Here is a 221,110-nt window from a genome sequence, read left to right on the forward strand (position 1 = left end):
AAACTTGGAGAAGAGCATGGCAACCCACTTCAGCATATTTGCTTGGAGAATTCCATGAACCAAGAAACCTGGCAGGCTATAGTCCATGGGATCACAAGGAGTTGGACATGACTGAGAATCTACTATTATTACTACTGCTCCCCCAAACCAAAACCCAAGCTCTGGAGGCCAGCTTCTCCTCTTTAATAGCATTTCAGCAACCTATACATGCTGCATCCACCTTATTAGATTGTAAATACTAATATCCATTTTATGGCAATAGCCATAAAAATATTATGTATGTATGCTTTAGTTGCTTAGTTGTGTCCAACTCTTTGGAACCCCATGAATTATAGCCTTCCAGGCTCCTCTGTTCATGGAATTCTCCAGGCAAGAATACTGGAGTGGATAACCATTCCCTTCTCCAGGGGATCTTCTCAAACCAGGGATCAAACCCTAGTCTCCTGCATTACAGGCAGATTTTTACCATCTGAGCCACCAGGGAAGCCCCTATAAGTGTGTTAAACATTCCATAATGATTTGATAACACTAAATTGAATTGGTCTGGAAGTAGGTCTTTAAAGTTTGCATTTCTAATAACACTTAAAACTTCCAAATTCTAAATGCAAATGACTTTGGCAAGGGTAATTAGGTAAAGGGAAATGAATAATCAATGAGAAAGTAGCTATTGATAAGATGGATATATATAAATTATTAATTAGAAACCAATAGCCATCTTCTATAAAGGAACAGCTAGTGAAAATACACAATGGAAGAAAAAATGTACTTATATATATAATTTGTACCACACACACATACACATACAACTAGATAAAATATCTAAGGAGAAATTAACAAGAAATAAACAAGATTGATATTATTAAAAATTCCAAACAATGCTATCAGGATATAAAATAAGAGCTGGTGAAAATTAAAATCATGCTCTATGTCTAAATAAAGAGATTCAATAAAACTGTCAATTATTTCTGTGATAGTTTAGAACTGTATTGATATTATAATAAGGCTAAATTTGATTTTGTTGTTGTTGTTCTTTCTCCTTTTCTTCCTTTTTAAAAAAGAGTTAGGTACGATGTTTCTAAAGTGCAATGAAAAAAAGAAAATTATCTTGGAAAATTCTAAACAAGAAGAAAAATGAGGGCAAAACTATCTCTCAAACATTAAAGCATGTTATTAATCCATAATTTTTAAACAATGCAATACTGGACCATGGTAGGTAGATAGATAAATATTCTTCAGATATAGGCCTAAATATATGTTGGTGTTTAATATGATCAAGTTGACATTGCATAGGGGATGATAGAAAAAAATTATTCAGTATATGGCATTAGTATGGTGTTAGCATAATTGGGAAGTTATCTGCAATGAACTGCAGGCTGATTCTTTTATTTTTTATTTGAATTAATTTATTTTAATTGGAGGCTAACTACTTTACAATATTGTAGTGGTTCTGCCATACATTGACATTCCACCATGGGTGTACATGTGTTCCCCATCCTGAACACCCCTCCCACCTCCCTCCCCATCCCATCCCTCAGGGTCATCCCAGTGCACGAGCCTTGAGCACCCTGTTTCATGCATCGAACCTGGACTGGCGATCTGTTTCACATATGGTAATATACATGTTTAATGCTATTCTCTCAAAGCCCAAGAGGAGAGAGCATTTCTCTCCTAGATAAGAGAGTAATTTAGGTGGAAAGGCCACTTATCACAGATGAAATGATATTAGGACCAGTCGACTTGCCCTCATGAAGAGCTGTGCATCTTACCAGTAAGCATGTTGGGCAGAGCATGTTGTCATTGAGATTCTTTTTGCTGAAGACCATAAAATATCAACTTACTGAATTTAAGGTAACAATTTATACACACACACACACACACACACACAGAAGTTGCTCAGTCATGTCCGACTCTTTGCGACCACATGGATTGTAGCCCACCAGGCTCCTCGGTCCATGGGATTTTCCAAGCATGAATACTGGAGTGGGTTGCCATCTCCTTCTCCATTTATAACTTCAACAATTATAAATTTATAACAATTTATAACTTCACACTAACTATATATATATATATATAGTATATATAATATAACTTCATATATACAAGGTTAATAAACACTTAAATTGGAGAAACTGGAAATTTTTATATAATTTTGGAAGTGTAGTATATTCTGGTTTGGGGCTGACTTGCCTTAGGATCAAATATGTGTTATCACAGTTTTGCAGAAAAGGCTTGTTTTCTTTTTCTCACCAGACTCTAAAGTCCTGAATCAGAGTCCTATCAGATAAGATGCTCTCTGAGGGAAAATGACCAGCAGTGACTCAGTGACCTGCACTGGCCTTGCATCCAGGCACTTGGGTTTTATTAAATTTTAACTACTTGTTGTCTTCCATGTTTGGGATACATTTTTTCCCCTCCGATAAAGTATAAATGATTAATGAATTCCAGGAAAGAAGAATATTTCTTAAATCAAATTTCTTCTGTATCCCAGTTAATTTTCTGAGAAAATAGCATAGGCAATATTTAAGCCAAAATAATCATTTTGTTTAATTCAGAGGTCAATGGGCTTGCTTATTGATTTAATAATTTCCCAAATCCCCTATCATCCGATTATTTATACTCTGATTTAAAAATAGAAGATCTATTGCTAATGATCTTCATGTACATTGATCATTCACTCTATGAGTTCCCTTTTCTCTTTTGTTCATCTCTGCTCCAAATTGTTTGTTGAATTTGAATTGGGTTATGTAAAGCTAAATTTAAGATGTCCTAACCTGTGACACATGTTATAGGCCTGAAAGAATAATATAGAGAACCACTGATTTTGAGAATCTTCCTTATATTTGATGTCATGCTACAGTTTAGTTGATGATGTTTTTTTTTTTATTTTTTAAATTTTATTTTATTTTTGAATTTTACATAATTGTATTAGTTTTGTATTATCTGTCATTTAATCCTCACAACACGCTTGAAAGTAGATCTGATTATCTGCATCTTATGAATGAGGGAGAGTCTTTGGGAGGTTGTGGTGATACACACGAGGTCATTGTGGCACATGGAGTTCCAAACCCACGGGTCCAGTACCTGTGCTCTTAACCATGACTGCAAGTATAACCATGAAGTGCTTATTTTTATTTTATTTTTTAACATTTTAATTAGAGGATAATGGCTTTACAATGTTGTGTGGGTTTCTGCCATACAACAACGTGAACCAACCGTAAGTATACATACATCCCTTCCCTCTGGAGCCTCCTCCCCAACCCCTATCCCACCTCCCCCCCTCCCACCATCCCACCCATCTAGGTCAAGCAGAGCACCAGGTTGAGCTTACTGTCTTGTAAAGCAAATTCCCACTAGCTATCTATTTTACACATGGAAAAGTGTATATTTCATTGCCACTCTCAATTTCTCCCACCCTCTCCTTCCCCCACTGTGCCCACAAGTCCATTCTCTACACCTGTGTCTCTATTCCTCTCCTGCAAATAGGTTCATCAGTACCATTAATGAAGCACTTTTTAATCTAAGGTGATATACAGATATAAAATGTTATCATGAGAATCAAATTTATTCATTGTTAGAATGGTTTGCTGGTGGAGTTTATGGATTTTAAAAATTAATGTGTATATGCATATGTATTAGAGAAGAAAATGGCCACCCACTCCAGTATTCCTGCCTGGAGAATCCCATGGACAGAGGAGCCTGGCAGGCTGCAGTCCACGGGGTCGCAAGAGTCAGACACAACTGAGGGACTCCCCAGCAGCAGCATGCATGTGTCTGTGTGATTGTGTGAACATGTATTTACATCTCTTTTACCTGTCTACCTAATCTGCCTATCTATCTTCTTCTCTGGGTTAGGAACGAGGTTGGCTTTTACTGTCTCTTAAACCTGGATTTTAGTTATCTTATAATTGCATTTGTATTTTCAGTCCAAGGTTAAAAGGAAGCAGTTTTTCAATGCTGACCACATGGTTCAAGTAAATAGGACTTGATGAATTGAATTCTTTCAGTAGCTTAAAGGAAGATACATCAGTTGAGTGGTCCAAAGAAACTCAAATCAATGCTGACAATGATAAGTCTATTTTTCTAACGTTAAACCATTTCCAGATCTAAGCTAAATTTACAGCCTTACTCTTTAGAATTGGATTTCCTCAAAATAGCAAAAAGAAATAACTTGTTGACACTGTTGAAAATCAGTCCAACTTAATAGTTAAAATATACCACTAAGGGGAAAAAGTTATCTGTTAGAATATTTGCTTAGTTTATAAAAATAGCCCAAGGAAAGTGAAAACGAAATTTTTTCCTTGTCTATGAACAACGTGCTTTTAGTTTCACTTTGTAAATTAAAGACAGAAAAACAAAGTGAGACAGGTAATACAGAGTTCTCCCTGAGGGTGGGGTAGCAGTCACAGACTGCGTTTTGAGCTTCTTAACTTTTCAAAGAAAGTTTCACTGGATGTGTCCATGGCAGCATATGGCTGAGTGCAGGGGTGTTCACAAAGTGCTATGGCTGGGATATAAGAAATTAAGCACTGAGTGGGTTAAGAGATGATTATCCTAATTGGAATTACATCAAGAGCCCGAAAATGGCCAAGAATCAGCCCTTTTTAATACTGACTGGAGATAAAGGAACGTGCTGAGGCCGCCCTGGATTGACACAAAATGGAATGGAGAAGAAGTTAGATTTAAGCCTTTGATGTGCCAACTTGGTCCCTGACTGCATTCCTGGTTGGTTGGTTTGTTTCTATCTTCATGAAATTTGCAATTTGAGGTCCCTTGCCCTATGAGAAGGCAATGGCACCCCACTCCAGTACTCTTGCCTGGAAAATCCCATGGACAGAGGAGCCTGGTAGGCTGCAGTCCATGGGGCCACTAAGAGTCGGACACGACTGAGCAACTTCACTTTCACTTTTCACTTTCATGCATTGGAGGAAGAAATGGCAAACCACTCCAGTGTTCTTGCCTGGAGAATCCCAGGGACGGCGGGGCCTGGTGGGCTGCCGTCTATGGGGTCGCACAGAGTCGGACACGACTGAAGCGACTTAGCAGCAGAAGCAGCAGCCCTATGAAAGAAATTTCACCATAATTTTCATTTTTCTGTTTGAGAAACTCTGATCATTTTGTCCAATAAATTATCTTTGGAGAAAAACAATGATCTATTCCCAAAGAAGAAGAGAAGGTAAGAAGAATGCTGTCAGATCAACAAAATGATTCATCTTCTCCTACTTAATGCCCACATTTACTTTAAGCTCCTATCTTGAATGAGGGCAAATAAACATTTGCAAGACGTGTATCTTTGTTTTAAATTGTAACTACTTAGGTCAGTTTACCACCTTACTGTGATTGCGCTTTAGTCCTTCCTGTTCAAAGTTAAGTCCTTAAAGAATACACTGTGTATAAAGGCTAACTCCTTATTGGCATTTTGAAGGACCTTGCTTCACCCCTGAAAGGTGACATGGTTCCTACACTTCTTCAAGCAGAGATTGCTGTGTATGTTTTTACCTTGAGTGTGGGAGCAGCGACCTCTGATCAGTAAATAAAGATATGATTTGTAAACACCCAAATATTTGCTGAATGTTTTGCAAGGAAGACTAGAGTGTAAACCACACTCCTGGTTGATAACAGTTGTGCCTGCAGGACTAACTGGGCCCTATTCATCAAGAAACAAAATAAGTCAACATTCAGAACACTGTGTTTCATATTTCACAAAGAACACAGAGGAAATTCCATTTACCAAGATCCAGAAAACTAATTGCTTAATCACACAAGCATCTAGGTCTGAAACTACCCAATATTCTTACCTCAGCACTTCCTGTGGATCTCACTCGATTTGCTATATTAAGTCAACTTTTTTGATATTTAATTCCACATCGTCTCATTGTGGATGTGGAAGGCCCCTTCCTCAACCCCTTCATGTCTTCCTCATGTGGTAAACTGCCTCTGGATCTGACACCTGGACCATATAGAATCATTCTAGGAAAATTCCTGAAATAATGCTTGATCAGATATTCACCCCCAAATTTGGTTAAAAGGTCACTAAACATTTCCCATGATGCTCCTCTGCTGGCTCCCAGACCAAACGCTTGTTGAGCAAGTACTATATGCCAGACCCTCCTTGTCCAACACAATAAGCAAAATAGACAAAACTCTGCTTTCAGGAAGTTTACCCTTTCCTGGAGAGAATGAGGCAATAAACAACACATTATGAAATGCTGAAAACAAAAACTGAAACAAGCGTCAGTGCTGGTTGCCGTCTGGTGATCCAGGAAGCACTCTGCTGGGTGCTGCGACTTTGCTGGGTTTGTGGTAGGCGAGTCGCAAAGTGCATGGCTGGCTCACCACTGACACTTGAAGGCCCCAGGAAGGTGGGTGGTTTGGGGACAACATACATAATTTTTTTTTAACTTGGGATTGTCAGAAATTTGACAAGACAGCTAGGTGACAGAGTGAGAATAAAGTAGAGGAAACTTGTAAAAGTTAGTCCCCAAACACCACGAAGTCCATCTATCCACATCTGCTCACGAGTGTCATGTCTGGGATCATGTCTAATGACACCATTTGCCTTATCAAAACCTTCTAAGGACTCCTTGAGTGTGTGTCAAGTCACTTCAGCGTCTGACTCTTTGTGACCCTCCACCAGGCTTCTCTGTCCATGGGATCTTCCTGTCAAGAGTACTGGAGTGTGTTGCCATGCCTTCCTCCAGGAGAATCTTCCCAACCCAGGACTGAACCTCGTCTCATAGTCTCTTGCATTGGCAGGTGGAGTCTTTGCCAATGGCCACCTGGGCCACCTGGCAAGCTCAGAAGCCAAGGATATGAGCTCCTAAGACAGGTTTTAGGAAACAACCCTTGGGAGAGAATTATGAAATCAAATGACACAGTTGAGGTGACTAAAGTAGTGTTATAAAGCAATTTAATGGTGTAAGGATAATATTTTATTTCTTTATTAAGCACTCAGAATTTCTTCTACATGACTTTTTCTTTAGAATGCTACTTAGATTTTTGTTTTATTTTGTTTAAAAACGCAGATGCCTCAGCTTCGTTTCAAATATACTGAATCAGTGTAGCAGGGTGTGGACCCCAGGAATCTGCATTTCATTAACAAGCTTCCCCAGATGATTACTAGGCCCAGAAAAGGAGGAAAATTCCTGACTAGTGCTGGGCTGCAGAATAATCACACTGGCTTTACATAAGGAGGCCCGATTTCTACTCTACAATCTTAAAGCTCACATAATTCCTCTTTGTTATATTGGGTTGGCCGAAAAGTTTGTTCAGGCTTTTTTGTAAGATGCAATGAAAAACCGGAAAAAACTCTTTGGCCAACTCATTTTATTCAAGACACACGAAACCATTTATTGTGACAAGAAGAATAAAACATCAAACTACTTCAGATTCTTCTATTTAAGTTAAAATAAGATTTTTGGTAATTAAATTTATTGATATGTACTGCTCTATGAGTTTTGCTTCAGTGCTGCCGCGGGAACGAAAAGTAAACTGGCGCCAAGTCCAAGGCCTTTGCACAGTGCAAGAGTCCTTGTACGTACAAAGGATTCAAGAAACAGTTTCAAGACATGCAAGCACTTTAAAGAATAGACTAGAGAGGATTTAGGGAAGGATCGAATTGGGAGGATGTGGAGGGGAGAAAAGGATCACAAATAATAACTTTGAGGAATAGAGGAGATGGGGGACCATTAACAGAAATAAGAAAATGAGAAGGAGGAAGTGGTTTAGGGCAGAGAGGAGACCGGGCACAATTTCCAATGCTTTACATCTGAGCAGCTGCAACAGCCTTGGAACTCTGGAGTCAGAGCTTTGGGAACGAAAACTGATGTGGAGTTAATGGTAGGCAATGAGAGTTTCCCAGAAGAAAATGCGGTGTGAAAATAAAAGGGCCTGGAAACAGAACCTGGACCTGAATTTAAGGCTATCAGGACAGACAGATAAAGAAAGAATGGTTCTATGCCCGCCTCACTCCCCAATCCTACAGACCCCAAACATGTTCAAATCTCCAAAGTGAAATCCCTTGGACTAACTTCACCTTTTTATCTGGACTTGGAATACTTTTAAATTAAAACATAATGAACAATATTATATAGAGAGAACCTTTTCTGTTGGATAATACAGCCAGTGATACAGAATGAGTCGTGCAGTAGTCATTTCACTTATTTGGTGTCCTATGGAGCCAGGAGCAGGTAGACTGGTCTAGTGTATGGATTTTGTTTTGTTTTCCAAAAATTAAATACATGTATTGAATTTCCTGAAGGGCCTGGGGGAATCTGTTGGATTGCACAGTGAATGGGCTTAATATCACACATGTTATTATAAACGTCCATGATGTGGAAGGGCTTGCTAGAGCTGTGACCAGATATAAGGAATTTATGTACTTTCTTTTCAGGCCCTAGGGTGGAAGGCAGGCCCTCTCGGATGTGCAATGTAACAGAGCCGCCTGCTGGTGAAACTGGACAACAACAAGCACGCTGGTGTGGACACGCCACTCAAACTGCCTCATAGATACTGTAGGTACAATATCCTCCGGCCCATTCCTTCTGTATGTATATTATTTGTTGTCTGAGTGTAAGATTTCTCTGTTTTTGTGCTGACGAAGGGATGGCGAGGCAATAACCGTCATCAGCCATGTTGAGACCAGCATTCAAAGTGGGTCCTCCAGTCAGAACCCTGGATCCAGAATTCGGGTGTGCACCGTCAGTCTGGGTCTGCTGGAGCTGTGCCTGCTGGCTGTGTTTGGCTGTACTTCCTACTGGGTCTTAGGATACTACATAAATAAGCTGAAGATGATGCCCGTATATTGGCTCCTGGCTTGTTGTGAAGACAACAGTCTGGGATCCATGAATTCAAAAGCCTGTTGATTCCCAAGCCAAATTTTCATATTTACAGCATACTCAGCTGTTTTAAACACAGTCTCAGTTCAGTTCAGTTCAGTCGCTCAGTTGTGTCCAACTGTTTGTGACCCCTTGGACTGCAGCATGGCAGGCTCCCCTGTCCGTCACCAACTCCTGGAGTTTACTCAAACCCATGTCCATTGAGTTGGTGATGCCATCCAATCACCTCATCCTCTGTCGTCCCCTTCTCCTGCCCTCAATCTTTCCCAGCATCAGGGTCTTTTCAAATGACTCAGCTCTTTGCATCAGGTGGCCAAAGTATTGGAGTTTCAGCTTCAGCATCAGTCCTCCAATGAACATCCAGGACTGATCTCTTTAGGATGGACTGATTGGATCTCCTTGCACTCCAAGGGACTCTCAAGAGTCTTCTCCAACACCACAGTTCAAAAGCATCAATTCTTCGGCACTCAGCTTTCTTTATAGTCCAACTCTCACATCCATACATGACTACTGGAAAAAACATAACTTTGACTAGATGGACCTTTGTGGGCAAAGTAATGTCTCTGCTTTTTAATATGCTGTCTAGTTTGGACATAGCTTTTCTTCCAAGGAGCAAGCCCCTTTTAATTTCATGGCTGCAGTCACCATCTGCAGTGATTTTGGAGCCCCCAGAAATAAAATCTCTCACTGTTTCGATTGTTTCCCCATCTATTTGCTATGAAGTGATGGGACCAGATGCCATGATCTTAGTTTTCTGAATGTTGAGCTTTAAGCCCACTTTTTCACTCTCCTCTTTCACTTTCATCAAGAGGCTCTTTTGTTCTTCGCTTTCCACCGTAAGGGTGATGTCATCTGCGTATCTGAAGTTATTGGTATTTCACCCAGCAATTTTGATTCCAGCTTGTGCTTCATCCAGCTTGGCATTTTGCATGATGTTCTCTTGCATATAAGTTAAATAAGCAGGGTGACAATATACAGCCTTGACATACTCCTTTCCCAATTTGGAAACAGTCTGTTGTTCAATGTCCAGTTCTAACTGTTGCTTCTTGACCTGCATACAGATTTCTCAAGAGGGAGGTCAGGTGGTCTGGTATTCCCATCTCTTTAAGAATTTTCCACAGTTTGTTGTGATCCACAGAGTCAAAGGCTTTGGTGTAGTCAAATACAGCCTAGATGAGCAGATTTTTAAATGTTTAGAAATGGCCTGCTTTGCATATCCTGAGAAACTGCATCCGGCATCTGAGAGCCACAGAGAAACTATGGAGCTCTTAGAGACCTTGCTGGCAGGTACCCTTTGGTAGAGCCTGGAGGCAGCGACTCCCAGAGGCCCTGCTGAGCGCCCTCATCTAGAAGTGTAAGTCCATCCCCACCCCTCTCCCTGAGAGTTCCTTTACCTTCTTACTCTGCGGGGTGGTTCCATGCCGCCATAGCCTCTGAGGGTCCATAACTTCTAATTCCCCTCCTCGCCTTCTGGATACAAACCTATCAAAGTGTTGCTCCAAACTTTTGCTTTTATCTTTTCCCCTGATCAGCCCCTCAGTATCCCTGGAACTCACTATACTGAGCAAATAGGCCTTTCCTGGGCGGGGACAAAGAGAGGAGCTTCGTAAATGGACACAAACCAAGTTGTTACATGGTCATAGTCATACACATCTTCTGTACTTCCTCTTTGATTGCTTTTGTTCCCCTTCAGAAAGCAAAACTGTTTCCCAAATATGAGCCTGGAGGGCTTGGAGGTACTGGCTATCCCTTCTCAGGAGCGTCCTGAGGCCGGGCCTCAAAGGGGACAGAAACTCAGAGTGCAGCTGCTCTAAACATGCTATGCATTCCTCAGGGAAGAGATAGGTAGGATGTCTTGTCCATGGGTGGTTGGTCGTGTCTGACTCTTTGTGACCCCACAGACTGTAGACTGCCAGGCTCCTGTGGCCATGGAATTTTCAAGGCAAGAATATTGGAGTAGGCTGCCATTTCCTCCTGCAAGGGGTTTTCCCCAACCCAGGACTTGAACTTGAGTCTCCTGCATTGGCAGGAGGATTTACCATGGAGCTATCTGGGACTCATCTAACTCTGCATTTGGTCAAGGGTGCCTGTGTTCTCAGCATCTCTAGTGGAGTTTAGGAATGTTGGAGATGCTTGAAGAGAAAGTCCAGACCAGCATTAAGTCTAAGAAAGGGCATGAATGACTGAGTCTAAAACCCAGGGGCTCAGGTCATGAAAGCTTCACACACTTTGGAGACAATTCATTCTATCTCCTCATGGCTAAATGTATAAAAATAGCTTCTCTCTTCTTGTGGTTAGTTAAGAATCAGACTCAGGGGAACCAGTCCAGTCTTGCCTGCACCACTTACTAGCTCTGTGATCCTGGACAGTTCCTTAGCCTGTGTTTACATTTCTTTGCCTGTAAGATTGAGAAATAATAGTACTCACCTTGTATATTTGTTGTGAGGATTAAGTAAGATCTTAGTTCATTTTTTTTTTCCAACTGAGGCAGTGTAATGTGAGAGCTGAGAGTACGGACACTGAAGCCAGACCCTCTGGCTTTAAATCTCAGCATTATAAGTTATAGCTGTTGTGACCGTGGAGAAGTTACTTTTTTCCTGTGTCTCAGTCTCAACTGTAAAATGGGGATAATTACAGTATTTATCTCATACCTGCTAAGTGCATGCCTGTTAACTGGCTTCAGTCATGTCTGGTTCTTCATGACACTAAGGATGGTAGCCTGCCAGGCTCCTTTGTCTATGGGATTCTTCAAGCAAGAATACTGGAGTGGATAGCCATGCCCTCCTCCGGGGGATCTTTCTGACCTAGGGACTGAACCTGAGTCTCCTGCATTGGCAGGAGGGTTCTTTACCACTAGCCTGGGAAGCCCCATTCATCTCACGGGGCTGTTTTATTTAATGTGCTAATAAATGTAAAACATTTAAAGAAATGTCATAAAAGCTGGTTTTTATTATAAAGTAAATGAAGCTATTAGAACAGTTTCTGGTAAATAGTAAGAACTCAATAAATGTTGACTTGTATTATTAATCACATAATTGTCTAGATAATCCATAGATTTTATTAATCATCCTATAAAGAAGGGAGGCCTGGTTTCTGTTTTTACTCCTTCTAACTTGAACTCTTGCTTTGCTAAATTCAATCTAAGAAGAGAGCACCACTGGACTTGAAAGAAAAGCGAATTAATGGAAATAAAACAAAAGATTAAGTTTAAAAAGAGAGACTGGCTCCCCTTTGTTTGTTCACTAACAATTAACTAGATTGCGACTCCTGAACGTGGTTCTTTCCCATCCTTTTCAGTACCTAGGAAAGAACGTTTGCGGTCATCATGTGCCCCGCAGGCTTTGATCAGACGGTATTTATAACTATCGGAAAACGAAGCAAACAAAACAGGTTCTTCACCGTCCTGTCTAGAGAAACAAAGCTGGCCTAAATACAGTTCTCTAGCTCCTTGGAAAAGACGTTGTTGTTTTTCAGTCAGTAAGTGGTGTGCGACTCTTTGCGACCCCATGAACTGCAGCACGCTAGGCTCCCAGTCCTTCACTATCTCCCGTAGTTTGATCAAACTCATGTCAATCGAGTCTGTGATGCCATCCAGCCGTCTTACCCACTGTGGTCCCCTTCTCCTCTTGCCCTCTATCTTCCACAGCATCAGGGTCTTTCCCAATGAGTGGCTCTTGGCATCAGGTAGCCAAAAAAAAGTTGGGGGCTCCCATATATTTATCTTGTTTGATTTTTTTTTCCTTCTCAAACTCAGAATTTGGAAGGGAATGGGGAGTGCAAGGAGAAACTTTAACTTTTCGGCGCAAACTTCAAAAACAGAAGGAAAGAGTTGAGCCAGCAACCCTAATCAACGTTTTGCATTGATGGTTGGACCTGATCTCCAAGTGTTCCAACGCGGGGCCTCCGGGCCGGGCTGGGCGCTGTGGCGCTAGGCCAGTAGGGGGCGCGCGGGAGCGGAGGCCCCACGGGGCGGCCGTGCGCGCGCGGGGCCGCGCGGCTGTGGGCTTCCGCGCGCGCGACGAGCGGAGCGTGGACGCTGCGCCGGCTTCGGCGACCCTCCGGCCCGGAATTGAGCTTCCCCAGGCGGCCACTTCGGCCGCGGGGCCGCGGAGACTGGGCGCCCGGGCGGAGGCAGGGGACCGGCGAGCGCAGGAGGGCCCCGCCTCGCCGTATGCAGTGCGCCGGACTGCGCCTCCGCTTTCTGGGGAGACGGGGCGGTGTCAGGTAACCTCACTCACCGCGCCCGGCGGCTGCGTCCTCGCAGCGGCCCCGAAAGGAGAGGCGGAAAGGGAGGGCGCCGAGTCAGCTGCAGTCGCAGCTCCGGTCTGGGCCCCGTTGGTGGTGCTTGGACTCTGCCAAGCCAGAGCCCCGCCAGGCTTCCCGCTCCAGAGGAGGCTCGGCCCGGGGGCTCTCGCGCATCCCCTCCCTGGCCAAGTGTCCGCCTTTCCCGGCCTGGATGGTCAATCCTCCGTCCCCACTTCGTGCAGCTCCTTTGGAAATCTCTGCTCTTCGCTTTGGAAATCTTCACTTCCTAGTCTGCAAAATCGTTCAGCAGATGTGGCAACAGTGGATTCCTTAAAGGAATTGGGATTGACTACTGGGAGTTGAGTTTGAGGGGGGAATAGGAACTGTTTGCACCTGAATGGTTTAGGAGTTTCTTGTGCCTTTGGCCCCCTAAAAAATTGTTTGAATTATTAAAATTGAAAGTGAAAATGTATCCTCTCTCTATCCCCCTTTGTGAGCACCTTGATAAGTCAAGTGAAGGAAAGAGCATGCAGAATCATCCCTTCTCTTCAAGTCCTGACTATACATAGCACTAGTGACATCTGGTAATCAGGCCTAATTATTTACATGGGAATCTTAATTATTCACATGGAAATCACCTAGCAAAATGCAACGAGCAATGAACACAGAATTCATTTTGAGGAGATGTAAACCTTCCTTTGCACTGAGTTGTGTTTGACACCTGGGCCTGCCCTCTTTGCAGTGTCTGTCTACTTGATTTGAGGGCCATTGTCTCTGTCATGAAATGCCAAACCTTGGTCTGACTGTCATTGTGCCCCCAAATTCTACTGACATTCATTCCTTTTGGTTTATTGTCTTAGTATTTTTTTAAAGCCCCCCTCATGAATAGCAGTTACCATGGGAAGGATGGTCGTAATAGGTAGAAGAGCCTGGTCTGGAATTCAGAAAACAAGGCTCACTTCTGAAGGCCTGTGTTCAGGGTTTTGTTCTGGGCCCAGTTCTATTGCTAACTGGCTATGTGACCCTGGTTGTTCAATTTATTTAATCTTTAAGAACCTTGTTTTTCTCATTTCAGGGAAGCTAGTAACACCAATAGCCTCCTAGTATTCTTTTCTTGCCTGGAGAATCCCATGGACAGAAGAGTCTGGCAGCCCATAGAGTCGCAAAGAGTTGGACATGACTGAAACAGCTTAGCAGGCACACACTGGCCGATGACTGCTAAATTCAGTGGTCAGTCTTGACCTTCACCCTCCTTGACCTATCATTGGTATTGAATCAAATTAATCACTGTCTCTTTAAAATTCTTTCTTCTGGAAGTCTTATGATTTCTGTCTTCCTCCCTCCCACTCTTTTTCAGTCTCCTTGACTGGATCCTCTTTGTTTTGTAGGCCCTTCCCCGACTCATCTACTCTGTAGGTTTGCTAGACCCCACATGTATACCTCCAACATGGACATGTCCTCCTGTAAAACCTGTATTCAGGTGTCCAGCTGCCTTTTTGATATCTTTCGTAAAAGGCATCTTAGAAGTAACATGTTTAAAGCTGAAACTCCCGATCTTCATTCCCAGATCTGCCTCCCTCCATCCTCGCATCTTGTCTGTCTCCATAAATGGCAATTCCATCTCTTCATGCTCAGACCAAGACCATTGCAGTCAAACTTGTCTTTCACCATCATTCTAGAATAAAGCACCACCCTTCTGATTGGACTGTAGAAATAGCCTCCTGCCTCGTCTCTCCTTGCCCTTCTACAGCCTATTCTTGTAGCTACAGGAGCAATCATGCAAGTTAGTCATGTCCTGTGTTGGTTGAAAGCTGTCCAATGATTCATCTCCTTCAGAGTAAAATCCAAAGTCCTTAAAGTGACCTAAAAGACAGTGATTTAGTTTCAGCTCCTTTTCTGGCCTCATATCTTTCTTGTCACCCACTCCCCTCCAGTTATTAGCAGTGTTGGCACGTTGACCTCCCAGCTATTATTATGGTGGTGCAAACGTAATTGCAGTTTCAGACCATGAATTTTAAATATTTATAAGTAGGCTTAAAAACATCTTTTTTAATCAAAATAGGAACTGATACAATCAATGCATTTTAGACAATAGGAAATAAGTTTGTTTATCCCTGTAGCATAAAAGTTTGTACTTCGGAATTCAATGAACTCTTGGAAAGCATTTTCTGCCTCCTGCTGGTTGCGGAAGGGTTTTCCCTGCATGAAGTTGTCAAGCTGCTTGAAGTGGTAGTTGGTTGGTGAGGATATGACAGATGAGACAAAACTTCGTAACCAAATTCATTCAGCTTTTGAAGTGTCGGTTGTGTGACATCAGTTGGGCGTTGTGAAGAACTGGGCCCTTTCTGTTGACAAAGCTGGCTGCAGGCTGTGCAGTTTTCAGTGCGCCTCAGGGATTTGTTGAGCATCCTTCTCAGATGGAATAGTTTCTCAGGGATTTAGAAAGCTGTAGTGGATCAAAGTGGCAGCAGGCCACCAAACAGTGACCATAACCTTTTTTTGTGTGTGTGCAAGTTTGGCTACTTCTTGGTCCAGTCACTGAGCTGGTTGTCGCTAATTGTCCTATAAAATCCACTGTTCATTGCAGATCACAGTCAGATTGAGAAACAGTTCATTGTTGTTGTGTAGAATAAGACAACACAACTCTTTAAAATGATAGTTTTGATTTTCGGTCAGTTCATGAGTTCACTTATCTGGCTTGTTCACCTTTCCAATTTGCTTTAAAGGCCAAATGACTGTAGAATGGTTGACGGTTGACTTCTCTGGCAACTTCTTGTGTCGTTGTAAGAGAATCAGCTTCAATGATTGCTCTCCATCCGTTGTTGTCAACTTCCAAAGGCTCTCATCTCCTTTGTAAAACTTCTTGAACCATCACTGTACTGGTCGTCCATTAGCAGTTCCTGTGCCAAATGCATTGTTGATGCTGCAAATTGTCTCACTGCTTTGCAACCCATTTTGAATAAGAACGTCACTCAAATTTGCTTTTCGTCTCACATTGTTTCCATAGTCTGAAATAAATATAAAGCACACAGCAGGTAATGTCATTAGCAATAATAATAATAAAGCAAGAAATGCTCATTAAAATGATGTATAACATAACTACATTTATTTAAAAACGTGTTCCAATAATCAGCAAATTTTAACAATGCAAAACCGCAATTTCTTTTACACCAGCCTAATATTCCAATGGCAGCCCACTCCAGTGCTCTTGCCTGGAAAATCCCATGGATGGAGGAGCCTGGTGGGCTGCAGTCCATGGGGTCGCTAAGAGTCAGACACAACTGAGCGGCTTCACTTTCACTTTTCACTTTCATGCATTGGAGAAGTAAATGGCAACCCACTCCAGTGTTCTTGCCTGGAGAATCCCAGGGACGGGGGAGCCTGGTGGGCTTCCATCTATGGGGTCGCACAGAGTCGGACACGACTGAAGCGACTTAGCAGCAGCAGCAGCAACAATATTCCAATAGGCCAAGAACGTTCCTGTTTTGGGGACTTTGCACTTAATAGTCTCTGTATCTGGAACACTCTTTCTGCAGGCAACCCATGGCTGGCTCTACTTCCTTCACTCAGATATCTTATGAAAGACCCTTGCCCTTGACCACTCCATACTCAATAGCTACAGTTCTACCCAATCCTGCCTAGTACCTCCCAGCCCCTTACTTTGCCTTATTTTTCTCCACTGCACTTGCCAACTGGACAAATATTTATTGGGTTTCTTTTTTCCTCTTCACATCCCCTCCCCAGAATGTAAATTCCAAAGACAACTTTATTCACTGCTGTGTCTCCCATGCCTGGAACAGTGTTCGGAATGTGTCTTAGACACTTTGGGATTCTATAACAAAATGCCAGAGACTGGGAGCTTACAAACAACAAAAATTTATTTCTCAGAGTCGTGGAGGCTGGAAGGGGATCTGAGAACAGGGTGCCAGAATGGATGGGCAAGGCCTCTCTCTTCCTTATTGTATCTTTACATGTCAGAAGGAGCTAGGGAGAATCCCAATGATGAACTAAGCACCACCCAAAGCCCTCATCTCCTAATACCATTCTACTGGACATTAGGACTTCAGCATGTGAATTTTGATGGGACACAAACATTCAGTCCAAAGCAGCAGGTAAGGTGTTCAGTTCAGTTCAGTTCAGTTCAGTCACTCAGTCATGTCTGACTCTTTGTGACCCCATGAACCACAGCACACCAAGCCTCCCTGTCCATCACCAATTCCCAGAGTCCACCCAAACCCATGTCCATTGAGTCAGTGATGCCATCCAACCATCTCATCCTCTGTCGTCTCCTACTCCTCCTGCCCTCAATCTTTCCTAGCATCAGGGTCTTTTCAAATAAATCAGTTTTTCGCATCAGGTGGCCAAAGTATTGGAGTTCCAGCTTCAGCATCAATCCTTCCAATGAATATTCAGTCCTTTCAAGGAATATTCAGTCCTTTAGGATGGACTGGTTGGATCTCCTTGCAGTCCAACAGACTCTCAAGAGTCTTCTCCAACACCACAGTTCAAAAGCATCAATTCTTCAGTGCTCAGCTTTCTTTATAGTCCAACTCTCACATCCATACATGACCACTGGAAAAACAATAGCCTTGACTAGATGGACCTTTGTTGACAGAGTAATGCCTCTGCCTTTTAATATGCTGTCTAAGTTGGTCATAACTTTCCTTCCAAGGAGTAAGTGTCTTTTAATTTCATGGCTGCAATCACCATCTGCAGTGATTTTGGAGCCCAGAAAAATAAAGTCAGCCACTGTTTCCACTGTTTCTCCATCTATTTGCCATGAAGTGATGGGACTGGATGCTGTGATCTTAGTTTTCTGACTGTTGAGCTTTAAGTCAACTTTTTCACTCTCCTCTTTCACCTTCATCAAGAGGCTCTTTAGTTCTTCTTCACTTTCTGCCATAAGGGTGGTGTCATCTGCATATCTGAGGTTATTGATATTTCTCCTGGCAATCTTGATTCCAGCTTGTGCTTCCTCCAGTCGAGCATTTGTCTATGGGGTCACACAGAGTCTGACACGACTGAAGCGACTTAGCAGCAGCAGCATTGTGATCCACACAAACGCTTTGGCATAGTCAATAAAGCAGAAATAAATGTTTTTCTGGCACTCTCTTGCTTTTCTCATGATCCAGCGGATGTTGGCAATTTGATCTCTGGTTCCTCTGCCTTTTCTAAAACCAACTTGAACATCTGGAAGTTCTCAGTTCTGGTATTGCTGATCAATAAGTCTTTATTGAATGAATGAGTCTGTAAAGTGTAATACTTATACCATGCAGTTAAAGTTAAGGTCACATTGTAAGTCCACTTTTTGTTCTAGAAAGAACCCTGGTTTACAGTAACACAAATCTGGCTTCAAATCCTGGTTACACACTCTTTATGGTGTGAACTCCTCAGAAGGTCTGTTTTCTGTATTTGTGGGATGGGTATAGTATAATACCGCAAAGGCTTATTGTGAGTGTAAGGTGAAACATTAACATACATAAGACATTTATTTATGAGGAAGCTAAAAAATGAGCAGCTTTGATAATTTATGTATGGATGTGCTTTGTAAAGGGTTCCCAGGTGGCTCAGTGGTAAATAATCTGTCTACTAATGCAGGAGATCAGAAGACTCGAGTTTGATCCCTGGGTTGGGAAGATCCCCTGGAGGAGGGAGTGGCTAACCACTCTAATATTCTTGCAGGGAAATCCCATGGACAAAGGAGCCTAGTGGGCTACAGTCCATGGGGTCGCAAGAATCGGACATGAATGAGCATGCATGCACACTTTGTAAGTTCTAAAGCCACATATATACATATTGCATGAAAATTACCAAGGACTGTCATATGCAGTGTACTGTTCTAAATATTTCAGGGTGAAATGAACACTTAAGTGCTCATAGAATAGTGTAGTTTAGAAAATGAATAGTCAGTGGCACCTATACCTCATGTGTTCTAATGGAACCAATTGTCTGACATCCCATTATTCCTGCATAATTTTCCCTTATCCTTTGGCCCTGCTGTGACAATATATAGGCAAAATATAGTCTTTTTTTTTTAAAGTAAAACAAAATTTAATGCTTTTAGACAATTTTCAGAGTAGCAATTTTCTTTAGCAAAAGTGGACTTTAAGCTTGGTTTCATGGCCCAATTATACAGGCAATAATTCCACAGAGATGCAGTAATCAGTTTTTTCAGATGTCATCAAAATAATATATTCTTGTTTTCTGTGGTAGTTTTTATTTATTATTATTTTTAAACTATTGTTAACATAGCATGGCAGAAAGATTGTATCAGGAATGTGATATAATACAACTGTTTCCATTGATGCCTTAGACCTTACTGTTCCCTAGGTGGCTGAGAATGTCCTTCTCCCTTGCAGTAAAGTTCAACTGTGGTGTATTTACTGCCTCTCCCAGTAAATAGAAAAATATCACACTACTACATTGAAGGTATGTTTTATAATTACCATTAGCAGCATTATTGAACTTTCCATAATTGGGGTTCTACAGAGTTAAATACTTTTAAGACAGGCAACATATATTCTTATTATCTCAGTCTCTCATAAAAACCTGAGTACAAATTCAGTCACTTAAGTCACTCACAGCTAACCGAGGTATACAGCTGGTAAGAAAAGCTGTCAGTTGCCATCTCCTCAGCATGGTCCTACTGCATGAGTACTATCTATTTTAGTTCAGTACATAATGTTGGGAAGATCCCCTAGAGGAGGAAATGGCAACCCACTCCAGTATTCTTGCCTGAAATATCCCATGGACAGAGGACCTTACAGTCTATGCAGTCACAAGGAGTGGGACATGACTCGGAGACTGAGCACACTCATAATGCCAGGCCTCAGAGATTTAAAGGGGACTATGGCATGTGTGTGTGTGTGTGTGTGTGTGTGTGTGTGTTTAATCTTGTGATAGTTTTTTCCTGAAATTCCATATTCTTAAGACTCTAAGTAAGCTTAGAAGAGTTCAGGTCACTGTTGTTGGGGGTGGGGGTGGGGGCTAAGACCCAGACCTAGTTTTGCATTCCTATGGGTAGAGATTTAAGAATCAGAGTCTACAGGACCTGCTAGATAAATGGAGACAGCTTCAGAACCTGCCTGGGAATTCCCAAGCTGTCCTGCTTAGGCTGTGATGTGGCTTTTCCTTGGTTTGCAGCACCTTCTTGAATACATGCAGGTTCAGAATGATTTCAAGAACCCAGCAAACAGCTGGGCTTTCCCTAGATCTACACCTTGCCTCCCTGACACCTCCGCCTCCCAGACAGCCCTGCTCTAGCGGCCCAGTCTCCCCCATACCGCACCTGAACAGAGCTAGGCTCCTATAGGACTGAGCAGAGTGCCCCACCTGGTGTTGAGGGAGATGATCCCAACGACTGAGGGTTCAAGCAGACAGAGGTGTCCTCGGCCTGGAGGAGAGGCTTGTGTATTTGACCTTAGGACATCACACTTGAAGAAGAAACTTCTTCAATTTAGAAGATGGGTACGGCCAATAAACGCCTTTATTTTCCAGTAAAGTAAAAACAGCCTGATAAGCACTCACAGAACTGAGACCAGGTTTTATTCATTCTTGTCTGGCACAGTGCGTCTCCCACACAGTATATCACTTATTTATTAATTGTACATAGATTTATTCTTTAGGATCATCAATGAGTCTCTTATTGATCAGGAATTCTGGAATATCTACATAATTTGAATTGTTGTAGTTTCAGTTCAGTTCAGTTCAGTCTCTCAGTCGTGTCCGACTCTTTGCGACCCCATGAATCGCAGCATGCCAGGCCTCCCTGTCCATCACCAACTCCCAGAGTTCACTCAGACTCACGTCCATCGAGTCGGTGATGCCATCCAGCCATCTCATCCTCTGTCGTCCCCTTCTCCTCCTGCCCCCAATCCCTCCCAGCATTAGAGTCTTTTCCAATGAGTCAACTCCTCTCATGAGGTGGCCAAAGTACTGGAGTTTCAGCTTTAGCATCATTCCTTCCAAAGAACTCCCAGGGCTGATCTCCTTCAGAATGGACTGGTTGGATCTTCTTGCAGTCCAAGAGACTCTCAAGAGTCTTCTCCAACACCACAGTTCAAAAGCATCAATTCTTCGGTGCTCAGCTTTCTTCCCAGTCCAACTCTCACATCCATACATGACTACTGGAAAAACCATAGCCTTGACTAGACGGACCTTTGTTGGCAAAGTAATGTCTCCGCTTTTGAATATGCTATCTAGGTTGGTCATAACTTTCCTTCCAAGTAGTAAGTGCCTTTTAATTTCATGGCTGCAGTCACCATTGTAGTTTAACATTTACTTAAAAATAAATATTTCTTGAGCACTGTACTGAATCTTGGAAATACAAAACAGAACACAAGCTATTGGAGAGAATCAGTCTTTTCTAGCAAGGGGGTCTCTGTTGCTTCTGCATCCTTGTCCCTTCCCTTTCTGACATGGGCTGCTTGCTGGTTCCTGTGCACTGGAGGTAAGGCAGACTGATAGCCAGTTCTGCTGCTTCTTGAAAATTTCCGCCATGTCTTCCGCTTGTTCAGATAGCTTTCATCGAGAAAGCAGATCTCATGAGCCTCTCCATTTGCTTCTTGACCAGTGAAACACTCACTGGCAGATATGATGACTTAAGAATCTGAACAAGGAAACATTTAAAAATACATGACTGTCATTTGCAATGCAGTTTTCCCCTTTGTTTTGGAGTTTGCATTGTCTCTGCAGCCTATGGTGATCATTTGAATCATCTGTCAGCCACAAAGTGGGCTTTGTCTGGTCTGTGTGGTATCCATTTGTTCTTTTTTTTTTTTTTTGCTAACAACATTATTCAGGTTCTTTTTTTTTTTTTTTTAATTTTATTTTATTTTTAAACTTTACATAACTGTATTAGTTTTGCCAAATATCAAAATGAATCCGCCACAGGTATACATGTGTTCCCCATCCTGAACCCTCTTCCCTCCTCCCTCCCCATACCATCCCTCTGGGTCGTCCCAGTGCACTAGCCCCAAGCATCCAGTATCGTGCATCGAACCTGGACTGGCAACTTATTTCATACATGATGTTTTACATGTTTCAATGCCATTCTCCCAAATCTTCCCACCCTCTCCCTCTCCCACAGAGTCCATAACACTGTTCTATACATCAATGTCTCTTTTGCTGTCTCGTACACAGGGTTATTATTACCATCTTTCTAAATTCCATATATATGAGTTAGTATACTGTATTGGTGTTTTTCTTTCTGGCTTACTTCACTCTGTATAATAGGCTCCAGTTTCATCCACCTCATTAGAACTGATTCAAATGTATTCTTTTTAATGGCTGAATAATAATACTCCATTGTGTATATGTGTTCTTGTCTTGCTTTCCTCTCTTCCCACAATATTCCCACGATCGCAGACACAACTTTGTTTGAATTTCATACTTTTACTAAGCATTTTGACTTGAAATCCCAAAGTCAGATTTATCATCCTTCTCTGAAATCCCTAATGAAAAGATTCTCCTTTGTGTGCAGTCTGTAGAACAGTTTAATTGGAGATTGACAGACATTTCATCAGATAGTTCTGCTTCTCATCTCAGAGTAGTTTCTGTTGACCTCTCTGAGCTCAGATGTCCTGGAGAAATAGCATAGAATTAATTATAGATACATTTGTCTTTCAAAAATTTCTCCTCATATTCTAATAGTCTTTTTGTATGTATATCACATCATGTCTGAATTTGCTCTTTTATGATTGTAAAAGCCATCCATTGTCTTATAGCGTACTATCTTATAGCATATTATACAGGGGCAAATATGTAAATAACTTCTCAGTAATTAAGAAATACTTCTGCACTGCCCTTATGTATTTGCGTGAGACTTTGCTGTGCCAAGGTCTCTGATGTAGTAGAAAGTGTTTCCCTGTGAAAAACCTTTACATAGAATCTTTACAGTAGGCATGAGGAATTTCAACAGGTCAGAAGAAAGGGATTCTAAGGCAGTTAATAGGAAATTAGAGGTTTAAGTACTCCTTGATTATGTCTCATAGCTTATGAAAAATGAGAGATATGTGAAGAAACCTTTAAGAATAAGATGTGTTTTGAAATATATTCTCTATTATCTCAACCAACTTTTACTAAGTGCCCACTGGGTACAATGCTGGAGACTTAGGGACCCCATGTTAAGACAAAGCTCCTGCCTTTCAACATACCACTGTTTAGGAGAAGACAGTATCTTATGATAGTATTTTTCTTTAGACTTTTTAGTTCTCTTGTTTTGCATTTTGGGATTGCCTTTATTTTTAGTTAGGGAATAACTTAAAGACAGCCAGCTATTTTAGAATGAGGTAAGGAGCAAAACTAGAGGCTTGATTGGAGCAGATTTGCCCTTTGACCTCTCATGTTTACATCAGACCAAGTAGTGAGGGGCAGAGTTGATTTTTGTCTGAATTGATTTATAAGCTTGGAATAGCAAAGATTTTACACCTGGTGAATTAGAAATAGATCATTTCTTTTATCAAGAAGTCTTTGCCATTTGCGGGAAATCCTTTCTGGAGAGCACTGGGCATAGAGAAATCTGCTATCACTGTTACAGATATTTCTCTGTTTCCTGTCTTTTCTGTTACCCTGTAATAATTTACTTTTCTTTAGTTAGCATGGTTCAGTATGTGGATTTTCACTCAAAAATGATGATGCTTGGATGTAAAGAACAATAACCAAAAACTCACTGTGATAAAATGATTTCCCTGGGCATAAGCCCAAAATGCATAAGTGTATATCCACAGCATCTGTACTTGACTATATAAAGCAAATAAGATCTTACAGTTTTTTCCAATTTTGATTAAATTATTGTTAAACTTAAATTTTAAAAAGTAAATTATACTTTGTGCTTTACTTCTAGTTCCTCAGCTACTATCTGTAGAGAAGCTGGATAATTTATTTTCTTTTACATTTGTTTTTAATTGTAGGATAATTGCTTTACAATGTTATATTGGTTTCCACCTTGCATCAACATGAATTAGCCATAAGTATACAGTGTCTCCTCCCTCTTGAACCTCCCTCCCACCTCCTATTCCATCCCACCCTTCTAGGTGATTATTTGATTTTTGATTAATTCTCAGAGATAACCATATGTCTGCTAACTGCTGCAAAAGTAAAATAGTCTGTAAGTTAAGTAGTGTGGTCATTTTTTGGCCAAGTAACCACACATGGGTAATTATATAAGGAAATGATTATGTGACTTATTGTAAAACTTTAAACTGTGAGGTCTTCTTATTTTTTGTGAAGTCTTCTTCAGGCTTCCCTTGTGATTCAGCTGGTAAAGAATCCACCTGCAGTGCAGGAGACCTGGGTTCAATCCCTGGGTTGGAAAGATCCCCTGGAGAAGGGAAAGGCTACCCACTCCAGTATTCTGACCTGGAGAATTCCATGGACTATATGATCTATGGTGTCACAAAGAGTCGGACATGACTCAGTGACTTTCACTTTCCCTTCTTTTTTTTCTTATTCTTAGGGAAAATTGTAAGTCTTTTGGCTATTTGCCATCACTTAAGTCAGAATTACCCTAAGGAAATACAGCTAACTGCAGAAGAGCTTTGCTCTCAAAGATGGATAGCACAGCCCCATGTATTACATACACAAAAACTAAAGGCCTAAATGCCCAACAGGAAGGAAAGGTTGAACAGATGAGGAGATCTCCAGAGAATGAAAACTTATATACTCAATAAAAGTATGTTTATGAAAAGCTTTCTTGACAAGGAAGTTTTTTATGCTGTCATATATGGTACATGATAAATGTCTTAGTCCTAACTTTGAATATTTCTGTTAGTTCCAGTGGATTAAATTTTCTTCTTTTAAAATGTAGGGCCTAGATGTTGGCCTGAGGCATGGACTAACCAGCAGAAATTCCATTTAGACAAGAGAAACAGTCACATGATTTAGCTTGTTAGAAAATATGTAAAAGTCTTAGTATAATTATGCCATCAACTTTGTGGTATTTAGTCTATGTAAGTACCTGCTTTTACTTGATAGAATTAATTCTTAAAAAATAAACCCATAGTAACAAAATTAATTATCTAGTTTGTGCTTTAAACTGTAGTTTGGTTGAAAATGAGATACTTTTGAACTACATCACTCCCAGTGACTCTTAATCCAATCTACCATTTTGGTCTCCTGTATTCTTTTCTGTAATCTATCGACTACATGTGAACTCACTGGCTTCTATTGAGAATTAATGTTGGGTTTTCAAAATGAATGCTCAGTGCTTGTATAGTATTGGGAATTTTAGGTTTTAATAGAACTTTGGAATTAAAATTGCTAATAGATCACAAAAGAGAAGTGATACTTTTAAAAGTTATTATCCTTATTTCATCACCATGGTGCTGATGAAAGTTCCATTTATTTTGAACATAATTTTAGACCTTTCCATTGATTGATCATATTTTCAAATTCACATCAGACTAGTTCTTTTCAGGCAACATGAATATTATAATTACTTAGTGTTTAATGTAGCTTTGCAAGTAATTAAAAGATTGATTGGTCTATTGCCTTTGAGTTGATTACATACATATCATAGTGCATAACACATTTATTTTTATATTTTAGGACTTGGACTATGTTCCTGATTTGTTCAGACTGCCATGGCTCCATATATAAAGGACATTCACCAAAAAGGTAATCTGAAAAGTGTTTGTCATTAAATCATCTTAAGTTCCTATATTCATTGCCATGTCAAGTTTTAAGAATGAGAGATGTTTTTTAAGAACACAGAATTTTTTCCAGTTCGAAGATGGTGAAATAGAAGGACTTGCGCTCATCTCCTCCTGCGAGATCACCAAAATCACAACTATTGAACAACCATGGATAGGAGGATGCTGAAAATGTTCATTAGTCATGTCTGACTCTTTGTAACCCCATGGACTGTAGCCCACCAGGCTCCTCCATCCCTAGAATTTTCCAGGCAAGAATACTGGAGTGGGTTGCTATTTCCTTCTCCAGGGGATCTTCCTGACCCACGGATTGAAACCAGATCTCCCGCATTGCAAGCAGACTCTTTACCAACTGAGCCACCAGGGAAGACCCTGGAGGATGCTGGTACCTACCAGAAAAGTATACCCCATGTCCAAAGATAAAGAAAAAGCCACTGTGAGAATGGGGGAGGGGCACAATCACAATAAAATCAAATCCCATTCTCACTGAGTAGGTGACCCTCAAACTAGAGAACAATAATACCAAAGAAGTTCTCCCACTTCTGAAGGTTCTGAGGTGTGAAAGTTCTGAACCACATGTCATGCTTCCCAGTCTGGGTATCCGACAAAGGGACTGGAAATCCCCAGGGAATCTGATCTTGAAGACCAGTGGGATTTGATTACAAGATTTCCAGTCTTGGAGGGCACAAACAAAACCTTACTCACACCAAGACTCAGGGGAAAGGAGCAATGACTGCACAGAAGAATGAATCAAAGCTATCTGCTAGTGTTGGAGGGTCTCCTGTGATGTGGATCAGCAGGGTTTCACCACAGGGATGGGGGCACTGGCAACAGAAGTCTGTGAAGGTCACCTTGGTGTAAATCTTCTTGGAGGTTGCCATTAACCCAAACATAGAACCCACAGACCTATGAAGGCTGGGTCACCTCAGGCTAAAAATCCCCACCCATCATCAGATATTTGGATTGAAGTTTTACTGAGCAAGGCCCTGCCCACCAGAGAAAGATCCAGCTTTTCCCACCACCAGTCCCTTCTATCTGGAAGCTTACACAAGCCTCTTAGCCTCCTCCATCAGAGAGCAAGCACAAGAAGCAAGAACCACAGCCATACAGTGACTAAAACAAAAACCACATTACAGAAAGTTAATCAGCATGAAAAGGCAGAAAGTTATGTCCCAGATAAAGGGACAAAATAAAACTCCAGAAAAACAACTAAATGAAGTGGAGATAGGCAAAATTCCAGAAAAAGAATTCAGAATAATGATAGTGAAGTTGACTCAGCATCTTGGAAAAAGAATGGAGGCAAAGATTGAGAAGATGCAAGAAATGTTTACCAAAGACCTAGAAGACCTAAGGAACAAACCAACAGAGATGAGTAATACACTAGTGAAGTGAAAGTCGCTCAGTTGTGTCTGATTCTTTGAGACCCCATGGACTATACAGTCCATGGAATTCTCCAGGCCAGAATACTGGAGTGGGTAGCTGTTCCCTTCTCCGGGGGATCACCCCAACCCAGGGATTGAACTTAGGTCTCCCACATTGCAGGCAGATTCTTTACCAGCTGAGCCACAAGGGAAGCCTGAATAACACACTAGAAGGAATCAATAGCAAAATAACTGAGGCAGAAGAATGGATAAATGACCTGAAAAACAGAATGGTGGAAATCACTGCTGCAGAACAGAATATAGAAAAAAGAATGAAAAGAAATGAAGACAACCTAAGAGACCTCCGGGACAACATTAAATATACCAACATTCACATAATAGGAGTGCCAGAAGGAGAAGAGAGTGATAAGGCACCTGAGAAAATATTTGAAGAGACAATAGCTGAAAACTTACCTGACATGGGAAAAGAAATAGTCAACCAAGTCTAGGAAGCACAGAGAGTCCCAGGCAGGATAAACCCAATGAGGAACACACTGAGACACATAGTAATCAAACTGACAAAAATTAAAGGCAGGTAAAATATTAAAAGGAACAAGGGAAAAATAACTAATAACATACAAGGGAACTCCCATCAGGCAATCAGCTGATTTCTCAACAGAAACTCTACAAGCCAGAAGGGAATGGCTTCTGTAATATGTTTAAAGTGATGAAAGGGAAGAACTTACAAGCAAGAATACTCTACCCAGCAAGACTCTGCTTCAGATTTGATGGAGAAATCAAAGGCTTTCCAGGAAAGCAAAAGTTAAGAGAATTCAGGGTCATCAAACCAGCTGGACAACAAATGCTAAAGGAACTTCTCTAGGAAGGAAATAAAAGAAGGGAAATACCTATCTACAGAAAATAAACCCCTGAAAATTGAGAAAACAGTAATAGGATCATACATATAAATGTAAATGGATTAAATGCAGCAACTAAAAGACTTGCACTTCCACTTACCGCATCACTGTGCTTGACCCTGTAAATTGTATGTAATTATTTTATATTGTTAGGTTAATCATTAATCATGTTTCCATTATGGTTTGCAACTGTAATTATCTTTTTTTTTTTTCCTGGCTATTGATTGTGAAAACTGATAAACATCTTTCACTGTTGTGGAAAAAACGTAACACAGCATTTTTATTACTAATATTTTAATTTACTTATTGACTGCACTTGGTCTTTTTTTAATTAACTAATTCATTTTAATTGGAGGATAATTTCTTTACAGTATTGTGGAGGTTATTGACCTACATTGACATGAATCACCCACAGGTGTGATTGTCCCCCAATCCTGAACACCACTCCCACCTCCCTGCCCATCCCATCCCCCTGGGTTGTTCCAGAGCACTGGCTTGAGTGCCTGCTTCATGCATCAAATTTGCACTGGTCATCTATTTTACGTATGGTAATATTGGGAACAATAGACTGGTTCCAAATAGGAAAAGGAGTACATCAAGGCTGTATATTGTCACCCTGTTTATTTAACTTATATGCAGAGTACATCATGAGAAACGCTGGACTGGAAGAAACACAAGCTGGAATCAAGATTGCTGGGAGAAATATCAGTCACCTCAGATATGCAGATGACACCACCCTTATGGCAGAAAGTGAAGAGGAACTAAAAAGCCTCTTGATGAAAGTGAAAGTGGAGAGTGAAAAAGTTGGCTTAAAGCTCAACATTCAAAAAACGAAGATCATGGCATCCGGTCCCATCACTTCATGGGAAATAGATGGGGAAACAGTGGAAACAGTGTTAGACTTTATCTTTTTGGGCTCCAAAATCACTGCAGATGGTGACTGCAGCCATGAAATTAAAAGACGCTTACTCCTTGGAAGGAAAGTTATGACCAACCTAGATAGCATATTCAAAAGCAGAGACATTACTTTGCCAACAAAGGTTCGTCTAGTCAAGACTATGGGTTTTCCTGTGGTCATGTATGGATGTGAGAGTTGGACTGTGAAGAAGGCTGAGCACTGAAGAGATGATGCTTTTAAACTGTGGTTTTGGAGAAGACTCTTGAGATTCCCTTGGACTGCAACGAGATCCAACCAGTGCATTCTGAAGGAGATCAGCCCTGGGATTTCTTTGGAAGGAATGATGCTAAAGCTGAAACTCCAGTACTTTGGCCACCTCATGCCAAGAGTTGACTCATTGGAAAAGACTCTGATGCTGGGAGGGATTGGGGGCAGGAGGAGAAGGGGACGACAGAGGATGAGATGGCTGGATGGCATCACTGACTCGATGGACGTGAGTCTCAGTGAACTCTGGGAGTTGGTGATGGACAAGGAGGCCTAGCGTGCTGCAATTCATGGGGTCGCAAAGAGTCGGACACGACTGAGCGACTGATGTGATCTGATCTGATGGCAGTTCTATTTCCAGTTTTTTAAGGAATCTCCACACTGGTCTGTGGCTGTACCAGTTTGCATTCCCACCAGTAGTGTAAGAGGATTCCCTTTTCTCCACACCCTGTCCAGCATTTATTGTTTGTAGACTTTTTGATGGTGGCCATTCGGCACCTCATTGTGGTTTTGATTTGCATTTCTCTAATAATAAGTCATGTTGAGCATCTTTTCATGTATTTATTAGCCATCTGTATATCTTCTTTGAAAAAAAATCTGTTTAGTTCTTTGGCCCAGTTTTTGATTGGGTTGTTCATTTTTCTGGTATTGAGCTGCTTGTGCTGCTCAGTATTTTGGAGATTCTTTGTCAGTTGTTCTATTAGAGATTATTTTCTCCCATTCTGAAGGCTACCTTTTCACCTTACTTATAGTTTCCTTTGTCGTGCCAAAGCTTTTAAGTTTAACTAGGTCCCATTTATTTATTTTTGTTTTTATTTCCATTACTCTGGGAGGTGGGTCATAGAGTTTCTTGCTGTGATTTATGTCAGAGAGTATTCTGTCTATGTTTTCCTCTAAGAGTTTTATAGTTTCTGGTCTTACATTTAATTCTTTAATGACTTTTGAGTTTGTTTATGTATATACTGTTAGAAAGTGTTCTAGTTTCATTCTTTTACACGTGGTTGATCAGTTTTCCCAGCACCACTTTTTGAAGAGGCTGTCTTTTCTGCATTGTATATTTTTGCCTCTTTTGTCAAAGATAAGTTGTCTATAGGTGTGTGGATTTATCTCTGGGCTTTCTACTTCGTTCCATTGATCTATGTTTCTGTTTTTGTGCCAGTTCCATGCTGTCTTGATGACTGTAGTTCTGTAGTGTAGCCTGAAGTCAGAAAGGTTGATTCCTCCAGTTCCATTCTTCTCTCTCAAGATTGCTTTGGCTATTCAAGGATTTTTTCTGTTCCCATACAAAAAGCATACAAAAATTGTGAAATTATTTGTTTTAGTTCTGTGAAAAATACCGTTGTAACTTGATAGGGATTGTATTGAATCTATAGATTGCTTTGGGTAGTATACTCATTTTCACTATATTGATTCTCCCAGTCCACGAACATGGTATATTTCTCAGTCTATTTGTGTCATCTTTCATTTCTTTCCTCAGTGTTTTACATTTTTCTCTATATATGTCTTTTGTTTCTTTAGGTAACTTTTTTCCTAAGCATTTTATTCTTTTTGTTGAGATCGTAAATGGGATTATTTCCTTAATTTCTCTTTCTGTTTTTTCATTGTTGGTGTATAGGAATGCAAGGGATTTCTGTGTATTAATTTTATATCCTGCATCTTAACCATATTCACTGATTAGCTCTAGTAATGTTCTAGTGGTATCTTTAGGGTTTTCTATGTAGAGGATCATGTCATCTGCAAACAGTGAGGGTTTTACTTCTTCTTTTCCAATCTGGATTCATTTTATTTCTTTTCCTTCTCTGATTGCTGAGGCTAGGACTTCTAAAACCATGTTGAATAGTAGTAGTGAGAGTGGGCACCCTTGTCTTGTTCCTGATTTTAGAGGAAATGCTTTCCATTTTTTTCCATTGTGGATAATGTTTGCTGTGGGTTTGTTGTATATGGCTTTTCTTATTTTGAGGTATGTTCCTTCTATGCCTGCTTTTTGGAGAGTTTTTATCATAAATGGGTGTTGAGTTTTCACTGGATCTTGTTGCTGTGTGAGGGCTTTCCCTAGTTTGGTGAATAGGAGCTGTTCTTTGCTGTGGTGCTTGGGCTTCTCATTGCGGTGGCTTCTTTGTGGAGCATCGGCTCTAGGGCATTCACACATCAGTAGTTGCAGCTCATGGGTTTAGTTGCCCTGTGGCATGCGGCATTTTCCCAGACAAGGGATGGAACCCATGCATCTGCATTGGCCCGTAGGTTCCTAACCACTGGACCACCAGAGAGCCCAGGATTTATATATATATATATATATATATATATATATATATATATATATATATAAAATAAATAAAACTGACTGATATAATCACTAAAAGTAAATAACTCAGTGAGCTTTTGGGCTTTATTAGCCACATCAATGTGGTTATGAGGATAGAGGGAAGTTGCTGTTAGAGGAAAGAATGTTTAAAAATGTGGCCACTGTTAACTCCCAGTACACTTGGATTGATTTCGAGTCAGAGGATTAGAATTGTGGTTGTTTGCTCTCTCTCACCCTGGGTCTTCTGTGGCTCAGGGAGAATCTTACTAAGATGACTTTCTGGAGTAAGGGTGAAGCCCTGTGAATTTGGGCTCCATAGAAGATGCTAACCATATTTGAGCCAGATCTAGGGCTGTGCTCCCATTAGCATAATACTGTGATTTATTAGGCTAACGGAAATTTTGCCGTTAGGTATGGAGGTGGCATTATTGAATATTTCTTTTTTAAGTACTGAAAATATATCTCTGCTTGAGAAGGATAAATCCCTACAACATGTTGTTATTTATTGTTATCAGATGAAGAGCTTTAAATAATTAATAGTCTGGATGTGGTTATTACGTACCCATTAGTTTTATTGTTGGTGCATTTTAGAATACACTAGTTAAGAGGGTTTCTTTTTAATCTTATTATTTTCCACCAGGGGGAGCTATATCCCCTTTTAAAAAATTGTTCAGTCACTGTTACATTGCACTCTTTGCTACCCCCATGGACTGCAGAATGCCAGGCTTCCCTGTCTTTCACTATCTCCCACAGTTTGCTCAAACTCATGTCCACTACGTCAGTGATGCTATCTAACCATCTCATCCTCTGCTGCCCTCTTCTTTTGCCTTCAGTCTTTCCCATCATCAGCATCTTTTCCAAAGACTCAGCTTTTCACATTGAGTGTCCAAAGTATTGGAGCTTCAACTCTCTAGAGGATTATTTAGAAAATCCAGAGTGGCACCAAAGCCAAAAGCAGCTCCACCATCAAAGGTTAAAGCTGGACTGCTCCACCCTAAATCACCACTATGGGACCTGGTGTTATACATGATGATATAGATGTAATATAAAACAGACACATACATATAGTATAGAACATATGTGTGCTCAGTCATTTCAGTCATGTCTGACTCTGCAATACCATGGACTGTAGCTGGCCAGGCCCCTCTGTCCATGGGATTCTCCAGGCAAGAATACTGGAGTGGGTTGCCAGTTCTTCCTCCAGGGGCTCTTCCCAACCCAGGAATTGAACCTGCATGTCCCGCAGCTCCTGCATTGGCAGGCACACACAACTGAAGCGACTTAGCAGCAGCAGCAGCAGTTATCAGTTCTGCTTACACTCAGACAAATGAGTCAGCTGGTTTTCTGTGGGTTCCTGTCAGCTAGTACCAATATTACAAATATCCAAAGACTCACAAAACATATTTGCATTTCACAAGTAGGATTTTACATCTTTTGCCCTTACCAGAAGTCAAGTACTGATGGCCTTCCCAGATGGCTCCGTGGTAAAGAATCCTCCTGCCAATGCAGGAGACACAAGAGATGAGGATCCGATCCCTGGGTCAGGAAGATCCCCTGGAGTAGGAAACAGCAATCAACTCCAGTATTCTTACCTGGAAAATTCCATAGACAGAGGAGCCTAGCGGGCTACAGTCCATGGAGTCGCAGAGTCAGACATGACTGAACACACACCCATACAAGCACAGGTGGTACTAAGGAAAGAGTGCTATGGGAAACTTGGAATAAAACTTGAGCAAAGAACAAGAAGTGTTCAAAGAAGGTCTAGATGGATTTTAATAGAAGGCAAGTGAACGTCTATTACTTAAGCATATATATTGATAAAAATTCAACAGATAGATTAAACAGCAGATTAGATTCAATTAATAGATTAATGAATTGGAAAATAGATCCAAAAAAAATCTGGAGTGCAGGTCAAGGAAAAGAGACAGAAAATGAACAAAAAGAAACATGTGGATAGAATTATAAGCCCCAACTCTACCTCTTCTAGAATTGAGAGTTCCTAGAAGAAGAAAATGTAAAGAAGGGGCGGGGGGAGCAGTATTCAAAGATGATGACTGAGCATTTTTCAGGGTTGATGGCACAGACATATCCACAGAATCAAGAAGGAGATTCACTCTCAAGCAGATTAAAGGAAAAGAAATCCATACCAAATGTATCATAGCAGAATTGTCTAAAACCAAACACTAAGAGTATAAGAGCATCTAAGGGAGAAGACAGATAACACACAAAGATCAGTGCTTGGACTGATAGCTACCTTTTCATGGCAGACTGGGCTGCCAGATGATTGCGAGATAGGATCCCTGCAGTAAAATGACTTCTGTTCACCTTCTGCCCAGAGGAACTAGAATAAAATGAAGGTAGTGTTGACAGAATGCTTGACAAACAGTTCCACAGGAAATGCTAATTGAAAAAGAAAAGGTGATAGAAGTAAATATTTAGGATTGTTTTTATCCATATCATTTTATGACTGGAATTACTTGAGGCATATTGTGTCACTGGGTGAAATGATAACATTGGCCATTTTGCTTGTTTTGATGAAAAGCCTTCATCTGACCTGGGGTAAAAACAGTAACAGCGATGTCCTTTTCCCCAAAGAGCAAGGCCCTGGACCTTGGTACTGACTTGGTTATAGTCATAAAATGATGTGGATAAAAACAATCTAACCTGTTCAGTGGGGGACGAGGAAGTTCCTCCAGGGGAGGTGACATATAAGTTAAGATCTTCAGGGTGAAGAGAGTTTGTTCTGAGGAAAAAACAAAGGTTCCAAGTAGAAGACACGACACTGCACATCCCAGGGGCTAAATACACAGACGGCAGGGATGCAGAAGCTTAGAAGTCATAAGTGGTGCGATAGAGGGAGGGAGCTAGAAGGATGGTGAGAGCAGAGGCTTGGGGATATGGGCAGGAGCCAGAAGGCAGAGGACTCTGAAGGTCATGGTTAGGATTTTATACCTCCTTTTTCTTAAAAAAAAAAAAAACTATTTATTTTATTTTTGTCTGTGCTGGGTGTTTGTTGCTGGCAGGCTTTCTCTAGTTGCAGCAAGCTGGGACGGCGGGGGCTACTCTTCACTGCAGTGCATGGGTTTCTCATTGCAGGGGCTTCTGTTACTGTGGAGTACAGGCTCTAGGGGTGCAGGCTCAGTAGTAGAGGTTCATGAGCTTAGTTCAAGTAATACAGGTTCATTTTGGAAAATATGGTTGATCAAAAGAGGAAAGTAAAATGTAATAATAATCCCACTTCAGTTCAGTCACTCAGTCATGTCCGACTCTTTGCGACCCCGTGAACCGCAGCACACCAGGCCTCCCTGTCCATCACCAACTCCCAGAGTCCACCCAAACCCATGTCCATTGAGTCAGTGATACCATCCAACCATCTCATCCTCTGTTGTCCCCTTCTCCTCCTGCCCTCCATTTTTCCCAACATCAGGGTCTTTTCCAATGAGTCAGCTCTTCGCATCAGGTGGCCAGAGTATTGGAGTTTCAACTTCAATATCTGTCCTTCCAATGAATAATCCCACTACATATAGCTATAGTCATATATTCTTCCCATCGTCTATGTATGGGTATGAACACATATGTTTCATTTAAAACCAATCATTATATATGTGTAATAAAAGCTTGACTCCATTTCTGAAGTGTGGGTGCTGATAGCTGTCGAGCACCCCTGCTCCCCTGCATTTGGTCAAGCTCCCTCGTTTGGTTCCAGTGTTGAAAACACAAATCTCACATGTCGGCACCCTCACCCCAGTTCTACCCCTGAATTGCAATCAAGTACAATCCAGTCCCCTTTCCTTGCTCTCTTGAGCCCTTAAAAGTTTTTTTTTAATACATAATTTTTATTTGTCAATTATGATTCAATAAAACTCTGAAGAATATGGGATGCCTGATTAAATTTGAACTTAAGATAAACATAGAATAATCTTGTTTTAGCTTAAATGTGTCCCAGATATTGCATGGGTAGGCCTGAAGGGTTGAAGTTGTATCAGAGAAGACTGCCTAGAAGAGATGAGTATGAGCTGGTCTTGAACTGAGAGAGAACTCAGGTGCAATAACGCCAGCCTTCCTGCTGCTCCAGCCCCTGATGCAGATGTGATAGCTAGGGAAAGGCAGAAGTTCCGTGGTTGTAGAGCAAGGTGAGCATGTGGACTGGAGAATGTCGGCTGGGGTGGTGCTAGCCCTCGTGGCCACTTCCACTTTAATGGCCACTTCAGATATGCAGATGACACCACTCTAATGACAGAAAGTTAAGAGGAACTAAAGAGCCTCTTGATGAGGGTGAAAGAGGAGAGTGAACAAGCTGGCTTAAAGAATCTGATTTTTTAAATAATGTACTTTGAGCAGGAATACCATTAAATGTTTTTCAAAGCATCATTTTTAATGACTGTATTATACTGGTATATAGCTTTCCAGGGAGTGCTAGTGGTAAAGAACCCACCTGCCGATACAGGAGGCATAAGAAATGTGGGTTTGATCCCTAGGTTGCCAATATCCCCTGGAGAAGGAAATGACAACACATTCCAGTATTCTTGCCTGGAGAATTCCATGGCTACAGTCCATCGTCACAAAGGGTTGGACACTACAGAAGCAACTTAGCATGCATGCATGCATGCTTCAAATGATGTAACCAACTTATTGTAAGTGGACATATATGTTGCTTCCAATTTTATTTACTATTTTAAATAAGCTACAGTGGATATCCTTGTAGCTAAATCCTGGTGTCTTTTTATCATTATTATTTCTTTAAGATAAATTCTCCTGTTTTTAAGTGTTAATGAATACATTAACACTTGATGTACATACATTCAGAGCACTAGGGTGATCACTAATGGAGCATGAGCTATGGGCACGTATTCAGTTCAGTAGAGTTCACTCGCTCAGTCGTGTCCAACTCTTTGCAACCACATGAACCACAGCATGCCAGGCCTCCCTGTCCATTGCCAACTCCCAGAGTCCCCCCAAATTCAGGTCCATTGAGTCGGTGATGCCATAAAACCATCTCATTCTCTGTTGTCGCCTTCTCCTCCTGCCTTCAATCTTTCCCAACATCAGCATCTTTTCAAATGAGTCAGCTCTTCACATCAGGTGGCCAAAGTATTGGAGTTTCAGCTTCAACATCAGTCCTTCCAATGAAGACCCAGGGCTGATATCTTTTAGGATGGACTGGTGGCAAGGGACTCTTAAGAGTCTTCTCCAACACCACAGTTCAAAAGCATCAATTCTTCTGCGCTCAGCTTTCTTTATATTCCTACTCTAACATCCACACATGACTCTGGAAAAACAATAGCCTTGTAACTAGATGGACCTTTGTTGACAAAGTAATGTCACTGCTTTTTAATATGCTCTCTAGGTTGATCATAACTTTCCTTCCAAGGAGTAAGCGTCTTTTAATTTCATGGCTGCAGTCACCATCTGCTGTGATTTTGGAGCCCCCAGAAATAAAGTCAGCCACTGTTTCCACTGTTTCCCCATCTATTTCCCATGAAGTGATGGGACCGGATGCCATGATCTTCATTTTCTGAATGTTGAGCTTTAAGCCAACTTGTTTACTCCCCTCTTTCACTTTCATCAAGAGGTTTTTTAGTTCTTCTTCATTTTCTACATATCTGAGGTTATTGATATTTCTGTCGGAAATCTTGATTCCAGCTTGTGCTTCTTCCAGCCCAGTGTTTCTCATGATGAACTCTGCATATAAGTTAAATAAACAGGGTGACAATATACAGCCTTGACGTACTCCTTTTCCTATTTGGAACCAGTCTGTTGTTCCATGTCCAGTTCTAACTGTTGCTTCCTGACCTGCTTATAGGTTTCTCAATAGGCAGGTTAGGTGGTCTGGTATTCCCATCTCTTTCAGAATTTTCCACAGTTTATTGTGATCCACACAGTCAAAGGCTTTGGCATAGTCAATAAAGCAGAAATAGATGTTTTTCTGGAACTCTCTTGCTTTTTTGATGATCCAGCAGATGTTGGCAATTTGATCTCTGGTTCCTCTCCCTTTTCTAAAGCCAGCTTGAACACCTGGAAGTTCATGGTTCACGTATTGCTGAAGCCTGGCTTGGAAAATTTTGAGCATTACTTTATTAGCATGTGAGATGAGTGCAATTGTGCGGTCATTTGAGCATTCTTTGGCATTGCCTTTCTTTGAGATAGGAATGAAAACTGACCTTTTCCAGGCCTGTGGCTACTGCTGAGTTTTCCAAATTTGCTGGCATATTGAGTGCAGCACTTTCACAGCATCATCTTTTAGGATTTGAAGTAACTCAACTGGAATTCCATCCCCTCCACTAGCTTTGATCATAGTGATACTTCCTAAGGCCCACTTGACTTCACATTCATGATGCGTGGCTCTAAGTGAGTGATCACACCACTTGATTGGAGAAGGCAATGTCACCCCACTCCAGTACTCTTGCCTGGAAAATCCCAGGGATGGGGGAGCCTGGTGGGCTGCCGTCTATGGGGTCGCACAGAGTCAGACACGACTGAAGCAACTTAGCAACAGCAGCAGCCACCATTATCTTATTAGGATACAGAGCTAAGTTTCAGGAGCATCCTATTTGGCATCTTAAAAATCACACTTCTCTCAATAATATATAATGTTTTCATATTCCTGTTATTTTGGTCTTCATTAGTAAGATGAACTTTGCATGTCTTAGGGTAGAATTGTATCCTCTAAAGAGAATGTTGAAGTTCTAACCCCAGGACCTTAGAATGTGATCTTATTTGTACACAGGGGCTTTTCTATTGTTGTTCAGTTGCTAAGTTGTGTCCAATTCTTTGCGAACCCGTGGACTGTAGGCCGCCAGGCTCCTCTGTCCATTGGATTCTCCAGGCAAGATTACGGGAGTGAGTTGCCATTTCCTCCTCCAGGGAATCTTCCCAACACAGTGATTGAACCTGTGTCTTTTTATCTCCTGCATTGCAGATGGATTCTTTACCACTGAGCTACTGGGGAAACCCACATAAAGGCTTTACAGAAGTAATGAAATCAAAATGGGATCATTTGAGTGGGCCTTAATGCAATAGGACTTTTGTTCTTATAAAAATGGATAAATCTGGGCATAAAGACGCCTACAGAGAGAAGACAATGTGAAGCCACACAGGGAAAGCACGATGTGAGGACGGGATTGGAAGTATGTGCCTACAAACCAGGGAACACCAGATTGCCAGCAACCAGCAGAAAGCAGGAAAGGGCAAGAAAGGACTGTCCCCTAGAGCCTTCAGAGACAGCAGACTCTGCCTATGGACTTGATTTCAAACTTCCAGCCTCCAGACTGAGAAAATAAATGTTTTTTTAAGTCAGCCAATTGGGAGAGTACCTTGTTAGGGCTTCCCTGGTGGCTCAGATGGTAAAGAATCTACCTGCAAAACAGGAGGCCTGGGTTTGATCCCTGGGTCAGGAAGATCTCCTGGAGAAGGGAATGGCTGCTCCAGTGTTCTTGCCTGGAGAATCTCTGCACAGAGGAGCCTGGTGGGCTCCATGAGGTCCATGGGGTGGCAAAGAGTTAGACACACCCGACACTTGCATTTTTCACTTTGTTGTGATGACCTTAGGAAACTAATACAGCACCTAATCTAGAAAGACAGTCTCTGTCTTTAAGGACTAAATACACTAAACAGAGTGGAACGTTGAAATACCAGCTTACGCTAGTCAATTACTTTTTCTAACACCCTATTCCATCCAGGGCTTTGTTATTAGTACCAGAAGGCTCTTAGTGTTGACTCTAAGAAGCCTCTGAGAAGCCTCTAGGACACGAGCCAGCTCACCAGTGTGAAGTTTACAGTACATAGGCCTTCGCCTTCAGTGTCAAGTGGGGGTCTCTAGAGGACTTTCCAGAACCCGCTCAGTCTAGACAGTGGCTCTGCGCTCTCTCATCTCCACTCTTCCTCTGAGGCGTGTCTAGAGCCAGGCAGGTAGTGCTCACTCCTTTTTTCTCTTCCTCCTCGACTGTCTCATGATGCCAGGCTGGTAGGAAACTGTGAAGATGTGAGGGGTCCCACGCCCTGGGAAATGGTTTGCAGCCCTGCACTCTCTCCCTCAGAATGATCCTCTATCAGTGGTTGAAAGTAGGTTGGCAGAATGTAGGAAAAGACTTGGAGATTTCCGTGACACTCAGTGAGAGACAGTGGCAAAGCCTTGGGAGGGATGTGTGGCTTGGAGGGCGCAGAGCGTCAGCAAACCCAGGGAGGGCAAGGATGAGTCATGGGGAGAGTACAGATTAAGTTCAGAGGTAGTGAGAGGAAGAAGGTGCAGTCTAAGATGGGATGCTGGCACCACAGGGTGCCCAAGAGGAAGAGATCAAGTGGTTAAGGAAGACAGCCCAGATCAGGGTCTGCCCCAGCCCCACCCTTCTGTCCTCTATGTCCAGCAGTTGCTCAGTCATTCTCTCATCCTTCTTTCTGTCTCGGAATTATCTGTTTTTCTCTAGCACTTAAAAGTGTTACATCGAGATAGATAGGTTTAAACAGACACACACACACAATATTTGTCATAAGTGAGTAAACGTGGTCATATCCTACCTGCTCACTTTAATGCAGCTTTTTAGAACGATTTGTCTGGCTCCCTTTTCCCATCAATCCTCTCTCTCACTCTCAGTATCACTTCTGCCCATGTAATCATGCTACCGACCTAGCATACATTCTTTCATATTTTTCATACTTCATACTTTTATTAATCCTCAGATAATCATATGTGGATTTAAATGCATATGTAAACATTCAGATATTGGTGATGAGCCAAGTCCTTCTTCACTCCCCGACCTCTTGAGAAGTGTTTTGCTGTTTTCTGTCCTTCATACTTCCACATGAAACTGGAAATAAATAAATAAAATAAACAAATAAAATAAATAAAAAAGATTCTTTTATTGAAAGAAGGTGATTCCAGTTGGATTTCTTTGCAGTGTGTAAATTTGTTAGAACCAACATTTTTTAAATAATGTTTTCCATCTAAGAAGTTGGTTTGTTTTGCCATAGAAATATCTTGCTTTATTGTCCTTCACAAGATTTTAGAAATATTTTAAAAAATGCATCAGCTTTCATTATTTTTTTTTTATGTATGATCTAGTCACTTTGACTTTTAAAGTTATATTATGGCCTCAATTCAGTTCAGTTCAGTCGTTCAGTCATGTCTGACTCCTTGCGACCCCATGGACTGCAGCAAGACAGGCCTCCCTGTCCATCACCAACACCTGGAGTTCACCCAAACTCATGTCCATCGTGTCAGTGATGCCTTCCAACCATCTCATCCTCTGTCATCCGCTTCTCCTTCTGCCCTCAATCTTTCCCAACATCAGGGTCTTTCCAATGAGTCAGCTGTTCGCATCAGGTGGCCAAAGTATTGGAGTTTCAGCTTCAACATCAGTCCTTCCAATGAACACTCAGAACTGAACTCCTATAGGATGGACTGGTTGGATCTCCTTTCAGTCCAAGGGACTTTCAAAAGTCTGCTCTAACACCACAGTTCAAAAGCATCAATTCTTCTGCGCTCAGCTTTCTTTATAGTCCAACTCTCACATCCATACATGACCACAGGAAAAACCATAGCCTTGACTAGACAACCTTTGTTGGCAAAGTAACGTCTATGCTTTTTAATAGCTGTCTATGTTGATCATAACTTTCCTTCCAAGGAGTAACCGTCTGTTAATTTCATGGCTGCAGTCACCATCTGCAGTGATTTTGGAGCCAAAAAAATTAAGTCTGTCACTCTTTCCATTGTTTCCCCATCTATTTGCCATGAAGTGATGGGACCAGATGCCATGATCTTAGTTTTCTGAATGTTGAGCTTTAAGACAACATTTCCACTCTCCTCTTTCACTTTCATCAAGAGGCTCTTTTAGTTCTTCTTCACTTTCTGCCATAAGGGTGGTGTCATCTGCATATCTGAAGTTATTGATATTTCTCCTGGCAGTCTTGATTCCAGCTTGTGCTTCTTCCAGCCCAGCGTTTCTCATGATGTGCTCTGCATATAAGTTAAATAAGCAGGGTGACAATATACAGCCTTGACGTACTCCTTTTCCTATTTGGAAACAGTCTGTTGTTCCATGTCCGGTTATAACTGTTGCTTCCTGACCTGCATACAGGTTTCTCAAGCAGCAGGTCAGGTGGTCTGGTATTCCCATCTCTTGAGGAATTTTCCACAGTTGACCGTGATCCACATAGTCAAAGACTTTGGCATAGTCAATAAAGCAGAAATAGATGTTTTTCTGGAACTCTCTTGCTTTTTTGATGATCCAGCAGGTGTTGGCAATTTGATCTCTGATTCCTCTGCCTTTTCTAAAACCAGCTTGAACATCTGGAAGTTCATGATTCATGTACTGTTGAAGCCTGGCTTAGAGAATTTTGAGGATTACTTTACTAGCATGTGAGGTGAGTGTAATTGTGCGGTGGTTTGAACATTCTTTGGCATTGCCTTTCTTTGGGATTGGAATGAAAACTGACCTTTTCCAGTCCTGTGGCCACTGCTGAGTTTTCCAAACTTGCTGGAATATTGAGTGCAGCACTTTAACAGCATCATCTTTCAGGATTTGAAATGGCTCAACTGGAATTCCATCACCTCTACTAGCTTTGTTCCTAGTGATACTTCCTAAGACTCACTTGACTTCACATTCCAGGAAGTCTGGCTCTAGGTGATTGATCACACTATAGTGATTATCTGGGTCATGAAGATCTTTTTTGTACAGTTCTTCTGTGTATTCTTGCCACCTCTTCTTAATCTCTTCTGCTTCTGTTAGGTCCATCCCACTTCTGTCCTTTATTTTGCCCATCTTTCCATGAAATATTCCCTTGGTATCTCTAATTTTTTTGAAGAGATGTCTAGTCTTTCCCATTCTATTGTTTTCCTCTGTTTCTTTTCACTGATCACTGAGGAAGGCTTTCTTATCTCTCCTTGCTATTCTTTGGAACTCTGCATTCAAATGGGTATATCTTTCCTTTTCTCCTTTGTTTTTCACTTCTCTTCTTTTCTCAGGTATTTGTAAAGCCTCCTCAGAGAGGCAGTTTGCTTTTTTGCATTTCTGTTTCTTGGAGATTGTCTTGATCTCTGTTTCCTGTACAATGACATGAACCTCCATCAATAGTTCATCAGGCACTCTTGTCTATCAGATCTAGTCCCTTAAATCTATTTCCCACTTCCACTGTATAATTGTAAGGGCTTTGATTTAGGTCATACCTGAATGATCTAGTGGTTTTCCCTACTTTCTTCATTTTCAGTCTGAATTTGGCAATAAGGAGTTCATGATCTGAGCCACAGTCAGCTCCCCGTCTTGTTTTTGCTGACTGTATGGAGCTTCTCCATCTTTGGGTGCAAAGAATATAATCAATCTGATTTCTGTGTTGGCCATCTGGTGATGTCCATGTGTAGAGTCTTCTCATGTGTTGTTGGAAGAGGGTGTTTGCTATGACCAGTGTGTTCTCTTGGCAAAACTCTATTAGCCTTTGCCCTGCTTCATTCTGTACTCCAAGGCCAAATTTGCCTGTTACTCCAGGTGTTTCTTGACTTCCTATTTTTGCATTCCAGTCCCCTATAATGAAAAGGACATCTTTTTTGCTGCGTTAGTTCTAGAAGGTCTTATGGTCTTAACAGAACTGTTGAACCTCAGCTTCCTCAGCATGTGATATTGAATGGTTTGCCTTGGAAGCAAACAGAGATCATTCTGTCATTTTTGAGATTGCATCCAAGTACTGCATTTCAGACTCTTTTGTTGACTATGATGACTACTTCATTTCTTCTAAGGCATTCTTGCCCACAGGAGTAGATATGATGGTCATCTGAGTTAAATTCACCCATTCCAGTTCATTTTGATTCACTGATTCCTAAAATGTCGATGTTCACTCTTGCCATCTCCTGTTTGACCACTTCCAATTTGCCTTGATTCATGGACCTAACATTCCAGGTTCCTATGCAATAGTGCTCTTTACAGCATCGGACCTTGCTTCTGTCACCAGTCACATCCACAACTGGGTGTTGTTCTTGCTTTGGCTCCATCCCTTCATTCTTTCTGGAGTTATTTCTCTACTCCTCTCCAGTGGTAGGTTGGGCACCTACCGACCTGGGGAGTTCATCTTTCGGTGTCCTGTCTTTTTGCCTTTTCACACCATTAATGTTCATGTTCATATTATGGCCTACCTCAGTGAAATGTTCTTTTCTCCCAGAATCAAAGACAAGTCTTTTCCTTATTATTCAAAATGATTGTGTTTAATATTGAGCATTACTAAATGACCATTGTAGGGCCAAACTAAGGTTACAAGCTATATCTCTAAATTACCCCGGATTTCTACTCTTTATTTATCATTTTTAATTGTTTCATATTTCTTAGTGAAAAAAAGATTAACTTTATAAATTAAAGGCTCCTTGAAAGCTGAGGCCCAAGTCTCCCCTGCCTGGGTTTATAATAAGCAGTAAGCGGAGGGAGGGGAAACCCAGTGGATCACCCATGGAATGAGCTGTGCTGTAGGCTGAGGCTCACTAGGGACCAGAGAAAGCCCACTGGACAGGAGGCGCATGATGTGCAGTTCTCCTTGGCCACCACAGCTCCTGCAGTCTCGCTTCAACTTCTTATCCTTGAATAGCATCTGGGATCCTCATCACTCTCACATCAGAAGGACAGAGACCATTTCCAAACTTTTTGAAAAACAGTATCTCAATCTCTACACCAAACCTTCATCCATTCATCTCAGTATGATTTCTTTCTCTTTGGGCCCCAAATATCATCTGTATTCAGTGCTTATTACACACTAATAAATCATTGTGTGATTTCAAAAGGTGTAACGTTAAATATAAAGCTAGAATATGCAAAACACATAGTGAGTTTTTGGGTAATTATTGTACATCACAAGTACTGTTTGATATACTGTAGTCTCTTTTCCTTAGGTTTTTCTTCTGACCTCCATAAACCATAGGTTTCCCTGTTTTTCACCTAGTCACAATATAGGATTTCCCATACTAGAATGTTTTCCTGATGGACAGTTCATCCAGTCCAAGCCCCTGGGCAGAGTGTATGTATGTGTGTGGTGGGGTAGTCTTCTTTGGTTCCGTGGCTGAATAGCTGGTACATGAAATCTGCAACCGACAGTGTTTCCTCTTACCTGACATCATTTGTGACTTTTCTCAGGCCTCTATTACTGAAATTCCAGCTCAGTGACTACTAATAGGGTTTTGTTTTAAAGTGTTCTAAATTCTGTTCTAAATATTTTAAATTCTCTCTCTCTCTTTCTACAATTTTTTAACAAATAAAAGAGTAATTGTTTCCAAATACAATACCATTTTTTCTAAGCAAAATATGGAAAAAAATGACATTTTTGGAATGAGATCAATGGCATATATTAGAAGATAGTTGACATGAGGTGGTTAAGCGATTTTTTTTTTAAGTTTGCTATTAATTCGTGTTTTACAATTTGACCAAAAAATAACTTAATCAGGTATTCAGCTAGCAATTAACTTCAAGATTAGTTTGCCACCTGGAAACAGTGTCTTCTACCCACTTCCGAATCATTTACCTGTATCCCTCCCATGGCACTAAATGATTTCAACCTTGTATTATTTACTTATTTATATATTCATTTTATTCCATATTTCTTCTACTGGATTGTAGCCTTCTGAAAACAAAACTTTTGTTTGGTTAATTAGTGTCTTTTATCATCCTTAGCATAGCATCTTGTAAATTATAAATACCAAATTAACAGCTATTGAGTGAATGAATGAATAAATGGCATGATCCGTTAAAACCAATTAACAATACAACATGGAGAAAATATTGACATGCTGGAATGTGCTTTTCAACTTAAGAAGCAAGTTATAGCTTTAAAGCTCTGTTGTAAAGCTGGGGTCACACATTTGACAGAAGAAATTGAGAACCAGTGAGTTCCACCCTTACTCAATCCATTTAGAATCCTTCACTGAACTCTGTACTAGTACTTTATAGAAAGAAAATGTTTTTAATCTGGAAACCCAGCAATTATATCCTAAATTTTATATACCTGTTCACCATTATTTTCCTTGAAATTATTCTTCTAAACATTCTCAAAATATGTGAAGGTTTTACACAAAATAAAACCTCAATTTTTGCTTCAGCAATTCGAGTAATATTGGCTAATGTTTGTTCAATTTACATTTTCTTTCAATGACAGTAGAGTCGGACATGACTGAGCGACTGAACTGAACTGAACTGAACTGAATTTTCTTCCAACTCAAACATTTTTCTTGGCTTCCTAATGGTGTTCTTGAAGAGCATTTTTAGCAACTGCAAATTAAAAATCATCTCTTGTCAGTTAAATAGCAAGATTATATTTATTTACTATTTCTGACGTTTTACTCTTTTTTCTATATCTCTATATTACTGTTCTTAAATATGTAGTTTAAGCAAATTATTCAATACAGTACATGACAGCTGTTGTACTTTAATATCAGAGTAACCAAAATGGACCTACAGCTTCTTCTGTCAAAGCAGCCCCCAGGATGCTATTGCAGGCGCCTTCCTTGTAATCGTTGTTGCCCTTATGCATTGCACACGGTCTTTTAAAATTTGTAATTTTTATTTACGAAGCTTAAAGATGCTTTGGTCACAATGCAGTATAATGTAGCTGCGATTAGTTATATTTATTCTTTTTTTTACTTTAGTCTTTAATAAACTCCCAGTGAACTTTTACCTTGTAAATGACCTGATATGACATATTTGAACTTTCAATGAACTTTTATTCTCTGGGAAATACAACAGATGGAAAACAAGCAGATTTTTCAAATATTTTTAGATGCAGTACTTTGACATGTTTAACAGAGTCAACAAGGCCAACTATCTCTTTCCAGTGTTTACTTTGTTGGCTTCATGGTACTGCAGGCTGTTTGGTTACATTATATTCTCAAATTCAGAGGTTCCATTATATTTTTGTTTGACCAGCATCTTGATTTTAAACCAGTACTTGTATATTCGTTTAAAGATGAAGCTAACTGCATCATAAGGTGTAACAAATTCTAAGAAAACTTTATTTGATCTATTGAAATATGGTTGTTTCAAATCACTTAGATACTAGGGGCTTTTAAACTATCCATTTCAGATTTTGGAATATGGATCAATTATGTTTTACCTTTGAATGGTTTGCAACTAGGAATTCAGTTCAAAATGCACATGGTTTCTGAAGGATCACTTGGGAAAGGAAGGGGAAAATGAACTGAGCATGAGCTATTGTGTTACTGTTGCTATGGTGAGAGATAGTCTCCTTAGAGGTTTTTAATCTTTATAACTCTCTTCTGAAGTAGTTATCCTGCTTGTTTTCCAAGAGGGAAGGGAGACAGAGGTTGAGTCACTTGCGGGAGAAGTGACAAGCTCAGTTGGGAATTAAATCCAGGTCTCCCAGGCTTTCAAATCCTTGTACCTTTAAAGGATGAATTGTTGACAGTTTCATGCTCCCACAAGCAAAATGCTTTCTTTGATCAAATAGACACTAAAGATAAAGGTGTGATAAAATGATAATACTTTTGTACTCTTTTTTTGAGAATTTTAGTTTATTTCTTTGTATTTATTGCACAGTATTTATAAATGAATTAGCTTGAAAAACTCTCAGAATGCTCTCAGTGGTATAAAAATAGCAACAACAGTTTTGCTTCTCTTGAAAGTTTTCTGTTGTTTGCAAAAAACTACGTATACATGTGTTACATTTACCAATAATGCAAGCATGTATATTGTTTATACATTGATATGCATCTCCTTGCTCAGAATCAGTTCTTATTAATGCCCACTTTATTCTCAGACCATAATTTATTCACACTGAAGAGTATTTTAGATGTATTTTTAGTTCAGAGGGAGATTATACTTAATGGGCATAGATATGTATAAAACAACACACAACTGCATTTATAAGATCAGAATGTGAACTCTATTAAGCTGTAATTAGCCCAAGTTTCCTGACACTTTACTTAGTAATGACAGTATCATTGGCAAAGCTGATAAAGACTTTGTGTTTCACAAGGATATGTTCAGAAGCTGAAAAGGCCTGTTGTGGTCTGGTCAGTGATGTGATTAAAATGAAGAGCAGCTTAAGTTGTGTTACTCATTTTAAGGGAATTACTAATATTCTGTATTCTTTAATTTTTAATTCATTTTTATAAACAATTTTTCATTAAAAATTATGAACAGGTTTTATATTAAAATAAGTGATGCTGTTTCTCTCTCCAGTGTTTAGATATTGAAGGTGGAGCATTGCAGGTTCAAGGAGCAAAGGAGTCTTTTCCTTCTTCCTCTTATAAGATCTTTTCACAGGTGTTATTTTGTTGTCTGTTTAGAGTTCAGGGAGGAGGTGCATAAATTTGCCTCTATACAACAGATAGGGGATTTAGTTAGGCATGAAAGCATTTTCTTGTAGAAAGTGGGGAAAAAACATGGTAGGAGAATAAGCCCACAGAATATCTTTGGTTTCTTGGTATTGGTTAAGAGTAATTGGTATATATAAATTGCAAAACTTATGATTACACTTTATAATAAAGCAGTTTCTTAAATTTAAGATAATCATCATTTACTCAAACTTATGGGTGTGTAGCCATGAAATTAAAAGACGCTTACTCCTTGGAAGGAAAGTTATGACCAACCTAGATAGCATATTCAAAAGCAGAGACATTACTTTGCCAACAAAGTTTCGTCTAGTCAAGGCTATGGGTTTTCCTGTGGTCATGTATGGATGTGAGAGTTGGACTATGAAGAAGGCTGAGCGCCGAAGAATTGATGCTTTTGAACTGTGGTGTTGGAGAAGACTCTTGAGAGTCCATTGGACTGCAAGGAGATCCAACCAGTCCATTCTGAAGGAGATCAGCCCTGGGTGTTCTTTGGAAGGAATGATGCTAAAGCTGAAACTCCAGTCCTTTGGCCACCTCATGCGAAGAGTTGACTCATTGGAAAAGACTCTGATGCTGGGAGGGATTGGGGGCAGGAGGAGAAGGGGACGACAGAGGATGAGATGGCTGGATGGCATCACTGACTCGATGGACGTGAGTCTGAGTGAACTCCGGGATTTGGTGATGGACAGGGAGGCCTGGCATGCTGCGATTCATGGGGTCGCAAAGAGTCAGACACGACTGAGCGACTGATCTGAACTGATGGCAGTACCATGATTACAGAGCATCATAGAGAAGGATGGGTTCTGAAGTATTGATGCATACAATGTATATTTATAAGATACTAAAAATAATGTTATTTTTTCAACATACATCTATGGCAGAAAACATAATTTTAGGCATATGTGCTTTTTCTTTTATTCTATTGCTTTAACAAGGACTCTGAAAGCTATAAAGTGATACCATTTCTAAAAATAAGGTGTCAGTTTTAAAAAAACAAACTGTTCAGAAAAGTTCTTAAAATTAATTTTCCTTAATAACCTACAAGTTTCTAGTTAGGACTTTTTTGACTGCCAGAGATGAAAACTAAATTCAGACTAGCATAAAAAAGGGGGGGGTGGCAATCACATTCAAATACAAATACAAATTTAGATTATATTGCATACTGTTTCTGCATCTTTTAAAAACTTAATGTCAGGAATATTTCCTCATGGTTAAATGCTTTTTATTTCAGGAGTGCTTCATAGCACTCCATTATCTGTATATATCATGGCATATTTAACCAGTACCCTCCTGTGACACTTAGATTGTTTCCAATAGAGTATTTCCAAATTCACAGCCCAAGTAGAGTAAAAAGCTTGATTGGCAGCTTAAATAGCAGGAAAATTTAAAACCACAAAAACATTTTTCTAAAGTCAAATGTAGTTGTAATTAGTTATTTAATTATTTGGCTAGTGAAAAATGTTAGTAATTTATTAAATTCAGTGTTGACACAAAAGTAGTTTTTAAAGAACATATTTCTTATAATGAACTTTGTCTTAATTTACTCTTGAATTGCTAGTCTTTTGTTTGTTTTTATTACTTAGTAATTGAGATATCCCTCCATAGGTGAGCCAGTTTCTTCATATAGTTTTAACCAGTAACTAATGGGAAAGGACTATGTCTAGGCTGCATATTGTCACCATGCTCATTTAACTTATATGGAGAGTACGTCCTGTGAAATGCCAGGCTAAATGAAGCACAAGCTGGAATCAAGGTTGCTGGGAGAAATATCAATAACCTCAGATATGCAGATGACACCACCCTTAAGGCAGAAAGCAAAGAGGAATTAAAAAGCCTCTTGGTGAGGGTGAAATAGGATAGAGAAAAAGCTGGCTTGAAACTCAACATTCAAAAAACTAAGATCATGACATCTGGTCCCATCACTTCATGCCAAATAGATGGGGAAACAATGGAAACAGTGAGAAACTTTATTTTTTGGGGCTCCAAAATCATGGCAGATGGTGACTGCAGCCATGAAATTAAAAGATGCTTGCTCCTTGAAAGAAAAGCTATGACAAACCTAGACAGTATATTAAAATAAAGCAGAGACAGAGACATTACTTAGTCAACAAAGGTCTGTATAGTCAAAGCTATGCTTTTTCCAATAGTCATGTATGGACGTGAGAGTTGGACTATAAAGAAAGCTGAGCACCGAAGAACTGATGCTTTTGAACTGTGGTGTTGGATAAGACTCTTGAGAGCCCCTTGGACCAAAAGGAGATCAAACCAGTCAATCCTCAAGGAAATCAGTGCTGAATATTCATTGGAAGGACTGATGCTGGAGCTGAAGCTCCAATACTTTGGCCACCTGATTCGAAGAGCTGACTCACGGGAAAAAACCCTGATGTTGGGAAGATTGAAGGCAGGAGGAGAAGTAGACAACAGAGGACAAACTGGTTGGATGGCATCACTGACATGATGACATGAGTTTGAGCTAGCTCCGGGAAATGGTCAAGAATAGGGAAGCATGGCATGCTGCAGTCCATGGGGTTGCAAAGAGTCAGACACTACTGAGTGACTGAATAACAACACAATATCTGTACTAATGCAAGCAATAATTTTGAGTTGCTTTAAACTCTGTATGATTGACCTATTCTCTGCCATATATGTCTATTAAAAAATAAAACCACAACTTGAATTAAAATAATTTTTTATTTTTATTTATCTAAGTTTCTACAGTGAAACTACATTTTTGTCATAATTCTACCCCATGCCGCCATTTATACTGTTAAAACTTCCACTTTACCTCTATGAAAATCACTATCTCATTTAAGAAAATGTAAGATCAAATTGCCAGCATTTGTTGGATCATGGAAAAATCAAGGGAGTTCCAGAAAAACATCTACTTCTGCTTCATTGACTACACTAAAGCCTTTGACTGTGTGGATCACAACAAACTGTGGAAAATTCTTAAAGAGATGAAAGTACCAGACTACCTTACCTGTCTCCTGAGAAACCTGCATGTGGGTCAAGAAGCAACAGAACCAAACATGGAACAGCTGACTGGTCCTCGGGAAAGGAGTAAGACAAGGCTATATGTTGTCACTCTGTTTACTTATGTGCAGAGTACATCATGTGAAATACTTGAACTGGTTGAATCACGAGCAGGAATCAAGATTGCCAGAAGAAATATCAACAAACTCAGGTATGCAGATGATACCACTCTAATGGCAGAAAGTGAAGAGAAACTAAAGAGCCTCTTGATGAAGGTGAAAGAGGAGAGTGAAAAAGCTGGCTTAAAACTCAACATTCAGAAAATGAAGATCATGGCATCTGGTCCCATTGCTTCATAGCAAATAGAAGAGAAAAAAGTGGAAGCAGTAACTAGTTTTAGTTTTTTGGTCTCCAAAATCACTGAGGACAGTGACTGCAGCCACAAAATTAAAAGACACTTGCTCCTTGGAAGGAAAGTTATGATAAACCTAGACAGAGTATTAAAAAACAGAGACATCACTTTGCCAACAAAGGTCCATATAGTCAAAGCTATGGTTTTTCCAGTAGTTATGTATGGATGTGCAAGTTGGACCATAAATAAGGCTGAGTAAGCCAAAGAATTGATGCTTTTGAATTGTGGTGCTGGAGAGGACTCTTGAGAGTCCCTTCGACTACACGGAGATCAAACCAATCAATCCTAAAGGAAATCAATCCTGAATATTCATTGGAAGGGCTGATGCTGAAACCGAAGCTCCAATACCTTGGCCACCTGATGTGAAGCTCTGACTAACTGGAAAAGACCCTGATGCTGGGAAAGATTGAAGCCAAAAGGAGAAGGGGTGGCAGAGGAAGAGATGGTTAGATAGCATCACTGACTCAATGGACATGAATTTGAGCAAACTATAGACCCAGGTTTGATCCTGGGGTCAGGGGATTCCCTGGAGAAGGGAATGGCAACCCACTCCAGAATTCTTGCCTGGAAAATCCCATGGACAGAGGAGTCTGGTGGGCTATGTTCCATGGGGTCATAAAGAGTTGGACATGACTTAGCAACAAACACACATACATAGGAGATAGTAGAGGACAGAGGAGCTTGGTTTTAGTCCATGAGGTCACAAACAGTTGGATACAACTTAGTGACTGAACAGCAAGTGACAACAAACTTTATTTTTGTACTTAGAATAGATAAAATAGTTTCTGATCAATAGTTCCATGGCCCATTCTAGGGCATATTATTGCCCTAGATTATACCATTGTTTATTAGTACAGATTAATACCATTGTTTATATTTGTAACCTTATGTTATCAGGTAAATGCTTGTTACCATGATGGTTTTAGAGCACCTGCTGTCTGCCCAATGGGAGGGCCAAAAGCCACTGAAAAAGAAAGGAGGACAGCTCAGAGTATTTTGAAAAAGTTTGTATGAAACAAAAATGAGCTCTCCCATGTAACTAAATTCAAGACATGTTAGCAATCAAAATGTTTCACAGGAATCATAATTATTTTATAACATTATCTAAAATATGACTGCAAGGAGATCCAACCAGTCCATTCTGAAGGAGATCAGCCCTGGGAGTTCTTTGGAAGGAATGATGCTAAAGCTGAAACTCCAGTACTTTGGCCACCTCATGCCAAGAGTTGACTCATTGGAAAAGACTCTGATGCTGGGAGGGATTGGGGGCAGGAGGAGAAGGGGACGACAGAGGATGAGATGGCTGGATGGCATCACTGACTCGATGGACGTGAGTCTGGGTGAACTCCGGGAGTTGGTGATGGACAGGGAGGCCTGGCGTGCTGCAATTCGTGGGGTCGCAAAGAGTCAGACACAACTGAGCGACTGATCTGATCTGATCTGAATACATTATTTTATAACAAAATATTTTATAACATAATATTTTATACATATTAACATTTTCCCCTCGGGTACTCATACATTCATCCAGCACATTTTAAGTGACAGTTTCTGATACAAATGAGTCCTGTGCCAACAGTTTTAGAGTTTAGCCTGCACAGTTATCTGGGAACAAGTAAGTATTAGAAAAGTTTCATGGATAATTCTGAATTCTACTAGAAAACCTATAAATTTTTTTTCTCTTAACTTAAAGATTATGTTCAGAAAGTTAACATCCTGTACATAGACAATAGAATCAGAAGTAATATTGTCAAAACTTTGACAGTTTTGTTGGTAACTTCAACTGTTTGGTGTCTGGAGACCATTTAGTTTGTCCCAGAAATTTTTATTTTCTTTTTAAAAATCCAGATAAAAATTTTTATAATATTTCTGTAACCAAATTTAACTAATAACTTTTATAAAATTGCTGATGCTTAATCAAAACATTTCCATCCTATCTGCAGTAGTAATGTGCCCTTCCATGTCTTATATTTAAACCATGTTATTGAGTTAATCAAGAGACTCTGGATGAAAAGATTCAAGCCCCTTTTAATAAAAATAAGCACTGGTGAGAGATAAGAATAGACAGGTTAGCACTAATTTTTTCTTTCATAGGGAAGGAGTCATCAAATCATTTTATTCTTTATCAACAATAATGATCAGAAAACACTTAAAAATGCAAAAAATATAAACATGAAAATGAATGAAAATAGTGCACCATCCCTTCAGTCAATATTGAATCAATGTTTTGTATTTATTTGTTTATTTGACCACGTGACCAGCAGGATTTTAGTTCCCCAGTCAGGGATTGAACCCAGCCCCTGTAGTGAAAGCACCAAGTCTTATGCACTGGACCACCAGGGAATTCCCTCAAAGTATTCTTAAAGAGGACTACAATTTGAATTTGTAAGACTGAACAGATTATTAATTAATTAATCCTCTCTTTCAACTAACCATTACTACACGGCAAGCACTCTGGGTCCTGGCTGTGCCCTGGACAGACAAAATTGCTGTCTGATGGATGGAGCTCAGTATGTGGGTAGACATTAAACTAATAATTCACAAATCAAGAAACATATTTTGAAGAAATACTAAAGAGTGCTATGAAAATGAGTAATAAGGGAACATAATTCTTTTTTCGGCTGGACCTTGTAGCTTGTGGAAACTTTAGTTCCCTTATCAGGGGTTGAACCTGGGCCACAGAGGTGAAAGTGCCCAGTCCTAACCACTCGACCACCAGGGAATTCCCAGGGAACATAGTTTAGATTTAGTGTTACAGAAGGTTTTATTAAGTGATGTTTGGATAGAGAAACCTGAACGATGAGTACCTGCTTAGGCACTTAAATAAAATGAAGGCAATGAAAACATGTGACACACAATATTCAGTATGTGTTGTTGAATGAATGAATGCTACTCTAAAAGTCAGAAAACAAAGCAAACACTAAAACAGAAAGCATAAAACAAGATCTCAGAAGTTATTGCAAAAATCATAGCTGTGCAAACAAACAAATAATAACAAACTTCCCAAATAAGGAGATGAAGTCTTAGACTAAAATCAAAGTCCCACTAAGTATTATGATGCACACTGAAGTAAAACAATGCAAGAGTTAGAAATATCAGAATATGCAAGGAACAAGAAGAAGGAGGGCAAGGAAGCAGAAATGGAGGAGGAGCAGGAGAACGAGGAAGAAAAAAGTTGGGAGAGATGATCTGAATAGTAAAGTAGTGGCTTCCCCGGGCTTCCCAGGTGGCACTAGTGGAAAAGAACCCACCTGCCAGTGTGGGAAACACAAGAGGCAAGGGCTCAATCCCTGATGCAGAAGATGAGGAGGGCATAGCAACCCACTCCAATATTCATGCCTGGGGAATCCCTGTGGACAGAGGAGCCTGGCGGGCTATGGTCCGTAGGGTCTCAAAAAGTTGGACATGACTGAAGTGATTTAGCATGCATGCAGTGGCTTCCCTGGTGACTCAGTGGTACAGAATTCACCTGCCACTGCAGGAGACATGAATTCAATCTCTGATCTGGGAAGATCCTACATGCTGTGGAACAACTGAGCCAGAGCACCACATCTATTGAGCCTGTGCTCGGGAGCCCAGGAGCCACAGCCACTGAGCATGCATGCCCTGGAGCCCATACTCCACAGAAGAAGTCACTGCAATGAGAAACCTGATCACTGCAACTAGAGAGTAGCCCCTGCTCACCACAACTGGAGGAAAACCGGCACAGCAACGGGGACCCAGCAGACCCAGAAATAATTAAACAAACTTATTAATATTAAAGCAGGATTCAAATGGCATAAAAATGTACCTACACAGTAACGATAAGGTAGTCATGCATTGTCATGTGCATAAATAACATAGAATTAATATGTTTAAGTCAGCACAATTAGATCTGCAGTGGAAGATTTCAACAGCTCTTAATATTTATCAAGTTGATTAAAAAGAACATAGAGTATTAGAACATAAGTGTTGAATTAATAGCTACAGATAGGGCATTTTCCCCCTATAAGATAAGTATGCCCCTTATTTCCAAGCATCCTCAAGATTACTATAATCTGTTTCAGAGAATAGAAATTTTATAGGTCCAATTCTTTGATCATATGTAATAGATTAATAATTGAACTTTAAGCAAAACCCAAAACTCTAGTCTCTTAAAAATACAAAAGGTACTTGTACATATAATTACGGGGTCAAATAGGAAATCTTCAATTTTAGACTATTTAGAAAATAAGGATATTGAGGCTATAATATGTCAGATGCTGTGGTTTGAAGCTAAAACTACATTCAGGAGGGCCTCATGGCCTTTAATACCCTAGATTGCCCTGCTTTGACTGTAATTGTTATTTATATCCAAAGTGGATGACAAACCAAAACTAAGGGATCGTTGAAGTTGATCTAGTATAAATTCAGGAATATTTTTAAATCACATTTACTTTGCTGCAGAACTCAAGTTTGAAGAAACTGGTTTGGAGGATTATAGTGAGGTTCATGTTTTAGGATCTGAGTAAACATTGGAGTACAAGCTAAAGAAAATTTTAATAGAGTGGGTAGAACAGGAGATTTCTCATTCCAGTGCAAATTAGCAGGTTGATATACAGTAAGTTCCCTACATATGATCCTGGAAGTTGTGGACTTTTCAAAGTTGTGGACATGCATTCACATGTTCAGTCACATAAGTTAGTTCACATGTCTGGTGTACATTGTCACCTGCATACAACCTCTACAAAAGGCTGTGCTTTTGTGCACTTTACTGTACCATACTGTATACAATGGGCTTCCCAGGTGGTTCAGTGGTAAAGAATCTGCCTGCCAATGTAGGAGCCGCAAGAGACGCAGATTTGATTCCTGGGTTGCGAAGATCCCCTGAGGTAGGAAATGGCAACCCACTCAGTATTCTTGCCTGAGAAATCCCAGGGAAAGAAGAGCCTGGCGGGCTACAGTCCATGGGGTCACAGGGAGTCGGGGACGACTGAGCCATGGAGGACATATGCATCGTATAGAGCGCGGTAGTGCAGTATTTTTATTTTAAGCCCGGGATGTCCAGAAGCATGCATAAAAGCAGGAGTGATGTGGCTGAAACTACTGTACTTTTCAAGATTCTGTACTTAAGATTAAAAATGTTTTTTCTATTTTTGTGATTTTTTAATGTAGTATTTCTGTGAGAAGTATTATAAACTGATTACAGTATAGTACTATATAGCCAATTGTGTTAGTGGGGTACCTAGGCTAGCTTTGTTGGACTTATGAACAAACTAGACTTACGAACCCACCCTTGGGACAGAACTCATTTGTATGTAGGGGACTTACTGTATTACTTAATTTGTATACGAAAGTATTTATTGTAAAGGTTAGCCTAGTTAAGTTTTAATGGGTAATTAATTTGGGGTTACTTCTGTTTTACAGTGTGTATATATTTTTTAATTTATATTTTTAAAACAAGTTTATAGTCCAATTTGAATATTCTGTGTGCCTATGGCAAAACTTACCACAATTCCATTCCCTTCCTTCCTTGTTCTAACTTTAATATTTGAGATATGTTTAGGCTTTTGGGTGTCACATATATTGTTTTCTTCAAAACTTTTTAGACTTGTAAATTTAAATTTTTAACTCCTACTTTGTTCTTACTATATGTTGTTTGCTCTTTAGAAGTATTATTTTTTCTATTCTTGCTGGAAAATTTCTCACTATTGACTAAAAAGGGATCAGTAATTTAGAATTAAGTGTTTGTTTTTATTAAAAAATTCAGCATATAAAGCATGTCAATATCTATTATCAGTTCAGTTCAGTTCAGTCACTCAGTGGTGTCCGACTCTTTGCGACCCCATGAATCGCAGCACATCAGGCCTCCCTGTCCATCACCAACTCCCAGAGTACACTCAGACTCAGGTCCATCGAGTCAGTGATGCCATCCAGCCATCTCAATCCTCTGTTGTCTCCTTCTCCTCCTGCTCCCAATCCCTCCCAGCATCAGTCTTTTCCAATGAGTCAACTCTTCACATGAGGTGGCCAAAGTACTGGAGTTTCAGCTTTAGCATCATTCCTTCCAAAGAAATCCCAGGGCTGATCTCCTTCAGAATGGACTGGTTGTATCTCCTTGCAGTCCAAGGGACTCTCAAGAGTCTTCTCCAACACCACAGTTCAAAAGCATCAATTCTTCGGCGCTCAGCCTTCTTCATAGTCCAACTCTCACATCCATACATGACCACTGGCAAAACCATAGCCTTAGGTGAGTTTATTCCTAGATATTTTATTCTTTTTGCTTCAGTGCTGAGTGCAATTGATTCCTTAATTTCCCTTTCTGATTTTTCATTGTTAGTATGTAGAAATGCAAGTGATTTCTGTGTACTGATTGTGTATCCTGCAACTTTGCTCAATTCAGTGATTAATTCTAGCAATTTTCTGATACTGTTTCTCCATCTATTTCCTATGAAGTGATGGGACCAGATGCCATGATCTTGTTCCATGTCCAGTTCTAACTGTTGCTTCCTGACCTGCATACAAATTTCTCAAGAGGCAGGTCAGGTGGTCTGGTATTCCCATCTCTTTCAGACTGTTCCACAGTTTATTGTGATCCACACAGTCAAAGGCTTTGGCATAGTCAATAAAGCAGAAATAGATGTTTTTCTGGAACTCTCTTGCTTTTTCCATGATCCAGCGGATGTTGGCAATTTGGTCTCTGGTTCCTCTGCCTTTTCTAAAACCAGCTTGAACATCTGGAAGTTCACGGTTCACGTACTGCTAAAGCCTGGCTTGGAGAATTTTGAGCATTACTTTACTAGCGTGTGAGATGAGTGCAGTTGTGTGGTAGTTTGAGCATTCTTTGGCATTGCCTTTCTTTGGGATTGGAATGAAAACTGACCTTTTCCAGTCCTGTGGCCACTGCTGAGTTTTCCAAATTTGCTGGCATATTGAGTGCAGCACTTTCACAGCATCATATTTCAGGATTTGAAATAGCTCAACTGGAATTGCATCACCTCCACTAGCTTTGTTCATAGTGATGCTTTCTAAGGCCCACTTGATTTCACATTCCAGGATGTCTGGCTCTAGGTCAGTGATCACACCATCGTGATTATCTGGGTTGTGAAGATCTTTTTTGTACAGTTCTTCTGTGTATTCTTGCCACCTCTTCTTAATATCTTCTGCTTCTGTTAGGTCCATACCATTTCTGTCCTTTATCGAGCTCATCTTTGCATGAAATATTCCCTTGATATCTCTAATTTTCTTGAAGAGATCTCTAGTCTATTCCCCAACAATATTCTGTTGTTTTCCTCTATTTCTTTGCATTGATTGCTGAGGAAGGCTTTCTTATCTCTCCTTGCTACTCTTTGGAACTCTGCATTCAGATGCTTATATCTTTCCTTTTCTCCTTTGTTTTTCACTTCTTGTCTTTTTACAGCTATTTGTAAGGCCTCCCCAGACAGCCATTTTGCTTTTTTGCATTTCTTTTCCATGGGGATGGTCTTGATCCCTGACTCCTGTACAATGTCACCCATTAGAAATCAATTTCATTAATTTAGTCCAAGATATATTGAGGTTATTTTTAAAAATATGAATCACTAAATTAAATGAAGTATGAAAATGTGTCATTAAATTATGGACAATTAATTTGACCTTGTGTAGGTAGTTTTTTCTGTATTTATACATTTATTCCAGCAGCATTATTATAGATACATCCTATATAAGCTTTCTGTTCACATCTTTAACCCTTTTTAGGACTTTAAAATCCTAATAGGCATATTTATCATGATGTGACCATCTTATTTGTGCCAGAGCATTTGTAGATATCCTGGCTTATCGTGATTGCTTTCACTTAAGTATCAGTCAAAGGTGGGAAAGTGTCAGAGAAATAACAGTGACAGAGAACAACGGGCAGTAACTGCGGGGCTGACGAGTGTCAGCTGCTGTTCTGAGTGCGTTACTGTGTTGTCCTTTCGCTCTCACCGTCTTTCCCGGTAGGTCTGTTAGCATATCTGTTTTATAAACAAGGAAACTCGGACACAGAGAGTAGTTTGTGGTCTAACAGCTCTGAGGGACAGCACCAGATTTTGCACCCACTACCGTCTGGAGAAGGGGATGACAGAGGATGAGATGGCTGGATGGCATCACTGACTCGATGGACGTGAGTCTCCGTGAACTCCGGGAGTTGGTGATGGACAGGGAGGCCTGGCGTGCTGTGATTCATGGGGTCGCAAAGAGTTGGACACGACTGAGCGACTGATCTGATCTGATCGGACCATCTAGTTCTAGCATCTGTACTTTGAACCATTAGGAGCAAGAGTTTCATTTTAATGTGGCCTAAGACCTTTATGACTGAATTATTAAGGCTTGAATAATATTACAAGATAATTTGTTAAATTTTAGAAGAGAAAAATAATACTGTTATTCATAGTCCAGATATATTAAATAGCTCAAATATCTGTTCAAAACTTTAGTAAGATTCTTTTCTGTTTAGAAATTTTAGAAATTTTCTCTTCTATATTAAATAGTAGGTAAGTTCCACAGGATATTGACTAAATGTTTTATTTGACTAACACTTTTAGAAAAAGAATTCTTGGTTTCATAATTTTTGCAGTTTGTTACTCATTTCATTTTATAAAACTCACAAAATAGCAAAATTCTTTGTGTTTCATTTTGTATGACTAGTGTGTCGTAAGGCCAGGATATAAACTAGGGGCCATTTAGAATTATATAGGAAATTTTAGATGCTTGATAAAATCCAGAAACAGGAAAGAAAATCCAGAAACAGGAAAGAAAGTCCAAGAAAGTGAACTTGCTCAGTCGTGTCTGACTCTTTGCGACCCCTTGGACCGTAGCCTACCAGGCTCCTCTGTCCATGGAATTGTCCAGGCAAGGATAGTGGAGTGGGTTGCCATTTCCTTCTCCAGGGGAATCTTCCCGACCCAGGGATCGAGTCCAGGTCTCCCGCATTGCAGGCAGACACTTTTACCATCTGAGCCACCTGGGAAGCCCAGAGACAGGAACCAGATGTCAAAGTGTAAATGTTTCACTGTTCATAGAAATATGTGCTCTATTAGTTTCCAGGTGGCTTAATTATCATATTTAACCCACTGAACTAGAGCTAGTGAGTGCAGAACTTAAAAGGAAAGGTTATTGTGAAAGACAACTTTTAATTTGTTGTTTGGAAGTCTCTCTATTAAAAGAGGCTAGAAAGCAGTATCTATGTCTATTTTTCTTGATGTACCCATGAACATCATTTTAGTCACATAATTAAATTGTCAAAATAGATTCATTAAGATGGTTTTAGACAGAGGGATTGACAGTAAACCTAAAAGGGAAAAGTAGAAGTTTAATTACCGGTCTTATTAAAATAATTATATCTCATATTTGTACATCTGATGCCACCATATCTGATGTCATCATAATAGCTCTGTGCAGTGATTAGGAAGCTGATATGATCTGCATTTTGCTAAAAAGGAAAATTATGTTATGTAGAAATAGACTGACTTAATTAAAGACAAGTAGGTCTTTGGAAGAAGAGGCAGAACTAGTCCTCAGAACAAGTTCCACTCCCTTTTAGTGACCTTCCAAAGAAAATGGTTGCTGAATTCTTAATATTTTAAAATAAGACATTTTATTTGCATACTAATAAGCTATAATTCTGTTTCAAAGTAGGATAATTAATTCATTCTGTAATAAACTATGCAATAACTATAGATCACCTATCAATACATTGTGGATATTCTTAGGAGAAACACATGTAATTTAAAATCACCTCTTACATGAAGAAAGTAATCAGTATCAAGGAAATAAAAGAAAATTTTCAAAAAAGGAATTTTGCAAATGTAACTTTAGCATTTTTGAAGCGATCATTACCATGTGTCAAGTAGTATTCTCAAGATAAAGTTAATTATTATTAATTTATGAGGGACTCAGAGTGTTATCATCTATTTTTAATAGGATGTTTATTTTTGTGGACATGGATGGCATAATTGGGAAGAGATAATAATAAACTCCTTATAGTAATCATGCAGACTAGAGATATTTATATGGTCCAGAAAATAATCTTTCATGCTATGCAACCACAGATTTGTGCCTTATTTTGACCTATTCATTTGTTAATTTCTACTCTTTGCTAATAGGGTCCCTGGGAAGTAGTCCTTTGGCTTTCAGTACATCATAAACAAACGGGGCTTCCCCAGTGGCACAGCAGTAAAGAATCTGCCTGCAGAGCAGGAGACTTGGGTTCGATCCCTGGGTCAGGAAGATCCCCTGGAGAAGAAAATGGCAACTCACTCCAAGGCAACTCACTCCAGTATGCTTGCCTGGGAATCCCATGGACAGAGGAGCCTGATGGGCTGCAGTCCCTGGGGTCCCAAAAAGAGCTGGACATGACTGAGCGACTAAATAGCGACATCATAAATAGAAGGTGGCAATGAAAAACTTTTGAAGAGAAATTGTACCAACCAGGACTGGGATGGGCAAATATACATATTTTTACAGTAACTCTAAGAATTTGTCCAAGAATCCCTTGCTTTCTTATCACCAGCTCAATTATAACATTCATTACTTAGCCCTCCTGAACTCGGCAATGTGTGCTAAGTTACAAGGACTGTACTGTACTTCCATCCTTTTTGCCTTTAAGCATTTTAATATCTTTTAAACATTCATCTGATATATACTTCTTCTCATAATACTTATCAAAATTTTAGAAACCTCCTGACATTAAGTGTGCTGCCGGTATTTTCCCATTATGTGTATTCCAGATGATGGACTTAAGTGTAGTCCCAGATAAAGCAACATGGTAAAATTCATTTTAGGTTTGCTGTGCCCATGCCACCACCCTGATCCTGGTTTACAGTCCTTCCACACTCCCATCTACTTCTCCAGAACAGTCTCTTCTGTCCTGGTGCCCTGTGATAGGTCTCATGGTGCCACGTGCCATACCACCCCCAGCACACAAGTCCCTTCCCCACGGCTCTCTGGCTCTCTCCTCATACCTGAAATGGTCCTGCTCCAGTCACAGGGCCAGGTCTCTTGCGAGCCTTCAGAGTTCTAATCCAGTGAACTCATTCATTCATTCGGACATAAGTTTTGAAAGGCCTTGAGTACCCCCATTTTACATATGGAGAAACAGAGGCTTAGAGAGATAAAGTAGGTCAGATGAGAGAGGGCAGGTGTCCTCCTTTGGTTCCCAAGAAGAGAAGTAAAATGTTCCAGTGACAATAATATCACAGGAAATGTTCTATTCTATTGCCACTTCTTTCCTCTTCTTCTACCAATGATTAAAGTGGAGCAGAGAGTTGAATTTTGGCACAGCAAGACTTACATTTTAAAAATTAAAGCAAAGCAAAAATCAGGAAGTGGGACTACATTAAACTAAAAAGCCTCTGCACAGAAAAAGAAACAATCCACAAAATGAGAAGGCAACCTACAGAAGGGGTGGAAATATTTGCACATATCTAACAAGGAGTTAATTTTTTAAATATATAAGGAATTTGTACAATAGCAGAAAACCAAACAACCCAGTTAAAAATGGGCAGAAGATTTGAAGAGAGATTTTCCCAAAGAAGACATATAAGTGTGGTACTAGTACATGGAAAGGTGCTCAGGACCACTGATCATCAGCAAAACGTAAGCCAGAGCCACGGTGAGTCATTACCTGTTATAATGGCTATTACCTGTTATAATGGCTATTATCAAAAAGAAAAGTGCTAACAGGTGCTTGTGAGGATTTAGAGAAAAGGGAGCCCTTTTACACCAATGTAAACTGGTGTAGCCAAAATAGTAAACAGTATGTGGAGTCCTTAAAAAATTATAAATGGAATTGCCATATGATTTAGCAATTCTATTTCTGGGTATTTACCCAAAAGAAATGAAAAGACTAACTCATGCACCTTCATGTTCCTCACACAATTATGTACTGTAGGCAAGACACGGAAGCAACTAACTTGTTCATCAATATTAGAATGGATAAAGAAAATGTGATATACACACATGTGAATGTGGATGCACCTTGAAGTCATTAGCCTGAGTCAAATAGGTCAGAGACAGAAAGATAGATAGTGTATGATCTCACTTATATATGGAATCAAAAACATTGAGCTCCTGGAAACAGAGAGTCAAACGGTGGTTGCCAGGGCCTAGGGGCAGGGGACATGGGGAGGTGGTAGTCGAAAGGTACGTGATTCAGTGCCGAGTTGAATAAGTTCTGGGGATCTAATGTACAGCAGGGTGACTAGAGCTGGCGCTGCTGTGCTGTAAACTGGGAAGTTGCTACGAGAGTCGAGCTTTAATGCAGTCAGCATAACAAGAATTTGGTAATTATGTGAGGCAAAGGATTTGTTAACTCACCTTATTGTGGTAAACATTTTGCAAGACATACTTATATAAAATCATCACATTGTACACCTTAAACTTATACAATGTTGTATGTCAATTATATCCCAATAAAGTTGCAAAAAGAATCAAATTAAATTAAAACAAGAAATACATTATGGAAAAAGCAGAGAGGCATATTCACCATAAAGCCAATGAAGCTTAAACTCCAGGATCCCTGATGCATGGGCCCCTTCCTACTGTTGTGCTCAAAGAGGCAGATGTTTTGTAAATTTTCTAAGAGTACGGTGTTTTATCTGCAGGACTCTTATAATCTCTTTCCACTTCCACCAAACTGTAAATTGTAAGAAAGTTTCTTACAACTTTCTTGCAATTTAACTTGTTGATTTGACAACAAATACTAATATCAGTGGCGCTAGTGGTAAAGAATCCACCTGCCAATACAGGAAACATAAGGGATGCGTATTCAATGCCTGGATTGGGAAGACCCACTGGAGTAGGAAATGGCAATCCACTCCAGTATTCTTGCCTGGAAGATTCCATGGACGGAGGAGCCTGGCAGGGTACATGGAGTCTCAAAGAGTTGGATATGACCAAGCACACCTAGCAGCAGCACTGACATAAATAAAATAGCATAAAACTCATAATATCACACAAAATAAACCATCAGTTACAAGCTGGCTGAGTGTTGTCATAAAGCATGTAAGATAACTTCCACAAGAGAATGGAAATGTTCTGACCTCCTATAGCAAGGGCATGAAAGAAAATTCTTTCCCAAACTTAAGCTTACAGGACATAAAAGAGTTGTGAAGCTGAATATTTTTTTCAGAACTATTAATAATAAAGAATACATTTAAATCTGCTTCACTGAAGAATGAAAAACTTTTAAACTATTTACATAGACATTTATATGTAAAAAATTATTTTCATATGAAGAGGCGATCAGATTATACAGCATAGACATGTAGGAAAAGATATTGGAGAAGATATTAAGCAGTTAATTACTAAAAAAGTATTCTTTTTGCCATATTCTGTGATATTGGTGATATTTTTCAGCTTTGTAAATTTATAATTTGTGGTTTTTATTATTAACTTTCATATAAGAGTTTATATTTTTAGTTTTGTATTATTTTCCTTACAAAGTTTCTGCAAATTATATTAGCTTCAGGCCTCACCAAACCTGGAACTGCTCTACTTCTAATTAATGATTCTAACACTTGATTTTTAATGTTAAAATAGTTGTAAAACTTTTTAAAGCCCCAGTTCCTTCTCTTCTTTGAGAACAACAATAAATAATGAATAATGCCTGCCCAGATATCCTATAGGGTTATAGGGTTCTCAAAGAAAGACAAGAGAAGGGGAGAGGGGGAAGTAAAGGGGAGAGAGACAGGAGGAGAGAGAGGGGGAATATATGAAAATGCATTTTAAGCTGCAAAGCAGCGTCCATGAGCGAAATACAAAGTGATCTCAGTGAACTCTTGCCATAGCATGTTATCTAATCCTCTCTCTTCTTTGCAAATTGCTCATCATTTCACTGTTTCCTGATGATTTGGGATTGCCATTTTCAACATATTAAGTGTGTAGACTGACTCTTCCTTTATAATGTCCATTAATCTTCAAAGCTTGAGGGAAAATAAATCCCAGATTTAAGTCCCTGGTTTTTGTTTGTTTGTTTTAGGTTTTGATGCAGTTGAAAACAATTTCTAAGTGATACTGAATTTGGGAAGGAGTTTAGGGATTCTGAGTAGTCCTATTAAATCTCCTTATTTTAGGCAAAGTTTTCTTATTATTTCCTCTAATGGAACATTCAGAGCATCTCGTCTGTTTTCTAAGGTACAACAGGAGATAGTTTGACAGCCTTTTGTGTCACAGAGTTACTAGCTTTCTGCTTCCAGGATGTGTGCCTTTCCTGCTCAGAGCTCCACCTCCTCCAGTAACCCATTTGTACATTTTAGGCACAGAACCCCATTTCCAGGTACCAAATTCCATGTAAGTCAAGGTTCCTAGTCTTAGCAGAACTCTAGGTGGTTTAAGTAGAAAGAGATTTATTAAAAGCTATTAGATGGCTCCCAGAATCTGAGAGCACCAAGTTTGGGTGCTTCTCAATCAAAGCACAGACACGGAGTGGTACTACGGAGCCCCTGCTGCCTCGGGCAGGCAGGAGGCGTGCACCCGGGTCCACCTTCACTGTCTTGGAAGCACCACACGGCTCCACCACAGCCTGCCCAGAAGACACCAGCTCCTGCACGGCTGTCACCTCTCACTGCTCATTTCTCATCCAAGTCCTGGCTAGACAGCTCTCCTGGCCACATGCCTGCACCCTAGCTGCAAGAACACTGAAAAATGTTGGAGTTAGGATGAGTGAGGGTGAGCCCAGCTATAGAATCTTCCAAAGCTTCCTACTTCCTTACAAATTCATTGTGAGACTTTAGGCAAGGTACTTATCCTTTCTAATCCATCTTCCTAATAACTAGCATGAGGATTTGGGACTCCATAAATTCCAAAAGTCCTTACAGTAATACAAAACTCTGTCTGTGTTAGTTGGAATTCTGGCATCTAGTGATGCAGTCCTTACATGAACCTAACTGTGGGAAGAGCAGGGGTGAAGCTGACTTCAGGGATGCCTGGCTCATCTGACCACGTGCTGTCTCCCCGCTCTGCTTTCTGGATGTTGGCTGTAGAAACTAGCTTCTCTGTGAAACTAAACAGGTAGCCCCTGACAGCGCCAAAGCTCATGTGCCTAAAGCTCTCAGATTCTAGAGGAAAAGGATGCAATGGCTCCTTCTCAGAATCCATTTCTAGGATCTGGAAGAAGGACTCTCATTAATCAGGCTTGGTTTGTGTGCTGCTCTTGGTTTGTGTGACCAGATGGTAGAGTCTTTAACCAGAGAAAGGGTGTCATACAGGTGTGGCCACCTGGGAATTGTGAGGCAGTCAGCCACCCCATCTGTGGCTCTAAGATCTAGGGTGCCTCAGTATGTGATGTGGGCTTTATTCATTCGGCTCCAGGCTTTTATTTTTGTGAACCCCAATGTTGTATGGGGTTTAATGGGAGATACAAACACCGCTTAGGACTGAGCGCCTGCATTCAGAGAGCTTACAATTTAGAGGTAGAAGCAAATAGTCATAGAAGAGCTAATGATCTGAAATCCTAAAGCACATGAACATAGAATTGAAAGGATGAATTGATTTAACAGTTTTTGTCAGGCATTTTGTCCCAAATCATATCCCCAAACCATATTTGGCTTGAAAGATCATTGATAAGTTTTAAAACTGACATTTACTTCTTTGAATTTTTGGCCTTGATCTTTTTTTCTTGGATGTTGAGTGTGTTGGCATATAGACAGAATTTTCCTTTGTAAACTTATATTATTGTACTGAAACATATTTTGTATTTAGCAATAAAGAGGACAATATTACCCTTTGGTCATACATGTGCATGAAAGTGAAAGTCACTCAGTCGTGTCCGACTCTTTGCGACCCCATGGACTATACAGTCCATGGAATTCTCCAGGCCAGAATAGTGGAGTGGGTAACCTATCCCTTCTCCAGTGGATCTTCCCGACCTAGGAATTGAACCGGGGTCTCCTGCATTGCAAGCGGATCCTTTACCAGCTGAGCTACTTGAAGTGAAAGAAAGTGAAAGTCGCTCAGTCCAATCTGACTTTTTGTGACCTCATGGACTGTAGCCTGCCAGGCTCCTCTGTTCATGGAATTCTCTAGGCCAGGATACTGGAGTGGGTAACTGTTCCCTTGTCCAGGGGATCTTCCTAGCCAAGGTCTCCCGCAGTGCTGGTGGATGCTTTAACAGCTGAGCCACTAGGGAACCCCATGTACATAGCTTATATAACCTGGGAAAAAAATCCACTTTCTCCTTAGAATCAAGAAATAGGTGGCTTATCTTAAAATTTATCTGGAATTCAGATGGCATTTTTTGTATTGTTATATTGTGTTGACAATTAGATTGTTGAAAAATTTTTAAAAGCTTCAGCTGATCAAAGTGTCAGCCTTTGGTTCATCATACAAAGCAACTTCTTGGTTTTGTAATCTGAAGCACATGCATATTAAGTAAAGAAAACTAATTACAGTAAATCCTGGTAATAATCTGACGTTTCAAGAATGTCACGCTGTTATTTCTGAATTTATGTGTAACACTGTTACATAAGGGTCTTATTTTTAAATTATTTTGGTCTTGTTGGCCTCTGCTTCTCTGATGATTAAATTAGATTGACTTAATTAGACTTTATTTAATTAAATTTTCTACTTACATCATGTTAAAGCTTTTGGATGCATTTAAATATTTTTACACTTTTATTTATTTTACTTTCTAAACTAACAATTCTCAAAAGGCTACAAAAAAGTCGAGATAAATGTATAGTGTAACCCACATATCAGTCACCCAGCTTCAATAATTCTCAATATATGGTAAGTTTTGTTTATTAAATGCTTCCACATAATTCTGGTCTGGATTGCTCTGAAGCAAATCTTAGTCATTAAAACATTCTGTCAGTATGTTATTAACAGGATGTAACTATAAATTATAGGACATTATTTTTTAGTTTTTATAAACAAAATAACATTATCGTATCTTAAGATAGCACTTCTTTAATTCATCAAATTATCCAGTCAAAATATTTGCAATTTTTTGAAAAATCAAGAAAACTAATTGAGTTAATTTACATAAGATAATGTCACTACATATAAGTATGCAATTTGATGACTTTTGAAAAATGTGTAGGCTCATATAATTATTGTCACAATCAAGATATGTAGCACATTTCTATCACTCCACAATTTTTCCTCATGCATTTTTACTGGCTGGGGTATATGATAGGTGCATGTTTAATTTTTAAGGAATAGTATGGGGTTTTCCAAAGTGAGCGTATCATCTTACTGTCCTGCCAGCAGTATATGAGAGTTCCGGTCTCACCAACACTGAAGTGATTGAATGCATTTTATGCCCTTTTCCTTGTGGACAATCCATATAGATGTAGTTAGTGGTTTATACATAATTTGTTTAATTATTTTCCTTGGAATTTTTACTGCAATAGGCAATAACCAATTTATATACCTCAGGGATGATAAAAGGTCACTTCTTATCTTCAAAAGTAGCATATATCCATCCTAATAAGTGGAATGCTGTGCTGTGCTTAGTTGCTCAGTCGTGTCCGATTCTTTGTGACCCCATGGATGGTAGCCTGCCAGGCTCCTCTATCTTGGGGATTCTCCAGGCAAGAACACTGGAGTGGGTTTCCATGCCCTCCTCAATAAGTAGAATATAATTGTCTAAATGACTACTAAAGTCATTTTAATGGCTTTCTTTAAATTTATGTCCTTTTTTTCATTGTAGAGTAAGTGACTCTTTAAAAAATTAAATGCAGATCCTTAATATTACAGTGATTCAATCCACAACCATTAATGAATGCCTGTGCTATACAGAGAATTGTTGTCTTAGTGCCAAGGAAATTCAAATCTTGGCATTATAATCTAAGGAATGTATTTGGAGAAATGAAATGTGTCCTTATGTAGCAAAACAAAACAAAAATAAGATAGTAAGGGTATAGGATGTTGTGCAAACACATAGCAGGAACACCCAGCCAGCTTAAGGTCCCAGAGCAGTGGGAACCTAAACTGAGCATTGAAAGGTTAGTACTAGTGATACTCAGCCTTGTGAAAACAAATTCTGGTCAGAGGACATGCACACAAGCTTAGAAGTAAAAGAGAGGGTGGCAAGACTGCCAGAACAACAGCCTAGAGATGAGGTCACCTGAGGCAGAGGTTTAGGAAGCTGATGCCGGAAGAGGTTAACCTGGGAGAAGATTAGCAGGACTGAAGGAGGGGGCTGGTCACAGAGCTTTAGGATGCTGAATTCACAGGGATTACTATTAACTGGATTTGAGGAACAAGGGGGAGAGAGGACATCATGGATCCTTTCAGAATCTGGCTTGGAGCACTGGGTGGATGGTACCATATGTGGAGAGAGAAAACATGGGCAAGAGGAGGGCTTGAGCTTCTGAAGAGATGCAGATTGGAGATACAGCAATATATAGATACTAATTTCATACCAACAGGCAAAAACAGGATCCTTCAAAAGAGGCTCAGAAGGATCTGCCAGAGGAAGGAAGGAAAACTAGGACATAATACTTTTTAAAATCTAAGGGAGAAAATATTTCAAAAAGGATAGTATGGTCATGGTGTCAAATGCAACAAAGAGGTCAACTAAGTTAAAAATAAGACAATTCCCATAGGATTTTGCAGTAAGATGTAGCTGGTGACCTTGGCAAAAGCACTTTCAGTAGCGGCCAGGGCACAATCCAGATACAGTGAGTTGAGTAATAGGAAATAAGGAATTGGAGACTGTGGATGTAGACAGCTCTTTTAAGAAGAATGATGGTGAAAGGAGGGACAGAGATAAGGCAGAAGCAGCTCAGGAAGATGGCAGGTTGAGGGACAGTTTGTTTTATACATGAATGTTTTGTTTAGTACAGGGGAAACGAGTGTGTGAAACACTGATGATGTAAAATAGAGAGAGAGAAAAAGGTTGAAGATACTGAAGGGGATGGGGTGCAGTCAACCGAGGGGCCTCTGAGAAGGTGGGAATGGGATCCATAGTGCTGGATAAGGAGCCCTCTTAACTGTGGAAGGGAGACAACAGCTTCTGTGTCAGCTAGGAACGCTTTCCACTACAAATAGCAGAAAACCCAGCTAAGAGTGCCTCACTCTCGCAGAGGTTTAGTTTTCTCAAGTGACAGTGTTTCTCTCAGGGAAGCAACTGCTGGCATGGCTTCTGTGCTCAGTGACAGGGTGCACCTCGCGGAGGCCCACTGAGGGGGTGGGCCTCCTGCATTCACCTTTCCCTCTCAGGCCAAGAGCAAGGCGGGAGCAAGGGGGAGGGGACGGTGCTGGCCACACTTGGTCCTCTAACCAGGAAAGTGTTTCCAGAGGCCTTAGGATCCCTCTGCTTACTTCTCATTGGCCAGTACTGGGTCACATGGCCACGTGTCACTCCAGGAGAGGCTGGGAGTGGAAGAAATCACAGACTTGAAATGGCAGTTGGATCAGCCAGATGGCAGCGTCTACCACAGAGCATGAAGGTGAAGGACTTCCTATCTGATGTTTCTGTTTTCTTTGAACTTGAAAATGAGATCATCTGCTCAAAGAGTAACGGAACTTTTGAGAATGATAACAATGTAAATACTGCCTTTGGAGCTTTGGAGAAACTGAGCACAGATAATTTTTGAGCACCAGTGAGATCTGGTTGAGATTAGAGACACTGAATTGGAAGGACACAACTAAGGGACATCAGGAAGTTATTCTTCCCTGTGTATCACACTTTTAATGCATATGAAATGATCGTCCCATTTAATGATTTGTATTTTGAATTCAGTTTATATGAAATTCATGTTTCTTTTAAAATTTATACTGTATACATCATTACCTCCTTGTTTTAGGTATTATAGATTTACATACCATTATTGTAGGAAATTAACAGTATATACATTTCTGCGGAATTTTTTCCACAGCTTTTAATTTTGATAGTTTTCCCATCTATAGAAAAATTTAAAGACTAGTAGAGTGAATACCTTTGTCATTTTCTAACATTCAGTAATTAACACTTTCCCTCATATCTTGTCTCCTTTCTCTGTTTGTTTGTGTGTTTTTTTGTCTTTCTCTTTCTCTCTACACACATAGGTACACACAGAGACATTTACTTTTCCCCCCTGAATTATTGAAACTTTAAATTGTAGACAGGGCGACACCTCAGCCCTACACATTCAGCCCGCATTTCTGGGACAACCTCCTGTGTAACCACAGCAGGGTAACTGCATCCTAGAGAATTAACACCAATATCATTGTCTAATCTTCAGTATGTGTTTACACTTCCCAGTTGTTCTTAAAGTATCTTTCAACCTAAATAGACTAAAGGAAGATACTTGAAAGCTGTATCTATTTTTAACATTACTCTAACAGATTTTGAAGTGCCTTTTAGTAGTAGGCTTAATGTTGCAATTTTGTTGCCATTTGTCAGAGCTTTTCCATAATTTTTCTAGGCTTTCATTTTAGATGCACACAGCAATTTAGAGTATCTTATATATGTGCACCCCACTCCAGTACTCTTGCCTAGAGAATCCCATGGACGGAGGAGCCTGGTAGGCTGCAGTCCATGGGGTCGCTAGGAGTCGGGCACGACTGAGCAACTTCACTTTCACCTTTCACTTTCATGCATTGGAGAAGGAAATAGCAACCCAATCCAGTGTTCTTGCCTGGAGAATCCCAGGGATGGGGGAGCCTGGTGGGCTGCCGTCTATGGGGTCGCACAGGGTCGGACACGACTGAAGTGACTTAGCAGCAGCAGCAGCATTTATGTGTATATATCTAAAACATATATGAATGTATTTCCAACATACTTCAGCAGTATCCTCCTACTTCCCAATTTAATGATCAGCCTTTCCATCTTCCATTTGTGGCTATGGATGAGTATTGTGTGTTATCAGCATCATCACATAAATTATCAGCTTTATGTCTTCAATAAGCCAATTAAAGTCTACATTTCAGTATATATTATGAACTGCAGTTTCCATTGTTTAGATGGTAAATTGTGACAATATTTGCCCAAGTGGATAAAGTAGCTATTTTGTGGGATCATTAGAACTTCCCATAAAATCTAATCTAGTGATTGAGAGGAAAGCATGTCATATAGAAAATCAATTTACTCTACATAAAATTGAAAATACTAGTGATTAACATGCCCTGGATAAAGGATACTCTAGGAAAAAAACTGAGTTTCCCTAAATATAATACAAACACAATTCCTTATCAAGGAACTGGAATTCTAAAACAATATGAAAATGCAAATGTAAATAAAAGACTTGATAAGGAAATGAAGTCTGTACATTGAGGCTGTCTGCCAAATGCATAGGTAGGATTGAGGATATTTAAAGAGGAACATGTTCCTTGACTTAGATTGTCTCCTTTTAATTTTAAATGTTGTCCCGTTCTCTCTGTTTTCCTTGCCATGTCTCCTTTCCCCCTGCCTGTTCATGTTGGAGAATCCCAAGTTCTGCACTGTGGCCCTCCCCTCTTCTCTAGCTGTGTTCCAACCCTAAGTGAGGGATTCTTAACCTGGAGTCCACAGGCCTGGTCTCTGTGATCTTGAAAGGGAAACATTTCTTTATTTTCATGAACCTCTAGATGAACTTTGCATTTCCTTAAATAGTGAACATAGACAACCAAACCATGGTAATACCAGCTAGATCTGTCAGTTTATTTGCCAGTAAAAAATTGCAGATATTTCCATCTCATTATAACTATTACAGATATCTTGAAATATTTATGCATATGATTTCTTTGAAGTGACTGTGATTATTTTGCTCACTGTTAGGTCTCATTATTTAATGTATCAATAAAAATATTAGTTTACTACTGTATAACTTTTAAGATGTTTTGATGACTGTTTTATTATAATTGGCTTTCTCTATACCAATTACATATACTGAAACATATTTAAGATGTATTTTATTTTGTGCATTTAAAATGTCATTCAGGGAAGGAGTCTGTGGATTTTAACAAATTTTCAAAGGGGTTCATACACAAAAACCTTAAAGAGTCCATACCCTACATGTCACTAATGTCACAGCTTTAAATGTTATTGAAAGTTCATGCTTCTCAATTTATATTTCTTGCCACAACCTCCCTTTTCAGCTGCTAAACTCATATCTCAACTGCTTTGCAACATTTCCTCTTGGATGTTTAATTAGTGCCTCCAACCTACCCAGTGAAAAACTCAGCTCCAGGGGCTCACTCTGGACCTGCCTCTCACAATCTCCCCGCTCAGTCAACTCAGCTCCAGGGGCTCACTCTAGACCTGCTCTCGCAGTCTCCCTGCTCAGTAAAGGGCAGGTCCACATTTCTGGTTGCTCAGGCCCCAACCACAGAGTCACCCCTCACTCCTCTTTCATGAGCCATGTCGGATTTAGTGGCAGTGTGGTTGACTGTATCATCTAAGGCACGCAGGGCCTAACTAACCACTTCTCGCCAGTTCCACACTGTCCATCCTGGTCCAAGCTATCGCCTTCTCTTGCCTGGATCTTTGCAGTGGTGTCCTAACAGCACTTCTTCCGCCGCAGAGTACCTGCCCCCAGCATGAACATGCGTACACACACTCACAATGATCAAAACAGCAGCCAGAGTGACCCTGTTACAACATATTTAATCAGATGGCGCCACTCTCCTCTTTGGAATTCTCCAGTGCCTGCCTACTCAAAGTAAAAGCCAAAGTCTCCACAGTGGTCCACGAGGCCCCCAGAATTTTGCCCCTGCCTACCACTGTGACCTGGGCTTCCCTGGTGGCTCAGGTGGTACAGAATCTGCCTGCAATGCAAGAGACCTGGGTTCAAGCCTTGGGTCGGAAAGATCCCCTGGAGAAGGGAATGGCTACCCACTCCAGTATTCTTGCCTGGAGAATTCCATGGACAGAGGACCCTGGAGGGCTACAGTCTATTTCAGAGTCAGATGTGGCTGAGCAACTAACATTTTCACTTTGCTTAACACTGTGACCCAGGTCTTCTTATCACTCCTCCCATACACCAAACGTGCTTCCCCCTCACGCATTTGGCATTTGCTGTCGTCTCTGCCTGCACAGTCTCTTTATCTGAATGGCTTTTTCTCTTATGGATAAAATAGCAATTCCTTCTACCACATTCCTCGTCGCTTTCTCCATGCTTTAGTTTTCCCCATGACACTATCACTCTCTGATGAAGTAATTACAAATTACAACTTGGCTACTTTTTTGTAGCCTTTCTCTCACTGCCATATCCTCAATGACTGGAACAATGCCTGGCCCCTGAAGGTACTCAATAAATATTTGTTGAATAAATAATTTCTTCTGTTTCACAGAGATTTTTCACTATCTCTAGGAGATGAAGACTATGAAGTTTTTAAAAGAAAATATTCAGAAACACTGTTTTAAATCAAACACACTACTACAAGTTGAGTAGTAATGTTTTACTCAACTTTATATTAGAGTATAGAATTTTCATACATAAGATTTATTCACACCAACTATTTTTCTAATGATTAGAGCTATGATATGGGACCTTATCTGGGGTCTTATTAAGAAAAGTCTTAGAAATGTGAGTAATTTAAAATTGGTGTCCTGAAAATGTAGTTAAATTTTAAGTTAAAGATATCCCCTAGACACACAAAACTAAAGGAAAATATATAGTTATGTTCGGCCCATTGCTATTTTATAAATCTAGGCTGCTCATAGAATTATGTCTCAAGGGAAAATTTGTAATGAAATCTTGTTCATTCTGAATTTTTATGTAAACATAAAAAACAATTTGTTATTTTGGCTTATTAGTATTTACATTATAATTGCAGCAGGAAACATTAATGACCTATTGTGATATTCCCTGTGCTTTCTTTGATTCCAACCTGTTCAAGCTAGAGCAAAACAGATAATTGGGTTGTGTAACTCTGTGATCTCTTCCAAGTCTAATATTCTGTGATTAAATGATGTCAATGAGTAATAAGCTGTTGGAGAAATAGGATTATACCCATTTGGGAAGAAGCGATATACCACGCTTTTTGTTCACTCTTACTCATTTTCTTTGAAATAAAAAGTGCTAAAGTATAGGAAACATTAAGGTTCTTTACCTTAAGTTTTCAAAAAGTCCATATCAGTGCTACATCCAAGGCACCTAATTCTTACCATATCCTGTGCTAAACTCCAATCTAAATCACTGCCCTCTCTTGCCAGGACTGTTTTTAAGGTCTTCTAGCTTCCTAGAGTCATCATCTCTGCAGCCCTGCACTTCTTCTCTACATAGGCTCCAGAGTGAGCTTCCCAGTGACCGTTTCCCATGACCATTAGAGCAGAAAACAAACTCCTTCTGTGGCCGAGGCGCCTTCCTTCCCTGTGGCCTGCTTATCTCCCTGACCTCACGTGCCACGCCTCACCCTCACTCCCTGCCTTCTTTCTGCTCCTTGAACACACCAAGCCCAGGTCTCATGCTCTCTCGGCTCAGTCCTGATGGCCTCTCCTGATTTGGGTATCAGATGGACCTCTCCAGAGAGGCTATCTTCTTCACACAACTGAAGTAGCTCCTCCTCTCTCACTGTCTGTCCTGTATGCCTACTACTTTTTGTCATAAAACTTACCACTGTCTGCATTATTAATCTGTCATGTCTTTACCATTTCTCAGAGGACAAGTGACTGTTTTCATTCACCACCACCTCCCCAGCACCCATGCTCATGCCAGGCTCACAGCGGATGTGCAGCACATTTGTGTTCAATGAAGGGTGAGTGAACCAGGTGCGGCTGACAGCAAATGCTAACTGGGAGAGTGTGTCACTTAGAACCTCACTTAAAGGGAACCAAGTAGATACCTGCAAATACTTTTCCTCATTTATCATGGTTTGAATGTGTAATTCTAAGCCCTTCTTTAATGTGATGACTCATAAAATAATTCCATGTAATTAATTATCCTGATGCAGGTTAGCAAAAAAAAAAATTAAGGTGAGAATTAAAAGTCTAGGGAAAAAAGCCAGGAATAGGTATTAGCATATAAATTTGAGGGATAAACAGAAAACTGAGAGAATAAACTTTAGAAATAAGCAATGTATTTTTAAAGACCAACAATTTATTAAAATTTGTAATGATCTTTGGTGGTGGTGGTTTATTCACTAAGTCATGTCCAACTCTTATGATCCAATGGATTGTAGCCTGCCAGGCTCCTCTGTCCATGGGGATTCTCCAGGTGAGAATACTGGAGTGGGTTGTCATTTCCTTCTCCAGAGGATTGTCCTGACCCAGGATTTGAACCCAGGTCTCCTGCATTGCAGGCAGACTCTTTACCAACTGAGCTATGAGGGAAGTTCTCATAGCTAAAGTAATAATCTTTATAGTGTAGTTTCTAGAATGAGCAATGGAAAAAAGACTATGCCATCTTATTATTTTTAATTTTTTCCTCTTCTAGTTTTTTGTGGGTTTTTTTTTGAGATATAATTGACATACAGCAGTGTGTAAGCTTAGGGTGTACAACATACAACATAATTATTTGACTTATGTGCATCATAAAATGATTACCACAATAAGCTTAATGAATATCTATCTTCTCATACAAATACAAAATTAAAGAAATTGAAAAACATTTTCCCTTTGATGAGAATTCTTAGGATTTACTCTCTTAACAACTCTCATATTTAACATACAATAGTGTTAATTCTCAGAGAAGGCAATGGCACCCCACTCCAGTATTCTTGCCTGGAAAATCCCATGGACGGAGGAGCCTGGTGGGCTGCAGTCCATGGGGTCGCTAAGAGTTGGACACAACTGAGCAACTTCAGTTTCACTTTTCACTTTGATGCATTGGAGAAGGAAATGGCAACCCACTCCAGTGTTCTTGCCTGGAGAATCCCAGGGATGGTGGGCTGCCATCTATGGGGTCGCACAGACACGACTGACGTGACTTAGCAGCAGCAGCAGCAGTGTTAATTCTATTTATTATGCTGTACATTACATCTCCATATTTATTTATTTCATAACTGGAAGTCTGTACCTTTCTGATTATGACAAATCTGATCTCTTTTTCTATGACTATTTTTGAAGTATAATTGAGCTACAACCCTGTTAGTTCCTATTATACAACACAATGATTTGATAATTCTATACATTTGAAAATGATCACTATCATAAGTCTAGTCAGCATACAGAGATGTGGTATAGTTATTTCTATTCCCTGCACTGTACACGTCATACCATGACAAGACATTTCATATATTTTACAAGTGGAAATCTATAGCTCTTATGTTGGTGCCATCTTATTTTAGATACAGAGAAAAAAATGAATTGGCACGGTGCACACACTGGATATCATTCTTACATGCAAATGTTTCCTAACCGTCAGTGCCAAAACATGCATAGACCATACTGGGTTGTCTATCTTTTTGGTTTCCGACGATACCTTAAAATATTAATTTGACATTTTTACTTTTCTCCATTTCTTCCTATTTTATTTATAAATAGTCATGAAACCCCACGGGCCTGGATAACAGCAATCTGCAGTGGGGACATACTGTCGGGAGTTTAAGCAGAATTCCATAACTATAGAGTGTCTCACTAATAGGAGAAGAGGAAGACAAACCCTCAGTTGACCTTTGTTTCACATTAAAATGACCGGAGTTTGACACCAAAATGACAGCTGGTCAAAACAGCTTGAGATTTCAAAGTGCTTGAGTATATATAAATATTTTGACTGATCTCATAAGCGTGTTGGAAAACACTCTAAGAAAAGTCCTTGATTTAAAAATTGGCTATGTTTTCCCCTTTTGTTTGGAGGAAAGTATCACCCTCATCCCCAGAAAAAGTTTTATCTTCTGGATTTAGAGGAAGTAGAATAATTATAAACATGTACTTGACCTCAACAGAACCAGGACTGGAGGTTAATAGTGTGAATGTAAATTACTGTTTCATGCACAAACCTAGCCTCAGATTCCTGTAGATTGATAATAAGACAGTTTCTGCTCCAAATTAACTTTATATAATGAGATGTCAGTAGCAATAGTATGTAGAAAGTTCACCACTAATGTTTATTTTAGCTGTTTAGTTTTCTACAACAGATGTATGTCATGAACAGATCAACCCTCAACTCTAGTCTTGTAGTATTCCAAAGGGCACACCTACTATCAAACCCCTTCTCGTACAATTGTCTTGACTTTTGAAAAATCTCCTTAAAGCTACTGTTTACTGTCAATGTGATATAATAGCTATGTGGGGCCTTCTGTGCAGTTTTCTGTGGGCAAGGAAACCTTGGGGGGACAGTGGGGGAGAATAGGAAGCAAGAATGATAAACAAGAGTCAAAATGATGTGTTTGTTATTGGACAGAATAGACTAACATTATCAGCAGTACAGAGTTCAGGCAGAAGCTTTCCCATGAAGTTTGTCACATTTCTAAAAGAGGAATTCAGTTCAGTTCAGTCACTCAGTCGTGTCCGACTCTTTGTGACCCCATGAATCGCAGAACACCAGGCCTCCCTGTCCATCACCAACTCGGTAAGTTCACTCAGACTCACGTCCATCGAGTCAGTGATACCATCCAGCCATCTCATCCTCTGTCGTCCCCTTCTCCTCCTGCCCCCAATCCCTCCCAGCATCAGAGTCTTTTCCAATGAGTCAACTCTTCACATGAGGTGGCCAAAGTACTGGAGTTTCAGCTTTAGCATCATTCCTTCCAAAGAACACCCAGGGCTGATCTCCTTCAGAATGGACTGGTTGGATCTCGTTGCAGTCCAAGGGAATCTCAAGAGTCTTCTCCAAAACCACAGTTTAAAAGCATCATCTCTTCAGCGCTCAGCTTTCTTCACAGTCCAACTCTCACATCCATACATGACCACTGGAAAAACCATAGCCTTGACTAGATGGACCTTTGTTGGCAAAGTAATGTCTCTGCTTTTCAATATACTATCTAGGTTGGTCATAATTTTTCTTCCAAGGAGTAAGCGTCTTTTAATTTCATGGCTGCAGTCACCATCTGCAGTGATTTTGGAGCCCAAAAAAATAAAGTTTGACACTGTTTCCACTGTTTTCCCATCTATTTCCCATGAAACGATGGGACCAGATGCCATGATCTTTTGTTTTCTGAATGTTGAGTTTTAAGCCAACTTTTTCACTCTCCTCTTTCTCTTTCATCAAGAGGCTTTTTAGTTCCTCTTCACTTTCTGCCATGAGGGTGGTGTCATCTGCATATCTGAGGTTATTGATATTTCTCCTGGCAATCTTGATCCCAGCTTGTGCTTCTTCCAGCCCAGCGTTTCTCATGATGTACTCTGCATATAAGTTAAATAAGCAGGATTACAACATACAGCCTTGACATACTCCTTTTCCTATTTGGAACCAGTCTGTTGTTCCATGTCCAGTTCTAACTGTTGCTTCCTGACCTGCATACAGATTTCTCAAGAGGCAGGTCAGGTGGTCTGGTATTCCCATCTCTTGAGTAATTTTCCACAGTTTATTGTGATCCACACAGTCAAAGGCTTTGGCATAGTCAATAAAGCAGAAATAGATGTTTTTCTGGAACTCTCTTGATTTTTCAATGATCCAGCAGATGTTGGCAATTTGCTCTCTGGTTCCTCTGCCTTTTCTAAAACCAGCTTGACTATCTGGGAGTTCACGGTTCACGTATTGCTGAAGCCTGGCTTGGAGAATTTGGGGCATTACTTTACTAGCATGTGAGATGACTGCAATTGTGTGGTAGTTTGAGCATTCTTTGGCATTGCCTGTCTTTGGGATTGGAATGAAAACTGACCTTTTCCAGTCCTGTGGCCACTGGTGAGTTTTCCAAATTTGCTGGCATATTGAGTGCGGCACTTTCACAGCATCATCTTTCAGGATTTGAAATAGCTCAACTGGAAGATGGAGAAGCTCTATACAGTCAGCAAAAACAAGACCAGGAGCTGACTGTGGCTCAGATCATGAACTCCTTATTGACAAATTCAGACTTAAATTGAAGAAAGTAGGGAAAACCACTAGACCATTCAGGTATGACCTAAATCAAATCCCTTATGATTATATAGTAGAAGTGAGAAATAGATTTAAGGGCCTAGATCTGATAGATAGAGTGCCTGATGAACTACGGACTGAGGTTTATGACATTGTACAGGAGACAGGGATCAAGACCATTCCCATGGAAAAGAAATGCAAGAAAACAAAATGGCTGTCTGGGGAGGCCTTACAAATAGCTGTGAAAAGAAGAGAAGCAAAAAGCAAAGGAGAAAAGGAAAGATATAAGCATCTGAATGCAGAGTTCCAAAGAATAGCAAGAAGAGATAAGAAGGCCTTCCTCAGCAATCAATGCAAAGAAGTAGAGGAAAAACAACAGAATGGGAAAGACTAGAGATCTCTTCAAGAAAATTGGAGATACCAAAGGAACATTTCATGCAAAGATGGGCTCGATAAAGGACAGAAATGGTATGGACCTAACAGAAGCAGAAGATATTAAGACGAGGTGGCAAGAATACACAAAAGAACTGTACAAAAAAGATCTTCACGACCCAGATAATCACGATGGTGTGATCACTCACCTAGAGCCAGACATCCTGGAATGTGAAGTCAAGTGGGCCTTAGAAAGCATCACTACGAACAAAAGAGGGATTAGCATCAATTTAATGAAGAATCGGTTCCGGCAAGTGGAGTCTGACTAGGGTTGCACTGCCAGGTGTGGGTGCAGAGCTGAGGGCAGACAGCAGCAATGTTTGTCTCCAAAAGGCAGTGAGCGAAGGAGGAGGGAGGTGGCGTGCACGGCATGGGCTGAGATGAGTAATTTTATTTCTATGTTTACTTTTAAATTTTTTAAAAATGCACAATATACAGAGTTCAAACAATACAACAAAATACAGAATGAGAATTAAGTTAGCTTTCCACCTTAAATCCAAGTCTTTAGTTCCACTGCAGAAGGTTAAAACTTTCTTGTAAACCCTCTATATGTGGACAAGAATTTATTTACGGCTGCTTTTTAAAAATCAAGCAATAGTGTTATATACAATATCTCCATTTTTCATACAGTTACAGTGCAAGCCATACTAAACATTGATTTTTTTAACCCAATAGATTATAGTTTCCCTCCTCCTGTGTCCTCAATTCCTTGTCACAGCCACGTTATATTTTATCCTATGAATGTGCCAGCACCTTATGATGGACATTTAAGTTGTTTCCAGTCCTTTGGCCCTATAAACAGTGCTTCAGTTATAACCTCGTATGTCTCAGTTCATATCTTTTTATATTTCTGCTCAAAAATATTAGAATTGTTATAGAAAGATCAGAAAATAAAGTTGTCCAAATTAGATTGGTATATATAGGCCAGACCCATTTATTCTGGGACAGAGAGAAATTAGAATTAGGTGGTAGTGATAAGAGAATAAGGTTAATTTAGATTAACTGAGCTTCATTGCTCTGTAAGTTGATTTGAGGCAAAGAAAAATATGCTTCTGGATATTTTGGTGTGAATTTTCACAAAAATAAAAGTTCAAAGTTAGAGTAAGTAGCTAATGAAAGTGAGTAGACAGCAAATGTAATGATGGCTGTATAAAGCCGGTTATTTTAAAGGAAAGCAAGTTATTATTTGTAGATATTCTAACAGCATTAATTACTGATTTCAAAAATTGTGAATAAAATAAGAAAAACTCATTGATACATATAGGCAGTAAGCATGTCAAAATGTGAGCTCTACTACAAAATAAAGAAATGAAAATCATGTGTGTACAACTTAGAAAAAATTATTTTAAATTATAATACACAATGTTCGTATTAAGTAAAGACACTTTTATATGGAGACAGTTTTAAATAATATTTTGAAGAATACTGGCATGTAAACATTCACATTATATTGTTAAATCAAAGACTATGTTATACTATCTACATGGAATCCTACAGATAACTAAATCTGTGATATGTTCTCTACTTAATGGATTATATAGCTTCTTTATGATTTTTTGTTTCCCAAATGTGCTACAGAAGTTCTTTTATTTTTTTTAAAAGTTGAATAAAAAAAGAAAGACTGAAGAATGTAAAGATGGAGATATAGCCTATTTTTAATAAGAACTTTTCATAAAACGTCTATTCCTTCTCTCAGAAGATGCACGCTTCCCATCCCTAGCTCCATCTACATTTACGAGAGTACTTGAATCAAGATTTCTTAAGGAACTCACATTTCTATAGATTTTATGTTTTGGTCAATTGAGTGTCAAACTGAGATGCATCGTGAATGATCTGAAACCCTTCCACTATTTCCCTACGTAAAGTCTGTTACAAGTATGGACTGTCCTGAATGTACCTCCCCAGCCTAGACCTGCCTTCCAAGCTTCAGCCCTGCATATCCAATTCCTCCACAACATCTCTGCCTGGATATCTCCTAGGCAGCACTAAAATAGCACGTGTTTGTTCTAAAGGAGCTCGAGGTCTTCCTTCAGTCTCACGTGTCACTTCCAAATCCCTCTCCCACCATCATTCACACACCTGAGTCACCTTTGACCCCAGAGTCAGCGCTGTGCACAGCCTCACCCTGCCGGCTCGGTTCCACCTGCACAGTGTGTGGGGCTGTGCCCCACTCCCAGTCTCCACTGCCACACCCAGCCATGCCAGCCGGGCTCATTGCTCTCCCTGATTTCACTCTCACCCCCTTCAGGTCATTGCCATGTGCATGGAGATGACCTGTTCTCTTCATAAAAGAAATTCAAGTTACAACAAGATGCCATTTTCCATCTATCAGACTGGTGAATTTTAAAAATTCTGATCATACCTTGTGTTGGCAAGAGGGCTTCCCAGGTGACTCAATGATAAAGAACCCGCCTGCCAATGCAGGGGATGCAGGAGATGCGGGTTTGATCCCTGGGTCGGGAAGATTCCCCTGAAGTAGGAAATGGCAACCCACTCCAGTATTCTTGCCTGGAAAAATTCCATGGACAGAGGAGCCTGATGGGTTGCAGTCTGTGTGGTTGCAAAGAGTTGGACACAACAGAGTGATAACAGGATAATAGGTGCTCAATACATTGATGGGAGTATAAATTAATTTACTCACCTTAGGGAACAATATGGCATTATCTATCAAAATTAAATGTATATAAAGCCTTTATGACCCAGCTGTTTATTTCTGGAGTTTTATCCTTTAAGTATCTTACAGAAGGGCAAAATGATATATGCCTATTCAGTGTGGCATATGTGTGTGTACATATATGTGTGTACATCTCCTAAATATTTATAAAGGGAAAACTGATTTAAATAAAGACTTGTATATCCATGCAATAGTGTACTATGCAGCTTTTGGTCAGCTCTAAGTGAGCTGATGTGAAAAGTGTTCTAAGATGGTTAAGTAAATAAAGCAAAATGCAAACAATGTGTATATTTCAATTTTTGTTAAAAAAAATAAAAAGAAGAAATAGTGTTTGATCTGGGACAGAGAAGTGGGTGGTTGTAAAACAGGAGTGAGATGAACTCTAATGAATACCCTATTTTTGAACCTGATATTGTATATAGTTTACACATTTAAGAGGCAAAAACATTTCTCTTAAACAGTCAAGATGGGCACATGGCCCCTCTGTAAGCATCCTTCTGTGAATCCTTTGCATCTAGGGAAAAACCCAGTCCAGGACTCCATGCCTCCACTTGGACCAATCTCTGTCCATCTCCCCAGGGAGCTTTGAGGACATTTCTGAGTTCCCACATTCCAGCCCTGCTTTTGGTTCCTCTAACATGCCATGTGTTGTTATTTTTTTTTTTTTTAATCTCAAGAATGAAAAGGTACATGCATCTCTGTTTATGTTGCGCCTGAAATACTTCTTTCTTTTGCTTATTCCCTTCTTCTGCAGAGAAAATTCTAGTATAAATTAGGTCCTTTTATTAGTCTTTCTCATAGAAAGATGAAAGTATATATTTATTTGGTTTTTTCTTTAATAATTTTAATTCAATCATAATTACAATATTGTGTTGGTTTCTGCCATACATCAATATGAAATCAGCCATAAGATATTTGTTTGGATTGTAATGTCTATCCTGTGCAGCACTTTTTATTTTATCAGGTTAAGGTAATGGCAAAAAAACATTTATTGAGATTCAAGAAATCTGAGTTCTGATCCTATGGCTGCATAACTATTGCTGTTGTCATTGTTGTTCAGTTGTTGAGTCCTGTCTGACTCTTTGAACCCCACGGACTGCAGCACGCCAGGATTCCCTGTCCTTTACTATCTCCTGGAGTTTGCTCAAACTCATGTCTATTGAGTCAGTGATGCTATCTAATCATCTCTTCTTCCTCTGCTGCCCCTTCTCCTTTTGCCTTCAATCTTTCTCAGCATCAGGGTCTTTTCTAATGAGTCAGCTCTTAGCATCAGGTGGACAGAGTATTAGAGCTTCAGCTTTAGCATCAGTCCTTCCAATGAATATTCATTGTTGATTTCTTTTAGGATTGACTGATTTGATCTCCTTGCAGTTCAAGGAACTCTCAAGAGTCTTCTCCAGCACCACAATTGGAAAGTATCAATTCTTTGGTGCTCAGCCTTCTTTATCATCTAACTCTTACATCTGTACTTGACTGTTGAAAAAACCATAGCTTTGACTATAGATCTTTAGTGGCAAGGCGATTGATGTCCTTGCTTTTTGATACCCTGTCTAGGCTTGTCACAGCTTTCCTTCCAAGCAGCAAATGTTTTTTAAATGTCATGGCTGAAGTCACTGTCTGCAGGGATTTTGGAGCCCAGGAAAATAAAATCTGTCACTGCTTTCACTTTTACCCTTCTATTTGCCATGAAGTGATGGGACTGGATGCCATGATCTTCGTTTTTAGAACGTTGACTTTTAAGCCAGCTATTTCAGCCTCCTCTTTCATCCTCATCAAGAGCTCCTCTTCACTTTCTCACTGGTATGATATGCAAATAGCATATTGTTGATATTTCTGCTGGCAATCTTGATTCCAGCTTGTGAGTCATCCAGCCTGGTATTTCTCATGATGTATTCTGCATATAAATTAAATAAACAGAGTGACAATATACAGCCTTGTCGTACTCCTTTCCAAAGTTTGAACCAGTCAGTTGTGGCATGTAAGGTCCTGTTGCTTCTTTACCTGCCTACAGGTTTCTCAGGAGACAAGTAAGGTGGTCTGGTAACCCCAACTCTTTAAGAATTTTCCACAGTTTGTTGTGATCCACTCAGTCAAAGGCTTTAGCATAGTTGAAGAGGCAGAAGTAGATGTTTTTCTGGCATTACTTTGCTTTCTCTATAGTACAACGATTATTAGAAATTTGATCTCTGATTTCTCTGCCTTTTCTAAACCCAGCTTGTACATCTGGAAGTTCTTAGTTCATGTACTGCTGAAGCCTAGTTTGAAGGAATTTGAGCACAACCTTACTAGCATGGGAAATGAGCACAGCTGCATAGTAGTTTGAACATTCTTTAAAACTGCCTTTCTTTGGAATTGAAATGAAAACTGATCTTTTCAAGTCCTGTGACCACTGCTGAGTTTTCCAAATTTGCTGGCATATTTGAGTGCAGCACTTTCACAGCATCATCTTTTAGGATTTGAAATAGCTCAACTGGAATCCCATCACCTCCACCAGCTTTATTTGTAGTAGTGTTTCCTATGGCCCACTTGACTTCACAGTACTAGTATAGAGAGAAATACACATAAATATTGACTGCAAGTGTACTTTTAATATAATTGAAATACACCAAAATATTGCATGCTTCTATAAAATAATTTTGTTATGAATGAAAGTTTAATTAAGTTCTCTCTTCAGAGTTTAATTAAATTCTTTCTTAAGAGTAACTTAACTTTATGATTATTCTCCACAGTGTAGTTGTTAGAGTCCTTCCTTACAGTTTATGAATCTGTCAAATATCTAGATATTCAGCTCACATTCTCAGATATACTTAATATAGAGACAGGATATTCTGAAATGCCAAACCCCAATTTTTAAAATAATATTCTCTTGCAATGTTTTTATAAACAATATTTTTTCCAATATCTGTGATTTAGATCATATAGCTCTTTTCTCATTCCTGTTTTCACTAGATGTTGAGTATGGGCAGAGAGAAAGAAAAGATAGCTCATTTTTTTTCTACTCTATATCTCAAAAGGTTCTATTTGAGAAGTCTCAGAATTTATGATTGCATTTTGGTTTTTGGACGAAGAGGAAGATATCTCCATCAAAAAAGCAGAACACAAAAGAATCTTTTGCAATAAATGTTAAGATTTCTACTGGCTGTTAAAATAGTTAATCCTACAAATTGAATATTTAAATTAGAAGAATGTATTAAATAAATACAATTTGATTCAAAAATATGAAAATTGTCTTCTTATCTCTTGCAGCTTTTTCAGTTGCAATAATAACTTGACTCCACTCCATGGGAATTTTTTTAAAATGTGTATTTATTTATTTGCACTGGGTCTTAGTTGTAGCATGCAAACCCTTAGTTGTAGCATGTGGGATCTAGTCCCCTGACCAGGGATTGAACCCAGGACCCTTGCATTGGGAGCTCATAGTCTTAGCCACTAGACCACCAGGGAAGTCCCCCATGAGAATTTTTAATTATCAAATTATTCCTCCAATACTGGTTCCTACTTTCAAATTCTGGACATTGTTTAACCTGTGTTTTCTGAAGATCTCACAGCACCCTAGAGAATGAAAAAATTAATCTTTTGTTATAATGGGCTACACTGGAGTTTGGGGTTATATTATAATAATTTAGCAAATCCCTATGTTATCAGAAGGACATTGTTTTAATTAATTTTTTTTTCTCTTTAGCATATAGTCAGACAGTAGTGCTTTGGAAGTTGTCCAAAAGTGTAAGTTTGCAAATGATAGGCTAAAGTCAGCCCTCTCTCTGTTGTTCCCCTCAGTCCAGTTTTCTGGATGCGGGGAGAACAGGGTGGATCAGGGATCAGAGGCCTCTCCTCCTGCCACATCTTGTTCATAATTCTCCTAGACTCGTGGAAGCTCTACCGAGGTTTTTGAACAGGAGGCTGGCATTATCTGAGACTCACCTGTGCTGACCCTGGATGAATCAGACAGATGCATTGGCCCCTGGGGTTAAAGTTCTCAGGAGATAAATGGCATTATAAGGTAATAACACGAGCCTGAGCTAATCTATTTTTCCAGCTACTAATTTGAGGGAAGTTTGATTTGTTGAAGGGGAATTCTTTGACTTCACATAACATAGTTAGAGGAAGGTGGCCACTTCAGTTAGGCGACCAGAATCCCTAGTTCAGTTCCTCCTGGTACAGAAAACAACTTTCTGTTTTAAGAAAGTGAAGTGGGTTATTGTACTTTTGTGGAATTTTCTAGATGTTTTTAGCTCTGTTCCTTTAGAATGAAATAAGATATGACATGACCAGACTGCTGCTGCTTTACAGTATATATTTGTATCAGTTTAATCAGGGATACATGGATTTTCTTTCTGTCTAAAAGTCAGATGAGGCAAGAAAAGAGTCTCAGAAGAATTGTCTGTCCCTAACATGCCACCATTTCCCCAGAACTGCCCTTGTCAGAGTCTCCCAAGACCTTTATTTTGTTTAATTCTGTGGTCTATTATTATCATCTCACTTGGACCCTGAGCATCTTTTGACACTGTTAGGTACTTCTCCTTTAAATACTTTAATTGACTCCCACAACACTACAGTTCCGTGGGGGTCTCCTACCTCCTTGTCTGATAATCCTCTGTCTCATCTGCTGTATCTTCCTCTTCCTCTTCTAAACATGGCAGTGTTCAAGATATGGTCCTTGGACCTCTCCTCATTTCCAGCTACACTTACACCCGCAATTATCTCATCCTATCTTTAACCTTCAGATACCACCTGTATGTTGTACTAAGTCACTTCAGTCCTGTCCGACTCTCTGCAACCCCATGAACTGCAGCCTGCCAGGCTCCTCTGTACATGGAATTTTCCAGACAACAATACGGGAGTGGGTTGCTATCCCCTTATCCAGGGGATCTTCCTGACCCAGGGATGGAACCTGCCTCTCTGCTGCATTGGCAGGCTGGATCTTTACACCTAGAGCCACCTACCTGAATACTCAGTTCAGTTCAGTCACTCAGTCCTTTCTGACTCTGCAATCCCATGGACTACAGCATAGCAGGCTTCCCTGTCCATCATCAACTCCCAGAGTTTACCCAAACTCATGTCCATTGAGTTGGTGATGCCATCCAACCATCTCATCCTCTGTCATCCCCTTCTCCTCCTGCCCCCAATCCCTCCCAGCATCAGGGTCTTTTCCAATGAGTCAACTCTTCGCATGAGGTGGCCAAAGTATTGGAGTTTCAGCTTTAGCATCAGTCCTTCCAATGAACACCCAGGACTGATCTCCTTTAGGATGGACTGGTTGGATCTCCTTGCAGTCCAAGGGACTCTCAGGAGTCTTCTCCAACACCACAGTTCAAAAGCATCAATTCTTTGGCGCCCAGCTTTCTTTATAGTCCAGCTCTCACATCCATACATGACTACTGGAAAAACCATAGCTTTGACTAGACGGACCTTTGCTGGCAAAGTAATGTCTCTTCTTTTTAATACACTCTTATGTTTGTCATAGCTTTTCTTTCAAGGAGCAAGTGTCTTTTAATTTCATGGCTGCAGTCACCATCTGCAGTGATTTTGGAGCCAAAAAAAATTAAAATCTGTCGCTGTTTCCATTGTTTCCCCATCCATTTGCCATGAAGTGATGGGACCGGATGCCATGATCTTCATTTTTTGAATGTTGAGCTTTCAGCCAACTTTTTCACTCTCCTCTTTCACTTTCATCAAGAGGCTCTTTAGCTCTTCTTTGTTTTCTGCCATTTTTTTTTTTTTCTAAAGGCCTTTGGTACACAAGGATGGTGGGGACAGTTGGTGGAGGTTGGGGGCTAGGGGTGCCTGGTGAAAGCTTGACCCAGGGGGCCTCAGGGAATGGCGCACATGCTGCTATAGATAAAGTGGCCAATTACTAAGGCCAGCATCTCCGAGGTGCCACTAAGTGCCACAAGGAAAGGGGCCTGGGAGGCATAGTCAGCCTGGAGGCGGCGGAGGGACAGCTGCAGCATGGCCAAGGCCAGCAGGCTGTTCTGCACCCCAACCTTGATGCTGACAGTCCGCAGCTGCGCCACCGGCAGCTTCAGGCACGTGGCCAGGCCATAGCCCACTAGGAGGCTGACCAGGGGCACCGTGAAGCCCACCAACATGATGGGCAGCCTGACGCCTGCCAGGATGAAGACCCCCATGTGGTAGGCCAGGAAGAGGCCAACCAGGAGCAGCACAAAGCTCAAGGGCTTAATGACATGCAGCAGCAGCTGTGAGAACTTGGGGAGCTTGGACTTGATTACCACGCCTGCTGCAATGGGGATGGCAATGAACAGCAGGGTCCCCAGGATCTGGGAAACGGGCACATGGAGTGTTTCATGGATGCTGAGCAGGTGACTGTAGATGGCTGAGGACAGCGGCAGGAAGCCGGTGGCAGCCACCATTGAGATGAAAGTCATAGAGATGGCCAGAGTGACGTCCCCTCCAAGGAGGAGGCTGAAGAGGTAGCTCCCCCCGCCGCGGGGTGACGAGCAAATGATGATGCATATCTGAGGTTATTGATATTTCTCCTGGTAATCTTGATTTACGCTGCATATAAGTTAAATGAGCAGGGTGACAACATACAACTTTAATGTACTCCTTTCCCAATTTTGAACCAGTCTATTGTTCCATGTTCATTTTTGACTGTTGTTTCTTGACCTGCATACAGATCTCTCAGGAGGCAGGTATGTTCACGCTGGATTTAGAAAAGGCAGAGGAACCAGAGATCAAATTGCTAACATCCATTGGATCATTGAAAAAGCAAGAGAGTTCCAGAAAAACATCTACTTCTACTTTCTTGACTATGCCAAAGCCTTTGACTGTGTGGATCACAACAAACTACGGAAAATTCTTAAAGAGATGGGAACCAACCCACCTGCCTCCTGAGAAATCTGTAGGCAGTCAAATCAAGAAGCAACAGTTAGAACCTGTATGCTGGGGCTGCTGCTGCTAAGTCACTTCAGTCGTGTCTGACTCTGTGTGACCCCATAGTTGGCAGCCTACCAGGCTTCTCCATCCATGGGATTCTCCAGGCAAGAACACTGGAGTGGGTTGCCATTTCCTTCTCCAATGCCTGAAAGTGGAAAGTGAAAGTAAAGTCACTCAGTCGTGTCTGACTCTTAGCGACCCCATGGACTGCAGCCTACCAGGCTCCTCCATCCATGGGATTTTCCAGGCAAGAGTACTGGAGTGGGGTGCCATTGCCTTCTCCCACCTGTATGCTAATGGCTCTCAAATTAATTTTTCCAGCTTCTATGTTTTCCTCTACCCTACTCATATATCAGTTGTTTAATTAGCAATCCCATTTGGATGCTTAATAAGCATTTCAAACTTAACATGTCCCAGCTGAACTCCACTCCACCACCATCCAACCAACACCTCCTCTTCTCAGTAAATGACTGCTTCAAGCCTAAAACCTTCATGTCATCCCTGCCTGCTCCCTTTTTCTCATGCCTCACATACAGTCCAGCAGCAACAGCTCTGCACCTATGCCTCCAAAACATGCCAAAACTCTGTCCACTTATCACCTCCACTATTGCCACCCTAGTGCAGCAGAGCCTCAGTTATTGCAATAATCACCTAACTGGTGTCCCTATTTCTACTCTCCACTATCTTCTATTCCCAAAAGAGAGGCATCCTTTATACATGTAAGTCAGACCATGTCTGTCCTTTGTTCCACCTCCTCAATATCACCTAGAGTAAAAGCCAAAGTCCTTAAAATGTCTAGCCTCGGGTTTCCTCTCCAACCATCTCCCATGCACTCCCTCTGCTCCAGTCTCACTGGCCTCCTTTCCAGGCTGCCTCGAGGTCTTTGCACATCCTTCTCCCTCTGACTCAAAGGCTCACTGCCTTTCTGTCACTTCAGGTCTCAACTCAAGAAGTGAGCTCTTCAAAGAGAACAACCCGGCAACACTGTTCAGTTGTGCCTAAAACCTTCTAACATTTCCTGTCCCCCTACCCTGATTCATTTACCTTGAAGGCCCTTATTCCTATCTGACCTACTGTCTGTTTTACCTACTTATTTTTTATTACCAATACTCTTCTGCTGCACTCTCACCCCTGCACCCTCACCCCACACACTCAAGTGTAAGCCCTTTGAGGGCAGAGAATTTTATGTTCACTGTTGTACCCTTAACACTGGAGGAGTGCTTGGCATACAGTAAGCCCTTAATGAGTGTGCTCAGTTGCTTAATCGTGTCCTAGTCTTTTGTGACCCTACAGACTATAGCCCTCCAGGTTCCTCTGTCCATGGGACAAGAATTCTCCAGGCAAGAATACTGGAGTGGGTTTCCATTTTCTCCTCCAGGAGATCTTCCCAACCCAGAGATTGAACCCACGTCACCTGCATTGGCAGGTGGATTCTTCATCACTGAGCCACCTGGGAAGCCCAGGCCCTTAATAAATATTTGTAAAATGAACCCATGATTTTGAAAAGTTTGTGTAGCTACATACCCTAATGACTCTAATCTGATAGTATGAACATTTTAACAGCCAAAACTGTTAACATTGTGAACTTTCCTATATTTGAGCTATTAAGGTGACATTAATATAACACCTACTCTGTGCCAGAAAGAGTCAAACACGACTGAGCGACTGATCTGATCTGATCTGAAGCATAGAGAGATCAGCAAAACATAGCCGTTTGCTCCATTTAAAATTTTATTTTGTGTACAAAAAAAGGAAAAAGTATATAGCCTTCCTATCAAAAACATCAAAAGTAAAGAACAACTCTTTTCCAACAACACAAGATAAGACTCTATACATGGACGTCTCCAGATGGTCAACGACAAAATTAGATTGATTATATTCTTTGCAGCCAAAGATGGAGGAGCTCCATACAGTCAGCAAAAACAAGACCAGGAGCTGACTGTGGCTCAGATTATGAACTCCTTATTCTCAAATTCAGACATAAATTGAAGAAAGTGGGGAAAACCACTAGATCATTCAGATATGACCTAAATCAAATCCCTTATGATTATACAGTGGAAGTGAGAAATATATTTAAGAGACTAGATCTGGTAAAGTGCCTGATGAACTATGTATGGAAGTTCATGACATTGTACAGGAGACAGGGATCAAGACCATTCCCAAGAAAAAGAAATGCAAAAAAGCAAAATGGCTGTCTGAGAAGGCCTTACAAATAGCTGTGAAAAGAAGAGAAGCAAAAAGCAAAGGAGAAAAGGAAAGATATACCCATTTGAATACAGAGTTCCAAAGAATAGCAAGGAGAGATAAGAAAGCCTTCCTCAGTGATCAATGCAAAAAAATAGAGGAAAACAATAGAATGGGAAAGACTACAGATCTCTTCAAGAAAATTAGAGCTACCAAGGGAACATTTCATGCAAATATGGGCTCAATAAAGGACAGAAATGATAGGGATCTAACAGAAGCAGAAGATATTAAGAAGAGGTGGCAAGAATACACAGAAGAACCATACAAAAAATATCTTCATGACCCAGATAATCACTATGGTGTGATCATTCACCTAGAGCCAGACATCCTGGAATGTGAAGTCAAGTGGGCCTTAGGAAGCATCACTATGAACAAAGCCAGTAGACATGATGGAATTCCAGTTGAGCTATTTCAAATCCTAAAAATTGACACTGTTAAAGTGCTGCACTCAATATGTCAGCAAGTGTGGAAAACTCAGCAGTGGCCACAGGACTGGAAAAGGTCAGTTTTCATTCCAATCCCAAAGAAAGGCAATGCCAAAGAATGCTCAAACTACCGCACAATTGCACTCATCTCACATGCTAGTAAAGTAATGTTCAAAATTCTCCAAGCCAGGCCTCAGCAATATGTGAATCATTAACTTCCAGTTGTTTAAGCTGGTTTTAGAAAAGGCAGAGGAACCAGAGATCAAATTGCCAACATTTGCTGGATCATTGAAAAAGCAAGTGAGTTCCAGAAAAAACATCTATTTCTGCTTTGTTAACTATGCCAAAGCCTTTGACTACATGGATCACAACAAACTGGAAAATTTTGAAAAAGATGGGCATACCAGACCACCTGACCTGCCTCTTGAGAAACCTGTATGCAGGTCAGGAAGCAACAGTTAGAACTGGACATGGAACAACAGACTGGGTCCAAATAGGAAAAGGAAGACATCAAGGCTGTATATTGTCACCCTGTTTATTAACTTATATTCAGAGTGCATCATGAGAAATGCTGGAAGAAGCATTTCTTCTTCTTCCAGCTTGTGCTTAGAAGCACAAGCTGGAATCAAGATTGCTGGGAGAAATATCAATAACCTCGGATATGCAGATGACACCACCCTTATGGCAGAAAGTGAAGAAGAACTAAATAGTCTCTTGATGAAAGTGAAAGAGGAGAGTTAACAAGTTGGCTTAAAGCTCAACATTCTGAAAAGTAAGATCATGGCATCCGGTCCCATCACTTCATGGTGAATAGATGGGGAAACAGTGGAAACAGTGGCTGGCTTTATTTTGGGGGGCTCCAAAATCACTGCAGATGGTGACTGCAGCCATGAAATTAAAAGAGGTTTACTCCTTGGAAGGAAAGTTATGACCAACCTAGACAGCATATTAAAAAGCAGATACACTACTTTATCAACAAAGATCCATCTAGTCAAGGCTATGGTTTTTCCAGTAGTCATGTTGGATGTAAGAATTGGACTATAAAGAATTGAGTGCAGAAGAATTGATGGTTTTAAACTCTGATGTTGGAGAAGACTCTTGAGAGTCCCTTGGACTGCAAGGATATCCAACCAGTCCATTCTGAAGGAGATCAGCCCTGGGATTTCTTTGGAAGGAATGATGCTAAAGCTGAAACTCCAGTACTTTGGCCACCTCATGTGAAGAGTCGACTCATTGAAAAAGACTCTGATGCTGGGAGGGATTGGGGGCAGGAGGAGAAGGGGACGACAGAGGATGAGATGGCTGGATGGCATCACTGACTTGATGGATATGAGTCTGAGTGAACTCCAGGGAGTTGGTGATGGACAGGGAGGCCTGGTGTGCTGCAGTTCATGGGGTCACAAAGTGTTGGACATGACTGAGCGACTGAACTAAACTGATACCTGAAGAAATAGGACATTACCAGTGCAGGTAAACTCTCATTTTACTCTTCTCAACTGCATCTCCTTCCTTGCTGCCAGAGGGAACTGGTATCCTGAATTTGGTGTTTATTATTCCCGTGCATTTTTTAAAATTTTATTTTATTTTTAAACTTTACAATATTGTATTGGTTTTGCCAAATATCGAAATGAATCCGCCACAGGTATACATGTGTTCCCCATCCTGAGCCCTCCTCCCTCCTCCCTCCCCATACCATCCCTCTGGGTCATCCCAGTGCACCAGCCCCAAGCATCCAGTATCATGCATCGAACCTGGACTGGCAACTCATTTCATACATGATATTATACATGTTTCAATGCCATTCTCCCAAATCATCCCACCCTCTCCCTCTCCCACAGAGTCCGTAAGACTTTTCTATACATCAGTGTCTCTTTTGCTGTCTCGTATACAGGGTTATTGTTACCATCTTTCTAAATTCCATATATATGTGTTAGTATACTGTATTCGTGTTTTTCTTTCTGGCTTACTTTAAAAGTACTTTTGCTACATATGGATCCGTAATCCACACATAGCATTGTTAAGTTAAAATACTGTCAAAACACAGGTCTTTGGCTTTTCTCAATGCTGTTTATGAGATTCATCTGTGTTGATACACATATTTATTTTCACTGCTGTATAGCTTTCCACCTTCTTATCCATTTCACTGTTAGTGGACATTTAGGTTATTTCTAGGGGTTTGATATTATGAGTATTGTTGCCTTAACTCTAGACCAGTTCTGCCCAATAGAAATGTCTGTCCTGATGGAAACGTCTCATATCTGGATGCTACAGTAGCGTAGCTCTAGCCACATATGGCTCTTGAGCATTCGAAATGTGGCTAGTCTGGGTGAGGGATCTTATTTTTAAATTTTATTTAACTTTAATTCACGTGGTTCATGACTACTGTACACCGCAGTTCTGTACTACATTTGTCTCTTTGGGTACATATGAGAATTTATCTAGGGTGGTAATTCTCAGTACAGTCAAACATCACAAATTTATTTTGTGTCACCCCATTTACTATCTTGAAATTAAATTCGTAATTTAACTTATCTACACACAGTAAAAATCAAATGTAATGTATTTACTGTGCTGTAAGAAAGTTAAATAAAACAATAGGTATTTCAATGTTAATGGCCACAGATACATGATAGTACATTAGGAGATGAAAGGAAGTCACCTACAATCGCAGGCTCATAGAGGCTTGTGATGTTAGAAACTCAACTTTCAAAAAACTAAGATTGTGGCATCCGGTCCCATCACTTGAGGACAAATAGATAGGGAAACAATGGAAACAGTGATAGACATTATTTTCTTGGGCTCCAAAATCACTGTGGATGGTGACTGCAGCCTTGAAATTAAGACACTTGCTCCTTGGAAGAAAAGCAATGACAAACCTAGACAGTGTATTAAAAAGCAGAGAGATTATTTTGTGTACAAAGGTCTGTATAGTCAAAGCTATGGTTTTTCCAGTAGTCATGTGCAGATGTGAGAGCTGGACAAAAAAAAAAAAAAAAAAAAAGGCTGAGAGCTGAAGAATTGACGCTTTTGAAGTGTGGTGCTGGAGAAGACTCTTGAGAGTCCCTTGGACTGTAAGGATATCAAACCAGTCAATCCTAAAGGAAATCAGTCCTAAATATACATTAGAAGGACTGATGCTGAAGCTGAAGCTCTAATACTTTGGCACCTGATGGGATGAGCCACTTCATTGGAAAAGACCCTGATACTGGGAAAGATTGAAGGCAGGACGACAAGGGGAAAACAGAGAATGAAATGATTGGATGGTATCACCGACTCAATGGACATGAGTTTGAGCAAAATCTGGGAGACAGTGAAGGACAGGGAAGTCTGGCGTGCTGCAGTCCATGGGATCACAAAAAGTTGGACATGACTGAGTGACTGAACAGCAACAACAACAACCCATCAAGGGACAGACACCAGAAGCAAGAACTACAGCCTTACAGCCTGCATAACACATGCTGTAAACACAGAAATGTAAAGAAAATGAGACAGCAGAGGAATATATTCCAAACAAAGGAACAAGGTAAAACCCCAGAAGAACAATTAAGTGATGTGTATAGGCAATTAAGGGTTATAGGCAATCTATCTGAAAAGGAATTCAGAGTAATGATAGTAAAGATGATCTAATATCTTGGAAAAAGAATGGAGACATAGACTGAGAAGATATAAGAAATGTTTAACGAAGAACTACAAGATAAAAAGAACAGAGTAAAACAATACAATAACTAAAATGGAAAAACACTATAAGGAATCTTTAGCAGAATAAATGAGGAGCTTTATTTAGCTGGGAAATTGGTATAAATCACTGTCATGGAACAGAATAAAGGAAAAAGAATGAAATAAAATGAAGACAGTTTAAGAAACCACTAGGACAATATTAAATGCACAAAAATTCATGTTATAGGGCTCCCAGAAGGAGAAGAGAAAAGGATCCTGAGAAAATAGTTGAAGAGATAATAGTTGAAAATTTCCCTAACATGGGAAAGGACATAGTCACTCAAATCTAGGAAGCACAGAGAGTCCCATATAGGATAATCCCAAGGAGGAACTTGCAGAGACAAGGTTAATCAAACTGACAAACATTAAAGACAAAGAAAAAATATTAAAAGCACAAATAAAAAGCAACAAATAACATACAAGGGATTCCGTATAAGGTTATCAGTTGACTTTTCAGCAGAAACTCTGCAGGCCAGAAAGGAGTGGCATGATATATTTAAAGTGATGAAACTGGAGCCTATTATACAGAGTGAAGTAAGCCAGAAAGAAAAACACCAATACAGTATACTAACGCATATATATGGAATTTAGAAAGATGGTAACAATAACCGTGTATACAAGACAGCAAAAGAGACACTGATGTATAGAACAGTCTTTTGGACTCTGTGGGAGAGGGAGAGGGTGGGATGATTTGGGAGAATGGCATTGAAATACGTATAATATCATATATGGAACGAGTCGCCAGTCCAGGTTCGATGCACGATACTGGATGCTTGGGGCTGGTGCACTGGGATGACCCAGAGGGATGGTATGGGGAGGGAGGAGGAAGGAGGGTTCAGGATGGGTAACACATGTATACCTGTGGCAGATTCATTTTGATATTTAGCCAAACCAATACAATATTGTAAAGTTTAAAAATAAAATAAAATTTAAAAAAAATGACACACACAAAAAAGAAACTAAAGTGATGAAAGGGGAAAATATGCCCTACTGTAGCAAGAATACCTGCAATCAAGAATACTCTATTCAGCAAGCTTCTCATTCAAATTCAATAGGGAGAAATCAAAAGCTTTACATGTAAGAAAAAGCTAAGAGAATTCAGTACCACCAAACCAACTTACAGCAAATAGTAAACAAATTTCTCTAGGCAAAGAAGAGAAGGCCACAACTAGAAACAAAATTACAAATGAGAAAACTGACCAGTAAAGGCAAACATACAGTCAAGACAGGAAATCATCCACACACAAATATGATAGCAAAGCCAGCAATCATGAGAAAAGAGTAAACATTAGAATTGCATTTGAAATTAAGAGACCAGCTACTTAAAATGATCTTGTGGGTGTGTGTATATATAGGCTGCTATATTAAAACCTCGTGCTAACCACAAACCAAAAATATACAATAGCTATACACACAAAAAAGAAATAGGAATCTAAACAGAACACTAAAGATACTTATCAAAGCACAAGAGAAAAGAGCAAAAGTGGAAGGGAAGGGAAAAGACCCACAAAAACAAATCCAAAACAATTAATGACATAGCAATAAGAACTTGTGTGTGTGCGTGTGTGTGTGTTAGTTGCTTAGTCGTGTTCGACTCTTTGCATCCCCATAGACCACAGCCCACTGGGCCCCTCCGTCCATGGGCTTCTCCAGGCCAGAATACTGGAGTGGGTTGCCATTTCCTTCTCCAAAGTGATAAGAACATACATATCAGTAATTACTTTCAATACAAATGAATTAAATGCTCCAACCAAAAAACAGACTAGCTGAATGGATACAAAGCCAAGACCCATATAAATTATGTCTCCAAGGGATCCACTTCATATCCAGGGACACATACTGACTGAGAGTGAAGGGACAGAAAAAGTTATCCTATGCAAATAGAAAAAAAAAAAAAAAAAGCTGGAGCAGCAGTACTCGTTCAGACAAAACAGACTTTAAAATAAAGACTGTTGCAAGAAACAAAGACAATACATAATGATCAAGGCATGGACCCAAGAAGAAGACATAACAACTGTAAATATATACGCACCCAACATAGGATCACCTCAATATATAAGGCAAACATTAAGAGCCATAAAAGGAGAAATTGACTGTAGCACAATAATAGTGGGAGACTTTAACACCCCACATCAGTGGACAGATCATCCAGACAGAAAATCAATAAGGAAACACAGGCCTTAAATGACACATTAGACCTGATGGACTTAATGGATATTTATATATAGAACATCCTGTCTATAGATGTTTTACTATAGAACATTCCATCTGAAAGGAGCAGAGTACACATTCTGAAACATTCTCTAGGAGGTATCACATGCTGAGTCATAAAGCAAGCCTTGCTAAATTTAAGCAAATTAAAATCCTATCAAGCATCTTTTCTGACCACAACACTATGAGATTAGAAGTCAACCACAAGGGAAAAAAAAAAAAAACATAAACACAAGGAGGCAAAACAATATGGTACTAAACAACAATAGACCACCAAAGAGAGCAAAGAGGAAATAGGAAAAAAAGAGAGAGAGAGACAGATAAAAACATGATGATTCAAAACCTATGGGATGCAGCTAAAGCAGTTCTAAGAGGGAAATGTATAGCAATACAATCTAACCTTAAGAAACAAGATAAAGCTCAAATAAACAAGCTAAACTTATACCTAACGCAACTAGAGAAAGGAAAAGAAAGAAAAGTCAAAATTAGTAGAAAGAAAGAGATCATAAAGATGAGAGAAGAAATAAAATAGAGACAAAGACAATAGCACAGATTAAAGAAACTAAAAACTGGCTTTTTGAAAGGACTAAAATAGAGACAAAGACAATCAGATCAGATCAGATCAGTCACTCAGTCGTGTCCGACTCTTAGCGACCCCATGAATTGCAGCACGCCAGGCCTCCCTGTCCATCACCAACTCCCGGAGTTCACTCAGACTCACGTCCATCAAGTCAGTGATGCCATCCAGCCATCTCATCCTCTGTCGTCCCCTTCTCCTCCTGCCCACAATCCCTCCAAGCATCAGAGTCTTTTCCAATGAGTCAACTCTTCGCATGAGGTGGCCAAAGTACTGGAGTTTCAGCTTTAGCATCATTCCTTCCAAAGAAATCCCAGGGCTGATCTCCTTCAGAATGGACAGGTTGGATCTCCTTGCAGTCCAAGGGACTCTCAACAGTCTTCTCCAACACCACAGTTCAAAAGCATCAATTCTTCGGCGCTCAGCCTTCTTCACAGTCCAACTCTCACATCCATACATGACACAGGAAAAACCATAGCCTTGACTAGACGAACCTTTGTTGGCAGACAAAGACAATAGCATGGATTAAAGAAACTAAAAACTGGCTTTTTGAAAGGATTAAAAAAAGGATTAAAAAAATCCTTTGCAAGGATTAAAGTTTTAAAGAAAAAACTTTAGCCAGATTCATCAAGAAAAAAAAGGAGAGGGCTCCAGTCAATAAAATTAGAAATGAAAAAGAAGAAATTACAACTGACACCACGGAAACACAAAGGATCACTACTACAAGCAACTGTATGCCAATAAAATGGACAACTTAGAAGAAACGGATAAATTCTTAGAAGTATAATCTCCCAAGACTGAACCAGGAAGAAATAGAAATTATGAATAGACCAATCACAAGTACTGAAATTGAACTGTGATTTAAAAATTCCCAGCAAACCAAAGTCCAGGACCAGATGGCTTCACGGTAAATTTTATCAACCATTCGGAGAAAGGTTAACACCTATCCTTCTGAAACTCTTCCCAAAATTTTCAGAAGAAGGAAAACTCCCAAACTCATTATATGTGGCCACCATTACCCTGATATCAAAACCAGATAAAGTTACCACACAGAAAAAGAAAATGACAGGCATACATCACTGATGAACCTACATGCAAAAATTCTCAACAAAATACTTGCAAACTGAGTCTAACAATACATTAAAAGTATCATTCACCATAATCAACTGGTATTTATACCAGGGATACAAACATTTTTCAATATCTGCAAATCAATCAGTGACATACACCACAAAAATAAATTAAAGAATAAAATTCATATGATTTTGCATAAATAGATGCAAAAAAAAAAGCTTTTGACAGAATTCAACACCCGTTTATGATTTTAAAATTTCCAGAAAATGAGCATAGAGGGAATATGTGCTGTGCTTAGTTGTTCAGTCGTGTCCGACTCTTTGAGACCCCCATGGACTGCAGCCCTCAGGCTTCTCTGTCCATGGGGATTCTCCAGGCAAGAATACTGGTATGGGTTGCCACACCCTCCTCCAGGGGATCTTCCTAATGCAGGGATCAAACCCAGGTCTTCCTCAGTGCAGGTGGATTCTTGGCCATCTGTGCCACCAGGAAAGCCCAAGAATACTGCAGTAGGTAGCCTATTTTTCCAGAGGATCTTCACAACCCAGGAATCGAACCAGGGTCTCCTGCATTGCAGGCTGATTCTTTATCAGCTGAACTACCAGGAAATCCCTAGAGGGAATATACCTCACCATTATAAAGGCCATATGTGACAAACTCAGCCTATCTGCCCTCTGATGCCCTCTCTTAGCACCGACCAACCTACTGGGGTTTCTATTACCTTGGACGTGGCGTATCCCTTCACGGCTGCTCCAGCAAAGTGCAGCCACTGCTTCTTACCTTAGACGTGAGGTATCTCCTCACAGCCGCCACCACTGACCTTGGACGTGGGGTATCTCCTCAAAGCCACCGCTAATGACCACAGTCTTGTCTAACTCAATGAAACTAAGCCACGCTGGGTAGAGCCACCCAAGACAGATAGGCCATGGTGGAGAGTTCTGACAAAATGTGATCCACTGGAGAAGGGAATTGCAAACCACTTCAGTATTCTTGCCTTGAGAATGCCATGAACAGTATGAAAAGGCAAAAAGATAGGATACTGAAAGATGAACTCCCCAGGTCAGTAGATGCCCAATATGCTACTGGAGAGCAGTGGAGAAATAACTCCAGAAAGAATGAAGAGAGGGAGCCAAAGCAAAAACAACACCCAGTTGTGGATGTGACTGGTGATAGAACCAAGGTCAGATGCTATAAAGAGCAATATTGCATAGGAACCTGGAATGTTAGGTCCATGAATCAAGGAAAATTGGAAGTGGTCAAACAGGAGATGGCAAGAGGGAACATCAACATTTTAGGAATCAGCAAACTAAAATGGACTGGAATGGGTGAATTTAACTCAGATGACTGTGGGCAAGAATCCCTTAGAGAAAAGGAGTAGCCATCATAGTCAACAAAAGAGTCCGAAATGCAGTACTTGGAAACAATCTAAAAAATAACAGAATGGTCTTTGTTCATTTCCAAGATAAACCATTCAATATCACAGTAATCCAAGTCTATGCCCCGACCAGCAATGCTGAAGAAGCTGAAGTTGAACAGTTCTGTGAAGACCTACAAGACCTTTTAGAACTAACACCCCAAAAAGATGTCCTTTTCATTATAGGGGACTAGAATGCAAAAGTAGGAAGTCAAGAAATACCTGGAGTAACAGGCAAATTTAGCCTTGGAGTACAGAATGAAGCAGGGCAAAGACTAATAGAGTTTTGCCAAGAGAATGCACTGGTCATAGCAAACACCCTCTTCCAACAACATAAGAGAAGACTCTATACACGGACATCACCAGATGGCCAACACCGAAATCAGATTGATTATATTCTTTGCAGCCAAGGACGGAGAAGCTCCATACAGTCAGCAAAAACAAGACTGGGGGCTGACTGTGGCTCAGATCATGAACTCCTTATTGCTAAATTCAGACTTAAATTGAAGAGAGTAGGGAAAACCACTGGACCATTCAGGTATGACCTAAGTCAAATCCCTTATGATTATACAGTGGAAGTGGGAAATAGATTTAAGGGACTAGATCTGATAGACAGAGTGCCTGATGAACTATGCACGGAGGTTCATGACATTGTACAGGAGACAGGGATCAAGACCATATCCAAGAAAAAGAAAAGCAAAAAAGCAAAGTGGCTATCTGAGGAGCCCTTACAAATAACTGTGAAAAGAAGAGAAGCGAAAAGCAAAGGAGAAAAGGAAAGATATACTGATTTGAATTCAGAGTTTCAAAGAATAGCAAGGAGAGATAATAAAGCCTTCCTCAGTTATCAGTGCAAAGAAATAGAGGAAAACAATAGAATGGGAAAGACTACAGATCTTTTCAAGAAATTTAGAGGTACCAAGGGAACATTTCATGAAAAGATGGGCAAAATAAAGGACAGAAGTGGGATGGACCTAACAGAAGCAGAAGAGATTAAGAAGAGGTGGCAAGAATACACAGAAGAACTGTACAAAAAAGATCTTCATGACCCAGATAATCACTATAGTGTGATCAATCACCTAAAGCCAGACATCCTGGAATGTGAAGTTAGGTGGGCTTTAGGAAGCATCACTATGAACAAAGCTACTGGAGGTGATGGAATTCCAGTTGAGCTATTTAAAATCCTAAAAGATGATGCTGTGAAAGTGCTGCCCTCAATATGCCAGCAAGTTTGGAAAACTTAGCAGTGGTGACAGGACTGGAAAAGGTCAGTTTTCATTCCAATCCCAAAGAAAGGCAATGCCAAAAAATGCTCAAACTACTGCACAACTGCACTCATTTCACACGCTAGTAAAGTAATGCTCAAAATTCTGCAAGCCAGGCTTCAGCAGTGCATGAACTGTGAAGTTCCAGATGTTCAAGCTGGTTTTAGAAAAGGCAGAGGAACCAGAGATCAAATTGCCAACATCCACTGGATCATCGAAAAAGCAAGTGAGTTCCAGAAAAATATCTATTTCTGTTTTATTGACTATGCCAAAGCCTTTGACTGTGTGGATCACAGCAAACTATGGAAAATTCTTCAAGAATTTTCCACCTGACCTGCCTCTTGAGAAATCTGTATGCAGGTCAGGAAGTTAGAACTGGACATGGAACAATGGACTGGTTCAAAATAGGAAAAGGAGTACGTCAAGGCTGTATATGGTCACCCTGCTTATTTAACTTATATGGAGTGTACACCATGAGAAACGCTGGGCTGGAGGAAGCACAAGCTGGAATCAAGATTGCAGGGAGAAATATCAATAACCTCAGATATGCAGATGACACCACCCTTATGGCAGAAAGCAAAGAGCAACTAAGGAGCCTCTTGATGAAAGAGAAAGAGGAGAGTGAAAAAGTTGGCTTAAAGCTCAACATTCTGAAAACTAAGATCATGGCATCCAATCCCACACTTCATGGCAAATAGATGGGGAAACGGTGGAGACAGTGGCTGACTTTATTTTGGGGGGCTCCAAAATTACTGCAGATGGTGACTGCAGCCATGAAATTAAAAGACGCTCACTCCTTGGAAGGAAAGTTATGACCAACCTAGAGAGCATATTAAAAAGCAGACACATTACTTTGCCAACTAAGGTCCGTCCAGTCAAGGCTATGGCTTTTCCAGTGGTCATGTATGGATGTGAGAGTTGGACTGTGAAGAAGGCTGAGCACCGAAGAATTGATGCTTTTGAACTGTGGTGTTGGAGAAGACTCTTGAGAGTCCCTTGGACTAGAAGGAGATCCAACCAGTCCATCATAAAGGAGATCAGTCCTGAGTGTTCATTGGAAGGACTGATGTTAAAGCTGAAACTCCAATACTTTGGCCACCTGATGGAAAGAGGTGACTCATTTGAAAAGACCCTCATGCTGGGAAAGATAGAGTGCAGGAGGAGAAGGGGACGACAGAGGATGAAATGGTTGGATGGCATCACTGACTCAATGGACATGGGTTTTGGTAAACTCCGGGAGTTGGTGATGGACAGGGAGGCCTGGCGTGCTGCAGTCCATTGGCTCACAAAGACTCAGATATGACTGAGCAACTGAACTGAACTGATGACAAACTCACAGCTTACATATTCAATAGTGAAAAGCTGAAAACATTTCCTCTAAGATCAATAACAAAACAGTGATTTTAACTCTGGCCTGTTTTTTTTTCAGCATAGTTTTAGAAGTCCTAGTCATGGCAGAGAGGAAAAAGAAATTTTAAAAATCTAAATTGGAAAGGAAGATGTAAAACTGTTACATACATACAAAGTACTGAAAATGACACCAGGAAATACTAGAGCTGATCAGTAAATTAAATAAAGTGTCAGGATACTAAATTAACGTACAGAAATCTCTTGCATTTCTAAATACTAGCAATGAAAGATCAAGAAGAGAAATCAGGGGGAAAAATTCCATTTACCATTACATCAAAAAGAATAAAATATCTAGGAATAAAGCTACTTAAGAAGGCAAAAGAACTGTACTCCAAAACTTAAAAGATGCTGACAAAGAAATCAAAGATGACAGAAACGGATGGATAGACCTACCATGTTCTTGTACTGAAAAAATCAATATCATGAAAATGACTATGCTACCCAAGGTATTGAATCTGTAGAGTCAATGCAATTCCTATCAAATTATCAGTGTGGTTTTTGCACACCTAGAGCAAAATGTCTTAATATTTATGTAGAAACACAAAAGACCCAGAATAGCCAAAGCAATCTCCGGAAAGCATCAGGCTCCCTGATTTCAGACTATACTATAAAGCTACAGTGTTGGAAATGATGCTTGAGAGTGACAGCAAGGATTTCAAACCAGTCAATCATAAAGGAAATCAGTCCTGAATTTCACTGCAAGGACTGATGTTGAAGCTGAACCTCCAATACTGTGACCACCTGATGCGAAGAACTGACTCATTGGAAAAGACCCTGATGCTGGGAAAGATTGAAGGCAGGAGGAGAAGGGGATGACAGAGGATGAGGTGGTTGGATGGCATCACTGGCTCAATGGAGATGAGTTTGAGCAAGCTCTCAGAGTTGGTGATGGACAAAGAAGCCTTGAGTACTGCAGTCTATAGGGTCACAAAGAGTCAGATATGACTGAGTGACTGAACTGAACTGAATCAAAACATTATGGTACCGGCAAAAAGACATACTTGTGGATCAATGGAATAGCATAGAATGCCTAGAAATAAACCCACATACCTATCATCAATTAATCTTACAAAGGAAGCAAGAAAATACAATGGAGAAAAACTGTCCCTTCAATAAGTGATACTGGGAAAACTGGACGGCTACATGTAAAAGAATAAAATTAGAACATTTTCTAACACTGTACACAAAAAGAAGCTCAAAATGGATTAATACCTAAATGTAAGACCGGATTCTATAAAACTCAGAGGAAAACATAGGCAGAATACTCTTTGACATAAATTGCAACAAGGTCTTTTTTTTTGACCCACCTCCTTTAGTAATGAAAATAAATAAATAAGTAAACAGATGTGACCTCATAGCAAAGGAAACAAAACAAAAAAGACAAACCACAGAATGAAAGAAAATATTTGCAAATGATGAGACCAACAAGGAATTAACTTCTAAAATATACAAACAACAGGTGCAACTCAATATGAAATAAACAAGCAATCCAAACAAAAACTAGGCAGAAGACCTAAATAGACATTTCTCCAAAGAATACATACGGATGGCCAAAAAGCATATGAAAAGATGCTCAACATCGCTAATTATGAGAGAAATGCACATCAAAAGTACAATGAGGTATCAACTCGCACTGGTCAGAATGGCCATCATCAGAAAGTCTGTAAACAGAAGGGACCCTCGTACACTGTTGGTGGGAATGTAATTGGTAGAGCCACCACTGATAATAGTATGAAGGTTCCTTAAAACACTAAAATAGAGCTACTGTATGATCCAGCAACCTCACTCCTGGGCATATATCCAGGAAAACCATAATTTGAAAAGATCCATACACCTCAGTGTTCATTGCAGTATTATTTACAATAGCCAAGACATGGAAGCAGTTTAAATGTACATTGACAAATGAATGGATAAAGACAGTGTAGTACATAGATACAACAGAATATTACTCATCCATAAAAAAGAATGAAATAATGCTATTTGAAGCAACCTGGACAGAACTAAAAATTATCATACTGAGTAACGTAAGCCACACACAGAAAGACAAATATCATATGATATATATGGAATATAAAAAATGATACAAATTAACTTATTTAAAAAACAGAAACTGATTCAGAGACTTGGAAAACAAATTTATGGTTATCACAGGTGAAAGGGGGCGAGGAGGGATAAATTAAAAGGTTGGGATTAATATATACACACTACTATATATAGAATAAATAACCAACAAGATTCTATTGTATAGCACAGGAACTCTTCTCAATATTCTATAATAACCTATTTGGGGAAAAAATCTGAAAAATAATAAATATATGTATATGTATAACTGAGTCACTTTGCTGCACACCTAAAACTAACACAACATTAGAAATCAACTACTTGCCTATATAAAATAAAATTTAAAAATAAAAAAATCAATAACAAGTTTTTCATCTACATGAATGGTATAGATACCATCTAAAGACATGGAGAACCCAGGACAATTCTTTTTTGAATGGGACAAGCCTTCAAATTGCAGGACATATGGGAGCCCGGGCTCCTACCTACTATCTGACAGTAAACTCCCCATCACTCTTACAAAAGTGCCCCACAGGTGCGGCACCAGCCCTGTTGAGTCCCACTGGGACACATCTAGCCTCACATTACTGGCTCTTAAGAAATGAGCATCTTCAGCTCTATTTATTATAATATATGCTTCTTCTCCAAAGTAACTTCCAATTACTCCAAGTTCTCTGAAGTGTTTAGACCAATTTACATTCATAGGATGTGAAATATACCATTTCTTCACAAATATGCAATTTTTACCTCTAAAACTGCTCTTTTCGTAGGTTACAGCTTTGTTGACTTCAACAGTTAGCTGTTAAGAAACATAACCTACCTATGCTCTGATTCTATATATGTCTCATCAGACTAGGGCATCTCCTAACTGCGCCAATCATCCTAGAACAGCATACCTCACACCTGAATGCAGGTGTAGTCTCTTTGGCCATTTTGCCAAGTGTGTAGCTATGGCAAGAAGTTCCTTACTGATCTTCCCTCCTGTTCACTAACACCAAAGATGTGTATTCCCATCTCCAATAAGTCCTTTTCTTCGAATTCCAAAGGAATTTGGTAGAACTTTCCTGGGCATTTAGAATTTGCCTTGAAAAAATCTTGAAATCTGAATCTCTGGTTTCATAGAGCAAATGCAGAATGAAATAAATGGAGCCAAGTCCACTACTGAGGAGTGATAACGACTTGACCTTTATACCTCTGACTATAGCTGTAAAACAATCTTCACCACCATAATGGCAAAATAACTCCACACTCAGAGCTTCACAATAGTAAACACTTGCTCTCAAGTTCAGGTCGACTTCAGCTGGGCTGACACGGGCTCAGCTGCAGTGGACAACTCTGCTTCAAGTTGTGGGTTTGCTGGGCTTCGGCATGAGCTCAGGTCTGCCCCATATTATTCACTCTGGGCTCCAAGGGCAGCAGCCACCCAGGGCTTGCTCTTCTCTTGCAAATCACTGGAACACAAGAGCATGAGTCCACCATTCAAGCATATTTAGAGCTGATTTCCCAGTGGCCAAAGTATGTCACATGGACAAGCACCTAAATAGGAAAATAGACTTCATTCCAAAGGAGAGTTGGAGGAGGCCAAGTTTTTGCTGAACAATAGTCAATTGCAACAAAAAGCAGCAGCCCTTTTTGTAATAAAATAGTTTATGATTAAAAGAACTTTTTTGGTATCATGACCAAAACATAGCAAATATATCAAAACCAATACCAAGAATTAATGGAAGAACAACCAGAAGGGAAGCCCTTTCGTGCACGTGCACACACACACGTGCGCCTGCTGTCATGCCAGCATGCTCACTCTGTCGTGGAGTCACAGCTTCCTTACTCCTTCTTCACGGGCACAACACAGCTGTACAGTTTGAGGCAGAGCCTCAAGTGTTTCTCTAATGCGTTAAAAAAGGGGAGAGAAACCCCACTTCTCCTTCCATCTTCCCTCTCTGCCCCCTCAATCAGAATCAACACTCTCCAGTTATTCCTTTTCTGAAGTACACTGAATTTAAGAAAATTTATTGTTCCCCTCCTTTAAATGAATCAGCTTCATAAATTAAAAGATAGTTGATATCTTCACCTTAATGAAAGTCTATGTAGTTAGAAAAAGATGAAGATTTCTTTGGCTTTTTAAAAATCTACAATTAGAATGGATAAATAAGTCATGGTATATTATTTTAATATATTTGAACACCAGACAGCAATGAAAATTCATAATATTTACTTTATGTAGCTGAACAAATCACAGCTACATTCAATAATGTGTGAATCTCATAAATATAATTTTGAATGAAATAAGTCAGAAACAAAGAATATATACAGTAATTCCATTTATATAAAGTTCAAAAAGAAGGCAAAAATACACTAGTGTTTGAAGATTCATGCTTAGGGGGAAGAACTATAAAGAAAGCAAGGAAATGATTTTCATAAAAAAAGTCAGGATAGTGTTTGCCTTTATTGGGGGTGGTAGTGATTGGAAGAAGTAGGAGGGAACCTGGTAACATTGGTAGTGAGTAAGTGGACATTGTTCTGTGATAAGTCATCAAACTGTACATGTTTGTTCTTTGAACTTTTCTCTACAGCTATTATGTTTACTATTCAAGGTTTAAAATGTCTAAGGATCCCATGGTATTTGGTCCCATCAACTTAATCTTTACAAACTGTAAAATTTAGTAATAACATACTTTATCTCTAGTTTTAACTTAGTATACATGTTTTCAGTGGCTTCTGTATGTATGTCTTCCTGTTTATCCCTTTTGTGGGGTTTCCTTCTAATTGTTGTGTGTCCACATTGGATAAGTAATAGGTTTCCTTCCAACCATTATAGTTGTGATTAAGGTTAAGCTTAAATTTAGATCACATTGAAAGGTTGTTTATCTCTGTGTGTGCTTAGAAACTATGCCCTAGCTCCACCCAGACTTCTTCTAGGTAGGTTCTCACTTGGTACCCGGGTTCAACCCCTGTGTTGGGAAGATCTCCTGGAGAAGGAAATGGCAGCCCCCTCCATTATTCTTGCCTGGAGAATCCTATGAACGACGGAACCTAGCAGGCATGGGGTCACAAAGAGTTGGACATGACTGAGCAACTTCACTTTCTTTCTTTCACTTGGTACTCACATCATCCTTAGACTGGTGAAAATCCATAAGTAGTACTAGAAAAACAGCTTCACCATTTAATGACCCACTAATGTGTAGTTTTTGTGTACGTAAAGACATTATCTGTTAAAGACATCTTATTGCTCCTGGGTAGGATCAAAGGGAAATGCAAACAAGAAATAGATCAGTGTATATGTCAATAGAAAACTAGACAGAGTTGAGTCAGGCATGACAAGTAGCAGAGGTCTGTGGAAAACCCCCTCTATCTTTTCTGGGCCCCCAGACTTGTAAACCTAATTTTTATTGCACCTCTTTTGTATTTTAACTCTAGATCTCCCATTCTAAAACTATTTTTATTTCTGTAACCCCCAGAAAAGCTTAAGGTAAGAGAGTTTCCTTAATCTGCTACAATAGTACCTTAATTATTTAATAGTTTCAAGCGTATGTAATTTGGGTGGTTTGGGGAGAGGTTAATCTTGACAAGTTTCCTTAACTACAGTTGACCCTTAACTATAAGGTCCACTTATGTGTGAATTTGTGTGTGTGTGTGTGTGTGTGTAGTAAATACTATAGTACTTCACAATCCATAGTTGGTTGAGTCATGGATAACAAACCAGCAGATACAGAGGGCTGACTATGATTTATATGTACATTTTCCACCCTGAGGAACCCCTAAGCCTGCATTGTTCAAAAGGTCAACTGTATATTGTTCATTTGACTAAAAAGAGAAAAGCTGTTAAGGGACATAGTTGGGGAATGGGTCACTCTGATTACCTGATTCTTCCTATTAAGTGAAAATTCTCCCTATGAATTGTATCTGTCTTAACTTTAGACTACTAACTTTATAACTACTCAGATAGCTAGATTGCATGCTATTGCATCTGGATTTTTCCTTAGGGCTGTGAGATTATATTGGATAGTGTCTCAAGTTATTCACTTTTTAAAATATGGCACTTTATCAATCATCTTTAGTTTAGGAATCAGGATAGCATGCACAATGACAATATACTCCTAAAAATATAAACATCTCTGATCATTCTATTTAAATAGAATAAACTAAAAAAAGAGAAAGTAAATGTTTATAAGCCTTCACACATTAAATATAAAATTTCAGAAGCCATGCATGTGTGCTTGGTCACTCGGTCATGTCCTACTCTTTACAACCCCATTGACTGCAGCCTGTCAGGCTCCTCTGTCCATAGCGATTCTCCAGGCAAGAATGCAGAAGTGGGTTGCCATGCCCTCCTCCAGGGGATCTTCCCAACTCAGGAATCGAACCTGCATCTCTTATGCCTCTTGCATTGGCAGGTAGGTTCTTTATCACTAGCACCACCTGGGAAGCCCTCTTAGTTCCTAAAAAAATCTGTTTCTCCAGAAAGCAACTGTCAAAGTAATCAAAGATAGAAACTGAAGTGGCTCAGTTGTGTCCGACTCTTTGTGACCCCATGGATTGTAGCCAACCAGGCTCCTCTGTCAGTGGGATTTTCCAGTGCTTGCAAATTTCTGAGTCAGCAAAATTAGGAAATTTTAAAACTAACATGTATTATAAATTACATGAAGAAGAGGGATCATATCTATCTTATTCACTACTATATCCTGGGCATATTGACTGGCACATTGTAGGTGCCCACAAAAGATTTTTAAATGGATGAATGAATGTCCATTGTGGGTTTGCAGCATTATATATGTTGTGTAATCTTCACAGTAATGCTAAAAGGTAGGTTTGGAATTCCTATTTTATAGATGAAGAGACAGTCTTATCGAGGATAAAAAGTTGCCCAAGCCACACAAGTAGGAAATGGCAGAGATGGGACTCAAACTGATGAGTCTGACACCAAATCCAACTCTTGCCCAGCAATGATGTTCATGTTGGCAGACTGCCACTTGGCTGCCCAACAGCCCTTTCCCTCCTCACCCTTAGCCAGAGCCTAATTTTGTTTAGTGTCCCATTCCCACAGATGACTCAGGTAAATCCTGATTTGCGGAAGCCCAAATAAGCTCTCCCTCTGTTTGCCTGTGACCAGTTTCAGGGTTTGGAACATGATCTGGTTTTGTCCAGTGAGATTGGAAGGAACTATTCTGATGGTGGGGGCAGGGAAAGTGTTCTGGAAAAGGATTTTTGTTGCCTCTTTAACAAAGAAATATAAGAGAGAAACAGCCCTTTCTCTGCTGAGTGTTGCTGTGTGGGGTTGTGATGCATAGAGTGCTGAAGCCATTTTGCTGCCAGGAGGCGGCCAGAAGACGTGGTTTAGTGCCTGATATGCTGTTGGGTGGGCTTCCCCGGTAGCTCGCCTGGAAAAAAATCCTCCTGCAATGTAGGAGACACCACCTCCATTCCTGGGTTGCAAAGATCCGTTGGAGAAGGGATAGGCTACCCATTCCAGTATTCTTGGGCTTCCCTGGTGGCTCAGTCGGTAAAGAATCCTCCTGCAATGCAGTAGACCTGGGTTCGATCCCTGGGTTAGGAAGGTCCCCTGGAGGAGGGCATGGCAACCCACTCCAGTGTTCTTGCCTGGGGAATCCCCATGCACAGAGGCGCCTGGTGGGCTGCAGTCCATGGGGTCGCAGAGAGTCAGACAGGATTGAATGACTAAGCACAGCACAGCAGCATGCTGTTGGGCCTCCAGAGTTGCTCAGCAGGTAGTAACTATCAGTCAAGTATGGTTTTGGTCAGCCAGTTACTTGAGAGCATGGCTGCCAACCATCTAATTGGAGTGGCAGTCACTGCAATACTGACTCTGTCAAAACTAGCTCTGCTGCTGCTGCTGCTGCTAAGTTGCTTCAGTCGTGTCCGACTCTGTGCGACCCCATAGACGGCCTCCTACCAGGCTCCTCTGTCCCTGGGATTCTCCAGGCAAGAACACTGGAGTGGGTTGCCATTTCCTTCTCCAATGCGTGAAAGTGAAGTCACTCAGTCATGTCCGACTCTTAGTGACCTCATGGACTGCAGCGCACCAGGCTCCTCCTTCCATGGGATTTTCCAGGCAAGAGTACTGGAGTGGGGTGCCATTACCTTCTCCGAAACTAGTTCTACCAGTTTTAAAAATCTGTATTCCAAATAAGCACATAAAATGAAATGCTATTAGAGTTTTATTAATTATTTTATGGAAATGGGATGTCTTCACTTACTCATTAACTCACTAGCTAGTTACTGGGTGCCAAGTGCCAGGAACATGGTAAGTACTTGAAAAGAAGCACAAAGAGAGACACTCAGCCAAGCTGCACAGGAAGAGGCAGAGCCAGAGAGAAAGCCCCAGGGACATTTCTACCCCAGGGCTGGTGAGAAAGGACATGTGAATGGAGCCCTGAAAGACCAGTGGGAGTTATTCAGGTAGAAAAAAGAGGAAAGGGGGGCATTCCTTGCAAAGGTACTGTATGGGATGCATGGCGGTCTTAGGGAATGTGGCACAATTGGGGAAACACAAGTAATTGAGTTTGTAAGGTTCAGGTCAGAAGAGGCAGGAAAGGAGTCTAGAGAGGTGAACAGAGGCCCTGGGGCCAAGCTACCCAAGCCTTGGGGAGTTACTGATGGATGTACCGATGATACCGAGGATGTACAGGACACGATGCACTTTGGCAGCAGGAAGGAGGATATTTTGGAGAGGAAGGAGATGGTGAGAGATGACACGCTGGAGAGAAGAAATGAAATGAGCCTGTCAGATATGTAGGACATGGTTAAGATGGAACTTGGTGACTGGAAATGAGGAATGAGAGAGTGGTGGTAAGAATCAGCAAAGAAAAGCAGGACTAGAGAGCGGCATGGAAGAGACTGCCCGGCTGTGTGCTGACGGCTCGGGGCAGGACAGGAACCATAAGCTGGCGGCTCCAGTGCACAGCATTGAATGATGTGCTTAGTGTGCTGTTAGAAGCAAAGGAAACTGAATTGATCCGTGTTTCAGTAAGCATTGCAGAAGGACAAAGGAGAAAGAAATTGAAGATATTGTTTAAAGAGACAAGTTGAAGTGCTGAACCAAAGTGAGATGGAGAAGGAAGCAAAAGAAAGTCTTGAACACCTGGAGTGAAGAATAGGACTGTAGTCACATTTGTGGATACAAGTACGATTGAAACGGTGAGGAAATAGGAGCCTATGGTGAGAAAGTTGAACCAATTGGTTTAAGATTTTACAGGTGGAGCAGCTCCAGGTGGTAATAAGGGAGACGACATGAGTTGTTGATTTCTGTGCAGAAATGCGGGTCATTGGAGTTGAAGTAGTCAAGGTACTGGGTATTAGAAGAGCCTTCCACATGAACACTAAAGAGAGAAGGATTGTGGCAGACTTGAGGTGAAGAGAAAAATCATAAGCCATGTTCCAAAATCTCTGATGCACACGAGAACAATAAGAAGGGCTGGAGGATAGTACATTTGAGAGGTTCAAGTTTCAAAGGAAGAAGGATTTTTACAGGAGAGTGGAGGAATATTGAATGGGTTAAGTGCTAACACTCATTTAGCACTTACTGTGCCCCAAGTTCTGTTCCAAGTACTTTACAAAATTCATTAAATTCTCCCCTGTGAGATGAGTACTATTATTATTCCCCATTTTGCAAATGAGGAAACTGAAGCTCTGAGATATTGAATAACCTGCTCAAGGTATCGACCGATGCTTTCAGTCCAAGCAGTGAGCACCAGAGTCCACACACTTACCCACATCCTTGTCCTGCTGATTCTGCTGGATAAGCCTGGCCAGCGCCTGTGGTTAATGGAAATTTCAAGAACAAATAGCCTCCACTTGAGTGTAGGGAGGAGGTAGCATCTGGGGTGGGGAGCCATTCAAAAAAAGCAGAACATAACTGGTCCTTGATAGCATCCACTCCTTTATGTTTTCTAGTCTATTTTATTTAGTACTCAACCATAATAGTGTGCCTTTGAACTGTGTGTTAATGTGTAAACTGCCTCGGGCCTTTTAGAAGTGGGTGCGGTAGACTTTTAAAATAAATAGCTACATTAATTATTAACTATAAGTACTCAATTACATAAAGGAGTTAATTTGCATCTTTCAGAGAACTTATACACAATCTGACTAAGAATTGCAGATAAGAAACTAAAACATGCAATCTTGAAAAATATATGGTTGTTTTTTCTATGTATTAATACGCTTTATGGCAAACCATAAATTTGGGGTTCATGACTACCTGTTGGAAGGAAAACTCTCCTTTTTCTTTTTGTTACCTACCAGACACTACCTTAAAAACCAAGAGCCCAAAAATGTAAAAAGGCATTATAATTCAAAGGAGAAGGCTATTTTGCTAGACTCATATTAAATTCTGTTTATTTTCTTAGAATTAATGCCGAAAGAATCTTTGCATAAAGTACTAATACTGCAAAGTGCTGAGAAACCAGCTTCCTATCTTACAAAGCTGTTTCTTTTTTTTTTTTTTAGTAAATTGAATTTAACAATGTATAAAAAGACTTAAATACCATAACCAAGTGGGATTTATTCCAGTATGCAAAACTGGTTCAAATTCAAAATCAATTAATCTGATCCATCATATCAACATGATCATATCATTTTTACATCATTAGATCAAAAGCTGTTTCTCTTCATGAAAATTGTGGCTCTTGGAAGTATAGACATGAGGAAAATCTAGATTTATATAAAATAAAATTTATGGTATAGTTATAAACTGTACCATAAACTCATAATTGGCAATTTTCATCTCAATATACATTTTAAAACTCCAGTGCATAGAAAATATATTCTATGAAAATGTGAATCCAGTGCTTCTTGGAAATGCATCTACTGAAATGAAGCTTACTGCAAAAAGTTTATACTAATCATGAATGTGGTCATAGACAGTTTAATCCAATTTCAGATTGGATTCATCAGAAGTAGAGTCTCAGTCAGGTCATTTAAAAGAAACAAATGATTTTTTTCCATCTCCAAGTTTCACAGAGGCAACTTTTGACTCTTCAAGGTAGCTGTTCTCAATGCAACTGAAATAACTAGATTTACAGACCAAATAGTTCTACACAAGGGGAGAGAATAGAAATTGGAAAATTATTAGGAAAGAAGATTATCCTTTACTTCTACTACCACCTGACTCTTGGGAGCAAATTACTATGCGAAGTCAGAGAGTAAAGGAGAAGAAAAGGCAGTGTCAACACAAATTGGTTTGATGCTTTTCCAGCGTCCAACGTACAAGGCTCCACGATCCCTGCCAACCCATGTCCATATGGTGGGGTGGTGGGCGGAGGTGATAGGAATAAGATACAGTCTTTTTTCTCAGGTTGCTAATAATGTACTTGAATTTCATGATTATTGTTTTCCTGATTATCTGTATATTTTGCCACTTATATACATATTTCTAAAGAACTGATTGCTTAGCTTTACTAAAAATTTTGAACTTTATATACATGGACTTAAACTTTGTTTTCTTCCGTAACTTGTTCTTCTCACTCAAAATTATCTTCTGAAATGTATCAGTGTTGAGACATGTAGCAATCATCATTCATTTTTCGTACCTATAGAATCCTCTATCGTGAATATGCTTTGGGTATACGAAAAGGACTGCTGCACAGTTAAGCCGTTGCTTTTGCCTGGGTAACCTTAAGCAAGATGAAGTGACCAGCAATGTTAAGCAGGCTGGATAGGCTGGCAGGAGAATGAAGATGCCATTTGTTTAGCTGGAACATCTTGGAGACCAAAATCATCCTGGAATAATACAGAATACCCTTGCAACTGGTGTTTATTGCCTTCCTACTCTGTGCAACTTGGTTCCAGTTCTCAAAACCCTTACATTGGTCAAGGAGAGGATCAAGAATAATTGTAAGGGAAGCTCTGAGAAATAAAACCCTTAAGTTTAGTATGACAGTTACTGAGAGCTTGTATGTTGCAGGTGCTGACTGTCTAGGCATTAGGACGCAAAGCAGCAGCAGTTATGGCTCCACTCTCATACAGTCATATAAAGCAGCCATATAAGCCAACATAAAAGCCATGCCTCTCTAGACTCCCTGTTACAATGGAGTTGACTGTGCATTGCTGCATGAGCCAGGTTCACGCCGCCCTGATAATACGATGAGACTGATTTGACACAGAATACATTGTGAGGCCCTGGCACTTGAGGAAAGATATGCCTCAGACCTGACTGAATTCTTGGAGGACAGGATAAGGAAGCTGGAAATGCTTTTCCAGGGAGCTGTACCAGTGAGGCAGGCATCAGTCATCAGTTCTCAAGAAACAGTCTTTGATTCCAGCGTCAGCTGCGGGTCTATACTTGTTAGTGCTTCGTCATTTTAGTTCGCCCCAGTCTGCCAACTAGAGTTCTCTGTCACTCTGTCCTCATCAACAGCAAGCAGAGGCAGGCCCTCCCGAGAGAGGAATGCTTGCCCAGAAGCAGAAGAAAAGCGAAGTTGGAGGCAAGTAATGGATTAGCTGTTTGCACTAAGAGGAGTGACAAAGCAGTCAGCTCCATGCAGTTTGTAAAAGCTTCAAAAACAGAACTTCCAAGGGGAGAGTAAAGAACCAATCAATTCATATTAAACTAAACTAATTCCAATTAAACTAAATGATAAGAACAGACTTGCGCACTCATAAAAGCTTTTATTCCCCATTTCCTGGCTTAAAAATATTTTTTTCAGGTTGATATGCACGGAGAATATGCTAAAATCTTTCAGGAAGATCTCACCTTACACATACAGATTGGTTCCACCAAACTTATCCAAGACAGAGGATGACCATGAAAGAGACTGAGTAGACTGAATAGGCTCCATTTTCAGGGAGAAAAATAATGAGCCTACAATTCCACTTGGTCTCTCCTCTCTTCCTGGATGAAAGGATGTAGACATTTCCTTTACAAGCAAATGTAAAGGTTATTATTGCGTAAATCAAGGATTGGTCTGCACAAATGGAAAGCTAGATTTTATCCTTATTTCAAGAGGCAAACATTCAGAAAAATGATCCTCTCCTTCTAAGAGGGAGACATCACACTCTAATGAAGTTAGAAAGGGTTAACAAAAGGCACTGTCTGTTATGGGAAACAGTCAGGAAGTATTTGAATCAGAAAGAGAGGGAGAGTTTAGGAAGGCTCTCAGCCTTTTAGGGATCCAATTTCAGGAAACTAGAATAAGTCCTTAAGTCAGTAGAGTACTGACTTGTCATGCTCCTCTCCATGTTTGGATCAACGTTCAACATTTTACCCCTGTACATTCCCTTTTGTGAAATAGCTCCAAGAATTCCTGCAAGGTGAAGATTTTCTTTCAGCAGGCATCGTTTCTGCTGAGATGTCTCCATTCTTTTAATCACAATCATTTTTTCCCTTTATGTTGATATATTTGCCTTCACTCATTTCCTCTAACTGCACATCGAGTTTTTCAAACGTTGAGTGTTAGCATTCCTCCTGTTAGCTCTTCCTTCTGTAATTCCTTTACAAATGGCCTGAATTTTACTTCCCCTGATATCACTTATCATTTTTTAGGTGCACTTTCATATTTCTTGGCCAGATCTCTCTTCCAGGGGTCCAATTTTGTAAAATATTGTGTGGATTTGTTGAGAGACAGGGAAGCAACGCAACCACATACTTTGTGTGTGTACATGAACTAAATAATAATCTTGCAATTACATACAGTTGATTTATCTTGGTATTGAAATTGGAAGCTGTTGGGGGACTGGTGTTAATCAACTAAATCTTGATAACAGAAATTTCTGTATATTGGAATGCAAAGTGACAACTGCCTATATACTTAAAGGATTTACAGTATAATTGTCCATGTGCTTCTTGGCATAAATTTAATTTTTGTGTTTATGAAATTTGCTTTAAAGGTATTTTACCATTAAGGATTTTTTTTTCCACTTTTTGGACAAGTTTTCTTATTAATTCATTTTAAGGAGGTCTTACTGGTTTTGCACATTTTTTATCTTTATCTTGGTAAACATGTTAAATGCTATTCAACCTTAGAGAATATCCATAACATTGTGGTCTCCTGGGAAGATAAGTTGTGAATTTAGAGTATAGTAAAGGGAAAGTCTCTCAGCCATGTCTGACCCTTTGTGACCCCATAAACAACTATGCAGTCCATGGAATTCTCCAGGCCAGAATACTGGAGTGGGTAGTCTTTCCCTTCTCCAGGGTATCTTCCCAACCCGGGGATCAAAGCCAGGTCTCCCGCATTGCAGGCGGATTCTTTACCAGCTGAGCCACAAGGGAAGCTCTTATATCTGCTAATTTTTCCTCAAAAAAACATTCCCTAGAATATCAGTTGTGGAACTGTGGGCAGGAATAGAGCAGGGAGCGTGGTATTCAAGGTCCTTGACCTCTAAAACATGTAGTCTTTTGAAGTTAATATCCTAACATCCTTGATTTGATTTTGCATCTATCTTCCATCCCCTCTTTGCAAGTTATTGATACAACTATACAACATAAGCTTGGTTTCAAAGAGTAAAGGAATGAAAGTAAATTTTCTAGAATTTTATAATCCCCCTTAAGATAATTATAGCTGACAGAGTAAACAAAGAAAGCCTTGTAAAATCTAAATTTCAGATAAGCATTGAATAATTTTTAGAATAAGTGTGCCCCATGCAATATTTATTTGAGTATGCCCTAAATTAGACATACCTAAACCTGGCAACCTCAAATTAGAGAAACTCTGGACATTGTCAAAACGGGGAGAATGACTACCACTACCAGGAGGCTCATTTAGTGGCAACAATTTGATGCTGTGTTCCCATCAAATCCCTCCACCTCTCCCATTCTCACCTGGTAAACAGTATCCATAATGTGGGCAAAAGATAAAAGTCCTAGGATCAAAATAAAAGCTATTGATCTCCTAATTCAAAATTAACACCCGCAACTATTTATAATTCCTAAATAAAGATGCAGTAATTCAACCACTTCAGTTGAACCATACCTTATTGCTGTATTCCCTTCAGGTGATTTTTTACATAGACTATGCTGTAAAAAATCTTCTATGGCTTGAGCAGTCAGAAATTTTTTGAGTATGCATAGTAGAGAGGATGCTGTGCTATGATGTCTGTTGTATACAAAACCACATAGTCATAAGCACATACAATGAAGACTGATCAAGATGACTCAATAATTTGAAGTATAATAATCTTTACTCTTCAAAATGAATTGGTGGTCTTGCTAAATTGGCATGCTTTGAACATCTGTTAAATTGACAAGATGTGGAGCATCTAGGCCTTCCCTGGTGGCTCAGAATCCATCAACCTGCAATGCGGGAAACCTGAGTTTGATCCCTGGGTTGGGAAGATCCCCTTCAGGAGGGCATGGCAACCCACTCCAGTATTCTTGCCTGGAGAATCCCCATGGACAGAGAAGCCTGGGGTGCTGCAGTCCATGGGGTCACAAAGAGTCGGACACGACTAAGCACACAGCACCGAGGTCAACATAGGCCTCTTTGATTCATGCTAAATTGGTGATCCAAACACTTACCCTGAAACCCTGAAAAAAGCTGCATAACACAGACTAGGAAAAAACTTGGTGGAAATGCTATATTGAACCTTTAAATGTTGCCTCAATTGCAGAAGCTTAATGTAATTGAATCATATGCCAGAAAATATTTATTGTTGAAATGCAAATTTCTTTTGATTGCTCAATCTAAGTGAAAACCTAACTTTTTAAAATTAGAGTTTTTTTTAAATTTTATTTTATTTTTAAATTTTACATAATTGTATTAGTTTTGCCAAATATCAAAATGAATCCGCCACAGATATACATGTGTTCCCCATCCTGAACCCTCCTCCCTCCTCCCTCCCCATTCCATCCCTCTGGGTCGTCCCAGTGCACTAGCCCCAAGCATCCAGTATCGTGCATCGAACCTGGACTGGCAACTCATTTCATACATATTTTACATGTTTCAGTGCCATTCTCCCAAATCTTCCCACCCTCTCCCTCTCCCACAGAGTCCATAAGACTGTTCTATACATCAGTGTCTCTTTTACTGTCTCGTACACAGGGCTATTGTTACCATCTTTCTAAATTCCATATATATGCGTTAGTATACTGTATTGGTGTTTTTCTTTCTGGCTGACTTCACTCTGTATAATAGGCTCCAGTTTCATCCACCTCATTAGAACTGATTCAAATGTATTCTTTTTAATGGCTGAGTAATACTCCATTGTGTATATGTACCATAGCTTTCTTATCCATTCAATATGGGATGGTATATATATTTTAAAGCTCTAAATTTTATATGTATTATTAGACATTAAGTTGTTTTCTTTAAAGATAATTAACATTTTCAATGAATATATAAGCTATACAATTTTTCTTTTAATCAGATTATTATTTCATTATTATTTAACTTCTTTGCATTTTCTGATAGCTGACTTTTAGAAATTTATACATCTTTACAGTTTAATCTAAGACTAGAAGATTGAAGTAAATAGATGAATTTATTTGCCATCCAAGATCAACAATTAGAACATTCAAAACTAAAAATGGTGTAATAGATACTATTACTTCAATCACTTCAGTTCAGTTGCTCAGGTGTGTCTGACTCTTTGTGACCCTATGGACTGCAGCACGTCAGGCTTCCCTGTCCATCACCAACTCCCAGAGCTTGCTCAAACTCAAGTCATCAAGTCAGTGATGCCATCCAACCATCTCATTCTCTGTTGTCCCCTTTTCCTCCTGCCTTCAATCTTTCCCAGCATCAGGGTCTTTTCCAATGAGTCAGTTCTTCGCATCAGGTGGCCGAAGTATTGGAGTCTCGGCTTCAGCATCAGTCCTTCCAATGAATATGCAGGACTGATTTCCTATTGGATTGACTTGTTTGATCTCCTTGCAGTCCAAGAGACTCTCAAGAGTCTTCTCTAAAACCAAAGTTCAAAAGCATCAATTTTTTGGTGCTCAGCTTTCTTTATGGTCCAACTCTCACATCCATAGGTGACTACTGGAAAAACCATAAATTTAACTAGGCAGCAAAGTAATGTCTCTTTTTTTTTTAATTAATTTTTTATAGAAGGATAATTGCTTTATAGAAGTTTACTGTTTTCTGTCAAACCTCAACATGAATCAGCCATAGGTATACATATATCCCCTTGCTTTTGAAACTTCCTCACATATCCCTCGCCATTCCACCCCTCTAGGTTGATACAGCATCCCTGTTTAAGTTTCCTAAGCCATACAGCAAATTCCCATTGGCTATCTATTTTACATATGGTAATGTAAGTTTCCATGTTACTCTTTCCATGTATCTCACCCTCTCCTCCCCTCTCCCCGTGTCCATAAATCTATTCTCTATGTCTATTTCTCCATTGTTGCCCTGTTTAATATGCTATCTAGGTTTGTCATAGCTTTTCTTCCAAGGAGCAAGCATCTTTTAATTTCATGGCAGAAGTCACCATCTGCAGTGATTTTGAAGCCCAAGAAAATAAAGTCTTTCTCTGTTTCCATTGTTTCCCTGTCCGTTTGCCATGAAGTGATGGAATCAGATGTCTTATTTGAGTTTTTTGAATGTTGAATTTTAAGCCAGCTTTTTCACTTTCGTCTTTCACTTTCATCAAGAAGCTTTTTAGTTCCTCTTTCCTTTCTGCTATAAGGGTGGTGTCATCTGTATATCTGAGGTTATTGATATTTCTCCCAGCAATCTTGATTCCAGCTTGTGCTTCTTCCAGCCTAGCATTTCACATGATGTACTATGCATATAAGTTAATAAGCAGGGTGACAGTATACAGCCTTGACGTATTCCTTTTCCAATTTGGAACTAGTGCATTGTTCCATGTCTGGTTCTAATTGTTGCTTCTTGACCTGCATACAGTCTTCTCAGGAGCCAGGTAAGGTGGCCTGGTATTCTCATCTTTTGAAGAATTTCCCACAGTTTGTTGTGATCCACACAGTCAAAGGCTTTGGTGTAATCAATAAAGCAGAAGTAGATATTTTTCTGAAATTCTCTTGCTTTGTCTATGATCCAACGGATACTAGCAATTTGATCTCTAGTTCCTCTGCCTTTTCTAAATCCATCTTGAATGTCTCAAAGTTCTCAGTTCACACTGTTGAAGTTTAGCTTGGAGTCTTTCAAGCATTACTTTGCTAATGTATGAGATGAGTGCAATTGTGGGGTAGTTTGAACTTTCTTTGGCATTTCCTTTCTTTGAGATTGGAATGAAAACTGGCTTTTTCCAGTCCTATGGCCACTGCTGAATTTTCCAAATTTGTTGGTATGTTGAGTGCAGCACTTTCACAGCATCGTCTTTTAGGATTTGAAATATATCAGCTGGAATTCCATCACCTCCACTAACTTTGTTCATAGTGAAGCTTCCTAAGGCCCACTTGACTTCACACACCAGGATATCTGGCTCTAGGTGAGTGATCACACCATTGTGGTTATCTGGGTCATGAAGATCTTTTTTGTATAATTCTTCTGTATATTCTTGCTGCTGCTGCTAAGTCACTTCAGTCGTGTCCGACTCTGTGTGACCCCATAGACGGCAGCCCACCAGGCTCCCCCGTCCCTGGGATTCTCCAGGCAAGAACACTGGAGTGGGCTGCCATTTCCTTCTCCAATGCGTGAAAGTGAAAAATGAAAGGGAAGTCTCTCAGTCCGACTCTTCGTGACCCCTTGGACTGCAGCCTACCAGGCTCCTCTGAACATGGGATTTTTCCAGGCAAGAGTACTAGAGTGGGTTGCCATATTCTTGCTACCTCTTCTTAATATTTTCTCCTTCTGTTAGGTCCATACCATTTCTGTCCTTTATTGTGTCCATCTTTCCATGAAATGTTCCTTTGGTATTTCTAATTTCTTGAAAAGATATGTAGTCTTTCCCATTCTATTGTTTTCCTCTATTTCTTTGCATTGATTACTTAGGCAGGCTTTCTTATCTCTCCTTGCTATTCTTTGGAACTCTGCATTCAGATATATATATATATCTTTCCTTTTCTCTTTTGCCTTTTGCTTCTCTTTTCTTAGCTAATACTTCTATATATATGATCTTTTCTGTACTCTCTGAATTTGGAATGTGCTCCTACTTAAAAACATTGCAAATCTTCTTTATTTTAGTTCATTTGTGTTTTCTGCCTGACTAAAAGCAGCAGTGAGGCTCTACATTATTTTTGGCACTGTTTCACTCCATAATAAAGCTAGTTGGCACTCCTTCGCACTCTAGGTGGGTTTTATGAAGTGCTTTGACTTGTAACAGATGTTTGGGTATGTCAGATCAGTAGCTCTTGGGGCTGAAAAGTGCTGCTACAGTTCAGTAAAATCAGAAGGCAGTTTATGCAGCAGTTTTGAGAAGACAGTTCAGTTCAGTTCAGTTCAGTGACTCAATCATGTCTGACTCTCTGCGACCCCATGAACTGCAGCACGCCAGGCCTCCCTGTCCATCACCAACTCCTGGAGTTTACCCAAACTCACGTCCATCAAGTCAGTGATGCCATCTAGCCATCTCATCCTCTGTTGTCCCCTTTTCCTCCTGCCCCCAATCCCTCCCAGCATCAGTCTTTTCCAATGAGTCAACTCTTCGCAGGAGGTGGGCAAAGGATTGGAGCTTCAGCTTCAGCATCACTCCTTCCAAAGAAATCCCAGCACTGGTCTCCTTTAGGATGGACTGGTTGGATCTCCTTGCAGTCCAAGGGACTCTCAAGAGTCTTCTCCAACACCACAGTTCAAAAGCATCAATTCTTCGGTGCTCAGCTTTCTTCACAGTCCAACTCTCACACCCATACATGACTACTGGAAAAACCATAGCCTTGACTAGACGGACCTTTGTTGGCAAAGTAATGTTTCTGCTTTTTAATATGCTATCTAGGTTGGTCATAACTTTCTTTCTAAGGAGTAAGTGTCTTTTAATTTCATAGCTGCAATCACCATTAGCAGTGATTTTGGAGCACCCAAAAATAATGTCTGACACTGTTTCCCCATCTATTTCCCATGAAGTCAGGCAGGCACCAAAACCAGACAAATCACCATCAGTGTTTTGAGTGGGAGGAGAACTTGAAATGGCTTGAGTTGAAGAATCCCTTGGGCAAGTCTCAGTAGAGGACCATGACCCATTAGACCAGATCAAAACAGGGCACAGCTGTTGGCATGTTGAAACCTATTGCCTTAGTCAAACAGAACAGGCTCAGGGAAGGCTAAGGTCATGATCAGATGAGTTAGGAGGCAGACCAGGAGTTCCTTAAGGAATGTTGAGACAGCCAGATAAGCAGAAGCTGAGGTTTTGCCCTAAGCTAATGCTGAGTATTAGTTCTTCTCAGCTGTTTCCATAAGCTCTGTTAAATGGACTTTCCCTCTTTCTGCTGCTGCTGCTGCTAAGTCGCTTCAGTCCTGTCCGACTCTGTGCGACCCCATAGACGGCAGCCCACCAGGTTCCCCCGTCCCTGGGATTCTCCAGGCAAGAACACTGGAGTGGGTTGCCATTTCCTTCTCCAATGCATGAAAGTGAAAAGTGAAAGTGAAGTCGACTCACAAATCTTCCACAGGTGGCTCTGCTACTATGTCTTTGTTTCTAGGATGTGTTTGTGGGGGCAAATCAGCAGCTGTATTTTCACTCCCAAGCCCTGAGCCCTGTGTGTGGGGGACAGCAGTGCTCTGCCTGCAGCCTCAGCAGGGGTCTCCTCCAGGCTGAGTGCTCTGATTCCTTTAAGCCTCCTTTGTGGGACTTTTACTCTGGTTGCTCCCCACCCCCACATCATGGGCCAAGGGCCAGGCTTATAAAACCAGGCTTTGAATCAGGGCTTAGACATACGTTGCCTATAAAAATGTCTCTGAATTGGCAATAATTAATCTCCTGTGCAACTGTATTTGGCTCTAAAATGCTGAGTGTACTAGCAATTGCTTTAACTGGAAACAGATCTATGGCAGTTGGTCAGGGATGATATAAATATCCTCAATCAATGGGGAGTGGGAAATGTAGGAATATTTCTGTTACTGTCTCCTTATCAAAGCTTTTAAAACTACTGAACTCTGATATTGTTTCTAAGTGTATGGGAAAAGGCTGTATCCAGTGTGATTTGATTCTCCTGTGATCTCAGGCCATCAGATAAGTGATTCTTAACTCAAGGCATTTAGAAATGAACATGAATGTGTTTTGGTTACCACAGGTGAAAATTCCTGGCATTGACTAAATTAGCCAGTGATGCTACAGTCCTGCAAAGCCAAGAGTTACCTGGCATAGAATTCTTCCAGCACACTCATGATTGACAACACTTGGAGTGATCTCTGGTTGACTTTCAGCGTAACTATCCCAAACTATCCCCACTAGTAACTATCCCAAACTATTTCTGCTCTCAGAACCACTTAGTTTCTGCCATAATTTCACACTCTTCTTTCCTCAGACTTTTCCTATTATTCAACAAAAGCTTAGTCAAATTCCCTCCCTTTTCCCTTTGCTATTCTCCATCTGTACCTGCCCAGCCTGGTCTCTTTCCTGCCCTTTCAGAGAAAGAAATCTTGCTAAGGATAACAACAGCTCCATGGGAGGTATTGATTGGTCCCACCCTGCTCCACCCCATCCCATCCCAGCCCTCTCTCTTGCATCTTCAATGCCTTGCCAGTTCCTTCTTCCCCTCAGAAAAGTGCTTGAGTTTTCCATCCCGATGTCAATAAAAGCAAAAACAAAAACTCTTAAACCGGCTACTTCAGTTCAGTTCAATTCAGTCGCTCAGTTGTGTCCAACTCTTTGCGACCCCATGAATCGCAGCACGCCAGGCCTCTCTGTCCATCACCAACTCCCAGAGTTTATCCAGACTCATGTCCATCAAGTCAGTAATGTCATCCAGCCATCGCATCCTCTGTCATCCCCTTCTCCTCCTGCCCCCAGTCCCTCCCAGCATCAGGGTATTTTCTAATGAGTCAACTCTTCGCATGAGGTGGCCAAAGTATTGGAGTTTCAGCTTCAGCATCAGTCCTTTCAATGAACACCCAGGACTGATCTCCTTCAGAATGGACTGGTTGGATCTCCTTGCAGTCCAAGGGACTCTCAAGAGTCTTCTCCAAAACCATAGTTCAAAAGCATCAATTTTTCGACGCTCAGCTTTCTTCACAGTCCAACTCTCACATCCATACATGACCACTGGAAAAACCATAGCCTTGACTAGACAGACCTTTGTTGGCAAAGTAATATCTCTGTTTTTTCATACGCTATCTAGGTTGGTCATAGCTTTCCTTCCAAGGAGTAAGCGTCTTTTAATTTCATGGCTACAATCACCATCTGCAGTGATTTTTGGAGCCCCCAAAATAAAGTCTGACACTGTTTCCACTCTTTCTCCATCTATTTCCCATGAAATGATGGGACCAGATGCCATGATCTTAGTTTTCTGAATGTTGAGCTTTCAGCCAACTTTTTCACTCTCCTCTTTCACCTTCATCAAGAGGCTTTTTAGTTCCTCTTCATTTTCTGCCATAAGAGTGGTGTCATCTGCATACCTGAGGTTATTGATATTTCTCCAAGCAATCTTGATTCCAGCCTGTGCTTCTTCCAGCCCAGCTTTTCTCATGATGTACCTGCTACTTACCCCCTCAAATTAACACTCCACATAATTTCTTCATCATCTATCGACTCCCAAATCCCTCATAAGCTGGTTTCCACTCCCCAATTCTGATCTCTTGAAGGTTATCTCAATGATCAGTTGCCAGACCACTCACTCTTCAAATTCTTTGCATTTCTCTGAAAAACTGGAGCCTTGAAAACCCAACTAAAGATCATTTCTCTTCTTGTTCCTTCAGTTGCTTCTTGATATCCCCAAGAAGACTGGGGCCAGCCACACCATAAGTGCATCTTCATTTTCTTGAGCTTAATTTTAACATTTCCCTAGCTGTACTTGTGCAGGATCCTGGCTGTACATCTTTGGGGCTCCTTTTCCTCATCATTTTCCCCTATCTTGGATACAGATGTTGGCTGCGCTCTACTTACTGTCCTTAGCCTTCTTCTCAACTAAATAGAAATGGAAGTTGTTCAATTGTGTCCGACTCTTAGCGACCCCATAGACGGCAGCCCACCCGGCTCCCCCGTCCTTGGGATTCTCCAGGCAAGAACACTGGAGTGGGTTGCCATTTCCTTCTCAAATGCATGAAAGTGGAAAGTGAAAGTGAAGTCGCTCAGTCGTGTCCGACTCTTAGCGACCCCATGGACTGCAGCCCACCAGGCTCCTTCATCCATGGGAGTTTCCACTAAGTAAATGATCCCCAAACCTACATACGGAACTAATCATAACCTTTTCTCTTGAACTCCAGGCCAGATTGCCAGCTGCCTGACAGATAATTTCATCCACTGGTTCATTGTTGTTGTTGTTTAGTCACTGAGTCATGTCTGACTCTTTTGTGCCTCCATGGACTATAGCCTACCAGGCTCCCTATCCTTGGGATTTCTCAGGCAAGAATAGTGGAGTAGGTAGCTATTTCCTTCTCCACAGGATCTTCCTGATCCAGGGATTGAACCCACATCTCCTACATTGGCAGATGGTTTCTTTACCACTGAGCCACCAGGGAATCCCCAATAGCAAGGACCTAACAGAAGCAGAAGAGATTAAGAAGTGGCAAAAATACACATAAGGCTTACACAAAAAAGGTATTAATGACCCAGATAATCATGATGGTGCAGTCACTCACCTAGACCCAGACATCCAGGAGTGTAAAGTCAAGAGGGCCTTAGGAAGCATTACTGCAAACAAAGCTGGTGGAGGTGATGAAATTCCAGCTGAGCTCTTTCAAATCCTAAAAGATGCTGCTGCTAGAGTGCTGCAGTCAATATGCCAGCAAATTTGGAAAACTCAGCAGTGGCCACAGGACTGGAAAAATGTCACTTTTCATTACAATCTCAAAGAAGGGTGATTCCAAAGAATGTTCAAACTACCATACAATTGCACTCTTTTCACATACTAGCAAAGTAATGCTCAAAATACTCCAAGCTAGGCTTCAGTGTTGTGTGAACTGAGAACTTCCAGTTTTACAAGCTGGATTTAGAAAAGGAAGAGAAACCAGAGATAAAATTGCCAATATCCATTGGATCATTGAAAAGGGAAGGGAATTAAAAAAAAAAATCTACTTCTGCTTTGTTGACTACGTGAAAGCCTTTGACTGTGTGTATCACAACCAACTGTGGAAAATTTTTAGAGATGGGGTTACCAGACCACCTTACCTCTCCCGAGAAACCTGCATGTAGGACAAGAAGCAACAGTTAGACCTGGACTTGAACCAACAGACTGGTTCAAAATTGGGAAAGCAGTACCTCAAGGCTATATACCGTCACCCTGCATATTTAACTTATATGCAGAGTACATCATGAGAAACGCTGGGCTGGATGAAGCACAAGGTGGAATCAAGACTGCCAGGAGAAATATCAATAACCTTGGATATGGAGATAATACCACTTTAATGGCAGAAAGTGGAGAGGAACTAAAGAGCCTCTTAAGGGTGAAAGAGGAGCGTGAAGAAGCTTGCTAAAAATGGAACATTCAAAAAAGTAAGATCATGGCATCCAGTCCAATCACTTCATGGCAAATAGCTGGGGAAGAAGTGGAAGCAATGACAGATTTTATTTTCTTGGGCTTCAAAATCACTGTGGATGGTGATTGCAGCCAGGAAATTAAAAGATGCTTGCTCCTTGGAAGAAAAGCATACAAAGCTAGTATGCATGCATGCTAACTCACTTCACTTGGGTCTGACTCTGCGATCCTCTGGACTGTAGCCTGCCAAGCTCCTCTGTCCAGGGGATTCTCCAGGCAAGAGGGTGGGGATGAAGTGGTAGAAACCTTATAAACAATCTTAGAGATAAATGAATATATCATATCTGCTTAAATGTTTAAGGTAAAGAATGGGTGGGTTTAGGTGTCTCTACTCAGGACAGCATGTGTTTTAGTTAACTATCTCCTGCAAAAACCCATATGCAGGCATAAATCTGCTGCTGCTGCTAAGTCACCTCAGTCGTGACTGACTCTGTGTGACCCCATAGACGGCAGCCCACCAGGCCCCCCCGTCCCTGGGATTCTCCAGGCAAGAACATTGGAGTGGGTTGCCATTTCCTTCTCCAGTGCATGAAAGTGAAAAGTGAAAGTGAAGTCGCTCAGTCGTGTCCGACCCTCAGCGACCCCATGGACTGCAGCCCACCAGGCTCCTCCATCCATGGGATTCTCCAGGCAAGAGTGCTGGAGTGGGGTGCCATTGCCTTCTCCGAGGCATAAATCTACACACAGATTAACTTCATTTAATGCTGAATATTTAAGAAACTATTGTATTCTTAGAGTATGTACTTTATTACAACATTGAATGGTCACTGAAACAGAAATTGAAGAGCAGTAGACCGTATGTCTCACTGATCCTGCTGACTACACCAGGTGTCTTGCTGTATTTCACGGTGTGCACTCTTTGTTGAACCCAAGGTAGGCAAGAAGCTGGGGAAGAAAATGTGAGGAGCCATAGGAGCTGCATTCACGTTTATTTTCTGCGGCGGGCACAGCAGTTGTAGCGGCAGCAGGCACGCTGTAGTCTCTCCTCTTGTGGTTGACCCAGCAGGCGCAGCCGTAATACAGCCTCCCCACCGGCACGCAGCCTCCACACCGTGACGTGGCTTCCCCCGCATGACGCAGCCATAACATAGTCACGAGGGCTATTTCAGGGGAGCTTGTACGCTTACAGAACAAAAGTAGCCTGCGGCCAAGTGGGTGCATCGTGATGCACATGCGCAGTGCTGTAAGTGACCTCAGCTGTTACAAAACCATGTATCTGCAAAATATGGGGCGAGAGCAAGAGAATGTGGAGTGAGAGAGCCTGAGCACACCATCTTGGCTAATTTGCTCTTTCCCTACATTCCACACCTTCAGGGTCTCTCACCTCACAGTCTACCCCAATCCATCTTCCACAGTGTTCTCTTGGCAAGTAACTCTGACCCTTGTATTTATATCTTGTAACAGAAGCAGCTACAAAAACAAACAATTACATCCCCAATACACAGCAAAACCCAATACCAGGTATCATCTGAAACTCATGTTCGAGCCCTTGCCCTTACCAGGCTAGAGAAGAGCCACCCACTGCATGTGGAGTGCCTTTATCGTCCATGGCCAAGTCCAGTCCACCAGCTGTCCCTGTGAAACTGCATGAAAGCCTCCACAGGGACAGCTCCACCCCTGCAGAGCTTTTTATTAAGGACCTGCAAACCACCCCTCCACACACAAGCTCCAGGCCCACCCCTTCAAAGAGGGGATTTTTGTGACATTCAGAGTCTGCCCACATGATTCCAAATACTTTCAACGCTGTTCTAAATTTCCAAGGGAATCAGGTTAGTAGCACATCCCAGGACACAGCTGTTGCAGTATACAGATCTACTAAATGTAGAACACAGCCGTTTTCTTAACCGTTTGGCCACCATAGCCATCAATGTATGCCCTAGGTCTGGGATACTGCCCCGGCTTGCGGTCAACAAAGCTGTACTCAGCACCAGTGCCAACCAGGGCCGTTATTCTCTGTACATAGTGACCAGTGAATGGCAAGTTCTACCTGGGGTCTCTGGCCCCTGCTTGGGCTTCTCCAGAGGGCACCTTGGTTTGAGCCCTATTCAAAGCAGAAAAGGGCATCACCGAAAGGAACGTCTTTGGGCACCATGTAAGCTTTTAACTGATCCAACTGTATTTCTGTGGGTGCTTCCCAAACTTGGTAAACTGCTGCTCCAGTCTCACTTGCCTCCATAGCTCTAGGAGCACTGCATTGGGCTGTCTATCAGCTTTATTTCTGTCAACTCCCGCTGCCAGAAAATCAGCTCATGTTTGCATCCATGTAACCTGGATGGGACCCCTGCTGGCTCGGGCCTCCGTCAGGATCTTCACACTTCCAAACGGTGTCTTGCATGTCATCCCTCTACTTCTCTCAGTAAGGATCCCCAAAACCCCCCAGGCACCTGGCCCAACCCTCTGTCCCAGAGTCACAAAAAGCAAGCTTCCAAGGGTTCCCCTTGCTTTGGCCAAAACTGCTTACCCAAGTCGACCGACTCCACCTGAGTAGATGGTTGATATGTTGTGAACTCAGTCACACCGGGGCCCCCTTGAGGATGCCCACCTTGGTCATCGGCTGCTCAGGCTCCACTTTTTGCTGCACAATGGGCCTTGTTGCCAAGCGGGGGCCCATGGTCTCACAATGTTCCTCGTCATCGTCCCTCATTACTTCACTGTCCAAGCCACTGGGTTCCACGCATCTTTCGCTCCAGCGTGTGTACATGCTGCTCTAGCTCTTGTCCTCCTCTCTGCAGTTTGTGCACTTACACAGAGGGCACTATCCTTATGTGCTGTCAAGGCAGTCAAGAAAATCCACCCCACAGTGCCAGCAGCAGTCTGTGCCACCTTGGCCAGTAAAAGTGGACTCACCGTAGGGCCTTTTCAATGATATCCTGAGATTTAAAGCTATTTGCACTAGGGGCTGAAAAAATAATTACCCTATGTAATTCCAACTTTCTGCTCATTAACAGATTTTCCTAATCAGGTTGGCAGTTAGGCTCAGGAGCACCAACAGCATGGAGTGCTGAATTTAAATATTGCTCCAGAATACCATACTTTAAAAATAGTATGGTCATTATCAGTATTTGGCTAATCTTGAAATCTGTACTTTGAAGAACCAAATTCTAGGAAATGTGTAAAACTAGAAAAGCCATTTCTGATTTTGTTACCTAGAGAAGCATGTGGCCATCACATGGCTTACCTTCTGGTCAGCAATACCACAATGCACCCATATCCCTCACCACACACACACACACACACACACACTCACACACACAGCAGTGCTGAAATTTTCCTGAGAACAAAGGACTTAGTTCATCATTCTTCCTAATAAACTCACCATAGTAGAATAGTTTGGACATACTATACAAAACATCTCTTTGAATATACTCAAATAACTCAGTGTTTAGACTGATTTCTAAGAGGTTAGTATTTTCTTCGTGTGACACACCATTTCTTAGCTGTGCTCAATCATGATGAAATTGTGAAAGTTGCAATATATTTAAATTTAAGATTTTTTATTTTTTGTATAACTAAAATTAGAGAAAAATCATGTACTTCCCTTGGGGCCATCTGGTAACTTCACTAAGAAGGAAAGAGTTTAAATTGTTTCTTGTTGCTTTGAGCAAACCCATATGGTGCCAGTCGTTACCTACACCAGCCAATGAGAGAACGGAATGCCACTAGTGTGTTCCGAGATTTAGTCTGATCATCTGTTGTTGCTATTCTAATTCCACGCAGAGACATTTTCTTTCTTGTGTTTTCATTTAATGCTTTCCAGAAACTACATATAATCAATTGATATGGTCTATTTTTCCATATAATTCACCAATAATAATTTAGCCAAAACTAACAGGAAATTGACTTGGAAGTCTGATCTCTAATGAATGCTGAAACCAAGCTCAGCACCTTAAAGGAAGTAATTATGAAGGCACCCCATTGTGTGCAGATATGCTCGGTCAGCCAAAACAGAGGACTTTTCTATTTTTATGAGCTTTGTCAAATTTAAATTATGTTACATTGTAAGACAAAAATTTTAAAGAATTTGTTAGTAGCAATGCCACTCTATAAATATTTATTTTTAAAATTATCCTTCAAGTAACTTAAAGACAATTTTTTGAAGCAAATGGCCTAGACATACCAATAAAAATACCTATTCATTTACAAAAAAAGTAATAAATACCACAGGTATTTCTAGCTAATTATGTATACATACACGATACGTGTGTGTACATGCTGTGTAACACACCAGTCCTGTAATCAGCATTAACTGAAAGACTGCAGAGGTCCTCTGGCTCATCACTGAACTTCACAGCAGGCTGCCCTCCTTTCCTCTGCAACATAGCTCATGTGGTTTCTTAACTCTTGCTCATCCACCTTGCTTCTCTTGGGTGCAGTCATGGTCATGACTAGCCCTTGGCAGTGTCCACTTACCAAGCCCTTCTGTACTTTTTACACACTGACTCCTGTCACCTGGCAGCGACTCCCTCACAAATCATCTCCCACCTCCTTCCTTCCCTTATTGAACTCAACTCTGACTTGACATAGGATCTCCACTCTTACTTCCTAAATTCTCACGTTCATACTTCTTATTCTGACTGTTTTCTGATGTGTGTCCCTACTTTTGTTCACAGTTTATCTTCCTGCCCTTTTGCTCTTCTCTATCGTATCTTCTTTTCATCACCTTCACTTTCCCCAAATCCTTTCATGGGCAGAGCTGTCAGGGTGAGTGCTTGGCGCTGCTTTGTGTCATGTAGTCCTGGGGGCGGTAAAGTCTGAAGGCTTTGGTGAGGTGTGCTCCCTGGGATGGGCACAATGCAGGGGTGGGCAGTCAGATTACTATTCAGGTTAGCAGTCTCCAGGGGAATAAAAGCCCACCTTCTCTGAGGAGTATTTCAAATGCATACCCTTCCTAGGGAAGATTTTAAGAAACTTGAACTTGTATCAGAGTCACAGAATTGACTGGGGGCTCGTTAAAGCTGATTGCCAGCTTGCCCACACTCCACCCACATCCAGATTCTATAGGTCTGGGGATAAGATTGGAATATGCAATTCTAATAGCTCCCAGGCTATTCACATGCCCCCTGGCCACAGATCACTGCTTGAGTAGCATTACTTTGCAATGCTTTTTGGTTTTCTGATCTCCAACAAGTAATTCTGGATACTCTTTACAGCAAATCACCTATACCCTTACTTCTGTGGAACTGATCAGCAGGTAATCCCTGTTGAGTGACACTAACTTATTAGATTATTTCCTCATAGCTAAATAGCATGAATTTCCTTAGCTTTTTATAAAATTTATTCTGTAAATCTTTCATTACTCTGTTGTTCTCTTCCATTTTTTCTACCAGTTGCCCACATCCCTCTCCAGTTGTGGAAATGCAAACTGAATTTAGTAATACACATAGTGTTGAAACCAGCAGGACCCTGTGGAGTTCCTGGGCATGGAAGACTTTCTGTGTCCCCATTTTCTTATTTGTAGGAAATAGACTCCAGCCTCCATGACCTTCCCTGAATTCCAAAGAGCAGAGTCAAACAGCTGCTAATCAAGGAAGGGAGGTGATACAGAGACAAGGGAGGATCAGTCTAAAAACAATAGTGTAGCCTTGGGACAGGGTCCTGATTCAACCTCAGCAGATACATATTAAACACCTTTGAGCTCTTTTGCAGAACTAAAACACCCCCAAAATGGAAGATGTTAACTACTTGATAAAGCATTCTTTATTCCAGAGAGAAAGTCACAGTTTAAACACATATTAAACTATAACAATTCATTCAACGGGTGTTATTAAGTGAAAGGCTATCTGATCTACTCAGGGCTTTTTCAGCACTTTTAAATTCAGTTATTTTGCCTCACAAGTTTCTCATGATACTACGTGGGAAGTACATCATGCAGTGATAAATAATGCATTGGAGGTCACAGTTATTGACCATGATTCAAACCCAGGCCGTCTAGCTCCCCAGTCTGCCCTCCACCCCTTGCCTTACCTTACCAGGAAACTGCCCTCGTAGTCTTCCTCTCTGCAGCCAGGTGACAGACTATCCTCTACAGCATTTCTTTTTGCAGAGCTGGACATTGATGTTTCTGAGATAAGGGGATGTGTGGCACGTGTGGGTTTGAGGATTTGCTTTGATCCAGAACTGACATGTTTAAAGTGATCCAAAATTTATTAGTGTGGGTATCATGACCTTAGTTTGATGCTACTTTGAACAAGATACTGAAACATGTTTTTCAAGTCTCTGGTAAAATATTTTTATAGTTTTTAAATATTAAGATTGGTATCTTGATTATTAGTTATCTGAAGTTTGGTTATCTGTTTTTGTAGATAAATTGTTCATCTTATTCACAATTTCCCTCTCTGCAACGAGGTGTCCCTCCCCTATTTTAGTTGGACATTGATGTTTCCAAAGTATGATGAGTTGGGTGGTACACGTGGCTCTGGGGCTAGTGCCCTGACCTAGCACTGATGAGCTTAAATTGGTTCCACTTTACATAATAAAAACCAGTCTTGGCCAGCATTTCATCCTTCTTTGAGCTCCTAAAAGATCTTGTGTTATTCTCTAGTCACATACTGCCCTGGGCTGTTATGGAAGACTAGTATACATCCTGCTTAGAAGTATTTGTCCAGTAAATAAAGAAATGAATGAGAAAAGTCTGGGGAGAATTCTGTATCACCTGAAATTCACTAGCAGACTTTTTCTGTGAATATAATTTCAGTAATTATAGAAGCATGATTAATAACAGTTGTCATATAATTTACAGTCTTCTCATTAAACCTGCATTCCACCTGGTTATATGTACATAGAGAAAAAAATGAGTCAGATATATACTAACAGTCATCAACTTACAAAGGAAATAGTAACCTAGGGCAGGTTCTCCTACTTAAAATTAATCTTTGTTTAAAATAACATTTAGAAATTGCTCTTAAACATTCCTTTTATTCATTAACTTGAGTAATAATAAATGCATTTAATTCTAATGAAATTTGGTCACTGAAGTTGCATAGTGGAAAAGAAAATCAAAGTCTAGTTGTTTCAGCTCCTCAAAGGTAAGTTTAAGAGAGAAAAAAAAAAAATCTCCTGACACCAATCTTGTGATTAACACGAAGTATCCTGCATGCAGGTATCAAAGCAAGATCGAAAAAGTTATTTTCAAGCCATTGATGATGAAGCTGGCTTCTCTGAGTCTTAATCCCAGAACAAATTTTGAATGTATAAATTCTTATATTGATGCCTGTGCATTCCATCAGCATATTTGTTCTACTTCCATAATAATTTTATTTTACTATGCATCCTTGCGTAGCTTCAATTATATTCATTTGTTTTCATGTTATTATTCAAGAAATCAATCAAAACAATGTTTAACATATCATAAGTAAAGGAAAATATTTTGTTACTAAATGACAGTATATCTACTACATGCAAGGAGGTCAGCTACCTTTTCTTTACCATTGAATTTCCTCTTTTTTTGCCCCAACTCCTTTCACATCCACATGTTGGTCACAATATACTTCTCACACTGCTCTGGACAGTGTTGATCTTATCTGAAGTATTTCCATGCAAGTACAATAAACATAAATATACACATATATAAACAGTCCATTAGTCCACACTGTTAATATGATATGTGTGTGTACACATATGTTCCCCTCGTGCTCTAAGTACAGTGAACACTGCACAGAGGTCACTAGTGAGTCTTCCCTGGAACACTTGTGGACTGTCTCCTAAGATATTCTGACTTCATGGGACTTCCCTGGTGGTCCAACAGTTAAGACTTTATACTTCGAATGTAAGGGGCACAGGTTTGATCCCTGATTGAGGAACTAAGATCCCATATGCCTCAAGGCCAGGAAAAAAAAAAAAAAAAAGGATATTCTGACTTCAGCATATACTTCATGGTACCTGGTTTAGTCCATGATCAAATGTTTGAAGGACAAAAATTTCAGAGGAAAAAAGATTCATCTTGATACCAACCTCATGGTAACTCGATATATGCTACATATGTGGATTTTTTTTTTTTTTCTACCACCAACTTTGTGTCCTGGCAAAAAGTTTTGAATTCTAAGACTGATAGCAGTTTGCTATGCTAGTGCTGAAACTGTAGCAAAGAAATTGGAAGGAAGTTTCTGTACTTTAAAATGCAAGTTTTACCATGGGCTAAACCTTTTTCAAACGAACTGTCAATTAAACAGTGGGTGGCGGGAGGGAATCAATTTACGATTGATGGAAGCACATTGCTGATAGGAAGGCCACCATCATTACTGATACGTGGGAAATCTGACCAGTAGGTGTAGAGTGGTGACTAGACGAAGCTCTCACTAGACTCTAACCAGGGCTTTAGGCAGAGGGATTGCTAACACACAGCACTGGACATGCATGCCCACAAGGACCATGGCATCACTATCATGTAAGTGCTCCCCCTGATTACAGCTGCCACTGTTGAAGGCGCGCTCTGTACCTCCTATTCATGACGGGTGAGTGTACTTAAAATGCAGTCCAACTCCAGAAAGACTCTTTTGTGGTTAGATTGGAGGTATCAGGATAAACTCATGACTTTTAAAATATAAAGAGAAAGGAAATAGACATAGAGTACAATATCTGTGTGTGTATCTAGGTACGTGTGTGTATATATATGTTTGTGTGGGTATACGTGTATGCGTGTATTTGTTGTTGTTCAGTCATTCAGTTGTGTCTGACTCCTTGTGATCCCATGGACTGCAGCACGCCAGGCTTCCCTGTCCATCACCAACTCCCAGAGTTTATTCAAATTCATGTCCATTGAGTCGGTGATGCCATCCAACCATCTCATCCTCTATTGTCTCCTTCTCCTCCTGTCTTCAAGTTTTCCCACCATCAGATCTTTTCTAAGGAGTCAGTTCTTTGCATCAGGTGGCCAAAGTATTGGAGCGTCAGCTTCACCATCAGTTTTTCCAATGACTATGCAGGACTGATTTCCTTTAGGATGGACTGACTTGATCTCCTTGCAGTCCAAGGGACTCTTTGATGTTTGGCAAAACTAATACAATGTTTCAGGTTTAAAAATAAAAATAAAATAAAATTAAAAAAAAAAAAGAGTCTTCTCCAACACCACAGTTCAAAAGCATCAGTTCTTTGGCGCTCAGCTTTCTTTATGGTCTAACTCTCACATGTGTACATGACTACTGGAAAAACCATAGCTTTGACTGGATGGACCTTTGTTGGCAAAGTAATGTCTCTGCTTTTTAATACACTCTCCATGTTTGTCATAGCTTTTCTTTCAAGGAGCAAGCGCATTTTAATTTCATGGTGGCAGTCACCGTGTGCAGTGATTTTGGAGCCCAAAAAAACAAAGTCTGTCACTGTTTCCATTGTTTCCCCATCTATTTGCCATGGGACTAGATGCCATGATCTTAGTTTTTCAAATGTTGAGTTTTAAGCCAGCTTTTTCACTCTCCTCTTTCACCTTCATCAAGAGGTTCTTTAGTTCCTCTTCATTTTCTGCCATAAAGGTGGTGTCATCTGCATATCTGAGGTTACTGATATTTCTCCCGGCAATCTTGATTCTATCTTGTGCTTCATCCAGCTTGGCATTTCTCATGATGTTCTCTGAATATAAGTTAAATAAGCAGGGTGACAATACACAGCTTTCACATACTCCTTTTCCAATTTGGAACCAGTCCATTATTCTATGGCCAGTTCTAACTGCTGCTTCCTGACCTGCATACAGATTTCTCAAGAGGCAGGTCAGATGGTTTGGTATTGCCATCTCTTTCAGAATTTTCCACAGTTTATTGTGATCCACACATCAAAGGCTTTAGCATAGTCAATGAAGCAGAAGTGGATTTTTTCTGGAATTCTCTTGCTTTTTCTATGATCCAATGGATGCTGGCAATTTGATCTCCGGTTCCTCTGCCTTTTCTAAATCGAGCTTGAACATCTGGAATTTCTCTGTTCACGTACTGTTGAACCCTCGCTTAGAGAATTTTGAGCATTACTTTGGTAGTGTGTGAGATGAATGCAATTGTGTGGTGGTTTGAGCATTCTTTGGCATTGCCTTTCTTTGAGATTGGAACGAAAATTGACCTTTTCCAGTCCTGTGGCCACTGCTGAGTTTTCCAAATTTGCTGGCATATTGAGTGCAGCACTTTAACAGCATCATCTTTTCAGATTTGAAGTATATCAGCTGGAATTCCATCACCTCCACTAGCTTTGTTCATAGTGATGCTTTCTAAGGCCCACTTGACTTCAAACTTCAAGATGTCTGGCTGTAGGTGAGTGACCATACCATCATGGTTATCTGGGTCATTAAGATGTTTTTTGTATAGTCCTTTTATGTATTCTTGCCATGTCTTCTTAAAATTTCTGCTTCTATTAGTTCCATACCACTTCTTCCCTTTATTGTGCCCATCTTTGCATGAAATGTTCCCTTGTGAAGTTACTCAGTTGTGTCCAACTCTTTGCGATCCCATGGACTGTAGCATTCCAGGCTACTCCATCCATGGAATTTGTCAGGCAAGAGTACTGGAGTAAGTTGTCATTTCCTTCTCCAGGGGATCTTCTCAACCCAGGGACTGAATCCAGGTCTTCTGCATTGCAAGCAGACACTTTACTGTCTTAGCCACCAGGGAAGCCCAGTGTTCCCTTGGTATCTCTAATTTTCTCGAAGAGATTGCTAGTCTTTCCCATTCTATTGTTTTCCTCTATTTCTTTGCACTCTTCACTTAGGATGGCTTTCTTATCTCTCCTTGCTGTTCTTTCTAAGCTCTCCTTACCTCTGCATTCAGATGGGTATATCTTTCCTCTTCTCCTTTACCTTTCACTTCTCTTTTCTCAGCTATTTGTAAGGCCTCCTCAGACAACTATTTTGCCTTTTTGCATTTCTATACATGTATATATACAATTGCTTCCTTTTCCTGTGAGCTGAGAGGGTATGGAATCAGTGACAATCCAGTAGTGGTGAATACACCAAGTGTCCAGATTTTTATTTCTAAATATTATTCTACACTAGAACAAAGGTTGTGAGAAATGGTGTTTGTAGGACTGGGGTGGAGAAGAAAAAGATGAGCTTGGAACATCTTTGGTGGCAGAAAGTACAGAAGTGCTCAAAGAATGGTGGAGATAAAGCAAAAGAAGGACTGGGCCAGTCTGAAGGAGCTCACACAAGACAAACTTGGAATAATTTGACTATCAAAATAAATATTTATGGATTTTAATCCATTGAATCAAATAAAAATTCAATAAAGTCCAAAACAATATTAATATATAGGAGAGAATGGAAAGTTTTTCCTTATGATAGAAATCTAACTCCTTGCTGTAGAAAAAATGATGAAAATAGAAATATTACCATTTGGCATTATTTTGTGTTCCTGGACCGAATTTCAGCTTGGGAGGGTGTTCCCACACCAACAAAAATTCTCTAGACTATTGAGTATCCTACACTTTGACTCAGTTCTGCTATAATCCTCCCTGACCCTAAGATAGCATCAGACTCCAGTTTAAGGGTTCAGTCCCACAAGACTCCCTCCACCCCTTTCAGATGCCAGTCACAATTCCAGGTTGCCACCTGTGCTTCTGACCAACTGGCTATAAACCAGAATTTCCCATGACACCCCCCCTCCCCCCACACTAGGTTCAAATAGTTTGTTAGAGTAGTTCACAGCATTCAGGAAACCAGTTTACTCACTAGATTACTGGTTTGTTACAGAAGGATACAGCTTGGGAACAGCCAGATGGGGGAAATGCGTGGGGGAAGGGCATAAAGCTTCTCTGCCCTCTCCAGGCACCCATTCACCCCACATCTCCACATGTTCACCAACCTGGAAGCTCCCTTGAGCCCTGTCCTTACGAGTTTTTAAGGAGCCCTCATTACGCAGGCATGGTTGATTAAATCATAGGCCACTTGGCAGTTGATTCCACGTCCAACAAACCTGTCTTCAATCCCTGGAGGTCAGGGGGTAGGACTGAGAGTTTTAACCCACTCACCCTGGAGTTTGTCTCCTCTAGTGACCAACTCCCACTCTTAGGTGATCTGGAGTGGAGTGGAGTGTATGTGCTCAGCCATGTCCGACTGTTTGAGACCCAGGGACTGTAGCTCACGAGAATCCTCTGTCCGTGGAATTCTCCTGGCAAGAGTACTAGAATGGGTTGCCACATGCTTCTGCAGGGTATCTTCCCCACCCAGGGATCGAACCCATGTCTCTTACATTTAACCTGCACTGACAGGCAGGTTCTTCTAAAAGTCACCTTATTAACAAACCAAAAGACAACTTTCTCCCTCTCAGCACTTAAGGTCTTCCAAGTGTTTTAGAAGCTTTGTGCCTGAAATAGGGAGGAAGACCAAATGTATATTTCTTGTTATTGAAACAGAGCAGGATCCTGTGGGGTCTCCCAGTTATAAATCCTTTCTGTGTCTCCTGTTTCTTGCTTGTAAAAAATAGGCTTCATTCAACCTCTTTGACCTTCCCTGAGTTCCAAAGGGCAGATTAAAATAGTTGCTTAAGTAAGGGAGAGGCTGCAGAGACAAGAAAGGAACGGTCAGGAAACAATGGTGCAGCCTTGGGGTAGGGTCCTGGTTCTTCCTCAAAGAATATATGTAACAGTTTATTTGAGTTATTCAGCAGAAACTAAGGCCCCCTCTCACATGGAGGACAGTAACTTCAGGCCAAGCACAAGGTTCCTGGAATACTGCCATATTACCTCACCACCAACTTGCACACAGTAGGACAACAACTCTGACCCCTTCCCCAAAAGATTCTCCTTTTAAAAAGTTTCATATCAAGCAAAATCTTTGGAGTTGGTGTTTGGACAAGAGTCAGTCTTCTCCCCAATTTGCCAGCCTCCTGAATAAAGCAACTTTTCCTTCCCAATCAACACTCCTTTCTCGAGTATTGGCTTTTGAGCAGCAAGCAGTCAAACCTGAGTTTGATAACATTATAAATCACAATATTACAAGCAATCACCTTAGGAATAATTGACTCAGGCAAGAATCATCAGTGGATGCTAAAACTATGAAAGAAAGTTGGATATTACCAAGGTATATATATAGTCTCAAAGAATCACCCTATAAGATACATGTTAGTTACAAAAGGAAATTAGTAACTTACAATGGATAAAGGAGGCAAACATACCTGGACCATTTGATCAAAGTTGTCATCAATAGTGTCAGTGCCTTGCAGCCTAACACTACTGGAACACACTTATAATTGAACAAGCAGTGAGGGCAAGTGCACACCATGGGAAACCCTGGGGCCTCTCAATGAGAGGGTATGAGTGTGGACTCAGACTTTGGGTCTGTTAGGTCATCTGGGAGAAGGATTAGGAAGTGGCTTGTTCAGTTGCTAAATCATGTCCTATTCTTTGTGCACAAGGCTTTCCCGTCCATCACCATCTCCCAAAGTTTCCTTAAACTCATGTCCATTGAGTCAGTGATGCCATCCAACCATCTCATCCTCTGTCACCCCCTTCTCCTCTGGCCCTCAATCTTTCCCAGAATAAGAGTCTTTTCTAATGTGTTGGCTCTTCCCATCAGGTGGCCAAAGTATTGGACCTTCAGCTTCAGTGTCAGTTCTTCTAGTGAATATTCAGGGTCAATTTCCTTTAGAATTGACTGGTTTGATCTCCTTGCAATCCAAGGGACTCTCCAGAGTCTTGTCCAGAACCATAGTTCAAAAGCATCAAATCTTTGGCACTGGGGATTGGAATCTCTCAGGAAGCAGGGGTAATTCTGTCTTGGGTATCTTATTAAATCATATAAAGGGAAGGAAGACTAGACTAAAACTAAAGCTGTAGTTGATAAAGAAATCACGGGTGCATGTATCAGCTAGGGTAGAGGGATGTTTGACCACCTGTATAATGATGAAGGTATTCATCGTTTTGTCTCCGCTCAGGCATGACAATGGAGGGTTCTTGTCACAGGTCTTGGAGTAGCCTTGACTAATACTGAAATTCTGGAAAATAGTTTATGTGCAATAAAACACCTCAGCCAGGTTGTGAGTACCGGTTATCTCCTAGCAACACCAAGGCCTAGCTGGTAGCATCCTCAGATCCCAGATGTCAAGCACTGCTTTTCTCATTCTTGCTGGTAATGGGACAGATCAACATCACGTGCCCTCTTTTATGAGAAGACAGTATCGCTCTTGTGCATTCCTGCCCCTAAATGCAGAACCTGAGCCTAATTATGAGGAAACATCAAAAACAAATTGATGGACATAGCAGGCCTGCTTTCTTTAAAAATGTCAGTGTCAAGAAGGAAAGAGACTGAGGAATTGTTCTAGATTAAAGGAGACAACCAAACATAAGGGCCAGCTATGCTGTGTGATTTGGAAATGTAGCAGACTGTACTTCACTTTCACGCACTGGAGAAGGAAATGGCAACCCACTCCAGTGTTCTTGCCTGGAGAATCCCAGGGATGGGGGAGCCTGGTGGGCTGCCATCTATGGGGTCGCACAGAGTCGGACACGACTGAAGCGACTTAGCAGCAGCAGTATTGCAGCAATGGAAAATTCTGAATAAATTTATAGTTTAGATAATTATAAAAATGTTAATTTTCTGATTTTGATAATTATACTGATAAATAAGAGAATGTTTTTACTTTTAGGAAACACACTAAAGAATTTAGAGGTCAAGGGGCATCATACCTGGAGAAAGGAAAGGCTACCCACTCCAATATTCTGGCCTAAAGAGCTCCATGGACTGTATAGTTCATGAGGTTGCAAAGAGTCAGATGCAACTAAGCGACTTTAGTTAAAAAAAAAAAAAAAGTGGGGGCATCATACCTACAACTTATTCTCAAACAATTTAGAAAAAAAAATGTACATATTTGTTTGAGTGTGTGTGTGTGTGTGTATACACAAAGAGAAAGAAAAAGAAAGGATAAAACAAGACTTAGAAAATCTGGGTGACAAATAGAGAGAATTCATATTTTTACAACTATTCTAGAAGTTTGTAATTAGGTACAAATTAAAAGAAAAATGCCTTTATTTTTTCCTTTACATTGTGCTTTTCTTTTCTGAATAAAAATATTCTGGGTGAATGACTTCAGTGTTTCACTCACTGCATTTTGAATAAAATGCTTACACTCATCCTTACGTTTAAACCTCCAACTTTAATTTTTCACAGCTGCCCAAGGACTGACTTGTAGGGTTTCTTTAGGAGGTGGATACTTCCTTCAGCAGTTCTTATATTTGGTAAAACTTGTAATAATTGATCTTTTCTGTTTTTAATTCTGTAGATACTAATTGCCAGGAACGTTAAACTTGGTTTGGAAAATTCCCTCGGTGGTGGAGGCACGGCTTTACTGAGAAGTGACTCACAGGTGAGTATCTGAGCAATGAACGCTTCTCTTTTCCGTCTTTCCCCATGTGTTGCTGTCAGCAGTCTGTGTCAATAGGCTTCTATAAAACAATCTAATACTATAGAGCTCTGAGTTCAGAGTGAGGAATGAAGTCTTTTTGATAACTTCTTAGGGAAGCATAATCGTCTTCATTTTAGTGAGTATTGTTTTAGACGATTTGAAGACTATATAACAAAAGAGAAAATTTAAACAATGTTTAAGATAATAGTTCATATATGACTTAATCTTGAAACTGAAGAGTGTTTAGTATTCTATAGGTTAAGAGCCATTATTTGAGGTTAAGAAAGTTATTATCTTATTATCAGGTCCAGAACCTGGACCTGAAACATGCCTGGTTGAAACATGCCTGGGTCATCCCAGGAAGGAATTAAAGTCAAGTAGCTTTGACTCAGCTCTAAATTTTGCCTCTTATTTTGAAACTTTTACTTCAAATAAAAGGTCTTACTTATTATTGACAACTGGTGGTGACTATGTAATTTCTAATAAATATGTTATTACAGTATGCTTTTAGTGGGAGTATCTTTAGGTTCTCACATGTGTGTGTGTGTGTGTGTGTCTTGGGGGTCGTGCCTTACCATTTGGACTCCACTGTTAACGTCACCTGGCCTTATTACCTTTGGTGCTGACTCAAGGTTTAGCAGAATTGTAAGGAAGAACAAGTGTCAGCGATGTCCAAGGTTTGAGAACTCCCTGCCTCAGAATCACCTGGGATGCTTGTTAGAATGAAGATTCCTGGCTCCACCACAGACCTGCTCACTTGGAAGCTCTTAATGTAGGGCTCAGGATCCTGCTTTGTAAATAGCTCCTAAAATGATTCTGAGGCATTAAATATATGAAAAAATGTTCTCAGTAGAACTTGCCTGAAATAGAATTTTTTAAATTGAATGATCTTTATTCTCCTCTATATCTTTCATATTTCCTTCCACATCACATACTTAATCAGTATCTCAAATTAAAATACGTTAAGAGCCACTCCAAGGTCAGCCTGTTCCCACATCTCAGGAATGTATTATCCACTGTCTGTTTAATAAAAGTTCTGTCTGCTTCAGCTGAAAAAAAAAATCATAGAAATAATTTTATTCTGTCCAAAATTTAAAAGGCCAGAAGTACATAAATTATCTTTCTCTGTAGTTCTGCTGTCTTTTAATCAATCATTTGAACCCTCTGAAGTTCAAGAAATCATTTTAAACTGTAGTCATCAGATAAAAGAAAAGATTGTAAAGTTGATAAAAATAGCTCACATCTTCAGCTATGATTTTTTTCTGAGCCGATAACTTGCAGTTATCATTGATAAAATTAAAAAACTTCTACTTATATGGTGAATCACTAGCAGAAAGAAGATATTTCAGTTCATTTATATGTTCAGTTTACTTGTATGTTTACCTGTGCATTATGCTCTGTATGTGATTCTTATTTTCCTCTTAGATTTTTTCTTCTCTATTGTGTTCTTGTAACTAGTGCATTCCTATATAAGCATTAAGCTTTTCTGATTTAGGAACTGTATCTCCTTTACTCACATAAAGTTCTTTTATTTGTGCTTCACCTAGAATTCATCTATCAAGTAATATATTTTATTTGTAACTGTGTACCCTTAGTATCTATTTCTGAAATTTCATAATTGTCAGTATATCAAATAAAATCTTATTTATCCAAATTATTTAAATAGAAGTAACTTTTTAAAGCTCTGTGACATGAAAACTAGTAACTATAATAGAGTCCTCTAAACATTTAGAACTTTTCCGTTTGTTTTGTTCAACAGGGCAAAGCGCTTGGACAAATGGTATTAGACTTCCAAATATCAAACACAAAGGTGTTCCTGATTTCAAGTCATTGGCAGATGGATAAAAGAGCTTTGGCACTAAGAAACTTACTGTTTCTTAGTACAAATGCAAAATCGAATCCAAGGTAAAAGGATGTATGCATTATAAATAAACATCAGCTTGGTGGACTGAATACCAGTATTAATAATGTGATCATTGGAAGGTAGAAGACAGCAAGTGATTTTTAACAAAGAACTGTAAACAGTAATGGTTTAACATAAGACAGACAAGAAGGTTGAAAGATATCTCCTCTAGACATTTGATAAAGATGTTCTTTAATTCTGTAAAGCATATACTTTAAAACCTTAATAAGCTGTGGTTTGTTTAATAATATATTAACTTTTAGAGTATCCCTCTTGGATACCCAAATCCAAACTCTGTTAATCTTGTCATTTGTTTAAAGATTTTCTTCCTCTTCCTTTAAAATGTTGTTTATACATATTATTAACTATTCCAAGTAATCTTCATGCATAAATATACAGATTAAGTTCAGGTACAAACAAGCAGTCTATCAATCTCTTATACAATTTTAACATATTTGTGGCATCCTCACACTGATTTTGAAAAAATATAAAAATTGTTCCATTTAAACTATAAAGCAAAATACTTCACTAAATTATAGTTAAGCCTTACTTTACTATTTTTTAAAGAACAAAACCCAGAAATTGTTATTTGGAAACCATAATAGACATATAAGGAAGTCTGGTCCCTTTCAACAAAAGTAAACACAAATGTAGGAGAAACCATAGTCCAAGGAAACAGAGTTTAGATTTTGTTGTCTTCTACTTGACTTGGTGGTGAGGCATGCAGGACTATTCAGAGCTATTCCTACACTGAATTCCAGGAAGTTCAGGAGGTGAAGAGATGAGAAGAGTCATCACCAGTCACCTATTCCGAAATGACTAGACCAGGGCATGAAAAGTTTAACCAATATACTTAAACCACATAGTTAGTTGTGACAATATTCCTGGTGACATAAGACTGAGTGTAGGAAATCTCGTACAGATGCTGAGAGAGTTTGAGTCTGGCTAAACCTCTGGGCCCAGTGCCTGGGTTACCTTCCATTGGCTCCACTGCTGCTGAGTCCACCTTGGCACAAGAGGTTCTTGCCTGTTTGCTTTGTTTACTTATTCTTCTGTGGGATGAAGGTCCCTGGAGGATGAGATGAGTGACCTAAGAGCCCTGAACCCACTTTCATGCTGGCAACAAGACTGCCTCCCCAGGTTCCAGAGCACATTTAGGGCTGTGATTTGCTGGTTGCCATCTGGCCTCCAGTAAGGCTAGTGGCCTTAGAGGATACTGCAAAAACATATCAGACGCATTGCTTCAGGAAGTAAATAAGTAAAAGCATGAAGATGGGAAAAGAGAAAGCATTAAGATATATGTGTTAGAACATGAAATAATTATGACTAAAGGACAGATAGCTATCCTGGTTTATTCTTTTTGAAAGTTAAACTAACTGAACATTAAAATTGCAGTGATTTCTGATTTAAACTCCTATGTGGATGAAAACATTTTCATGGATTTTTAACTTTAAAGAAAAAAAAAGTTATTGAATGAATTTTCCTTATTAATTCTGTGTGATCTTGATCTCTGGTGGCCTTGGCTTGCAGTGGCTTGAAGCAGGGTTTCCATTCCTAGCCAAAGATTAAGGTCAGGTCGCAACAGGGAGAAAGGTGAATCCTAACCACTAGATCAGTGGTCAGTGACAAGGCCCTGGTCCTTTGGCTTTACAGAAAAGAATTTGGCACAAAGATCAAAAGTAGTGAAACAGGTAAGGTATTTATTAGGAGGAAAAAGAGTTCTGTATGTGTAGATAGACACATGGGCAAACTCAGAGAGAGTCTCACCCTCAGGTAGTTTAAATCACTTATATGGGGGAGTTCTCCTGGGTTTCCTTTGGCCAATCATTTTGATTTGCCTGGTTCAGGGCCTGTATTTCGCATATCCCAGGGTCATCCTGTGTGAGCGCCTGTGTCTCTCAGCCATGATGGATTCTGGCAAAGAAGCCTGTGGGTAAACTTAGCATCACTCTTCTTTGGACCTCCAAGGAGCCTGCTAGGTGGGAAGGCTTCCTTGACTTCGAGAATGAGAATATGGTCTCTTACCTTTTATCTGAGCAGGGCCCAGCCTCCTCTCCTGATTGTCCTGCCATGGATTTTGGAGTGTCTGTCTGAGTGGAATCTATTCAAATTGCTTTCCTCAGTGCTGGGGGCAGGGATCTACCTCCTGCCTCAGTGCAATTTTCATTCTGCTCACATTCTTCACAAATGAAGTCTAGATGGAAATAAAATAAAAGTAACTTTATATAATCTGACATGAAGGCAAGTCATTCCAAAAGGCAACCAGCATAAAAATAAGAACTTAACTCAAGCACAAAGTTCCGTGCCTACAATGGAGAACGCAGGCAAACTAGTTCAAGAGAGAGCTACCCACTTGGAGTTCACCCGGTTAAGAAGTATGACAATTTAAAATCCAGTTTCCCTTTTTTACAACTGCTTGAGCTGTGTAGGTATGAATCAGCTTTAGCTGAACTACACTGAATTTTCCTTTAGCATGGGGTGGGTAAGAGTAAATACAATTACAAAAATACCAAAATGATATACTTCCCTTCAAATTAACTTTAGAAATTAAAGATACATTATTTCTTTCAAAAAACAATAGTATTTGTTGATACAAAATATTGATGAGACTGCATTTATATTATTTTAAATTTCTGCACATATATTATCAAAAGAGCATATATTATCAATATATTGATTGAACATATATTATCAAAAGAGTCACTGATTTCCAGCACCGACTTCTACCAAACCCCTGCTCAGCCTTTTCCTTCTTCTTGTGCTTCACTGGAGTATGAATGATTTCTTTCATATTTTTTTTAATCCAATGAGACATTGCATGTTTTAAAGCAATTATTGTGAATGCTATTTAGATTTTCTAAGCACTGGACAGTGATTTATCTTTTCTGCTAATTACTCCCTGTGAAAATTCACAAAGAACAAGGGCTAAGACTCTCTAAAGGGCCTGACTAATTTGATTTTCATTGGCCCAGGGACTACTCACACTATAGGGATTTGCTGTTAAGTCACTTCAGTCACGTCCGACTCTGTGCGACCCCAGAGACAGCAGCCCACCAGGCTCCCCGGTCCCTGGGATTCTCCAGGGAAGAACACTGGAGTGGGTTGCCATTTCCTTCTCCAATGCATGAAAGTGAAAAGTGAAAGTGAAGTTGCTCAGTCGTGTCTGACTCTTTAGCGACCCCATGGACTGCAGCCCACCAGGCTCCTCCGTCCATGGGATTTTCCAGGCAAGAGTACTGGAGTGGGGTGCCATTTGGAGAGCATCTTTTTATCAGCTCAGGACATTTCACACATGAGGCCTCATGAGTCCCACAAATCATCAGGTAGGAGTAGTGAAGGCAAGGCTGATGTTAAGAAAGTCTTGTCTTCAGTTACCTGCCAGGTTACCCTCAGGATGTCTATGCATTTAGAAAGAAGTTTTGAAATATACATTTCACAGAGCATTCATCACCATTCCTGGTGCTTATCATTCCTGGTAATTGCCGGTGCTATCCTGTTTGGAGTACAACAGTACCTGAATTTTCTGTACAGTTCCTATATGAGTACAGTGGTGGGTAACTGTGTTTTGAAAATGTCACCAAAGGTTATTACTGTCACATTTGCTTTTGTTAACAAACCTGGGTAACACAATATTCGTATTTATATTGCTTTACAATGGTAGATTATAGAATCAAAAGGAAAGAAGATGAATTTATAAGTTAGTTTCTATCTTCTCCAAGTTATTAAGAAGTAACACTTCTTGCCATTTACTATTTGTAAAATGAAATGTGCTTTACATGTCATGAGTATCTCAAAACTTAGTCATTCTTTGGTATAACATTTTATCATTTCTAAAATGGACAGCTGGGGTTTTATTGTACATTGTGAGACATACTTTCAAATAAATGGCAGGCTTTTAATCTTTATTTTTATGAATGATAAAGGACTTACTTGGTGGTGAGCAGTGGGAGGACCAGAGCTCTGTCTCTTTGCTCGTTGTCTCTCACCTCCAAAACACGTACGTGCCTACTTTCTGCTCACCCCTTTGGCTCTGTGCTGAGACACTGGAAGGGGTCTGTTAGTAAAAACATGTCTCTGTCTACTCTGTATTCTTGGATGATGGTGCTGTCTCTCTGCCTTACTCTGCTTCACTGATGAATATACAGATGATGTTAGAGATGGGTCTCACTTTATGAACTTCATACAATGCTGCAGAGAAGTATTCCCCTAATCCCAAAACTGCCCTCTGAAATATTATTCATATTTTTTTGAGAAATTAAATTCTGGCTCATAGGTAGCAAATGACTTGTCTGAGTTCATTTAGCTGTGAATGGCAACACAAGGCCTTACACTCAGGATTTCTGCTCCCTCCTCTGCATTACAACTGCCTTGACCTGCTATTAATTGATAGCAAGCTGTGTTCACTTATAGGATTATGATATTTGCAATCAGTTCAGTCACTCAGTTGTGTCCAACTCTTTGCGACCCCATGAACCATAACACGCTAGGCCTCCCTATCCATCACCAATTCCAAGAGTCCACCCAAACTCATGTCCATTGAGTCAGTGATCATCCAACATCTCATCCTTTGTCATCCCTTTCTCCTCTCTCCTTCAATCTTTCCCAGCATCAGGTTCTTTTCAAATGAGTCAGCTCTTCACATCAGGTGGCCAAAGTATTGGAGTTTCAGCTTCAACATCAGTCCTTTCAATGAACACTCAGGACCGATCTCGTTTAGGATGGACTGGTTGGATCTCCGTGCAGGCCAAGGGACTCTCAAGAGTCTTCTTCAATACCACAGTTCAAAAGCATCAATTCTTTGGTGCTCAGCTTTCTTTGGACTCAGAGTGAGTCCAATTCTCACATCCATACATGACTACTGGAAAAGCCATAGCCTTGACTAGACGGAGTGCCTGATGAACTATGGATGAAGGTTCATGACATTGCACAGGAGACGGGGATCAAGACCTTCCCCAAGAAAAAGAAAGGCAAAAAAGCAAAATGGCTGTCTGAGGAAACCTTACAAATAGCTGTGAAAATAAGTGAAAGCAAAGGAGAAAAGGAAAGATATACCCAATTGAATGCAGAGGTCCAAAGAATAGTAAGGAGAGATAAGAAAACCTTCCTCAGCGATCAATGCAAAGAAACAGAGGAAAACAATAGAATGGGAAAGACAGAGATCTCTTCAAGAAAATTAGAGATACCAAGGGAACATTTTTTGCAAAGATGGGCTCAATAAAGGACAGAAATGGTCTGGACCTAACAGAGGCAGAAGAGATTAAGAAGAGATGGCAAGAATACACAGAGGAACTGTACAAAAAATATCTTCACGACCCAGATAATCATGATGATGTGATCGCTCACCTAAAGCCAGACATCCTGGAATGTGAAGTCAACTGGGCCTTAGGAAGCATCACTGCAAACAAAGCTGGTAGAAGTGATGGAATTGCAGTTGAGCTATTTCAAATCCTGAAAGATGATGCAGTGAAAGTGTTACACTCAATATGCCAGGAAATTTGGAAAACTCAGCAGTGGCCACAGGACTGGAAAAGATCAGTTTTCATTCTAATCCCGAAGAAAGGCCTTGGCGTACTCCTTTTTCTATTTGGAACCAGTCCGTTGTTCCATGTCCAGTTCTAACTGTTGCTTCCTGACTTGCATACAGGTTTCTCAAGAGGGAGGTCAGGTGGTCTGGTATTCCCATCTCTTGAAGAATTTTCCAAAGTTTCTTGTGATCCACACAGTCAAAGGCTTTGGCATAGTCAATAAAGCAGAAATAGATGTTTTTCTGGAACTTGCTTGCTTCTTTAATGATCCAGTGGATGTTGGCAATTTGATCTCTGGTTCCTCTGCCTTTTAAAACCAGCTTGAACAACTGAAGTTCACAGTTCACGTACTGCTAAAGCCTGGCTTGGAGAATTTTGAGCATTACTTTACTAGTGTGTGAGATGAATGCAATTGTGTGATAGTTTGAGCATTCTTTGGCATTGCCTTTTTTGGGACTGAAATGAAAACTGACCTTTTTCAGTCCTGTGGTCACTGTTGAGTTTTCCAAATTTGCTGGCATATTGAGTGTAACACTTTCACAGCATCATCTTTTAGGATTTGAAATAGCTCAACTGGAATTCCATCACCTCCACTACCTCTGTTCATAGTGATGCTTCCTAAGGCCCAGTTGACTTCACATTCCAGGATGTCTGGCTCTAGGTCGGTGATCACACCATCGTGATTATCTGGGCCGTGAAGATCTTTTTTGTACAGTGCCTCTGTGTATTCTTGCCACCTCTTCTTAAGATCTTCTGCTTCTGTTAGGTTCATACCATTTCTGTTTTATTTTACCCATCTTTGCATGAAATGTTCCTTGGTATCTCTAATATTCTTGAACAGATAAGATTTTTGCAATATTAAATATGAATTTCTTGGGTTTTTTTTTTTAGTTTTATTTTATGGCTTTCAAAACAACTACAGCCACAACAACAAAAAACAACTAAATCCTGTCTGGCTGTAGCTGCTCCTTTAATCTTTCTAAAGACACTATGCAGAATTGAGGCCCTCAGAGTAAGGTTTTGGCCAACCAGCAAGGAAGTTGGGGAATCTTCCTCCCAGGAGGTAATGGCTTCCTGTCAGAAAACACTCCAGGGAACACTGGGTTAGGAGATTCCTTGAAAAGGTGTCAGCTCTTTTTCCTCAGCCTCCAGAGGGGAGGTCACAAAAACTTTTATTCTTCCTGTCTCCTTAGAGTCAGCTAGTTTGAGCCTCTGTTTGTGTCCATGTGGCCAGAGCTGAGTATATGTAAAGGAACTGACAGTAGATGGGCACCTAGTTCAGAAGAAAAACAAGTTTTAAGACTGTCATTATTTACATGCCTAATGATTTATTAGTCTAAAAAAAATCTAAGAACAACAACAAAATAATCCTGAAGGATGATAAATCAAAAAACATGACGTTCAGAAAGCCAAATTTATCAGGTTTAGGGGAGAGAAGTTCTAAGAGCTAAGGAGTTTGGGACATTGCCCTTAGATTCTATTTCTGACTCTGTGCCCTTGGCAAAATACCCATCACTTACCTGCCTATCCTAAGGAGAAGGTACTGCTGGGCCTTCCTGAGAGGGATACTATTAGCCAGAACCATAATCAGATCTTTCTCTATAGCCGTGCTGCTGCTGCTGAGTCGCTTCAGTCGTGTCCGACTCTGTGTGACCCCATAGACGGCAGCCCACGAGGCTCCCCCGTCCCTGGGATTCTCCAGGCAAGAACACTGGAGTGGGTTGCCATTTCCTTCTCCAATGCATGAAAGTGAAAAGTGAAAGGGAAGTCGCTCAGTCATGTCCGACTCTTAGCGACCTCATGGACTGCAGCCTACCAGGCTCCTCCATCCATGGGATTTTCCAGGCAAGAGTACTGGAGTGGGGTGCCATTGCCTCCTCCCTCTATAGCAATAAGTTATGTTAAAAATTGGAATCTGTAGCACTACAGAAGCACAGAAATGAACCCCAAATGAAAAAGAAAAGTTTGGGGAGCTAAATTTAGGTTGGGTATTTAATTGAAATTCCAGGACTGGGAACAGAGCTGGGCATATGGTAGGAACTGGGTGATAAGGGTGATAGGTGGGTGAACTGATGGGAAGTCAGACCTTCCTCAATGGTGGTGGACCTGGGAGCAAAGAAGCTGTGGTTCAGTCCTGATCCACACTAACACACGTCACAGAGAGTGAGTTATAACCTCAGTTTCTTCCTGTGTAAAACGGAGACAACACTCAACGGGTTAGGAGGACTAAGTGAGAAAATGCTTATTAACTCAGTTCCTAGCACAGAGGAAGCACAAGATTCTGTGATCCAATCCTCCACTACAAAGACTTCTGAGAAAGAGGCTCTCCAGAGGTAAAAAGTCTGCGGATAGGAAATCCCTTAGCTTCCGGGCTTCTGCGGGACTCCCATCTTTTCCCCGGACAACGGAGAACGGGACCTCTTTCTCTTGGGACCCGCGGTGGGATCCAGGGCCTGAAGGTGAAGCCTAAAAGTTAGGTGGGCTCTTGGAGCCCGGATTCCAGCTTCCTTTATGCAGAAGCCCCGTGGAATCGTGGTCTGACGCACTGGGAGACAGAGACGCCGGCCTGAGTGGATGCTGTGGCTGTCTTTTGACTTGGCTCTTTCCGTGGGAAGGTAGAAAGGAGCAGCGAGGCGAGAATTTATAGTTCTTTGACATCATCATGTTGTCCTGGAAAGCCAGCGCGCTTTCACAATCCCCTCACCAGACCGGGCGACCCAGCTTTGAATGCTTTTAAGGCGTTTGCACCAAACTAGTTGAATGCAGCCACCTTTCCTACAACTGGGAAACTAGGAGTCTCTCTAGCAAGTTGAATTCTCCCCTTTACGAATGAATGACCGCTTCTGGTTTAGGAAAATGTTCTGATGTTAGATTGCTCTTGGGTGGGCCTTTCCTTCTAATAGCAATTGTGTTCCCTTAGTTTGACTGATTTAGGGAGGCAGGCTTACTTATATTGGTACTCTGAGAATGTTGCCTACTGTGGTTGTAAGGAAAGTTTTGTTCAGCCAACAAGAGCTCATTCTCTCAGTGGAAAAGCAGCCTAGTCGTCGCTAACGCTTCCTTGCTCGATAGGTCTGAAGAGACTTCAAACACGGACACATGAAGACGTTTCACTGTCTCCTACAGGTTCCCGCAGTCAAATTCCCGGCAGGCAAGGCAGGCGGAGAGGGCAACTCTGGGGCAGTTCCATTGAGAAAAATAAATTTATTCAACAGCATAACAATCTGGCTTATAAACAGGGAGTTAACCAAGCAAAAAATAACCTTCAAGAAACTATGGACACTCGCTCACCATTCATTGCCCAAGCCAGCAGAGCGCCTACATCTTGAGCAACGTATTCTGCTTCATATCACTCTTATCTCTCGCTCTTTTTTCTTTCGTTAAGTGACTCCCTTTTCAGAGGCGGCGGTCCAAAAATTAACCTTTCTGGGAAAGAGAGAAATCAAATGCAAATCGGCTTGGCGCTGCCTGACTCACAAAACGCCCTGGGGATGCGACTATGTCTATAGGTGATTTTTCCTTAAAAAAAATTTTTCCCCCCTCTCTCTGAAAGAGTGAAACTGCCTGCCGTGAGGAAGTTCTCCTTGATTTTGTCTCCAGTAAATTCGCCGGGTGCAGACTGCCTTAGCGTTTTAAATCGGGTTAGTGACCACTAGAGACGGAAATCGCTAATTACCAAGTCCCTTTTGATCTCCCCGGGCCGTTTGGCTCTTGACCCTGGAGGCTCCAGTATCCGTGCTTTCCCAGAACTGGACCACAGCGGCGAGACCAGAGCCGGGTCTACAGTTAACGTGTACGCCAAGGTCTGGATCGGACTGCTAAAAATGTCCACAGACATCCCAGAGTTGCAGACTTCGGGAGCTGATGTGCTGCTGGAAGTTAACTAGCGCCTGTGTGTCCAGGAGTTTGATTAAGCTACCCGCTAACCGCACTTTTCTTTAAATTTGGGGCTAAGAATGGGGAAATAATATATTAAAATTTCCTCATCCACTGCCTCTCCCCTCTAACCACCTTCCTTTTTCGATTTTTTTTTTTTTTTTTTGTGGGAAATTGAGTTTTCTTCTTTTTGCTGGGACTAAAATGTGATTCGAAATAGTTTGTGAAATGAACAAAAGTCACCAGCAAGCCGGACGTCTGGGGCAGAGCGCTGACGGTAGAGGAGTGAGAGCGAAGGCTTGGTCTGGGAGGATAATGGGGAGCCGGCCTCCTCCCCGTCTCGTCTCCATTCCCCTCTGTCTTCCAGGTAAAACGGATTTCCCTTCATCCATCACCCGCTGGGAGCGCCCTTCCCCAGGCAAGCGGAGAATTTGTTAGCTGCCAGAACCTGTTAGCTCCGTTCGGGGCGGCTTTGTGGAGCCAAACGAGGCTCCCTCCATTGTGGCCTTTGTCCGAGGAATTTAAGTATTTACATAATGCGTGAGCACGGAACTCGGCGATGGGTCGGGACTCGGTGTGTGGAGACTGGCGCGTACTCGGCAACCGCGGCGCCCTGGCGCGCGTGCGCCCAGGAACCGCCTCGCTGTGCGCGGGCTCAGGGCGCGCAGGTCCTGAGAGCAGCGCCCCTCGCTGGGTCACGTCCGGGGGGCTGCGCTGTAAGAGGTGAAGTTTCGGTGAATGAATCGAAGAAGCTGGATCCATGAGACTCTGAAGCTGGAATAATTAATTCGGTTTTCTAGGAGAATGTTGGGCGCTTCGTCGTTTTACTTGCTGACCCGTGCGCTCAATGGACCCTGGCGCCACGGACCGCGGAGGCGCCTCGGGTTCCGATCACTCGCGGGGTCGCTTCCCACCCGCGCGCCAGCGGACAGCGAGGGGCATTTAAAGGGGAGAAGAGTGCGCGATGTGCAGACCACTGCTATGCGGAGTTTAGGAAGGAATCTGGAGGCTTTCGAGGCGCGCACACTTCTCAGAGTAAATGCAGATACTTTAGGAAGCCGACGTCTCCGAGTATCCAACCTTTTGGAGAGAGGTGGCTCTACTCAGAAATCTCGCCCAAGGCGACTCTCCACCAAAAACGCCCCAGAGGTACCCAAAACGCTCCCCAATCTAGCAGGTGCAAGATCTATTATGCGGCCTCTACTTTCCAAAGCCGGCCGCTGAGAGGCGGAAGTGCTACGGAATGGATTTCAAACAGGAGCCCGCACTGGAAGGGGTGGCTAGGCAGACCCTCGAAGCCCAGAAGCGGCCCGCCCTTTCCACGGGGCCTGAGGGCTGGCGCCGCCCCTGAGCGAGCGCGCTCTTCGCCGGTCCCAATCAGCTCTCTCGCCGGGTCTGTGACGGCATTCGGCCCCGCCCCCTCGACGGCGATAAATACATCGGCAAAGGCTCCGTCGCGAGCACCGCGTGCGGCCCTGCGCCCCGGCCGGGCCTCCAGGTGCGCTTTATATACATAGCATCCAGCTTGTAGGGCAGGTTCCGCTGTCCCCGCGGTCAGCCGCGGCCAGCTCCGCATCCTCCTCAGTCCCCCGTGCGGTGCGGCCAAGCCGAGCGGATCTCCAGGCTTCTCGCCTTCTTCTTTTTCTCTCCCTCCCTCCTCCGCAGGTGACATGTCCCGCGGCACTGGCCGGCCGGCTTGCAGGTGAGCAGCGGCGCAGCGCCCCTGTTCGGCCAGCGCAACTTGCCCGGCTCCGCGCGGCTAGTGCGGAGAACGGCGGTGCCCTCGCCACAAGACTCTCTCTTCCCTACAGGATGAAAAACCCAATGCTGGAGGCCGTGTCGCTCGTGCTGGAGAAGCTCCTCTTCATCTCCAACTTCAAGTTCTTCAGTTCGGGCGCCCCGGGTGAAGACAAGGCGGGGAACACTTTATATGAGATCAACTCTTTTCTCCGCGGCGACGTGCTGGAGGTGCCTCGGACCCACCTGACGCACTATGGCATCTACCTGGGCGACAACCGTGTCGCCCACATGATGCCCGATATCCTGTTGGCCCTGACTGACGACAAAGGGCTCACGCAGAAAGTGGTCTCCAACAAGCGTCTCATCCTAGGCGTCATTGGCAGGGTGGCCAGCATCCGCGTGGACACCGTGGAAGACTTCGCCTACGGAGCCGAGATCCTGGTCAATCACCTGGACAGGTCCCTCAAGAAGAAGGCGCTGCTCAACGAAGAGGTGGCGCAGAGGGCAGAGAAGCTGCTGGGCATAACTCCCTACAGCCTGCTTTGGAACAACTGCGAGCATTTCGTCACCTACTGCAGGTTCGGCACCGCGATTAGCCCCCAGGCCGACAAGGTACCACGTGTGACTCTAACCCCGGTGGGCTCGGTGGGGACACTCCCTCCCTTCCCTAAACTTTCCTCACCCCTGGGAGCAGGGATTGGGTTCTAGATTTAGTAACGAAGCTTCTGGTGTTCCTCAGGAAAGCGAAGTAAATAAATAAATGGCAATGTGCCTTGCAGGGTATCTCGAAATGCACGGCGCACGAGTGTGGCAACGCAGTACCGCTGCCAGCAACGCCAGAGAGCTGCCCAGTTATTGCTGCAGAAGTCATCAGGGTGTCCACCCAGCGTAGTTGAAATGACAAGGGCGAGTGACTGGGAGGGTCACAGAAAATCTGTCGCCGTATGCTTGCAACTTTACCCAAGAATTGGCAGTTGGAAGGAAGGTGTCCAGAGTTTATATTTAATCTATAACACTGTCTAGTACAAGTTGTTGTGCCTTTAAAACAAGGAAGCATGCCCGTTTTCCCTATGAGCTGCAGAGAGAGAATTCTCTTTGCTTATAAACTGCCAAAATATCCATTAAGAAGACCTCCCTGGTAGGTCTCTTACTCCTGTGGCTGATCTTAAGGGAAATCTTCTCCTTGGTATTCTGCATTTCTTTTATGCTGGCTTTAATCCCCATTTAGACTTCCCCATTGTTAAGCATCCTATATCCACTAGCCCCACAGTTGGGTTGGAGTGTTTCAGAGTTCCCCAGAGATTAAAACAATTGGTTTTCCTTAAGAGTCATTAACTGTTGGAAGGTAATTTTATGGGTACTTTAAAAAAAGGGGTAGGGGGAACTGTTAGAATTTAAGATGATTAAATTAGCTACAAAGCCAAAGGAAAAAATAGTGGATTTTTTATTGCCTTTTGATACCTCTTAACTTATAAAATTCACATTTTAAGCCTGCAATTTCATTTGCAGTTGGAAGTCTTAACCTTCTCTGCAGTTGCTAAAGAGGTGCTGTTAGTGTGCATCCTTTACAATGAAAATCTGGGCAATCACATAATACATTTCATTTATACTCTTCATGTTTAGATATGTTGGGACCAAAAGAGTCTAAGTCCATGTAACCAGTTTTTTTATTTTTCCACATCTTAATTTTTTGACCCGCATGGGAAAATCTTTCCTCTTTAGCAGAGCATGAAAGTATAGTGCTTGTTTACATCCATATATGAAACTCCTTACAGAATATTTATAAAGCCGTAACAGACTCAATCTAGGAATTCTAAGTAAAATAAAAATACAGCTACAGCACTGTGCAGTGATTCAAGAATCACAGCTTCAGTCCAGGCCTATTTAGAAATGAGCTTCACCACATTTACAAACACTGGCTCCAAAAGTGTTCAAAAGGAAACACGTCAGATTTACTTAGGACCGAAGCAAGTCATTTCTCTAAGGAAAAACAGTATTTCCCTCCCATAATTAGGAGCTACCCTTTCATGGAATACATATAACACTGTATTATATATTTTTACAAAAAAATAGTACAAGTGCTTTTTTAAGGTAGTAAAATATTTAGTCTGCATAAATAACTAGTTGGAACAGTTTTTCCTCTTTGGAAACTTTTTAAGGTTTTATAGAGGTAGAGAAGTGCTTTAATTGCTGTTGCTGCGTAGCACCTCTTGTGAAACTGAGTTTTTGTCTTCATTTTGAATGGTCTAACAAACAATTTGGCCACACAGTAGATTTCCTAGGGGGAAAAAAAAATCCCCATCCCAAATTTTCCAATTCTAAGGACTGTTTTTGAACATGCCCTGAGAGAAGTAGGTCATTAGTACTGAAGGAGGACTGGCTTTTATTTTCTAGAAACATAAGGACTGACTTGATTCTGGGACTGGTTGTTGAGTTCTCCATATATACAACTATCATCAGCTTAACATGTCTCACTTAAATTTGTGTTTATAAAATGTCTCAAGAGCACTTTCCCTCATGAAAACACTACAGTTAATATGAAAGTGAACTGGAAGAGAATCTTTTTTTTTCCCTTTGGCAGTGATTTTTTTTTATACAAGCTTAGAAAATGCAAAATTAAACCATTTTATAATAATTTCAGTATTTCATAAGCTATAAAGCCCTTTAATTAGTAACTATTATTATTTCTTATGCTTTTTTTTTCTTTGCAGGTATTACTTTGCATTGCTAAAATGAATACCTGTACCCCCTTTTAATTTGCAGGGATTTGTTGCTCCAAGGTGCCCCTACAGGCTTCTTAACATTAAGCTAGAACTAGAGGGCATTTCCTACCATGGAGCAACCCAGAGGTGCCTCCTGGACAGGACATTAGAAATGAGATGATCCTCTTATGGGGGAAAGAAAGTCCACAATGATTCTGTGTTGGTCTAAATTAAATATTATTGGGAAAAAGGTAAAAGAAGAATGACTATATCAAGACAGTATTCTTATTTACCTAAATGTATGTGTGTGTATGTTTTCAGTTGTGTCCAACACTTTGTGACCCCACAGACTGTAGCTCTCCAGGCTCCTATGTCCATAGAATTTTCCAGGAAAGACTACTGGAGTGGGTTGCCAACCCAGGGATTGAACACATGTCTCCTACATCTCCTGCATGGCAGGAGGAGTCTTTACTGCTGTGCCACCTGGGAAGCCCACCTAAATGTATATTTCCCCATTATTTGCCAAACAGCTTTTTTTACTATCCTGAAAACTTTATTCAGTTTGATCCTTATCTCCTCATCACTTGAAAATTATGTATTTGTTACTCAGTATCTTGTTAGTTTAGTAGAAAGAGACAAATCATATGTTTGACACACAAAAAGAATGATATATAGATAACCAGCTGGAAATTTTATATTTGTTGAGATACTGTATAAAAGTATTGACAGAGACAGCCTTGCAGTGAAGGTTGTGTGTTAAAATATATTGGACTTTTTTCTGCAATGCAGGAGACCTGGGTTCGATCCCTGGGTCAGGAAGATAAAGGGAATGCTTACCCACTCCAGTATTCTTGCCTGGAGAATTCCATGGACAGAGGAACCCGTGGGCTACAGTCCATGGGGTTGCAAAGAGCAGGACACACTGAGCAACTAACACTTTCACTTTCATTCTATCCATTAAGAATTTGGAAACGTGGCTGTCCAGAGCTACATCTGGACACTGATGAAAGAAATCAAAGAGAAGACCCTAAAAGCATATACAGTGCCATCTAGAAAAGGAGCTTAAAGCCAAGTTCTTAGTTGTTCAGTTGTATCCCCAACTCTTTGTGACCCCATGAACTGTAGCCCATCAGGCTTCTCTGTGCATGGGATTTTCAGGTGAGAATACTGGAGTGGGTTGCCATTTTCTTCTCTAGGGGATCTTCCCAACCCTGGGATCAAACCGGGGTCTAATGCATTGCAGGCAGATTCTTCACTAGCTGAGAACAAGTAGGAAACTCTTATCAAAATGGAGCAATTAATTGCTAAATTCTGCCCCAACAGTGATGAGGTAGAGATAACTGTCAAGATCTAGCAGTGAAAATAATCATTGTAATACCTTACATTTATACAGCATGCAGATGAAAGCAGAGTACTTTTGCTAAATAGATCTCATTTGATCCTCACAACAACCTCAATATTTGCATGGAGGAGAAAAAGGTAGTCTGGACAGGTTAACTAATTAAGAGTGATCCAGGCAATACTTCTGAGAAAAATTAGTTTTCTAAGAAAAAAAATACATATCTCAGAAGAATGCATTCTTCAGCGGGTAAAGATCTCATTTATCTTTATCTCCAGCAGCCAATTTTCAATTTCAACTGATTGTGACTATTTTGGCAGGATATGACAATAAAATTAGACTTTTGATGCCTTTAGATTTTAGGCTTATCAGAAATTTATCATTAGAAGTATTACCAAATTTTAGAATGGTGAGGTGTAGGAATCAAATTCACCAATAATGATGGGCTAAATTCTATTTGCTCAAGATTGTTTTACTTTTGAATATGTTATTGTTATCGAGAGGCAATTTAATGTTGTTTTAAACCTTTAATCTTTAATAACTTTTATGTGGTTATAGTCTCTGTAGTTTTCTGTAAATGTTCTTCATTTACAAGGGCAAGTGCCTAAAGTATTATTTCAGCCACTATGGGATGTGGAATCAGGAAACCGAACTGTTAACAACTTAAATTCTTCCCTAAGTTGTGAGAGAAATTCTAGTTCTTCTGGTGACAGGGGATAGCTGGAAAAGTTGTGCTCTACTGTTTGGTATGTATGATTCTTCTTAGGTTTAGCCTTTTCTAATATTCTTAAATTTTATTTTCCAGTTTTGTGAGAATGTGAAGATAATTATTCGTGATCAGAGAAGTGTCCTTGCTTCTGCAGTCTTGGGATTGGCATCTATATTCTGTCTGGGCTTGACATCATATACTACTCTTCCTGCAATTTTTATTCCATTCTGTTTATGGATGGCTGGCTAACTTCATACTCCTGTGTCAGTGTATGGATTCTCTGTATAGAAATGTTTATATTTATATAGCACAAATCAGTATAAGCATTATCGAGAAAAATGTGACCTGTAATAATGTGTGCTGGATAAAAATGTGATTAAGAATGACACAAAGTGCTTACCATGTAAGCCCAAGGATGGAGGCTTTCTAATTCTTTCCAGGCAGTTCCATTCCCAGGCATCGTGAGTCTTGGAAACATGATGGCTTGTGCTAGAATTCACCGTTATAAGAAAACCAGCCTGTAAGGTGATGGCCACAGAGATTATTTGCTATTCTTTTTCTCCTATAATCATTGTTCTTCTCTGTTAAGCCTGAATTAGAAGATTGGAAAATTTGTTGAATGAGACCCCTAGCTATTGTAAATTTATGTTGTTTCATTGAAAATTTTATGTTACACTAAAATAATTTCCCTTATTCAGATGAAAGCATGTTTGATGATTGGCCAAAAAAATCACATTTTCTTTGTGTCTTATATATAATTTCTAATAAGTCAAGAATAATTTCATTTCTTGAAACAATATTGGCAAAGTTAAGGTTTAATGATAAAATAACTGACCAGAACTATAGAAATATGTTTTCCTGCAGAAATAGCTAATAATACTATAGTTTTGATTTGACTTTACTTAATAGGAAGCCTGGCATTCATTTGTTTTCCCTTTTATGTGTCACTGTAGTTACTTTAAACCACTCTGAGAGGAAAATGGACATAGGATTGAAGTAAGTTGGGTACTTGGAGAGTGTATGTGCCAGTTAAATACACAGATGTATTGAGTACATGTACTCGGACCCATGTACTGAGACTGAGTACAGGTATTGAGACATGTACTCAGACTAACAAATCGTTCGTTCTTAATTGCTTTATTGTCATAACAGTGTAGTTAGTATAGAGTATTGGTGGAGGTGAACATAAAAGCACATTCAATCCATTTTTTTGCATTTATAGTGTAACTTGCATGTATGTCATTGGATGGTTTAATTTTAAAGCACTTACTAATGTACTGTATAATTTTTAAAAGCCCTGGCATTTGTCTTCTAGTTAGGTTTCTCCATTTCATTACCAAGTCAGTGTAGTTTACATCCTTAAAAGAATGATGCTTCAGCAATATATAAAAACCCAAGCAAGTAAGACTAAGGGAAATAGCTGTTAGAAGTCATTTTTAAGTGTCTTAATACTACCAGGTGTGTAAGTTGATTACACAGAGGCTGTTTTAATGTCAGAGTTGAGATGCAGCAATGTTAAAGCAAGTGTGCAAGTACTTTTGCAAAATCACCAAATTCTAAAAACTAAGCTACAAGCCTATAAACTATCAAGAATCAGAAAATAATGAGTCACATAATGAGCGGTATGAGGAGGGCAGGGTTGGTAACTCAATGATCCAATCAGAACAAATTTAAGAGTAAATTTTAGTATATTTGATGTTTTATCACCACTAATTTACCCAACAACAAATTCAGTTAAATAGTAACTAAACTTTGTATTTAATCATTTAAATGTGTTCAATACTTAAAACATGAAATGACAACACCACAGAATAAAGTGTTCTATGGGCCTATTCCAACCACTTAAAGTTATTCTTAGTGTGTATACATAAAAACAACCACTATGAGAACTTCATTGTATTAGTGGTTTTTCACTTACTGTATATTACTTATGTAGCAATTGTTTATAAATAAACTAATTTAAATATATGGTTGTCCTCATGAATAATTTACACCTTTCTTCAGACTTAAGTATTGTAGGTAGCAAAAAAATCACTGTGTATTGTTAAATCTGTGTTCAAAGATCATGATCTCTCATTAAAAGCTAAGGGAAGTATTTAAGGTTGAAATTAACCTAATTAGTCTTGAATCACTTCATATCCTCAAAGCAAGATTCAATGCATCTTTCATTTATGTGCTTGTTATGTGCCAGACATTGACCTGTTACAATTTCATGGTCTAGAATTCATGTTTGTGAACTACCTATATTAGAGTATACACAGTGCTATGGGAAAACAACTAGAAGAACTCTTCCTGAAGGATCAGAGAAATGTGTGTGAAGGAGGCAGTGCCAGCATCAGGCAGAGAAACAGAAAGAGGGGATCTCATCATACTGATGTGTCCTGTTACTTTTGGGAAAAGGGAACGGGAAGGAAGGTCTTATTCCCTGGAGTTGTTGACCTTCTTAGGAGAAAAGGAGAGTTTTTATTTTGTTGTGCTCAGTTTGATTGGTTGTTTAACAGGGAAGAAGAAGAAGCATACATCCTTGATTGTGGTTATGGAAGAAACCCTGAGCCATTAATGTCTCTAGTGAATTGCTCTGGGCTTAATTAGGTAAAATTCATCCTTAAAATCCTACAAATTTTTACTCTAACTTGTGAAATGATAATCCAGTAGCGACTGATGCAGTTTTTGGTTGTTTATATGTTCTTTGCCATACCTAGCTAAAGGTTGAACAGGACTAGCCAGGGCTAAGATGAAGCAATGCAAGTGCTGAGGGTGAAAAGATGAATGGGACATGGACCTTTTTCCTCAAAGCTGATGGTCTCATGAGCACAGAAGGACACAGTAAGGCTTTCTGCAATAGAGCTGACTGAAGGCACAGAGAAAGAAGTGGTTCATTTTCACTGATATGGCCAAAATTATAGGGATTGTACTGAGACTTGAAAAATGGGAGTGTTTTCCAAAAGTACAAATTTGGGGTAAGGTATTTTACACATTGGGGACAGCATGAGCAAAGGCATGAGAACTGCCCCCACCAAGCCTGGCCCAAAAGAGTGAGGTACTTTCTTATTCTGGAACTGGAAGCCCAAAACTGCATGGGGGCATTTGGGCAAGTGCAAGAGGCCAGAGCAGAGCAGAGGCAGTGAGCAGAGGTGCTGGGAGAGAGTGATCAGATGGAGCAAGTCTTGTGTAGACCAAGTTTAGACTTTATGAACAGGCAATAGAGACTTGGGGCTCAGAGAGACAACTCCCAAAAACATGTAGGTAAATGGACGCATGGGGCAAGACAACAAGGGACTAGTTATGATAACTAGTTATGAGTTAGGAATGGTTCTCAATCTCTAAAATAATGGCCTGTGATTGTAAGGGTGGAGAACAAATGTGTCAGGGAAATGTCAGCGGACTTTAGTCAAATTCTGACTCATGAGTAATTCCTGGTGGAGTGTCTGGGAAGACTCATGTATCTTTCCTTCTTGCCAGAAGGCTGGTTCCTAAAAAATACATGTGATGACTGGGTATAAATTATACATTTTAGATATTTGTTTTGCTAAATTTGTTCCTTGTCAAGAACAAGCAAATAAGTATGAATTTGTTGTTTAAAAAATATTTTTTTAGTATATAGATATATTTCATATTTTTCCATTTTCTATTTCATAATATTACTGTCAAGTATCAAACATATTTTCCAACAATATCAAAGTTATGCCAAAGGCAAAAGTCTTTTATTATAGATGAGAAGACTATGAGAAATGATGGTTGCTAATCTTCTATTTTATATAATCTATTTAGAGAGTTTTATCTAACTGGATATGTCAGCTCAACTAATTTTACATTTGGTATACATGCATGTTCAATAAAAGCAGATTTTCATACTGTCCCCTCTTGTCTTTGAATTTGAAATGCATGAAAGTAGATAACAAACTTCCTTGAAAATGGTAGCCTGAAAGTTTTTGCCTCTCAAAGCTTTCTTTACTGAACATAGTTTTATATATTTGAAATTAAAACATCATGTGAATCTTCCTTCAGATTGATATAATCTATGTTATTTACATCTTGAAGCCTACCTTGACTATGTAGAAAAGGTTCCTGTGTAATATGAAATCACGAATCCCTTCTCCATTCCACAAAATCAGCAAGAACAAACAGAGTCACAGGCATGAACTCTAGAATCAGATGTGTCATGTGTAACAACCGAGGCAGTGGCAGCTTCACACTGGCCACAGGTGCAGTGAGGATGAGGTGTCAGTAGGAGCAAGTCCCAGCCCAGTCCTGAAATGAATTCATGGCATAGCAAGGACCACAGAAGTTACTGGGCTGAACCCTTAAACATCTGACCACATTTCAGAGGTGGAAAATCAGGTAGAGATTGAGATACTTTGTGGTTATGCAAATAAACTAGAGCCAGATCTAAAGCTTGACTCTAGCTTTCTTTCCACTGCAGCTCACTGAGGCTTCCCATAAACAGGACAAGCTTTTCTTCAATGAATGTGTTAATTTCTTGCAGACCTTCTATGTCCTCCATACACAGGGCCATATAGGAATGCACTAGTTAGAATCTTAGTCCTAGTTGCTCAGTCTAAGGAGAGAGAATGGAAATTCAACAGATTTTAAAACAATGATAATTTTGTACAGGTGTCAGAGAACAGACAGAGAAGACCTGTCTACTGGAGGCAGTAAAGGAGAGGGAGGGTGGCAGAGAAGTCTTCATTGACACTTTGAGCAGTAAGACTACAAACATTTAAAGTGACAACTCCCTTTTTCTGGCCATTGCAGGCACCTGGAGCAGTAAATACAAAGGCATAGAGTCATGAGACTTCCCTGCAGTTGGATTGCTGCTAGTTATTAAGAAAAATCACCTGTGTTCACATCGTTGCTTTGAGAGAAAGGTGCCCAGTACTATTACAAAGGCCTCACAGTTCTTGTGAGGAAGAACAGCTCTGCTCAGATGCTTCTAGAGACAAGAGCCAAGATCCTGGAGGGCTTTACACTGTAAAAGTCTTAAGTGCGAAGGAAGCGTTTCCTAAACTTTCCAAGTCACTCTGGTGAGTCTAATAAGCTGGCAGTCTTGCAAAACACATGATGAATGGGGGTGGAATTAGATTGTGAGGAAAAGAAACAACGTTTTATGGAAAGATTTATTTAAGGTAGATGGAGAAGGGGGAAGTACAGGGACCTCCTCAAACAGATGAGTGGCCCCGTGTCCTGTCAGCTCACAGCTGCTCCCGGGTCCCAGCAGCGATCCTGGTGCCGTCCTCCTCCTGACTCTGGACACTGTCCTGATACTTCTTCCCACGGAGTTTTAGCTGGTACTCCCGGGGCTGCTGACCTGCTGCTCCCAGTGCTGAGTGTGTCACTGCATCTGCTGCCTCATGGCTTCCCTCAACTCCTTTCCTCTGTTTCACTTCCGCTTCACTCTCCTGGGTAAAGTCTCTCACTGAAAACTGCCAAAGGATCTAATTAGACTGACTAGTAATGGTGCCTGGAAAACCCCATGGACGGAGGAGCCTGGTGGGCCATAATCCATGGGGTTGCTAGGAGTTGGACACGACTGAGGGACTTCACTTTCACTTTTCAGTTTCATGCACTGGAGAAGGAAATGGCAACCCACTCCAGTGTTTTTGCCTGGAGAATCCCAGGGACGGGGGAGCCTGGTGGGCTACCGTCTATGGGGTCACACAGAGTTGGACACGACTGAAGTGACTTAGCAGTAATGGTGCAATATTGGTACTCACAATGAACAAAGTTCTCAAGCCAGGCTGCCTCATGGGCCACTGAACCCTCTCATATCCTTTTTAGATTGGATACCTTCAGATCCTCCCGGCCACCGCCCCTGGCCTCGGGCGGTGGCCGGGAGGACCAACCCACGTCTGAGGAGCGGTGGCTGCGGGGGCACAGGAGGGCCTAGAGGAGCTATCCCACGTTGAAGGTCAGGAAGGGTGGCGGTGAGGAGATACCCCTCATCCAAGGTAAGGAGTAGCGGCTGTGCTTTGCTGGAGCAGCCGTGAAGAGATACCCCACGCCCAAGGTAAGAGAAACCCAAGTAAGACGGTAGGTGTTGCAAGAGGGCATCAGAGGGCAGACACACTGAAACCATACTCACAGAAAACTAGTCAATCTAATCACACTAGGACCACAGCCTTGTCTAACTCAGTGAAACTAAGCCATGCCCGTGGGGCAACCCAAGACGGGTGGGTCATGGTGGAGAGATCTGACAGAATGTGGTCCACTGGAGAAGGAAATGGCAAACCACTTCAGTATTCTTGCCTTGAGAACCCCATGAACAGTATGAAAAGGCAAAATGATAGGATACTGAAAGAGGAACTCTCCAGGTCAGTAGGGGCCCAATATGCTACTGGAGATTAGTGGAGAAATAACTCCAGAAAGAATGAAGGGATGGAGCCAAAGCAAAAACAATACCCAGCTGTGGATGTGACTGGTGATAGAAGCAAGGTCCGATGCTGTAAAGAGCAATATTGCATAGGAACCTGGAATGTCAGGTCCATGAATCAAGGCAGATTGGAAGTGGTCAAACAAGACATGGCAAGAGTGAATGTAGACATTCTAGGAATCAGCGAACTGAAATGGACTGGAATGGGTGAATTTAACTCAGATGACCATTATATCTACTACTGCGGGCAGGAATCCCTCAGAAGAAGTGGAGTAGCCATCATGGTCAACAAAAGAGTCTGAAATGCAGTACTTGGATGCAATCTCAAAAACAACAGAATGATCTCTGTTCATTTCCAAGGCAAACCATTCAATATCACAGTAATCCAAGTCTATGCCCCAACCAGTAACGCTGAAGAAGCTGAGGTTGAACGGTTCTATGAAGACCTACAAGACCTTTTAGAACTAACACCCAAAAAAGATGTCCTTTTCATTATAGGGGACTGGAAGGCAAAAGTAGAAAGTCAAGAAACACCTGGAGTAATAGGCAAATTTGGCCTTGGAATACGGAATGAAGCAGGGCAAAGACTAATAGAGTTTTGCCAAGAAAATGCACTGGTCATAACAAACACCCTCTTCCAACAATACAGGAGAAGACTCTACACATGGACATCACCAGATGGCCAACACCGAAATCAGATTGATTATATTCTTTGCAGCCAAAGATGGAGAAGCTCTATACAGTCAACAAAAACAAGACCAGAAGCTGACTGTGGCTCAGATCATGAACTCCTTGCTGCCAAATTCAGACTGAAATTGAAGAAAATAGGGAAAACCACTAGACCATTCAGGTATGACCTAAATCAAATCCCTTATGATTATCAGTGGAAGTGAGAAATAGATTTAAGGGAATAGATCTGATAGATAGAGTGCCTCATGAACTATGGAATGAGGTTCATGACACTGTACAGGAGACAGGGATCAAGACCATCCCCATGGAAAAGAAATGCAAAAAAGCAAAATGGCTGTCTGGGGAGGCCTTACAAATAGCTGTGAAAAGAACAGAAGCGAAAAGCAAAGGAGAAAAGGAAAGATATAAGCATCTGAATGCAGAGTTCCAAAGAATAGCAAGAAGAGATAAGAAAGCCTTCCTCAGTGATCAATGCAAAGAAATAGAGGAAAACAACAGAATGGGAAAGACTAGAGATCTCTTCAGGAAAATTAGAGATACCAAGGGAACATTTCATGCAAAGATGGGCTCAATAAAGGACAGAAATGGTATGGACCTAACAGAAGCAGAAGATATTAAGAAGAGATGGCAAGAATACACAGAAGAACTGTACAAAAAAGATCTTCATAACCAAGATAATCACGATGGTATGATCACTCACCTAGAGCCAGACATCCTGGAATGTGAAGTCAAGTGGGCCTTAGAAAGCATCACTACAAACAAAGCTAGTGGAGGTGATGGAATTGCAGTTGAGCTATTTCAAATCCTGAAAGATGATGCAGTGAAAGTGCAAGGAAAAGTATGATAAACCTAGACAGTGTATTAAAAAGCAGAGACATCACTTTGCTGACATTGGTCTGTATAGTCAAAAACACGTTTTTTCCAGTAGGCATGTACAGAGAGTTGGACCATAAATATGGCTGAGCACTGAAGAATTGATGCTTTCGAGCTGTGGTGCTGGATAAGACTCTTGAGAGTCCCTTACACAGTAGGAAGATCAAAACAATCAATTCCAAAGGAAATCAGTCCTGAATATTCATTGGAAAGACTGATGCTGAAGGTGAAGCTCCAATACTCTGGACACCTGATTTGAAGAGCTGTCTCACTGGAAAAGACCCTGATGCTGGGAATGATTGAGGGCAAGAGGAGAAGGGAATGACAGAGGACAAGAAGGTTGGAGGGCAACCTGGACTCAGTGGACATAAGTTTGAGCAAACTCCAGGAGATAGGGAAGGGTAGGGAAGCCTGGTGTGCTGCAGTTCTTGGGTTGCCAAGAGTTAGACAGGACTTAGTGAATGAACAACAGCAGGAAAGTCAAGGAGAAGGCAGACTGTAGGTTGAAATGTAAATGGGTAAACAGCTTGAGCTTCCTTTTGTAGTAGTTTGGTGGAAAAAGGAAGGAAACAAAGCACAAAGACTCAAAACAGTATAATATGTGACATCTTTTTTTTACTTTAGCCTTGCTTGGAATGAAGCATATTAAGAACCGATTTATGTCTCCTTGTGTGTGTGTGTGTGTGTGTGTGTGTGTGCTCATCATGTTCAGCTCTTTGGGATCCTATGGACTGTAGCCTGCCAGGCTCCTCTGTCCATGGAATTTTCCAGGCAAGAATACTGGAGTTGCCATGCCCTCCTCCAGGGCATCTTCCCACCCCAGGGATGGAACCTCTGTCTCTTGTGTCTCCTTCATGTGGGTTTTTACCACTGGCACCACCTGGGAAGATTATGCCTCACGGAAGAACATAAATCAGAAGTGAATTTTCATAATTGTTTTCTGAGGGGGATAAGCTACTTGTAATATTATCAGAGCAGCACTTTTCTTTCAGAACAGTGACTGGTATCAGAGGATCAGTAAAATCAATGAACATTCCCATTTCTACTCGCTTCTTTGAAAAAAACACATATTCAAAGAGAGATTCTAGCAGTGTCCTCTAGATGTTATCACACTAAGTTAGACAGAGAAAGACAAACATCCTATGATATCGCTTTTTGTGGACTCTTAAAAAATGATACAAATGACTTTATTTACAAAACAGAAATAGACTCACAAACATAGAAAACAACTTATGATAACCAAAGGGGACAGGTGGAAGAAGGATACATTTGGAATTTGGGATCAACAGATACATACTACAGTATATAAAACAGAAAAACAGCAGATAAGTATATTTACTATCTTTTAATATCCTATGATGGAAAATAATCTGAAAAAGAATATACGTGTGCCGAGTGTTCAGTCATTTTAGCCATGTTAGACTCTTTGCAGCCCCATGGACTATAGCCTGCCAGGCTCACATGTCCATAGGATTCTCCAGACAGGAATACTGGAGTGGGTTGCCATTTCCTTCTCCAGGGGATCTTCCCAACCCAGGGATCAAACCTGCATTTCTTATGTCTCCCTGCATTGGCAGGCAGGTTCTTAACCACTAGCACCACCTGGGAGGCCTGAAAAAAGAATATGTATTTGCATATATTAATATATGTATAACTGAATCACTTTGTTGTATACCTTAAACTTTGTAAATCAACTATACTTCAATAAAAATAAAAGAAATTCTAGGGGTGTCAGGAGAATTGGGAAGGAATAGAAACACAAGACAGACTGCACAGGACTCTAACCTTTGGCTCTTATCCCAACAGCCTATTCAGGGAAGTCTGTGGCCATTTCTTCCCTTTCACAGAATAATGGAGTAGAGATCAAAATACAATACAAGACTCAGATTCAAAAGCTTCTGGAAACTTTTTGAGTGGCATGACTTCATAAGTTCTTTGGATTCTCTACAGTTAAATCTCCACAAATATTCATGAAAAATCATAATGGAAGATTAAACAAATCTAAATGGCTAACAAGTTCAACAAAAATTGCACAAAATAATTTCTCTCTTTGTCCTATGTTGACCCCAATACATGAAGAATTTTGAGACCATTTTATCTGGCACTTAACTGAATCACCTATTCTTTGGAGAAGAATTAGCATTCTTGAGAAAATCTCCTTGTTTATACCGAGTCAAACAATGAGCTGAACTTCCAAGATTTATTGATAAACAGCTTTGTTTGCTAAGTCCAGCTGGGCTTGAAGCTGCCTCCAAAAATCTGCTCAGGCTGAAGAACCTAAGCTCCATTTTGGTCCAGACTCCCGATCTGATCTCACTGCTGGAGAGAAACCAAAAAGGCAGCACTTGCTACCTACTTGAGTGACATCATGATTGATTTCCTCTTCAAGACTCCCTTAACCCCCTTCCAAACTCCACTGCTCCACACAAATCTTTCTCCACTTCACCTCTTGTGGTTCAGTTGCTAAGTTGTGTCTGACTCTTTGTGACCCCCAAGTATGTCAGGCTTCTCTGTCCTTCACTATCTTCTGGAGTCTGCTAAAACTCATATCCATTGAGTCAGTGATGCCATCCAACCATCTCATCCTCTGTCTTCCCCCTTCTCCTCCTGCTTTCAATCTCTCCTACTATTAAGGTCTTTTTCAATGAGTCAGCTCTTTGCATCAGGTGGCCAAAGTATTGAAGCTTCAGCAAGTCACAGACAAATGACTACCAGGGAATTCAACAACAGTAAATTCTTTCTGTTTTGTTTTTGTTTTAACGGAATTGTAGTTTATTTACAAAGTTGTATTAATTTCTGCTGTATAGCTAAGTGATTCAGTTATATATACATATGTGTGCATGTGTGTGTGCACGCACGCTCAGTCACTCAGTCATGCCCTACTCTTTGCAATCCCATGGACTGTGTAGCCTGCCGGCCTTCTGTGTCCATGAGATTTTTATAGGCTAGAATACGGGAGTGGGTTGTCATTCCCTTCTCCAGGGCATCCTCCCAATTCGGGCACATCTGTTGCTTCTTCTGCACCGAGAATCTTCTCCACATGGGAAGCCTATATACACATCCTTTTAAAATATTCTTTTCCATTATGCCTTAATATAATATTGAATATAGCTCTCCATGAGAGAGAACCACAGGAGGACCTTGTGGTTTATCCACCCTCTATAGAAAAGCTTGCATCTGCTAACCCCAACCTCCCATGCCATCCCTCCTCCAACTCCCTCACCATTGGCAATGACCAGTCTGTTCTCTATGACTCTGTTTCTGTTTCATAGAAAGGTTCATTTCTGTCATATTGTAGATTCCACATACAAGTGGAATATATGATATGTATATATATCATATATTTGTCTTTCTCTTTCTGACTTACTTCACTTAATAAGATAATCTCTAGTTGCATCCATATTGCTGCAAATGTCATTAAATGTAAATTCTCTTAATTTCATACTACACCTAATTTTTCTTGTGTAAAAAAGTGAATAAACAGAAACCTTAATTAAATAGGGTTGGGAGACTGAAAGAGGGAGCTCTCATGCCCTTTCTAGGGAAGGACTCGGCCAAAGAAAACCTATGGACCCTTGAAATATTACAGCTCTCCCTGCTTCCTTTTCCCTCTATAGAAAGTCCTCCTCTCCATTTTTGCAGGGGACTTTCACATGGCTTGCCATGGTTGCAGACTCTGAATTGCAATTCTATCCTGATCCAAAATAGACCCATCTTTGCTGGAGAAATATCTGGCAGTCTATTTGTTTCAGGTCAACACTGGGATGGGGATTTAAAGTGACAAAAACATTTGTGATAATTATTTTTAAAAAAGCATAAAGGAACTGAAGACGTAAGACAAGATGAGAAAAAATCTGAAAATGAAGAGAAGAAAGGAAGTGGGTTTAGAGCATCATGGCAGTCTGTTTGAGGGATGACCCCTCTGCAGGTGAACAGCTACCCCGACACTTCCCTTTGCTGCTGCAGCCAGAGGTGGGGGGTGGGGGGTGGGCTGCTATGCCTCCTTCTGTAGCAGCTAGACTTCTGTACTTTGTAGGTGCTCACTCTTACAACCACTCTGGAACCAAGTGTTATCCCTTTGATCCCAAAGTTACCCTCCCATCTAGATAGAAAGGCAGACTATGAAAACTAGAAAAGGTCAACTTTTATCTGCTCTCCCCACTCCCACCCCTTTGCTTGGCTCTTTCCCTAGCCAGGTTCAAGGAACTTTTATTGATGTGCTTCTAACTCAGCATGTTAGAAAGTGCTCCTAAGCACACATTTTGCCTGGTATGGGGGAGATTTGGTGGGTGGGGGCAAGAGTCTCTCCTAAGAACCACAAATCTGTGAAAAAAAAAGTCAGGTGGGCCTTAGGAAGCATCACTACAAACAAAGCTAGTGGTGGTGATGGAATTCCAGTTGAGCTATTTCAAATTCTAAAAGATGATGCTTTGAAAGTGCTGCACTCAATATGTCAGCAAATTTGGAAAATGCAGCACAGGCCACAGGACTGGAAAAGGTCAGTTTTCATTTCAATCCCAAAGAAAGGTAATGCCAAAGAATGCTCAAACTACCGCACAATTGCCCTCATCTCACACGCTAATAAAGTAATGGTCAAAATTCTCCAAGCCAGGCCTCAGCAATATGTGAATCATCAACTTCCAGTTGTTTAAGCTGGTTTTAGAAAAGGCAGAGGAACCAGAGATCAAATTGCCAACATTCGCTGGATCATGGAAAAAGCAAGAGAGTTCCAGAAAAACATCTATTTCTGCTGTATTGACTATGCCAAAGCCTTTGACTGTGTGGATCACAATAAACTGTGGAAAAGTCTGAAAGAGATGGGAATACCAGACCACCTGACCTGCCTCTTGAGAAACCTATATGCAGGTCAGGAAGCAACATTTCGAACTGGACATAGAACAACAGACTGATTCCAAATAGGAAAAGGAGTACGTCAAGGCTGTATATTGTCACCTTGCTAATTTAACTTCTATGCAGAGTACATCATGGAAATGCTGGGCTAGATGAAGCACAAGCTGGTATCAAGATTGCTGGGAGAATTATCAATAATCTCAGATATGCAGATGACACCACCCTTATGGCAGACAGTGAAGAAAAACCTCTTGACGAAAGTGAAAGAAGAGAGTGAAAAAGTTAGCTTAAAGCTCAACATTCAGAAAACTAAGATTGTGGCATGCTGTCCCATCACTTCATAGCAAATAGATGGGGAAACAGTGGAAACAGTGGCTGACTTTATTTTTCTGGGCTCCAAAATCACTGCAGATGGTGATTGAAGCCATGAAATTAAAAGATGCTTGCTCTTTGGAAGGAAAGTTATGACCAACCTAGACAGCATATTAAAAAAGCAGAGACATTACTTTGTCAACAAAAGTCTGTCTAGTCAAGGCTATGGTTTTTCCAGTGGTCATGTATGGGTGAGAGAGTTGGACTATAAAGAATGCTGAGCACCGAAGAATTGATGCTTTTGAACTGTGGTGTTGGAGAAGACTCTTGAGAGTTCCTGGACTGCAAGGAGATCCAACCAGTCCATCCTAAACGAGATCAGTCCTGAATATTTATTGGAGGGACTGATGTTGAAGCTGAGACTCCAATACTTTGGCCACCTGATGCGAAGAACTGATTCATTTGAAGAGACCCTGATGCTGGGAAAGATTGAGGGCAGGAGGATAAGGGGATGACAGAGGTTGAGATGGTTGGATGGCATCACTGACTCAATGGACATGGGTTTGGGTGGACTCCAGGAGTTGGTGATGGACAGGGAGGCTTGGCTTGCTGTGATTCATGGGGTTGCAAAGAGTCGGACATGACTGAGTGACTGAACTGAACTGAACTGAACTGAAATAGAGTTGAGAGAGCAGAAGGGGAGCTCTCTTGCCCTGTGGTTGGCAATCTTACCAACCTCTCCAGGTGTGTACCTGAAGGCTTAGGATACTGACTACTTACTGAAGGCAGCCAACTCATTCCCACAGCAGATTATTCAGATTCTGCTTCATTCCTTTCATTCAGCTCACATATATTGAGTGTCCATTATATCCCAGGCATTGAACTTGGGAGAGGGTCTACAGAGGTGGAAGCTAAAAGTTTCTGCTCTCAAGAAGGTATGTTGCAACCATAGTTTGGAACTATCTGAGTTGAAAGTGACTTGAGAAAATATGACATCTTGCACTTGTTATTTCATAAAGGGCGTTCACATACATTCACTCATTTAATAATTATTACCCTATAATGAAGAAACTGAGCCTATAAATATTGAGAAACTTGGTTTTTAACAACTAGGTGTTATTCTTGTTTTATTGTTAAGGAAACTGAGGCTAAGCAGGTTAAATGTTCAAGATCCTGTAGTCAGAAATGTAGCATCAGGGCTCAAACTTTGGCATTTTTACTCTAAATTCTATATTACTTCATCTACTCTATTTGTGGGAAACCAAGCAAATGAGATCATCAGTTTCTTTCCAAGATCATCCCGCTACATGCAGCCAGTGGTCATGGACATGAGAAGTAGCCCATTTACTTTCCTAGTCCTTACTTGTAATTTTTGGCTGTAAAGACTGAACTTTAGTTCAGTATGATGTAACAGTTGTTAAGATTTTAAATCCTCACCCAAGAAAGTGAAAATGAAAGGTAAATTTGTCCCTATCCCAGGAATCTGAAAGGTTAGCTGACATAGTTGATGTCTTATTTTAATCTTGTTAAGGTATCCATGCAAATTGAACCCAGTTCCACCAGATGCTATTCAAGCTTAGCAGTCCTCTGATAGAGTTCATGAGCTGATACCAGGGAATACTGTCTCCACAGTGAACTGTTTACAAAGCATCCTCCTTTTGTGAAGCAATGCCAAGATGATATTAAGATGTAACAAAAACCTTCACAATAACAGTGGGTGTATCCATCTGCCATCAGCTTGCTGGTGCTCACACATATGCACAGCAGCTCTCTTAGCTGGGCAGCTTGGTGTTCCGGCCTTACCGTCTGGGTATATGACGAGTTATTTCTGGGCAATGAAATTCACAATCTGAATCACAGCCCTGGAACTCAACTGGGCAAATACTGAAAAGTTGAGATGTGAAAAGCGGACCATCGTGGCTCTCCAAAGGGGAACCATGCAAATCCTTCTCAAACAGAACTTGTAGGCCTACTGCAGGTGGTCAAATCACAAACAATGATGGGCCTGGGTTTCAGGTCTGAGGATATTATTTACATGTGTGACATATGCAACATTCTTGATTCAGCAGAAATCCCTCTTGATTGTTTTCTGAGAACAGACAGGATGGATTATCTTCTAATAAACAGTTCTAAACATATTTCCTCTAGTCTCTATACAACTTGTAAAGCCTGGAATCCCTGCTGACAGGGGCTATTGAGAAACAAAGACAGAGCAGATGGTGGGGTCTGAAGGGTGATGCCCTACAGTGGAAATCAGCCAAGGAGATGGGGCAGAGGCGGGAGCAGGTAGGGCAAGGGGTTCAAGATGACACTGTCCAAAGGCCAGGGGGTTGGCTAGTCTCACAAGAACAGGGCTCCTGGCTTTCTGTGGACCCACTGGGTGCTTGTTAAGTGCCTGACAGAATGCTTGAAGCAGTGTAAGGAAACAAAAATGAAGCTCACATCCCGAGTGCCCTCTCTTGAGTGGGGCTGAGCTTCTGGATGCAGGCCAAGCAGCTCCCTTTATCGGTGACTGAAAAATGGGGGCCGCAGTCAAGCCCAAAGCCTGAGCTCACCTAGAACACCTCACACTGCAGATTTGAGATCCCTGTGCCTTGTTGACAGCTGGCTTGTCTTGCTCCCCAACTAAACTATAAGCCCTTCTTAAAAATAAACTCTTATAAGGTGTTTCTAAGTGTGTAGGACAGTGCTCAATCAATTCTAAAAAACAAGTACAATTTCACTGTCCCCTAGGCTTTTTTCAATTGACAGGCAGCCAAAGTAAGGAAAGTTTCTTGTTTCTAGTTCCTCAGCAGACTTACATTCAAACATCTAAGCAGCCATGTTTTTCCTTCTTTTATTTCACTTCTCCCTTCAGATAGCATATATAGAGAGCGCCTGGTGCCAGAAAGGCTCCCTGCCTGCTTTGCGCGCGGCCCACGAGGCTGTAGAGACTCGACCACTAGAGGGCGGCCGAGGGACACTCCATGCGGTCTCTAGCTCCAGGGCCAGACAGTGACGGTGACGTTGTTCAGGCCGCGGTTTGGAAGCCACAGGCACGAACACGCCACTTAATCACTCTGCCTTGTAAACGTCCTGTTTAATCTTTTGTTCATCTCTACACACCATTACATCTCATGATTTAAAATCCTCATTCTTAGGACTTGGCTCTGGGTTTGTGATACAAACGCTCTCATTTCTGTCTTCCTAAATTACTTGTTGTCCAGAAAACTAACATATCAAAAAAGTTTTGAGCTGTTTCTGAGGTGTTTGTGACTGGCTCCGAGGGTACAACCGCTTTTCATGGTGTGATCCTGCGAGCCCCCTGGCTGAGGACCTGCGAGCAGTGCAAAGCAAACTGTTCTGTTTTGCAGGTTTTCCTCTTGCCTTGTGGTTCAGTTGCCAGGTTTTGTCCAGCTCTCTGCGACCCCGTAGATTGCAGCTCTTCATGGGACTTCCCAAGCAAGAGTATTGGAGTGGGTAGCCATTTCCTTCTCCAGGGGATGGATCTTCCTGATACAGGGATGGAACCTGCATCTTCTTCATTGGCAGGTGGGTTCTTTACCACTGAGTCACCAGGGAAACCCTTTCTCTTGCCTGCCATCTGATTTAATGGGAGATTTTCAAAATAATTGCTTCCTAAGTTTAATAGAAATAAAATCTATATATCTAGGAAATGCTATTCTTGTTTAAACCTCAAGTTTTACTGTTGTTTCGTAAACATTATCACATTGATTCACTGTTCTGCATCATAATTTCACTTTTCCTCTAGGAGTATATTCAGTCTTCCTTGGGGAACCTTTGTGATAAAATGAAGAAGCCTTGCTTGGGTCTTACTCTGGACCAGCTGGACTCTCTGGTAAAGTCTCATTTTTAATCTTCCCAAATATAAATGAGGGAACATATTACTTACTCTCAAGATTATCATGAAAGTTAAACTATGTTGAGCCCCACAGTGGGCTGGTACGCAGATATGCTTAATAACATTAGATAAGGGGCTGTATGTCAGCATCAGCTCTTCCATATTCTGAAGAATATTTCTCCTGAAGGATTTCAAGTAGGCTTACAGTTGTTTCTGGTATCTACACACAAGTGTGTGTGTATTTGTGTGTGTGTGTGAATCGCTCAATCATGTCTGACTCTTTGTGATCCCGTAGACTGTAGCCCGCCAGGCTTCTATGTCCACGGAATTCTTCAGATAAAAATACTGGAGTGGGTTGCCATTCACTTCTCCAGGGAATCATCCCAACCCAGGGATTGAACCTGGGTCTCCTGATTGCAGACCGATTCTTTACCATCTGAGCCACCAGGGAAGCCCCTACACAACAGTAATTTCTGCTAATATTTTAAAAGAGATTCTCCTGTCATCCAGCTTCTGCTCCACAACTCAGCTCTCAGAAGAGAGTGTGCTTGGCCTCCAGCTGCCACACCTTGTGGAGCATGGCTGGCGGGGGGCTGGGGGAGCTGAAGGGAGTGTCCATGCTGGCGGAGTGCGAGGCCCAAGCCCTCGTGGTCATTCAGTCAGTCTGCTTGTTTGAATGATATGCCCCAGGTGCCAACCTTTTGGAAATCCCAGTAGTGGTCAGACTGGCCTGGCTCACAGCAACTGAGTGTATCTTTTAAAGCAAGGATTTTACGAACAGGCAGTGAGGAGCTTTTCAGATAGAAGTTGGGTAGCTGGAGAGTTTGTTTAGAAGCAGCCAGGGAAAGGAGGAGGAGGGCAAATGGAAGTGTGGCCTCAACACAGAGGCCAGGAGTAGGAACCAGAGCTTGTATTGTAAATGAACACCTCTTTTTCTATACTTGAAACCTGGGAAACATAAATTGTACAATTGTCATTAGCAGTCATATTGATAATAACTGGGGCTTTCCAGCACCCAAGATTCTACCTGAGGTGAAGATACAATAGTGATCAATGTGTGGTGTGTGTGTGTGTGTGCTCAGGATTTATCCTAAATATTTGGGAATAATACAGGAATACCAGACCACCTTACCTGCCTCCTGAGAAACGTGTATGCAGGTCAAGAAGCAAGAGTTAGAATCAGACATGGAACAACAGACTGGTTCAAAATTGGGAAAGGAGCACATCAAGGCTGTATATTGTCACTCTGCTCATTTAACTTACATGCAGAGTACATCATGCGAAATGCCAGACTGAATGAATCACAGCTGGAATCAAGACTGCCGGGAGAAATATCAACAACCTCAGATATGCAAATGATACTACCCTAAAGGCAGAAAGTGAAGAGGAACTAAAGAGGCTCTTAATGAAGGTTAAAGAGGAGAGTGAAAAAGCTGGCTTAAAACCCAACATTCAAAAAACTAAGATAATGGCATTCGGTCCCATCACTTCATGGCCAATAGATGGGGAAATAATGGAACCAGTGAGAAACTTTATTTTGGGGGGCTCCAAAATTACTGTAGACAGTGATTTCAGCCATGAAATTAAAAGATGCTTGCTCCTTGGAAGGAAAGCTATGACAAACCTAGACAGCTTTTTGCCAACAAAGGTCCATATAGTCAAAGCTATGTTTTTTCCAGTAGTCAGGTACAGATGTGAGAGTTGGACCATAAATAAGGCTGAGCATTGAAGAACTGATGTTCTGAACTGTGGTGCTGGAGAAGACTCTTGAGACTCCCTTGCACAGCAAGGAGATCAAACCAGTCAATCCTAAAGGAAATCAACCCTGAATATTCATTGGAAGGACTGATGATGAAGCTGAAGTTCCAATACTTTGACCACTTGATGGGACGAGCTGATTCATTGGGAAAGACCTTGTTGCTGGGAAAGATTGAGGGCAGGAGGAGAAGGAGACGATGGAGGATGTGATGGCTGGATGGCATCACTGACTCAATGGGCATGAATTTGAGAAAACTCTGGGAGAGAGCAAAGGACAGGGAAGCCTGGTGTGCTGCAGTCCATAGGGTCACAAAGAGTTGGACATGACTTTGTGACTGAACAATGAAGAACAACAAATCCATTTTAATAATATGACAATACCTAGCCAACTAAAGTATTTTATTAACACACACATCCCATTTTCTAGCCTTGTTAATAAATAAATTTTCTTTTCAAGATATATATTTCTGGAAAATATATATTTGAACTATATTTCTTGAAAATACATATCTTGAAAGGATATATATAACCTTGGAGGTTTGAACGCCTCCATCAAATATGGACTGAGTTTTAAACTCAGCCAATTATAATTTTCTGATTTCCTATAGTACTGTTCCTTAATGTGAGCTCCATGGGTGACCTGCATCAGAATCACTGAGGAAACATGTCACAGTGGCAGGTTCCTAGGCAACATTTTACATGCAGTGGAGCAGAAATTACTAGTTACAATGCCATTGTCTCTTTTTCAGTAACATGATCCTTATTTAGTTGGGTTAGCTATACATGTTAGAATACTATATTTCCTGGCCTTCTTTTCCATGTAAGAGTATTCTGACCAGTGTAATGAGAGCAGAAGTGTTGTATAGGAATTCCAGGAAGGCACTTTGTAAGGGAAAGAATGTATTTTTTCTTTACCTGTTTCTCTTGCTGCCAGTCTGAAAGTGAATACAATGGTTAGATTGCCAGCAGCCATTCTGGAACATGCTGTTACTTTATGGATGAATTCAGGTATCTGGGGTGGTGAAGCAGGAAGAAAGAACCTTGGTAGCACCTTATCAGATTTTGGCTGCCTTCCTCTAGAGGAAATAAGCTCCTAATTCACTTAGACCATTGAGAATGTTCCGTTCTATGCAGCTGACCTAATTCCACTTTCTAAATCTGCTGAATCAAAATCTGTTGAAAAGCTGCAATTTTAACAACCCTCTTAGATAATTCTTGAACACAATCACATTTGAGAGCCACTGGCATGGTTTAAAAGGTCCATAAGTGGCTTTACAATTATTTGTTAGACCAATTAGGATGAGGATTGTATACATTATAGCTTTGCTTGTATTGCCAGGGTACAGGGTCATGAAATATTAGGAGATGGTCCATCAGAACCCACAGAATGAACAAATGGGTATGAAAATCTGCTAATTTCTTCCATTATCTAGCTGAGAAAATGTTTCTTTACTATGGACAATTTTAAGAAACACTTGGAAGATAAATCTTTTTCTACTGCTCTGAACATCAAAACAAAAGTATAGCAGTAATCACAACACAGTGGTCAGCGGCTTTGCAGTGACCCTGTACTTTCTCAAATGTGGCGTCTGTTTGCCTTTGGAATCCCCTCCAGAGTTTGCTACCAGGGTAGTATTAGTCCAATAATCCTATTCAGTCCTTCAGCGCTGCCAGCCTTATGGGGAGTAAATCCATTTCTAAACACAAAGCAACTAAATGCTCACCATATTGCTTCAGTAATCTATACCTATACTTATGTGTGTGTGTGTAGACAATATCATCATACATATCATTGGAGGATAATTGCTTTAGAATGTTGTGGTGGTCTCTGCCATACATTAATGCTAATCAGTCATCATTTTATACACACACACACACACACACACACACACCTTTCCTCTTGAGTCTCCCTTTCTTTCTCCCCTAATTCCACTCCACTAGATTGTCACAGAGCACGAGGCTGGGCTCCCTGTGTTATACAGAAGCTTCCCATTAGTTATCTGTTTTACACATGACAGTGTATATATGTCAGTTGTTACTTCCTCAGTTTGCCCTACCCTCACCTTCCCCCACTGTGTCCACTAGACCAATTCTCTATGTCTTCATTTTGTCTCAGTAAATAGGTTCATCAGTACTATTTTTCTAGATTCCATATATGTGTGTTAATATTCAATATTTGTGTTTCTCTTTCTGACTTACTTCATTCTGTATAACAGGCTCTAGGTTCATCCACCTCACTACAACTGACTCAAATTTGTTCCTTTTTACGGCCAAGTAATATTCCATTGTATATATTGCCACATCTTCTTGATTCATTCATCTGTCAGTGGACATCTAAGGTGCTTCCATGTCCTGGCTATTGCAAATAGTGCTGCAATGAACACTGGGGGGGGGGGGCATGTAACTTTTTGACCTGTGGTTTTCTCAGGGTATATGCACAGTAGTTGGATTGCTGTGCCATATTGTAGCATTATTGCTGGTTTGTTGAGGAATCTCCATCCTGTTCTCCATAGTGGCTATACCAATTTACGTTCCCTCAAACAGTACAGTGGGGTTCCCTGTTGGGAGCCACATTAGGCATTACTGACAAAATGGAGGCACGGCCCCCAACCCCCTCTCCTTGTCCCAAGGCACGGACCCAGGATGAAGGAGTTAGGTCTTGTGATTCTGACTTGTTTTCTCCTTTCTTTGGTTGAGTTGACTGGAAAGAACGTTAAGGTGCTTACTGTCCTTGAGAGGAGCATGAGAAGGCACAAAGCCTTCTGCAGCTGTGCCCAGAGAATAATCCATAAAGTTAACCATTGACATTTGTTCAAGGATCCTTAGAAAGAGTGTTCCAGGATGAGCATGTAAGCCGCAGCTTGAGGCCATGGGAGGGATTGTTATCTGAGATCTATTTGTGAGGGAAATGTTTATGGCAAAGGAAGTTTGCTGAACTTAGGGTTTAGAAATAATTAAGAATATTTATAAGCTAAAAATTTAAGGAATGTTGTAGTGTTAGCATATTTTACTATAGCTTATAGAAATTAGGAATTTTAGAGATATTAATAGAAGCCTTTTTTAAGAGATAGTGAGCTCAGGATACTAGGGGCAAACAGGATTTAGAAAGATAAGAAATAAACTGAGGAATGTGGTTATGCAGCCCAGACATTAGCATGAGTTACAATGTAATCACAAGTTAAATACAAGATACATAAGAGGAAGTAGATAATAGGTAGTAAACATGATTCTGAGAGAAGCGCTGAAACAGGAACTCTGAAGGGCAACAATGATTTCTGGAGACAATAAATCTGGGTGAGGGGAAACTGAAAATGTCAAACCTCTGACCTAATGCTTTTGTCAAAGTATAAAAGAGAACCTGAAGCTTGAAATAAACATGCAGTCCAGAACCTTGAGTCAGAGGCTGCGTCCTTCTCTGCTGACACCGCTCATCTCTTCAGGCTGATTCCTTGGCTGCTGGAGCTGGACTCCAGCAGTTCCCTTTCCTCCACAGCCTCTCCAGCATTTATTTGTAGTTTTTTTTTTTTTTTTTTTTTTTTGATGATAGCCATTCTGATTGAGGTGATACCTCATTGTAGCTTTGATTTGCATTTCTCTAATAATGAGCAATGTTGAGCATCTTGTCATGTGTTTATCAGCTATCTGTACATCTTCTTTGGAGAAATGTCTGTTTAGGTCTTGCACCCATTTTTTGAGTGGGCTGTTTATTTTCCTGATAATGAGCTGTATGAGCTACAGTTATATTTTGGAGATTAATCCTTTGTCAGTTGCTTCATTTGTAAATATTCTTTCCCATCTGAGGTTTGCTTATCTTGTTTATTGTTTCCTTTGTTGTGCAAAAGCTTTTAAGCTTAATTATGTCTCATTTATTTATTTTTGCTTTTATTTCCATTACTCTGGGAGGTGTCAATGAGGCTCTTGCTGTGATTTATGTCAAAGACTGTACTACCTATGTTTCTTCTAAGAGTTTTATAGATTTAATCCATTTTGAGGTTATTTTTGTATATAGTTTTAGGAAGTTTTCTAGTTTCATTGTTTTACATGTGTCTATCAAGTTTTCCCACCCAAGCACTATTTATTTAAGAGGTTGTCTTTTCTCTATTGTATATTCTTGCTTCCTTTGTCAAAGATAATATGCCCATAGATATGTAGGTTTATCTCTGGGCTTTCTATCTTATTCCACTGGTCTATTTTTCTTTTTTGTGCTGGTACCATACTGTCTTGATGACTGTAGCTTTGTAATATAGTCTGAAGGCAGGAAGGTTATTCCTCCAGTTCTGTTTATCTTTATCAAGATTGCCTTGAATATTTGAGGTCTTTTGTGTTTCCATACAAATAGTGAGATTTTTTGTTCTAGTTCTGTGAAAAATAGCATTGGTAATTTGACAGGGATTGTATTGAATATGTAGATCACTTTCTGTAGTGCACTCATTTTCACAATATTGATTCTTCCAATCCAAGAACATGGTATATCTCTCCATCTATTTGCTCCATCTTTGATTTATTTCATCAGTGTCTTATAGTTTTCTGCACACAAGTCTTTTGTCTCTTTAGGTAGGATTATTCCTAGGTATTTTATTCTTTTTGTTGCGATGTGAATGGAATTGTTTCCTTAATTTCTTTCTGATTTTTCATTGTTAGTGTATCAGAATGGAAGGAATTTCTATGTATTAATTTTATATTCTGTAACTTCGCTATATTCATTGATAAGCTCCACTAATTTTCTGGTGACATCTTTAGGGTTTTCTATGTATAATAGTATCATGTCATCTGAAACAGTGAGAACTTTACTTCTTTACAAACCTGAGTTCCTTTTATTTCTTTTTATTGTCTGGTTGCTGTGGCCAGGACTTCTAAAACTATGTTGAATAAAATTGGTGAGAGTGGGCACCCTTGTCTTCTTCCTGATCTTAGAGGAAATGCTTTCAGTTTTTCACCATTGAGAATACTCTTGGCTATGGGTTTGTTGTATATGGCCTTTATGTTGAGGGAGGTTCCTTCTTCTATGACTACATTCTGGAGAGTTTTTTTTTTTTTTTCTTTTTTTAACCATGAATGGATATTGAATATTTTAAAAAGCTTTCTCTGCATATATTGAGATGATCATATGGTTTTTAACTTTCAATTTGTTAAGGTAATGTATCACATTGATTTATGTATATTGAAGAATGCTTGAATCCTTGGGATAAACTCCACTTGATCATGGTAAACAATCCTTTTAATGTGTTGTTGGATTCTGGATGCTAGAATTTGTTGAAGGCTTTTGAATCTATGTTCATCTGTGATATTGCTCTGTACATTTCTTTTTGGTGTCTTCGTCTGGTTTTGGTATCAGAGTGATGATGGCCTTATAGAATGAATTTGAGTTTTCCTTCTGCAATTTTCTGGGAGAGTTTGAGCAGGATAGGTGTTAGCTCTCATGGCATCTGGTCCTGTCACTTCATAGCAAATAGATGGGGAAACCATGAAAACAGTGGCTGACTTTATTTTTGGGGATCCAAAATCACTGCAGATGGTGATTGCAGCCATGAAATCAAAAGACGCTTACTCCTTGGAAGGAAAGGTATGACCAACCTAGACAGCATATTGAAAAGCAGAGACATCATTGTCAACAAAGGTCCATCAGGTCAAGGCTATGGTTTTTCCAATAGTCATGTATGGATGTGAGAGTTGGACTATAAATAAAGCTGAGTACTAAAGAATTGATGCTTTTGAACTGTGGTGTTGGAGAAGACTTTTGAGAGTCCCTTGGACTACAGGGAGATCCAACCAGTACATCCTAAAGGAGATCAGTCCTGGGTGTTCATTGGAAGGACTGATGCTAAAGCTGAAACTCCAATACTTTGGCCACCTGATGTGAAGAGTTGACTCATTGGAAAAGACCCTGATGCTGGGAAAGATTGAGGGTAGGAGGAGGAGGGGACGACAGAGGATGAGATGGTTGGATGGAATCACTGACTCAATGGACATGGGTTTGTGTGGACCCCGGGAGTTGGTGATGGACAGGGAGGCCTGGGGTGCTGCGATTCATGGGGTCGCAAAGAGTCAGACAGGACTGACTGACTGAACTGAACTGAATTGAAACATTTTGTATAATTTGCCTGTTAAGCCATCTGGTGCTGGGCTTTTTTTTTTGTTGTTGGAAGATTTTTGTGTACAGTTTAGATTTCAGGGCCTGTGTTTGGTCCATTCAAATTTTCTTCTGGTTCAGTCTTGGAAGGTTATACTTTTCTAAGAATGTGTCCATTTCTTACAGGCTATCCATTAGGTCTATCTGGTCCAATGTGTCATTTAAACCTTATGTTTCCTTAATTGATTTTCTATCTAGATGATTTGTCTATTGGTGTGAATGGGGTGTTAAAAGTCCCCCACTATTATTGTGTTACTGTCAAATTCTCCCTTTATAGTTAGCATTTTCCTTATGCATTGAGATGCTCCTACATTGGGCGTATATATATTTAGAATTGTTATGTTTACTTCTTAAATTGATCCCTTGATCACTTTGGAGTGCTCTTGATTGTCTCTTGTAATGGTCTTTATTTTAAAGTCTGTTTTATCTGATATAAGTATTGCTATTCCCCGCTTTCTTTTCATTTCTGTTTGCATAGAATATTTTTTTCCAGCCCCTCACTTTCAGTCTGTATATGTTGCTAGGTCTGAAGTGGGTCTCTAATAGACAGCATATATAGGTGTCTTATATTTTTACTCATTTAGCAAGTGTGTGTCTTTTAGTTTGAGCATTTAATTGATTTACATTTAAGGTAATTATTGATATGTATGATCCTACTACTATTTACTTTATTGCTTTGGGTTTGTTTTTATAGGTGTTTCTTTTCTCTTATGTATCCTGTCTAGAGAAGTTCTTTAGCATTTGTTGTAAAGCTGGTTTGTTATTTATTCACTAAGTTGTGTCCAGCTGTTTTGTGACCCCATGGGCTATAGCCCCCCCCAGCTTCTCTGTCCATGGGATGTTCAGGCAAGAATACTGTACTGGAGTGGCAGCCATATCCTTCTTCACATCCTGGGTGTTCATGGAAAAAGGAGCCTGGTGGGCTACAATCCATAGCATTGCAAAGAGTCATGAACCCAGTTACCACTGCACCACTTGGAAAGCCCCAAAGCTAGTTTGGTGGTGCTGAATTCTGTTAACTTTTGTTTATCTGTAAAGTTTTTTGTTTCTCCATTTAATCTGAACAAGATCCTTGCTGGGTAGAGTAATCTTGGTTGTAGGTTTTTTTTTCCTTTCATCACTTAAGTATATCCTGCCACTCCCTTCTGGTCTGCAGTTTCTATTGAAAGATCAGCTGTTAGCCTTATGGGGATCCCCTTATATGTTATTTGTTGTTTTTCCCTTGTAGCCTTTAACACTTTTCCTTTGGCGCTAATTTTCATTAGTTCGATTATGTGTCTTGGAACTTTTTTTTCCAGGTTTATCCTGTATGGGACTCTCTGGGCTTCCTGGACTTGGGTGGCTGTTTCCTTTCTCATGTTGGCAAAGCTTTTGACTATAATCTCCTCAAATATTTTCTCATACCCTTTTCCTCTTCTTCTGGGACCCCTATGATTCAAATGTTGCTGCACTTTATGTGTCCCAGATGTCTCTGAGACTGTCCTCATTTCCATTTTTTTCTTTTTTTTTTTTAATTTTATTTTATTTTTAAACTTTACATAACTGTATTAGTTTTGCCAAATATCAAAATGAATCTGCCACAGGTATACATGTGTTCCCCATCCTGAACCCTCCTCCCTCCTCCCTCCCCATACCATCCCTCTGGGTCGTCCCAGTGCACCAGCCCCAAGCATTCAGTATCGTGCATCGAACCTGGACTGGCAACTCGTTTCATACATGATATTTTACATGTTTCAATGCCATTCTCCCAAATCTTCCCACCCTCTCCCTCTCCCACAGAGTCCATAAGACTGTTCTATACATCAGTGTCTCTTTTGCTGTCTTGTACACAGGGTTATTGTTACCATCTTTCTAAATACCATATATATGCGTTAGTATACTGTATTGGTGTTTTTCTTTCTGGCTTACTTCACTCTGTATAATAGGCCCCAGTTTCATCCACCTCATTAGAACTGATTCAAATGTATTCTTTTTAATGGCTGAGTAATACTCCATTGTGTATATGCACCACAGCTTTCTTATCCATTCATCTGCTGATGGGCATCTAGGTTGCTTCCATGTCCTGGCTATTATAAACAGTGCTGCGATGAACATTGGGGTACATGTGTCTCTTTCCCTTCTGGTTTCCTCAGTGTGTATGCCCAGCAGTGGGATTGCTGGATCCTAAGGCAGTTCTATTTCCAGTTTTTTAAGGAATCTCCACACTGTTCTCCATAGTGGCTGTACTAGTTTGCATTCCCACCAACAGTGTAAGAGGGTTCCCTTTTCTCCACACCCTCTCCAGCATTTATTACTTGTAGACTTTTGGATCTCAGCCATTCTGACTGGTGTGAAATGGTACCTCATAGTGGTTTTGATTTGCATTTCTCTGATAATGAGTGATGTTGAGCATCTTTTCATGTGTTTGTTAGCCATCTGTATGTCTTCTTTGGAGAAATGTCTATTTAGTTCTTTGGCCCATTTTTTGATTGGGTCATTTATTTTTCTGGAGTTGAGCTGTAGGAGTTGCTTGTATATTCTCGAGATTAGTTGTTTGTCAGTTGCTTCATTTACTATTATCTTCTCCCATTCTGAAGGCTGTCTTTTCACCTTGCTAATAGTTTCCTTTGATGTGCAGAAGCTTTTAAGGTTAATTAGGTCCCATTTGTTTATTTTTGCTTTTATTTCCAATATGCTGGGAGTTGGGTCATAGAGGATCCTGCTGTGATGTATGTCGGAGAGTGTTTTGCCTATGTTCTCCTCTAGGAGTTTTATAGTTTCTGGTCTTACGTTTAGATCTTTAATCCATTTTGAGTTTATTTTTGTGTATGGTGTTAGAAAGTGTTCTAGTTTCATTCTTGTACAAGTGGTTGACCAGATTTCCCAGCACCACTTGTTAAAGAGATTGTCTTTAATCCATTGTATATTCTTGCCTCCTTTGTCAAAGATAAGGTGTCCATATGTGCGTGGATTTATCTCTGGGCTTTCTATTTTGTTCCATTGATTTATATTTCTGTCTTTGTGCCAGTACCATACTGTCTTGATAACTGTGGCTTTGTAGTAGAGCCTGAAGTCAGGTAGGTTGATTCCTCCAGTTCCATTGTTGTTTCTCAAGATTGCTTTGGCTATTCGAGGTTTTTTGTATTTCCATACAAATTGTGAAATTATTTGTTCTAGCTCTGTGAAGAATACTGTTGGTAGCTTGATAGGGATTGCATTGAATCTATAAATTGCTTTGGGTAGTATACTCATTTTCACTATGTTGATTCTTCCAATCCATGAACATGGTATATTTCTCCATCTGTTAGTGTCTCTTTGATTTCTTTCACCAGTGTTTTATAGTTTTCTGTATATAGGTCTTTAGTTTCTTTAGGTAGATATATTCCTAAGTATTTTATTCTTTATTCTGGTGTGCTTCAGTTATTTCCACCATTCTATCTTCCATCTCACTTATCCATTCTTCTGCCTCAGTTATTTTGATAATGGTTCCCTTTAGTGTACTTTTAATCTCAGTGATCATGTAGTGCATTACTGATTGTCTATTCTTTATTTTTTCTAGGTCCTTGTTAAACATTTTTTGTATGCTCTAGATATGGGCCTCCAGACTATTTATCTGTTCATGTGTTCTAAGTCACTTCAGTTTTGTCTGACTCTTTGCAATGCTATGGATTGTAGCCCACCAGGCTCCTTTTTCCATGGGATTCTCCAGGAAAGAATATTGGAGTGGGTTGCCATGCACTCCTACAAGGGATCTTCCTGACCCAGGGACTGAACTCATGTCTCTTATGTCTCCTGTATTGGCAAGCGTGTTCTTTATTACTAGTGCCACCTAGGTGCCTCCATTTTATTTCTGAGATTTTAGATCAACTTTACTACCATTACTCTGAATTCTTTTTCAGGTAGACTGCCTATTTCCTCTTCATTTGTTTGGTTTTGGGTGTTTTTACCATGTTCCTTCATCTGTTGTTTGTTTCATTTTGTTTAATTTTGTGTTTGAGGATCTCCTTTCTGCAGGCTGCAAAGTCATAGTTCCTCTTATTTGTGGAGTCTGCCCCGAGTTGGTGGGGTTAGATCCATACCTTGTGAAGATTTCCTGGTTGCGAGCACTAGTGCCAATTTTCTGGTGAATGCAGCTGAATCTTTTTTTCTCTTAGGGCAGAGCTGTGTCCAGTAGTGTGTTTCGGGGTGTCTGTGGGCTTGGTATGGCTTTGTGTAGCCTGTCTGCTAATGACCAGTTTTGTGTTCCTGTTCTGCTGATGGTTTGGCATGAGGCATCTGGCACTGGAGCTTGCTGACTTTTGGGTGTGGCCATACATGAACTGTGAACTTCCAGATGTTCAAGCTGGTTTTAGAAAAGGCAGAGGAATCAGAAATCAAATTGCCAACATCCACTGGATCATCAAAAAATCAAGAGAGTTCCAGAAAAACATCTATTTCTGCTTTATTGACTATGCCAAAGCCTTTGACTGTGTGGATCACAATAAACTGTGGAAAATTCCTCAAGAGATGGGCATACCAGACCACCTGACCTGCCTCTTGAGAAACCTGTATGCAGGTCAGGAAGCAACAGTTAGAACTGGACATGGAACAACAGACTGGTTCCAAATAGGAAAAGGAGTACATCAAGGCTGTATATTGTCACCCTGCTTATTTAACTTATATGCAGAGTACATCATGAGAAACGCTGGGCTGGAGGAAGCATAAGCTGGAATCAAGATTGCCGGGAGAAATATCAATAACCTCAGATATGCAGATGACACCTTATGGCAGAAAGCAAAGAAGAGCTAAAGAGCCTCTTGATGAAAGTGAAAGAGGAGAGTGAAAAAGTTGGCTTAAAGCTCAACATTCAGAAAACTAAGATCATGGCATCCAGTCCTGTTACTTCGTGGCAAATAGGTGGGGAAACAGTGGAAACAGTGGCTGCTTTATTTTTGGGGGGCTCCAAAATCACTGCAGATGGTGATTGCAGCCATGAAATTAAAAGACGCCTACTCCTTGGAAGGAAAGTTATGACCAACCTAGATAGCATATTGAAAAGCAGACACATTACTTTGCCAACAAAGGTCCGTCTAGTCAAGGCTATGGTTTTTCCTGTGGTCATGTATGGATGTGAGAGTTGGACTGTGAAGAAAGCTGAGTACTGAAGAATTGATGCTTTTGAACTATGGTGTTGGAGAAGACTCTTGAGAGTCCCATGGACTGCAAGGAGATCCAACCAGTCCATTCTAAACAAGTTCAGTCCTGGGTGTTCATTGGAAGGACTGATATTGAAGCTGAAACTCCAATACTTTGGCCACCTGATGTGAAGAATCGACTCATTGGAAAAGACCCTGATGCTGGGAGGGATTGGGGGCAGGAGAAGAAGGGGACAACAGAGGATGAGATGGCTGGATGGCATCACCAACTCGATGGACATGAGTTTGGGTAAACTTCGGGAGTTGGTGATGGACAGGGAGGCCTGGTGTGCTGCGATTCATGGGGTTGCAAAGAGTCGGATATGACTGAGCGACTGAACTGAACTGATAGAGAGAGAGCAAGAGAGAGAGAGTAAGAAGAATGTCTTCCTGTGTGTCCTTAACACAGTGAGCAGCAGCCAATCATACTACTCAAGAAGTCCTCCAATATTTCTAGGGGTCTGTCAACCTGTTGTGTGTGCTGTGGGGTCAGCTTAGACTCAGACCTGGCCTTAATCCAGCTTGTAATTGCTTCCAAAGTTCACAACTGGCATCAAAGTCCACAGTCTCAGGCTAAGTGTGGGGACATAATCTGCTGCACCTGTGGCTGCAGGCGGGCATTCCCTTCCTCTTCTTTGGTCTTGGCCCTGCCTCTGCTTTTAGGCCACCTTCTGGTGTCTGTTCCCTCCCCAGACAAGACAGGGTGAAAGGAGTGGCTCGTTAGGGCTCACTTGCTCATGTGGGCTGGGGAGAGGAAGGGGGTACAGCAGACACAAGTGGGGTGGATGGGGAGTGTCTGCTCTGTCCAAGGCCCATGAGATATTGCTATCATCTGAGGCAGTTCATGTGTTCCCTCAGAGGGATGGTCCCTGGTTTTGTTCCTGAGCAGAGTCAAGTCGCATAGGCTCCCAAGAAGGTGTGGGCAGTGTCCTGTGCCTGCACACAGCTTGGTGGCAGCTGCCACTTCTGGGGTCAGGACTGCAGCAGCCTCCTGTCCTCCACCTCTAGCATTTGCCCTGGCTTTGGAGGTGGACTGCTGGCATGAGTTCCATGTCTGGGATTGTAAACCACAGTCATGGTTAGTGCCACCTCTGGCACTTGTGCTGGCTTTGGCGGTGGCCAGCCAACATACCTACCTCTGGGGTCTCAGTCCACAGCCACAGCTCATCCCACCTATACACTTGAAAAGGTGAGATATTTCTATCTGTGAGCTCATGGAGTTAGAGGGCCCCTGCAGCAATGATCTCTTGCCTCTCTGGCAGGCCCAGGCTTTTTCCTTGACACCTTCAGCTATGTCATATTTGCCCCTTTAGAGTATTTTAATGGCAGTCCACCCCAGTTCTCTCCCTGGGGTCAGACTCCCCAAAACCTGAGCCTCAGAATGCAGCCCCTGCTTGCTGAGGCAGGTGTGAAAACAGTGTCTAGTCTGGGAAGTGCTGGTTTGTAACCATCTCTGTGGTGAATTCTCTCCATTTTGTCTTCCGAGCACCTGTTTCTGCATTCCCCTCTGAGGTTCCAAAGCTCCCCCAACCCCATCCCTGCCCATGAGGGGGTTTCTGAGTGTGTGGAAACTTTTCCTCCTTAGGGCTCCCTCTCTGAGGCACAGGTCCCTGACATGAACATTTTGTCTCTTATTTTTCTTATATCTTTTGCCCTACATCATTCTGTGGAGATTAGCTTGCCTTTTTGGAAGTCTGGGGTCTTCTGCCAGTGTTCAGATGGTGTTCTGTAGGAATTGTACCACATACCGATGTATTTTTTAATGTATTTGTGGGGATAAAGGTAATCTGACCATCTTACTCCTCCACCATCTTGGACATACTCTCCCTACACATACCATTTTATGAACAAAGTAAATGTCCAAGTTCCTGGACTTTGGTGTGTCCTCTAACATTATGGAAGTTAAAAGCTCTGATAATCCTATTGAAAATGCCAGTTCCATGAATGGCAAGTTGTATTTTTTATTTAGAACTGTGATGCTCAGAAGTCAAGGGTGATGCATGTTAATGATCCACAGCAATCTCACTAAGAAGTTTGGAAATAATCCACCTGCATGTTTTAAGACATTGATTATTCAACACTTCTTAAAAGGTATAAAAAATCCAGCCCTTTGCCTGTATTGCCAGATTCCCCATGTCTTCCATGGATACCATCAGCCTAACCAAGGTATTGTCTTTTTATTTTGCTCTTTAAGTATTGGCATATGTTGCTAAGACCTTGTGCTAGAGAGTCTATAATTAGCATCATAGTTCAGTCACTCAGTCGTGTCTGACTCTTTGTGACCCCATGAATTGCAGCATGCCAGGCCTCCCTGTCTACTGGAGATCAGTGGAGAAATTAGTATCATAAGGCAATGCTTAAAAATAAAGTGATTGCTAAATTCTTATCTATAAACATCTGCTGCTGCTACTGCTGCTAAGTTGCTTCAGTCGTGTCTGACTCTGTGCGACCCCATAGATGGCAGCCCACCAGGCTCTGCCATTCCTGGGATTCTCCAGGCAAGAACACTGGAGTGGGTTGCCATTTCCTTCTCCAATGTATGAAAGTGAAAAGTGAAAGTGAAGTCGCTCAGTCTTGTCCGACTCTAGCGACCCCATGGACTGCAGCCCACCAGGCTCCTCCATCCATGGGATTTTCTAGGCAAGAGTACTGGAGTGGGGTGCCATTGCCTTCTCTGATCTATAAACATCAGCAACACTTAAATTAAAAAACCAAAACAATCTAGTTTCCTTCCCTGCAAAATGGAGATAAAAATAGTAATTTTTCATGAAGTTTCAGTGAAAAATATATGACAAGGCATTTAATATTCCGAGTAAATGTTAGCTGAGATTGGTCATTTTTCATTCTATTAAATGTTTTGGCTTCATTGAGCTTCTGGTAGATGATAAAGCATCTGTGAAACTTTATTAAATACATTATTTTAAACCTATTTCTGAAGATTTTTTGTGGCTATCTCCAAAATTGTAAAACCAACCCCCATCTTACTCCTAAAGAAAGGGGAAGTGACTCTGGATTTACAGGGGGGTCAGACTCCTTGGGTCATTCCCAAGGAATTGACTCCTAGGCTAGTCTCTCCCTTTTCATTCAAGTGTCATCTGTTCAGTTCCTTATTGTTGGGACTGTTAATTTGCTATCATGCATGTGTGTTAAGTTCCTTCAGTTGTGTTCAACTCTTTGTGAGCCTATGGACTGTGGCTCAGCAGGCTCCTCTGTCCATGGGATCCTCCAGGCTGGAGTGGGTTGCCATGCCCTCTTCCAGGGTATCTTCTTGACTCAGGGATTGAACCTGCATCTCTTATGTCTCCTGCATTGGCAGGCGTCACCTGGGAAGCCCAATTTGCTATACAGCATTTGCTATAAACCACATTTTCAATATATTCTACATTAAAAAAAATATTGGGTGGTGTTTTCCTTCTTCCTGTTATTATCAGTATTGGAAAGAGAATGAAATATTGTTGAAACTTTGAGACAAGGCCACTGACCTAAATTCCATGGATTTGGAGGCAATTTTGATAGCACTTGATAAAAAAGCACAACATTCAAAAAGCCTGAATGTGCTCAAATTTTATTCTTTTTGAAATGACTTCTCTAACTATACATGTAATATGTGCTCATGTAGAAGATCGAGAAACTTTGGAAGCATATAATGAAATTTAAAATCACCAAAAATCCATCTATCTGGAATTACACCCACTATTAGGATTTCAATATATTTCCAGTTAGGCTTTCCTGACTCCCTCGCTAGACTGGGCAGAAGGTCAAAGTGGCTCTACTGTACAGAGTAGCCTAGTAACTGCAAGATTTCCAAAGAGGAAACCCGTTAGCTTCTAGAGCTCTCCTCACAGAGTCAGACCTTGTTTGGGCACTTCTCCATCTGATAACACAGTGACTGATGCTTGGGCAACAACCTGACTGGAGAGTGCAAGTAAGAGATGCCAGCTGAAAGCAGGATGAGAAGGCGTGGCGCGAGAAGCAGGACCATTCATAGTGCGCAGAGGACCCTGTGCGGCCTCACACTCACAGGGAGCTCTGTTCCTTCTCTAAATGTACTATATACACAACAGCTCCCATTTACTGTTCTCACTGTTTCCCCCTTGTCTGCTAAGTTCCTACCTCTCTCAGGATCCTTGTGAGCGAGGATATCTGCAAGTAACAGAAGGGAAACCCTGGTTTATTTATTTATTTATTTTTAATTTATAGGTGCACAAAAGGGCCCTCACCCTCACCACATCTCGAAATTTTAGGCCTGTCCTTCCCACATTGAATGCCACCTTCAATCCTAAAGTTGTTTCTCTGGACTCTAGGGCCAAACATAGATGGGAGACATTATCCACTGAAAACAATGTAGCTGAACGTATTCCTTCCTGAGAGAAGGGTTCCTGTTACACCCAGCCAACAGAGAAACCCAGGTGGCAAGTCTTTTTTTCTTCTTAGTCTTGACTTATCCATGTAAACTTTTTGTATTAATTTTTATTGGAGTATAATTGATTTACATTGTTGTGTTACTTTCAAGTGTATAGCAAAGTGAATACATATATCTACTGTTTTTAAGTTTCTTTTCCCCTATAGGTCACTATAGAGTACTGATTAAGTTCCCCGTGCTATACAGTAGGGGTGAGAGTGCTAAGTTGCTTCAGTTGTGTCCAACTCTTTGCAACCCTATGGACTGTCCATGGGATTCTCCAGGTAAGAATATGGAAGTGGGTTGCCATGCTCTCTTCTAAGGGATCTTCCTGATCCAGGCATTGAACCTGAGTCTTTTATGTCTCCTTCATTGGCAGGCAGGTTCTTCACCACCAGCACCACCTGGGAAGCCTGACACAGTAGGTACTTATTACCTATTTTTTATATAGTAGTGTGTATGTGTCAGTCTCAACCTCCCAATTTATCCTTCCCCTCCACTTAGCTCCTGCTGACCATAAGTTTGTTTTCTATATCTGTAACTCTACTTCTGTTTTGTAGATAAGTTCATTTGTATGCATTTTTTTTAAGATTCCACATTATAGGTGATACCATATGGTATTTATCTTTTTCTAACTTACTTCACTCAGCATGACAGCCTCTAGGTCCATCCATGTTGCTGCAGATGGCAATATTTCATTCTTTTTCTATGTCTGAGCAATATCCATTGTGTACATGTACCACACCTTCATTCATTCCTCTGTTGATGGACATTTAGGTTGCCTCCATGTCCTGACTATTGTGGATAGTGCTGCAGTGAACATGGGGATACGTGTATATGTGTTTCTATTATGCTTATTTGGTTTGCTTTTAGATTTCACATATAAGTGAATTTGTCACAGATGTATGACATTTGTCCTCTGTCTGACTTGTTTCACTTAGCATAAAACTCTCCAGGTTCATCCATACTGTCACAAATGGCAAGGTTTCATTCTTTTTTTATGGATGCATAACATTCCATTTTATACAGAGACACAAAATCTTTGTGCAATCATCTACTGATGGGCACTTAGGTTGCTTCCATATCTTGGCTATTGTAAATAATGGCACAATGAACATAATGGTGCATATATTTTTTCCAATTAGTGTTTCTGTTTTCTTCAGATACATACCCATGAGTGGTATTGCTGGATCATATGGTGGTTATTCTCTCTCTCTTTTTTTTTTTTTGATGAATCTTCATATTGTTTTCTATAGTGGCTGTACCAATTTACATTCCCACCAACAGTGTATAAGGATTCCCTTTTCTTTACATCCTTGCCAACAGTTATCTATTATCTTTTTGATAATAGCCATTCTGACAGGTGTAAGGTGGTATCTCATTGTTGCTTTCATTTGCATTCTCCTGATGACTAGTGATGTTAAATACCTTTTCATGTGCCTGCTAGCTACCAGTATGTCTTCCTTGGAAAAATAGCTGCTCAGATCTTCTGCAAATATTTAATCAGGTTGCTTAAGGGATATTAAGCTATATGAGTTGTGTATTTTGGATATTAACCCATTATGAGATATACAATTTGCAAATATCTTCTTCCTTTCAGTAAGTGACCTTTTTGTTTTGTTGATGGTTTCTTTTGCTGTGTAAAACCTTTTTAGTTTGACATAGTCCCATTTGTTTATTTTTGTTGTTGCATCCCTTGCCTGAGGAGACATATTTAGAAAATATTATGAAAATGAATGCTAAATAATGTACTATGTTTTCTTCTAGAAGTTCTATGGTTTCAGATCACATTCAAGTCTTCAACCCATTTTGAATTTTTCTGTGCATAGTATGAGAGAGTAGTCCAGTTTGATTTTTTTTTTTTTTTGGCATTTAGCTGTTTAGTTTCCCCATCACCATTTATTAAAAAGGCTAGCTTTCCTCATTGTATAATCTTGCTTCCTTCCATTGTCATAGATTTATTGCCATATATATGTATGGGTTCATTTCTGGGTTCTCTTTCTGTTCCATTGCTTTATGTGTCTATTTTTGTGCCATATCCATACTGCTTTGATTACTGCAGCTTTATAATATAGTTGGAAATTAGAGAGCATGATACCTCCAGCTTTGCTCTTTCTTCTCAAGGTTATTTTAGCTAGTCAGTGTCTTTTTGTGTTTCCAAACAAATGTTAAAATTATTTGTTCTTGTTCTGTGAAGAATGCCATTGGTATTTTGACAGGGATTGAATCTATAGATTGCCTTGGGCATTATGGCCATTTTACAATATTAATTCTAATGCATGCACACAGAATATCTTTCCATTTGTTTGTATTATTTTCAATTTCTTTAATCAATGTATTATATTTTTCTGAGTAGAGATCTTTTACCTCCTTAGTTAGATTTACTTAAAGTAGTTTATTCTTTTTGATGTGGTGATAAATGGGTATATTTTCTTAATTTTTCTTTCTGATAGTCTGTTGTTATTGTATAAAATGCAACAGATTTATGTATATTAATTTTCTATCTTGCAAATTTATTGAATTCACTAAAGATCTCCAGTAGTCTTTCGATGGATTCTTGAGGATTTTCTCTAGGTATAGTATCATTTTATCCAAGAACAGTGACAGTTTTATATTTTCTTTCCCAATTTGGATTCCTTTTATTCCGTTTACTTTTCTTATTGCTTTTGCTAGGGCATCTGATACTGTGTTAAATAAAAGTGGTGAGGGTGGGCATCTTTGTCTTGTTCCTGATCTTAGAGGAAAGGCTTTCAGTGTTTTTACCACTTAGTATGTTGAATATAATGTTAGCTGTAAGCTTATTATATATACCTGTAATATATTGAGGTATGCACCCTCTATACAATGTTGACAATTTTTTAAAATCAGAAATTGATGTTGAATTTTGTCAAAAGATTTTTTCTGATTCTATTGAGATGATTATAGGATTTTTATTCTTTAGTTGGTTAATACAGTGTATCAAACTGATTGGTTTGCAGATATTGAACTATCCTCGCATCTCTGGGATAAATTCCACTTGATCATGGTGTAAGATCCTTTCCATGCAATGCTGAATTTTGTTTGCCGATATTCTGTTGTAGACTTTTGCGTCTATATTAATCAGTGATATTGGCTTTTAGTTTTCTTTATTGTGATATCTTTGTCTTATTTTGATATCAGGGTGATGGTGGTCTCATAAAATGAGTTCAGAAATTGTTCTTTTCTCCATAACCATTTAGATTAGTTTAAAAAGGATAGATACTAACTCTTCTTTAAATGTGTAGTAGAATTCATCCATTAAGCCATCTTGTCCTAGACTTCTGTTTATTGGGGATTCTTTTTTTTTATTATTATGAATTCAAATTCATTACTGATAACTGGTTTCTTAATACTTTTGATTTCTTCCTGGTTCAATCTTGGGAGATTGTACGTTTCTAGGAATTTGCATATTTCTTGCAGGCAGTCTGTTTTATTGATGTACAGTTGTTTGTAGTTACCTCTTATGATGTTTTTTATTTCCATAGTGTCTATCATAACTTTCCTCTTTCATTTCTGATTTTATTTATTTGGACTCATTCCCTATCTTTTGATACATCTGGCTAAAGGTTTATCAATATTATCTTTTCAAAAAACAACTTTTAGTTTCATTGATCATTTCTGTTTTTATTTTTTAGTTTCTATTTCATTCACTTCTGTTTTCTTTAGTATTTCTCTTTTTCTACTAACTTTTGGTTTTGTTAGTTTTTTGGTTATAAGGTTATATTGTTTGAGGTATTTCTTGTCTCCCGAGGTAGGTTTGTATTACTATAAACTTCCTTCTTAGGACTGTTTTTGCTGCATCCCATAGATTTTGGATCATTGTTTCATTCTTCTCCAGGTTTTTTTTTTTTCTTCTTCTTGATTTCTTCAATGATCCATTGTTTAGTAACACATTGTTTAGCCTCCACATATTTGTGATATTTTGCAGTTATTTTTCTTGTAGTTGAATTCTAGTCTCATAGCATTTTGGTCAGAAAAGATGCTTGATATGATTTCAGTTTTCTTAAATTTACTGAGACAAACTTGTTTGGTGGCCTACTATGTAATCTCTGCTGGAGAATGTTCCACATGCACTTGAAAAGACTGTGTGTTCTGCTCCTTTCAGATGCAATGTTTTGTATTTTTCTTTTCACAAAATAATTATATTACAAGCTCACTGTCACAAAATAAGATCATCTGTAATCCTTTTGTTAATAACACAGGAATATTTAACTTTTAATAAAATGGGACTCTCCTTTTGCCATCAAAATCACAGTAAATAGTGTTTTCCATGCCACGAATATTCTTCTCTAACAGCATTTTTGTTTCATCAGTCTGAGAATGTTAAACATTTTTCTAGCTGTGAAAACTCTTTTTTGCATCTGTAAAATGAGGCTAGTACTCATGGGAACTTTAAGGGTTGTTATGAGAATTACATGAATCAAGCAAAGTCTTAGAACAGCACTGATTACTATTCCCCTACTAGACTATGACCACCATCAATGCAAGGATCTTGTCTGCCCTATTCAACCTGGTATTTCTAGGGTCTAATATCAACTTGGCACAGAGGAGGTGTTCAATACATGGAATAGTAGTGCTGGTTTCAGCAGAACTGCTGGTAGAATTAAACTCTCAATAAATATTTGTTGAATATTTTTTATTTTACTTACATATATATATATAAGACCACTATTTTTAAACAATTAGCTATGTTAGGAAACTTTGTAATAAATCCCAGGGTAAGATGTTTTGTTTCTAAACGCTAAGACCTTTTTCATTGCCAGCTGAATTTCAGTGAGATTAGTCTTAGATTCATTGGAGTAACATTTTCCAGTAAGTATTCAATGGATGACCCACAGGTTACTAGTAGCTATTAGTACCTGTTGGGTGTTGAACCTGTTGGGTGATTAAATTTAAGTTTAAGCTTTGGGTTAAACAGAATTAAACAGTTATCTCTGCTGTATCTTTAAACTTTTATAAAGCTACCAGGCACTGAGAATTTCTGAAAAGGATTTAATAAGTGGTTTTTCTCTAATTTTATTACATAACTTTTTTTTTTTTCATGGGGCATTTTCTGGTGTAAGAATTGTACTGAACACAGTTTGGGAATTCAAGGATAATGCTTTTGAGGTATAGATCCCTCCATTTTATAAATAAGAATGCATATGGGGAGTAGGCTGGAGAGAGGAAAGGGGTAAATGTACGGTAGATACTGTGCTAGACACTCTACATAGACTGCCTATGGTCATGACTGATGCTGATCAGCAAACATGCAGGAGCCCACATTTTGGGTGTCAACAGCATGTTAACCCTAGACTTTGTTAGTGGCATCATGTGACCAGTCACAGCTAACAAACTGATTGGAAAGAGCACAAGTCGGTTTGGAACCCAGCATGTAATTGCCCATGTGAGATCACCCAGAGCACTCCTGTCTCTCTCTGCCATGACCACCTGCAATGTGACAGGTGGCAATGCTCCATTAGTCTGGGCTCCAGAGTAAAGGGAGAGAGAATGACTCCATGGGAGCAAACCTACAGCTGCTGTAGCTCAATAAGAAATGAATCTTTTTGTTATTTAAGCTGAGATCTGTCAGACTGTTTATTATTGCACCATAATCTAGTCTACCCTGACTGATACAGTATCTTATTTAATCTAGACAACCAACATACAAGACAGACAATATTGTTTTTTAAGTGTAAATGATGTGAAAGTGGAGACTTAGAGAGACTAAATAGTTTCTACACAGTCAGACTGCCAGTATTTGAACTGTCTTACTCCAAAGCCTGTTTCATTTCCACCTTATTACACTGACTCAAAAAATATGTTAAAATACAACTCTTAGATTTACTAAAGTGTTTACAAATATGTTCTAAACAATCAGTGAAAACAACACCAGAAGCTTACTGTGGCTCAGATCATAAACTCTTTATTGTCAAATTCAGACTTAAATTGAAAAAAGTAGGGAAATCACTAGACCGTTTAGGTATGACCTAAATCAAATCTCTTATGACTATACAATGGAAGTGACAAGTAGATTCAAGGGATTAGATCTGATAGACAGAGTGCCTGAAGAACTATGGATGCAGGTTCATAATATTCTACAGGAGGCGGTGATCAAAACCATCCCCAAGAAAAAGAAATACAAAAAGGCAAAATGGTTGTCTAACAAGGCCTTACAAATAGCTGAGAAAGAAGAGAAGCAAAAGGCAAAGGAGAAAAGGAAAGATATACCTATCTGAATGCAGATTTCTATACAATAGCAAGGAGAAATAAAGCCTTCCTCGGTGATCAATGTAAAGAAATAGAGGAAAACAATAGAATGGGAAAGACAAGAGATCTCTTCAAGTAAATTAGATACCAAGAGAACATTTCATGCAAAGATGGACACAATAAAGGACAGAAATGGTATGGACCTAACAAAAGCGCAAGATATTAAGAAGAGATGGCAAGACTACACAGAGGAACTATACAAAAATGATCTTAATGACCCAGATAACCATGACAGTGTGATCACTTACCTAAAGCCAATCATCCTGGAGGGTGAAGTCAAATGGGCCTTAGAAAGCATCACTATGAACAAAAAAGTGGAGGTGATGGAATTCCAGGTAAGCTATTTCAAGTCCTACAAGACGATGCTGTGAAAGTGCTTCACTCAATATGCCAGCAAATTTGGAAAACTCAGCAGTGGCCACAGGACTGGAAAAGGTCAGTTTTCATTCCAATCCCAAAGAAGGGTAATGCCAAAGAATGTCCAAACCACCACACAATTGTACTCATTTCACATACTATCAAGGTAATGCTCAAAATTCTCCATGCCAGGCTTCAGCACTATGTGAATTGAGAACTTCCAGATGTATAAGTTGGATTTAGAAAAGGCAGAGGAACCAGAGATCAAATTGCCACCATCCATTGGAAATCAAAAAAGCAAGAGAATCCCAGAAAAACATCTACTTCTGTTTCATTGACTATGCCAAAGTCTTTGTGTGGATCAAAACAAACTATGAAAAATTCTGAAAGAGATGGGAATACCAGACCAGCTTACCTGCCTCCCATGAAACCTGTCTGCAGGTCAAAAAGCAACAGTTAGAACCAGACACGGAACAACGGACTGGTTCAAAATTGGGAAAGGAGTACGTCAAGGCTGTATATTGTCATCCTGCTTGTTGAACTTATATGCAGAGTACATCATGAGATATGCTGGGCTGAATGAAACACAACTGGAATCAAGATTGCCAAGAGAAATATCAATAACCTCAGATATGCAGATGATATCACCCTCATGGGAGAAAGCAAAGAGGAACTAAAGAGCCTCTTGATGAAGGTGAAAGAGGAGAATGAAAAAGCTAGCTTAAAACTTAACATTCAAAAAAATGAGATCATGGCATCTGTCCCAACACTTTATGGCAAATAGATGGGGAAACAATGGAAACAGTGACAGTCTTTTCTTGGGCCCTAATTTCACTGCAGATGATGGCTGTAGTCATGAAATTAAAAGATGCTTGCTCCTAGGAATAAAAGCTATGACAAACCTAGACAACATATTAAAAAGCAGAGATATTGCTTTGCTGACAAAGGTCCATCTAGTCAAAGCCATGGTTTTTCTAGTAGTCATGTATGGATGTGAGAGTTGGACCATAAAGAAGGCTGAGTGCCGAAGAATTGATGCTTTTGAACTGTGGTGTTGGAAAAGACTCTTGAGAGTCCCTTGGACTGCAAGGAGATCCAACCAGTCCATCCTAAAGGAGATCAGTCCTGAATATTCATTAGAAGGAATGATGCTGAAGCTGAAGCTACAAAACTTTGGCCAGCTGATGCGAACAGCTGACTCATTAGGAAAGACCCTGATGCTGGGAAAGATTGAGGGCAAGGGGAGAAGAGGATGACAGAGGATGAGATGGTTGGATGGCATCACTGACTTAATGAAGTTGAGTTTTAGCAAGCTCTGGGAGATGGTGGAGGACAGGGAAGTCTGGTGTGCTTCATTCAGTCTATGGGGCTGCAAAGAGTTGGACATGGCTGAGTGACTGAACAGAAGCAAGATAAATTTTATTGAACAATGTTTCTTATGACATTGAATTATTATTTCAGTGATTCCCAGGGTTGGTGAAAGGATGGAGTCCTGTACTCTGCCAGCTAAGCACACTTCTAGATGCTAAAGTGAATGCTGGCTTTAAAATTTCCCCTGGAGTCAGAAGAAATTTCATTCACCATAATTTCAAATCAAGTAATAAATCAATGGAGCAGCATGAATTGTCCAAAAGCGAATTTTGGAGTCATTTCCATCTGCTTTAAAATATGCTAGTTATAAGTTATTTAAACCTTGACATTATGAAAGCCATGCCACTCATATTTTGAAAATAAGTGTTCTACTTTTTCTATGCTAAGTCGCTTCAGTCGTGTCCGACTCTGTGCAACCCCACAGACGGCAGCCCACCAGGCTCCCCGGTCCCTGGGATTCTCCAGGCAAGAACACTTTTTCTATAGATGGGGATTATTTTTTTGTGTGTCAGTAATTTGGAAAATTATGTAAATTTAACTTTTCTTTCATTACATCACTTCAATATTTAACTCAGAGGAAAATAAGCTGTTTTAATTTTTAATCTTATTCATTCCTTGGACAAATAAGTTTTGAGGGTTCTGTACTAGGCACTGGAGATCAAGCAATGAATAAATCTCTGCCTTCTTGGATACCATATTTCTGTAGAGGAGATGAGAATAACAAGATAATAAAATATAGAGAATTAAATGGTGAGAAGTACTATGGAGAAAAATAAAGCAGAGACAGATACAGCTTGTATGTACAATGTAGAAGGATGTAATTCACACAATATGGCCTTGCCTTGGAAGGTATTACCAAGAAACTGTAATTCGAATAAAGCCCTAAAGAAGATAAAATAGCCAGCTACCTGGTTTTGTAGAGGAAGAACATTCCAGGATCACGGAATAGCAAGAATAAGCTCCCTGAGGCAGAAGTTTACCTGTTATGGTCAGAAAGTCAGTGTAGCTGGAGTAAGTAAAGGCAAGGAATTTTTCAACTGGTTCATTATGAACATTTACTCTGGCAACTAGCATTCATGTCTAGCACATAGAAGTCATTCCATAAATGTTTGCTAATAAATAAATCAACCAATAGGCAAAGGGTATCAGTACGATTAGCACTGGTAGCCAGAGAAATTCTAATTTTATCCTATGTGTATATGCACATACACTTTTTAAAAATAGCGGATTAAAGCAAATTAAGCCAGTAGTAAATTCTGGGTGGTGAGAAAGTATGATGTATTTTATTCTTATATGTTTACTGAAAATTTCTGAAATTATAGTGAATGAACCACAAAAAAACAGTTTAGGAGATGATAGTAAAAATCACATATCCCAAAGTGTCCAGTATAGGGCTGAGTGTTTTCACTTGCTATGTTGATGTTATACTACCCACCTTTGAGAGAGCTGGTATTATGTTCATTTTACAACTGTGAAAACTAAAGCTCAGAAAGATTATATGAGTTGATCAATGCTATGTACACTGGAAAAGAGAAGAGCTGAAATTTTCATATAGGTGTTATAATTTTAGTGCTTTTATTTACACTACTTTGCATATAAGTATATGAAAATATCTTATATGCATATATATATATATATATGTATGTATGCTTGCACGCATGCTCAGTTGCTTCAGTTGTGTCTGACTAGTTGTAACCCAACGGACAGTAGCCCACCAAGCTCCTCTGTCATTGGAATTCTTCAGGACAGAATACTGGAGTGGGTTGCCATGACCTCCTCCAGGGGATCTTCCCAACCCAGGGATCAAACCCTTGTCTCCTGTGTCTCTTACATTGCAAGTGGATTCTTTACCCACTGAGCTGCCTGGGAAGCCTATGTATGTGTGTGTGTGTGTAATTGTATATAAAAGTACACTTTTCTACAAGTATAGATTATAAGATTTGTAACTATTTGTCACCTCTAGTAAAAATAAGTAGTGTGAAAAATATGTTTAAAATTTTAATGATTTCTTGCAATTAGAATTTGTCCTTAAAACAAAGCAGTCATTCTGATTTTACATCTTATAGTCATTTTACTAATCACTCCCCTTCTTTCCTCCTATGCCTTCACTTAATTGACATAGACACTGCTGCTACTGCTGCTGCTAACTCGTTTCAGTCATGTGCGACCCCATAGACGGCAGCCCACCAGGCTGCCCCGTCCCTGGGATTCTCCAGGCAAGAACACTGGAGTGGGTTGCCATTTCCTTCTCCAATGCATGAAACTGAAAAGTGAAAGTGAAGTCGCTCAGTCGTGCCTGAGTCTTTGCGACCCCATGTGTCAGGGAATGTTTAACAGGAGGATTCCTACGTGCTGTTTCTCACAAGTCCTTTGTTTCTTTTTAAGCGGAACAGCACGCTGCTCCCAGGAACTGAGGTCATTGTGTGAGACAGGCTTGAGTCTCCTTTAGTAAACATTTTCTTTACAACAAAACTGCTTAGTCTCGATCCCCTTTCTTGAGATATGGATTGTCTCCTGAACTTGTCACCATTATTAATCCCTTGTTCCCTTGGTAACAGTTGCTGTACATTTGGTTTTCTGATCTTTATCACTGTCAAAAGAAACTTCTTGTACCACAGCCTTTATATACTCACAGAGAAATCATTAAAGCATCTTTGCTCCATCAGAGCTTGGGTCCCCGTGTCTTTCTCTCTTTCTCCTCGGCTGATTCTCTGGAGTGCAGAGACCCGTCTTGCTCACTCTCCTACCCGGGCTTCTAAGACTCTCTCGAGAAGGCGCCCTGTGCCTTCACTCCCCTCAAGAGGGCATCTGGTGCCTTCGTGAGACAAACAAGTCCTGTGTCAGGGACTTCACTGGTTCTCTGTGTAAACCAGGGAATATTAGCCTCTTTCTCTCTTTCACTTCTTATCATCGCCTCCGGACTGCCAGGTCCCAGTCCATTAAAGGACCCCAACACCCATGGACTGCAGCCTACCAGGCTCTTCCGTCCATGAGACTTTCCAAGCAAGAGTACTGGAGTGGGTTGCCATTGCCTTCTCCAGACACAGACACTACTCACCCACTTTCTAGAATTCTAAACACATATTCAGACTTGTTCTATCTCCTAGTTATTCACAGAACTGAAGCTCTGTCTCTGGGTTACATGGGGCTACTACTGGACTGAACCAGAGAAGTAGTTCTAAATCAGTCTGGTTAGCATATCCTATATATAAAGGACACTGCTGATAAAAATCAGAATTGATAATTGTAGTTGTTTCAATTATAGATTGTAGTTCTTTCATCAGTTTCCATTTAAATACATTATGCCTACAGAAAAAGATTCCAGTGGGGCTAAGATACAGGTTGAGACAGAAATGTATCTCATTTATTAAGAATGAGAATTGGAATGGAATGACTAAAAGCTGGTAAAACATAAAAGGTCAGTGATTTTAGGGATGCTGTAGAGATTGTACAAGTGGATCAATGCAAATGAGAACAGATATAATAATTTTTTAGAAAGATCTGACGCTTTAATGTAAAATGCAGGAGGAGGGGCAGGTGGTCTCAAGATGGTGGAGGAATAGGATGAGGCGACCACTTTATCCCCCACAAATACATTGAAAGATCATCTGCGTGCGGAGCAACTTGCACAGAACAACTTCTGAATGCCAGCGGAGGATCCCAGATACCAGAAAGGCAAACCAATCTCTTCAAAATGAGGTAGGACAAAAGATAAAGACTAAAAGAGAGACAAAGGATTTCAGGACAGAGACGCATCCTGGGGAGGGAGTCATGAAGGTTGAAAAGTTTCCACACAATAGGAAACCCTCTCACAGGTGGGGTCAGTGGGGAGCTTTGGAATCTCAGAGGGCAGCATAACCGAAAAAAAAAAAAAAATCACCACAGAATAGGTGTTCAATGGCAATTACCAAGGAGAAGCAGCTCACATGCTTGTGTTTGCCTGCGGTGAGCGGGGGCTGGGTGTACAGGCATGGGTGGCATTGTAAGTCTTTAGGGTAACGACTAGGGCTGAATGCCCTGAGGACACTCCGAGGGGACTAATGTGACATAGCAACCCAAGCCTTCGGAATGCCAGAGAAAGAGAAAAACAAAGGACCTTTCTTGCAGGAAGGTTCTAACACCACACTGTTACCCCTGGTGTGCTCACAGAATAGGGGGTCCTACCCTGGTGAATACCAAAGGAAAGCAAGCCAGCTGAAGTCTAGAGCCCTCCCTCCTCGGAGGCAGAGAGGCAGGTGTGTGACAGCCAGAGTCAGAAGGCAAGGGGCTGCTTCAATCTCTGCCCTAAAGACCTGCATCTTCCGCCAAACTCTGAGCAGGTGGCCAACTGCTAACCATGTCTTCCTAGGATCTTGGGTGGTTCACATCTGCCAGGAGTAACACAGCTTCAGCTCCCCAGAGGAGACACACGGCACAGCTGGGACTGTGTGTCACGCACACGGGAAACTGAAAAGCTGGGACCAGGGAGGTACATAAACACATGGCCACCTGGGACTGTGCGCTTGGAAAGCACCAGGTCACCCGAGCGGCATGGACCCAAGAAAGACACAAAATGCACAGCCCATCGGGGTCTGTGCCCTTGCAGAGCACCTGAGACCCTAAGTGGCTTAGAGCTAGGAAGTGCATGAAACACAGGGTCCACATGGAAGAGTGCCCTTGCAAAGGACCCTGGACATGAACAGTGTGGACCTGGGAAGTACAGGCCACCTTGGGCTGTGGCAAACCCAGTGCCACCCATCCACTGTGAGCACTCCCACACACGCCAGCGGTATTTGCAGTGTCCCTCCCTCCCCACAGCGCAGCTGAACAAGTCAGCCTAAATAAGTGGCCACCTTCGCCCCCTTGTGTCAGATTGGAAATTAGATACTGAAGAGACCTGCAAACAGAGGAAGCCACAATAAACAAAGAAGAGAGAAATGCTCTGGAAGTGACAACTGCAACGGATTAAAACCCTGAAGTTAAGGCAGGGACTGTGCATTTGAGGGGCAACTATGGACCTTGAGAACAAGTATACACCAGAACAAGGGAACCCACACTGCCCACCACAGCTCCAGAGAAATTCCTAGATATATTTTTACTATTATCACTTTTAAGTTTTTAAAAATATTTTATTTTTTATTACTCCTTTAACTTTCATTTTTATAGTCTACTATAACCTTTCAAAAAAGACCCATATTTTTAAAAAGACATTCTATATATATGTATTTTAAATTTTTGTGATCAATTTTGTTCTGCATTTTTTATTGTATTTTTGAGAGTCTAACTTCGTTTCTAGGTTTTTAATCTTTGCTTTTTGCTATAAATTTTGTACCTTTAATAATCTAATCTTCACTATCCATTTTCACTTAGGGATTTGATTATTGTCATGGTTATTCTCTCCCCTTTTGACTCTCCCTTTTTACCTCCAGGTCACCTCTATCTCTTTCCTACCTCTTCTCTATATAAATCTGTGAATCTCTCTGGGTGTTCTGGGCTGTGGAGAGTACTTAGGGATTTGATTACTGGCTTGATTGCTCTCTCCCCTTTTTACTCTCCCTTTTGTCCTCCTGGTCACATCTATTTCCCTCCTCCCCCTTCTCTTCCCTATATAACTCTGTGAATCCCTTTGGTGTTTCTGGATGCAGAGAATTGTTTCACCATTAATGCAGGGATTTTATCATCTGTGCTGTAAGGATGGAGAAGTCTTGAGGCTACTGTAAGACAAGGACTGAAACCCAGAGGCAGGAGGCATAACTCCAGAACTTTAGAACATCAGAGAGCTCCTGACTCCAGGGAACATTAATATACAAGAGCTCACTACCAAATTTCCATACCTACACAGAAACCAAGCTCACTCAACAGCCAACAAGTTCCAGTGCAAGACACACCATGCTAATTCTCCAGCAAAACAGGAACACAACCCTGAACATTAAAAGACGGGCTGCCAAAGCCATGCCAAACCCATAGACATTCCCAAACTCACCACTGGACACTTCACTGCACATTAGAGAGATGACATCTGGCTCCACCCACCAGAACATAGACACAAGTTCCCCCAACCAGGAAACCTTGACAAGCCACTGGTCTAACCCCACCCACAGGGAGCAGACTCCTTAATTAAAAGGAACCATTAACTTCCAGCCTGAAGAAAGGGCATCCAAAACACGGCAATCAAAAAAAAAAAAAAAGAAAGAAAGAAAAAAAAGAAAAGAAAAGGCAGAGAAGTATTCAGCAGGAGAAGGAACATGATAAAAACCCACCAAATCAAACAAAAGAGGAGGAGATAGGGAGGCTACCTGAAAAAGAATTCAGAATAATGATAGTAAATATGATCCAAAATCTTGAAAACAAAATGGAGTAACTGATAAATAGACTAGAGATGAGGACTGAGAAGATACAAGAAATGTTGGACCTAGAAGAAATAAAGTAGAGTCAATCAATAATGAACAATGCAATAACTGAGACTAAAAGCACTCGGGAGGGAACCAACAGTAGAATAACTGAGGCAGAAGAGAGGAAAAGTGAGTGGAAGACACACTGGTGGAAATAAAGGAAACAGAGCAAAAAAAAAACAGAATTAAAAAGCAATGAGGAAAACCTCAGAGAACTCTGGAACAATGTTAAGCACCCCAACATTCGAACCATAGGTGTCCCATAAGAAGAAGACAAAAGGAAAGGGTATGAGAAAATATGTGAGAAGATAATATTTGAAAACTTCCCTAAAAAGGGGAAGGAAATAGCCACTCAAGCCAAGAAACCCAGAGAGTCCAAAACAGGATAAACCTAAGGCTAAACACTCCAAGACACATATTAATCAAACTAACAAAAATTAAACACAAAGAGCAATATTAAAAGCAGCAAGGGTAAAGCAACAAATAACACACAAAGGGACCCCCATAAAGATAACAGCTGATCTTTCAATAGAAACTCTTCAGGCCAGAAGGGCAGGACATACTTACAGTGATGAAAGAGAAAAACCAACAACCAAGACTACTCTATCCAGCAAGGATTTCATTCCGACTCAAAGGAGAAATCAAAAGCTTTACAGACAAGCAAAAGCTGAGAGAATTCAGCACCACCAAACCAGCTCTTCAACAAATGCTAAAGGATCTTCTCTAGACAGGAAACACAGACATGGTTTATAAAAATGAGCCCCAAACAACAAACTAAATAGTAATGGGATCACACTTATCAATAATTACCTTAAATGTAAATGGGTTAAATGCTCCAACCAAAAGACAAAGACTTGATGAATGGATACAAAAACAAGACCCCTGTATATGCTGTCTACAAGAGACCCACCTCAAGCCTAGGGACACATAGAGACTGAAGGTGAGGAGCTGGAAAAAGACATTTCATGCAAATGGAGACCAAAAGACAGCAGGAGTAGCAATACTCATATCAGATAAAATAGACTTTGAAATAAAGACTGTGATAGAAGACAAAGAAAGACACTGCATAATGATCAAAGGATCAATCCAAGAAGAAGATATAAAAAATAAATATATACCCAACATAGAAGCACCTCAATACATAAGGCAAATGCTAACAAGTATGAAAGGGAAAGCTGAGGTAACACAATAGTGAGGGTCTTTAAGAAACCACTGACATGTATGGTAGATCAATCATACAGAAAATTAAAAAGGAAACACAAGCTTTAAATGATACAGTGCACCAGTTAAACCTAATTGATATTTACAGGGCATTTCACCCTAAAACAATGGATTTCTCTCTCCTTTTTCTCAAGTGCACACAGAACATTCTACAGGATATATCACATCCTGGGTCATAAATTCAGCCTTGGTACATTTTAAAAAATTGAAATTATTTCACGCATCTTTTCTGATCACAATGTGGTAAAATTAGATGTCAACTACATTCAGAAAATGAAGATCATGGCATCCGGTCCCATCACTTCATGGGAAATAGATGGGGAAACAGTGGAAACAGTGTCAGATTTTATTTTTTTGGGCTCCAAAATCATTGCAGATGGTGACTGCAGCCATGAAATTAAAAGACACTTACTTCTTGGAAGGAAAGTTATGACCAACCTAGATAGCATATTCAAAAGCAGAGATGTTACTTTGTCAACAAAGGTTAGTCTAGTCAAGGCTATGGTTTTTCCTGTGGTCATGTATGGATGTGAGAGTTGGACTGTGAAGAAGGCTGAGCGCCAAAGATTTGATGCTTTTGAACTGTGGTGTTGGAGAAGACTCTTGAGAGTCCCTCGGACTGCAAGGAGATCCAACCAGTCCATTCTGAAGGAGATCAGCCCTGGGATTTCTTTGGAAGGAATGATGCTAAAGCTGAAACTCCAGTACTTTGGCCACCTCATGCGAAGAGTTGACTCATTGGAAAAGACTCTGATGCTGGGAGGGATTGGGGGCAGGAGGAGAAGGGGACGACAGAGGATGAGATGGCTGGATGGCATCACTGACTCGATGTACATGAGTCTGGGTGAACTCCAGGAGTTGGTGATGGACAGGGAGGCCTGGTGTGCTGCGATTCATGGGGTCACAAGGAGTCAGACATGACTGAGCGACTGAACTGAACTGAACTGAACAGGGGGAAAAAAAACTATTAAAAATACAAACATATGGAGGCTAAACAACATGTTTCTGCATAACCAAAAGATCATGGGAGAAATCAAAATGGAAATCAAAACACACATAGAAACAAATGAAAATGAAAACACAACAACCCCAAACTTACGGGATTCAGTAAATGCAGTGCTAAGAGGGAGGTTCACAGAAATACAAGCCTACCTCAAGAAACAAGAGAAACATCAAATTAACAACCTAACTTTACATCTAAAGCAAGGAGAAAAAGAAGAACAGAAGAACCCTAAAGTTAGTTGAAGGAAAGAAATCATAGAAATCAGAGAAGAAGTAAATGAAAAAGAAATGGAGACTATAGCAAAGATCAACAAAACTAAACACTTCTTCTTTGAGAAGATAAATAACATAGACAAACAGCCAGACACATCAAGAAAAAAAGGGAGAAGAATCAAATCAATAAAATTAGAAATGAAAATCCAGAAAACACAACAGACAACACAGAAATACAAAAGATCATGAGCCTACTATGAACAATTATATGACAATAAAATGGACAATTTGAAAGAAATGGACAAATTCTTAGAAAAGTATAACCTTTCAAAACTGAACCAGAAAGAAATAGAAAATCTTAACAGACCCATCACAAGCACAGAAATTGAAACTATAATAATAAAATCTTCCAACAAACAAAAGCCCAAAACCAGACGGTTTCACCAGTGAATGCTACCAAAATTTTAGGCAAGAGTTAACACTTATCCTTCTCAAACTCTTCCAGAAAACTGCAGAGGAAGATAAACTGCCAAACTCATTCTATGAGGTCACCATCACCCTATTACCAAAACAGACAAAGATGCCACAAAAAAAGAAAACTACAGGACAATATCACTGATGAACATAGATGCAAAAATCCTCAATGAAATGCTAGCAAAGAGAAACTAACAACACATTAAAAAGATCACACATCATGACCAAGTAGGCTTTATCCCAGGGATGCAAGGATTCTTCAATATTTGCAAATAAATCAATGTGATATACCATATTAACAAATGGAAAGATAAAAACCATATGATTACCTCAATAGATGCAGAGAAAGCCTTTGACAAAATTCAACACCCATTTATGATAAAAACTCTCCAGAAAGCAGGCATTGAAGGAACATACCTCAATATAATAAAAGCCATATATGACAAACCCACAGCAAACATTATCCTTAATGGTGAAAATTGAAAGCATTTCCTCTAAAATCAGGAATAAGACAAGGGTTCCCATTCTCACCAATACTACTCAACCTAGTTTTGGAAGTACTAGCTACAGAAATCAAAGAAGAAAAAGAAATAAAAGGAATCCAGATTGGAAAAGAAGTAATATTCTCACTGTATGCAGATGACATGTTCCACTACATACAAAACTGTAAAGATACTACCAGAAAATTACTAGAGCTAATCAATGAATATAATAAGGTTGCAGGATATAAAATTAATATACAGGAATCCCTTGCATTCCTATACACTAACAATGAAAAAAAAAAACAGAAAATGTAAGGAAACAACCCCATTAACCATTGCAATGTAAATAATAAACTACTTAGGAATAAATTTATCTAAAGAAAAAAAAAGATGTACATATAGAAAACTATAAAACACTGATGAAAGAAATCAAAGATGACATAAATAAATGGAGTAATATACCATGTTCATGGATTGTAAGAATCAATACAGTGAAAATGAATATACTACCTCAAGCAATCTATAGTTTTACTGCAATCCATATCAAGCTACCATTGGTATTTTTCACAGAAGTGGAACAAATAATTTCACAATTTGTATGGAAACACAAAAAACCTCTAATAGCCAAAGCAATCATGAGAAAAATGAATGGAACTGAGGGAATCAACCTTCCTGATTTCAAATACAAAGCTACAGTCATCAAGACAGGATGGTACCGGCACAAAGACAGAAATATAGATCAATGGAAAAAAACAGAAATCCCAGAGAGAAATCCATGCACCCTACAGACACCTTATTTTTGACAAAGGAGTCAAAAATATACAATGGAGAAAAGACAATCTCTTTAACAAGTGGTGCTGGGAAAACTGGTCAACTACATGTAAAAGAATGAAACTAGAATACTTTCTAACACCATACACAAAAATAAACTCAAAATGGATTAAAGATCTAAATGTAAGACCAGAAACTATAAAACTCTTACAGGAAAACATAGGCAGAACATTCCCTGACATAAATCATAGCAAGATCCTCTATGACCCATCTCTCAGAGTAATAGAAATAAAAACAAAAATAAACAAATGGTACCTAATTAAACTTATAAGCTTTTAAGCTTTTAATGAAGGAAAATATAAGCAAGGTGAAAAGGCAGCCTTCAGAATGGGAGAAAATAATAGCAAACAAAATAACTGACAAAGAATTAACCTCCACAAAATATAAGCAGCTCATGCAGCTCAATACCAGAAAAACAAACAACCTAATCAAAAAGTGGGCCAAAGAACTAAAGAGACATTTCTCCAAAGAAGACATACAGATGGCTAATAAACACATGAAAAGATGCTTAACATTACTCATTATTAGAGAAATGCAAATCAATACCATAATGAGGTATCTCACATCAGTCAGAATGGTCACCACCAAAATGTCTACAAACAGTAAATGCTGGAGAGGGTGTGGAGAAAAGATAACCTTCTTACACTGCTGGTGGGAATGTAAACTGATACATCCACTATGGAAAATAGTGTGAAGATTCCTTGAAAAACTGGAAATAGAACTGCCATGCTGCTGCTGCTGCTGCTAAGTCGCTTCAGTCGTGTCTGACTCTGTGTGACCCCATAGACGGCAGCCCACGAGGCTCCCCATCCCTGGGATTCTCCAGGCAAGAACACTAGAGTGGGTTGCCATTTACTTCTCCAGTGCATGAAAGTGAAAGTGAAAGTGAAGTCGCTGAGTCTTGTCGACTCTTAGCGACCCCGTGGACTGTGGCCCACCAGGCTCCTCCATCCATGGGATTCTCCAGGCAAGAGTGCTGGAATGGGGTGCCAGCCATATGAACCAGCAATTCCATTGCTGGGCATACATACTGAAGACACCAGAACTGAAAGAGACATGTGTACCCCAACGTTCATTGCAGCAGTCTTTACAATAGCTAGGATATGGAAGCAACCTAGACGTCCATCAGCAGACGAATGGATAAGGAAGTTGTGGTACATACACACAATGGAATATCACTCAGCTATAAAAAAGAACACATTTGAGTCAGTTCTAATGAGGTGGATGAAACTGGAGCCTATTATGCAGAGTGAAGTACATCAGAAAGAGAAACACCAATACAGTATATTAATGCATATGTATGGACTTTAGAAGGAAAGGAATGACAATCCTATATGCAAGACAGCAAAAGAGACAAATGTACAGAATAGATTTTTGGACTATGTGGGAGAAGGTAAGGGTGAGATGATTTGCGAGAATATCATTGAAACATGTATATTACCATATGTAAAACCAATCACCAGTGCAAGTTTGATGCATGAAGCAGGGCACTCAAAACCAGTGCTCTGGGACAACCCAGAGGGATGAGTTGGGGACAGAGGTGGGAGGTGGGTTTCAGCATGTGGGGACACATGTGCACCCATGGCTGATTCAAGTTGATGTATGGCAAAAGCCACCACAACATTCTAAAATAATTATCTTCCAATTAAAATAAATTAATTAATAAAGAAATTTACTACCAAAAGGTGGAAAAAAAAAACACTGATGAAAGAAATCAAAGGTGACACAAATAGATGGAGAAATATACCATGTTCTTGGTTTAGAATAATCAATATAGTGAAAATAAATATACTACCCAAAGCATGCAATCCCTATCAAACTGCCAATGGTATTTTTCGCAGATCTATAATAAATAATTTCACAATTTATATGGAACCATAGAAGATCCCAAATAGCCAAAGCAATTTTGAGAAAGAATGGAACAGGAGGAGTCAACCTTCCTGACTTCAGACTATACTACAAATCTACTGTCATCAGGACAGTATGGCACTGGCACAAAGACAGAAAAATAGAACAATGGAACAAAATAGAAAGTCCGGAGATAAATCCATGCACCTAGAGACACTATCTTTAACAAAGGAGGCAAAAAATATACAATGGAGAAAATAACAGTGTTTTCAACAAATGGTGCTGCGAAAACTGGTCAACTGAGTGTAAAAGAAAGAAACTAGAACACTTCCTGACACAATACACAAAAGTAAACTCAAAATGGATTAAATATCTAAATGTAAGACCAGAAACTATAAAACTCCTAGAGGAAAACATAGGCAGAACATTCTCTGACATACCTCATAGTAGGATCCTCTATGACCCACCTCCCAGAGTAATGGAAATAAAAATAAACAAATGGGACCTAATTAAACTTAAAATCTTTTACACAATGAAGGAAACTATAAGCAAGGTGAAAAGAGAGTCCACAGAATGGGAGAAAATAATAGCAAATGAAACAAATGACAAAGAATTAATCTCCAAAATATATATGCAGCTCATGCAGCTCAATACCAAAAAAACAAAGAACTCAATCAAAAAGTGGGCAAAAGAACTAAACAGACATCTCTCCAAAAAAGACAGGCAGATGACCAATAAGGCACATGAAAATATGCTCAAGATCAGTAATTATTAGAGAATTGGAAATCAAAACTAAGAGGCATCACCTAATGTCAGTCAATATGGCCATCATTAAAAAGTTTAAATGCTGGAGAGGCTGTGATGAAAAGGGAACCCTATGACACTGCGGGTGGGAATGTAAAGTGGTACAGCCCCTATGGAGAACAGCATGAAGATTTCTTAAAAAAATAAAAATAGATCTACCATATGATCTAGCAATCCCATTCCTGGGCATATATCCAGAGAAAATTCCAACTCAAAAAGATATTAAGATGGTACGGAAAAAATGAAGGAATTTTTGGCCAACCAAATACATGCACCCCAACGTGTGTGTGTGTGTGTGTGTGTGTGTGTGTGTGTGTGTACGAATACTACTCAGCCATAAGAAATAATAAAATAGTGCAATATGCAACAACATAGATAGACCTAGAGGTTTTCCTGTTAAGGAAATTAAGTCAGACAAGGGCTTCTCAGGTGGTGCTAGTGGTAAAGAACTCACCTACCAGTGCAGGAAATGTTAAGAGACCTGGGTTCTATCCCTGGGTTAGGAGGATCCCCTGGTGGAGAGCCTGGAAACTCAATCCGATATTCTTGCTTAGAGAATCCCATGGACAGAGGAGCCTGATGGGCTATAGTCCATAGGGTCCCAAAGAGTTCGACATGACTGAAGTGACTCAGCACACATGCACACAAGTCAAAGATAAATATATTATATCACTTATATGTGGAATCTAAAGAATGATACAATCAACTTATAAAACCGAAGTAGACTCACATACATAGAAAACAAATGATGGGCTCGATAAAGGACAGAAATGGTATGGACCTAACAGAAGCAGAAGATATTAAGAAGAGGTGGCAAGAATACACAGAAGAATACAAAAAAAATCTTCATGACCCAGATAATCACAATGGTGTGATCACTCACCTAGAGCCAGACATCCTGGAATGTGAAGTCAAGTGGGCCTTAGAAAGCATCACTACGAACAAAGCTAGTGGAGGTGATGGAATTCCAGTTGAGCTATTTCATATCCTGAAAGATGATGCTGTGAAAGTGCTGCACTCAATATGCAGCAAATTTGGAAAACTCAGCAGTGTCCACAGGGCTAGAAAAGGTCAGTTTTCATTCTAATCCCAAAGAAAGGCAATGCCAAACAATGTTCAAACAACTGCACAATTGCACACATCTCACATGCTAGCAAAGTAATGCTCAAAATTCTCCAAACTGGGCTTCAGTAATACGTGAACTGTGAACTTCCAGATGTTCAAGCTGGTTTTAGAAAAGGCAAAGGAACCAGAGATCAAATTGCCAAAATCCGCTGGATCATTGAAAAAGCAAGAGTTCCAGAAAAACATCTATTTATGCTTTATTGACTATGCCAAAGCCTTTGAGTGTGTGGATCACAATAAACTGTGGAAAATTCTTCAAGAAATGGGAATACCAGACCACCTGACCTGCCTCCTGAGAAACTTATATGCAGGTCAGGAAGCAACAGTTAGAACTCGACATGGAACAACAGATTGGTTCCAAGTCGGCAAAGGAGTACGTCAAGGCTGTATATTGTCACCCTGCTTATTTAACTTATATGCAGAGTACATCATAAGAAATGCTGGGCTGGAAGAAGCACAAGCTGGAATCAAGATTGCCGGGAGAAATATCAAAACCTCAGATATGCCGATGACACCACTCTTATGGCAGAAAGTGAAGAGGAACTAAAAAGCCTCTTAGTGAAAGTGAAAGAGGAGAGTGAAAAAGTTGTCTTAAAGCTCAACATTCAGAAAATGAAGATCATGGCATCTGGTCCTGTCACTTCATGGCAAATAGATAGGGAAACAGTGGAAACAGTGGCTGACTTTGTTTTTCTGGGCTCCAAAATCACTGCAGATGGTGACTGCAGCCATGAAATTTAAAGATGCTTACTCCTTGGAACAAAAGTTATGACCGACCTAGATAGCATATTGAAAAGCAAAGACATTACTTTGCCAACAAAGGTCTGTCTAGTCAAGGCTATGGTTTTTCCTGTGGTCATGTATGGATGTGAGAGTTGGACTGTGAAAAAGCTTAGCGCCAAAGATTTGATGCTTTTGAACTGTGATGTTGGAGAAGACTCTTGAGAGTCCCTTGGACTGCAAGGAGATCCAACCAGTCCATTCTAAAGGAGATCAGCCCTGGGTGTTCTTTGGAAGGAATGATGCTAAAGCTGAAACTCCAATACTTTGGCCACCTCATGCGAAGAGTTGACTCATTGGAAAAGACTCTGATGCTGGGAGGGATTGGGGGCAGGAGGAGAAGGGGACAACAGAGGATGAGATGGCTGGATGGCATCACCGCCTCGATGGACATGAGTTTGAATGAACTGCTGGAGTTGGTGATGGACTGGGAGGCCTGGCGTGCTGCGATTCATGGGGTTGCAAAGAGTTGGACACGACTGAGCGAGTGAACTGAACTGAACTGAAAGGGGAAAAATAGAGGAAGGAATAAATTAGGAGTTCGAGATTGACAAACACACAATACTATAAATAAAATGGATTAACAACAAGGACCTATTGTATAGAACATGGAAGTATTTTCAATATCTTGTAATAACCTATAATGGAAAAGAATCTGAAAAAGAATATACATGCATACATATATATGTTTGTGTATAACTAAATCACTTTATTGTATACCTGAAACTAATACAGCATTGTAAGTTAACTATACTTCAATTAAAAAAAATAATAAAGAACCCTCCCCCCCAACAAATAAAACCCCCTAAAATATGCATACTGCATTGAGGATTATAAAGGCATTTTAAACATTTTCCCCTTAGAGTTCCATGGGCTTTGTGGTCCCTGCATATGAGAAAATGTAAACTCTTCTTGGCCCAAAGAACAAGTATCCTTCTGCTTCCTCTGCGATGACAAATGAGAGTTAGACAGGCAGAGCTGGAGTCATCAAAAGAGGGCACCACCCTAGATGGAGCAATAAAAGAGAAGTCACACCTGAGGTACTGCTTTGCCTCAGGCAGCCTTCCTGCCCAGGGGTACTAATGTCTCTGAACCAAAGCTGACTTCAGCCAAAGTCATTTTCTTCATTGAATATATTTATGGTGGCACTTTAAAAAGAATCTGTAAAAGTTCAAAGTCCAATTTAAAGTCTGTGAGAGCCAGTATATAAGACTGGAAGTCAGAGGTGAGCAGCTGGGCATCTGGTACTGCCACTGACTGGCTCTGGGACGTGGGCCCAGCACTCCGGCTGCTCCCTATGGCATGATAACTCTTAAAGTGTCTGTAAGCTCTGGTACCACTGTACCTCGTTATTCAACTACTCCAGTGAGTTAACATGGGAAAGAGTTTATCACGCTCTCTCCCCAACCAAGTGTTCACATTTTTAAACTTCTGGAAAAGGTCAGTTTTCATTCCAATCCCAAAGAAAGGCAATGCCAAAGAATGCTCCAACAACCGCACAATTGCACTTATCTCACACGCTAGTAAAGTAATGCTTAAAATTCTCCAAGCCAGGCTTCAGCAATATGTGAACCATGAACTTCCAGATGTTCAAGCTGGTTTTAGAAAAGGCAGAGGAACCAGAGATCAAATTGCCAACATCCTCT

At 40.4% G+C, this 221,110-nt stretch overlaps 2 protein-coding genes across 6 annotated transcripts; one reads left to right on the top strand and one right to left on the bottom strand.

Annotated features, from left to right (window-relative positions):
- The first annotated feature begins 12,806 nt into the window (after window positions 1-12,806).
- LRAT (lecithin retinol acyltransferase) lies at window positions 12,807-163,906 on the top strand. Of its 5 annotated transcripts, none has more exons than XM_044930583.2 (7): window positions 12,807-13,058; window positions 25,626-25,694; window positions 144,022-144,105; window positions 145,904-146,049; window positions 157,260-157,766; window positions 157,968-158,173; window positions 162,035-162,178. In XM_044930583.2, exons 4-7 carry the CDS (start codon window positions 145,922-145,924, stop codon window positions 162,040-162,042), a joined length of 849 nt encoding a protein of 282 aa, XP_044786518.1. In that variant the 5' UTR covers window positions 12,807-13,058; window positions 25,626-25,694; window positions 144,022-144,105; window positions 145,904-145,921; the 3' UTR covers window positions 162,043-162,178. The 5 variants fall into 5 exon arrangements, with proteins under 5 accessions (XP_044786518.1, XP_045019112.1, XP_045019111.1 ...); XM_045163177.1 differs by having other exon boundaries at window positions 12,811-13,058; window positions 157,260-157,800; window positions 162,035-162,170; XM_045163176.1 differs by lacking the exon at window positions 157,968-158,173 and having other exon boundaries at window positions 12,817-13,058; window positions 157,260-157,800; window positions 162,035-163,906.
- Window positions 88,779-107,285, bottom strand: LOC102391342 (P3 protein-like). Its single transcript, XM_025268222.3, has 2 exons — window positions 107,250-107,285; window positions 88,779-89,534 (listed from the first exon to the last, which is right to left on the bottom strand). Exons 1-2 carry the CDS (start codon window positions 107,283-107,285, stop codon window positions 88,869-88,871), a joined length of 702 nt encoding a protein of 233 aa, XP_025124007.2. The 3' UTR covers window positions 88,779-88,868.
- Window positions 163,907-221,110: the final 57,204 nt, after the last annotated feature.

The sequence above is a fragment of the Bubalus bubalis genome, chromosome 17, assembly GCF_019923935.1.
Source record: "Bubalus bubalis isolate 160015118507 breed Murrah chromosome 17, NDDB_SH_1, whole genome shotgun sequence".
Taxonomy (NCBI): domain Eukaryota; kingdom Metazoa; phylum Chordata; class Mammalia; order Artiodactyla; family Bovidae; genus Bubalus; species Bubalus bubalis.

Coding starts and splice junctions, on each gene's coding strand:
- LOC102391342 (XM_025268222.3), bottom strand. CDS start 107,285: ATGGCCAAAGAGACTACACCTGCATTCAGGTGTGAG. Junction 89,535..107,249: donor CACCTGCATTCAGGTGTGAG/GTATGCTGTTCT, acceptor CAATAACCTCAG/ATATGCATCATCATTTGCTC.
- LRAT (XM_044930583.2), top strand. CDS start 145,922: ATGGTATTAGACTTCCAAATATCAAACACAAAGGTGTTCCTGATTTCA. Junction 146,050..157,259: donor AATGCAAAATCGAATCCAAG/GTAAAAGGATGT, acceptor TCTTCCCTACAG/GATGAAAAACCCAATGCTGG. Junction 157,767..157,967: donor CATTTCGTCACCTACTGCAG/GTTCGGCACCGC, acceptor TGTGCCTTGCAG/GGTATCTCGAAATGCACGGC.